At 38.2% G+C, this 219,072-nt stretch overlaps 1 protein-coding gene and 1 pseudogene across 5 annotated transcripts; one reads left to right on the forward strand and one right to left on the reverse strand.

Annotated features, from left to right (window-relative positions):
* The first annotated feature begins 1,619 nt into the window (after positions 1 to 1,619).
* On the forward strand, positions 1,620 to 164,601 carry Pde8a (phosphodiesterase 8A). Of its 5 annotated transcripts, none has more exons than XM_046438187.2 (22): positions 1,623 to 1,868; positions 91,800 to 91,856; positions 93,369 to 93,559; positions 108,057 to 108,113; positions 109,214 to 109,268; positions 118,305 to 118,393; positions 123,624 to 123,702; positions 125,491 to 125,628; positions 131,231 to 131,319; positions 133,150 to 133,201; positions 133,522 to 133,564; positions 141,452 to 141,526; positions 144,376 to 144,446; positions 144,701 to 144,865; positions 146,035 to 146,083; positions 146,301 to 146,436; positions 147,617 to 147,815; positions 149,625 to 149,842; positions 153,683 to 153,815; positions 156,010 to 156,177; positions 162,544 to 162,673; positions 163,262 to 164,601. In XM_046438187.2, the coding sequence occupies exons 1-22, from the start codon at positions 1,662 to 1,664 to the stop codon at positions 163,366 to 163,368; spliced, it is 2,508 nt and encodes an 835-aa protein (XP_046294143.1). In that variant the 5' UTR covers positions 1,623 to 1,661; the 3' UTR covers positions 163,369 to 164,601. The 5 variants fall into 5 exon arrangements, with proteins under 5 accessions (XP_046294151.1, XP_058433428.1, XP_046294143.1 ...); XM_058577451.1 differs by lacking the exon at positions 1,623 to 1,868 and adding an exon at positions 42,457 to 42,477; XM_058577454.1 differs by lacking the exon at positions 1,623 to 1,868 and adding an exon at positions 43,933 to 43,986.
* LOC124089157 (general transcription factor 3C polypeptide 6-like) lies at positions 21,885 to 22,511 on the reverse strand (annotated as a pseudogene).
* Positions 164,602 to 219,072: the final 54,471 nt, after the last annotated feature.

Raw genomic sequence — 219,072 nt, forward strand, 5'->3', positions numbered from 1 at the left:
AAACCGTTCGGTGCTCTCCCCAGGCCAGGAAGAACCAGGCTCGAGTGGCGTCAAGTTTGCAGCGGGGTATCTGGAACCAGAGTCCTCTGACAGCCACCCCCACAGCAACTGTACTCCAGCCCGGCAGCCTCAGGGTCTTTACAAGAGTGGGTCTGGGAGGAAGCCGCAGCCTTCCACCGCGGCGCTGGAAAAGATGTGGACACAGAAAGGGAAGCAAGGGTCCGGGGCGGCGCCAGGGGTGGAGGGGTGGGGGGTGTCTCAGTGGACCCAGAGCGCCCAGAAGGCAGGAAGCTCCAAAGTAACTCGCTCTGAAATACGTGATGGACTTCCAGCAGCGCCGTCCTCCAGCTGGCAGGGGAGGAACCCCAGTCACAGAGAGGTTAAGTGACTTGCCCAGGGTCACACAGATGGTGGTAGCGCGTTGTTCTGACTATGCTCCTGGGGTCCTCAGACATCCCAGTCTTGCACAGCGTGAGCCCCTCCCCAGATTCTGATTCTGCAAATAAAGGAGTCCTGGGGTCCTATGGCAGGCCTAGTCCTTTGGTTAGGAGAGGACCGCGTTCCAGCCTGCCACGCACAGTAGGTACCCAGTCCTGCGGCCGCCTCACGCTGGTGCAGCACCGAGCGTGGGGATCAGTTCTGGGCGTGCGGGGCAGCGGAGTAGCATTCAGGAACAGCATGCTGGATGACAGCTCCAAGGCTCAGTGACACGAACGTCATGCAGCCTTGAAGTTACAAGCGGGGACGGAACCTGCAGGTCTAGGTTCTAATGACCCTGAGTCAAAGAAGGCTGTGTATCCTTGGGCAAGTCTCTTTCCCTTCGCTGGGCTGGCTGCGCATGCTCAGTTGCGGGCGGAGCCCCAAGAAGCGGCGGGCGCCCAGCAGCTTTGCACTGACGCCAGCAGCCGCTGGAGGTCACCGCTGGGGGCTGGGCGCGGCGTACCGTCTGTAAGACCCGGCCCGGAACTTGAACCGGAGCCGGAGCCCGAGCCTCGCCGCGTGCAACTCCTGCCGCGCGCAGCCGCTCTGCGCTCCTCGACGGCGCGGCCCCAGGCCCCGCCGTAGCCAGCTGCTTCGTTCACCGTCCGGCTGCCACCGCTGGCTCCTCAGTCCTGTCAGCAGGAGCAAGTGAACAGCGGTACCCCACCGTCGCTAGACCCAGGGGTCCTTTTCGCGGGGCGGCGGACCGACAGGCGGGGTCGAACCCCGCTGCGGCGGCGCAGTGACTAGCAAGGCGGGAGAGCATCTCTTCGGGCCTCGCGGCGCTCCGGAGGGCGGCGTTGCCAGCGCGGCGCGGGCTGTCTGCTGGAGCTGGGAGAGCGCAGATCTCCTCCCCGAAATTCCCCGGAAGCGCGGCGCGGCGCAGCGAGCGCGGCGATGTGAGGGAGGCGGCGGCCCCCGCCTCAGGAAGGGCATGTTCGGAGGGGCGGCCGCGGAGCGCCGCCCGCCCCAGCGCCCCCTCCCCGCGGCCGCTGCCGCCGCCGCGCCCGCTCCGCGATAAAAGGGCGGCCGCTCTGCCTGACGCGAGACCCCGCTCGCCGCCGCCCGCCGAAGCGGCGATGACACGGCGCCCGCGGCGGCCCCGTGGCGCCGGGCGGGCCGTTTGCTGACCGGACCGCGGCCACCGCCGCCGCCAGCGTGTCCGCCACGCCGCCGCCAGTATGGGCTGCGCGCCGAGCATCCGCATTTCCGAGAGCCGGGCAGCACATCCCGGCGGCAAGGAGGCTGAGGACGCGCCGGTCCCTGCGGCGCCGCGGCAGCCGTCCGTTCGGCCGCTCCTCCCTCACTACTCGAAGAGGGACGCCCAGCCCAGGCCCCGCGGCGCCGGCCGCGCGGAGAACGAGGCTCGCGACGGCACCGGCGCGCAGGTAAGGGACGGCGGGCCGGTGCGCGGTGACACTCGGGCGGCGAGCGGCAGCTTCCCCCAAGGGTGGGTGGGCGCGGTCTCACGCCGCGGTGCCCCTGCCGGGCGTTGGATGGCCTCGACGGACCGCAGCGCCTAGAGGACCCACCAGTCCCTGGCCCCGGATCTACGGGGCTGCGCCTAGGACGCCATCCGAAGCGCGGGGTTGGTTCCTGGGTCAGACCCGACTCCTGGAGCAGCAGGGCCAGCGGAGGCACCAGAATCAGTTTCCCCCTGGAGGGAACACTCAGGGCATTCTGGCGCGCCCCTTGAGGTGCCGGTGGTAGGAAGGGAAGGGCGGCTGATCCTGTGTAGGGCGTAGAACCCTGTCATCCGGAGTTTTCCCTCTGTCAGCTTTGGACGCGCAATTTTCCATTTTCTTTGGGACTATTAAAATGTAATCTGGAACAACATCAGTTTTGCTTCATTGCACATGTATTTGAGGTTCACGTTTATTAGCATACATATTGTATTTAAAGTGAATGTAATTAGAAAATGCTATCCGAAATGCGATTTTTGAAACATTCAGTAGAACGAAGTTGATCTTTTATTGAACAGTCTCTCTGGGACCTTTTGTGACAGTTTTTTCTTTTTTCCTTTTTTTAAATATTGCATGTCTTCTCCAGCACGTATTGCCTTGGCTTGCGCTTTGTCAAAGTTTTTAGACTTAGTTAAGGTTTTCTAAAGGAAATATAAAAGGTGGTGGTGGGGGGGTGAAGAAAGTTCATTAACATACCTAGCAGCAGTTTTCTAGTTCTCTGGTTTGGAATTTTAGAGCTAGCACTCATGCACTGGTTTATGTTTTATTAAAGTAGTAAAACAGAAAACTTTGGTGGGCTTGGCTGCAGATGGTTGAATATCATCCGTCTCATCATTACCCATTTTTAAGAGTCATTGGCAGAAATTTTTAGTCTCATCATTACCCATTTTTAAGAGTCATTGGCAGAAATTTTTATTTCCTTGATTACGGAGAACAGGTAAATCTCCCAAATTGGAAGGATATAGTTTGATCACTTATTGTCTTCAATTTCTTTTTTTAAAATTTTTTTCTAGTTGTGTGTGGACTCACTGCTTATATATATTTTTTTAGTTGTTGATGAACCTTTATTTTATTTTTTAAAATATATTTTTAATTGTAGATGGACACAATACCTTTGTTTTATTTGTTTATGTTTATGTGGTGTGGGGGATCAAACCCAGTGCCTGTCACTGAGCCACAACTCCAGCCCCCTGTCTTCAATTTCTAGTACAAATTTCTGCTTTGTCTCTATGAAAAGGAAAAGTTTTTTTTCAGTGTTGCATAACTGAAATGATTTCTCACCTCTCCCTTACTATAAGTGAATATTCCACTTTGTTCTCATTACCAGAAGTTGAATTCCTTCAATAGATTCTTTGAAGAAACCTGTGATTATTAGATTATTAAGCCACACTGCTTTTAATTGTCAGCGGGAAACTTTTGCATTAAACCTGACTAACTAGCTTAAAAAAGAAAAGAAAAGCATAATTACACAGGTGAAGCTTAACATGAAAACTTTAACAACTTTCAAGCTTTTGACCCAAATCTCACATTGATTATTTTGCATTAAGTAATATTGAACTTTTAGATTACCAGAGTAACCCTTTTAGTAAGAAGGATTTGATTCTTACAGGTCTTTTTATGGCTGCCTGGATGTCCTTAAATTCACTTAGGTATCTTGTAAGCTTCTCCAGTGCAGCAATTTACTCCATATGCTGGTAGATCCCTGAGTTTCTAAGAGTCCTCATTTCAGATATTCTGCTACCTTGGCAGACCATTTCCTTTTTTTGGGGCCCAGAAAATAAATTCATCCTCACAGTGCCTAATCCAGTGGCATGCATATAGTAGGGGCTTAACAAATGTTTAGTACTTTTTAAATTGTTCACTGAACGATTATACTTTTTCAGTTACTATAATTTGATTCCATAAAGCCTCTAAGGTAAAAATTAAGATATTTCCAGAGGAAAAGTCAGATTATAAATATCAGCAATACAATCACAGACATAATAGTCCCTCCCATACTTGTTATTCATGAGTTGTACATCTGATACCATTTCTCAGTTACAGATATTCGTTTTTGAGTATAACAGGCAATATGGCAGAGGTAAATAGCTTTTTTAAAGTTTAGTATTTTTTTTAAAAAAATTTTAAACTGTAGATGAACAAAATGCCTTTATTTTATTTATTATTTTTTTTTATTTTTTAGAATTTTAATATTTATTTTTTAGATATCGGCGGACACAACATCTTTGTATGTGGTGCTGAGGATCGAACCCGGGCCGCACGCGTGCCAGGCAAGCGCGCTACCGCTTGAGCCACATCCCAGCCCCTATTAATTTTTTTATGTGGTGTCAAGGATCACATGTGCTAGGCAAGTGTAATATCACTGAGCTACAACCCCAGCCCAAAGTTCAGTATTTTTTCAATTAAAATTAAGATATACATATACTCTGGAAATTGAGAATTACATGTTAGAGAAAAAGATAAACTTGCAATCTAGCAAGCTCAAATTATTATACAATTGTTTTGAGTTTCTTTATATTATCACCCCAAGATCCAGTTTTTTTAAAATCTTTTTTTTAGTTGTAGATGGACATAATATATTTATTTTTGTTTATTTTTGTGTGGTGTTGGGGACTGAACCCAGGGCCTCACGCATGCGAGGCAAGCGGTCTGCCACAGAGCTACAACCCCAGCCCCCAAGATCTACTTTTAGTTCAGTAAAAGTTTCTTCTTGAAACTTCAGTATATATTTGAGTGGATTTCAACAAATTCAGTGGGAAAAGTTTTTCTATTTCTGTAGCATGTAGTAAATGGCAGTTCCTTAGTAGTGAGGAGATTGATAATTAAATGCATTTTCAGATTAAACAGTATGTGCCCTATACTATAAAGTATCTCATACACTGTCAGTGGAGCAGTTTGTGACCTGTTAATAAGTATTACACACACACACACACACACACAAAACAAAAACAAAAACAAACCGGTTCCATGGTCAAATCAGTTTGGAAAATACTGGCTCAAACTGTTTAGCTAACTTTTTTCATACAGGACTTGTCAGAGAACTTAATTTCTTAAAATAGCCCATGAATCTCAAGTGGTGTTTAGTGTGTACAGCATTTCCCCAACTTGTTTGATTATGGAGCACTTTTCTTGAGGTATATCTTGGGTAGGCCCTTGTTAAGACCTGATTGCTTACTTGAGATACCAGTATTCAAAGTACAGGAAATACACCTAACAGTAAAACTCAACAAATGTAATTTACTTCTTAATGATTCCAAAGGTACTGTAGGATCTTGTAGTACATTAGGCTGGGATGGCTCTATGAACTTTTTTAAGTATTACTAAAAATACTCTCTGACTGTTTATTCATTTCAGGAGTTATAGTCTGTGTGGTTACAGATAATGAGTGCTGTGTTCAGTTTGAACACTCATAGTTTTGTTTATTTTTAATCAGTGTGAGCTTTAACTGTAACATTTCAATATTTTCTTGTCAGTCTGTGATTTACTCCATTTCCCTTTTCCTTAGCTAGGACTCAAATTGCCCTTGAAATGTTCATGTGTGGGGGAAGGCCTGCTAGAGGAAACCCTAGGCTTATCCTCCCTTGCTTTTTACAAACTCTGGGTGCACTGCTAAATGGTTAGTCACCCTGCTCAGAGTCTCACTGATCAACTTTATGAGGTGGCAGTCACAATTGTTTTGCTGTGTCCCCCAGGCCTGAAGCATAGTAGGCCTTCTGTAAACATTCCTTGAATTAGAGGATTGTGTGAATCAGTGGAAAATCTACCTAGCTCATCTAAAGGAGAAAGAGAAACCAGTTTTCCTATAAAGTTTGGATTTGTTTTGTAGAAAACTCTCTTCAGTAAAATCTTTTATTCCACCCTAGTGAGCAGCATCAATTTCTCTATAAAGCTCTAAGGATTAGTGCAGCTGGGTGGGTAGTACACCACAGGTGACTGATAAGATGCAGCAATGCTAAACTCTGACCAAGTGTTCATATCTTTGAGGGCTCGCTGAGAATGCTCACTCATAGCTTGTCAGACTATGCTCCCTTTTGCTTCTTTGATTCTTTTTCTCCATTGGCTTTTCTTTTTCATTATCTCTTCCTCTCTTTCTCCAGTCTGCCTCCTTGCTTTTTCCTACCAGCCCCCTTTCCTCCATAAAACTAGCCAAACTAGCCATTTTAGAAACAAAGTTCAGTGGTTTCTCAGTATTTCTTAGCTATTGAATACAGTTTGTTGTCTGGTTTTTAAATTTTGTTTTATTTTGAGACAGGGTCTCACTAAGTTACCCAGATCCTCCTGCCTCAGCTTCTCCAATTGTTAAGATTGTAGGCATACACCATCATACCTGGTTGCCTATTCTGAATTTATAAGTAGATTAATCACATTTTTATATTCACCTAAACTAATTGTGTGTGTGTGTGTGTGTGTGTGTGAGAGAGAGAGAGAGAGAGAGAGAGAGAGAGAGAGAGAGAGACTGAGACTGATTTTGTTTCTCCACCTAGAGATCTTTTGACCTTTGACAGATCTATGGAATTATTGAAAGTTTTCTTCTGAAAGTATAATTGAGAAAATGAGACCTAACTTTCCGCTCCTATCATAAATGACTATAATGTATCTCTACAGTTCATGGTGGTGAGTTTTATCATTGCATGGTGCCTTTTAGTATATAGGATCTTACTGTCTCAACATGCTTAACTACAAAGAGTTTTTTTTTTACATTTTCTTAAATTCCAGTATATACATAAAATGTTTTGTATTTATATCATTCATATATATATATATATATATATATATATATATATTGCTTACTATCATTACCACCATAACTTTAAGTGTGATTTTCAAGATGTACATTATGTCATAATTCTTTCACCTCAGACCCACCCCAGCACAACCTGGATGGACTCTTTCTTTGTTGAAGTGAGGGTGGTGATGGGGCCTGTGGTCCCTTCTTGAACCAGTGTTCCCTTTGAAGTGGCTTGTGACACTGGTTTCCTTTGGATGGCTTGCCCATTTGGACTGGGTTCTTAAACAGGAGAAGGGTCAAGATGTGAGGCCACAGAGCGAGACAGCTGTCTCAGAATAAAATAAAATGCCTTAAAGGACAGAATATATATATATATATATATATATATATATATATATATAAATAAATATATATATATAAATTAAACAAAACAGAAAGAGAAGTTACTTAGGATATGAGTAAGCCCTTAGTTTTGCCCAAGGGCTGTGGCTTCAGCCTGGTTTTTTAGTACAGTGAGGCAGTAGGAGGCAATGGACCCTCAAGTTCTTAGAGTGCAAACTATTTTATTAGTAATATCACCATTTCTTAGATACCCTTTATGTTTTAAGCACCCTGCTAGATGTATCTCAGATGTTCTCATTTAATCCTTGAAACCCTGTGGGTGGCTGGCATCATTTCCCCTTTTGCAGATGAGGCAGATACTAGGTTAGATACTTTCCCAGGGTCATACATTTAAGCTGGGATCAAATCCATTGTTCCTGGCCCTCATCATTTGGTTGTGCCGATAACTACCTAGGTTGCATTGCATCTTCCATTCTCTGGCCCTCTCTTAGGCTTTAGGTGACTGCTTAAAAAGCAGTCATTCTGAATTTGCATCACCAGGATTTTAAGTCTTTGTGAAAAAATTGGTTATAGCCCTATCTTAGGCTCCTGGGTTTGTGGAAGTTGTAACATCTTCAGCCCTATTCCAGTTAACTCCTGAAATTAACCATCTTGTGACACTCTCTGGTCTTTCCTCTTTGTTGTCTGAAACACCAGTTGGTGGGGAATCCTTGGGACTCTTTCCCTTCTCCCTCCTGCTCAGGCTACAGACAGCCTTCCTTAGCCAGGAGCTGATTCTTCCCACTGACTTCTGCCAGAAGTGCCTTTCCCTTAGGCCTGCATGTTGGCATCCTCCAAGAGTTATTAAAGGCCAGCTGGAAATTTTCCTGAGCCCCTGGCTGGGCTTGCACTCTTTTCTGTGTTCTTGGGAACTTGACCCCCTGTAACCTTTGTAAGCCTAGAATTACTATTTGGGGTCTTCTCCTAGATTGTAGGCTACTTAAGGGTAAGGACTATGCCCTGGTTTTATTTCAGTTCCTAAATGCTTGGCATACTTAGCAAATACTTGGATAAATACATTAGTCTTTGAGGCTGTCAGGGCTTCATGTTCCCCAGGTCTATCACCTTGTTTATATTTAACAAAAATTATTAGGGTATTGTTGTATGTATTTTAAGAAAAAGCCAGAATATCCTTGAGCCAGTGATTAATCTTTGGGGTTATTAGAAAAACTTTTGCCTCTAGTTTTGGCAGTGTTCAGGTTGAGCAGTGTTCCTAGGTCCCCTCCTTCTGTTCTACTTTTGTTATGCTCTGTTTGGTAAGAAGAGTGGTGAAATATCATGTTAGAGCATTGTTTTGACAAGTTTTGTGCTGCAGTTTCTTAGCTACAGGCGTGATGTGCAGTTTGACCATCCACACAGACCAGAAGGATATTGCAAAGTTCCCTGAACTTTGAGCATGATCTCAAGGAACTCTAGGATGGTGGGCTTGCCAGTGCTTTTATTCTGTATGGGTTGAAAAATGCACCTTTGGTCTGTTGAGTTCATCTCTGTCACTACAGAATGGCTGCTCTCTCACTTTGCTAGTGGAAGATCTCAAAAGTTCCCATGTTATCCTGGGATGTTTGGAGTTTGAAGCAGTTCCCCAGTGAGATGTTTAAGAATACAGGAATAGGAGCCAGAGACTTAGGTTTAGGCCATGTGATATTTGGTAAGTTCTGATCTTGGGTTTTCTCAAGTGTAAAATGAGGTTAGAATACCTGGATTGTAATGAGGATTACTTAAAATAATCTCTGTGAAAGTGTTTTGTGAATTCTAAGACATTATCACATGCAAGGATTGATCATTTTCTCAGTATCCTTTTTTTTTTTTTTTTTTGTACCAGAGGATGGTATTTCGTTGTGGTTTTTGTTTGCATTTCCTTGGTGGTTGGTGATTTTGAGTACTTTTTCATGTGGTTATTGATCATTTATTTATGTAACTTTCCTTTTGAAGTTTTTAACACTTTTTAATCAAAAGGAAATGTAAACATAATAATCTCTGGGTAGGGAAGGACTTATTAATGAGCAAGTTACACAAGGGATTAACCATAAAGGAAAGTGTCAATAAATTCAGTATATTAACTTTTCATCAAAAGAGAATGGAAAGGAGAGCCACTGACTGGAAGAAACATATTTTTAGTACCTAATGTCAATAAAGGATTAGTATCTAAAATATATTTGGAACTGCTGGATACAGTGGCCAACATTTGTAATGCCAACAACTCTGGGAGGCTGAGGCAAGAGGATTTCAAGTTCCAGGTCAGCCTCAGCAATTTAGACACTGTCTTAAAAAATAAAAAGGGCTGGGGATGTAGCTCAGTGGTAAAGTTCTGTCTTTAGTTCTAAAGTAAATCAATGAATCAGTTAGTAAATAGGAGCTCTTATAAGTCAATAAGAAAAAGACAGCCAGTTGAAAAATGGATGCAGACTTGGAGAGGCATTTCACTAAAGAGGCAATCAAATTCCTAATACTTCTATGAAAAGATTGTTATTGGGGGAAATGCAAATTAAAACCACAGCAAAATAACGTTTTACATCTCCCAAATTGGCAAATATTAAAAGCCTGACAGTATTTTGAGAAATTCCTGGACACTGTCCTTAGAGGTGTAAATTGTTCCAACCATTAAGGGAAACCCATTGTTGTTACTTAGTAACAACAATGAAAGTGAACATGTGACTCTGTGACCTACCAATTTTGCTCCCAGAAACACTTACACATCTTTACTAGAAATGTGTACTAGAATGTGCATAGCGGCATAGTTTTAAGTCTGAAACTTTTCCATAAACCAGAATGTCCATCAACAACATAAAAGATAAAACAAGTTGTGATACACTTTTAAGAAAGGAATACTTGAGCTGGGGTTGTGGCTTAGTGGTAGAGTGTTTGCCTAGCATGTGTGAGGCATTGTGTTCCAACCTCAACACCACATTAAAAAAAATAAATAAATAAACAAAATAAAGGTATTGTATCTACAATTAAAAAAATATTTAAAAATAATATAAAAAAAGAAAGGAATACTTTACCACCATAAAATGTATTATAGGTTCAGGTATAGCTATAGGTCAATCTCAGCTTAATGTTGAGAGAAGGTCAAGTTATGGAAGAATTTTGCAAAGTACAATTCTTTTTATTTAAAAAAAATTTTTATTTAAAACTTAATAGCTAAGCAATATATAGGAATATATGCACACCCAGAGATGTTAAAGCTATGAAGAAAATCAAAGAAACAATTATTATAAAATTCAGTTAGACAGGGAGCTGGGGTTATGGCTCAGTGGTAGAGCACTTGCCTGGTACATGTGAGGCACTGGGTTTGATTCTCAGTACCACATAGAAATAAATAAATAAAATATACAATTTGTTAAAAATTTTTTCAGTTAGACAAAGTTTAAGGATTTAAATGGTTAATGGGTTGAGTGCCTAATATAGAGGATATAGGAGGAATGTGCCAGACTCTGCCATTTTACTTTTTAGGGAAGTTGGATAGGTCTCTGACCTGAAAGTGACTGATGGGCCTTGAGGGATGGAATTGATGTATAAGGAGGAGGCAAGAGCTTGGTCTGAATTGGTCATGAGGTGCAGAGAGGGTTTTGACCTGGGCTGAGAAGAGGACTTGGGTGAGTGGAAAATGGGGGAAGAGGGTGGCAAGGGAAATGGTGGCTTGAGATCATGAGGAGGCTTCTGGGATAGAAAGGAAGGCCTGAAAACCAGGATGAAGAGTTTGAAGTCTATCTTGTAAACCTCAGAAAGCTCCCAAAGGCCTTTCATTTTCAGCAGGGTGGTTATAGGATAAACATGTTTTATGAAGATTAAGTTTTAGGCAGAAATTGCAGTGGTGAGTGAAGAAAAGCTAGAGGTGGGCACCAACCAGGTCCTGTGGCGGTGGTTCAAGCAGGAGGTATGACCAGGTGATTTGGGAAAGGAGGAAATGAGCAAAGGAGGAACAGAGGCTGGAACAGATTGGATTTGTGCAGTGAAGGGGTAGAGAAATGAAGGGTGACTCAGAGATTTGGGTTTACGGGCTTAGAAGGACTGTGATAACAGGCCACAATTTGTACAGTGCTTTATGGTTTGCCAGATGCTATTTTTGTACATCATCTCATCCCCTGTGAGGTAGAAAGGAGGGATTTTATTTTCCCTGTTTAAGACTTAAAGAAGCAGAAACTCTCCAAGTTTGTGGTGACCAACTACAGAAACAGGTTCACTTTAATAGCATAGGGTAAATGCCAGAGGAGAGAGAGTTTAGGGAGTTTTTTAGAAAACCTTTTTAAAAGGTTTTCTAAAAGTAAGCATTTACTTTTCCTCATTTCACTCATTCCACCATGTTTATTGCTGAAACTTGAAACATACAGGAAACAACAAAGTTCACTAAGAAGTTACTTGAATTGCATGGTCAGGAGACAGCCTCTCATAAAATGGTGGCGTGTTTCCTTCCATTCACGTTTATTGCTTTAAATAACTGTAATTAAAAACTTTTAAAAACAGATTTGTTCTTTAGTTCTAGGAAATATTTAGCTATTATTTACTCAAATATTTCCCCCCTTTTCTCTCATTTCTCTTCTTCCTTTTGCAGCTTCCCAAAAGAGAGGATTTAGACACAGCTTGATCTGCATGCCTCCTGCCTTTCTTTTCCTTCCTCTCTTGATGCTGTCTTTGGGATGCTGTCTTTGGGAAGATGTCTTGGTTCAGTCTTTTAGCTCACTAATCCATTCCTCAAGGCCTACACAGCTCCTTAGCCCATTGAATTTTTAAATTTGACTAGTTTTGTGTTCAAGATTTATGGTTTGTTCTTTTTTCATAATTGCTTATTCATGTTTTATGGTTACAACATACTCCCTTATCTCTTTGAGGATATTAATTATACTCACTTTAAAGTCCTATTCTGATTGCTGTTTATTTAAAACATTTTTTATTATGGTATAATGTGGGCAGCAAAGTATACAAAATCCTTAAGTGTACAGCTTGATGAATTTATACCTATGTATGCTCCCAGTTGACCATCACTCAGATCAAGACAGAACATTTCCTGTACTTCAGAAGGCTGCCATAGGTCTCTGCAGTGGTTTTTAGAATTTTAAACATTTTATTTTGAAAACCTCAAGCATACTGCATATTACTTAAACTATTTTTAGGTATACAGTTCAGTATACCTAAAGTATATTCACATTTTTTTAGATTTTTTTAAGATGGAAACAATATCTTTATATTTATTTTATTTATTTTTATGTGGTGCTGAGGCTTGAACTCAGTGTCTCACATGTATGAGGCAAGCGCTCTACTGCCCCATATATTCACATTTTTATGCAAGCATCACCACCATCCATCTTTGTAACTTTTTCATCTTGTAAAAACTGAAATTGCACATCCATTAACCAATAACTGCTAATTCTCTTTCCTGCCTCTGGCAACCTCCATTCTCCATTCTCTGTGAACTCAACTATTGAAGGTACCTCCTTTAAGTGGAATCTTACAGTTGTTCTTTTGTGACTGGCTTATCTTACTTAGCATAATGGTGTCAAGGGTTATACCATGTGTCATATTTTAATAATCCAGTTGCTTATTTTAATATGTTTGACTTCATGATTATACCATTTTTATAATCAGTTCCTTTTGAAGACTGAATAATATTCCATTGTTGTATGTACCACATTGTTTTTTTAAAAAATATTTTTAGTTGTAGATGAACACAATACATTTATTTTTAATTATTTATTTTTATATGGTGCTGGGGGTTGAACCCAGTGCCTCATACATGCTAGGCCAAGTGCTCTACTGTTGAGCTACACCCCCAGCCTACCACATTGTTTTTTCAATCACTGATGGACACTGGGGTTGCTCCAACTTTTGGCTATTGTGAACAGTGCTGCTGTGAACATGGATTCCCTGCTTTTAGTTCTTTTGGAAATATATCCAGAGGTAAAATTGCTGATTTTAATTTTTTGAGGATCTATCATAAGTATATACTATTTTGCAATGTTTCAGCTAATTGTACATTTCTGTTTCAATAATAATAATAATAATAATAATAATAATAATAATAATAAGTTTTTGGTACTGGGAATTGAACCCAGGGTGCTCGACCACTGAGCTACATTCCTAATCCTTTTTAACTTTTATTTTAAGATAGGGTCTCACTAAGTTGATGAGGCTGGCCTCAAATTTACAATCCTCTTGCCTCAGCCTCCTGAATGGCTATATAATAGACATGTGCCACCATGCCTAGCTCCATTTCAGCAATTTATAAAATTTTTATCTAATATTCATATCATACCATATCAGTATTCCCTATTATCTCAGAAATGTCCTGCATTTCATTTGCTTATGATCCTTATATTTCTTTTTATACACACCCTTTTTAAAGAGGCCTGGCCACTTGGGTCCCAGCTTGCTTCGTTGAGCTGTCATTTAGCTTTCTACCTGCCATCTTTCTTGTAAACTGGAAATTGTATCTATAATGGATTCATGGTAAGTATTTTGGTTAAAATATATCATTGGTCATTCATGAATGACATCAGAAGACAAGCCACCAGTAAAAGATGTTCAGATTGACTAGGTGAGTATAACAGTCTGATCCCTCTGTTGTTGGGTTAAGTTCCTCTATGGTTAGATAAGTGTCTCCACAAGGCCCAGATGTTAAAGTCTTGTCACAATTTGTGGTGCTGTTGGATGTGATGGATCCTTTAGGAGTTGGGGACTGATGGAAAGAAGTTAGGTCATTGGAGGCATGCCCTTGGAGAAATTTGACCCTGATCCCTCCTTTTGCTTTTTCTTTGCCTCCTGGCTGTTATGAGGTGAGCAGTTTCTCTTTCTGTGCATGCGCCCTACTGTGATGTACTGCCTCTTCTCCAGTCCAGAAGCAAAGGGGCCAACTGATCATGGATTGAAATTTCTCAAACTGGGAGCCAAAATAAACCTTTCCTCCTGATAAGCAGTTTAGCTCAAGGATTGTGTAAAATTGACAGAAAGTTGACTAATACAGTTCCTTCATTTGACCTGAAAGTGATCTATATGGCATTTGTCATCGTACAGATATTCAATTCACCATTGGCCCTTCACCTATGGCTGGCTGGCTGGTGGCTCTGTTTCTTTCTTTTATTCATTCATTCATTCATTTTTTTTTAAGAACCAATTGGCAATCCTATATAAAACAACTCTCTGATTAGAGTTAACCAGAAATGTTTCCTCATCCAGTTTTTTTTCCCTATATTTAATAATTAGTGTTCTTTTTTACAGTAGAAGTTCCCCTGATCATTTGGGGTGGTTTGATGACAGTAAACTATCCATATTGAAAAGGCAAGATTAATAATTTTTTTGCTTTAATTAACATTTTAATAGTAAAGGGCTATTGCCTCAAATGGTAAAGAGTACTGTTTTTTTTTTTTTACTGAATTTCACTTTTTTATAATTTTTTTAGATGTTGATGAACCTTTATTGTATTCGTTTATTTTTATGTGGTGCTGAGAATCAAACACAGTGCCTCACACATGCTAGGCAAGTGCTCTACCATTGAGCCACAACCCCAGCCCTCACTTTTCTTTTTGACTTAATTGTGGACACAAATTTGTATTGGTTGCATGTATTTAGATCTATTACAGTTATGCATTTTTTTTAAGACTGAAATTGTATTAAACTACCTTTGGCTAGTCAGAGCTCCTTCAAATTGACTTCTGTGTTTTTTGACACAATCCTATTAAATTTTTTTTTTTTAATGTTGTAGAGGGACACAATACATTTGTTTAGTTTTTTTATATGGTGCTGGGGATCGAACCCAGTGCCTCATGCATGCTAGGCAAGCGCTTCACCACTAAGCCATAACTCAACTTACAGTCTGTTAATCTTTGAAAGCATAAACAATCAGTTGTTTCAGCCTCAACTTGTATCTTCCTTGTCCTAGGCCAAGAATGGACTTTTTCTCCAAGGTGCCCTGGTTCCTCTCAGGGAAGTGGTGTTAGAAACTACAGTCTAGGAGCTAGGGATACTCATTACTCTAGAAGTGGTATTATTTGGGGGTCATTTTAATGGCTAGATCTGGAAAATGTGTATAGTAAGACCCTCCAGAAATACATATTTATGTTTCAATTTAGGTTTAATAGTTCAGTTGCTTATTTTAATATGTTTGATTTTTTTGTAATGTATCATTTTCCTCTTACACCAACTTTGGTTTGTCTTCCTTTGCTTTTAAGCTTAAGTCCTTGTCTATCCAGATATATAATAGTTAAGTATTCAGTCATACATTTTACAGTTTTTATTTTATTTATTTAATTTCTTCATTTAGTTTTTAAATTTGAAATTTGAGCACATGATGTGAGGTAAGGATAATAACTAGTTACTTTAGTTGAAATAACTAGTTACTTTAGCCGCTTTTATGTGAGCTATTCCTTTTTTTCCCAGCTGGTTTATACTTTTACATTTATACTTCTTTGGATTATCTATTCCTATGCTGTTACTACACTGATTTCATTTTTATGACTTTATATCACATTTTAATTCAGTGTTTGGTAAGGTTAATCCCTTTCTTTATGCCTCACTTAAATTTTTTTCTTAACTCAATTATCGTTTATTCTTCTTCCATGCCAATTTTAATTATTTGATGCTGGAGATTAAACTCAGGGCCTAGTGCATGCCAAGAATGTGCTCCACCACTTGTACTCACCCCCTACCAATTTTATAATAATTTTATTTTACCTGCAAATTTGTTGTTGGTGAGGGGAGATTCTGATCATATTGTAGTCAAATCCACTGTAATTTGGGAAGAATGGATAACTTTAAAGTTGTTGTAGTAGTCCATTTTCCATTGCCAAAACAGAATACTCGAGGCTGAGTACTTTATAAAGCAAAGAGATTTATTTAGCTAACTGAATTTTCTAAGTCTTGAAAGTTTGAGATAAGTGGCTCCATTGATTCAGCTTCTTCTGAGGACCTCCTTGACTGTGTTACTTCTTGGCAGATGGAATCATGGCAGGAGTGTATGTTGGAGAGATCACATGATAAGAGAGGAAGCCAGAGAGTAGGTGAAGACCACACTTGCTCTTTTATAACAACTTTCTTGTAGGAACTAACAGGATCCCACAGAAACTATATTGAAGGCAATGACCCCAGTGACCCAATTGCCTTCCATAGGCTCCTGCTCCCGCTTTTAAAGGTTCTACTACTTCCCAGTATTACCACATCGAGGATCAAGCTACCAACACATGAACCCTTGCGGGATACATCCACACCATAGTCAAACCAATAATATTTCTTTTTTCTGTCCAGTAATGTGATATTTATTATTCATTTATCTTATTTTTATATATTTTCATATGATTTTGATATCTTTTTAGGAGGCTTTCATGTGGTCAGAGTAGTTTTTCATTAACTCTTGTCTCATTAGTTAGATAAAATATTTGATGTTGTTGAAAAAACTATTTTCTAAACATTCTTATAGTTTTTCAGCAGATTGGTTTTGAAATACATACATATTCTAAGTGTATGATATTTGGGATTATTGGGATAGATGTTTATGTTATTACCCGACTGATCGTTTTGGGTCTTTCTGAAGGAATACTTTTTAAAATTCTTTTCTTTTTATTATTGTATTATAGTTAATGTAGTATTGGGGTTTGTTTTGACAATTATACAAACATGGAATATAATTTACTCTGATTCAGTCCCCAGTACTTCCCTTTTCCCTTCCTACTTCCCTCCACCTGTTCCCTTCCCTTTACTTATTGGTCTTTCTTCTATTTATAGTTTTTTTTTTTAAATTAGTGCATTATAGATACACATAAAGGTGAAATTCACTCTGGTATATTCATACATGTACTAAGGATAGTTTGGGCAGTTTCATTCCACCATCTGAAGTTTTATTTATTTTTTATTTTTTGGTCCCAGTGATTGAACCCAGCAGGGCTTAACCACTGAGCCACTTCCATAGCCCTTCTTATTCTTTGTTTTAAGATAGGATCTTGCTAAGTTACCTAGGGCCTTGCTGAGTTGCTGAGGCTGGCTTTGAACTTGTGATCCTTTTGCCTCACCTTCTGCGTAATTACATGTGTGTGCCATCATACATATATACATGTAATTCTGCGGGAATTACATGTGTGTGCCATCATACCTGGCACATGCATAGGAATTTAAAATTTAAAAAAAATTTTTTCTGTTGTGTTGGAGCTCAAACCCAGGGCCTCAGGCATGCTAGTCTAATGCTCTACCACTGAGCTACAACATTATACCTAAATTTAAAATTTTAATCATGAATTTTATTTAAATTTTTTTTTTTTTAGTTATAGATGAACACAGTACCTTTATTTTATTTTTATGTGGTGCTGAGGATCAAACCCAGTGCCTCACACATACCAGGCAAGTGCTGTACCACTGAGCCCCGACCCCAGCCCCTTAATCATGAATTTTTAAAAAATAATTTCTCATATTATTTTATATCTTGACTCCTAAATTTTATAAAAAATTGCAGCTATTTTAAAGGTTATTAAAAATTTTTTCAAAACAACTTATATGATGCTAATGCTGCCATGTATATCTTCCTACAAAAGTATGTACAAGTGTGATCATTTTCTTGAATTTATTCTTAGAAGTTGAATCTACTTTTAAGTCTTGGTTTAGAAAACAATTCTGTTAGGTCAGGTTTTACAACATTTTGGGGTACTCTGCAAAGAAAAAGGATTATATTTTCTTAAAATTTATGTATAAATTTGACTCAGATTAGTTATATTTTCTTATTGAAATCTTTCATTTTCTGAATAGTTTTATTTCCTAATAGGATCTTTGACTTTACCATAACCAACTTCCTTGTTTTGTGGGGAAGAACTTGAAAGCCTCAGGCATTTGGGAAACATATCCAAGATTACACTGCAAGTTTTGGCAAAGCCAAGACAAGAACCCCAAGTTAGCACTTGCTCCTTATTTCCCTGGTACTGTTTATATTTGTGAAAAGTAGGCTAGAGATAGTTATTTTCTGTAGTCATTTCATGAGCTATCCAGGCATCAAACCAAATTGCTCTCCTAATTCAGGTTTGTGAGGTGTACTCTTGTCCCTTGGTTTTGCTGTATCAGAGGCGATAAAGAAATTGAATACATGGAATTTCTAAGCTTGGATACCATTAGGGAATTGCTTCATTATTGCAAAATGGCTTTGTTTTTACTTTAAAGACCATTATACATGTTTGTTTTTCCTTTTTAGTTTGCATCCTGAGTGTATGGAGTTGGAGTTGGCATGCAGTGAGACCTATATAGCATTTACATAATCACTCTCTGGATATTTGACCAGTTCTTTTACTGTTTTAACATTTTTAGATAAAAGTAGAAAGTTTTGGTTCCTTTTTCTCCTTTAACTCATTATGCCATGTCTTTTCTGTTTTTTCTAAAGTTAAGAAATAGGATCTTGAAAAGCCAAAAATTCTAAGGAAGGTGAGCTATAGTAGAACTTTGCCTTGAGATAAAGAAGGCAGGTGTGGCATCCAGTGTGGCCCTGTGGTTCAGCAGGATTATCAGAAGTCTCAGAAGACCTCTCTGGGACTCTGATCTCTAGAGATTAGTTTTCAGAGGCTGAGAGTTAGGAAGTGTTTGAGTGGTCTTCTAAGTCTCACTTCTTGAATTCCATTGTAGGCATTCTTTCTTCAATTCTCCATCTACACAGAGAACTTTAGTTTGGTAAATGTTTGTGATAAGGAGGTCACTAATTCCTTATTGAACAATAAAATATTTCCTCAGTCATTCAGCATATATTCATTTAGTGCTTACTGTGGGCCAGGAACTTTACTAGTCATTTTCTGGCCACATGAAGATGAGTAAGATGTGGCCTCCCTTTTTAGATGATCTGCTCAGTGGAAGATGAGCTTGCCTCTAAATGTATGCGTCTCCCCTGCCCCTGGGTTCTAGAGTGCCTGTTCAAAATCTGAACATACTGTTACTGTCATATTGTCACAGGGGGCAGAGGAATTGGAATCATAAGATTTAGGTTTGAATTTTGACTTTGGTACTTTTTAAAAAATATTTTTTAGCTATAGATGGACACAATACCTTTATTTTGTTTATTAATTTTTATGTGGAGCTGAGGATTGAACCCAGTGTCTCAACGTGCTAGGCAAGCGCTCAACCACTGAACCACAACCCCAGCCCAGCTTTGGTACTTTTTTTAACTGTGTAAATGCATACAGTTCTTTGTATGGAAAATATGACTATGAGAGAATGTATGGAAACATAACTTCTAAACTGTTACGCATCATAGGAATGATAGACGTTTCTTGATTCTCATTGCTTGTTATCCAGAATTGTTTTCTCAATAAAGGGTCAATGGAGAAGGAAGCTCTGTTATAATTCTTTCAGTGCTGCTGAATATTCTGATAATGGAAAAATAAACAGGGGTATACTGCTTTTCTGGCCTGTAAACCAAAAAACAATTTTCAGTGCCAAAAACTTGTGTTTGTCTTGAGAGGCCAAGAATGTTTCTACAATGTAGGATAGCTTCAGATCCCACGGTGAATCTCTTGGATCATCACACGGTTTTGGTTTAGGTTGGGTTGTTTATGAGCTAGCTTTTGCTTACTATCCTCATTTCCTGCTGGGAGTGGTTTCTGGTCAAGGCTCCTAAGAGTTGAACCTGTCCTTCCCTTTTGCAGACACTTGCCATCAGGGTAGGGTACCTTTCCCATACCTAGGCCTGGACAGACCTCTGGTCGTGGCACTTCATCTGGGCCTTTCTTCTCCCCATCAGGTCGGTGTGGAGACACCAGCTTCTAAACAGTGGCTGTGAAGGCTTTGCTCCTGCCCTCAGCATTCTTAGCTTTTTCTACTTCTGTAGAGCCAGTTTGCTAAAATAATTCGCCTTATTTTTCTCTTTCATGAGAAAATTTTCTGGAATCTCAATTACACTTTATCTGTTTTTCTGAATAGTATGTTTTCAGATCTCGTTTCTGTAGTTCCCAGCTAACTAGAACCTGATACAGAAGTTCAGAAAAGGAGCAAAGTAAACAATGCAAGTATGGTTGTGCCATTGCCCTGCTTAAAGCCCTCTGTGACTCCACCTTGTCACATTCACTCCTGTCTTTGTCCTCTGGGGCCCAGGCTGCTTGGGCTCTTGCCCTCTCTCCTGCTTCATCCTGTGCTGTACACACTAAACACCTCAAGTACGTATATTCAGTGAATTCTGGACATTTCAACCATTCAGTTCCTTGCCGATGCTCTGCTGAGAAATTCTCCCCAACTTAGCACAACGACAGAAGACCCTTGATGAAGGTAGCGCTCTGAGAGAGAAGTAGGTAACTGTTAGAGGAAGGGTTTTATGTGTGGAACAAATTCCTCAGAATTTCGTGTTTGTGCTATTTCAGTACAGAAACAAAGCAAGACTAAAATGGGATAGAGGGTTTTTCCTGGCCAGGTCAAGCATACTCAGGATAGGGAGGGCCTGGGGGCTGTTCTTGGATGGTGTTCGGCCCTCCCAGCTGTTTGGCTATGGCCATGAGAGCTGAAGAAGGTCACCAGAGGGCAGATGGATGTTGTAGGGACCAGGGGAGGTTGTGGGTGGCATTTCTCTGAACTCCTGGTGGAGTCCAAGGCTGCTGCAGTGGCCTACTATGTAGGGCACCTGAAGAAGCTCTCCTGTCATCATAAATCAGAGGTGTTCTGGGGTTGATGGCATACTACCAAGGGTTGGGTTATGAGATCACTGCATGAGCATGTGGGACAAACAGACTTTTCTGTGATAAGCTTGGCACTTGTTTTTATCTAGTTGTGACAACTTATTAAAGCATAGACCACTAACCTGGAAATCTGCTAAAACTGAGATAATATAACAATAATTTAGCTCCTTTTTTGGTTCAATAATTTGCTAGAGTGGCTCTCAGAATCTTGGAGAACACTTTTCTTATTAGGTTGGTGGTTGATTATATAGGAAATATTAAAGGATACACAGAACAGGCAGATGGAGAAATATAGGGTAAGGTTTGGAAAAGTTCCAGGCACAGCAGCTTCTGTCCCTGTAGACTTAGGTGTGCCACCCTCCTAACACATGGTGTGTTTTCTTTAAACAACTTGGAAGCTCCTTGACCCATCTTTGTGGATATTTACAGAAGCATCATTATATAACATGATTGATTAAATCCTCAACTCAACTTTTCTCTCTTGTCTTTTTTTTTTTTCAGGGGGACCTGATAATTTCAGCACTCTAATCACCTGGTAGATTCCCCTGACAACTAGCCCCCCATCCTATGGTTGGTTATACAAGAGCTTTTCGGAAATCATTAATAAACTCAACTGTGGTTGAAAGGGACTTGTGATGGGGCTGGGGTTGTGGCTCAGCGGTAGAGCACTCACCTAGCACATTCGAGGCCCTGGGTTCGATCCTCAGCATCACATAAAAATAAATAAATAAAGGTATTGTGTCCAACTACAACTAAAAAAAAATTAAAAAGAAAGGGACTTATGATGAACAACAAAGGATGCTTCTTACACCTTGATTTTTCTAGAGATGCTCCTGAGTTGTTTCAGGACAAAAGGCATTGTAACAAAAAGAAGTTGTTAGCCAGGAACTGTACTTATTTCTTCTTATGTCCAACTATGCTTTCTTATTAATTCCAACTTGAATATGTTTCTTTAATTCTGACTTTGGTATGTTTGTATTTTTCATTTTATTTTTGAGTTTAATAGATGTCACATAAATTTTTTTTACATATTTTAAAAATTTAATTCATATCTGGTCTTGAATGAATCTGGTGTATTAAGTTGTGCCCTAACTGGAAACATATGGCCAAGAAAAACAATAAAATATATGGAACTGACTGAAAGCTACACAGTTGATTATTTAGCATAAAAAGTCTTTTTTAAAAAGTTCATGATTAGTTATTAGGAAAATCATTTCATCTAGGAGTGATTTTTAAGGCAGCATCTTGGAGTTTCCATAAAAACTTAGAACCTTCCATCTCAGAAGAAGGGATATCGACAAGAGGACCAAATTTCTCTATATCCAAGTGCAGTGGTTTCTTCTGTTCATAAATCAGGTTTGAACTATCGTTCATTTACATCTCTTGCTCTTCTAACTCCAAAGGTTTATTGAGGCTGGAGTTACAATTCAACTTCATTTTCGTGTAGAAAGCTACAAATCATGTTGGGTCTATAGGAGAAATATTATCCTTCATTTGTAGCCATTCTGCCCCACCTATGTTTTCTTCTCCTTTCTTCTGTTCTGTCATAAGAGTTCTTGTCATGCTGAACTTCTTCATTGTATTGTATTATATTTTAGCTCTATTTTATTATTGCCTTCTGCATCTGCATTTTCAACATTTTCTTCAGATACAACATGAGTTCTAAAAATATTTTCATACTCCCCAGAAAAGAACATAGCTATCCAATTGTAGAATGGCCCTTTCAGTGTCAATTCCCAAAATCTTGCATTTATTTTCACATTTTGAGAGAAAGTTTGGATCAGTAACTCCCGATAATTCTACCAGAACTGCTTCTAAGGTACCTTTCCAGAACTTCTCCATTCTTACTATGGTGGGTTTTTTGAGACCCTTTTTCTAATTACAGTTGTCTCTCAGTATGCACAGGGGAATTGATTCTAGGATTCCCCCCACCCATAGCATAATCTGTGTATGCTGAAGTCCTGTATATGATATAATGTTTGCATATAATTAGCATGTCATTAATCATGTCTAGATTACTTATAATACCTGTACATGCTGTGTAATAGTTGTTTTACTTATTGTTTAGGGAATAGTGACAAGAATCTGTACACATTCAGTACAGATGCAGTATTTTTTCTGATTATTTTCTATCCATGGTTGGTTGAATTTGTGGACACAGAGCCCACAGATACAGAAGAGGCTGAATGTATGTTAGTCAGGATTCTTTGGACTGCAAGTCCAGTGTGCTCTGAGGCCAGAAGAGGAATTTGTGGGCTGTCATAGCCTGGCTTACATAAACAAACCAAGGAAAGGACATGGGTTTGCTAACCCTGAGACAAATGAAACCAAGATTTGTTCCATCTTTTCCTCTTACCAGTTACCTTCTTTTTCTTGTGCTGTTTTTTGCTGTTCACTAGGAAACAATGCCACTGGCTTCATTTTGTAGCTTATAAATGGAGATGTTTTTTTCATTAATTCCAACTTGAAAAGTCCAGGGGAGGAGCTAAGATGGGCCTGACCTGGAATACCAGCCTGTCTCAGTGGCCTGTGGGTGGCCTCCATGATAGGAAACAGCTTTCACAAAACTGGGCATTTGGAATGGGGAGGAATACCCAGATGAAGGAAGGGTGTTGGTCAGAGAGAACAAAGCTGCTCTTACACTGGGATTCTGCCCAGGCTTCTCAGCTTAAGAATTAATGCTACTTTTATATATAATGACAGTCATTCTTTATGCTGATTCTGAGATAGCTTGCATTCTGAATTATCAGAAACTTTCCACTCACTCTATTTGCCAAGAGAACAATGGATGATAACACATGGGAAAATTTCATCAATGTTTGACATAGAAAGGGCTTCCTATTTGACATTGTCTTATTCTGTGTATTATTGTGTGTATTATTGAGGCTGGAGTTACAATTTAATTACTCTGCTCTTCATTACTTCTTATTTATTTATTTATTTTTGTGTGGTGCTGAAGATCGAACCTAGGGCCTCACACGTGCTAGGCGACTGCTGTACCACTGAGCCACAATCCCAGCCCCATTACTTGTTTTTGTACTGGTACTTTCATAGTTATTATTTGCTCATAATTCTTTTTTTTTATTCCAGTGATAAGATCACTGCATCCTGTGTTCTGATTCTTCAGCTATATATTCTTCACTATATCTTTGGTGGGTTATCTAACCTTGTGGATTTTAACCTGTTAAGAGAGGCTGATAGAAGAGTCTTGATTATGTAAAATTTAAAATGCGTATTTCAGGGGATCATCTGTGGCTCTGCTGTCTTCAACATATGGGTCCCAAGGTCACTGTGCTTATTGGTATGGACACGCTCCAGAACCAGGTCTGAAGTGATCCATGTCAGTTTGTTCACATTCTGTTGGTCACATGGTCATACTGACTTCACCAGAGACTGGGAAATGTGGTCTAGCTGAGTGTCCAGGAAGAAGAGGAACTGGGTTTGAATAGCTAGACAGTCTCCACACTTCTTGGTAACTTTTGTTATTTTCCCCCTTTCCCATACATGGCAGTTGTGTCGTTTGGGTGGGATTGAGCTCACTCTCTGCCCCAGTTCTCCTTGCCCCAGTTATTGGTTCAAAAATAGAAACATGACCCAGGCCCAGACTGGGCAGGGCTTGGAAAGCCTCAGGTCCCGATTAATAGTTCAGGGACAAGCATATGAGGCTAACTGTCCCAATTGCTGTAAAATGGTGGAGGGAAAACCACTCCATCTTGATGGCAGAACCAACTCTTGGAGAACAAGCTTAGAGAATTGCAGAATCAGAGTTAGAGTCCTTTGAACCTTGCCTGAAGTGCACAAGAGCTGATTCGGACTTTGCATCAATAGGAGTCATTAAATTTACTTTATCGCATAATAATTTGAGGTTAATTTTCTCTGCTTGCAACCACAAGCATTCTGATCGATACAACTTATAAAATGGAAAGGGAGAAGGGAAAGAAAAAGGTTAGAACCTGGATCTTAAGTTCCTTTTCCTTTCATTGTTGACATTTATGTGGTGTTTCTTGAATATTTGAATACTCCCCAGCAAGGTCTGATTAGATGGTATCGAAGCTTGATTTCCCAAATCCTTAGAATTACAGCAGGGATCATTCTATTCTTTTAAATTCTTTTTTTTAAAAAAAACTCTTATACAATGATTTCTCTTTGAATAATACATAGTTCTTTTGAGGAATAAATTATGACACATCTACCAAAATGAATGGAATATAGACACATGATTTCTTTTCCCATATTTTAGCAGATTCTCTAAAATTTGTCTTTTCATCAAGCAGGTGTATATAATAGATATATCATACACATTTATAGCTGTATATTATCTCTGTTTTAGTAATTTTTAGTTGAATGTTCCAAACCCTTTTGAATAGTTTGTCAAATTTGTTGATTTTATGTAGCACCTTCAATTTGAAAAAAATGTCCCATGGGGTTCCTGAAAGAACATTTTAGGAGAATCATGTTGTATTCAGTAAGGCAGTTTGAATAACCTGCTAAGTATGCATGGACTGTTGTTTAAGAAGCTCATGTACACAACCAGAAGCCCCTGGCTCAACACAAAGACACCTCATACACATGTGGTAACAAATGTACAGCATCAAGATCCAATCTGAGCCAATTGTGGTGGTGCATGCCTATAATCCTAATGGCTCAGAAGGCTGAGACAAGAGGATCATGAGTTCAAAGCCAGTCTTAGCAAAAGTGAGGGCTAAGCAACTCAGTGAGTCCCTGTCTCTAAATAAAATACAAAATAGGGCTGGGATCTGGCTCAGTGGTTGGGTACTCCTGAGTTCAATTCCTGGTAAACCGCACCCCCCCTGCAAAAACAAACAAACCAACAACAACAACAACAAAACACCCCACAAACCAGCCTGATTAATTCCTCAGAACATAGAGAACTAGCAGAGAGGTGACAGCCTCAGCAGTAGAACTGACTTTGTTTTCAGAAAGGCTTTGAGGTAACTTCAGAATACTTACAGCAGGATGAAAATAGAAAAAGGAATTGGGGTCAAGGGAATGTAAGGGGGTTTAATCAGTGAAGTCAAGAGTCAGCAGTTTGTAGACATATTGCCACAGGGACATGCATGGTTGTCACACATTTGGCTCTGAGTTTCCCATAGTCTCATCAAAGAGGGAATTTAGCAATGACTCAGGAACAGTTGTTTCTGAGCTAAGGCCCAGAGAAATTACTCTCCTGGGTCCTTTTTGAGAAATGGGGTGCTTACTAGTGTTCCCCTAATAAATGTGTGTTCATGAGGAGGAGAGGAGTGGTCAGGAACATGGGCTTGGTGCCCAGCCATCTTGGGACATTGTGCATTTATGTGCTGTTTTACAAAGTTGTGTGATCTCTTTCTTCAGCAGTGCTTGGCTGCCCTTTAGTGTGGTGGAGGTCTAATGTGAACAATTGGATGGATCTAGAATTGGAGTTTTGCATTTTGCAGAAGGTCCACTAGCTACTAACAAGGTGGATGAGAGAGTAGGAATGAGGGTGCTGGGTTTAACAGAAGTAACAGGCATTAGAGGAACCTGGGGAACTAGAAGAACAGGTGGAGATGAGGGCAAGGAAACATCATTTAAAGGGGACAGGAGGTTATGGGCTTAGCATAGTGCATAATAGGTGGAATTGCTGAACACCTTTAACTCAGTCTATGGTAGTGAAGACTGCCAGCCACAAAAGTGCAGAAATACGCAAAGCTGATCCGTGCTGTTGGAAGTTAGCATATTGGTACTGGAAAAGGATTCTGGGGGTACCTGGTGTGCTGGTGATTTCGTTTCTTTTTAAAAAATTTTTAGTTGTTGATGGACCTTTGTTTATTTATTAATTTATATGTGGTGCTGAGAATCAAACCCAGTGCCTCACACATACTAGGCAAGCACTCTACCACTGAGCCCCCAACCTCAGCCCCTGATTTTGCTTCTTGATCTGGGTGCTGGTTATACAGGTATGTTCAATTTGCAAAGATGCATCTACTAGTAAAAGTACATAAATATGTGTACATTTTCTGTGTATATTAATGAGGTGTAAAAAAGGAAAGAAAAAGAATGAATGTACACTTGGATGTCAGACCACTTGTTTTCATGTCCAGGCTCTTGTCACCTTATAGCTGTGGGGCCTTGGGCAAATTTTACTTTACCTCTCTGCCCTCATATTTCAAATCATGTAAAATAATAATAATAACACCTACATCAGAGAGTGTCACGAGGATGAAATGAGTTGATACATGTCCAACAAATACTCCCTGAGTATTAGTGATTATTAGTGATTTTTGTTAGTAATGGTTATTATTATAAATGAGAATGTCTGAGGGAAAGCTGATGAATTGAGAGATTGTGGTCAGATTGCTCCTGGACATTCTGCCAATCAATATCTGGGGTGGGGCTGGGGTCCTCAGAGTGGGATTGGGCTGCAGGTCATAGTCACAATAAAATATAAGGAACTGTGAGGGGGTGGTGTCAGACTTGGGATGGAGAAGATGGAGCTTGGGGCACTGAGGTCCTTAGTGAATGTGAGTGGTCCAGAGATCAAGGGAAAGTGGTGAAGGTGGCATTCCTGGGTGATGTCACCTTATAGCTGTGGGCCTCAGAGGCCTAGGAGTGGAGTGCTTCTTTGAGAGCGGTAGTGGAGTGGTCTGGAGGAGTGTAGCTGTGGCCTTTGCAGAGTCCTGTTCCAGGGCTTTTCCAGGAGTCTCTGTGCCTGTGCAGTTAGTAGCCCAGAGAAGCGTCAGAAGCCAGGAGATATTTGCTGTTGTGTCATTGAAATATGAATTAATTACATCTGTTTTAGTGTTTTCAGAATTCTATTCTCAGTCTTCTGATACCTGTAATGGTCTGCTTGGCTCGCTGTTTCTACCTTTTCCTGGGAATCTTGCCTAGATATTTCTCCCCACCAGATCCTTTTTCCATACTCTGTAACTTCAGTGACACTGGAGGAAGTTTATTCTTATCCCACCCCCTGGGCCTAGTGGCAGTTATTCTCTCATCTGAAATTCTGCCGCCAGGTGCAGGCCTTGTTTCTTACACCTTGTCAGGACTGCCTGATGCTTGCCCCACAGCTGGGGTCTTCTTTGATTTTGGCCAAACCCTTTTCTGACCCTTACCCCAAGGATGAGATCCTCTCACTTGACAAGGACTTCCTTTCATCCTCTGACTCTTCTGCCTTTGCTACCACCTTCACCTCATCCTTTCCCACCCCTGCCTGCTGAGCCATTGCATTTTCCTGACTCTCCCTGAGGCAGTCATGTCTGCCAGCATTGTCTGGGGGGTGAAGCCTGCCTCTCCTGCCTCTGAGTAATCAGGTGGGACTCTACCTTAATGAGCCTCCGAGGTTTCCTGGGCACCCAGCTCCCAGGTCAGCCTGTCCTTTGTCTTCAGGGCTCCTGTTCTGACAGTGGGCAACATTATTAAAAAAGAAAGAAAGAAAGAAAACTAAAGGAAGTACTGCTTATGTAACTTCTACCCTTTTGCCTTATTCTTCCTGGGTGTATGTTGTATGATGTTAGTTAGGGAATGAGGACATTTAAAGTGGAGAAGGGTAGGAGAATCGAAAAGTAATTTTTATTTTGGGACTAGGCAAAGATAGTCGAAGGAGCCAACCTATAGACTAAGTGTGGTGCTCTTCTACCTACTCATATGGTACAAGTGTTATAAATCTAGGCCTCTTTTCTTTTGAAAGTGGTTTTTCAAAAAAATCATTTTCAGGGGCTGGGGTATAGTTCATCTACAAGTAAAAAATTTTTTTAAAAAACCATTTGGCAGGGCTAGGTTGTGGCTCAGTGGTAGAGTGCTTGCCTTGCACACGTGAGGCCCTGGGTTTGATCCTCAACACAACATAAAAATAAATAAATAAAAAATAAAGATATTTAAAAAAAATTTGGGTCTGTAGGTAATATAGAATGTTTTATAATTAGACCAGTGAAATTCTATTCCCACATATTTTCTATGACCTGAGAATAATGAGGTTATAAATCAATTTTTATAATGGGATTTGCTGTCCTAAAAGCTTACCCTTTGTAAAATTTAGGAATTATGGGGAGGGTAATGATGGAATTTATGTAAAGGAATACACATAAGGATTTTAGTTCAGAGAGGGACAACTGGCCGTCACTTTTTCTTGGCCAATTTTCATCAAAAGTTTAGATTTTCTCCAGACTGTGGTAGGTTATCTTGTCTATTAGGAGAAAAGCCAAGTATACACAAAACAAATGTTATAAGCTGTTAAGAATGTATATTAGTAAGGATTGGAAAGTTGTTGATAATATTTACTGAAGTTGAAAATAAGCATATTCTCAGAGGGACTTTATTACCCTAGGTACATGTATGATTGCACGAATTGTGTGACTCGGCTCTATGCACAACCAGAGAAGTGAAAATTTCTGCTCCATTTGTGTACAATGAATTGAAGAGTTTTCTATTGTCAGGTATAACTGATTAGAACTAGTAAATAAATTTTAATAAGCATATTCTCTAACCTACCAATTCTAGTTTTACCAAAAGTCATGTAGTGCTAGAATGTTCATTGTACTATTTACTCATACTAACAACTAGAAATAATCTCATAATCCATCAAAAGGAGAATAAGTTGTGGTGTAAGCAAACAATGAAATACTTTATAAGAATGGAAATGAAAGTACCATTGCTAGGTGCAGTAGCATGGATGAATTTCATAAGTGTTGAGCGAAAGAAGCCACATATCAAAAGATTATGTGTTATATGATTTGGTTTCTATGAAGTTCAAGCTCAGGCAGAACTGTGGTGCCTAATTCAGGAGATGCTGACCTCTGGGAAAGAGGGAGGGGTAGTGATTTGGAGAAGGTGTGAGGGCTCTGGATACTGGTAGTGTGCTGGTTTATTACCTGGTGGTACTTATACAGGTGAGTTCACTTTGTGATAATTCACCAGGCTATACACTTATATTAATCTTCAATAAATATATCTATTACCCACTCCCCACCCCAGTATGTACTATACTTGAGTTAGAGATGTATGTATGTCCCTTCCGGCCTTAGGGACTTGACATGTGCTAACTCTTCCTCCTTGTCACCCATCCTTTGGGCAGTCTTCCCTGAGCAGTTCTTTCCCTCCCTTCTCCACACATGCTGGGTCCAGTTTGCCTATTTGATGTGCTGTTAGTGGCACAGCTCTGATTTCACCCGTGTGAGTAGCTAATCTGCTGCTGGTGTGTGAGTTCCAGGAGAGTGGAGGCTGGGCCAGTCAAGCCACTCACTGTGTTTCAGGTACTGCCACTGTGCTTACACTCATTGGTACTGTCAGGTGAATGCACCAAATTGCCCAGTTCCAGAGGGAGCAACAATTCCTCCCCTGTCCTTTGACTTCTAGTTCAGGAAAGTGAGAGCTTGAAGGAGCTGTGAAGTTGAAGCCCTGTGAAGGTTGCCTGGAACATTTTTGAGATTATCATAACTTTAATAACTTTAGAGGGTGATCTGTAGGAAAACTCAGCTGAGAGATAGAAGCAGTATTGGCTCATTGGTGTCCCTTAACCTAGTTCTATGTCCACTAATCATGTTCCTGAGAATGAGTAGTTTATATATTATGACTTCATTTGTTCTGGCTTTTCTCATGACAATCCTAAGGTCAAGTTTATTTTAAGCCTGAGAAATATGTCCTGGAAGTCAGTTCCAAAGTCCTTATTTCCTTTTTCTTTCCTTTGTATTGAAGTATTGGCTATCCCCTTCATCTCCTCCCCCAGAACAGCTTTGCGAGTATCATGAATATTCTCAATTTTGCTCTTTCCCTTAATGAAAGTTCTTTTCCAACCAGATTTAGGAAAATGGCACATTCTTATTTACCATGCTAATGTGACAGCTTTTAGCCAAAAGCAATGCTCCAGTTAACCCAGTAGGAAGAAAAATTTAAGAAATACATTTACATTTAGACTTTATTTGTTGGATGATTTTTGTTGGGCTTTTTCCTTCTTGTGTAATGTGGTTAGGAGACATGTCTAGAGCCAGACACTATCAGTCCAAATCCCAGCCTTTTGGCAAGTCTCATAACCTCAGCTTTTTCTTATTTGTAAAATGGGAGTAGTTGTTAAGATTTAATTAACTTTTGAATGTAAAAATGGTCTGCCTAAAATATTATGAACATTCAATAAATAGCAGGTACCCTAAAATGGAAGATTCAACTTTATTGTTAGAAAAAGAATGGTTTAAATCTATAGTACCTATTAAGATTCTAAAAAGTTGATTAGGCCTTTTTGTTTAAGAATATATTTAAAAATTAATTTTGGTAACTTAAAAATGATTATGCATACCCAATATGATTATGTATACCAGTTCAATCCCCAATACCAATTATACAGTTTACCCTTGAGAATTAAGAAGGAGGTATAATATCATTATATTGATTTGTATAATTCTTCCCACCCCATTTTGTTTTAGAAACAAGAGTGGAGTGGGGTCGGGGTGGGGGGTGACAATTTTGGAGAACCTGATAAACTTCACCTCTTAATAATGTTTCCTGAAGAACAGCCCCATCCAGAATTTCACAGGAAGCTGGGAATGTTAATTGGAGCCATGAGTTCTTCATTTTTCCTTTCTCCAGTAGTTTTTATTTGCTCTGGTTTTAAGGGCTACACTAAATGACCCTGTATTTGTTATTGAGAAAAGGGAAGGCTGAGAAATGTTTTGCAAAGAATGGGAGATGGTAATTACATTAAAATGTATAGATTTGGACCTTAGCAACTTTGGTCCTAAAGGGTTTGATGGGGAAATTATAAGGTCATAAGGGCTTTGAAATGTGGTGGAAAGAACAGAGACTCTCGATATCCTGCCTCTGCCACTGTACACTGTGAACAAGTTACTAACTTCTCTGGGTGTTGCCTTCCTAACTTACAAAATAGAAATGATAAATTCTACCTTATTGAGTTTTTGAAAAAATGTGATAATGATACTTTTCCTATGAGACAGTGAGATAAATATAAAGGAGTGAGTTTTTATTAGCTCTTTTTTTTCCCCACTTCAACTTAACCAAATATATGCTCTGGCAAGAATAAAGGAATTCTGTTCAATAGACAGATTGCAGAAGGATTGCAGGTAGGATGCCAACCTAGGCAACCTAGCAAGACCCTGTTTCAAAATAAAATAAAAAAGAGCTGGTGACATAGCTCAGCGGTAGAGTGTTTTTGGGTTCAATCCCCAATACCAAAAAAAGGAAGATAAAAAGGATTAATTGCAATTAGTTTGTTTAGTATTATGAACCATTTCTTTGTGGAGAATTATAATATATGAAAGTAGAATAGTATTATATTTGTTGTATAACAATGACCCAAAATTTAGTGGCTTATAGCAGTAATAGTCATTGATTTCTCACTGTTTCTGTGGGTCAGGAATTTGAAAGTGTCTGGCTCAGAGTCTCTGTGAGGTTGCAGTCAGGTGTTGGCAGGGCCTACAGTCATCCTAGGCTTGACTAGGACTTACTTCCAAGATAGTTCACTCACATAATTGACCAAGTTAGTGCAGGATGGTATGAAGATGGGTCATCATCTCAGGGCTGCTCAAGTGTCCTCACAGTGTGATTGTTGGCTTCTCCCAAAAAAGCAGTCCAAGAGGTCAAGGCAATCCTTACAATGCCCTTTCTGATGTAGTCTGGGATGTTAGATATCATCAGTTCCACCATATTCTGTTTGTTGTAGAAACCTCGATAACTCAGTGGGGGTGGAGACCATATAAAATCTTGTGATAATCATCACATCTGTAGTTCATTAGTGATGATGTGGTGACAACTGATGATGTTCTAATATTGTTATTCTTTTTTCATTTAATACTCCCCTCACTAATTATTTGATAAAGTTTGAATAGCACAGGCAAGATAAATGCTTGTTTCTTGCTCTTTATTTACCAGTTGTTAGAATAATGATTTGGCTTGCTAGCATCCTTAAAAGAGGGCCAGCTAAATTATATTTAAAAATATTTTTTTTGGTAAATATTTATTTTTTGGTTGTAGGTGGACACAATATCTTTATTTTATTTTCGTGTGGTGCTGAGGATCGAACCCAGTGCCTCACACATGCTAGGTGAGCAGTCTGCCTCTGAGCCACAACCCCTGCCCAAGATATTATTATTAAATCAAAAGATTTTAACATAATGAGTGTTTTAGTCTGTTGCATTTATCTATATTGATAGGTACATTTATGTATTTATATCCCTTTATAATGAATGGTAACACTACATGTTGTATTTTTTACTTTTTCTCATTTAACAATATATTCTTGATCACTCCATAGCCGGATGTGGAGGCGTACATTAAAAAAAAAAAAGATATAATTCATTATACGCACTCTTGTAATTTGATGGTATTTAGCATATTCACAGAATTGCACAACCTTTACCACTGATTCTAAAATGTTTTTTTAATCAAAGAAACGTTTTTTTTATCAAAGAAACGATGTACCCATTTGTAGTTGCTCTCCATTGCCTCCTGTTCCTGCCCTTTACTCAGGCCTGGCAACCACTAATCTACTTTCTGTCTCTTTGGATTTGCCAGTGGACATTTCATTTGCCAATAGACATTCATTTAAATGGAATCATTTAATTTCTGACCTTTGTGTCTGACTGTTTTCACTTTATATGATGTTTTCAAGGTTCATCCATGCTGTGGTTAGAATCAACTCTCCATTTCTTTTTAGTAGTATTAGGAGAATAGGAGTATTCCACTGAACTGATCTGTCTGTACTCTAGTCAGTCAGCACACATTAGAGAACATTTGAGTTGTTTCCAAACTTGTTATTAAATGACTTTTTACATCATTATTCTTTCATTTTTCATGTGTAATATTGCTAAATTTTGCTGAATTCTTTATGGGCTTGTACCATTTTGAATTTTTACTAGGAGCATTTCAGAAATTCTATTCTTCACTGGTCTGTGATAGAGTAGTATTTTATTATATCTCATTGTAGTTTTAGTTGACATTTTAGTTTATATTTTTCATAATCGAGTAATTGAACATCTTTTCATGTGTTTAAAAGCTGTTTGCATTCTTTTTTCTGTGAATTATCTGTTTGTATTATTCTAGATTATTTCTCTAAAGGGTTTTCATTCCCTTTTTGGCTTCCCTTTCTGAATTTACAAGTATATATTTTTCAGTTTCTTACATTCTTATTTTTACTTTAAGGTAACTTGTCATGCAAATTTAAATTTTTTATGTAATTAATTTTAATAATGTTTTCCTTATTGCTTCTGGACTTTGAGTCATAGTAGGCAACTTTTCCTTACTCTCACATTATAATATATTTACTGTTGCACTCAATGAGTTTTATTTTTCACATTTACTTCTCTGATCCCTTTGAAATTTATCTTGGCTTATTGATATGGCTGTGGAATTTTTCCCAGCACCATTTCCCCTACTAATTTAATATGCTTTATGATAAATTTCATACATAATTCTGTCCATATTTGGATTTTCTCTTCTAAGAGTCAGATATGTTTAGTGTACACCATTACAACATTGTTGTAATTATAAGGCATTTGTATATGTTTTAATAACTGTTAAGGCTAGCCCTCATTTATTTCCCTTTTCAGTTTCTCCTGCCATTCATTGCATGCTTTTTGTTTGTTTTTAACAGATGGACTTTTTAATCAGTTTGCCCACCTCCAAAAAGAAAATTGAGATTTTTATTGGGATTATGTTAAATGTATAAATTAGTACAGGGAGAACTAATACCTTGATGATGATGTGTCTTAGTATATCTTTGCAATTGTTTAGATCTGTTGTTTTACGGGAGTGTTTTTACCATAGTTGTCCTTATTAAGCTTATGCTTTAGATTTTTTTTTTTTTGCTTTTACAAGTAGGATTTTCTCTTCCATTAGATTTTTCTGATTTTCTTTTTCTAAAATAAATGAATCTTATTGATTTTTGATATGTTTATTGTATAACCTGCTAAATTTTCTGATTTATAGTAGTACTTCTTTCATCAATTCTTTAGGGTTCCCAGACATATTGTTGTAAATTGAGCTTACCTCTTTTCTAATTTTTAGATCACTAATTGTAGTCTCTTATCTAATTGCATTGGATAGTATCTCTAATACATGTTAAAAAGTAAAGAGGATAGTATTTTTAAAAATATATTTTTAGTTGTAGATGAACGTAATACCTTTATTTTATTAATTTATTTTTTATGTGGTGCTGAGGACCGAACCCAGTGCTTCACACAAGCTAGGCAAGCGCTTTATCACTGAGCTTATCACCTTAGCCCCAAGAGGATAATATTTTGATGTAAAATAGTCTTGTTTCTAATTTTGTCAAGAAAATTCTACTTTTTCTCCATGAAAATTTACCAGATTTTTATGCTGAATAAAAGGAAACAAGGAAGGAAATTATATGGAGAAAGTATTTATTTATTCATTTTGCTTCTTTTCAAAGCACTGGGTGAGATATACTCAAGAATGGTAGAAATTAATTTTGCTGTTATCCATCTCTCAACTTTGTAGTGTAATATTTTCTCAGTAGTTGGTGAATTTTCAATAGTTATTATCAACTACTGATGACAGGGAAAATATTTAGTATATTGAGGTAATAAAAAATGTGGTAGGGGGCTGGGATTGTGGCTCAGTGGTAGAGTGCTCGCCTAGCACGTGTGAGGCACTGGGTTCGATCCACAGCACCACATTAAAAAAAATAAGTGAAGTAAAGGTATTGTGTCCATCTACAACTAAAAATATGTTTTAAGAAATATGGTAGGATTCCATTACTGTCTAATTTTAATTTTGAAAATGCATAGAAAAAAAGAGGTTTAACCAAAGCTCAGAGGCATTACCTCTGAATTGCCATCTGAACACTTACTTAAGTGTTTATTTTGTCAGAGCAGGAAATACTGGAGGACTTGCACATCCTCAGCTAAATGCTTTAGTGACAGCTCAGGCTCTTGGATGAAACTAGTAACTGCAAGGGATGGGAAAGGGTAATCTTCCTGTGGGCTTGGGAAGGAAGAGAACCAGATATGGATGTGTTGAGAATCCCTGCCCAATAGAGTTTTTTTTTTTTTCCCTCTGGATGGTGGTGGGGTGCTAATTCTTTAATCTTTTTAGTTTCTTCCATGTTTGGGTTTTATTCTACTTCTATAAATTTCAGTTTGATTCCAGGCAGTTGTTCTTAAGATTTAAAATATTATTTGCAACATATCCCATATAAACATGGTTTCGTGAGTATTTCAAAACAATCACTTTAGTGAAAAATGAATTATAGGGGGCACAGAAATAGCAGTAGGCTAAAGGGCTTTTGCAGCTGTTCAAAGAGGTAGTCTTGGTTTGGTGGAAAGATGTAAGCAAACTGGGGATGTGTTCTGGAGGTAGTCTGTGGTCATGTAGACAAACTGTTTCATATAGTTTTAGGACAAAGTAAGGAGCCTATGTCGGATGTCTTCATCCAGAATGTCTAGCTATTAACAATTTTTTTGTTGTTGATTCACATTCTGGCTTAAACTCTGTATTTAATTGTAGACCACAACCCACCAGTTCAGGGGCCACACTTTCAGCAACACTGGTGTCTAGTATTTCCATCTTAGGGACAAGCCATGAATTATTTACTCATTCTCTTAGTTTTGGACATTTATGTGTTTAGCCTCCCTATCATCTTTATTTCTGTATTAGAAATAAATAATATTGGGCTGGGATTGTGGCTCAGCAGAAGAGCGCTTGCCTAGCATGAGCGGGACCTGGGTTCAATTCTCAGCACCACATAAAAATAAAGGCATTGTGTTGTGTCTATCTACACCTAAAAAATAAATATTAAAAAAAAGTTAAAAAAAGAAATAAATAATATTGCTTAGAAATTCTTACTGATACAACTATGTATGTATATCTTATAATTTCTTTAGAGTAACTCCTGGAAACAGAATAAGGATTTTGGAACATATTGACAAATTGTTCTCTAGAGAGGTTGTATCCACTTACAGAGCCATATTTTTGCCATCCCAATTAAAAAGAAACTTTTCTTGGATAGCAAGTCATCATTTGAATATGTACTTATTTGATTATAGTAAAATATTTTCATATATTTTTGGAATTATTATTTATATTTTTGCCATATATTTTGTTTATGCTCTTTGGGAAAAATTTCAGAAATTTTCTTGAAAATATTACAGGAAAAAATCTATGTAGCAAATGTGTCACAATTATGATAGTTGTCACACCATTTGGGTGATAGATATATGAGGGTTCTCAATATTATTATTTTCATGTGTGTTTGGAAACTTTCATTTAAACAAGACTCTAAGTTCTTTGGAGCGCTTTTTTTTTTTTGGTGGGGGGCTGTTTTCTTTGGCTTCTCTGTGGCGAGTGTTGTCTTCTTGGGCCCTTTTACTGGTACACTTTAGATGGTGTGATCTTTACCAGAAAAAGCCATAAAAGACAGGAAGAGGGGCTGGGGATATGGCTCAGTGGTAGCGTACTCGCCTAGCATGCGTGAGGCACTGGGTTCGATTCTCAGCACCACATAAAAATAAAATAAAGATATTGTGTCCACCTAAAACTAAAAAATAAATTAAAAAAAGACAGGAAGAAGTCAAAGGAGGAGGCTTATTATTACCTTCTTATTTAAAATGTCCATGGTCATTTGTAAATTATATGTTCTCTTTCAGGTACAAATTTTGAAGCATACCAGCTACATAAACTTGCTACTAAATCAACTTTCTACTCTTCTAGATCCTGAGTCCATGTTTTGTACCCCATCTTCCAAGGCATTTACCAGAGTTATGATTTCAGTCAATTTCTCCTTATAATATTCACAGCTCTGGGCTGTTGAAAAAACAAACAAAACAAAAAAGAAAAAAAAAACTTTTAAAATTTTGAATTAATTTTAGGCTTATTAGAAGAGTTTTGAAAAAATATAGTATAAATACTTCCTGCATTCTCTTTACTGATATTACTGAAATGGTATTTTACTATCTTTTATTGTATCTGTATCCATATTATTATTTTGGACCATTTGAAAATGAATATATATGATGTCCTTTTATAGTCCTTAAGTGTATATTTCTTAAAAACAAGGATATACTGTTATCAATACAGCTGTCAAAATCATGAAATTAGCACTGTTATCTAATTCACAGACCTTATTCAAATTTGCCATTTGTCTCACTAATTTCCTTTATGGCTCCTAAGTCTGAATATTTGTGTCCCCTCTGTAAAATTTATATGTTGGGCCAATGCAGTTGTATTAAGAAGTGCAGCCTTGGACTGTGGTTATAGCTCAGTGGTAGAGCACTTGCCTCACACGTGTGAGGCCCTGGGTTTGATCCTCAGCACTACTTAAAAATAAATAAAAATAAAGATATTGTGTCCATCTACAACTTTTATATATATATATATATATATATATATATATATATATATAGTATATTTATATATAAAATATATACATTTATATATTATATTTTTATGTATTCTATTCTATATGATTGATATATATATATATATATATATATAATATATGTATAATAGAAGTGCAGCTTTTAGGAGGTGATTAGGAAATGAGGATGGGATTTGTGCCTTTACAGAAGAGACAGACCTTACCCCAGACTCTGAATCTGCTAACATCTTGATCTTGGATTTTTCCACTCTCCAGAACTGTGAGCAGTAAATTTATATTGTTTATAAATTATCAGTTTAAGACACAAGTTGAGCACCACTTATTCAAAATACTTAGGACCAGAGAAGTTTTTCAGATTTTGGATTTTTTTAAATTTTGGAATATTTATATAGACTTCACCTTTTTGAGGGCTGTTATTATTATTACTATTTGTATGTGTGGGGAGTATGCATGTACATGGTGTTAAGGATCAAACCTAGGGCTCTGTGCATGCTAGGCAAGTACTCTACTGCAGAGCTACAGCCCAAACCCTTATTTAAAAAAAAAAAAAAGAATTTTTTTTTCTTTCTTTTTGAGACAGGGTCTGTTATGATGTTCTGATGGCCTCAAATTCCTGGGCTCATGTGATCCTCGTGTTCCAGCTTCCTTAGTGGCTTAGTGGCTTCCTTAGGCACATGCCACTAGGCCCAACTTGGATTTTAGATTCTTGGCTTAGGGATGCTTAGCCTGTATTTTGTTAAAGCAGCACAAACTAATATAATAGCAAAAGAAAAATATTATTATTTTCTGATCCAGGGTTCCAGTCCAGGATTATGCATTTAATTGTTGTGTCATTTTAGGTTTTAGTCTGAGACAGTTCCTCAGGATTTATCCATTGAGATCTGAGCATTTTTGAAGAGCACAGACCAGGTGTTTTGTATAGTTTTTCTTATGTTAGCTCTGTCTGATGTTTTCTCACTATAGATTCAGTTTGTACACTTTGGGCAGGAATGTCACAGAGGTGACATTCTGTCACCTCAATGTATCATAGCAGAAGGTCCCTTCTGTCTGTTGGTTCTATTACTGATGATGTTCCCTGTGGTCACTGGATTAGAATGGGCTTTTTCAGGTTTCCTCTTGTTTTTCCCTTCTGAAATGAATAAATATCTCGGGGGAGGGAATAATTTGAGACTATGTAAATACCTCTTAATTTTTTAAACTTCTACAACTAGTTTTAGTATTCATTGATTTTTGCCTGAAACAAAACCATGATGATTACCAAATGGTGAGTTTTAACTCCTGGGAAGCACTTTTTGACAGCTTGTTTTTTAGCTACATGGTGTCTGTCTCAAGTCTTTTATGGTTGAGATACACAGCAGCTTTATGGAGAAGAGCAGCGAGGTCTTAACAGTGGTTCAGACTCATGGTTGCTTCACCTGTCTTACATCTCCTTCGAGAAGATTTAATATTGAGTTCAGGTCTCACCCCCTGCTTGATAGATTGGATACTGTTTGCCTCTGCCCATCTGCTGTCCTCTAGCTCACTCCTAATTTTGGTCCACTGCCAAGTTGAATGCAGGGCATTGGTGGAGGGGTGTGACTTGTTTTTCAAGTGTTCAGGAAAAGAGGAGAGCCCAGCAAGAAGGAACATGGTAATACTAAACGTGTGTGTGTGTGTGTGTGTTTTTTAAATGATATCTGTGACACAGATCATATCAAGTAGAATAAATTAGCCAAGCCTTCTTTTTTCAGAAGGGGCTTCAGTATTGTAGCGTGTCATGGAGTCTATATAAGAGTCAAGAGAAGATTTGTTCGTTTTGTTGAATGGAAAAATATATGAATATATTTACACACTAAAGGGCAAAGTCATTAGAGGAAAACAAATGATCAAGATAGAGTTATTTTGAGGGATCTCTGAAAAGGTAAGCCTAGGTGGTAAGATTAACTCTTGAGCTAGAAGGAGGACGCTTATTTTAGGAAAACATTGTAAAGAAAGAATTGAATGCCGTTATTTTTGTAGGTGATACACAGGCAAGAAGTTACTGCATGGTTTCCTCATTTTTTTTCTTTGTGAAATAGGAGTGAGATCATATTCTTAGAGTAAAGGAGTACAGGAGGACATCATTGGTTAGGGAGAGTGTTATGAAGACTAAGTACATTGTTGGAGCTCATCAAAGGATTTCCAGGCAGCTGGTAACAGAGACCATGAATTCTTCATGGCCTTGGTCCATAAGGCCACGTGATTTTCTCCAGCAGTGCTCAGCAGCCTGGGTGTAGAAGCAGAGGAAATGAACAGGAAGGTTGATTGAGGGTTGTTGCTTTGCCACATATTGTGGAAGCAGGAGAGCAGAAGGTGGAACGAAAGAGTATGGGAGAGGTGGTTGAGTAAGGTATCATAGTTTGAGACTCCAAGGTCTATAAAGATTGGGGAGTTGGGCTGGGAGGAGAGAATACAAGTGAAAGGATTGGCCGTCTGAGAATTAATAGGGAAAGAATAGGGTTCAGGATTGTCAGCAGGATAGATAAGTTGGTCAGAGACTAGGATTTAGAGTTAAAATTTCCAGTGTGGGACACTTTTGGGTTGTGAGGGTTCCAAGTGAAGTGGGGTGGAGTTGAAGATTACTGAGGTGGGATGAAACTTGTTGACATTGCTGGCTGGACAGTGACACCACCAAGTTGATGGCAGGGCATTGGTGGAGGGGCATGATTGTTCCAAGTGTTCAGAAAAGGAGGAGAGTCAAATAAGAATGAATATTATATACAAATAGCACAAACAACCTTCAACACAGGTGGAATTTTGGCTGCCAAGGAATCAAGGATCATTGGATCTGGAGACTTGCTGGAGCTGGCTTTTGTCTATAGCCAGAAGTTGGTAATTGGGTAGTTATATCATTTCTTTTTCCTATAGCAGTCTTCCTTTCCCTCCCTTCTCTACCTGGCCCACTCCAGCTAGCCCTTAAAGAATGAGCTGTGAGATCACCTTTTCCAGGAAATCTTTCTTGCCCCCTGTGGTCTGTCTCTCTATCCCCATCACTCCTCATGCTTTCCTCTAACTTAGCAGGAAGCACACTCTGTCATCATCACTGTTCTTGCCTCATTGAGACTGTAACTTCCCTGTCTTTGCATTCTTTGCATATATTTGGCTAAATAGTATGAAATTGTCATTTAGTAAGTAAATTTGTTCCAGTTTGTTATCCCTCTGCCTAATAGGCAACTTTCCTTTGTCAGTTCATCTTCAGTCTTAGTTTCTGAAGTCTCATGCTCCATTCTTAGTTTTGCTTTAGCCAAGTTCCATGCAGATAAACAGAGAAGTTTCTTTCTCCGTGACCAACAAACATTCATGTGGAACAGTCAACCTATTCAACCCTGCTTAGGGTTTTGTTTTGTTGACTTCCTTTTCTTCTGCATTTTTCTCTATTCTGTAGAAAGGGCCAAAAGAAACTTTGTACTCAGTCTTCCCCTGTTGCCCCAGTTTCTCAGCTCTTTGTCCATGGGTTTCATCCTCCTGTTGATTCTTACTGAGTTATCTAAGTGCCACATAGAAATCAGGACTCAGTCTAGTATTCTCCTTCTGGTGTGTCCCATCCCATGCTGGAGTCTGTTGGCTTAAATGTCTTGATGGGGCTGCTGTTGCTTCTGTGCTTGTCATTCACTCTTTTCAAAAGTGACTTTAGATTACCAGTTGTTCTAGATACAGTTTTCCAGAAACTTAATCATCTGCATGCATTATACATTAAAAAGAGCACTGAACAACAGCATATCCAGATTTCAGGTTTATCTAAAATAATAGTAAAACATTTCCCTTTATTAGTTGGGGGAGACATGCTGTGTGTAAATCAGGTAAGTTAGTTTGGGCATTTTCAGTAGATTCCTGTTCCCCTTCCTAGCTGATCTTCTCAAGAGTTGGTTGTTCTTGTTTTTGTGGTCACCAAGAAGGTAATGTAAGAATGCTCTTCACTGTAAGTTATGCATCAGATCTCTTCTCCTTGAAGACAGATGAATTCTGGTTGCAGGCTTCTTCCCATCCCTCATCCTGCTACCCCTCTGAATTGGACCTTCCATTTTGAGGGGCCCTCCCTGAAGTCAGTTCCCTGAGATGACCTACTTTCATGAGGAGCTTGCTTTAAGAATGTCCTCCTCTTTCGGGAGCAGGGTTCCTCAAAGCCACCATTTCCAGGTGTTCATGGGGCCCTGTCCTAGCCATGCATTTTTCTTTTTCCAGGGCCAATTCTATAATTGTAGCATGATTAGTGACATTTAAAGAAAGAAACCCCATGAACCGATTTCACTTAAGTTGTCTGGTCTGCTGAGCACTCGCATCCACCAGAAATGCTTCTTACTCCCCTCCTCCTCCCTTTTTAGACTCTGGTAATCCTTTAGCAGGTTAATCTGAGTTTATATTTAGATGAAAGTTATCCATTAACAGAAAAGTCTGAAACTGAAGAGGGGTTGACAGCCTTGAAGGTTTACAGGCCGTGTTTAGACCAAAAAGTCTTTCCAGAACATGGGGACTGTAAGTATCTATTTTGGTAGATAGTATGCAGGAGCATCAGATCAGCCTCAGAAAGCTGGGAACTTCTAGAAATTCAGGCCAGAACAATATGTCCTACCTTCATGCTTCAGGCTTTGACCCCAGTGGGTCTCAAACCTTTCTGATGCTGGTGTGTGTGTTTGTGTGTGTGTGTATCACAGAACCCCACAGTCTGCTTTGCCCCATTCCACCCTTCCCATCTGTTACCAACTGCAGCAATTCCAACGTATCTGAATATGTGCAGACTTTGTGGGAACTCTGTACCATTGAATGCCAGGCTCCAAATATCGAATTAGAGTCCTCTGAACCAGTGTTTGTCAAACTGCCCACTAATGAGTCATGACATCAGGTTAGCAGGTTATATCTAGTACTATTGTTCTGGTTACTATTGCTACGAAACAAACCACCCCAAACTGAGTGGCATTAAACCATAGCTATTTTATTATACTCATGGATTCTGTGGGTCAGGAATTTGGGCAGGGCATAATAGGGAATAGTTTACTTGTACCATGATAACAGTGTGTGTGTGTGTGTGTGGGGGGGGAGTATTGTGGAATCATTTGGAGACTGTTTGATACACATTTCTGGTGCCTGTGCTGGGGAACCTTGAAGGCTGATTAGATCAGCTGGGACTGATGGCCAGTGCCTGTAGTTAGCCTCTTCACATTGTTGGGGCTTCTCATAGCTTGGTGGCTGGGTTCCAAGGAAGCCTCTAGAGAGCTAGCTTTTCAAGAGCCCAGGGTATATATTTACATGACACTTAATAACCTTGCTTAAGAAGTCACATGATCTTGATTGGTAGGAGCTTACCCATATTCCAGGAGAGGGACATAGGTTCCCACCTTTCAATGGGTGTAGGGTCAAAACATTTGCAGGTGTTTTGAAAACTGTTAACTTTATTTTAAAACAAGATAGAATATGAAATAACAGTGCTTCATGTGTAGTACAAATAAGTATTATAAGACTTGCATTTCAATTGTAATATGTGTCTGTATATTCCCGTTTTTCTTACTATCGACAAAAAAATTTTTAATTGCTTAACTATAGCTAATTTGGTTTATGAATGCCAGCTTTTAATCTCTTGGTACTTTAATTAATTGATTACAACCAAAAACCACTTAGTAGCAAAGATCATAGGTATTGATTGTTCTTACAAGTAAAGATGAGAACCTAAGGAATTGGTTGGATACTTTTGCTGGGACAAAAGAAGGACCTCTCTTTTTTGGACCCATTTTCCTTGCCCACTAGGAAGCCTTCAAGGCTCTGTTGGACCAGACTTGGAGATTCTTTGCATTGCAGAACAGGCTGGGGTGCAGACCAGCAGTCACAATGTACCTCAATTTTGGCCTAATCTTTGCCAGTTTCCTAAAAGCATAGCAAACAGATGTGAAATAAGAAGGGCATAATTCTTTTTTGCAGGCAATCCAAAATTCTGGAAGCATCTGGAAGCAGAATCATGACCCATAATAGACAGCACCCTGCCTGAAGAAGGTGGTGTTTGTGGTAAAACAATTTCCAGAAAATTGGTGTGGAAACTGAAAGAAAATATTGAGATTGAGGTCTGTTAGAGAAGACATACTTGTTGTCAAAACTGTTGCCTACCATGTATGAGGCACTGGATTTGATCCTCAGCACCACATAAAAATTAGTAAATAAAATAAAGTTATTGTGTCCATCTACAACTAAAAATTTTTTTAAAAAAATGTTTGTCAAGTTGAAGACTATGCAAAGGTAATCTGGAAAGGACATCATTCTGGTATTTCATTTAGGCAACCTAGCCTTCAAACTCTTTGTAAACAATGGATGACATTTTGTCATTTTTTTTTGTTTGTTTTAACCATAGGTAGAAGGATTCTCCCCAAACCAGGATTCTTTTCGAATGTCCTAACTTTCCATTAAAAGACATTTTCCCAATAAGTTAGTGTTGGCTATAGTGAGAATCTTATATTTCTCTTACTGCCATTCTCTTCCCTGCATACCTTGTATTTATTTGAAAGTCCTTCAGGTCTGTTCTGTTCTCATGAGTCTTTGTTTGTTTGTTTAAAATAACTTTGTTTAAAACTTTAGAGTATCATTCAAAAATTTACAAAGACAATGGGCAGTTTCCTCCCTGCCCATTTTTTTAAACCAGAGACTATTTTCTGTGTTTATAACATCCATTATGTTTTTCCTTATATCCTTCATTTTCTTCCCAGATATATAGCATTTTACTTCCATTTACTGCTTTTGTGCTACTGAATTGTTTGTGTTTGTGAGAGAGAGGTGGGGAAGGGAGAGGGAGAGGGAGATGTGCTGAGTGAAATTAGAAGATACAGTAGTAAAATGCAGCATATAAAACCTGGAGATAGAAACTTTTTTGGTGCCTGGCTCCACTGGACAGTCCTGCCAAGCCGTTGCCAGAGCATTTTGAAGCTGCATATTCTGTCATTGTTCATCTCTGAGGGTTAGAACTGTCAGTGAGGACTCTTCAGCTACAACCAAAAGCATTTATTGCTAAGATGCTACTTACTTTTCTTACATTACAAGAATTCTTGAGGAGTGAAGTTAAGAATGGTGATTTGGGCACTCCTGGGACAACTTCTCTCTGGGTATCAGGTGGTAGTCATGTTTTCAAACATCATTTACTCACATGGCAATGTCAAAGGCAGGCAGGGAGACTCTTACTTTTAACAGGGAGGAAGAAGTTTCTCATAAAACCTTTTCCCTGTCAGCAGCCCTTCCCTCCTGTCCTACTGCCCAGGGGTTCTGCACACTGATGCTCTGCTGCAGAGAAGGCTGAGCAGAAGCATCTAGTGGTCTCTGCTGCTATCAAAGGTGAGGGTGAAGAAAAGAATGCAGCTAAGTGACCTTTAGAGGCTGTCACAGGTGTGATTCTCCCTGATGTGGGGCTCTAGCCTCTCCTGTTATTCCACAGGTGAGCTCTAGCTGTACTGAGCTCACGTCTGTTTGAGCTCTTTCCTTTGTGATATCCTAGAGATGTTTCAGAATAGCTCCTATGACTCTGCCTGAGTTTTGGCTCCTGCTGTGTCTTCAGTTCTTTGAACCTGTGCTGTGGTTTTTCTTGCCTCCCTATCCCTAGCCACAGTCACTGGTTTTCCTCTCCTGTGACAGGCAAGAATTAGTCACTCACTTTCAGCACTGGCAATGATCAGAGTGGTGGATGTAGGATCAGCTCTGCCTGTGAGCTATCTAGGAGTATCCGAAATGAACTTTATTGTTTTAACCTGGCATTTGTGCCTGGACACTTAAGTGCTCACCTGACTGCAGCATTCTATCATCTGACCCCACCCGCTCTGCAGCCTCATCTAATATGGAATCTTCCATCTCAACCACACTTGGCCTTGTAACTGAGCTTCCCCCGAACTCCATGCCTTTGCACATAATGTTTTCTCTTTCTAGAATGTTCTTTATACCTATCAGAGCCCTGTTTTTTCTTCAAAATTTACCTCAACAGGCATCACTTTACTGAAAATTTTTGTGATTTTTATTCTTTCCTTTAGGCAAAGTTAATTAGTTACCTCTCAGTCTCATACTGTACAAGTTTTTGTTGTTAAACATTCACAAAATGTTGTAATTGTCTGCTTATTCTTTTAATCTTTCTATATTTATCTTCTGTAAGATGGGGATCCATATTTTTATTTCTATAATTTAATACTCTGTAGGCTTATTTCATAAAAGGTACTCTATAAGTATTTGTTGAAATGAATGACAATTTCACATCTGAATCTGCTGATTTAATAGCTTTTTATTCTCCTTAGATAGGAAGTTAATATATATTAAAATATTCAGTTATTTAAAACTGAACCTGATAGCCTATTACTTTCTTACTTGGCAGACTAGACTGAGGCCTACCCTGGATTAGCAGCTAGCCTAAGGCCACGTGATAATGAGAGGCGGGGCTGGGACCAGACTTCCAGATCTTCATCTCTTATCCCTTACCTTCCAGTTGTTAACACCATCTAACTAGCTAGATGAGGGAGATTTGTTATTAGAAATGGCGTGTGGTTGTCAAAGGCTTGTTTTTTTCCTTCCTCTCTCCTGTGCTTTTGAAACTCTACTGGACTTTTCTCTGCCTCTCTGCTTGCCAGAGTCCCGTCTAGCGTTCTGTTCCCAACCTGATTACTGCCTTTTCTGACCATCTCAATTAAAATCTCCTGCAACCTCTTCTGGGTTTCCACAGCTGGTTAACACATGAGGCTGTGCAGTACAGTGACTGAGTGAGCCTTGTGGGGCACCAACGCCTGGGTCCAAGTTCCATACCCCTGCCTACTAACAGTGTGACAGGTTAGCCTCTCAGAGTCTGCTTCCAGATCTATGATTAGGAGTAATAATAACAGCTCCTACTTTACAGGATTGATATACAGTAAACAAACAGACATCATGGGCTATCATTATTGGTGGTGACTTGCTTGATGACTTGCTGGAGGCTGATTACTGGCCTTGTCTCATTCCAGGTCTTGTGCCTGATTGCTGGTTTGCTGAATCAGGGTTACCCAGTTTTGTAAGGCACATATCCCAACCCTCAAACACTTGTTAGAATATTTTTGTAAATAACATTTACTTATAATTTTGTTCCTTGGCATATGCTAGTGCTTTGCCATCTGGAGGTTTATTCATTTGTGTAGGGGATGTTTCTTTGAAAAAGTTGTTTCTAAGGTCTGCTGAGGGAAAGAACAGAATGTTTTCTCTCCTTGCTTCACAGCTACAGCCAGCTTTGCAGTTCCTTGCTTGTATAGCTCTAAGTCTCTCCTAATTAAGGAAATGGATTAGAAAAGACAGCCTAATGAAAACTCAGACTGCAGGCAGTCTGTACAAGTCCACTTGCTTGACATCACAGCTCAAGCTCACCTGTTGATGTGAAAAGGAGTGGTCTGTAATTATCTTGACTGTCTCTCTGATTAATGACCTGTAGAGACCGTTCACCAACAGTATGAGACTGGGACCATTTTGTTTGGATTTTATCCATCTTGTAAATGAGAAACCAGGAAAATACAGCATATTTATTATGGAGGGAACAAAGGTCATGGAAACAGTAACTTTTAAAAAGAACTCTTGGTTACCTAACTTTTAAAGACCTATGTCTGCTTAGTTTATTTCTAAAGGACTGTGGAATAAACCCCTCATTTTCTCTGATTTACAAGGAAACTAAAATGTGGAAAATTTGATCTTTAAGGGGCATGACTTCTGGTTTATGGGGTTGTTTATTTTAAAGTTTAACATTTCAGTGTCTTATGATACTCTTGGTTAAAAGGACATTCTCTTGAATATCAGGAAGCAATTAAAATTGTAATTTAGATCTGTATGTCCAAGAAAAGACCCAGTTTTAACTGAGAATAAAATCATGGGGATAAATTTGATTTCTGTGCATTGAAAAAAAAGGGGATATGTGTTTGTATGTTAACAAGGATTATTTTAGAGTAATAAGATCTCAAGGAATAGCTTTTTATTTTTTCCTCTTCTCTGTATTGTGTGGAATTTTAAGTGACCATGTATTACCCTATATTCAAAATAATTTTAAAGACAAACATTTGAACTTGGTAAATTCAGTCTTTTTGTATCCTTCCTAGGGAAATTATCCCAAGTACCTAGGAGAAAAAGACACATGAATAAAAACTCCCATCTGTGAAGCAATTAGATGTCTAAAACCCCAAGCTGGAAAATAAGTAGAAAGTTTTTTTTTTTTAATATTTAGTTTTAGGTGTAGATGGACACAACACAATGCCTTTATTTTTATGTGGTGCTGAGAATTGAACCCATGCTAGGCAAGCGTTCTACTGCTGAGCCACAATCCCAGCCCCAGAAAGTTTTTTAATAGATTAAACCAGGAGTAGTAGAAGAGGAAATAGACAAAAACAAACAAACAAACAAACAAAAAAACATTTGGAGCTACAGATCTTAGGAAAAAAGAAGCAAAAACAAAGACAAACTGGCACATAGCATTTTCCAAGGTGGGGGATATACTATGGAATTCAAAATCAAGATCCTTCATTCAAAATAAAGGAAATAAGTATACAAGTTGGTGGCAGGAGCTTTCCTAGATCCAGTTTGACTTCACAATGCATTGGAGACAGGACTGAATGAGGACTTAGACAAGTAGCATTTGCAGGAAGTGATCTGACCATGTGGTTGCAAGAAGGGAGAAAAACTTCTACATGAGCCTCAAGGCCCCCCGTGGCTTTAGATTGGGGAGAGCAGCTCAGGAATACCTTCCCCACCCTACGTGCACGAAGACTCAGTTCTGTCTGAAAAAAGATGGCCCTGGCTCTTCTCCCAAGTGAATCTTCTTCAGAGAATTGATCAAGGAAAAACTGTCTTCAAAAATGAGTAATCAGAAAATGCATACAAATTCAGGATCTAGTCAGACATAAGAAAAATGATAAAAAAAGAACATAAGAAACAAAAAGATGCCCAGGAACAGTACTAGAAAAGATGTTGGCACAGAACAAATGAAAATCATAACCAAATGCTTTACGAGTTAAAAAAAAGTGTTAACCCATTGACTAACTGTATACTACAGGGACACAGCCACATCCATGTTTTTAGCAGCACAATTCATAATAGCTCAACTGTGGAACCAATCTAGATGCCCTTCAGTAGATGAATGGATAAAGAAACTATGGTATATATACACAGTGGAATATTATTCAGCATTAAAAGAGAATAAAATCGTGGCATTTGCAGGTAAAATGGATGGAGTCAAGAGAATATAATGCTAAGTGAAGTTAGCCAATCCCAAAAAACCAAATGCCGAATATTTTCTTTGATATAAGGATGCTTATTCATAATGGGGTTTGGGTGGGTAGAGCATGGGAGGATTAGATGAACTCTAGATAGGGCAAAGGGGTGGGTGGGGAAGGGAGGGGGCATAGGGGTAGAAAAGATGGTGGAATGAGATAGACATCGTTACCCTAAGTACATGTATAAAAGACACAAATGGTGTGTCTATACTTTGTGTACAACCAGAGATATGAAAAATTGTTTTCTATACGTGTAATATGAATTGTAATGCATTCTGCTGTCATATATAATAAATTACAATAAAAAAAACTAGAGTGTAAATCAAAAATACAAAACCTCAGGGACAAGACGTTAAGCTAGGAGGAAAAGGAACATGAGTTCAGGGAAGAAAGTGAAGGGGAAAAGAAAATCATTAAAGAAGCAAAGACAAAATTTAAAGTAACACAAGACAACATATCGAAAACAAGAATGAAGTAAGTGGTATGGTTGAGAAGCACAAAAATTTTAAGTTATAAACCAGGAAAGTTTCTAGATAGACGAGAAAGCATGAGTCTACACTTTGAAAGGACACAATGTGTTCAGAATGGCCAGCCTTGCAGTGTAGCTCAGTAGTTACTGGACTTCAAGTGAAAAGAACTATTTGGGTGTCCTGACTGAAAGACCAAGGCCCTATTCTAAAAGGGGAAATTCCCAGTGTATTATCAGGCAACATGGGAGGACTCTGAAGGAACAGCGACAAAAATCCTTGTGACTCAACGATTTTATATTCAGTGAAATAGTTTCTAGACAAAATATATCATCTTGAAAAGAGCCTAGCCAACTCAGAAAGGCTGGTTAAAAACCACGAGAAAAACATCCAAGAGATATGGGATAACATAAAGAAACCAAACCTACGAGTCATCGGGATAGAAGAAGGTACAGAGATTCAAACCAAGGGAATGAGTAACCTGCTGAAAGAAATAATTACAGAAAACTTTCCAGAAATAAAAAAGGAAATGGATATACAAATTGTAGATGCATACAGGACACCGAGCACACAAAATCACAGTAGACCAACGCCAAGACACATTGTTATGAAGATATCCAATATACAGAACAAAGAGAAAATACTAAAAGCTACAAGAGAAAGGAGGCAGATTACATTCAGGGGTAAACCAATAAGGTTAACAACAGATTTTTCATCACAGACGCTGAAAGCGAGAAGATCCTGGAACAACGTATTTCAAACACTGAAAGACAATGGATGCCAACCAAGAATTCTGTATCCAGCAAAATTAAGCTTCAGGTACGATAACGAAATAAAAATCTTTCATGATAAACAAAAGCTAAAAGAATTTGCAGCCAGAAAACCAGCATTGCAAAGCATCTTGAGCAAAACACTACACGAGGAAGAAATGAAAAACAATAACCAAAACCATCAGTGGGAAGTGCCTCTATAAAGACAGAGGGTGGGGGGAAAGCTAACCATGGAGAAACAAACTAAATTAAAAAAAAAAAAAAGAAGATAAATAATCAAACATGGCTGGAAGTACAAACCATATATCAATAGTAACTCTAAACATTAATGGCTTAAACTCTCCAATAAAGCGACATAGGCTGGTAACATGGATTAAAAAAACAAATCCAACAATATGCTGCCTCCAGGAGACACATCTGATTGGAAAAGACATACACAGGCTGAAGGTGAAAGGTTGGGAAAAAATATACCATGCACACGGTCCTCGTAAGCAAGCAGGGGTGGCCATCCTCATATCGAATAAAATTGACTTCAAGACTAAATTAATCAAAAGGGATAAGGAAGGACATTATATACTGTTAAAAGGAACCATTTACCAACAAGACATAACAATTATCAATATTTATGCACCAAATAATGGTGCTGCGACGTTCATAAAACAAATTCTCCTCAAGTTCAAGAATCAAATAGACCACAACACAATAATTATGGGTGACTTCAACACACCTCTCTCACAATTGGACAGATCCTCCAAACAAAAGCTGAATAAAGAAACTATAGAACTCAATATCACAATCAACAACCTAGACTTAACTGACATATATAGAATATATCAACCATCATCAAGTGGATATACTTTTTTCTCAGCAGCACATGGATCCTCCTCAAAAATAGACCATATATTATGCCATAGGGCAACCCTCAGTAAATATACAGGGGTGGAGATAATACCATGCATTTTATCTGATCATAATGGAATGAAACTGGAAATCAATGATAAAAGAAGGAAGGAAAAATCCTACATCACATGGAAAATGAACAATATGTTACTGAATGATCAATGGGTTACAGAAGACATAAAGGAAGAAATCAAAAAATTCTTAGAGATAAATGAAAATACAGACACAACATATCGGAATCTATGGGACACAATGAAAGCAGTTTTAAGAGGGAAATTCATCGCTTGGAGGTCATTCCTCAAAAAAAGGAAAAACCAACAAATAAATGAGCTCACACTTCATCTCAAAGCCCTAGAAAAGGAAGAGCAAAACAACAGCAAATGTAGCAGAAGGCAAGAAATAATTAAAATCAGAGCGGAAATCAATGAAATTGAAACAAAAGAAACTATTGAAAAAATTAACAAAACTAAAAGTTGGTTCTTTGAAAAAATAAATAAGATCGACAGACCCTTAGCCATGCTAACGAAGAGAAGAAGAGAGAGAACTCAAATCACTAACATACGGGATGAAAAAGGCAATATCACAACAGACACTACAGAAATACAGAAGACAATTAGAAATTATTTTGAAAACCTATATTCCAATAAAATAGAAGATAGTGAAGACATTGATAAATTCCTTAAGTCATATGATTTGCCCAGACTGAGTCAGGAGGATACTCACAACTTAAACAGACCAATAACAATAGATGAAATAGAAGAAGCAATCAAAAGACTTCCAACCAAGAAAAGCCCAGGACCGGATGGGTATACAGCGGAGTTTTACAAAACCTTTAAGGAAGAATTAATACCAATACTTTTCAAGTTATTTCAGGAAATAGAAAAAGAAGGAGCTCTGCCAAATTCATTCTATGAGGCCAACATCACCCTGATTCCGAAACCAGACAAAGACACCTCAAAGAAAGAAAACTACAGACCAATATCTCTGATGAACATAGATGCAAAAATCCTCAATAAAATTCTGGCGAACCGGATACAAAGGCACATCAAAAAAATTGTGCACCATGATCAAGTAGGATTCATCCCTGGGATGCAAGGATGGTTCAATATACGGAAATCAATAAATGTTATTCACCACATCAATAGACTTAAAAATAAGAACCATATGATCATCTCAATAGACGCAGAAAAAGCATTCGACAAAGTACAGCATCCCTTTATGTTCAAAACATTAGAAAAACTAGGGATAACAGGAACTTACCTCGACATTGTAAAAGCTATCTATGCTAAGCCTCAGGCTAGCATCATTCTCAATGGAGAAAAATTGAAGGCATTCCCCCTAAAATCTGGAACAAGACAGGGATGCCCTCTATCACCACTTCTATTCAATATAGTTCTCGAAACACTGGCCAGAGCAATTAGACAGACGAAAGAAATTAAAGGCATAAAAATAGGAAAGGAAGAACTTAAATTATCACTATTTGCAGATGACATGATTCTATACCTAGAAGACCCAAAAGGGTCTACAAAAAAACTACTAGAACTAATAAATGAATTCAGCAAAGTGGCAGGATATAAAATCAACACGCATAAATCAAAGGCATTTCTGTATATCAGCGACAAAACTTCTGAAACGGAAATGAGGAAAAACACTCCATTCACAATATCCTCAAAAAAAATAAAATACTTGGGAATCAACCTAACAAGAGAGGTGAAAGATTTATATAATGAAAACTACAAAACCCTAAAAAGAGAAGTAGAAGAAGATCTTAGAAGATGGAAAAATATACCCTGTTCATGGATAGGCAGAACTAACATCATCAAAATGGCGATATTACCAAAAGTTCTCTATAGGTTTAATGCAATGCCAATCAAAATCCCAACGGCATTTCTTGTAGAAATGGATAAAGCAATCATGAAATTCATATGGAAAAATAAAAGACCCAGAATAGCAAAAGCAATTCTAAGCAGGAAGTGTGAATCAGGCGGTATAGCGATACCAGACTTAAAACTATATTACAGAGCAATAGTAACAAAAACAGCATGGTACTGGTACCAAAACAGGAGGGTGGACCAATGGTACAGAATAGAGGACACAGAGACTAATCCACAAAGCTACAACTATCTTATATTTGATAAAGGAGCTAAAAGCATGCAATGGCGGGAGGATAGCATCTTCAACAAATGGTGCTGGGAAAACTGGAAATCCATATGCAACAAAATGAAACTGAATCCCCTCCTCTCGCCATGCACAAAAGTTAACTCAAAGTGGATCAAGGAGCTAGATATCAAATCAGAGACTCTGCGTCTGATAGAAGAAAAAGTTGGCTCCGATCTACATATTGTAGGGTCGGGCTCCAAATTCCTTAATAGGACACCCATAGCACAAAAGTTGATAACAAAAATCAACAAATGGGACTTACTTAAACTGAAAAGTTTTCTCTCAGCAAGAGAAACAATAAAAGAGGTAAATAGGGAGCCTACATCATGGGAACAAATTTTTACTCCTCACACTTCAGATAGAGCCCTAATATCCAGAGTATACAAAGAACTCAAAAAATTAAACAATAAGAAAACAAATAACCCAATCAACAAATGGGCCAAAGACCTGAACAGACACTTCTCAGAGGAGGACATACAATCAATCAACAAGTACATGAAAAAATGCTCACCATCTCTAGCAGTCAGAGAAATGCAAATCAAAACCACCCTAAGATACCATCTCACTCCAGTAAGATTGGCAGCCATTATGAAGACAAACAACAACAAGTGCTGGAGAGGATGTGGGGAAAAGGGTACTCTTGTACATTGCTGGTGGGACTGCAAACTGGTGCGGCCAATCTGGAAAACAGTATGGAGACTCCTGGGAAAGCTGGGAATGGAACCACCATTTGACCCAGCTATTGCCCTTCTTGGACTTTTCCCTGAAGACCTTAAAAGAGCATACTACAGGGATACTGCTACATCGATGTTCATAGCAGCACAATTCACAATTGCTAGACTGTGGAACCAACCCAGATGCCCTTCAATAGATGAATGGATAAAAAAAATGTGGCATTTATACACCATGGAGTATTACGCAGCACTAAAAAATGACAAAATCATAGAATTTGCAGGGAAATGGATGGCACTAGAGCAGATTATGCTTAGTGAAGCTAGCCAATCCCTAAAAAACAAATACCAAATGTCTTCTTTGATATAATGAGAGCAACTAAGAACAGAGCAGGGAGGAAGAGCAGGAAGAAAAGATTAACATTAAACAGATACATGAGGTGGGATGGAAAGGGAGAGAAAAGGGAAATTGCATGGTAATGGAGGGAGACCCTCATTGTTATACAAAATTACATATAAGAGGTTGTGAGGGGAATGGGAAAATAAACAAGGAGAGATATGAATTACAGTGGATGGGGCAGAGAGAGAAGATGGGAGGGGAGGGAGGGGGGATGGTAGAGGATAGGAAAGGTAGCAGAATACAACAGTTACTAATAGGGCATTATGTAAAAATGTGGATGTGTAACCGATGTGATTCTGCAATCTGTATTTGGGGTAAAATTGGGAGTTCATAACCAACTTGAATCTAATGTATGAAATATGATATGTGAAGAGCTTTATAATGTTTTGAACAACCAATAAAAAAAAAATTAAAAAAAAAAAAAAAAAAAGAAATAGTTTCTAAATTTTTGTATTTTAGTTGTTGATAGGCCTTTATTTTATTTATTTATATGTGTTGCTGAGAATTGAACCCTGTGCCTCACACATGCCAGGCAAGTGCGCTGCCACTGAGCCACAGCTCCAGCCCCCAGTGAAATAGTTTTTTAAGTATAAAAACATCAAGTGAGTTTTTAAACATAAGAAATTGAGAAAGAATATTCTCATGAAATCCTTCTTGAGGAATCTATTCAAAGACAAACTTGAGTCCAGTAAGAGATAGCTAGAAAAATTATAGCAAAAGAATGATGATGAGCATTAACTCTATTTAACTGTGGGTCAAAACAAATGTGGAGCTCAGTGCAGTAGAACAGCATTTAAAGCTTAATGTGAGCTGCTGATGCCATCTTTAATAGTGAGGGTTCACAAGGTACCATTTAAAGCTATCAGATAAACTAATGGAGGTGTAGATTTATTTAAGAGAACAAAACTGAACAGTAAAATATACCATATTGAAAAGTAAAATACTGAAGGGATGGTGCAGGAGAGGAAAATGTTTTGATTCCATCATTTTTCATACAGGATTAAATAGATATATAATGAAATCAAAGTTTATAGTTATTAAGAAAAGTAATTACCAGACAAAAATGGAAACCAAATTTGAAAATATATATGAAAACAGTCTCTACAAAGGGTAACAAAAGTAATTGATAGAACTAAAGCCAATATTGGTTGTATCCAAAAGTATAAATGGGAGTTGGGGGTCATGAGATGCCATCCACCAGCTAAGTCATCAGGAAGTCAACTCACGTTTACTTCAGTGTGGTTCCTTGGCAGAAGGAGCAACTCAAAACCTAATGTTTCAGAAGCTTTGAGGTTAACAAGAGCACCATCTTATCTCCAGGTGTTCATTTTAAACTGATCTTTTCATTCATCTAGTTAAAGTGAATATACTTAGTGTTTGATTTTAGGTGATTAGCTTCATTTACTTTGAAGAATTCAAGACTAAAAATGAATGAATGAAACTAGGAAAGACTAAACTATGATTTATTTTGAATAGTTATGTTGGAGGTTTTAATGAAGTTCTTTTCTCTAAACTATTATGAGGAACAGAAAAATATGACATTTGGGGTTTAGAACCTCTTGGAATATAAACAGGCCATCTGCCTGAAGTGTCAATAATATGTGGTTCAGTATAGTATTGTCTAATGTGTTCTTTGTTTCATGAACCTCAGAACTAAGTCCTTATCTAATCCTGGTTTCATGGGAATGGTGTATGTATTATGTATAGGTAGGTATAAATATACATGTTCTAGTTTAAATAACATCTAGCTATCACCTTCCTAAGTTATCATGTTGTATCTGAAGTTGGAAACTCATAATACCAAAAGCATAGGCCTAAGGGAAGTACCTATTGAGGGCTGATGGAATTGAATTGCAAACCCCCCATTTTAGACAGACTTATCACACCTGCAAACTTGAAAGAAAATAGTAAGACTTACTGTCTTCCTTGTGGTCTGCCTCTTGGTTAGTGTTGTAGCTATCCAAATCCCTTTACTTATGTGGGTGCTTCTTTTAACAGCAGTCAGGTTTGCTTTCCCTTTCTTTAAAAAACAAACAAACAAACAACAACAACAACAAAAAACTACAGCATAAATCAAAAGTACAAAAGCTCTTTTCACTTCCTTTTGGTTCTTTATGCTATATCCATCCATTCAGGTTTCAGCTCAGCATATAGGGAGCAGTGAATGGGAATGCTTTTTATAGCCTCCCACTAGTAAAAATGGTGGAATAAGAAGAAGCACCACATAGTTGACCATGAACATTGAAGGACAGAGTACTCAAGCCAGGCAGGCAAAAACACTTTACCCTACAGAACATGGGCTTGAACCTAGATATATCAGCCTTCCCTTCTACCACACAGTACACTAGTGCTCACTCAGAGCAGGGCTGTGAGCATGCACACTTGGCTTTGGGCATGTGCTGGACCTAGGTAGACTGTTGACATGGGGTTATTCTGAAAGAGTTCTTGCCTATTAACCTACCAGGTTGATGGGAACCCAGTACTAAAGGCTGTGGATTCTATATTTTGGTAGAAAATGTGGAAGGATTGAGGAAAGCCAGCTAGAAGAGAGGCACTGAACACCTGAATGGAGCTGTAATAGGAGGGACAGAGTAGGAGAATCTCCAGAGAAATCACAAAAATGATTTCAGAGAACATGTTTTAAACATTCATCAGTCCCCAAGAGTGACAAATCTTCATATTAGTCAAAAACTTCTTTGGCTCTTTCCTGCCCTTCCTGCCTCAGAAACAGCAGCTGGCAGGTGGAATAAGAAGTGAGGGAGTTGGAAGCAGCCCCTACCCCTTCTTCCCCAAAGGTAGGCTGTCCTGGTAGCTGGCCTTGCCCATGGAGAGAGAGGTTTTTTCTTCCAGTGAAAGTTGAAGAGCTCTTAAAATACTGAACTATAATCCCAGTTACTCAGGAGGCTGAGGCAAGAAGATTGCAAATTCAAGGCCAGCCTGGGCAACTTATGGAGACATGTCTAAAAATAGAAAATACAAAGGCCTATGGATGTAGCCAGTGGTAGAATGCCTCTGGGTTCAATCCCCAGTACCAAAAAACAAAAAATCTATTTTGAAAGTGTAACATAAGCAATTGATACATAAATTATAAATGTATAACTTAATAATTTTCAAAAAATACAACCATTACCCAGATCAAGAAATAGAATATTATCGTACCCCATAAAACACCCTATATTCTGTCACCCCTCCCACCTCACAAAATATACTTAAGATTAATTTTGCCCAGTTTGAACTTTACTTAAATTAACTGATCACTTTTAAATACTGAATGATTCTGTTTCTGTTACTTAATGTGTGTACTGGATTAAATAATCTCTCTCTTCCAATTTATTTTCCCCGGAACTTCAGAATGTGACCTTATTTGGAAATAGGGCCTTTGCAGATGTAATTAGTTAAGATGAAGTCATACTGGGTTAAATGAAGTCATACTGGCCTTAAATCAGTGAGTGGTATCCTCATAAAAAGGCAGTGTGATAACATAGGCAGAGATTTGAGTGATGCAGCCACAAGTCAAGGAATACCAAGGATTTCTGGCAAACAATAGGAACTAGGAGAGATGCATGACACAGTTTCTTTCTCAAGATTTCAGAAGGAACCAGCTACACCTATCCCTTGATGTTTGGACTTCAGGTCTCCTCAACAGTGAGAGAATAACTTCCTTTTGTTTTAAGCCACCCAGTTTGTTATAATTTGTTGCAGCAGCCCTAGAAACTAATACAATGCATCTCTGGGAGGTTGTATTAAGAAAGAATGGGTAGTGGGATGTGGTGGTGCATGCCTGGAATCTTGGCTACTCAAGAGGCCAAGGTAGGAGGATCTCATTTTTGAGGCCAGTGTGGGCAACTTAGAGAGATGCTGTCTAAAATTAAAAATGGCTGGGGATGTAGCTCAGTTGTTGAGCACCCCTGGGTTCAATCCCTAGTTCTACACACACATAAACAGAAAAAAAAAAGTGGGCAAAAAAGTTATGAGATTTGTTCAAGTTTCAATAGTAGAGGAAGCACTAGACCCATTGAGCAGGTTTAAAGTGGTGGGGAAATGACTTAAATTTTTTTTTGTTGTTGTTAGCTTGCAAGAGCTTTATTTATCTAGTCTACTAATATGGAAGCAAACTGTTGGCTAACACAGAATATTAGATCTTGAGTGTTCACTCTCCAAAGGGGAGAAGCAATGAGTGTAAAACTGACCCCAAATTTATTTCATGCATTGTCTTTCATTATCAAGCTTTTTTTTTTTTCCTAAGTGAGTCAAATGTCCTGAAGCACATTCACCTCCAAGTGGGGGAAGTTCAGTGATGCCTAAAGGGGCCTGATCCTGCCCTTATTCCACCACAGCTCAAATGCTGCCAAGTGATTGCTCTGCCTGTTGAGTACATAGAGCAGAACAAAGTTAAAAGGTTATAAAAACAAAACTGCACATTTAAACTTCTTGTTCTCTTCTGTCAATGGTCTTTTTACATGCCACCTCTGACAAGATGAATTAAGTTAGCCCTTGGACTACCTTTCTCATGAGAAGTCATCACTGTGCTGGGAACCTGTGAACTTCCCCATTTCCTTCAGCCACCTGTTTGTAGAACACTGTTTCAGAAAAATTAGCATGTAGTAAGTGAAAACAGTCCCCTATAGAAGCCGTGTGCCATAATTTCTTTATCTTAGGGCAATTATAATTTCATGTATCATTTTTATTACTTGTCACCCCATGTATATTTGGTCCTCTCTCCATTTCTAATAACCCCTTTCTAGTGATTTATACTATTAAGTCTTCATGATGAAATTTAAATTTCACTTTAGTTTGATATATAAAGATTTTTAATTTTTTTAACTTTTTAGTTTTTGATGGACCTTTATTTTTTTTTAAATTTATATGCAGTGCTGAGAATCAAACCTAGTGCCTCACACATGCTAGGCAGGTGCTCTACCACTGAGCCACAACCCCAGCCTTGTAAAGATATTTTTAATGTATATGTACACGTAAGTATTTTTGCTTTATTTATTTCTGGTTGTATAAATTTTTCTACAAAACCATGTGGTCATATCCTAACATTTTTTTATATGAAACTTGTGCCTTTAATTGAAACGGACAGCTTAAACTATATGGTGCATATTGTACTTTCTTTTCAGAGTTAGTTATGTATGCTCAAGACCAGTGCTGTTTTTCACTTATTATAACTTATAATTTAAATGGAAAGCTTTTTTTTTCAAAAGGAGTTAAACACTTTCTTTTTTTTTTTTTTTTTTTTGCCAGAAAACAGCTGTTTTATTGAATGCATTGTTTTGGGGGACACTGGAAGTAATGGTTTCTTTTTTTTTATTTTTTTTTTTATTTTTAATTTTTTATTGTTGTTCAAAACATTACAAATTTCTTGACATATCATATTCCACACTTTGATTCAAGTGGGTTATGAACTCCCACCTTCACCCCATACACAGATTGCAGAATCACATCAGTTACACATCCATTGATTTACATATTGCCATACTAGTGTCTGTTGTGCTCCGCTGCCTTTGGGGTGGACCAATGGTACAGAATAGAGGACACAGAAACCAATCCACAAAACTACAACTATCTTATATTTGATAAAGGGGCTAAAAGCATGCAATGGAGGAAGGATAGCATCTTCAACAAATGGTGCTGGGAAAACTGGAAATCCATATGCAACAAAATGAAACTGAATCCCTTTCTCTCGCCATGCACAAAAGTGAATTCACAATGGATCAAGGAGCTTGATATCAAATCAGAGACGCGCCGTCTGATAGAAGAAAAAGTTGGCTACGATCTACAGTCGGTGGGGTCGGGCTCCAAATTCCTCAATAGGACACCCATAGCACAAAAGTTAATAACTAGAATCAACAAATGGGACTTACTCAAACTAAAAAGTTTTTTCTCAGCAAAAGAAACAATAAGAGAGGTAAATAGGGAGCCTACACCCTGGGAACAAATCTTTACTCCTCACACTTCAGGTAGAGCCCTAATATCCAGAGTATACAAAGAACTCAAAAAATTAGACAATAAGAGAACAAACAACCCAATCAACAAATGGGCCAAGGACCTGAACAGACACTTCTCAGAGGAGGACATACAGTCAATCAACAAGTACATGAAAAAATGCTCACCATCTCTAGCTGTCAGAGAAATGCAAATCAAAACCACCCTAAGATACCATCTCACTCCAGTAAGATTGGCAGCCATTATGAAGTCAAACAACAACAAGTGCTGGCGAGGATGTGGGGAAAAGGGTACACTTGTACATTGCTGGTGGGACTGCAGATTGGTGCAGCCAATTTGGAAAGCAGTATGGAGATTTCTTGGAAAGCTGGGAATGGAGCCACCATTTGACCCAGCTATTCCCCTTCTTGGTCTATTCCCTAAAGACCTAAAAAGAGCATGCTACAGGGACACTGCTACATCGATGTTCATAGCAGCATAGTTCACAATAGCAAGACTGTGGAACCAACCTAGATGCCCTTCAATAGATGAATGGATAAAAAAAATGTGGCATTTATACACAATGGAGTATTACTCTGCATTAAAAAATGACAAAATCATAGAATTTACAGGGAAATGGATGGCATTAGAGCAGATTATGCTAAGTGAAGCTAGCCAATCCCTAAAAAACAAATGCCAAATGTCTTCTTTGATATAAGGAGAGTAACTAAGATCAGAGTAGGGACGAAGAGCAGGAGAAGAAGATTAACATTTAACAGGGATGAGGGGTGGGAGGGAAAGGGAGAGAGAAGGGAAATTGCATGGTAATGGAAGGAGACCCTCAGGGTTATACAGTGGAGGGGGTAGAGAGAGGGGAGGGGAGGGGAGGGGAAAGGAGTTAAACACTTTCTATGATATCTAAACAAAACACAGTTGAAAATTTATATGGGGGCTAAAATGCCCAAGAGTAGCAACAAGATAAAAATCTAATCAATAGAACTTTGAATATTTGGTTAAGCAGAGGATATGCTCAACTGTAACAAAATTAAAGATTGCATCATTTCCTTGGAGACTTTTGAGAATGAGACAGAATATCCATTCATTGGGAAAGATTTCGCAGTGAAATTAGAAAAAGAGCAGAATGATTTATAATATAAGCTTGTCAGGAAATCTGGCTAGTCTTCATTTTACTCTAATAACTGGGATTGCTTATCTTTTTTTCTTAGACGTTTCCTTTAAATGTTCATTATCAAAATATGAGGAAATGGCGGGGACTTCAGTTATTCAGTAATTTGTTCATTCAGCTGGTGGTTATGGAACACTGCACTTTACTAGAAAGCTTTATGCAAGTGAGTAGAACCTAGAACTTAGTCTGGTGGGAAAAATATGTGCTCAGAGTCCCACTGTGATGACAACTAGCCCAGGGTGCCTTGGGAACACACAGAAATGGCCCCTCATCTAGGCAGAGGTTGAGGCCAGAGGCATAGGAGTAGCTCCCCTATGCTTGACTCTTAAAGATTGAGGAGTTAGGAAAGAGGAAGAAAGCAGGAATTTGCCAGGTTCAGTGAGCCACATGGCCATAGTACCATAGTGAGAGATAAGCTTTCAGGTTATAAGTGGTTTGGGGAAGTTGAGACTCAGGCTTCAAGGACTCTATGAGCATTGTATGCCGTATCAGGTCATCTTGGTTTTAGCCAGGGCAGTATGGTACCCCTGAAGGATTTTACCCATGCTTTATTTATGCATCATATGTTTTAATTATTTTCAAATTTAACAGCTCAGATATTTTTGTGCTTTGGATTAATAAATTTATGCATGTCTCCTCCTTCCCAAGTATACAGCTTGTCTTTTGAAATCAGATAATAGTGATGAAGGCAAACAGAATTGACTTGTCTTGCTCTTTAGATTATAAGAGAATGCTTAAATGTAATAGGCGTGAAATATGTCACTGTGTTTTATATTGGCTTTTTATGGTCAGTATTTTTGTAAATCCTGTAGCAATGTGTAATTCCCAGTATTTACAGGCACTTATGAGATTTTGGGGGTATAAATTCCTTTTAAGGATTTGTATAGATGTATTCTCATTATTCTTACTAAGTTGAGGAAATGATATCAGCAGATGAGCAGAGCTTTTATTCACACTGAATACACTATTCATGTAGACAAAAAGATCATTTCTCAATTCAAATCAGAATATTCTAATTTAAGGCCTAAATCAGTTATGTCATAATCTCTATGGAAACAAAGCTTTCTACTGTGTAGTAGTTTCATGAGTAACCCTCTTCCCCCTGTAGATACACAAATTGTAGCTTCTTTTCCCAAAATTCTTAAAATAGAAGAGACCTTAGCCAGTGACATTTGTTTGTATGTTTTATAATATTTAAAATATCTGCTCAACTTCCCAGCTTACATACATTCTTTTTTTTTTTTTTTTTTAATTTTTTATTGTGGGTTGTTCAAAACATTACAAATTTCTTGACATATCATATTCCACACTTTGATTCTAGTGGGTTATGAACTCCCACCTTCACCCCATACACAGATTGCAGATTCACATCAGTTACACATCCATTGATTTACAAATTGCCATACTAGTGTCTGTTTACATACATTCTTATAACATTGGTAAAGCATAAAATTTTTTTTTGAGCTTGCTTTCTTTTTCAAATTGAATCCAGATGCAGAGGATTGAATTGTCCTTCTCTGTTCTTGGCATCTTGGCATCATCTGTCTGCAAGGCTCTCTTCAGTGGGATTATCTATCATTTGTTTATTTTTTCTTATTGATCTTCAGGCATTCTTCATATATTGTAGGTATGAGTCCTTTGTTGCTTAAATATTTTGTAGATGCCTTCTCCAAATTTGAGGCTAACTTTTTCATACTTTTACTAGGATCTTTTAGTGAATATGAATTCTTAACTTTAAAATCCAACTTATCCTTTCTTTTTTGATTATTCCTTTTTTTTTTAAAGAGAGAGACAGGGAGAGAGAGAGAGAGAGAGGGAGAGAATTTTTTAATATTTATTTATTTTTAGTTTTCGGCGGACACAACATCTTTGTTTGTATGTGGTGCTGAGGATCAAACCCAGGTTGCACGCATGCCAGGCGAGTGCACTACCGCTTGAGCCACATCCCCAGCCCTGATTAGTCCTTTTTTGTGTCTGGTTAAGAAGATTTTTGCTGCATTGAAAGGAAAAATGAGACAAATGGGATTGCATCAAACTAAAAGTTTCTACATAGTAAAGGAAACAAACAGAGTGAAGAGACAACATGCAGACTGGGAGAAAATACTTGCAAATCCTACATCAGATAAAGAGCTAATATCCAAAATACACAAGGAATTCAAGCTACTCAATAACAAGAAAACAAGTAATCAAATTAAAATAGGCAAAGGACCTGAGTAGACATTTCTCAAAAGAAAATACTGGCCAGTAGATAAATGAACCCAAAATCTCATTATCTTGAATCATCAGAGAAGTGCACACTGAAACCACAATGAACTATCACATCGTACTGGTTAAATTGCCTATTTCCAAAAACATGAAAGACAGCATATGTCGGCAAGAATGTAGGGAAAAGGATTGTATGCTGTTGGTGGTATTGTGGATTATTAGTACAACCACTTTGGGAAACAGTATGGAGTTTCTTCAAAAACTAAAAATAGAATTACCACAGGATCCAGTGGTCTCACTTCTGGGCATATATCCAAAGAAATTGAAATTAGTATTTCGAAGAGATGGCTGCACTCCAATGTTCATTGCAGCATTATTCACAATAGCTGAGATATGGGAACAACTGAAGTGCCCATCATTAGATGAATGAATTAAAAATATACATACACACATACACGTGCATATGATGGAACATTATTTGGCCTTTAAAAAGCAAGTAATTCTGTCACTTGTGATAACATGGATTCACCTAGAGGACATTATGCTTAGTGAAATAGGGTAGAGAGAGAAAACTGCTGTATGATCTCACTTGTATGTGGACTCTAAAAGAGTTGAACTCATAAAAAGAGAGCAGAATAGTGGTTCCCAGAGGCTAGGTAGGGGTAGATGAGAAAAGGCCAGCCATTAGTCAAACTTATTTCTATTTAGTAAATAGGAATAAGTTCTGGTGATTTGTGGTACTTTATGGTGACTATAGTCAACAATAATATATATTTCATAAGAACTGAAAGAGGATTTTAAATGTTCTTACCACAAAGAAATGACATATTAAAAAAAGAAATGTTTGCCTTGAGGTTCCTCTCTTTCATTGTTTTATTTCTGTCTGATCCTCTCTGCTCCTTTTCCCTCCCGATTCCCATAGGCCTCTGTTCTAATATGTTTAATGTATGTTATTTTGTTTTTATGTGTTTTTATAAAGTATATATTATGTGCTTGTGTATTTTTTAAATTTTTATGTTATTTTTAGTTATACATGACAGTAGAATCCATTTTATACAATTTTATATATACTTTTTATATGTATTTATACAAGCTTGGAATATATCTTATTCTAATTAGGATCTCAGTCTTGTGGATATATGTGATGGGTGAGATTCACTGTGGTGTATTCATATATGTACATAGGAAAGTTATGTCAAATTCATTCCACTGTCTTTCCCATTCTCATGCCCCCTCCCTTCCCTTCATTCCCTTTTGTTTAATTGCTTTTGTATTTTTAATTTATATAAATGATATTATTAATATCATGAACCTCATTCTCTTTATTTTCTCACATAGTATATGTTTTTAAGAATCCATCATATTATTGTTCCCAATTAAGTATACACCAAATGCCTGTAATTGCCTGCTGCCACCCGTAACCCCAGACAAACATTTTTACACACATCTCCTTCTGGATCTTTGTGATTAGGCCCAGGCTTACTACTGTACTGGGTCACAAGGTAAGGCAAATGCAGGCATTTTTTATTTAACCTCAATAACTGGTCCCTTAATATCACATTCTGTAAGTGAAAATTTCAACCAGTAGCCATTTCTTATTATTATTAAATTTTTTTTACTTGTAGATGGACACAATACCTTTACTTATTTATTTATTTATCTTTATGTGGTAATGAGGATTGAACCCAGTGCTTCACACATCTAGCTGAGTGCTCTACCACTGAGCTACAACCCCACCCCCCCATTTCTTATTATTTTTAGTAGGAAGAATTGCAATTCATTACAAGTTAATTCAAAACCCTGAAGCTACTTCCTAAAGCATAACTGAAACTTAGTAAAAATTATACAAAAATAGCATCTAGCATTTTAAGATTTTAAGTGCTTAAAAATATCATTTTCTTATCACCAAACAATATGATTATTAACACATTGGTTTGAATCCACTAAGAGCAGTTTGCCTGCCCTTTCCTGACTGCCAAAGGTAGGCAGAGTCATTCCTTCGAGGATGATGCCGGATGTCCCTCTCTTCACCGCATAGAACTTCTGAGATGCCTGTCTCCTTTGACACTGTGCTTTTCAAAATGCTTATGCAGTTATGATTACTATGATCATTTAACAAGTATATCTGGGTTATAATTTGAGACTTCCCTCCCATTGTTTTATTAAAAATGTATTGAGTGGTTTTCTTTGAGGATGTAAATATACATTTTCCCCACATAAACACCCAGACAACTTCTGGTCAAGATTTAAACCCTTAGGAAGAAAGGTCTCCCTTGGGAGAGCTGTAGGTTTCCTAAACCTGTAGTACAGACTGTTGCTGCTATCTGCAAGTAAGGAGCTGGCAGTGATTATCCAAGGCCATGACCTTACCTCTACACTTGCCCTTAGTCCCCCATTCTTGAACAGAAGGCCTTCATATGCCCCAGGACTTCTAACATTCTCTGTTGCTGTTACTTCTTTTACTATATACTTTCCTATTTTTCCTGTAGCTTCTCCTCTGAAATCCAATGTTCATTTTCCTATGACACAAAGAAGAACTCTTTGACTTTCTAAGATGATTTGAAATGTAATCATAATTAGTAGTGTTAAAAAAAACAAGAAACCAACATTGTTTAAAAAAATAGCATAGGCAAGTTGCTGAGAATACTTATGTATTTCTCATGAAAGAATATTGAGAGATGGGTTCAATAGCAGAGCCACAAGTGGGGGACTGCATTTATGCTTTAAAACAGGAGGGAGATTGGAACAAGCAGTTTGTGGTAGACTTTTTCAAATAGTATTTAGCCTGAAAACCTACTTTCTACTAAATGCTGTGATGAAGATAAAGTGTTTAGCCTCCACATACCTGGTCAATGATTTCTTCCCTGTTTTAGAGCCAACGGAGGGACTTTGTGAATTGTCATGTCTTTCCTTCCACTAATAGTGTCTTCTCATAATGGAGCATTGAACTTCGAGCTCAGCACTGAGCCAGGAGCTGCATATCTGTTAAATCATGTAATCTTCTAAATCATTTTTCCAGGTGAGGCTTATAGCAAAGGGAAGAAATTTGCCTAATGTTACACAGTTTATCAGGAAGAGGGGTCCAGCCTGTGCAATGCTGGTTATGGAAACTCTCTTGATGATTTTAGATCATTCTGTTGTGTGGATTGTCATTCTCAGTGTAACCCTTTTGGATCTCATTAAGGTTTATTAGATAATCCAGAAAAACCTAGTCTGGCCTTTGTAGTCAGGATGCTAGAAATGACCAGAGAGGCAGGCAGGCTGCTGTAGAACCTCTGAATAAAGCTCCCTGCCGTCTGAATGTGATTTGTGTTTCATAAACATGACAGATCAATGTAAATATGCCTGAGAATCTCATGGATTGAGTTATCCTATAGTCATTCCCATTTTTTATGGGTTGATTGTTAGTAGTAAGTTTCACTTTCAAAGGTAATTTTATTTTAGCATATCAGGAAAATATTTGTCCCCTGTATCAAATACAGTAATATGATATTATGAATTGGATCCTACTTTGTATAGTATTTCAAGTTATGAAGTTAATGGCTCTAATTAGAGATTATTACCTTAATATTCTGAAAGAAATGGCTTTCTGGGAAAAGTAATTTTAAAAATGCCTGATAATGTGTATGCATATAAAATTATAGTTTCATAGCCAAAAGTATTAGAAAAATCTTTGCTGTAGATATTGGAAATTTATTGGGCATTTGTTCAGTGTAAGGTACAAGCACTTGACACAGCTCATTTTGTCCAGATACTGTTTTTTGCCCAACACTATGGGTTTGGGAAAAAAGGATCTGAATGGTTTCACCCTAGCAGGCAACTCAGTTTTGGCATTCAGTTGGGGTAACATAAAATGCTCTTAGTAAATATTTGCTATTTAAATTTATCTAAGGGAAAATTAGGAATAGGTGAGGGGAGAAAAAAAAAAAAAAGACTAGGACTGTGGGTATGACTATCAGTGGGAGGTCCCAGGAAAGCTTTGCCTCAGAGTAGATCTTGGTGCCATCTTGTGGGTGGATCTGGAAAGGAGCAAGTAGACTCTCAACATCCTCTAGGGTGCCTTGCGGAGCCCAGCATTTCCACACAACACTAGTATCAAATTGCAGGGCCGGTATCAGAACTTTGGTCTAGGAACAATGGGTCAGTCGGATTGTCTTGTTCATCAAGTCTTGATCACTCGGCCTCCAAAACACATCCCAAATCCATCCACTCATCTCCTTGGCCACTGCCCTTTTTTGCTTGGACTACTGCAGAAGCTTCCAGATTAAAAAAAAAAATCTATCTATCTATCTATCAATCATGTGCCTTTATTTTATTCATTTATTTATATGTGGTGCTGAGAGCTGAACCCAGTACCTTACACATGCTGGAAAGTGCTCTACCACTGAGCCACAGCTCTAGCTCTATTTGTTTATTTATTTTTATGGGGTGCTGAGGATTGAACCCAGGGCCTTACACCTGCAAGGCAGGTGCTCTACCACTGAGTTGCAGCCCCAGCCCTGCAGAAGCTTCCTTTCAGATCTCCTGCTCTCTGTTCTCACTCTCTCACAACCAAAGGAATCTTTTAAATAAATAAATAAACAAATAAACAAACAAACCAGATCATACTATCTTCTTGTATAATACCTTGTAGCTATTGATGAAATGTAGAATAAAATCCAAATATTTTTTCATGTTTTACAAAGCTCTCTATTTCATATGGCTCCTGCCTAGCCATGACCTCATCTTCTGATCCTCTTTCCCTTCGTTCCTTCTAGTGTCCCTTGTTTCAGTTTAAGTCCCTTAGAGCAGCTGTTCCTCTCCTAGTGCTCCTTCCTCCTGGTGTTCCTCTCCTGGCTGGCTGCTTCTTGTTTTTCAGAACTCATGGTCCAATCTCTGCCATAGAGAGGCCTTCTTTGACTCTTTCTTTGAAATAGCAGCCCAGTTACTCACATTGGTCCTGTCTGTCCTAGGAAACCATTTGGCATACTGTGGGTGCTTGTAAAAGACTTGTCAAATTGATGAAGGCTGCTTTCCAGTTTCTTGATCTTATTTCAGCTAGATATAGATCAGAGTCAGGTGATTTTATACCTTTCCTAATAGAATATGAAAGGATCATAGAAATTAAATTCAGACAGAACCAAGTCCCATTCCACATTGCTGCATATGAGCTGTTTAACCATTCAGTTCAGAGCTACAGTTTTTTTAACAGTAAAATGGAGTTAACAAGCTTAGAGTAGAACTAAATTGCATTTAAATATGGTTAGAAACAAAGTATTTAACACATAGTAGGTACTTTTTCTGCATTGTCTTGTTAATTATATTTTTTTCCATCCTACTATTCAAGGACAGGGCTAAGTACCCCCAGTAGCCAGCAACGTGCTTATTTTCTCACATAGTAATAGGCAGTTACAAATGTCTGCATTAATTTAGACAACTCTTACACACCTAAGAACTGTTATCTCCTGACTCATCCAGGCTTGGGCTCTCTGATTAAGTTATTTCTCCTTTGAGAGATGGACAGACAAGATGACCACTGGCTTAACAGGCAAAACCTGAAGGGACAGTGTGGTTCAGGCCAAAATTATATTTATATATACTGTTAACCCATTTTTTCCCATTGTCTTAGATGTAGAATACCTACAAGAGCTTAAAGTGAGCAACAAATAAACCACTTATGGTAACTTTGAAATAATAATTGAATATTTATTATGTTTTGAGAATTAAAAATTTGGGACTTAACTTAAATTGATCCTAGCAAAACTTTTTGTTTCTAATAATGGGAACATTGGAAAAAAAATTTCATAATTCCTTTGTGGTTTCTACTTATTGAGGTTGTCATAAAATTCTTTCCTTTTTGTTCCTAATGAAATAAAGTATATATGAAATAACTCTGTGCCGCAGTCTGGCTGGGCACAATTCAGGAGCCACTTGTCAAAAGAAACGAACTTTATTTTTAGAACCACACAGGCCTAACAAAACAGCTCCTCAGGAAAAAGCCTCAGAGCCCAACTGCCACCACTGGCTTCCCACAAGCCTCTCTACCTCCCCCACTCCTCCTGCTCTTGAGGCCGATTGGCTGGGTCGCGTGGGCGGAGCCAAAAAAGTCCCCCAATGAGCAGCTCTGTAGTCTGAAAGGCGGGGAAACAGCCCAATGAACATCACCGCAGAGGAGCCAATCAGCTAGATGTTGCTGGGGCTGCTGTGAGCCAATCATCAGCTGGTAGTCTGAAAGTTTGCTGGGGCCCCTTGGCTGTGGCTCTCAACATCTCCCCCTCTCTGTTTAAACAACAAGCATGTGGCTTAGGGACCGTGCCTGCCTTAGGTTGTCCAGTAGTACATATGGTCCTTACCCGTTATCGGATGAGCTGACCGCAAGGAGTCAGCCTCCTGTCTTAGGTTGGTACCATTGCAATTGGATCTTACCTGTCACTGACTACCGGTCCAGTATACAGCCACACCTGTGGAGAGGTCTTTGTACCAGCGGGGGCGGGGGGGGGTGAGGTTCTTTGCCTCACCTCTGTTGGCCCCCAAATTTTAGCTGAACGACCATGACAAGCAGAAGGGAGGAAGATACACCAAGCCAATTGACGGCTCCTTTTGGAAAAATTGTACCACCGATGACATCATCAGCAAAAATACCCCAACACTACCACAAGTCGCTGCACCAACAGATAGTTCACAATGCATGCAGGTGAGTTCACAATGCATACAAGTGATACATAGTCCAGGCAAGTTCTGCAAGCAGTTCAGTGATGGCTATTGCAGAAGCTGTAGATTGGTTTTATCTTTGTCTTCACCGGCACTGGGATGAAGATAGGAATTCTGGCAATAATGGCTAAAGAAAAAATTATGTAACATTCCAGCAGGCACTAAAAGAAAACAATTTTCTTAACAATTTACATTGTCTTGAAGAGAATTATTAAATATAATGAAAAGGAAAGGTGAAAGTAAACAAACAGATCTGTTAACCTCCTTTTTTGTTCACATTTTAAAACAATTCTCAACAGCTGTTTACCCAATTTAAATTAAACCATTTAAATCACGTGAATAAAAAAATATTTGGATCCATTTTTTCATGAGCGCTCATCATATGTGATATATGGACATACGTACATTCAAACATATAACACAAAACACAAGTGTGCACACATAATATAATACATACAACACATAACATAATAGTAAAGGCCTTATAACTTTTTACAGGTGAAATCTCCATTGCAATGTTTAAAAACTCTATAGTCAAAAAAATAGAACTGATCAGCAAAACATTAACCTAGGTCTGTATGAGCTCAAAAAACAAAATAGAACTTCATGATATGGGAAAGGGCAATAATAAAATAGATATTGAAAAAAGCATCCTGGTTCTGTCGCAGATGTAAGAATAGCCAAACTGGAGTTCTGGATATCAGCTGTTATGGATTTGAGCCAAATCATCTTCTTTTTGGTCTGTAGAAATCGCTTTAGTTAATCTCTCTGGAATCCAAATCGGCTGCTGTTCTCCCTGTGGAAACACATAAACAGACCCCCGACTCCAGGCAATCATTGGGTCAGGACCTTAGTTAATCTCTCTGGAATCCAAATCGGCTGCTGTTCTCCCTGTGGAAACACACAAACAGACCCCTGACTCCAGACAATTACTGGGTCAGGACCTTTCCATTGTCCTGTTAGAATATCCTTCCAAAGTACCTTGGGCTTATGTACATTTTTTGGACACATATGCCTTTCCGCAGCACTAAGCCCTGATGAATCCAAATTTAAAAAGTTTAGAGTAAAAAGGGTTATTTTAAGTTTATCTTTGGGGAATATATACCCCTTCCCAATTCCTTTTTGCTTTAATAAGTACATTTTAATAGTTTGATGAGCTCTTTCAACTATGCCTTGTCCCTGTGGATTGTATGGGATTCCTGTTATATGAGTAATGCCAAATGTTGAGCAAAATTGTTTAAAAGAGGTAGAAGTATAACCAGGGGCATTATCTGTTTTTAACTGTTTTGGAATGCCCACAGTGGCAAAATTTTGTAAGCAATGAGCTATAACATCTTTAGTTTTTTCTCCGGCTTGAAGGGAGCCCATCAAAAATCCAGAAGAAGTATCAACTGTAACATGCAAATATTTTAATTTTCCAAATTCTGGCAAGTGTGTGACGTCCATCTGCCAAATATGGTTAGGTATCAATCCTCTAGGATTGACTCCAAGATTAACTTGTGGTAAAAAGGTCACACAATTTTGACATTGTTTTATTATTTGTCTAGCTTGTTCTTTAGTTATTTTAAAACGCTTTTGTAAAGTATTAGCATTGACATGGAACTTTTTATGAAAATTTGTAGCTTCTTCTAGTGTAGAGAAAATATGTATGTCGTGTAGTTTTATCTGCTAAATCATTGCCCAAACTAAGGGCTCCAGGCAATCCTGTATGTGCCCTGATATGTCCTATAAAGAACGGATCTTTTCTGTCCCAGATTAGACTTTGTATAGTGGAAAGCAAAGAGAAAACAGTAGAGGAAGGGGAAATCCTACCAGCATCTTCAAGGGATACTATAGCATTAACTATATACTGACTATCAGAAAATAAATTAAATACAGAATCTTTAAACATCACAAAAGCTTGTAATACTGCATTAAGCTCTACCTTTTGAGCTGATTGTTTGGGTACTAAAAATGTAAAAGTTTGATCAGGTGTAACTATTGCTGCTGTACCATTATTTGATCCATCAGTGAATATATTTGGAGCATTCATGATAGGTGTTTTTCTTGTCATTTTTGGAAAAATTACAGGATGCAATGACCAAAAAGACAATAAAGGATTAGATGGTAAGTGGTTATCAAATGAAACATTAGATTTGCACATGATTATTGCCCAAGTATTTAACTCATTAGCTAACTCATCAATTTGATTCATAGTATATGGAGTAATAATTTTATTGGGAGAAATTACAAACACTCCCTTTGCTGCTTTTATTCCATTGAATATTAATTGTCCTACAGCCTCAGGATACCTAGTAAGAATAGTGTTAGGAGAATAAGATAAATGTATCCATAATAATGGACCTTCTTGCCAAAATACTCCTGTAGGAATATTTTTTGTTGGTAGTACAATAAATAATAAAGGCAAACTTATATCAATTCTATCCAAATGCATATTTTCCATATATGTCTCAATGATTTTTAATGCCTTTCTTGCTTCAGGCGTTAACATTCGGGGTGAATTTGGATGTGATGGACCTTTTAGGATATCAAATAAAGGTCCCAACTCTCCTGTTGGTATACCTAGATAAGGCCTTATCCAATTTATGTCTCCTAATAGCTTTTGAAAGTCATTAAGTGATTTGAGTTGATCTACTCGTATTTGAATTTTTGGTGGATGGACCATGGTTGAGGATAATAGAACTCCTAAATAATTAATTAGAAGATTTAATTGTACTTTATCTATTGCTATCTCTAGATTATAATTTTTTAATAAGTTTGTAAGTGTGGCATACCATTCTAGCAATGTGTTTTTATCTTTGTGTGCTGATAATACATCATCCATATAGTGAAATATTTGTAGTTCAGGATTTTGATTTCTAAGTGGCTGGATTACTTTGTTAACATAAATTTGACACATAGTTGGGCTGTTAGCCATCCCTTGAGGGAGTACTTTCCATTCATATCTCTGATCAGGACCTTCATGATTCAGTGCAGGGATAGTAAATGCAAAATGTGGACTATCCTCAGGATGAATTGGAATTGAAAAAAAAACAATCTTTAATATCTATAACTAAAACATACCAAGTTTTTGGCAAAGCAGACAATTGAGGAATCCCCGATTGAGCAGGTCCCATAATAACCATCTCATTATTAATGGCTCTTAAATCTTGCAATAATCTCCATTTACCAGATTTCTTTTTGATGACAAAAATGGGAGTATTATGGGGAGATACAGAAGGTTGTATATGTCCTTCCGCTAATTATTGTTTGACCAGGTCATGGGCTGCTTGTATCTTTTCTTTAGTCAGGGGCCACTGAGGAACCCATACTGGTCTTTCTGATTTCCAAGTAATTTTTATTGTCTCAGTGGCCCTTTCTGAAAATCCAACCCATGTCTGTCTGTTCCTTGATCTATTTGTATTGGTGCTGCTATACCTTGTTCTTGTTTTTCTAATCTTTTTCCTTTCCTAAAACCTTGTCTAGCCATAATAGTGGGTGCATTTTGATTGATGTTATTTGTTAATGTCAAACCTAATTGATCTAGGACATCTCGTCCCCATAAATTTACGGGAAGATGATCCAATACATATGGCTGTATAGTTCCTTCACATCCTTCAGGATCCTTCCAATCTAATACCATTGCACTTCTATGGGGATTAGTCGCCACTCCTAGGCCTCGAAGCGTTCGAGTGGCTTGTTGTAATGGCCAATGTTTTGGCCATTCTTGACGAGAGATGATGCTAAGGTCTGCACCTGTATCCAGTAGCCCATTAAATTCATGTCCTTGAATATTTAGTTTTAGCATGGGGCGAGAATCTAAATTTAAAGAAAGCATAGCCCAATCTACACCTGTGGAGCCTAATCCCTTGGAACCTCTTTCTACAGTACGACTGGAAAATTTATCATGTAGGCTGGGTATTATTAGTAACTGTGCTATTCTATCTCCTGGTGAAATTACTGATATACCCTTTGGAGAACTGGCTATAATTTTTATTTCACCTTCATAATCGGGATCAATTACCCCAGGACTTATCATAAGTCCTTTTAGAGTAGAAGAGCTGCGTCCCAATAATAAGCCTACTGTTCCTTTGGGAAGAGGTCCTTTTACCCCTGTGGGAATGATTTGAACTCCCATCTCTGGAGTTAGTACTGCTCTTGCGGAGGCGCAGATGTCCAACCCTGCTCTCCCTCTGGTTTGTCTGATGAGGGATCTGATGGACAATGTGTCCTGGGCACTACCCTGATGGGGTTTCTGGGTTCCTCCAGTGCTCCGTATGTTTGTGGTTTTGGGCCCTGGAGCATTGGGCCCCCCTGTCCATTTTTTGGCAGTGGAGCCCGATGCCTTTCTCCACGATATCATGGATAAACACCTGGTCCTTGTTCGTTTTTTGATAATGGAGTACCCTCTATGGTGGTTTGAGAACGGCATTCATTAGCCCAATGTCTCCCTCTACGGCATCGTGGGCAAATACCTGGTATTCTACTCCTTTGATACCTAGTTTTGTTAAACCATCCTCCTATGGGGCAATTCCTTTTAAAATGTCCTGTTTGTTCACAATTGTAGCATGTTCTTGGCCTGGCATCTAAAGCCTGTTTTACTGCAGCTGCCACAATTTGCCCTTGTTCATTAATGTCTCTGGCATCTAAAGCCTGTTTTACTGCAGCTGCCACGACTTGCTCTTGTTCATTAATGTCTCTACATAATTTAATATATGTGTTAAACTAGAAATACTGTATTACATATACACAAATGTATAATAAGCTAGTATAATTTCTAGATACATGATTGGCTCAAAAAGATTAGCTGTTGAGTAAACATTCATTTGAAAATATTTTTGAATGCCTACCATGTGCTAGGCACTGTTTTTTAAAATTTGTTCTTTTTAGATAGTCATGATAGTAGAGTATATTTTGATATATTTATACATACACGGAATGTGACTTATTCTAATTAGGATCCTGTTTTTGTGGTTGTACATTATGTGGAATTATTCGGGTCATGTATTCACATATAAGGATAGTTATGTCCAATTCATTCTACTATTTTTCCTATTCCCATCCCTTCATTCCCCTTTGTCTTATGTAATGAACTTCTGTTCTTCCCCTCCCCACCCTCCCTTGTTGCAGGTTAGCATTCATATATCAGAGAAAACATTCAGCCTTTGGTTTTTGGGGACTGGCTTATTTCACTTAGCATGATACTCTCCAGTTTTCATTCACTTACCAGCAAATGCCATAATTTCATTCTTCATGGATGAGTAATATTCCATCGTGTGTATGTGGTATATATCAGATTTTCTTTTTCCATTCATCTGTTGAAGGACACCTAGGTTGGTTCCATAGCTTTGCTATTGTGAATTGAGCAGCAAAATTGATGTGGCTGCATCACTGTAGTATGCTGATTTTTAAGTCCTTTGGGTATACACCAAGGAGTGGTATAACTGGATCAAATGGTGGTTCCATTCCCAGTTTTCTGAGGAATCTCCATATTGCTTTCCATAGTGGTTGCACCAATTTGCAGTACCATGAGCAATGGATGAGTATACCTTTCCCCCCACATCCTCAGCAACATTTATTGTTGCTTGTTTTTAAGATAAAATACAATGATAATTGTCGTTCTGACTGCAGTAAGATAAAGTCTCAGTGTAGTTTTTGTTTATATTTCTCTAATTGCTAGAGATGTTGAACATTGTTTTCATATATTTTTTTATAATGTTTATTTTTTAATTTTTTTTTAATATTTATTTTTTAGTTTTTGGCGGACACAACATCTTTATTTGTATGTGGTGTTGAGGATCGAACCCAGCACTGCGTGCATGCCAGGCGAGTGAGCTACCGCTTGAGCCACGTCCCCAGCCCTGTTTTCATATATTTTTTGACCATTTCTATTTCTTCTTATGTTAAGCAGGTACTGTTTTGGGTGTTGGGAAGACAACAGTAAATAAATCAGATAAATTCCTATTGTCCTAGAACCAAAATTTACATTCTAGTGGGAGAAATGGATGATAAAGAAAATAATAAAATAGACCTTCTATTAAATGGTGAGTAGGAGCTAAGAAGAGAAAATACAATAGGCAAGGGGACAGGAAGGGTTGAAGAAAATGGGAATTTTTAAAGAGGTTGGAATTATACAGTATGTCTCTTTCCCACCTCCCATCTTCAGTCAAGACTCACAGTAGTAACTTTGCCTTTTTGTGTCCTATCAAAATATAAGGTTGGGGGGGCCTGGGGTTGTGGCTCAGCAGTAGAGCACTTGCCTAACATGTGCAAAGCCCTGGGTTCAATCCTCAGCACCACATATAAATAAATAAATTTAAAAATAAAGGTATTGTGTCCAACTATAACTAAAAACTAAATATTAAAATATGTGTATTTAGGGCTGAGGATGTGGGGATGTGGCTGAAGTGTTAGCGGGCTTGCCTAGCATGTGTGAGGCACTGGGTTCGATTCTCAGCACCACATAAAAACAAAATAAAGATATTGTGTCCACCTAAAACTAAAAAATAAATATTAAAAAAATGTATATTTAAAAAAAAATAAGGTTGTGGCAGGGGTTGTGGCTCAGTGTTAGCATACTTGCCTGGCATGTGTGAGGCACTGGGTTCAATTCTCAGCACCACATATAAATAAATAAAATACAGTCTATCAAGAACTAAAAAAATATTTAAAAAAATAAGATTAGTCAGATAATCAAAATAAAGTGGTTTATCAAAGCTTCTAATAATACTTTGTTTCATATTTTATTCAGCCATATTCACAAAAAATTACTTAAAAGTATTAAATTGCAAATCAATATCCTTATTATCTGATAGTCTAATTTTATAAGCTTTTAAAAATAATAAATCTTAATACAGAAATATTTAAAAATCCAAAAGTCTAAACAACTTGTATCATTACTAATATCCTTTGAACATATTGTAGTTTGTGTTATCTGAAAACATCAATTGCTTTTGATGCTGTAAGATTATATCAGAGACACATTATTAAAATTGATTTGAAAACGACTATTCCCTTCTAAATATTAACATGAAAAATAAATTATTACTAAGAGGGCTATGGCCTAAAGCATTAGGTTAGTTTGATTCTGATTTCATACACAATGGATGCTAGAATTCCAGTGGTTCCAATCCCCTTATCCAGAACAGATGGGAAGTTGTTTACTCTTTGGAGGGCCCAGTGCTGACGTCTGCTCACTGAGTAATGTCATCAGATTTCCTGGTGGTGGTTATTTTGGGGGGACAGTGGTAAGTAGTTGTCCGGCTGTGCTGAGACTCTGTTCCACAGAGGTCCTGAGAGCCGGATATTTCCCGTAGACAGGATATGAGGCTAAATGCAATGTTGTTAAGTAAATAAAGTGAGTGTTCAATGATAAAATAGACTTGCTGAAACATGAACATTTTAAAACGATATTGCTAAAATTATACTATGGCAAAATTCGTTGTCTTAAATCTTATAAAAATGAATCTCTAGTTTTGTTTTCTTTTTTAAAAATATTTATTTTTTTGTTGTAGTTGAACACAATATCTTTATTTTATTTTGATGTGGTACTGAGGATCGAACCCCAGGCCTCACACCGTGCTAGGTGAGCTCTCTACCACTGAGCTACAATCCCAGCCCCAATGGTTTTGTTTTCTTAAAGTAGATCCAATAGTGAGTCATTTTTATAAGCTGGGATCATAAAGTTATTTTTCCTTTGTAAAAGTTTTATCTCATCAACTTTTAATGTAGACAGTGTTCTTGGTGGTGTTTCCTCAGCAGGAATGATCTTTTTGCCCTGGACTACTCATATTTATTTCATCCCTCAGCTGTGACCAACACTATACATTTTATATATGGATGTTTTTTTTCTCACTTTCATCACCAGCATTTAAACCATTTATTAATTATTGCCTTTAAGTTTATTTTTCTACTGTTTTTTACTTTTGACTTCTTCAAACTTAATGATTTGAAAGCTTAGTATAGTTATTTGATTCTTGTTTAATGATAAAAAGTTTTAGACTGTGAATTTTGTGTCTCCCTATAATTTAGCAGTGTCTTCAAGTTTTATTTCATGGTATTCTCATGTATTTTTTCCAAATAATCTGTCACTATAGTTGACATTTCCCTCTTTGATTCAGCAATTGTGTGAGTTAATATTCTTAAACTTCTAGAGATAGGGAATTTTAAAGTTCTCTTTTTAATCTCTGGTTTGATTGCATTGTGACTGAGAAATAAGAACTACAATTTTTAATCTAGAAATTTGTTAAATGTTGAGATGAGCCCAGTTACTATGTAAAAGTTACTATGTATAAAGTTCTAATTAAAAAAGGGAATTTTTTAAGTGTTTCTTTGTGACCTAGTATATCATATTATTTTATAATATTCTTAAATAATTTCTCTTTCTTTCCATTTAGGCTTTATTTTTTTTTTCACTTGATCCTTCGTAGCAAATGAGTTTTCTGTCAGAGGCTGAAAACCCTAATTCAGGTGAAGGACTCAAGTGCTCTCTAACCACTGCTTTATCTTGGGCAGTAGCAGCTTTCCTCCTCTTAATTCTTTTTTTTTCTTTCTGTTATGAAACTGTGCTGCACCCCATAGAAAATCAGCAAAATTATTTTTCTTTCTTTTTTTTGTCATTTTATTCCTTTCTTCCTGAGCAGTTCTACTGTAATCTCCAACACATAGGCCTATTTCCTTCCTTATTCTTTCATTCATGCATTGCTTTAAGTTTTGTTCATTAAAAAAAAAAAAAAAAAAAAAAAAACAACTAACAGGGCTGGGGCTAGGTAGTGCACTTGCCTGGCATATGTGAGGCACTGGGTTAAATTCTCAGCACCACATATAAATAAATACAATAAAGGTCTATCAACAACTAAAAAAAATATTAAAATAAAACAACTACTGACAAAGCCAGGTGCAGTGTGGCATATGCCTGTAATCCCAGCTGCTTGGGAGGGGGAGGATTGCAAAACTCAAGGCCAGCCTGGGCAACTTAATGAGACCTATCTCAAAGTAAGATAAAATAAAAAGGACTGGGGATGTAGATCAGTGGAGAGCACTCCTGGTTCTGCAAAGTATGAAAAAAAAAAAAAAAGCAAAACTCAGTACCTCTTGCCTTCTTACTGCACTGTGAGAATATGATTACATAGGTCAGATCTCTCCATGCCCACCCTGATTTTTAATAATTTGGTAAATACACATAACACAATTTATGAACTTAAGTGTACAGGTAAATTCATTATGTGCATCTATCTCCAAAACTTTCGTTTTGTAAAGCAGAAACTCTGTTATATCTATTCAGCAATAATTTACCATTCCCCTGTTTGCCTAGACCCAGGCATCCACCCTTCTACTTTCTTTCTCTGATTAAATGTAATCATCTAGAATTTATATTTTTGTGACTGACTTATTTCATTAGCATAATGTCTTTAAGGTTCATTCATGTTATAGCATATATTTTATATGCTATTAAGTTCTGATTACAACATCCTAAAGCTTTTCCAGCCTGCATCTCCAAACTCCCAAACTTCTCTCACAAGCCAGTTCCCAAATGATTCCAAACCACATGGTCATATATATAGTATTTATAGCTGAAAATATTCCATTGCATGTATGTACCTCATTTTGAACCTTTTCTTGTATCTTTTCCATTCATCTGTTGACAAAAGGGTTGCTTGGGTTGCTTCCACATTTCAGCTATTGTGAATAATTATGCTATGAACTTGGGTGTCAAATATCTGCTTACAGTTCTTTGGGGCTTATACCTAGAAGTGGAATTGCTGAATCATTTGGTATTTCTATTGTGGGTTTTTTTTTTTTTTTTTTTTTTTTTTTCTGTGCTAGGGATTGAATCCAGAGCCTTGTACATTCTAGGCAAGTGCTCTACTGCTGAGCCACATCCCCAGCCCCTATTGTTATTTTTTTTTTGCCAAATTAACATACTATGTTCTGCAGTAGCTATATCATTTTATATTTCTACCAACTATGCTAAGGTTTCTAGTTTCTCTGTATCCTTACACCCTCCCTCCCCCCCCTCCCTCTGTGTGTGTGTGTGTGTGTGTGTGTGTGTGTTTTAATAGTAGCCATCCTAATAGGGTCGAAGTGGTGTCTCATGTGGCTTTGATTTGCATTTCCCTAATTATTAGTGATGTTGAACATCCTTTCATGTGCTTATTGGCTGTTATATATTTTCTTTGGAGAAATGTCTGTTTATTCAAATCCTTTGCCTCTTTTTGAAGCAGGTTGTTATTGAGTAGTGGTAGTTCTCCATATAGTCTATATTGATCCCTTATCATATATATGATTTATAAATATTTTCTCCTGTTCTGTGGGTTGCCTATTTACTATGTTGGCATTGTCTTTTGATGCACAAAAGTTTTAATTTTGTTGTTTGTCTATTTTTTCTTTTGCTCCCTGTGCCTTTGGTGTCATATCTAAGCAATTATTGCCAAAATAAGTATTATGAAACCTTTGACCTATATAAAAAGTGGAAAAACTCTTAGGAAAAAAACTAAGAGTTTTGTATTTTAAGTCTTACATTTATGTATTTGATTTTTAAAACATATATCTTGTATGCTCTTTCTATTCCAAAAGGGAGAGATAGGGGTAAAGAAAAAAGGAAAGGGACTAAAGACAGACCAAAATCTAGCTGGCAAACAAGTTTTCCACATCTAGCATCTGGGGCATGTGGAATTGTGATTTTCTTTCCAAAGGGCTTTTGTAGCTTGGTCCCTATGGCCTTACTGATTGCAACCCACATGACCTCTCTCTTGTTTTTTTTCTGCTTGATTCCTGCAGCTTTCCTCTGCAGATGCCCCTTGTTACTGGCATCTCTTAATCACAGGGTTCATACTGCAACTTCAACTTCCTTCTCACTTCTTCATATATCACCCTGTTAGGGCCAGCCCACAGGAACTCCAACCTTGCTATACTTTGCCTGACCTCCCAGGCCTTCCTTTGAAATCTCAGTGAAAACCTCTCGGACCCTCTAACTTCAGCATCCTGCATTCCTGCAGAACCAGAACCATGTGGTTAATATTAAGATCTGCCGCCATCTGGCAGAGTAGCCAAGCCTTCTGGGGCCATGGCTGAGGCAGTTTTTGAGTGCCTGGGTGACTGAACATGGTGAAGAAGCTTCCTAGGTCCTCCTGTGCAAGCAGAATGTCCCCATGGTCTCTTCTCAAAGGAAATTTTACTTTTACATCCTTGAGTCTGTGATGAGTGTGGTCCCAATTCCTGAGATGCCCTTGAGCCATCTTTTCTATTGTCTCTGGGTAAAGTACTTAGCATCTCTTTTTCTTTTAATCTCTTTAACAACTACAACTACCTTAGTCTCAGTTTTACTTGCACTTTTCTGGCCAAAGTACAAGTTTTTCAAAACTTTCTGCTGTGTTTTCTCATTCTGATATCACAATAAACTTGACCAAATACTGCTAGCAATATCATGCTGTTGCTGAATGCTATCCTGCCTTGAACTTTCCTCTGCCAGATTAATTAGTACATCATCTTTAAATTCAGCCTCACAACAAGTATTAAGACATGAGTAAAATGTAGAAAACTTATTTTCCAGAACATAACTTGAATAACCTCTAGTCCAAGTCCTAATAGGTCCTCCTCCTGTGAAAACTCATGAGCCCAGTCTTTACTGTCTGCAGTCTTGTCAGCATTCTGGTCTCTGAGCTCCCACCAGAATCACCTATTAAGTTCTGATTACAACATCCTAAAGCTTTTCCAGCCTGCATCTCCAAACTCCCAAACTTCTCTCACAAGTCAGTTCCCAAATGATTCCAAACCACATGGTCAGGTTAGTTATAGGAACAACCCCTATTCTTTTTTTTAAAAAAAAACAATAGAGTTTATTTTTAGAGCAATTTAGATTTATATTAATGTTGAACAAAATTTACAGAGTTCCCATATATTCTCCGCTTACTCCCATGCACAGTTTCCTTATAATTAACATCTTGCTTTATATTGTACATGTGTTATAATCAGTGAACCCATATTGGCACATTATTAACTGAAGTCCATAGTTTACATTGGGGAGGGGGGTTTCACTCTGTGTTGTACATTTCTATGACAGTTACAACCCCTATTCTTAATACCCTAAGAATTCAGTTTTTTATAATAATTCAGTTTCTATTTCAGTCAGCTTTTGTTACTGTGACCAAAAGACCTGACGAGAACAGTGTAGAAGAAGAACATTTTATTCTGGCTTATGGTTTTAGAGGTCAATCCTTAAGTGGTTGACTCCATTGCTGTGGGCCCAGAGTGAAGCAGAACATCCTGGTGGAAGGAATGGCATGACAGCTTAGGACATTGCAACGAGGGAGCAGAGAGATCTTTGATCCATTTTTGGTTAATTTTTTAATATGGTGTTAGGTAAATGTCCAGCTTCATTCTCTGAATGTGAATATCTGGTTTTCTCAGCACCATTTTTTAAAATGATGTGTTATAATTGTACATGAAGTGAGATTTGTTTGTGATATATTCATGCATGCATAATTTGGTTGATTTTATTTACCCTTTTTCTTCTCCCCTTTTTCTTCTTTCTTCTCTTTCCCTTACTCCCTTCTACTCTACTGGTTTCCCTTCAATTTTCATGAGTTTGCCTTTTTTATTCTCTGTACCCCTCCCTCCAGCTTCTACATATGAGAGAAAACATATAACCCTTGAGTTTCTGAGTCTGGCTTATTTCACTTAGCATGATCTTTTGTAGTTCTATTTACTAACAAATGGCATAATTTCATCTTTATGGCTGAGTAAAACTTGTGTGTGTATATATACTTATTTTCTTTCTTGGTGCAGTGCTGGGAATCAAACCCAGATCCTCATGCATGCTAGGTAAGTGTGTTATCACTGAGCTACATCCCCAGCCCTATATACTACATTTTCTTTATCCATTAATCTGTGGGCAGATACCAATGCTATTTCCAGAATTTTGGTATTGTGAATTGCACTACTTAAAAAACATCAATATACATGGATCACTATAGTATTCTAGCAGCATTTGTTGAAAAGATTGTCCTTCCCCCCACTGAATATTGTTGGCACCCTTGCTAAAGATTAATTTATCACATATGCAAGAATTTTGGACTCTGTTTAATCCCACTGGCCTGTATGTCTCTCTTTGTGCCAGTACCACTTTGCCTTATACTAGTTTTTAAAATATTTATTCTTAAGTTTTAGGTGGACACAATATCTTCATTTCACAAATATGTGGTGCTGAGGATCGAACCCAGTGCCTTGTGCATGCTAGGTGAGCACTCCACCACTGAGCCACAACACCAGCCCCTATACTAGGTTTTGAAATCAGGAATTGTGAGTCTTTCTATTTTGTTCTTTTTCAAGATTGTTTTGGATATTTAGGATCCCTTGTGATTCCATATGAATTCTATGATAGATTTATCTATTACTGCAAAAAACATCATTGAGATTTTTTTTAAATACATGACAATAGTGGAATGCATTATACTCATTATTACTTATATCAGCACATTTTTTCGTAACTCTGTATATAAAGTAAGTTCACACCAAATTATGCCATTATACATGTACTCTTTTTTTTGCATTACAATTCTTAATACACATATATATCACAAATTTTCATATCTCTGTTTGTATATAAGGTATGTTGACACCAAATTCAAATCTTCATACATGTATTTTGTATAATGATGACCATTATTTCTAGATAGTGAGGAGGGGTCGGAAGGAAAGGGAGGAGGGGAAGGGAATAGCAAGGATTGTGGAATGTGATGGTCATCATTGAGATTTTAATAGAGAGTATAACTATGTAGATTGCTTTAGGTAATATTGATATCTTAGCAATATTATCTTTTTTTTAAAGAGAGAGTGAGAGAGAGAGAGGGAGGGAGAGAGAGAGAGAGAGAGAGAGAGAGAATTTTTAATATTTATTTTTTAGTTTTCAGCAGACACGACATCTTTGTTTGTATGTGGTGCTGAGGATTGAACCCTGGCCGCATGCATGCCAGGCGAGCGCACTACCGCTTGAGCCACATCCCCAGCCCCTACAATATTATCTTCTAATCCATATACATTGGGATGTACTGCCATTCATTTGTGTCAAGCAGTTTATTCTTTTTGATACTATTGTCAATGGAATTCTTTTTGTAATTTCCTTTTCAGATTGATCATTGTTAGTATCTAGTAATGCATTTGATTTTTGTATCTGCTGTTTTACTGAATTCATTTATTAGTTCTGACAGCTTTTTATGTATAACCTTTAGGATTTTCTACATATGGGATTATATCATTTATGAACAAAGATAGTTTTAATCATTTTTTTCCATTTTGATGCCTCATGTATTTTTCTTGCTTAATTGCTTTGGCTAGAACTTTCCAGTAATGTTTTGAATAGAAGTGGTGAAAGTAGTCTTCTTTCCTTGTTTTTGTCTCAGAGGAAAAGCTTTCAGTGTTTCACCATTGAGTTTGATGTTAGTTGTGGGTTTTTCATGTATGACTTTATTGAGATATTTTCCTTCTATTCCTAATTTGTTGAGTGTTTTTGGTCATGAAAGGCTATTGAGTTTTGCCATATGCTTTTTCTACACTAATTAAAGTGATCATGTGGGGCTTCCCTTTATTCTGTTAATGTGCTGTATTACATTGATTGATTTTCATCTGTTGAACTATTTTTTTTTAAATATCAGAGATATTTTCTTTAAAAGGAAGGGGCAGGGAGACAAAACAATGCACAAACAACTGGTTGGTTAACATCAGGTTACCTTCTTTCTTTTTTTGGGGGGGTGCTGGGAATGGAGCCCAGGGGTACTCTACCATTGAACAGAACTTCATAATTTTTGTAAATCATAAGTTAGTAAATCACTCAGGCTGTCTTTGAACTTATAGTCCGGCACCCTCAACCTCACTGAATAGGTGGAATTATAAGTGCGCACCACCATGCCCAGCTCAAATGGAATATTAAAGACTGAAAAAGTCCTACAATCAAGAAATAATTTTTTGGGTGGGGGATACCAGGGATCGAACTTGGGGGCACTCAACCACTGAGCCACATCCCCAGCCCTGTTTCGTATTTGATTTATTTAGAGACAGGGTCTCACTGAGTTGCTTAGCGCCTCACCATTGCTGAGGCTGGCTTTGAACTTTTTTTGTTGTTGTTGAGATATGATTTCTGTATGGTACAATTTACCCTATTTATTTTTATAGTTACATGAATTTTTTAAAAAAATATTTATTATTAAGTTTTAGGTGGACACAATATCTTTATTTTACATTTATGTAGTGCTGAGGATCGAACCCAGTGCCTTGTGCATGCTAGGTGAGTGCTCTACCACTGAGCCACAACCCCAACCCCTATAGTTATATGAATTTTGATAACACAAATATAAAAAATGACAACATATATATGGATATATACCATCAAGATACAGAATGTTACCTTGTTCTTCTTTACTTCTTTTTTTTAAACAAATAGAGTAATTAATTTTAATATATTTTCATTTAACCCAATGGATTACCAACATAATTTGCAAAGAAAATAATTGTTAGCAAGATATTTCATGTCCATTTTCTTTGTCCTAGTAATTCTTTGGAATCTAATATCTATTTAATACATAGCACACCTCAATTCAGACTAGACTCATTTCAGATACTCAGTGGCCTCATGTAACCAATGGCTGCTATATTGGCTCCTTTCTCCATCTTTCACCTTTTGTTGAGACATATGCTGTAGGCTGCGTGATAAGTCCCTTTGTTACGTGGTTTCTTGTTGAGTTCAGTGAGGTGTTTTATTCCTCCTCCCTATAAGACTCTATTAGAATGTCAGTTGGTTTTCACATGATTTTGGTGGGAATAACTTCAGTTAGGTCACCTTCTCCTTTTTTCATGATGGCTCTCTTTTATTTCACTTCCTACCTCTCCAAGTTTACAGAAGGAAAGGTGCTTCACAAAATTTGTTGGTTTCCCTCAACCTTGCCCTTACCTTTATAAATACCTTATTAAACAAGTTTTACTCTGATTGATCTTTTTTCATCCTTGAATCCTGAATAATGGATTTCAAATTATAAGAGAGTGTAAAATATACCTCATTTCATATGACAGGCAATGTATATACATATACCAAATTAATTATGTATTAAAATATAGCATATAAAATATTAAAACTTTTTAAGAACATATTTGTATAACTTTGTGAAGATAAATGGAAAACAAAAAATATGAAATAAACAAAAACCTGAAAAATTAGATGATATTGTAGTTAAACTTTTTATGTGTAAAAATTTATCAAAAAGTTAAAGAGACATGAATTGTATTACAGGTCATTTTTGTTTATTTTTGATATTTAACTTGACTTTGTTTTTAACTTTTGGTTGGCTTTTCCTTTATTGTAGTTCTTCCCTTTACAGATTTTCATTATTGATTTTTATTTCCTCCTTGTGGAATATTTTGCCAAGAATGCTCTATAGTGCAGGCTTTCTTGCTGTAAATTCTTTTAGCTTTTGTTTATCATGGAAATTTTTTAGTTCATCATCAAATGTGAAGCTTAATTTTGCTGGATATAAGATTCTTGGTTGGCATCCATTATCTTTTAGAGCTTGGTATATGTTGTTCCTGGATTTCCTGGCTTTGAGAGTTTGGGTTGGAAAATTTACTGAGATCTGAATTGGTCTTCCATTATAGGTAATCTGATCATTTTCTCTTGCGGCCTTTAAAATTCTATCCTTATTCTCTATGCGGGGCATTTTCATTATAATGTGTCTTGATGTAACTCTGTTGTAATTTTGTACATTTGGTGTCCTATAGGCCTCTTGTATTTGATTTTCCAGTTCATTCTTCATGCTTGGGAAATTTTCTGCTATTATTTCATTGAAGAGATTGTACATTCCTTTGGTTTGAATCTCTGAACCTTCCTCTATCCCAATAAATTTTAAATTTGGTCTTTTGATGGTATTCCATAATTCTTGGATATTCTCTTTATGGTTTCGTACTGTCTTCACTGTGTGGTCAACTTTATTTTCAAGATTGTATATTTTTGTCCTTATTGTCTGAAGTTCTGACTTCCAAGTGATCTAGTCTGTTGGGGATGCTATTTATTGAGTTTTTTAATTGGTTTATTGTTTCTTTCATTTCAGGGATTTCTATGTTTTTTTTACCCCCCAAGCACCTCTATCTCTTTCTTGAAGTAGTCTCTAGAAACTTGTATTTGCTCTCTTGCTCTCTTATCTCTTTGTTGGAGTGATTGGTTTTTGCCTGTATCTGCTCACTTAGGTTGTTCTTTAATTCCCAAATCATTTTAATTATATATATTCTGAACTCCTTCTCTGACAGTTCACCTGCTTTGCTATCTACGAATATGCCTGAAATTAATCTCAATTTACTATCTAAGCTTCTTCTGGAAGTTGCAAGTCTTTAATAGACCCCAGAGTTCCCCAAACAGTTGAATTAGACACATTCTACTAGGACAGAGATTGGAGATTCCTCCATCTTCTACCTAGTTCTTTTTAGACTCCTCCAGGGCTCTTAGACCATCTTCTCTTTCAGAAATTCTATCTTGTGAGCCTGGCCAATACTATTGTTGTAGTATTTCGGTTTGTTTGGGGCACTTTCCGCCCTTGTTTTTTCATGATGTCTAAGAGTCTTCCTCTCTTACAGTGTAGATCTGAGGTATGACAGCTTCTGCCCTGTTGTCTTATAGTGTCACTATAGATTACCAATACCTTTTAAGGGAGAGAATCAGTATTCCAGCACTCATTGTACCCAATGTGCAGCCATATATTGGTTAGCTTCTATTTTTACATTTACAGTTTTTCACTAAAATCAAAAATGATGAGTTTGGTTATCTTCTACCTTATAGTCAATAGGTTTGCATAATGGTTTACAGTTTCTAATAGTAGGAGGTGGCCTAGGGGGTTGGCTGAGATGTGTATGAGGTAGGATGTTAGAATATGGAAGTATTAGATTATATGATAGTGAGAGGGTAATCATAAGAAGTTGGCTGTTAGTAGGAGAAACAAGAGATAGGCAACCCCATGCAAGACTCCCTGTTACCTCAGCAACAGGATAACTATTAGCACCCCTAGTAGGGACACCCATGGTGTAGCCAGGCCACAGGAACCTTGATGATGTCTTACCAGGTCCTTATTGTTGTCCCTTGATACAAGTGGTGATATCCCAGTTTTGTGGTGGTGGCAGCCTCAAGCCTATATGTACCCTGCTGTTGGGCTGTGGAGCCATGCTTTGGTGAGTAAGGAACCCCAGTGCGGGGTGGCTCACCACGTGTCTCTGGGCCCGGGACAGGCCTCTCCTCCCAGTCTCTGGGCTGCATGTGGCGGACGGGCCTCTCCTCCCGATCTTGGGCCTTGGTTATTGAACTATTCTTGCATTATACACCATGACCATCATCATTTGGTCATATGTTATCAAAGTGTGCTGCTGAATTCAGTTTGCTAGCATTTGTTGAAAGTTTTTGCATCCATTTTCTTAAAGGATATTGATCTATAGTTTTCTTAGTGTCTTTGTTTAGTCTTGATATCAGAGTAACACTGGACTTATAAAATAAGTAGGGAGGTGTTTCCTTTTCTTCAATTGTTGGAAAAAATTTGAGAAGGATTGGAATTAAATATTTAATAGAACTTGCCCATGAAGCCATCAGATCCAGGGCTCTTCTGTCATGGGGTTTATTATTATTATTAATATTACTGATTGAATCTTTTTGCTAGTTTTAGATCTATCTGGATTCTCTATTTTTTTGTGATTTAATCTTGACAAGTTTTGTATTTCTAGTAATTTGTCCATTTCATCCATGTTATCCAACTTGTTAGTATGCAGTTGTTCATAGGACCCCTATAAATATTATTTCTATGGAATTGGTAGCAATGTCCCCACTTTCATTTGTGATTTTTAGAAATTTGAGTCTAATCTCTTTATTTCCACCTAGTTAAAAGTTTTTTTAAACTTATTGTTTTTTTCCTAAGAACTTTTGGTTCCATTGATTTTTCTGTTATTTGTATATTCTCTTTTGCATTTATCTCTGCTGTAAATCTTTATTATTTCCTTCCTCCTACTAGATTTGGGTTTAGTTTGTTCTTTTTCTATTTCCTTAAATTGTAAAGTTAATTTGATAATTTGTGATCTTGACTGATTGTTTTTAATTTTTAATTTTATTATTTTTTGGTACTGCGGGTTGAGCCCAGGGATTTGAGCATGCTAGGCATACCCCAGCCTTCTTGTTTGATTTTCACTGTAAATGCTTATAGCTGTATATTAACCCCTCAACATTGTTTTTGTTGCTGTCCACTTCTTGGCCACTGTATCTGATGAGAAGCAGCATTCAGTGAGCAGAGCCCAGATCTCTGAAATTTGCAGAATGGAATCCTTTTTGCTATATGTGTTCAGGTTGTTTTGGAAACACATATACAGCTGCCTCCTGTAGGTTGGGCTGGGCCGCTGCAATGGACTAAGAGCTAACATTGCCTGAAATTAATCTCAGTTTACTATCTAAGCTTCTTCTAGAATTTGCAAGTCCAAGAGTTCCCCAAACAGACACATTCTACTAGGACAGAGATTGGAGATTCCTCCATCTTCTATCTAGTTCTTTTTAGACTCCTCCAGGCTCTTAGACCATCTTCTCTTTCAGAAATTCTATTTTGTGAGCCTGGCTAGTAGTTCCATAGCCCAAGAGGATGTGCAGTGCCTCAAGCTGTCTGTTTTCCTTACTCTGCCTCCTTTCCAAAGAATCTTCTCCTAGTCTTAGATCTGAAACAGTAGAGACCCTCATTCTTTTTATGCCTTTTTTTTTTTTAAGTTTTAGATTGACACAATATCTTTATTTTATATTTATGTGGTACTGAGGATTGAACCCAGTACCTTATGCATACTAGGTGAGCACTCTATGACTGAGCCACAACTCCAGCCCCATTTTTATGCCTTTTTTAAAAAAACATTTTTTTTAGTTGTGGATGAACACAATATCTTTATTTATTTATTTATTTTTATGTGATGCTGAGGATCAAACTCAGTGCCTCAGATGTGTGAGGCAGGCACTCTACCACTGAGCTACAACTCTAGCCCCTTTTTTATGCCTTTTGAAAGACAAAAAGAAAAATCAGAAATTAGCCAGGGGCCCATAATTAGGAGATTAGTAAACATCAGCTTCTCATGGTTCCCTTATCACTAAGAATTTTGTTACATGTGCTTACTATAGCTTACTGTTTGCAGGGGGAGATAGGAGTTGGTAGTCAAGTAGGAAATGTTTTGTAGGAAGTTTCTTATAGATCCAGTTCTTTGGTTGCTGCTCTAGGTATGAAACCTACCATCACCAGAGGACTAGGATAAGGTTCCCTTCAATACATGTAGATTGCAAAGTGTGACTGTTCCTACGTCAGAATCTCAGTGCCAGAGTTCATTACCTGGTACTGGGTTTCCTTTTCCCTCTTTTGGGCTCCTTTATGCAGAGAACAAGTTGCCCAAACCTTCTGGTAGCCCTAACTTTGCAGCACAGGGTATGGAACTAAATAGACCTGGATTAGAATCCCAGCAATACCACTTTCTAGCTGTATGGTCCTAAGCAAAATACTGGGAACCTCGGATCACCATGTTGCTGAGATAATTTAGTGAAATAACATGTTCAGTCCTAAGCACAGAGACAAGAACAGGCAATCCCTGATTTGGTTTATGGCTGCTCACTGGGGTTGGGTATGTCATGGTATGTTTTAATGATAAGTTCTTATATGGATAAGCACTTATTGTCAAGTGCTATTACCTGTCTCTGTAAAACAAAGCATCAACTATTTCTCAGAGGTTTCTTTGATATTCTGTGGTTTTGACTGCTGGATTGCATTATTCATATGCCCATTTGGATATAAGATTTCATTGCTATCAGGAGAAAGGCAGAAATAGGTATCGAGGGCACCAAGGTTTATTTGGTGTTTATTTGGTGTCATTTGATATTTATAAAACAAGAAATCAAGGCTGAGAATGGTTGAGTAATTCACTTAAAGTTGCACACTGTAAAAGGTAGCACCAAGATCAGATTAATTTTATTTCTCCTTTCCTGCTCCAGTTTTTCCTGGGGGCTATAAGGAAATCCTTAGGAATTTTCTTAATTCATCTTTAGGGAGATGAACATTTGTCTATCTACTTTATGTAATTGTTTTCTAGAGTAGACATTTTACTTTCATCTGTAGCACTGATTAAACAGAAAATTTAAGCAAGATTCTCCCTTGTTAAACAGCAAATCTCTTTCTTACAGGGAGCAGTGGCTGACGTACAATTTGGCCCCATGAGATTTCATCAAGATCAACTTCAGGTACTAATGAACCATGCTGTGATTTTCACATGTTGACTTTCATTAAAAAATAAAGTTATATATTTAAAATATAGCCAGGTGTGGTGGTATACATCTGTAATCCCATCAATTTGGGAGGCTGAGGCAGGCAGATCGTGTGTTCAAAGCCAGTCTTAGCAATTTAGCAAGCCCTAAGCAAACTTAGTGAGATTCTGTGTCAAAATTTAAAAAATATAAAAAGGACTGGGGAAGTGGTTAAGTGCCCCTGGGTTCAATCCCTAGTACAAAACAAAACAAGAACAGTATAAAATATAAAGTCTTCTCTGTTAGATAGCAATATTGGATCAATATTAAATTTCCTGGCCTTGACAACAATACTATACTTACGTAAGAGACCATCCTTAGAAATGTACATTGAGATATTTAGGGATACAGATGTGTCTGCAGTCTACATTAAGCTGGTTTAGCAATATCTATCATTTGTTTAATCATAAGCAGGAAACAAAGTATTCCATTAAAATTTAACCAGATTATTTGGGGCTCCCTGCACACATGCAAACACATGTTCACTGTTACATTTTTAGAAATATGGAAAGGGCTGGTGGAAGTATATGCTCTTAGTTCCTTGCATTCGTGGTATTTGTGCTGTGGGTATACTTGAAGGAAGTAAACCGTGGGGAAGAGTGTTTCTGTTAGCTTTGAAGAAACAGTCCATAGCAGGCAGGCATCCCCTCTAGGGCAATCTTTAGGGAGATGAACATTTATAATGGCTGCTCCATCTCCACCTGACCCATTACTGTTACCACATTAATGAGTCTGGCTCTGAAGAGATGGAGCCATGTTCTGGTTCAGGAGCCAGCTCTGGTTGGGCCCTGGATGGAGAGGGAAGAGGTAGTAGATCCAGGCCTCCCAGATCTGGGGCTGGAGCTAGCATAGCCAGCTCTTGTCCTATCATCCACACAGATGTTGCCTATCACACCTGGTATTGTTCCTTTGTCACTTAAGTGGTAGGCTTTGAAATGTAATATTTCAGTCTACCTATTGTTACTTTTACAATCAGAGTGATTTTTTTAACTTGAAGGAACTATATAAAATTTGGTGTCAAAACTTTTAAATACAATATTGAAATAATTGAGTGTTTCTATAGTTTCACTGAAATATTAGCATTTGTCATCAGAGGCATACTCCATTAAGTTTCTGTTTACTAAATAAATATTGTGTATTTTAATTGATTCAGTTTCAATATAAAATGCTCTATTAAGTCTTTGTTGAGTTCTGCCAGTGGGTTTATTAGCAAAAGAAGTAAGTATATGAGCCATGCACTTGAACTTCTAGACTAAGAGTAGATAGATAATAACACTGATTCGGGGAACTGAATGAGAATGCTGTGAGTTATGTATAGAAGAAGGATTTGAATTTGATGATTATGTTCTTGTATGACCTTGCCTGAAAAGAGTTGGGAAATCATAGTTAATAAATAACAATTCTAAAAACATCTCTGAAAAAAATGTGTATATGCTCTTTTTGATTCAGGTACTTTTAGTGTTTACCAAAGAAGATAACCAGTGTAAGGGATTCTGCAGGGCATGTGAAAAAGCAGGATTTAAGTGTACAGTAACCAAGGAGGCACAAACAGTCCTTGACTGTTTCTTGGACAAACATCATGACATCATCATCATAGACCACAGAAATCCCCGTCAGCTGGATGCAGAGGCATTGTGCAGGTAAGCGCACTACTCAAGCCTAAATAATCCCACTGGCATTTGTAACAAAAAATGTCTCCTAGAAACATTGAGTTGAATTCAGTCTCTCATTGGAAAGTAAGCAAGACATTAGAACCTCATTATTTCTTAGACTAATCTCTCTTGTTTTGTGTGGCTTTGCTTTGTTTAAAAAAGTTTTAAAAAATGTGAATGAGAACCATTAAGGGTTAAGATGAAACTCAATGTTTAATTAAGCATAGTTATCAACTGCATGTTACTGTGACAAAAATTATAATAATTTTCCAGATTGTTTTTTAATTTAAAAAATTTCAGAATTGTTTTCTAATATTAGAGAAATGTACTTCATTTATAATGCATGCAACAATATTAATATCATGAGAGAATTTTGGGTTGCAGGCATAAATCTAAAAATGCTTCTTTAAAATTTAAGAAATTTTTTTTGCTGCTGATAGATGCAAAGTGAAGTAAACTACCATTTTATTTAATAGGGGAAAGACAAGTCATGACTTTAGTATAATGTACTATATACCATAGTTATAGGATATTTATTTAATTATATAACATAGTTAGGATATTTAAAATCTTGACTTTTGATAAAAAAAGATTTAAGCCAAATATTAAGAGTTAAAAATTGACATGACAAATAGCATCATATCAAAAGGTTGTTTGCGGGGGTACCTAGTTATTTCTTCATGTGCTTGCTTTCTTGGTGGCAAGAGCCCACATTTCTGATAGTAAGACCAGGTGGCTTTCACCCTAGTATGTTTGTATTTGTAGTTTCCTCTCTGACCTTGATCTAGTAGCTGAAGTGCTGCCTATATTCCTTGCCAATTGACTCTGCAGCAAGGCATTATCACTATAGTACAGAACTATTTGACATCTTGTCTGGTCAGTCACCAAGGGAAATAGAGAAAGCTCTGGCCTGGGCAGAGGGAAGCAAACGTCCTAGCTCAGCTTTTCCCCTGACCACCTGCTGGGCTGGGTAACTCTGCCTTCTCTGGAGATGTTTTATCTCAGCTGTAAATTATTTTTTTCAGCATTATTTTTGTTGTTGTTGTTGTTATTTATACAAAATAACAAATACAAAATACAAAAAAGTAAAATGCATTACAATTCTTACTACACATATAGAGCACAATTTTTCATATCTCTGATTGTATACAAAGTATATTCACATCAATTTGTATCTTCATACCTGTACTTTGGATAATAATGATCATCACATTCCACCATCATTTATAACCCCATGTCACCTTCCTTCCCCTCCAACCCCTCTGCCCTATCTAGAGTTCGTCTATTCCTCCCAAGCTGCCTCTCCCTATCCCACTATGAATCAGCCTCCTTATATCAAAAAAACATTCAGCATTTGTTTTTTTGGGATTGGCTAACTGCACTTAGCATTATCTCCTCCAGTGCCATCAATTTACCTGCAAATGCCATGATTTTATTCTCTTTTATTGCTGAGTAATATTCCATCTTTTTAATACATTCATCTATTGAAGGGTATCTAGGTTGATTTCACAGTTTAGTTATTATGAATTGTGTTGTTATAAACATTGATGTGGCTGTGTCCCTGTAGTATGCTGTTTTTAAGTCCTTTGAGTATAGACTAAGGAGACAGATAGTTGGGTCAAATGGTGGTTCCATTCCCAATTTTCCAAGAAATCTCCATACTGCTTTCCATATTGGCTGCACCAATTTGCAGTCCCACCAGCAGTGTATGAATGTACTTTTTCCCCCACATCCTCACCAACATTTATTGTTGTCTTCATAATAGCTGCCATTCTGACCTGAGAGAGATGAAATCTTAGAGTGGTTTTGATTTGCATTTCTCTAATTGCTAGAGATGATGAACATTTTTTCATATATTGATTGATTGTATATCATTTTCTAAGAAGTGTCTCTTCAGATCCTTGGCCCACTTATTGATTGGGTTATTTGTTTTTATGGTGCTTAGCTTTTTGTTGTTGTTGTTGTAGTTGGACACAATACCTTTATTTTATTTATTTTTGTGTGGTGCTGAGGATTGAACCCAGCTTCCCTCACATGCTAGGCGAGTGCTCCACCGCTCAGCCCCAGCCCCAGCCCCGGTGCTTAGCTTTTTGAATCATATCATCATTTTGAGTTCTTTATATACCCTAGAGATTAGTGCTCTATCTGATGTGTGAGGGGTAGAGATTTGCTCCCAAGATGTAGGCTCTCTATTCACCTCACAGATTATTTCTTTTGCTGAGAAGAAACTTTTAGTTTGAGTCCATCCCATTTATTGATTCTTGATTTTTAATTCTTGTGCCACAGGATAAATTGAAGAGTATTGGTATTAGTTCTTCTTATTAAGGAAGCTGGGGCCTAATCCCACATGGTGGAAATTAGGGCCTACTTTTTCTTTTATTAGACTCAAGGTTTCTAGTTTTATTCCTAAGTCCTTGATCCATTTTGAGTTGAGTTTTGTGCATGGTGAGAGATAGGGATTTAATTTCATTTTGTTGCATATGGATTTCCAGTTTTCCCAGCACCATTTGTTGAAGAGGCTATCTTTTCTCCAATGCATGTTTTTGACACCTTTGTCTAATATAAGATAATTTTAATTTTGTGGGTTAGTCTCTGTGTCCTCTATTCTGTACCATTGGTCTACCAGTCTGTTTTGGTGCCAGTACCATGCTGTTTTTGTTATTATTGCTCTGTAGTATAGTTTAAGGTCTCATGTAGTGATGCCACCTGCTTCACTCTTCCTGCTAAGGATTGCTTTAGCTATTCTGGGACTCTTATTTTTCCAGATGAGTTTCATGATTGCTTTTTCTCTTTCTATGAGGAATGTCATTGGAATTTTGATCGGAACTGCATTAAATCTGTATAGTGCTTTTGGAAGTATGGTCATTTTGATAATATTAATTCTGCCTATCCAAGAGCAAGGTAGATCTTTGTATCTTCTAAGGTCTTCTTTGACTTTTTTCTTTAGGATTCCATAATTTTCATTATATAGATCTTTCACCTCTTTTGTTAAGTTGATTCCCAAGTATTTTATTTTATTTTTTTTTTTGAGGCTATTGAGAATGGGATAGTTTTCCTCGTTTCCCTTTCTGAGAATTTGTCACTGATACAGAAATGCCGTTGATTTATGGGTGTTGATTTTATATCCTGCTACTTCGCTGAATTCATTTACTGGTTCTAGAAGTTTTCTGGTGGAACTTTTAGAGTCTTCTAGGTATAGAATCATATCATCAGCAAATAGTGCCAATTTGAGTTCTTCTTTTTCTGTATGTATCCTTTAATTTATTTCGTCTAATTGCTCTGTCCAGTGTTTCAAGAACTATGTTAAATAGCAGTGGTGAAAGAGGGCATCCCTGTCTTGTTCCAGTTTTTAGAGGGAATGTCTTCAATTTTTCTCCATTTAGAATGATGTTGGCCTGGGGCTTAGCATAGATAGCCTCTATGATGTTGAGGTATGTTCCTATTATCTCTAATTTTTCTAGCGTTTTGAACATAAAGGGGGTGCTGCATTTTGTCAAATGCTTTTTCTGTGTCTATTGAGATGATCATATGATTCTTATCTTTAAGTCTATTGATGTGATGAATTACATTTATTGATTTCTGTATGTTGAACCAACCTTACATCCCTGGGATGAATCCCACTTGATCATCGTGCACCATCTTTTGATATGTTTTTGTATTCAATTTGCCAGAATTTTGTTGAGAATTTTTTTTTGCATCCATGTTCATTGGAGATATTGGTCTGAAGTTTTCATTTTTTGATGTATCTTTGCCTGATTTTGGAATCAGGGTGATACTGGCCTCATTCAATGAGTTTGGAAGTGCTGCCTCTTTTTCTATTTCCTGAAATGAATTGAAGAGTATTGGTATTAGTTCTTCTTTAAAGGTCTTGTAGAACTCGGCTGTGTATCCATCCAGTCCTGGGCTTTTCTTGGTTGGTAGACTTTTGATGGTATCTGCTATTTTGTCACTTTAAATTGATCTGTTTAAATTGTGTATCATCCTGATTCAATTTGGGCAAATTATATGACTCTAGAAATTTGTCGATGCCTTTGATATTTTATATTTTATTGGGGTACAAGTTTTCAAAATAATTTCTAATTATCTTCTGTACTTCTATAATGTCTGTTGTGATATTTCCTTTTTCATCATGTATGTTAATGATTTGAGTTTTCTCTATTCTTCTCTTCATTAGCATGGCTAAGGGTCTGTCAATTTTATTTATTTTTTCAAAGAACCAAATTTTTTTTCTGTCAATTATTTCAATTTCATTGATTTCAGCTCTGATTTTAATTATTTCCTATCTTCTGCTCTTGGTGTTGACTTGTTCTTCTTTTTCTAGGGCTTTGAGATATAATGTTAAGTCATTTATTTGTTGATTTTCTTCTTTTAAGGAATGAACTCCATGCAATGAACTTTTCTCTTAGAACTGTTTTCATAGTGTCCCAGAGATTTCAATATATTGTATCTGCGTTCTCATTCACCTCTAAAATTTTTTTAATCTTCTCCTTGATGTCTTCTGCAACCCATTGTTCATTTAGTAGCATATTATTTAGTCTCCAGGTGTTGGAATGGATTTTATTTCTTATTTTATCATTGATTTCTAATTTAATTTCATTATGATCTGATAGAATGCAGGGTAGTATCTCTACTTATTTATATTTGCTAAGAGTTGCTTTGTGGCATAGTATATGGTCTATTTTAGAGAAGGACCCATATGCTGCTGAGAAGAAAGTATATTCTTTCGTTAAAGGATGGGATATTCTATACATGTCCGTTAAGTCTAAGTTATTGATTGTATTATTGAGTTCTATAGTTTCTTTGTTCAGCTTTTATTTGGAAGATCTGTCTAGCCATGAAAGAGGTGTGTTAAACTCACCCAAAATTATTGTGTTGTGGTCTATTTGACTCTTGAATTTGAGAAGAGTTTGTTTGATGAATGTAGATGCTTCATTGTTTGGGGCATATTTATTTATAATTTTTAAGTCTTGTTGGTTTATGGTTCCTTTGAGCAGTATGTAGTGTCCTTCTTTATCCTTTTTGATTGACTTTAGTTTGAAATCTACTTTATTTGATATGAGGATGGAAACTGCTGTTTGCTTCCACAGTCCATGTGAGTGGTATGATTTTTCCCAACCCTTCACCTTCAGTCTATGGATGTCTTTTCCTATGAGATGAGTCTCTTGGAGGCAGCATATTGTTGGGTCTTTTTTTTTTTTTTTTTTTTTTTTTTGATCCAATCTGCTAGACTATTTCTTTTGGTTGGTGAGTTTAGGCTATTAACATTCAGGGTTATTATTGAAACATGATTTGTATTCCCAGCCATTTTTGTTTATTTTTGATATTTAATGTGACTTGGTTTCTTCTCTGATTCAATTTTTCTTTAGTATAATACCTCCTTCTGCTTATTTTCATCATTGTTTTTCTTTTTTTTTTTTCTTTTTTTTATTTTATTTATTTATTTATTTTTATTTTTTAAATTTTTTATTGTTGGCTGTTCAAAACATTACATAGTTCTTGATATATCATATTTCACAATTTGATTCAAGTGGGTTATGAGCTCCCATTTTTACCCCATATACAGATTGCAGAATCACATCAGTTACACATCCATTGATTTGCATATTGCCATACTAGTGTCTGTTGTATTCTGCTGCCTTTCCTATCCTCTACTATCCCCCCTCCCCTCCCCTCCCCTCCCCTCCCCTCCCCTCTTCTCTCTCTGCTCCCTCTACTGACATTCGTTTGTCCCCCTTATATTATTTTTCCCCTTCCCCTCACTTCCTCTTGTATGTACTTTTGTATAACTCTGAGGGTCTCCTTCCATTTCCATGCATTTTCCCTTCTCTCTCCCTTTCCCTCCCACCTCTCATCCCTGTTTAATGTTAATCTTCTTATCCTGCTCTTCGTCCCTACTCTGTTCTTAGTTACTCTCCTTATATCAAAGAAGACATTTGGCATTTGTTTTTTAGGGATTGGCTAGCTTCACTTAGCATAATCTGCTCTAATGCCATCCATTTCCCTGTAAATTCTATGATTTTGTCATTTTTTAATGCAGAGTAATACTCCATTGTGTATAAATGCCACATTTTTTTTATCCATTCATCCATTGAAGGGCATCTAGGTTGGTTCATTTTCTCTTCTTGGAATATTTTGCTGAGGATGTTCTGTAGTACAGGCTTTCTAGTTGTAAATTCTTTTAATTTTTGTTTATCATGGAAGGTTTTTATTTCATCATTAAATCTAAAGCTTAGTTTTGCTGGATATAAGATTCTCGGTTGGCATTCATTTTCTTTCAGAGCTTTTTATATGTTGTTCCACGATCTCCTGGCTTTGGGGGTCTGGGTTGAAAAATCTTCTGAGATTCAAATTTGTCTCCCCCATATGTGATTTAATTTCTCTTTATTGCGGCTTTGAAGATCCTTATTCTGTATGCTAGGCATTTTCACTATAATGTGCCTTGGTGTAGATCTGTTGTAATTTTGTACATTTGGTGTCCTGTAAGCCTCTTGTATTTGGTTTTCCAATTTGTTCTTCATGCTTGGGAAATTTTCTGATATTATCTCATTGAGGAGATTGTGCATTCCTTTGGTTTGAAAAATCTGTGCCTTACTCTATCCCAGTAACTCTTAGATTTGGTCTTTTGATGCTGTCCCATAATTCTTGGAATGTCTGTTCATGGTTTCTTACTATCATCACTGTGTGATCAACTTTATTTTCCAGATTGTATATTTTGTCTTCATTATCTGACATCCTTTCTTCCAAGTGATCTAGTCTGTTGGATATGCTTTCCGTTGAGTTTTTTTTATTTGATTTATTGTATCCTTCATTTCAAGGATTTCTGGTTTTTTTTTTCAGAGTCTCTATCTCTTTCTTGAAGTAATCTTTTGCTACCTGTATTTGCTCTCTTACCTCATTGTTGGAGTGATCAATTTTTGCCTGTATTCGCTCATTTAGGTCATTCTTTAATTCACAGATCATTTTAATTATGAACCTTCTGAACCCATTCTCTGACATTTCATCAACTTCACTCTCCATGGGTTCTGTTACTGTAGAGTCCTGGTTTGTTTGAGGCACTTTCCTCCCATGTTTTTTTCATGTTGTCTATGTGTCTTCCTTTCTTGCAGTGTGGATCTGAGATATTACAGTTTCTTCCCTACATTCTTGTAGTACCCATGCAGATTGTCTGTATCTCACCTTGATGTTGGGCTTCCAGACCCTTCTGGTGTTCCTCAACGAATGCTACTGCATCCTAGATTAGGTTCTGTGCAAGTTGGAGTGGGTGGATCTGGACTGCTGGGCTCGACCTTCTGAGGTAGTCTGCTGTTGGGAAGAGGCAGTTCTGTGCCAGAGGTTAGGCTCTGGTGGGTGTCTGCCCCACTGGTGGAGGGGTGGACTAGACCTACTGTGAGCCTGGGTCCCGTGTGGGCTGGTGTGGACCATCAGCTGTAAATTTGGAACACTTATTTTCCAAGATCTCTTCTTTCCCTAACATCTGATGGGTATCACTCAAAGGAAGGGCAGGAAATATATAAATTATGTGATGTCTGAGTATGTTGGTGGAATGCTGCAAGGCAGGAGAGATATCTAAGGAAGGACAAAGGGATGCCAAGTTAGAAAAGCTGAGGCAGGGGATGGGAGGAAATGCTAAGGAAAACTTAGCCTCTTTCCCTGTCTTCTGCAGGCTCAAACATAGCCACTGGTATGTGCTGGACAATGGAAATTTATATTCATAAAGGTGACTGCTGGATCATCCTGTATTATGAAAGAAAAACTAAGTTATATTAGTTATGCTCCACTTTTTAAATCATGATAAAATATACATAACATACTCCACTTTTTTTGTTTTTTTGTTTTTTGGTAGTGAGGATGAACCACCACTAACTAAGCCACTACCCCACCACCACCTTTTTTTTTTTTTTTTAATTTCAAGACAGGGTCTGGCTTTCTCAGGCTGGCCCTCAACTGGCTATCCTCCTGCCTCAGGCTCCCAGTTAGTCAGGATTATAGGTATGTACCTCTGCGCCTGGCCTCTGCTCCACTTTTTTTTTTTTTTTTTTTTAATTTTCATGTGGTGCTGAGGATTGAACCCAGTGCCTCACGCATGCCAGGCGGGGGCGCTACCACTTGAGCCACATCCCCAGCCCACTTTTTAAGGGAAGAAAATACACTGTTGTGTATTTTGGGAATATTCTAAACACATAGGGTTAATTAATTTAACAAAATTTTATAGAGCCCTATATAAGAAAATTTTGTTTATACAAAAGTAAATAAAATTAAGCTACATACTACTGAGAAATTAAGTTACATACTACTGAGAAAAAATACAAATACCAAATTCCATAAATATTATAATCATTTTTTCATCATATAAAGGACTATTTTATATAATTTTTAAACAAAGAGTAGGAACTAAATTGCCTAACATGGTTCTTAAGAAATGCAGAATGTCATCTATGATATTCACTTCTACAGAGTACCCACCACCCTTTATCCAACCTCTTTTGGGGTCCTCCAGTTCCCCAAGGGAAAGCTCCTGAGTTTCAGAATTTCTCCTTCAGGTTGAGCCCAACTTGTCTGGATTTGGTTGCCAGATAGATCTGTTCCTCTTTCCCGGAATGAATCTCCAACATTTGAAGACAGAAATTGTGTTCCTTCAAGATATGTCTTTGCTGAATTGAGCACATCCTCATTGCTGTTAGTGGCCCCTCATAAGAGTGTGGTTTCAGATTCTCACCCCATCTGGGGATCCTCTTCCAATTAATAGCTCTTGTAAACCTGGCTCTGAACTGAAAGTTCACAATAAGTTTGGATGGACCAGTGAAGAGCAAACAGAACAGTACCCTCCCTTCCCCTACCAGAGAGCAGACCTTTACAAAAGCAGACTCTGGTCACATTCCTTTCCTGATGGCTGCATTCTCGCCTGGGCCAAGAATCTCAAGTCTTTCTCTCTAGCTTTTTCCTACCACAGCATCTTCATCTTATTGGGTAAGAGTTTGGGGTGGGGTTTGGGTCTTTCCTACCATTCATATTGAATTTTCTAGACGCAGGAGCAGGCCTTAATTTATTATCCTAAGTTAATTTCATCTTGATTCTGGCTCTTACCAGGTTCATCTCCCTGTACATCTCCCTAGAGGGATGCCTGCTTGCTATAGACTGCTTCTTCAAGAACTCTCTATAGACTCTGCTCCTTAATTGGCTTACTGTTTCTCCCAGGAGACCTGCACAACCAATGAGTCCTTAGCCTTGAGGGAGGATTGTCCTTCCCTCTGTCTTCCCTTTTAGGATGCCTAATTGACACCTGTGGTCTTTGAAGGATTTTTCATCAGTTGCTGACTTGTTCAAATAACTGGGGGCATTTGGAATTCCTTACACTCCTTATGAGTTGCCTTCCTGAAGGTCAAATATTCTGTGCTGTATTTCCACATTCATGATTTAGGGGCCCTACTTTGCAAGTCTCAGTCTGCATTTGATACTAGAGCCATATAGATGAATAAGACATGATTCTCACCTTCAAGGAACTAATTTTCTAGCTGGAGTATGTCTTTGTTTTGTACTGCTTTAACAAAATACTTGAGACTAGGTAATTTATTTATTACTATGCTTTTAAACTAACAAAATTGTACATACTAATGTGTGGTACCTTATGATATTCAGTACATGTATGCATTGTGTAATGTTTAAATCAGGTTAAACATATTTATCTCCTCAAATATGCATCATTTCTTTATGGTGAAAACTTTCAGAATTCTTTCTTATAACTTTTTGAAATGTACAGTATATTACTGTTACCTGTAGTCACCTCACTATGCATAGTATATCAGAATTTCTTGAGAATGGTAATCTATAAAGAATAGAAAATAATTTTTCTCTTAGTTCTGGAGGCTAGGAAATCTCAGATCAAGGGGCTTGCAGGTTTGGTTGTCTGGTGAGTGCTGCATCCTCAAAGGCTGCATTCAGTCCCTCTTTTAAGAGCCTTGATCCCATTCATGAGAGAGGAACCCTTATGGCCTATGCACCTCTTAAAGACCCCACTCTTAATGCTGTCACATTGATACCACCTCAATTTTGGAGTAGACACATCAACTCATACAGAGGACAAGTGAGTGACTACAGTACAGAGTTACAAGTGCCCACAGAAGAGGTTTACACATAGTGCTCTGGGTACCTGTGTTAAGGAGGGCTACACAGAGGATATTTGGGTTGAGTCCTGAAGGGTGGATATAAACTTTGAAAGAAACTTTCTGATAGAGGGAGCTTCTACCGGGTAGGAAAATGAGGGTGTCTGGGCTCCTCTGCTCAGTGCTGGTGGCTGCCAGCCAGTCAGATGAGGATCATGGTTTAGTAGACTGAAGCAGCAGACACAAGCCAGGTCTGGAGGCCCAGTGTGCTGAGCCAAAGGCTCTGAATTCTACCCTTTGGGCAATTAAGACACTAGCATATTCTGTGCAGGGCAGTTCCAGGAGAAGATGGAAGATCACTTGGCACAAAGTAGAGGATAGTGTTGAAGACAGGAGGAGTAGAGGCAGGTGAGCCTGTGGTGGGGCTGCTGGAGGCCATTTTGTGCAGTACCTGTATTTCCTGTCAGGAGATCCAAAAGATAGCAAGAGAGAAGATCACGCAATAAAAAAGCAAAGATAAGACAATAGAGATAGAAGAAGCTGGGGAAGCAGAAAAGGACAGGGGTTTCCACTCTGATCTGTTGTACTGGGGAAATATCATAAGAGTGTGCTCCACACACTTCAGTTTCTGAAGCTTAAGTACCGGTGGCCCTAAAGGAAGGCAGTGGGAAGAGGCTTTAATTCTCTCCCACTGCATCTGCTAAGTTTGGGATGTAGGAGTTGCACTAAAGAAACAGACAGCCAAGCCCCAGCTGGTCAGCAGGTCTTCTGTGAGCTTGCCAGAGGCCCCACTGCTACCCCTGTTGCCGCTTTGTTCTTCACATTCTGTGTGTTTAGAAACCTGAGATGGGATTGGACAGAGCCATGGTTTTTCCTGTTGTGTTGTAGAAAGGAACAGAAGCACAAGGAGGCTGAAACAGTCCTTCACATACTGCAGTTTTAGAACAGCAAACTACATCAATTCTAAAATTTAGTTTGAGAACAAGGAGAGCAGTCCAGGAGTCACACTGTGCAGTAGATGCGCCCACCCACTGCCTGCCCTCGCCAAGCCTGACTGCACCTGTCCACCTGACCTGCAGCTCAGAGCTCAGAAGGAGTTGCTGGCACCTAGGGTCCAGTGCAGGGGTGCTAAGGAAACTTTGACCCTCTTTTCTGACAAACTCTCAGCCTGGGTAGGTGCTGCTCCTTTTCAGTGGTGAGTGAACAGGATGAAGCAGGGGACCTATGAAGATCTGCCTTGGCATATCTTCAGGGAAGAATAGCCCTAAGGAGCATCATTTTTTTTATAAGAAACTGAAAATCTTTTTGGAGACATACGCTGAGTGTACTCTGAAGAAGTGAAGAAATATTCCTTTGTGCTATAGGAGCATGGCTCTGTAATGAAAAGGAAGGTTTTGTAAAAGGAGATGGAAGAAACACTACATGGAAACCCAAAGCGCATTAACAAAATTAAAATCTGTGTTGAGTGCAGAAGCAAGATTGACTCGGTTCCAGATGCTTTCGTGTAATTTCTTGATTCACCTTGGTCTGCAGATCCTTTTTACCATTGGAAATTTCATTATTTTTTATCTGAAATTCACTCCATGTGGCAGAGAACAGTAGCAAAAGCACAATGAGTTGTGCTTATGCAAAATTTAACTCTATAAAGAGCTTTACCATGTTCGTATTGTGAGCCTCCATCATGTGGCTGTTTTTCCAGTGTTTTGCCAAGACCATCAACAGAATTATTTGTAGGCAGCCCAGGTGACTTGAGACTGTAATTAGTTGCTCCCCATATCCATTTCTGATCTTTTCCTAATAACAGAATTTCTGATATTTAGCTGGGCCTATGGCCACTGAGAAACAATATTGCATTTGCTAGCTTTTCTTGAACGTGGCCAGTGGAGCTATCCTGAGATCATCTGTGGGTTGCCTATGTGCTATTCCTGCATACTTAGGTCTCCTGCTGAAGAGAGGGAGCACACCCTTTTTCCTGCTGTCTGGAATGTGGACATTATGACTAGCACTCAACAACTCTTGGATTATGAGGAAGAAACCATGTATAGACAATATTGGAAAAATAACTAATGGAAGAGGCCAGGTTCCTGGCTGTTCAAAGTACTATGGCAGCCCTGGACTCTCTTCCTCTGTATATCTTTTATGTGTGAGACGGGTACATATAGTTAAGTAACTCTTCTTTGGGGCTTTCTATCATGTGTAGCCAAGTTGACTCCTACTAGTACACCAGGTAACATGGTTTTCAGAGAATCACGCTTTGCTCTCACAGAATCTCATTCTGCAGGATAGCGCTCCTTCTTAAATCTGCCTCCTATTGTCCAGGTGTACTTATTGACTGGGCCGAGTCATTTCTTTCCTAATTTTTATGATTCTAAAGGATGTCCCTTTTCTAGCAGTTCCTCCTCTAAATGCACTAGAAAAAGTCAAGAGTACGCCTCTACCTTCTTTTCACTTTTAGAGCTCCTTTGAAGGGCTTGCTCCAATTAAACATGGTCCTCCCTTCCACTTCTTCCTTAGCCACAGCCCCTTGTTCTTGTATTTCCAGTTATGAGAAGGCCACCCAAACTTTCTTACTGAGATCATCTGTGTGGTTGCCTATGTGCCATTCCATCATTCAGGTATCTGTTTTTCTAAAAAGCTAGAGCTGGTTTAAATGGCTGGCTGGGTACTTAAATCTCCTTTTCCTTCTTCTAGATCTATGTGATACGATAGAAACATAAATACAAGAACAGATACAGTGTTCTTTGAAGTCATGAAAAAACCACTGTGTGACTGTGTCTCTCTTGCTCCTTGTTTTGAGATGAATGCTGGGATGGACATTAGCCTTCACGAGTGTCTGCCACTCAGCAACCCTTCTAGGCCTGAACCAGGGTTAGACACTTGGTCTGCAAGCCCTGCAGTGGCCTGTTTGGATGGTCTCTTCCTATTGAACCATGTAGTGTGTGTTAGGTTGGCTCTTTTTGAGAGCATAGGCAGGTGGGAGCTAGAGAAGTTAGTCCCTAGAGCTGCTTTCCTGTTCCTGAGCAACACTCCTACCACAGGATACTCTGCATCTATATTACAGCAAGCCTTTCTCAGCCTGGGACCCCTAAGGAAATTTATCCTGAAGGCCCTAAGACACAGCCTTGCCCGTTCATTTGTGTATAGCCTGTGACTGCATTCAATGTCAGAGTTAGGTCGTTGGGACAGAGTTCATATGGATCCATATGGCTCACAAAACCTAAAATATTTACTTCCTGGCTCTTTACCAGAAAGTTTGCCAACACTGAGGCCCTCCAATGTATATGCAGAATCTCTGACACATCTAGAAAGCTTATGTTATGTACTGTCTTTAGGAGAATTGAGAAATAGTTATTCAAATAGTTTGTGTTTTGTAATTTAGAAATGGTTCTAGATCTTGAAGTTTTGTTACCAGCCTCAGCTCTCTGGACACATTCTCTAGGAGGCCAGCATGCTTCTCCCTTGGCTAGCACAAGCTGGGTATGGTCCTTACTATTCCTCTTCTTCTAAAGTCCCCCATGTGAGTCCTCTTCCTCTGTCTGGGCAGAGTTCCTTCCTTCTTTGGTCACCTGGACATTCTTCAGACAGCCCCACTGGAGGATGTATTCGGAGCTGATGCAGACCTCCAGCGGAGCTCTTCCTTTTCCTTCTCCTATTCCTCTGTGTCATATTTACACCCCCCCCCCCCCCCGATCTTTAAAGCTATATTCTTATCCCCAGGGTCTCTGAGCCTCATACTCTCTCAGTACCTTCAGTGGAGCAGTCTTTTACTTTTCTCCACCAGGCCTCCATGATTAACCACTTCTCACAGGTGTTGATGCTCTTCATAGAATAATATCTTGCATTTCCTAGTTAGGATTTGTGGTGGTGTTAATTTTGCCTTCATTTTACCCAGGAACTCTTCAATTTTTTTTTTTTTTTTTTTTTTTTTTTTTTTGCTGCTTAGAATAGAGTGAAGAGCTGGCCTTTGAGCTCTTTCATCCCCACAGTCTGCACAGCCATCAGCCTTTAATACACATAAACTTGCATTTCCCTTTAGTAGGAAGAAAGGGACTACAACTGTGTAGTCCCTTTCACATAAGCAGAGGATAGAGGAAATTCTCCATCCAAAACAACCAGTTAGCAAAACAAAAGTGGGTAGACGGCACATAACTTCATCTCTACTGTGAACAGTCATTCCATAATTTTATGGTTATTGCTATTTACTGATTAGGACTTTGTCCCCAAAGAGAAAAAGAAAAAGATCAAGTAGCTAAGAAGGTGAATCCAGAATATGGAGTGACCTTTTCTTCCCTTGTATCCCTCACCCTGAACTTTTAATTGCTGTATCAAATTTATTTATTTGTTTTTTGAGAACTATTTTCATATTTAATTTTTTGTTTTTTAAGGTCTATCAGATCATCAAAACTCGCAGAAAACACAGTTATTGTTGGTGTAGTACGCAGGTAAATTTTTGTTGTTTTATTACTTTTTTTTTTATGTTGAAACCCAGGTATCAGTGTAATGCTTCCTCTTATCAGATAGTCAAGTTAGGGTCTCCATGCTGTAACTGGAAAACCCCTTTGAAATTTGACTTTTTATTTATTCTTTTGTATTTATTTTACTTCTCCAGTTAACTTTATGGAGCAAGTTCTGTTCTCAAGCTAGTCATTCTGATTTTGCTTCAACAGTAGGCAAACCCTGAGAGAATTCCATTCCTAAAAGTGTGGAGGTTTCTGGGGTATCTTCCTAGGTCCTCTACCTCCAGACCTCCCTGGGGATTTGAATTATACATAAATGGGAGCCTTATGTGGTGGCATGTGCAACTTGGGAGGCTAAGGCAGGAGGATTGCAAGTTCAAGGCCAACCTTGAGAACTTAGTGTGACCCTGTCTCAAAATAAAAAATAAAAATACTAGGGACATAGCTCAGAGGTAAAGTACTCCTGGGTTCAATCCCCAGTGTTAAAAAAAAAGAATTCTATATAAATGGGGAGAATCTTAATAAATTGGAGTAAGGAAAGAAGGTAAGCATATAAAGAGGAAAAATATTCAGATAGTCATTTATAATGTGTATTTTTATAGATAGAAGAAATATTTCTGTATCTTTTAATCTTTTTCTCTGAGCTATAGGAGGGAGGGTATATTTTAAAAAACTGGAAGTAAAAGAAAATCTAAAAGAATTTAATTTTGTTAAAAATTTTAACATAATAAGAAGATTTTTGGCCACTCCTATTTCATTTGTTATATTTCAAGTATTATAATAGCTGGGCACAGTGGTGCATTTCTTGTAGTCCCAGCTAAACCTGGAGGATCACTTGAATCAGGAATTCAAAACCAGCCTGGGAAACATAGAAAGCGGGGAAATAGTAGCATATATACTGCCAAAAAGGTAACTATGAGATTGAAACAGAAAATCATTTTCAATTTTACATTAGTATATTAATCTAATTCCTCTAAAAGTACTTGTTAAATGACAGTGAAAGTATGTAAATTAGTGAATAGTAAAAGAAAAGAGATGTAATTGATAAAAACTTTTGTCTAACCCTTTATGATATTCTTCTGAAGGGTGGACAGAGAAGAGTTGTCTGTAATGCCCTTAATTTCTGCTGGCTTTACAAGGGTATGTATCCACTTTTATACACATATTGCTTATTGTGGAGAAATTACTTTATTTCTACTTTTAGTGCCCAGCAAAACTGTAGAGAATCCTGCACAATAAAGAAGAATTCAGTAAATATGCTATATGTGTAATACATTTTAAAGTGCTCATGACTCAGATGAGTCATGAGCACTTTAAATGAAATATCTATGGTTATTTATTTGTACAATTTATTTGGGGATTTATTAGATTCTCCATTTTTTCTTTTTCTTGTTCATCTTGAAAAAATATCTCTTTGAAAATAAGTTTTGCCACATTGACCACCGTTGTCTCTGGTTAACGTAATTCATTAACAAGTTCTAATCACTTTCTATCAATTTCAGTTGATTCATTTTACTTAAAGAATATTTTCTTGCCTATTTCAAACAAACTAATTTAAACATAAATGGTTCTTATTTTAGGGGAAAAACTATGCCTATTAAGTCATATAAACATAATTAAATTTCCTATAATGGCATATTCATTAAAAATTCTACCATAGAAGTGTTGTTATGATACTTCAATGTATACATGCAGTTTTTAAAGCTCGGTCAAAGGTTCAGAAATTAGGAAACCCAACCATGACTCCCTTTTCCTCTACCCCTAGCTTCAGTCTGTTGGTTTCTCCTAAGCCAAAAGGTTGTGGAGGATTTTGATCAACTGGTTACAAATGAGGCCTTGGGAATTATGATGGAGACTTAAGTGATGCTGACCCTCAGGCTGATTTTTGGCCCTAGTTTGTATCAGTCAGGTAGTTCAGAAATCTCAAGCCATGACTTTATTTTTTTAATTTTTTTCAAGCCATGACTTTAAAGTGGTCTAAAATGGATGGTGCTCCTGGGAACTGACAGAATTAAATATAGATCCTCCCCAGAAGATCCTCATCTGTGGGAGGTTGCAAAATTAAATTTTGAGAAATAACTTAAATTTAGAAGGCAAGACAAAATTATTCAGCATGTAGCACAGAGATGCAACAGGTAGTAAGTTAGGTTAAGAAATATGGAAGATAGAATGTGAGCATTCAGTGTGTATAAAACTAAGTTCCAGGGGAAGAAAAGGAAGAATGGGGAGTAGGATAAATTTGAAGAGTAAATGGCTGATAATTTCCCAGCACATGATGAAAAACCAGTCCACAGATTTAAAGATTTCAACAAATCCAAACTTGAAGTGAATTAAAAGAAGAGGTCATGTCATAGCGAAACTGTAACAAACAAACAACAACAACAAAACCCAGCAAAAAACCAATGAGAAAAATAGATTTTAAAATCAACCAGAGAAAAAAGATGACCTTTAGAAGAACAAGAGACTAACAGCTAATTTCTCAGCAGCAAGTGGAAAGCAGAATTTAGTGGAATAATATTGTCAATATGATAAAAGAAATTAACTACCAATCTAGAATTTTATAACCACCATAAATATCTTTTTAAAATGAAGGTGAAAGAAAGATATTCAGAGACATGGAAACTGAGAGAGTTTGTAATTAGCAAATTTTCATAAGGAAATTCTAAAGGATGTGCTTCATCCAGAAAGAATGTGAATCTCAGGTGGAAGGTCTGCAATGCAAGAAACAAAGAGCAAAGAAAATGGTGAATATGGGGGTAAATATAAACACATATTTAATGCATAAAATAGTAATAATATGCAATTAGAGGTTATAGAGAGAAAAGGAAAATTATTGAGTAAAGAATTCTAACAGTGCAAGAAATGAAGTAACAATACTAGAACAGAAACACCAAGATGAGGGAAAATGAAGAGGACAAGAGGTAGTAGAGAGCAATAATCCCTGCCATGTGCCTGCTTCCCCTCTCAGACTTTTCCTCCCTCCCTCCCTCTCTCTCTCTACACACACACACACACACACACACACACACACACACACATGTCTGTTTAATTTATGTCTGTCTATGTATAAAATAAGTCCCCAAAGAATAAATGTAGTCTGGAATATATAATACTCTCTGATAGAAGAAACATACTCAAAGAGAAAATTTAATAATAGCCTAATATGCAAACCCTAGACTGTGATAGCCAACCCCAGGTGTTTGCAAGTTTGTGGGCAGGTGAGAATAAATATATTCTTATAGCCTTATCTAGGAGTTATGGAATGAGGATGGGCCATGGGAATATTCTGAATTTTTCATCTTTGTGGGAAATATGCAGACTAGAGTATCATTCTGTGGGAGATACTTTGCTTTGGGAGTAGTGGATACCAGGTTTCCAAATAATAGTCAACAAATCTGTCTGCATTTGAGGTCAGTGAAAATGAAGGTAATCATTAATAGAACAGAAAAGCTTAATAAATCTTTTAAATTAACCAAAGGAAATATGAAATTTATAGCAACTTGATCAAACTGGCGAACACAAGGAGGAAAAAACCCAACAATGTACAGTGGGTTTTAAACATAAAGTGAGATAAAAACTATGGACTGGCATTTCCCTTTAAAGATGGGCTATTAGATTGGGTTAAAAAAGAACAATTATACAACACATAAAGTGATAAAAGGAACTTAATAAAAAAAGATCAACAAGGTAGCAAGTAAAAGTAGACCCAAAGTACACAGAAATAACAATATCATATCAGATAACACAGAACATTGTATGTGTATACACAATTTTATGTAAAATGATACATTAAATTATCATTGCATAGTTTTGTGGCTGTTTTGTCCCCCCCCCTTTTTTTGACAACGTGCAACCTGATGTAGCACTGCCCCATCCCCTGACCTCCATTGTGTGAGAACAACCTAGTCCACCAGCATGAAGGTGACTCCTTTAAACAAGGAGTCCCAGGTTGGGAGTTGTTGACCACCTATTTCCTGTGGATCTTCAGTTCATCCCTTAGAAATGATTTTCTTTTTCTTTTTTTTAAAATGGTTTATAGGCTTTTATTTAATTTTGGTAAATAACAAACACCAAACAGTAAGGTGTTGTGGAGGGGTTCTTTATTTTTTCGTTGTTATTGTGCTGGTGCTTGAATGGGGCTCCCACCAAGCTCCTCCCAGGCCCAGTAAGGTGATACTTTAAATGCAGCCTTGAGGGACACTTTAAATGGCTATGGGGGTGAGAAAGAGCTCGAGGGGACACCTGGACAAATGTTTCTGTCCTCCTCTGTCAATGACAGCTGGACAACGCGGTATGATTTTAAAGCACTGATCCTACTGGAGGATTTGTAAGGAGCTGGCATCCTCTCTGGGCCAAGTGGGTGACAGGATGCAGCATCCCACAGGTTAATCCAGATGGTTGTTCCTTTGAAAAGGGGAGGGTGGGGTTCAGGGAGGAAGGAGGAGAGGAGCAGGATGAATAATTGGGTGCCTTGCTGCACAGCCCAGAGCCCCCTCGGCCTCTGCAGGAGGGCCTTCCACTCCCAGGTAGCTGCAACAGCAGTGTGTTTCTTTCTTATGTGCTCCCACAAATCCTATCTTCCCAGGTTTGGGGCTCCCAGTTTGCTTTATGCATAAGCTCTAGCTCCAGGAGAAGCCTTGCACCAAGCACCAGGCTCAGGGGGCACCTCTGGCTGCTGTTATAGATCTGCCTTCTCTCCAAACCCAGGGAGTTGGCGGGTGAGGGGCTACTGGTAAATCCACACCTGATTCTCAGGTAGGACTTAGGCGGACTGGATGCCATTAAGTGTGAATTCAGGCCTCTCACTTCCTAAAGCCAGGCAGATCCTACATGTGTCCCCTGTAGAAACCCTCAGCTGCTCCATACAGTACAGCCATAGGGGTAGGGACACTCTAGCTCTTCTTAGTTTACCAGGCTTGGTGACAAGGCAGGAAAGTCTTCACTGCCTGATTGGTTGTGTTGTATAATTCCAATCCAGATCTGTCCTCCTATTTCAGACCCCAGGTTCCTTCCACTGAGCTGGTGATGCTAATTCCCATGAAACAGAACAGGCAGGAACGAAAGATCCTTGGTGCTCACATATCCATCTTGTCTGCAAGGAGGCAGAACACAGGATAAGAGGTCCAAGAAAATGAGTAGAAGGAGCTAAGGAAAATTAAAGCTAAAGGCCAGGGTTGTGGCTCGGTGGTAGAGCGCTTGCTAGCATGTGCGAGACCCTTGGTACGATCCTCAGCACCACATAGAAATAAATAAATTAAATAAAGTAAATAAATAAATAAATAAAATACTGTGTCCAACTACAACTTAAAAAAAAGAAAGAAAGTAAAGCCATCATACAGGAAAAGGGTGGTTAGCATCCTGGGTCCTCAACAACCATCCCTCTTGCCCTCCTGGGTAACACCCAGCAAAGAGAATGGACATTAGGTAAATAAGCCACAGGTGACTTAGTAGTTTCTACTAAACTAACTGGTGTTGGGGTGTGTGTGTGTGTGTCCTGCACACATGCTGGGAATTGAACTTGGGGTCTAATGCGTGCCAAATTCCTGCTCTACCACTAAACCAAGTCCAAGTCCCCAACCCCCAATGTGACGAGACTGGGAATTAGATTGGGGTTTAACATAATTGCTCCATGTCAAAAGTTGGTCAGTCACTAGCCAAGCATGGTGGTGCTGCCTATAACACAGCCATCTCAAAGGCAGAGGCAGGAGGATAACAAGTTCAAGGCCAGCTTGGGTGACCTAGGGAGACCCTGAGACCCTATCTCAAAATTTTAAAGTGAAAAAGAGTGGGGTTTAGCTTAGTATGGAGTTAACAGCTACGGTACTGGGTCCAATCCCCAGTACTGAGAAAAAAAAAAAAGTTGGTCATTCATAATTGTATTTGGCTAGTACTTGGCCTATATCAAACAGAAGTGGGAATACAGTTGTTCCTTGGTATCTTCAAGGGATTGATTCCAGGACCTTCTACCCCCATTAATGTCAAAGTCCTCAGATGCTTAAGTTCCTTTTACAATATTTTAATATAACCCCTGCACATCCTCCCATATAGTTCAAAATATCTGGAGATTACTTTTGATACTTAATACAACACAAATGCCATGTGAATAGTTGTTATGCAGTATCTTGAGGGACAAAGTACTGGGGATTGAACCCAGGGTGCTCTACCACTGAGCTACATCCTCAACCCCAGCCCCACAACCTTTTTTTTGGATATAGGATCTCACTAAGTTGCTGAGGCTGGCCTCAGACTTGGGATCCTCCTGCCTCAGCCTCCCAAGCTGCTGAGATTACAAGTGTGTACCACTGTGCCAGTCCACAGTATTGTTTAGGAAACAATAATGTGGAAAAAGGTCTGTAAACGTGTGATTTTTCTCAAAATTAAAAAAAAAAAAATTTAGTTGTCAATGGGAGTTACTTATTTATATGTGGTGCTGAGAATTGAACCCAGTGCCTCACACATGCTAGACAAGTGCTCCACCACCGAGCCCCAACCCCAGCCCTCTCAAATATTTTTGATTGATAGTTGGTTAAACCTGTAGACGAAGAACCCATGGATATAGAGGACGGACTGTATTGTGACATCCCAGGTCACAGAGGATGGCTCTGCTGTTTATTCCTTTTACTTGTGCCCCAACGACTTTTCTTTCTGGATTGTTGATCCATTTTCCTTCTTCTCTAGGAAGACTCTTTTCATTCCTATTCGTTCCTTCATGCAACAAGTATTAGCCATAGTACAACCATGTGACGCATGTGTTCTAAGGATTGTGGTGACATCTGTTGCCAGGTTCCTGAGAATGCTCAGGGAAAATGTGGGAGACCAGGGCACAGCACCAAGTCCTTCAGCCTGGTAGATTTCAAGCTTTTTTGACTGGGGCTGGCGCTGACATTTGGAGAGAAGCTGCTGTGGATGGCCGGAGCATTGTTTGGTTGAGTAGAAATGATTTTCTTAGAAAATCATTCACATGAAGAAAAATAAAAGGCTTTCCCAGGTAAATTTGAAGATCTTTTTATATTACCCTGAGGCTGCAAACTTGGCTATTGCCAAGGCCCTTAAAATCATCCATTTTCTAATGAAACTTAAGGAGATAGATTATTCCCACTGCCTTGCTATTAATGTGCTCACCTGCAGCCTTCTGAGACCACTAAACCTTGTATTATATGAGGTCTCTTTGAAAATATATAGATGCAGAGCTGGAAATTTCTGCGTTCAAAAGTCTGTGTTCAAAATTCTGTATAGAAAGTCCATCGGCACAGCTAGGTGAATGGGAAGGAGCATTCCAATAGAAGGTCCTGTCAACCATGGTCCTTGTATTTCTCAGTAAATTGAGTTGCAATGGAGCAAGCTTGAAAATTCATGAGTAACTCACACATACACTCTCTTCCTGTCCCCTTGCCTGTGTACCACTAGCCAGGGTGTTCCCTGAAGCCTTTATCTGTACCACTTTTAGGTGAATGCACTCATGAGACCATTCCATGCAAAAGCACAAAATCTCCCTGACTAGGGAGACCAGTAGATAATGTCAGGCCCACAGTTTTATAGATGAGGAATCCAGGTGGGTGGCCATTCCTCAGAGACCATGAGTACTAACTAATCTTCTCATCCAGAGTCCCTAATCTTCTTGTGACAAAAGGGTGTATAGGATGCAGAGAACAGCTAGAGAATGGGAAAGGGATTCTCCCAGGTCTCCTGCCCTAGAGGCAGTGGTGCTGAAGCTTGAACTGAAAACCAACACCACCATGAGCTTTGATGTTTGGTGTTTGGTGTTTTGTGCATTAGCCATGGCTTAGGATGGGAAAGTAAATGGAGGATGTCTTTCTGCCCTCGTATGGACTTGGTGATTGAGCATTTGCTGACTAAAATCTCTAGGGTTGGGATTTGGTACCTCTCATTGCTGATTAGAAGTCCCTGAAGAGTGTCTCTGGAGAGTCTGGGGAGGAGATTGCATGCTATATTGTTTTTCAAATTGTGGGTTATTTTAACATACAGCCAAGTGTTGAGAGAGACTTGGAGAGGCCTACCAAGGTGGGGCTTAGGTCCAGCAGCTGTGTGGTCTGCCTTGAGAAAGTGAGGTCCAATCATATTAAGAAGCCTGCAGAATTTATAGCCCCAGATCTCTCCTGGGATGGAACTGGGGAGAGGAAATTGGCTGCTCTTTAAGTTGCGGGAATAGCAGCCCGCTTCCTGAGGGATCCCTGCACCTTCTTCACCTGCTTTGTCCTGTGGGGTCCTTGGGACAGAATTGGAACTTGGAGAAGGGCAGTAAAGATGAGTTATTTAGATACACAGAACAAAGGCAAAGGTAATAAAAAGGAAGTATAGACAGAAGGAGCAAGATGTCAGGTTTTAAAACTTTGACTTTTGCCTTTTGGGTAAAAAAGTTTGGATATTTAATATTCATATCCAGTGAAACATCTGGTTGCATGGGAGGGCCTTTGTTGAAGTGGATAAATGCATGTGCCCCAACTATCTCAAGGGCTCACCACCATCCCTTGTCTGCTTAAGCAGTTCAAGCCTTGTGCTCAGAGATTCCTCCTCCCTGTCAGCATTGAGTGCCTGTGTGGACAGGCAGCATTCTTGGATGTTCCCATGGAGTCCTGACATGGGCAGCAGGTCCAGCACTCTCTGGAAGCTGGAAGGTGTGTCATGTCATCTCCGCTAGATCTCTTGGGTGAGGAGGACTGTTTTGGCCTACAGGCTTGGGAACCAGCATGCCTCTGGCCAGCAGTCTTCGATGTTCCTCCTGGGGGTTGCACTCACTATTCTGTACATTCATGCAGCGGTTTATAGGTGGCAGCTTTTTTTTCTCATTGTGGTCACAGCAACAGTATTACTTACTTGTTTTATTACAGATGAGGAAGCATGTTTAGGAAGACTAAGTGCTTAATTTAGGATCACATAGCTTTTTAAGGCATGAACTGGCTGAATATTTAAGTTGCTTGATACCCAGTCAAGACCCTGATTGCTGTTGAACAGGACAACTGCCTTCATTAGGGCAATAGAGGGAACTCCTTGAGGAACCATATGCCCAGATTGATCTGGCTGGGGCTGGTGATAGCGGCTTGTGGAGCTTCACTTGCTAGGCCTCGCTTCCTCCTCAGATATTGTTCATTTATTGTGTGGGTAAAAGTGAAGAATCCCTTACAGAAATAGGAGGTAATAAATGTTCATAAATATTTTAACATCTGCATAAAACAACAGTTGGCCTTCACTATCCATGAGTCCCTTATCTGCATTAGCAGATTTCACCATTTGCAGATTGAAAATATATGGGGAAAATATTTTTTCTGTACAGAGCACATAGACTTTTCCATCACTAAATCTAAACAATACAGCAAAACAACTGTCTATATAGAATTTACATTGCATTAGGGATTATAAGTATTTTAGAGATGATTTAAAGTAACAGGAGAATGGTGTAGGTTATATGTAAATACTGTGCCATTTTTAAAAAAGGAATTTGAGTATGTATGGATTCTGGAATCCTGGAGTAGTGGGGGGGCATGTCTTGGAACTAATTCCTTGTGGATATTAAGGGATAACATGACAACACAATGATGTCTAAGATATTCTCATGAACCACATCATTTGATGGTGGACTTGGTCCAGCTTCTTAAAATTATGTGCTTTGCCTTGGGATGTTTCCAGCATGTAGAGGTTATTATACAAGCTACTGTCCACATCAGTAAGAGACACTGGGCAAATCCCTGGCTCCTGCTGTGGGGGATAGTCATCACCAGCCACTTTGGAGAGTCATGGAGGAAAGTATTGCCTGAGGAGGAGTTTCCTCTGTGAACTGTAGCATGCTTTTTCTCACCATGAGCTTGTCTGACTAGAGGACAAAATATTGTTCCTGAATTTACTCTGAAAACCTAACATAACTATGATATTGTTAACAAATTTCCTCCTCAATATATTCTAGCCTCTGCTTTGTCAGTGACATGCTACAACCAAAGTGCTCTTAAGGCCCTCAAAGAAAACCTTATTTTTTAAAAAGCTAATTTGATTTCAACAAATTTCATCTCTCACCTCCTTTTCACCATTAATGACTGAAAGTATTATTTAGATTTTAGTTGCCAAATTGAGAAATTTGTTTAGAAGAATTACTTTTTATTGGCATACATAATTATTTTAAAGTGCTTCTTTCTTTATCCACAAAATTCCCCTTTCTGTTTATAGAGGTATATAGAAAACCCCAGTATCATGGCCTGTTACAATGAACTGCTCCAGCTGGAATTTGGAGAGGTGCGATCACAACTGAAACTCAGGTAATTCTATCACTTCTGGAAAGCCCTCCAGGCCACGCAGGATGATGCTACAAGTGGAGACCTTTTGGTTATAACTGACCTGCTAAGACCAGATGGGGTGATCCAGTGGTGACTGCTTATCCAGGCTTTCTGGTATCTGCTTGGATATTTAGTAAAGGGTCATGTTAGTGAATGGAGACTCACATTTAAATATGGGGCCCTAAAGTAATAGAAAATGAGGAAAGGTAGAATTCAAAACTGCACATGCTGAATGTTCTGCTTTGTGTTTGAAGAAAAACATGTATTTTACATATATCCAACCTGTTAATAATGTTATCTCTGGTAGTGACATTTTTAACTTTTCTTTAATAGACATAATTTGCTCTTGATAAACAGGTTTTTGTTTTGTTGTTGTTGTTTTTTTTAATAAGTGAAATGAGTTCAAGCTTAGCTCTTTGTAGAGCAAGGAAAGCAGAAAAATTAGTAAAATTATGTCAGCTTGACATAAAGTCAGCATATTTCTGTCATTCTAAGTTTATTACTTGGGTGTCCTACTGTTTAACTTTTCCTTTACCAGGGATCAAGGAGAATTGGATCATTCTGTTTGTTTATGCCCCAGGCAGAGAAAACAAGGATCAGAATTAGAGTATTAAGATTAGTAAGAACCAGTGCAGGGCTCTACATACAGGGAAAAAAAGTACTTCATAGATCAAGTGAAGTGAATGGCTAGCAGGCAGGGCGTAAGGTAGTGGAGAAGTGCTGCTGAGCAGCAGTTGTGTAGAGGCTGGTTTGACGTACAGAAGGACCCTTTTATTTACCTTTTGGTACTGGGGATTGAACCCAGGGGTGCTATACCACTGAGTTGCATCCCCAGCCCTTTTTAATTTTTTGAGACAGGGTATCACTAAGTTGCTTAGGTCCTTACTAAATTGCTGAGGTTTGAACTTGTGATGCTCCTACCTCAGACTCCCCAGGTCTCTGGGATTACAGAGCGTACCACTGTGCCTAGCTAGAAGAGCCCCTTTAGTTGCCAGACTTTTCAAAGAAACTTGAGGTAGCCCCATGCCCTTGGGCCTGTGAGCCTTCTCCCTGTTGAGCTATCCGCAGCCTAACAGGGCATGCTGCCACACATTATGCTACCACCCTCTCTTAGAAGAGAACAGAATTAATTTTGGAGCAGTAAAGACGTTGGACCTTATTTTATCCAATCAAGGTGCAGAAAATGAAATCTAAGGAAATGCACTAACTCACATATCAGATTTTTGTAAGTAGCAAATGGCAAAGATAGTTCACATTTTCTGCAGTTGTCTTTTCCCATTTCTAAATCTAACTAACCTCAAACCTTTCTAAATAGCTTAGTTAACACACCTTACCAACCTATGGACATATATTGAAACCCCTGTATCTCCTTCATCCATGCCTAAGGCCTATCCCTTACCACGTCCTATTGATCTTACCTCTGAGTATCTCTGGGTTTTGTCTACTTAACTTCATCTTGTCATTATGGTTACTGTTTTGTTGTTTTTTTTTTAACTTGGATTATTGAATCCATCAGTCTATCTCCTTATATCTAGCCTTGACTCCCTCTTGTTCATTCTTCAAATTCAAGTAACACATAACTCCATCTATTTCTATCCTGCAATTCTCCACTGCCTTCAAAATAAACTCCAGATTCCAAAATGCATTTCCAACACTCTCCACAGTTGTCTAACATTTACATCACTGTTCACATCTCCCATTATGCCCTCTCCAGGTGACAACCAAATGGAGATGTCCATTAAAAAGGGAAAGAGACAAATAGGAAGGGAAATGGAAATATGAGTTAGGGACTTGGGAGAAGTAGGAACTTGTTCTCCCAGTCACCAGAAAGCTATAACAAGCAACTTTGTATTAATGCTAGATTAATAAACTAGAATATAATGTCTAGAAATAGACTTGAGTATATTTAGTATATGATTAACATTGCAAGTCAACATGGGAAAGGGTGGACTTTTCAGTGAATGGCACTGTGATGACTGTTTTCATATAGGACAGGTACTAGGCCAGTGTCTTAAATAAGGAGCTTTGATGAATAAATTTAAAAATTGAAACACTCCAGTAGAAGCAGATGATAAACATGGAAAGATGTTCAGCCACACTATTAATAAAAGAAAGCAAATGAAAATTATATAACATTTTAAAAATTTACCAGATCTGCAAAAGTTAGAAAAGAATGATAAAACCATGTAGGACTTCTCACAGATCTATCCCCTCTTACAATTGCTGTATCAGAGATGAGAACTAACTTCTCATTGTTTGTTTGTTTATTAGTACTGGAGATTGAACCCAGAGGTGCTTAACCACTGAGCCACCTCCTCCCACTTTTTTGTGGTGCTGGGGCCTTGTGCATACGAGGCAAGCACTCTGCCAACTGAGGTATATCCCCAATGCCCCCAGACCCTTTTAATATTTTATTTACAGCAGGGTCTCTCTAAGTTACTTAGGGCCTTGCTAAATTGCTGAGACTGGCTTTGAACTAGTGATCCTCCTGCCTCAGCCTCCCAAACCACTGGCATTACAGGTTTGTACACCAGGCTCAGCTTGTTTTTTAAGTTTTTTTTTTTTTTTTTTTTTTTAGAGAGAGAGAGAATTTTTTTTTTAAGACAAGCAGTCTTTCTTTTTTAAAGAGAGAGAGAATTTTATTATTTATTTCTTTTAGTTTTTGGCGGACACAACGAGAATTTTTTTTTAAATATTTATTTTTTGGTGGACACAACATCTTTATTTTATTTTATGTGGTGCTGAGGATCGAACCCCGCGCCCTGCGCTTGCCAGGCAAGTGCGTTACTGCTTAAGCCACATCCCCAGCCCCTGTTTTTAAGTTTTTTGAGGTATAATTCACATACTGTCTCTTGATTTTTACATTTCCAAAAACTAATTTTTACTGGCTGAGCTGTTTAATTTTATTTAACAACAGAGTTTAGTAATACAGCTGGGTGGTGGCGCACGCCTATAGTCCCAGCTGCTGGGGAGGCTGAGATAGGAGGATCATGAGTTCAAAGCTAGCCTCAACAATGGCAAGGCACTAAACAACTCAGTGAGACCCTGTCTCTAAATAAAATACAAAATAGGGCTGGGGATGTGGCTCAGTGGTCAAGTGCCCCTGAGTTCAATTCCTGGTACCTGGCCCCCCCAAAAAAGAGAGTTTATAATACAAAAAAATAATGTAAAAGCTTTGGTTTTTGTTTGTTTGTTTGTTTGTTTTTGAGTACGAGGGTTTGAACCTAGGTTCTGCCACTAGCTACCACTGAACTAGGGAGTGGTACCACTCCCCAGCCATTTTTATTTTATTTTGAGACAGGGTCTTGCTAAGTTGCCCAAGCTGGCCTCAAATTTGGGGTCCTCCTACCTCAGCCTTCTAAGTAACTGGGATTACAGGTAGGTACCACTGTGCCTATCTGTTGTTTAACTTAAAGTTTATAATTTATTTCTTAATATCTCGGTACTTTCTGAGCAACTAACCCTCTCAATCTGAGGCAAGAGAGCCTCCTAATTTGGGAGATTTCTTATATAGAAAAAAATCCAGATGCAGCATACATGTCTGATCATAGGGGATTTGTTGAACTACTTATGGTATGGCTTTTTTTAGTTGTCAGTGGATCTTTATTTTGCTTATTTATATACAGTGCTGAGAATTGAACCCAGTGCCTCACACGTTAGGCAAGCACTCTGCCACTGAGCCACATCTCCAGCTGTTTATGCTATGACTTTACAATAGAATATTCTATGGTTATTTAAAGTGATAATGGCACACACCTATAATCCCAGTGACTCAAAATGCTAGGGCAGGGGGATCACAAGTTTGAGGCTAGCTTCTGCAACTTAGTGTGATCTTGTTTCAAAATAAGAAGGGCTGGGGATGTAGCTCAGTGGTAGAGCACTTGCCTAATTTGTGTGAGCCCTGGTTCTCCACCTACCCCCCTCAAATAACTGTAATTATTGATTGAAAAGATATTGTCTGGGTATTGATTTCAGATGTTTTGATTTCTTTTGTTTATAAACAACTTTAAGATAATTTATATACCATACAGTACACCTATTTTAAGTGCATAATTTAATGGCTTTTATTGTATTCAGACAATTGTATACCTATCACCACGATTTTAGAACATTTTCATTAACCTCAACCCCATATCTACTTTGTATTTGTAGATTTGCCTATTCTGGACATTTCATATTAAATGGAATCATATAGTATGTGGGTCCTCTGTGACTGGCTTCTTTCACTAACACTGATTTTTTTTAAGGTTCATTCATGTCATGGTCTATATCAAGACTTCAGTTCTTTTTGTGTCTGCATAATATTCCATTACATGGATATACCACATTTTGTTTATTCATTCTTCAGTGATGGGCTGTTTATACTGTTTATACTTCTTGACTATTATGAATAATACTTCCCTGAACTTCCCTGAAAATATGTGTTTACTTTTGTAAAGCATATTTTCATTTCTGTTGGTTATATATCTATGAGCGGAATAGCTGAATCATATGATAGTTCCTTATTTAGCTATTTGAATAACTTCTAGATGTTTCCCAAAATGAGACTGTACCATTTTATATGCCCACCAGCAGTGTATGAGGATTCCTTACAGCACTTACTATTACCTGTCTTTTTGATTATTCTAGTGGAGTGATACGCTATCTTATTTGTTTTTATCTGTATTTTAAATTTTTTATCAGTAAACATTTGTTACTTGGATATTAGAAAATGCTCGCAGTATAAACCAAAGTGAAGAAATCAGGGAACAAAGCTAGTTGTTCCAGATGTCCCCAATTTTGTGAAAAATAATTTAAAATAATTCTATAATAGCTACAAATGTTTTATTGTCTCTTCTCTGACAGACTGTGGCACTTTTTGCTCAGTTCTCCTGACGAGGACTCTTGATACTGAGAAGAGACACTCTGTGGGGTTCGGTCCTACAGCTGTGAGAGCTGTGATCTGACCCTGGTGTGTGACCATCTAGGCCCCCTGCCCCTTCACAAGGGAAAGAAAGACAACAGCGTCTGCAGTGGTGATCCGAAGTGCTGGGGCAGCACTGGGTGTCGTCTTCATACTTTTATTATTTACCTTCCCTTTTCTTGAATGAGCACACATTAACTTCATACATCAGACAAAAACACAACTTAAATAAGCTAATATAATACTCCAAGATTGTATTTGATTTGATAGTATTTATATTAATCAGTTATTTTGTTTCTATCCATAAAGGGCTTGTAACTCAATATTCACTGCATTAGAGAAAAGTCAAGAAGCAATTGAAATTACAAGTGAAGACCACATTATACAGGTTTGTTATTTGGGAGATTTGTCCTTTGGATTTATTGTTTTGCTTGTTCTCATTATTAGTATTGAACCTCTCCAATTTGGTTGTTTTTTTTTTCTTTTTGGAGTTTAAGAGACCAGATTTTCCTTAAGGGATTATAGAACAAAATGAATATTTAAAATAAGCTTTCTAGATAAGAAAATATATTAATTAAAATATATTAATAATTACTTATGGTTCTAGAAAATATCTGTAGGAATACCACAGTTACATTCATTATTTCTCACTGGAAAGAGGGTATGGGGGAGGGGACTGAGAGAGAGAGAGAGAAAGAGAGACACTCTGTGTATGTTTAGTAAGGAGAGGATTTTAATTTAATTTTATTTTATTTAGAAGTACTGGGGATGGAACCAGGGACGCTCTCCATTAAGCCACATCCCTAGCCCTTTTTACTTTTTTTTTAATCTTAAGACAGGTTATCACTCAGTTGCTGAGGCTGGCTTTGAACTTGTGGTCTCCCTCACCAGCCTCCTGAGTTCCTAAAATTACAGGCATGTGCAACCGTGCCTGGCAAGGAGAGGCTTTTATTCAAGAGGATTGTTACTTGGGTGGGCAGGGCTACTGCAGTAGGGGCAGTGCTCTGACCATAGGCCTGGAAGCCTTCCTCACTGTGCTTACACCTTTCACTGGTTTTGAAGATAGTTCATACTTACAGAAGCTTACTAGCAATTACTAAAAATGTCACAAACAAGAGACCTAGTAATTACAGAATGAAGACCCTAATAGCACAGTGGGTTTATTTGTCACTTAAGATAGCATAGCTCATACTTTGGATAACAGCAAAAAGGATAGTTATGGCAAAGAAACATTCATTTAGTATGAGAATCTGCCCCATTTTGGTTTTACATCTGGGCACACCCTAGTCTCACTTTAATCTAATTTGTGACTCTCTTGCTGGTGCTGACTTTTGGGATTTGGTATCCCGAGGGATGAGGTAGGCCAGTGGTTGGGGGCCCAGGCTTTAGTTCCCATCCACCTCAACTGAGCAAGCAACCTGGGACAAGACCCTTAATCTGGCTGAATCTGCCTTCTCTGTGCAGAGGATAATATAAATAATAATAGTCACCTACATTTGGGAAGGTGGTTTTGAGAACTAAATGAGTTAATGTGTATGAAGTGTTTATTGTTGTGTCCAACAAGGAAAACATCTTGATAAACAGTATCCGTTACTGTCTTTATCATCATTATCAACACATCACAGCTTTGCTAAGTATTTTTCCTCATCTTGTAGTTGTTTTTGAAACTTAAACTATAAAGCATTGTATTTGTAAACCCTTCCTAGTTCATGGCCTGCTTTCTACACACATTATTTATTTGAATTATATGAGAGAAGCAAGATCAGGATTTCCTTCCTGTTATCCAGAGGAGGAACTAGAGATTCAGCTGTGTGAAGTAACTTGCAGAAGCCCAGCAGTGTGTGGAGGAGAGTGGAGCCTAATGCTACACGTCCCAGCCTGGTGTTTTATTCCACAGGGCACCATCTTGGCAGCCCCTGGACTGTCCCAGAGCAGCTGCCTTCCATGGTCCTTGCTGACATGTACAAGCCCAGCCAGATATCACTTTTCTCAGGGCTCCAGAATTCTTCTGGGGTTGTACTCTTGTGGCTCTAGAACCACCATGGTGAGGTCCTAGCTCCTGACGTTTCTGGGGAAAAAACAGGATGCCCAGATAAAAGACCTAGATTGTCCTCTTTTCAAAATGTTTTTTTTAATTCACTTGATGTTTTTTTTTTTTTCTTTTGTCTCTCCCCAGTATGCAAATCCTGCATTTGAAACAACAATGGGCTATCAGTCAGGTGAATTAATAGGGAAGGAGTTAGCAGAAGTGCCTATAAATGAAAAAAAAGCTGAATTGCTTGATACTATAAATTCATGCATCAGGATAGGCAAGGTAAGTAGGAATCAGTACCTTTATCACTTTCGTGTAATAAAGAGGGAAGGAGTATGCATGTTCCCTGAATACTGCATGTGCCAGGTACTCAGTCTTTCGGAAGAGTAGTCCCAGGAAGTATAGATAGTGTTGTCCCTGTTATTCCCATTTTGCAGCTGAGGATCCAAAGTCAAGAAAGTATTTGTTATGATTGGACTATAAGCAGAATAACTTGAATTAACCCTTAAAATCATTGTTCTCACCTTTGTGATAGGTGAATAATTGATCTTTCTAATAATTGGTTTTATTTTTAAAAAATATTTATTTTAATTGTAGTTGGACACAATACCTTTATTTATTTATTTTTATGTGGTGCTGAGGATTGAACCCAGGGCCTCACATGTGCTAGGCAAGCACTCTACTGCAGAGCCACAACCCTAGCCCCTGATAATTGGTTTTCTAATGGTAGATATTGTCACATTGTTCTGGGTTAGAGGTGCCAGTGAAAACAGCACTTTCTCAGAGCATATCTGAGCCCAGCAGTTCTCCAGCCTCAGTCACTCATTCAGAATTTTTTAAATGCCTGCTGTATGTCAGGTATTATGTTAGATCCTAGTGTAAAAAGAATAACACAACGAGAATTCTTTCTTTAGAGGGCTCATTTTCCAGAGTTGGAAATAGAAGGAATCATTACATAATACTGTGAGTGGTCACATAATAGACAGAAGAAGGGCAGAGTCTGTCTGAAAGATGTTTCTTTCTCTGATGTGCCTCACTGTCATGAGGCTTTAAGGTGAAATGAGAAGAAGAGTTTGCTGCTGCTCACAGTCGCTTTCAGTCTTTCTGCTGGACTTTTCTTCACTTTTAAATGTTGGATAGGGACTATTAATCTGATTATTTGAAACATTTGCAAAATGAGTGACCTGTGGAGGTGCCAGGAGAAGTGATGCCCTCTCCCCGTTGCCATTAGCCAGTACATGCTCCACAGCACAACCTTGTAGCCTAGTATGGCAGGTGTCATGCCAAACTTACCGCCCTTGGCCTGGGCCTCTTTCCTTTGGCTTTCCCTTGTGTCTGAGCCCACAAGGTTGCCTTGACCTGAGAACAAGGAAGGGCCAATGGGGCACTGTCAGGATAGTGTCAAAAGCAGATGCTGTGTGAGTCCTGTTTGCCTTCAACTTTTCTGTCTAGGTTAGTTTTCTTACTAGAAGGAGTGGAGGGTCTTCTGGGAAGAGAGAAACAAAGGTTGAAATGTATGATGAGATGCTAAGGTGCACTGCGCAGGTCAGATAGAGTGGTTCCTACTGTGACTGAGAAACATGTCTTCAGAAAGAAGCCACAGAGCACCAGTCCTCCCAGACCACAGTAGCTGTGAAAGGGGCTCTACAGTGGCTGTCCCAATTCTGGAATTTTGGGTCGACCAGTGGTTTTTTCGAAGATAAGACCAGGATGACCACATGCACCTGTGTCCCTTTCACTGAGGAGGGCAGGTGGAGATAGGGAGGGATGTTGGGGGATTGGCTGTAAGCTCTAGGATGCACCTGGTGTCTGCTGGATGCATACTGTTGGGTACCAGGTATAGATGGCCTCAGACTTGACTAGCAGGAGACCTGTTTTCTAACCTCTGAATTTATTGTGAATAAAGACTAGGAAAGATTATCGTATTACTGCCCCTGTACTGCTTTGTTCTAAAAGGAGTCTTCCATTTGCATTGTATATTTCAGAGTTCTTGGGGAGAGTGAAAAGGCATCCCTTTCTTTATCCTTTGTCAGTGACCTGCTGGTTTTCTGGCAGCACTAGCAGGTCAGGCCTCTTAGGTTCCTGAGGTGAAAGGCAAAAGAATAGACAGTTTTCTAATTCAGTCTCTCCAGGAGAAGGGCTCATTTGGAGGTCAGCAACCTCAGGGAGCCACAGTGCTGTGATCCCTCCAGAGATGTCCACTGAGGATTAACTAGCATGGCAGAATGGAGACTTTCAGCAAGTAGTCAGATGGCCATGGCTGTGGACCCTGGAATTTCAGATTCTAGGTGTTGGTTTTCTAAGTTGGATACTGTTGCGGGCAGAGGGAAGATTCTGGAGCTGCTCAAGCAGAGAACTTTGTAGACACTAGCCACTCTTCTCATAGCCCTCTGCCCATTTTTCCCAGCTGCCTCTCTCTGGGGAAGGAGTAGAAGGCACCTTGATTTTATCCCCCACACATGCTTCCTTGCATCCTCCATTTATATCCTTGATAGATTTTTCTCATTTTTACTTTTCCCCAAGACTGCTCTGTCAGGGTTCTAGGACCCATAGTCTCCTCTCCTCTCAGACACCTCGGCCGTCTTCTCTTCTAGAAATCCTTAATTTTTTCCCTTTTGTTGTTCTTCCTCTAGTATATACTAGATGCAGGATAAATGACTGCTTATTTACCTTTATCTAATAATGTGTGCAGATTCAGGGCCATTTGGCTGTTTTAAACTTTGACCTTCCTTAACTTCTGTGATGCTTCCTCTTTTCTCTCTTGCAATTCCCCCTTTCCTACTCTGTACCTCCACTCAGTCCACCTTTTATTGTCATATGAATAGTCTTATTAAATCATCACATCACTCCCTCAATGTAGTGCTCAGATTCCTTAGCCTGGTGGCCAGGATTCTGTTGTTGACCTCAGCCTCTCAGTAAATAAAGCCCCAAGTGTTCCTTGATTGTTTACTATGTGCAAGCACTGTGCTGGCTCCGTGGTAGGACAGCTGGGTGACAATGATTTAATTCTCAAGGCACTGGGTGCCAAGAAGGGCTGCATCAGTAGCCAGAGAAGCCCAGCTTGGTTACTAGCTTGTACTGGAAAAAAGGGAGGTATGGGCCTTTACTGCTGTGCTGCAGAGGGTTCTCCTGGAGACAGATGCCTGTGCAGAACCACATGCATCTGCAGCAGGCTACTTACTGAAAGCTTCTGGTGCGAGAAGACATGGCTAAGAGCCTGTGTACATTATTCAACTAAATCTTTTTGACAGCATTCTAAGGTAGTACTGTTGTTTGTAGGAATTAAAGCTTACATGATATCCATAAAAAGTATTTTTATATGTTTATAAGTAAATATGGTTTATGCTAAGGAAATTTTTTGTTTCCATTGGCAACCAGAAAACTTAGAAAGAACTCTGTCACCTAACCCACATTATTGGCTATTCATCCTGCTCCTTTGGGGACCATGGAGTTTTGGCTGGTACAGCCTGTTATACCTTGGCTTGGGGTCTGTCAGCTGCATGATTATTCAGAAAGGACTAGAGAAGAAGATCCTGAATAAAAAATATATATATATATATATATATATATATATATATAAATTTTTTAATTGATTTTTTTAAAAAATTACAGCAGAATGCATTACAATTCTTATTACACATATACAGCACAATTTTTCACATCTCTGTTTCTATATAAAGTATGCTCACATAAATTCATGTCTTCATACATGTACTTTGAATAACGATGTCTATCACATTCCACTATCCTTGCTAATCCCCTGCCCCCTCCCTTCCCCTCCCATCCCTCTTCCAATCTAGAGAATATGGGGTAGGGAGGGGGAGCATGGAGGAATAGACGAACTCTAGATTGGAAACATTCAAAACATTACAAAGCTCATGATATATCATCTTTCATACATTTGACTCAATTGGGTTATGAACTCCCAATTTTACCCCAAATACAAATTGCAGAATCACATCAGTTACACGCTCACGTTTTTACATAATGGCATATTAGTGACTGTTGTATTCTGCTACCTTTCCTATCCCCTACTATCCCCCCTCCCCTCCCCTCCCATCTTCCCTCTCTACCTCATCTGCTGTTGTTCAATTCTCTCCCTTGTTTCCCCCCCCCTTTCCCCTCACAACCTCTTATATGTAATTTTGTGTAACATTGAGGGTCTCCAACCATTTCCATATGCTTTCCCTTCTCTCTCCCCCCACTCGTCTCTGTTTAGTGTTAATCTTTTCCTCATGCTCTTCCTCCCTGTTCTGTTCTTAGTTGCTCTCTTTATATCAAAGAAGACATTTGTTTTTTAAGGATTGGCTAGCTTCGCTTAGCATAATCTGTTCTAATGCCATCCATTTCCCTGCAAATTCTATGATTTTGTCATTTTTTAGTGTTGCGTAATACTCCATTGTGTATAGATGCCACGTTTTTTTTTATCCATTCATCTATTGAAGGGCATCTAGGTTGGTTCCACAGTCTAGCTATTGTGAATTGTGCCGCTATGATCATTGATGTGGCAGTATCCCTATAGTGAGCTCTTTTAAGATCCTCAGGGAATAATCCGAGAAGGGCGATAGCTGGTCAAATGGTGGATCCATTCCCAGCTTTCCCAGGAATCTCCATACTGCTTTCCAAATTGACCTCACCAATTTGCAGTCCCACCAGCAGTGTACAAGTGTACCCTTTTCCCCACATCCTTGCCAACACTTATTGTTGTTTGACTTCATAATGGCTGCCAATCTTACTGGAGTGAGATGGTATCTTAGGGTGGTTTTGATTTGCATTTCTCTGACTGCTAGAGAAAAAATGCTCATGTACTTGTTGATTGATTGTATGTCCTCCTCTGTGAAGTGTCTGTTCAGGTCCTTGGCCCATTTGTTGATTGGATTATTTGTTATCTTATTTAATTTTTTGAGTTCTTTGTATATTCTGGATATTAGGGCTCTATCTGAAGTGTGAGGGATAAAGATTTGCTCCCAAAATGTAGGGTCTCTATTCACCTCACAGATTGTTTCTTTTGCTGAGAAGAAGGCCCCAACTTCCTTAATAAGACTCCTATAGTGCAAGAATTAAAACCAAGAATCAGTAAATGGGATGGATTCAAGCTGAATATATATTTTTAAAGTGCTGACTGCTTGATTGAATTCAAAATCTTTTAGGATGGTGATAAGACCCAGCTCCCTTCCTGCCTTCCTTAAAACCTCAAAAGAAGTGGAAGCACCACAGCACAGCCCTTATCATGTCCCTGCTTCTGCACTGCCCTTCCCTACTGAGGGAATCGCCAGGCCTGTCTGACCTTGAGGGCATGACAGACACAGTTGCACCCCTGCGTTTTGAGGTTTTACCTGTTTGTTCTACCCAAGTTTGGTACCCAAGTTCAGTCCTGGCTGCTTTCATTCTTCCCACCCTGTCTGCAAGAGGGACTGAAACCCTCCCACATCCCATGGAGGCCTTGAGTCATTCAGAGAAAGAAGCTGGAAGCAGTTCATGATGGAAGTAGCCACAGAATGGCTCCTTCCATGCCCCATCCTGAGACTTTTCTTCTCCAAAATCAAGGGCTGGGCCAAGCTCCCTCCTCTACTATAGTGGTAGGAGTTCTGAGGAGCAGGGAGTGCTCTTTATTTGGAGCCCAGGACCCCTCTTGCCAGCAGATGACCATTGAAAGCATAGGACATCTTAGATTGAGGTGACTGACTTTCATCAGCAGTGTGACAGGAGGTTATTTTTGGATGTTTAAGGAAGAATTGTTGGATTACCTGAAATTAGGTTTGGGATTTGGAACCTAATTCTTTATCCTAATTGCTTTAGCAAATGAATCAGAACTGAAGTGGAAAATGTTCTTGGGCTTATGTTTTGAACACAAAGAGTAATGATGCTTATATTCCACTTATAGGAGTGGCAAGGAACTCACTATACCAAAAAGAAAAATGGAGATAGTATACAGCAAAATGTGAAGATAATACCTGTCATTGGACAGGGAGGGTAAGTGGGGGGGAAATGTCCTTCAGTTAGCATTCCAGAATGTTTTGGGTTATTGCAAAATTTGCTTTCAATACTTAAGTTCAGAACTGCTTGCAGAACTTAAAAGCCTTGTAATAAGGCCAGGTATCAACCAGAATGATCTCCCAGGGTAGTGTTTCCTTTATGACTTTCTCACAGCTGCAGGCTGACCCTCCACCTGCAGCCCAGAGACACCAGATTTGGGACAGTCTGAAGTATTTAAATCAGCATGTCAGGTGTTTTATTTTTGTGTGGTTGGTTTTTTGTTTTGTTGTTGTTTGGTTGGTTGGTTTTGGCTTTTTTTTTCTCAGTGTGGGTACTAAACCTAGGGGCGCTCTACCACTGAGCTAATCCCCAATCTTTTTTATTTCAAGACAGGGTCTTACTAAGTTACCAGGGCTGACCTGGAACTTACTGCAGGCTCCTGGGTAGCTGAAATTATAGGCATGCAGCACCACATCCATCTAAAATGTCAGTTTTCAAAGCTGTGTGATAAGAATGCTCCCTAATATTTAAAAGATTTGTATCTAATTTGATTATAATCTATATACCATTTCTGCAAAGGCCTATCAAATTTGTTAAAAATATTTTAAATGCTATCAGTTATGGAAATTCTTATGTAAAACAGATATGACTACAGATGGTAAATCATTATGTATCAGGAACCAAAACAAAAAATCAGATGGTTCATCTTAGAACCTAATTGAAATAATTTGGAAAGTGAAAAATTATGCATATGAACTGTGGAACACCCAATAGAAGACATGTAACCACTAAAAATGATGATCATAAAACACTAATTATACAGGGAAAGTGTATGATATCATGTTAAATGCAAAAAGCAAAATGTGAAGTCAGACCTAGTTTGTGATCAGTCATAGATAAGAAAGGAGGCAAATAGGAGAAGCTTGGCTCTGGCAATTGCAGGTCTCCCACCATCCTCGGCGCCCCATGTTTGCCAGACAGGCCACTTCATCCTAACTGCAGCCCTGTGAGGCTGCCACCATGATTGTTTTCATTTTACACATGAAGAAACTGAGGCTTAGAGAGATTCAGTTTCTAACCCTAGTGTGGACTTCCGCGTGTGCTGGTGCCAGTCACAGCCCTCAGCACTGACTGCACAGCTCACATGCTCTATGTCACCAGGCTGTGCTGCCAGTTGGCGATCGCCTCGGGGAACTGGATCTGTGTGGGTTCTCTGTTCTGATTCTATGCCCTTTTATGTCCTTTCCAATTTTTTTTTTAATGATAAGTGCATAGGGATTTGATTATCAAGGGGGGAAAAGTGAAAAAACTGAAGGAACAATAAATAAATGGGGGAAAGAGTCAGCAGCTTCTGAGCTCAGTTCTCAATGCTTTGTTTTAGAGTCTGGTTAACCAAGGTCAGGGGAAACCTTGGCCCCAGTGTTGGCCTCTGGCTGTTTCCATGAGTGACTATGAACAGATGGTTTGTCAGAAGTCAAAAAAGGGCGTCAATATAAAGGGTAGTGAGATCCATAGCATGTTGGGAAACTGAAGGCTCTTGGTTGGTCAACATGCAATACATTTTTAAAATATTTATTTTTTACTGTTTGTTGTCATGACTGGGGACAAATTTTGTTTTTACTGAAGTCACTTCTTTTCTCCAGAGACACCATAGGATGTTTATAAACGTTTGTTCATTTATTGTTGACCTTGGCCACCAAAAAATAGAAATGCTCTTAAAGCATTTTGTGTTGTGAAAAGGAGGAGCTCTTTTCATAATGAAAAATTAACTACATGTCCATCAAATTCATGTCAGGAGAGAAATAATGCATTGTTTTGTATTTGCAGAAAAATTAGACACTATGTGTCCATTATCAGAGTATGCAGTGGCAACAATAAGGTATGTGAGAAGAGCCCTAGGACCCCAAGCTCACCGCAGCAAGATTTCCAGGCATTCAGAACTAATGGTTTTTTTTTTTTTTTTGGTTGGGGGGCTACTGGGGATTGAACTCAGGGGCATTTAACCACTGAGCCAAATCCCCAGCCCTATTTTGTATTTTATTTAGAGACAGGGTCTCACTGAGCTGCTTAGCACCTTGCTTTTGCTGAGGCTGGCTTTGAACTCTCAATCCTCCTGTCTCGGCCTCCTGAGCCACTGGGATTACAGGCATGTGCCACCATGCCTGGCCAGAATTAATGGCTTTTAAAATTTCTTTTTAGGCTGAGAAAATACCAGAAGGTGTTCAGTCTGACACTCATACAGGTATGGTATCTTATATTCTGTTGAGCTTTAGGAGAAAAAATAAAAACAGAACCTTCCTTTGACAAGTCTGTGGATATCGTGGTGGGACCCTATTTTTCTAGCACCATAGCATCCCCATGGTGGGTTAGGAGTTCAAGGACCCAAGCACTGGTGTGCATTCTGACAGATAGATGCTGAGGGTAGTCTCAGCCTGCTGACCGGTCAACTCAAACACGGGACTTATGTCAAGATGTATTGAATGTATGTTTTAAACCCAATCTGTGCTGTAAGAAGCAGACAGTATTGTTGTCACACCCAGAACTTTGGGGACATCTTCACCTGCCCTGACACAGTCCCCACCAGCCCATAGGATGGTCACTGGGCCCTTCAGACTTGCCTCATCTCCTGTCTCCCACCCATTCCTGGGATACCACGTGTTCATCCCCAATCTGTGTTACTACAAATGCCCTGGCCTGGAGTCACCTATTTCCTTCCTTCAGATATTTCATGGAGTCAGCAAACCCCTTCCTGCTCTATCCTCACAGATGGGGGTGGTGAGTGGCATTCCATCAGGTGCTTGTGTGGACACTGTACCACCCCGCCATGCCCAGGCACTGTGCTTTGGTTGCAACTAATCTATAAGGGCCTCCAGGGAGAAGACCACGTTCCATACCTTTGTGCTGTTAGTGTCATGCTTTCTACAGCACCACAAGAGTTTATTCATGGATTCTAGGAGTGTTTACTATGTTTTTCTGAGCGCTCACTGTTCCATGACACTGTGCTAAGTGCTTTATGTGTGGTTTATTTAACTGAGGTCCTGGAGTAGCCCAAGGAAGTGTAGTAATTGATAGATGAAGTTCCCTTTTCACAGGTAAGAAAATAGACAGGCTAAATAATTTGCCCAAGGATGTTCACGTAGGAGGTGGCAGGGGTTGATCTTGAATCTCGAAATGCTGGCTTCAAATTTCTGAAGCACATGCAGAAACAGTTCTTATAGGTGCCCCAAGAGCAACCAGAGCTTTCATCTGACAAGAAGAGACACCAGGCAAGTGATGGGAAGTGGTCAGCACGGATGGGGAGGGGCCAGTGGAGCCATGATGGCTCACAGAAGAGAGGATGTTCCAGATTGAGAGAGGCAGATTTGAATAAGAATAGGGGTGGGGAAGGGAAAAGCAATAAAAACAGGCACAGAAGAGGGAAAGTACAAGGTGTGTTCTAGAAAAACCAAGTACTAAATGTAGACCAGTATAAAGGGGTAATGGGGGGAAAGGAGTTTGGATCAATATGATCCTTAAATGGTAGGCAGGAAGTTAGCTTTTCATTTATAGGCATCAGGAGACAGAGGATGTTCAAGCAGGGGTGTGAGAAAACACTTGAGCTCTAGAAGTCCTTAGATTGTGCCTGTAACACAGTTCACATGGAAGGAGGGACAGAAGTACTGTGGCTGAGAGGAGAGAAAGCATTGGCAAGGAATAATGATGTGATGGGGGTAGGAAGAGAGGAATGACCACATGTGAGGCCAGTGTGGAACCAGGGAGCAATTGAGAAGACCTGGCTCAGTCTGGAGACTTAGAGTGTGGTGACAGGGCTGGGGAGGACAATGCAGAATGCTTTCCGTGTGAGTGGGCAGCTAGGCAGCTGTGTTTATTCACTCCTCTGTTTACTCACGGTACACATTTCTTTGAGCACCTACCTGCTGGCCACTGGTTCCTGTGCTTTGCAGAGAGATAAGGGTTAGAGGTGCAGATGTTTCAGACCAGCAAAAGCATTAGCAAGCAACAGCCACGGAACAGATGAGGTGGAGTCCAGGAATGGTAAAGGGGAATGGAAACTTTGAGGTTACTGTGGAAGAGAATGACAGGAAAAGGAGCAGAGGGGTGAGGCAGCATCCTGGAGACCACCTGCCTCAGAGAACGAGGAAGCCATGCCTAGGGGTGTGGAGGAGGGAGTGTGTAGGGTGTCACTGCTGCCCAGAACAGGGAGAAGGGAGGAGTGGTGAGGGCTGGATAGCATGGAGCAGAGCCAGCTATGCGGACTTTCATGTTCAGGAGCTCACGTGACCAGTATAAGTGTGGTTTCAGGAGAAGAATAAGTGCAGAAGCCAAATTGCAGGAGACAGAATAATCAGAATAAACATGACCAATGTGGTCCTATATGCAACAGTCCTACACTGCAAGCTTACAGGGCATTTCTCCTGTTTGATTTTTTGTTGTTGTTGTTGTTTGTTTGTTTGTTTGTTTTATTTAAATTCTTCGGAATAGCCCTGTGAAGTAGGCATGGCTGTCATTAACACTTTATTACAGAAGAAACTGAGGCTCAGAAAAATTCAGTGACAGCCTGACTTGGACAGTCAGGAAGTGACAGCTGGCACTAGAAAGGAGAGTTAGTGAGACTGTTGTAAGAAATGTTAGGCCAGGGAAGAACCCCTCAAACAGCGCTGCTCTGCCGAGTCATTTAGTCATTTCACCTGAACAGCACTCACTTAGGAATCTTACCCATCACCCAGTTGAGCCACCCTCCTGCCCCATCTGAGTCCCCCGTGGCAGCATAACCAGCTTTATGTTTGAAGGGCCTAGCTGGCTGGCCTTGGCAGAGCAGGTGAAGCTCTTATGGACTATCTCAACTCCTCAGTAAGATACAACAAAAATTAATTCTTAAATAGAAATGGAGTTTATTTGGAAGGAGATAGAGTAGCTTTCAGATTGGACAGGAAAGCTTAGTTAGTTTTGGAAAGGGGGTGGGAAAAAGAGAAACTGGGCAAATGTCCCCACTGTCCTAGGCATGCCATAGAAGCAGCATGGTTGCACACCACTGGCTCTGGTGGGGTGTGGGAGAGGTGTTGCTGCCACCATCATGGGCAAAATGGCTTCCTCACTCCCTTGCTCACCTCACTCCAGTGCAGACTGGGGAGAAAGCACTCATTTGGCTGGCGTGGGCCACCTGCTTCTTCATAACTTCCTTGGTGTGGAGCAAGGGAACCTCCAGCTCTTCCCTTCTGTGGTGGGAGCCTTGGAACCCCCAAACTGAGAAAGAAGGCTGATTCCAGGTGTCTAGAGAAGTAATAAAGCCCCAGCATACTCCCTTTCCCTGGTCTGTGTCTTGCTTGCACATGACACTGTGTCTCACTGATGGTCTAGTGACAGTGGTCCATTCTCTAAACCTGGATTTGTTCTGGGTCAGGCCCCCACCTTGGCTGAACACAGAATCACTGCCTGATGGAAGATGGAAATATTCTGAGCACACTTTACCTTGTAATACCACACTGGGGGGAAATGGGGACACTTCCAGTGATGATGATGGTTGAGCAGGTGTTTGGAAGAGAAGTGGGGGTCAGCCACAGGACAGAATGGAAGGAGCCACATGCATAAAGGCATGGAGTCAGGTAAGCGGGTGAGCCAGTTTGGGGAAGCTGCGGGGGAGGCCATGTCTTCATAAATGGGTGAGTTGAAGGGGTCAGATCTTAAAAAGTGTGATGGTATAGAGACCAAAGGCAAAGAGACAGTGGAGTGACAGTGTTGAAGAGCTCCTTAGAGTAGTCAGGGAACTGGCATACTGTGCAGGAGAGAGAAAAGATTTGCAGATGACACCAACACTTCCAGCTTGACCTGTGGATAACACTGATTAAAAATAATAAGTGAAAATAAGATGGTCATGAGAAATAGCAGATTTGTACAGGAGAAAACAGAAGGTTTAGGTTTGAATTTATTACAAATGAAGTCCTGTAACATTCTAGTGTAGCTGTTTGGTGGCATTCAGTGATAGGCAAAACTCTGGGCCCTGGGCCAGCTCTCCTAAAGAGAGGAAGTAAGGCAGGAAGAAAGTCCTAGGAATGGCACCTGGCAACAATAGACATTTAAGAGATGGGCAGGGAGCAAGATGTAGAATTCATTCACTCAGCCAGCACTGTCTGTGCTTGGGAAGAACCTGCATTGCAGCTGAGGGGTGAGATCCACAGTAAACAAATGGCATATCAGGTGGTACTAAGTTCTGTGCAGAAAAATGAAGCAGCACATGGGAGGTGGGCAAGGAATGCTAGTAACAAGGCAAGCTATGGCTCTGTTGGCATGGAGTGTGGCCCAGGCCGCAGCATGCTTTTCATGCTGTGGTCTTGTCGATTGTTGCCAGGGTTGGGACCATTGCTGTAAGCCCCACAGATCACTGGAGACTTGGAACCTCATCCTGTACCTGGGGAAGTAAGCCTGCTCCAGAAGAGTGGATAGTCAGTGTTCACCATCCAGTAGAGAGGCCAGAGAGCACAGGTGGCAGACAGCTGTGTAACTGGCTGTCCACAGGTGGTGCTGATGCAGAGCAGCATTCCACATGTGCCTGCACTATAGAGAGTGCCCATGCAAGGGCTCAAGCAGTCGGCTGAGGTCTTGGCACAGTGACTTGGGGACTTGAGCTCTTCCTATTTCCATACTGAAACTCCTACTGCCAAGCTGCAGGGTTAATGCAGTTGGGAGGAAGTTGCTGCAGGTGAGGGGTGGTGGCTGGCTACCATCTCTCCCTTCCCCCACTGCTTCTCCAACATTTCCTGGATTTACCCAGGGGGCCAAAAACATACTGCTGATGTTTCTGTACTAAAAAAAAAAGGGCAGAATTTAACCCATTAAGTTCCAAATTTTCAGTTCTGCAAATATTTCAATGAAATTGGCAGAGGTACATTAAAATGGGTTGGAAATCATAATCTACAGCTCATATTTCCTTTATATATTTTTCATATGTATGAGTGCTCTAATCATTCACCTAATCATTCTTTTCTCAAAAGAACAGAACTTTTAAAAAAAAAATCTATTTCAAAAGTTACTGAGTTGTATATATTTTTTGCTCAGTTTGAGTTTTTATACATGTCCCACACCTGGGATGATGGGACTTAGCTGGTTAAGGATCTCGTTTTACAGAACAGGAAAACAAAAGCAGGAAGGTGAAGTGGCAGGTGGTGCTGGGCCCAGACCACAGCTACAGAGTCCTCTTCTGTGTTCTCTCCACTGACAGGCCTGGTACTTGAGGCGGGTCTGCATTTGTTGAGCATTCACTAAGTATGTGGCCCTTCAGGAGCCACAGTCTGTAGGAATTGAAGGTCACACTTCCTCTTTTATCCCCTGGTATTCAACTTCTAAGAACTGGGCACTGGGCAGACAGGGTTGAGGTGTGCATGGCCCATCTCCACCCACGGGGTAAAAATTGCTTAAGAAGCATTTATGACATGCTACAGGGACTGAAGGGAGCAAAAATCCTACCAGGGCTGTTGGAAACAAGAGGATCTAGTATTTACATAAAGTAGCTTTAAAATGTCTCAGTAGAAATTAAATTTACAGGAGCTGGGGATGTGGCTCAAGCGGTAGCGCGCTCGCCTGGCATGCGTGCGGCCCGGTTTTGATCCTCAGCACCACATACAAAGATGTTGTGTCCGCCGAAAACTAAAAAAAAAAAAAAAAAAAATATATATATATATATATATATATATATATATATATATATATATATTAAAAATTCTCTCTCTCTCTCAAAAAAAAAAAAGAAAAGAAAAATTAAATTTGCATCTGTTTCTTCCACTCTTGCCCACCTCTGATACACACACTGCTTGACTCCTCCTGCCTTCAGAATGGTTGCTTTAACTCTTGGTTTATCTGCCCTTGCTCCTCATTAGGCCACCCCTTTTGAGGACATGGACTACATCTTATTCATCTTCCATCCCTAGTGCTAGTAGTGTTAGTTTTCTCTCACTATAACAAAATATCTGAGGTAATTAACTTGCGACTGAAGCCCTCCCACTAGGCCCTAGTTCTTAAAGCTTCTACCACTTCTCAGTAATGCCACTCTGGGAACCAAAGCTTTAAACCCATGGGCCCTTGGGGGACATTCAGAAACCAGATTATAATACCAGTCTTAGGGCCTGACACAGCATAGGTGCCCAGTGAATATTTGTTGAATGGATAAAAGGGAACAGAACAAGGAACAAACGATAAGCTCACGGCCCAGTGTTGGTAGACAGCAGTGTGGACATAAGTCATCACGAAGCTCAAGAGAAAGGAGATGTGGCGCAGCATTGAGAGCATTGGTTGAGAGAAGGTGCCCTTTGAAGGAGTGAGCATCTAGGGAGGGTACATTTTTATCCCACAGGAGCAGCCGTTGTCAAGGCTGTTCCAGAGATGGGGCAAAGCAGTTGTGCTGATGCAACACATAGTTAAGGCCAGTGTGAGGGAGAGGCAGGCCTCTGCAGGCAGATTGTAGCTTGAAGCCATTCTTTAATCTCTGAGGTACTGGAGGATTCCATGTAGGGGTGGTTGTCTTTAACAGCACTTTCATTTGTGCACAGAGTATGTAGGTGTTTGGCAAAGCAGGTGCATATTTATCGAGCATCTGTTAGTATATGCTAGTGCAGTGCTGGTCACCTAGGGAGGACTGTCCCTGCTCTCAGGTTGTTCACAGTTGGCAAGGAAGACAGTAAAGCCAGACATCTCCCTGCTCTATTGGGATGGTATGGGAAAATTTCCCACAGCTTATGGTTCCTGAACTGCCTCTTCACAGAGGATCAGAGTTGGGAAGGAGGTACATTCCCAAGCAGCAGTTGGTACCAATGTTTGTGAGATGATGGCTTTAGAGGGGAGTTCCAGATCTTGTGGGACCTCTGGGTGCCACACTGAAGAGTTTAAATCTTTTCCTAAATATTGGTGAGCCATTGAGCCCAGGCTTGTTGTGCTGCCGGTAGAGAATGGGCAAGGTTGGGGTCTTGGAGGACACTTGTTATTACGATGAATGTCTGAACTAGGACAGGGACAGAGCATGGGTAGAGAAAGAGGTATTTAGGAGGTAGAGTTCATGGATTTGGTTGACCATTTGAGGGAGAGAAGGGAAGAAGTCATGGATGACTTGCCTCTACCTTAAACAAAAGTTAGATGCAGTTCTGTGACCTGGAATAAAGAGCAGCTTCAGAAAATGGGTCAGTGAGTCCATTGCAGTACCTGAAGAGTGTTCAAATGGAAGTGACTGGCATCTGTAAGTCGTAAATCTGGACCTCAGGAGAGAGGCCAGAGGCAGACAGATAATGCAGGAATTGATTAAAACTGTAGGAAGGAGTAATATCTTCCACGGAGGTTGTGTTTCCTGAGAAGAGAAGAAAGGCTAAAGCTAGAAACTTTGGAAAGTAACCAGAGGGCCAAGAAAAGGAGCAAAGGAAGAATCAGTTAAGAGGTAGAAGGAAAACGAGGAGAGTGTGCATTTCACAAAACAGGACAATCTTAAGGGGAGCAGTTGTGTCTGATCGGGTTAAGAACTGAGTTGTGGTCTTCAGAGTAACAAATAGGTCATTGGTGATCTTGACAAGTCACTGTGTCCACAGAGAAGACAATCAGGCTTCCACAAAGAGCAGGTGAGAAATTTCTTGATGGTACAGAAGGAGGACTAAGGGCCTGCACTGGGGTCTCGTCTGTGAGTAGGGGATTGAAAGGGTCGAGATGAAGATGCCAAGTGAGACAAGAGAAGCCCCTCCTTGAGCATGAGGAGAGCCCATCCAGAGTTCCTGCCCAGCCATATGGACATCTGCAGCTGGGCTCCATTTCCTCATCTGTGAAATGGAGATACAAGGGTAGACAGGAAGGATCCAGTACCACAGGGGGTACACAGCAAGTGCACAGAGGAGTGGCGGGAAGGATGGAAAAGCTTGCCTTGTATCATGGGACTGTTGAAGCTCTTATTTATGAATGCCCCCTCCAGGACATTTTGAGAATGTCCACCCCCTCAAGACTGGGTTCTTCGTTCTTCTTTACGCTGCGCTGATTTGGGGGGCATCTTAAACGGTGTTCTAGTTCTTAAATTTGATGTTGTTAAAAATTCAGCTTGATTTCCTTTGCTAATATGTTGTTAACATCTCTGAAAAGATGATTTATAATCCAATTGTTTCCACAGATAATCAGACAGGCAAACATAAAGACAGGAGGAAAAGCTCACTCGACATTAAATCTGTTGCCTCTCGAAGTGAAGGTGAGTGACAAAGATGGGAGAAGAAAATAGGATAATGCCCAACCCACCCTCCCAGTCTTATGGCCTGGTCACCTTGCACTAGGCTTCCACAGAAGGGGTCCATTCCCTCCCACACCCTTGCCAGTTGGCTCCATTTCAAGCTTTTAATAGTTAGGGAATAAGGAAAAAGAAAAGAAACATTTACTGCATATTCTATGTGGATTTTCTAAACTACAACAGCAGATGTCATTTGATCTCTTGTAGTTATATAATGACACCTGGTAACTCCAGGATTCCCTTACAACTTGCAGTTTGCTATGGAAGCTTACCTTTGGGGAAGGGGTGAACCGATTTGGAGATTGTGAGATTCTCATTAAGCAAATATTATTTAAGTTCTAAATGAATATAATATTTTTTAGTTGTTCACGTACTTTTATTTTTTATTTATTTATATGTGGTACTAAGGTTCAAACCTGGTGCCTCACACATGCTAGGCAAGTGTTCTGCCACTGAGCCACAACCCCAGCCCCATGAACTTTTTTTTAAGAAGGTCATGGAGATGCATAGCCTGAATGATGTGGCATTTTTAATGTACTAAAAATTGTTCATAGACTGAGGAGGCAAATATGACTGCTAGTTATGTACATTCTTTGGCCAAAAGATGAATAGGAAAGACACAAGGCTAGCTATTACTCATTCAAAAGATAAACAGAGTAAAGGAGATAGCTAGAATTATATCTGCCCTGGTGCCCTCCACAGGTTTGTAGTGCAGCTCAGATGACATGCTGTGGGTGCTTGCACTGGGAGGACTGTACAGATTACATCCCTGCTGCAAGGGCAGGGTTGGGGGCCAGCTGGGAAAGTGTGGTGCTATTGGAAGGAGAATGGGCTTTGGCATCAGAATGACCTTGGTTCAGTCCCAGGTTCATCTTGAGAGTAGACTTCTGTGCTTCCACTGCCATATCTGTATCCTAAGGATGATGGCACTGCCCAGGGACTGTCTGAGGATTAACTACCATCATCATCTTCAGTGTGGCTATCATCATGGCATTCCCATGATTCTCTATTACTTCTGTTGGGCCTTTGTACATTTCTGGGTTTTTTTATATTTATTTTTTAGTTGTAGTTGGACTCAATATCTTTATTTATTTATATGTGGTGCTGAGGATTGAACCCAGGGCCTCACACGTGCTAGGCGAGCGCTCTACCACTGAGCCACAACCTCAGCCCCATTTCTGTTTTTTTTAATCATTTGCTTTTTGAAATCATTTTTAATCAGATATCAAATTTTAGTTCAGTGGATTTTGACAACCTGTTTCGCTCATGTAACCTTCACACAAAATAGATACAGGAAATCTATGTTTACACACACCTTTCACCACTGATCTCTAGCACCCTAAATCAATTCGGTCTCTTCTTGTGCTTCATGGAAATGGAATCATATCATACTTATTCTCTTCAGTCAAACTTCTTTCACTCATTTTAATGTTTTTGAGGTTCACCTAGGTTTATACCCTGGAAAATGACTAAATGGAGCTAATTAATACATATATTACTTCACATCCTTATTTTTTTGTGTGTGATGAGAACAATTACAATCTACTCTTAGCAGTTTTAAATAATTAAGACATTGTTATTGCTTTAATAGTAACATACAATAGATCTCTATTGTTTTTTTAATAAACTTGTTGATTTTTTTATTTATTGTATTTGTTTATTTTGGTACTATGGGTTGAACCCAAGGGTGCTTTACCACTGAGCTACATCCACAACCATTTTTGAAGTTTTTTAAAATTTTGAGACAGGGTCTCGCTAAGTTGCTAAGTCTGGCCTGGAACTTGTGATCCTCCTGCTTCAGCTTCCAAGTGACTGGGATTATAGGTGTTTGCCTTGCATCTGGCTTATTATAATATTTTAAAATTAGAACAAGTCCCTTTTTGACAATGATAAAATAGGAGTTGTTTTTTTGTTTAATGACTGATTGTATAAGGAAATTAGACAACTATATACTATAATTAGATTTAAGAAGTTTTGTTGGTCTCCAAAATTTAAAGCATTTGAGAACACCGGCCTGGTTAACTTTGAATAGCGTATCTCCTTGGGCCTCAGCTTCTCTATTGGTACAGTGAGACTGATGCATCAGCTGTGGAATAGGCCCTGACCTAGATGGCCTCTGGGAAAGCAGCAGCTGGCCTGACAGTGGGTGTTCAGATTTACAGTGGTCTCTAAATCAGTTTCTCCTGCCTATCCATTTCCCAGGCCTCTCCTACCTCAAAGGAGCCATGTCTTGACAGGAGCAACACAAATTTACTTTGAGCCTAAGAGTTGCAACTTGCTTCATTTCAGTTATTAATCAGCCTAGATTAAGCCTAACAGTATAGAACATCAGAGAGACTTATTAAAATTTATCCAGAAAGTGATTTATTTCAGTTAATGGTGAATTTAATATTGTTCCTGCCATATATAAAACAAAGAGCCTGTGTGGCATTGTCTTCCAGAACATTTTTATTCCTGGAGAGCACAAGTCAGAAAAATTATAAAGCCTATTGTTACAGATACAAAAAAGGGGCTATTTGGCCTTGACTTGCTAGATTGTTTTCTCTGTGGCTGTGACATCAGTAGTTAATCCATGGGGACATGTGTGCATCCTAGTGCCTAGAACTGCAGGAAGCAGAGCGGGCTGTACCAGAATGCAAGGTTGTCAGGATAGGAAGGAAGCTCTGAAGCCCTGCAGCTCTAGTCGTGCCCCACCTCCACTCCCGTAATGCAGTTGAGCACACTGAGGCCTGGAGAGGGAGGGAGGTCAGGGATCCCTGGGCTGTCAGGGAACAAGGCTGTGCACACCCTGATTTCTGATCCTTCCTCCACAGTTAACAACCAGAGACGACACTCCTCCCTGGCCCGGATACATTCCATGACGATCGAGGCACCCATCACCAAGGTGAAGTGCGGTGATCAGTCTCCACTGAGCAGAGACCCCTGTACTCTCAGGGCATTGTTACCCTGACAAGACAGGGACCCACAACAATAAGATGGCTCTTATAGTTGTGTGGTGCTGAAGAGGATGTTTCAAGAACATTTTACCTAGTCTTAAGTTAGTGTAGTGGCATAGTTAAGCACTGTCAAGTTTGACTCCCCATTGCTGTCCAATTGTTTTAAGGTTGGAAACTTTGATCTTTTCTTTCTATAATGTAGGTAATCAATATCATCAATGCTGCCCAGGAAAATAGTCCCATGCCTGTGACAGAAGCCTTGGACCGTGTGTTAGAAATTTTGAGAACCACTGAGTTATATTCACCACAGTTCGGTGCTAAGGATGATGATCCTCATGCCAATGACCTCGTCGGGGGCTTAATGTCTGTAAGTTTATTTGACCAGGCTATTAGCTAAGAGCTTGTTTTCTCAGAGATTATTTGTTTAAACAAAGAGGCAAACAGGGCATCATGTGTGGGGCTCATCAAGGACTAAACTCCCCCATATCTGGGTTCATCTGTTCTCCTGCCCAGCTGTCACCCACCTGCTGCTCACCTCCTAGGGAACCTCAGTCTGGAGCAGAGAAGGATGGACAATATTCTAGACAGTTTACTGGTCCCAGTCTCCAGTGTTCCTGAGGTTTTAATGAGTAATTTATTTAAATAAAACTTTTTATTAAAGTCTTAGAAAACTGGGACAGAAAAACACATATTGAATGTTGCATCTCAAATTGCAAAACAGGAAGACTGTCTTTTTCCTGGCATATGTGTCTAAAAAGGTGCCGGTGGGTGGGGAAGTTTCCCCTCCAAAGCATTCCAGTTTGGATAACTACAGAGGAAAAAAGGCCATAGGAAGAGAATGTCACTAGAAGGGGGTTTTGTGTGTAAATTCCTGGGGGACCCTGGACGCCTTCTCTAGCTTGTCTAGAGTGGAGCTCTCACAAGAACACAGCTCATCCATTCTTCTCTGCCAGCTGTTTTCTTGGTTAGGAATTGAATTCACCATTTGATTTCATAAAAATAGGGTTTTAGGCAAACTATTGGAGGTAGAATGGCTCTCTAACTGTGGCCTTGTGACAAAGGCTTCTCCAGCCTGTAGGCCAGGAATGAGAATGATGGGAGCAGGGTGGGCAAGTCCCCTGGAAGTCAGATGAGAAGGACCATGGACTGAAGCAGATGGGTGCCTACAAACCAGGCCCCAAGCTCTGGGAGCAGTGGAGAGGAGCCCAGGAAAGTCACCAGGGGAAACTGAAGTCACTTAGAAGGCAAGAAAAGATCCAGTGTTCCATAGAGATACAGTGTCCTTAGGGTGAAGAGAGTAGCAAGAAAATGGTGGGGAAAGACTGAGGGCAGAGGGGAGTTGTCTCTAAGATACCAGAGCAGCCCCCGAGTGAGGCAGGAATGCTGGGCTTCCAACGCCTGTCTGGAGCTAACCTCCCTGGTGTTCAGGAAGGGGAGGGCTGCCCTGAGCCATCCTCTGGGGCTGACCAGCTAGAGTTTTCACAGAGGAAAGAACAGCCATGACTTCTTTTTCTTGTTTCCTTGTTTTTTTATCAGGATGGTTTGCGAAGATTATCAGGGAATGAATATGTTCTTTCAACAAAAAGTAAGTTTTTTTGTTTTTAATTTTTGGATCACTTCCTATAATAAAAGTCAAGGTTTAATGGATGAAAATAAATTTTCTCATCAGTAAGAGGTTTCTTGGTGTATCATAAAGCCTCAGAAACAAAGCAGCCATCCCTTGATGCAGTTCTGTCCTCCTTAAGAAACAGCAAATGCTATTAACCTACTAATTTTGGTCTCTACATTACATCACTTTGCAGACCTTCAACAGGTTTCACATAGTATAATCACTCCCATTTCCCTTCACGATGTCCCATCGCGGATAGCTCGAGGCCTGGAAAATGTGGAATACTGGGACTTTGATATTTTTGAACTGGAGGCTGCCACCCATAATAGGTGAGTGTGGGGAACTCTGCAGATGGAGAGCTGCGCTCCAGGGGCCTGCATGGAGGAGGCCTGCCAAGGAGCATGGGTTGCATGAAGAACGAGGCCCTGGTCTAGGGAGAAAAGCTGAGGAAGGAGTTTTCTGGAGGGAGCCCTTGCCTGGATACCACAGAGATGGCAGGTTAGTGGAAAGCACAAAACTGAGCAAGTGACTTCATGCCTCCAAATAGTGGAGGGTTTTTTCCGTGAAATAGGATACTGATTTATTTTGTAGTGTAATTATTGACAATAGCAGCAACACCCCACTACCATCACCCAGAGTCTTGAACCAACATTGATTAGGAACACACACACACATTTTTAAGAGCTGTCCATGTTGGTGACAGGCATGGGGACATTCAAAACCCCAGTTGTCCTCATCTGGGTTCAATTGCAGAGCAGGGGCAGGAATGGGATCTTGCTTCATTTTGTACCTTGCTGGTTGAGAGGTGTTAACCAAAGGGGTGAGCTTGGCATGCAGAAAGGGGGCATTCACACAGTTGATGCCACCAGGGCTACTGGCAGGGATTTCAGGAGAGGTGTACTCTGGTGGGCTGTGGATGATTTATCAGGACTCATCCCAGTCTGGATAAACTGTCCCCAGGAGGCCTCCACTTTGCTTATGCAAAATCAGTTCACCTTCTGATATTTTCTACTTCCCTGGGCCCTAACACAGACAAGTGGAGTAGAGAAGACCACTCAGATGTAATTCTCAGGAAATTTTCTTCTAGGCAGGACATCTGACATATGTCCAGCAAGTCCAGTGAGAGGATAGGGTTCAAAGTGGCATAAAAGTAGCCTGGACAAAGGATTATTTTGAGGAACCCAGTAGTGCAAGTAGAAATCTGAATAAGGAAGGGCAGGTAGCAAACCTCCCCCCAGCAGATGGGGAGACTCCAAAGGAGGCTGGGCCAGAAGTTGGCTATTGTGAGCAGCCAGCTCTCACCCATCTTGGCCCTCTGAAGCTAGAAGCTGCACAGGGTTGTCAACTGCTGCAGAGAGGATAGCACATCCGAGGCAACTCCAGTTGGCTGCCCTGCACACTCTGCAGTCTGGTTTGGATTTGCTTATTAGATCTGAATCTATTTGGGGCTCAGAACACTTAGCCTGTTTCTTTTCTTTGTTTATATTTGGTATATGTTTTTATCTGTAGACCTTTGATTTATCTTGGTCTCAAAATATTTGCTCACTTTGGAATCTGTGAATTCTTAAACTGCTCGGAGTCAACACTGAAATCGTGGTTACAAATTATTGAAGCAAACTATCATTCTTCTAACCCCTACCACAATTCTACACATGCTGCTGATGTTCTTCACGCCACTGCCTATTTTCTATACAAACAGAGGATAAAGGTGAGCCCATGCTTGTACTCCATTTTTAATGGCAGGAGCAGTGGGGGAAGAGTCTAGTGTTTCTGCCTCCACCAAGTGATAGGCAGAGTGACCACTCAGGTGCAGCCTGGCATACACATGGAGAGCTCACTTGAGAATTCAGGCAGGAAGCAACATTTGTATTTCTGAGGAATTACTATGTGAATTCATAACCTACTTCCAGCCATTCTGTGGGAGTACAAGAAACAGGATTTGGTCCATGGAGAGAGAGCCAGGAAGGACAGGTTCTTGTGGGGATCTCACCCTGAGTCTGTAGGCAGATGCAGCCAAATAGCTGTTGCATAGCACCTCTTAGTCAGTGAGGGTCAGAGCCCAATTCTGCCATCTTTGCTCCAGCACTACTCCCACCCCAGGTTATCTGCCTGGTCTAGGGTCCATCATTCATCCAGATAACCCAAGTCAGAAATCTAGAATCATCCTCAGTTCTTCTGCTCCTCAAGCCCTCTCCCCCTCGACATCTGATCCTGCATCTAAATGGTATCAGATTCATCTCTCCCTCCTCCTGTCCCCATCATTTCTCATCTAGACAGTTATTCCTGACTGTCCTTCTCAAGAACTTGCTTGCATTGCTGCCAGATATTCTGTCTGAAGCAGCAGCTTCCCATCTCCTGCAGGGATTTAAAGTGGAGTGATGATTCCTTTCAGACACACAGGCCACATTTGGGCCTTGCCAAAGTAGTTTAGTGTCTGAAGCTTCTGCCTAAGACCAAGTCCCACAGGATTTGTTGCCTTCTGGTCACATTTTGTCCTGCATAACACGAGACTAGTATGTGTAATTGAATAAGGTGAAGGATGTTCTGGCATGTGGAGGGCTTGAGCAAAAGGTAATTCCTCTCTGAAAGGCAGACCTCGGAGCAGGATCTTTCAGTTTCCCTTACCCTTCATTCTTCTGTTATTTTAAAGATCAAGACCACAGGTAGAATAAAAGTCCAGAGAGAACTATTTTACAAATTATGAAAACAAGTGTCAAGGGACGTCTGTATCAGTATGACTTAGCATATAAAAACCACCCATTTTTACTATACTTATTGCTTTTGAACTACTCTATAAATATATATTCAGAGCTAATTTAAATTTACAAAAGTAGTTAAAAACATTTATTGAAGTATAATTCATACACCATACAATTCACCCATTTAAAGCTAAGAATATTAAATTTTAATTTAAGTCAAATTAACTGACAAGGCTGATTTACTAGATGCACACCTTCTTTTCAAGTATCTGTAGAATATTTTCAAATGTGATCTCGTAGTAGAACATATGTCTCAATAAACTTCTAAATTTCCTAGGTCAGTATCACAGAAATAAATGTTAAATTATCAATTTCTTCAAAATCTGCCTTTCTCCTGACTCACATAACGTAATGTCTTCATTATGTTAAGTTCTTTGGCCCTTTGAAGAATTTTTCCATGTTTAAGTAATGTATATTTTGAAGTTATTTTTCTCTTATAATGTTGGCATATGTTAGTTTAAGTAAATATCTCTAAATATCTTTTTTGTGAGGTTTGGAGAAAGACTGGCTGAGGAGGTAACTTGTGTCTGTTGAGGACACCTTCCATTTGGTTAAGTCCTTAACTTGTTCATCCTGAGTATCAGAATGTTCTCTAGTAAACACATATGTGGAGAGATCGCTGTTTCAGAGTGGAGAGAGGAAAATGTATGTGCTTTTCTCAGAAATCTGAGGTATTCTTACCTTCAAGTAACAGGGCAGAGGAAGCTATATATGTCTACAGTGCCATACCCCAGTTTTAAAAAGATCTCTGTTTTCAGGAAAGTTTAGATCCAGTTGATGAGGTCGCTGCTCTCATCGCAGCCACCATTCACGATGTGGATCACCCTGGGAGGACCAACTCCTTCTTGTGCAATGCAGGGAGCGAGCTGGCCATTTTGTACAATGACACTGCTGTGCTAGAGAGCCATCACGCAGCCTTGGCCTTCCAGCTGACTGTTAGAGATGACAAATGCAATATCTTCAAAAATGTGGAGAGGTAAGAACAATGACATGTTGGTTGGGTTTTTTTTTTTTTTTTTTTTTTTTTTGGTACTTGGGCAAAGAATGTAAGGTCTGCATGTTAGGTAAGTGTTCTATACTGAGCTACATCCCAGTCCCTGTCTTTTTTTTTTTTGAGAGAGAGAGAGAGAGAATTTTTTTAATATTTATTTTTTTTAGTTTTCGGCGGACACAACATCTTTGTTTGTATGTGGTGCTGAGGATTGAACCCGGGCCGCATGCATGCCAGGCGAGCGCGCTACCACTTGAGCCACATCCCCAGCCCTAGTCCCTGTCTTTTTATAAAAACAGTGTTATTAAAGAAAGTCCACCCATCTGGAGTGTACAGTAGGCTTTAGTGTAGTCACAGAGCTGTAAAACCATCACCCAGTCACTTGAAAGCATTTTTCATATCCCTTACAAAACCCTCAAACCCACAGCAATCCCTTGACATCCAGTTCCCCACCCAGCCTCCTACCCCTGGACATCCACATCGATTTCCCAGTTCAGGACACTTTTTATAAATGGAATCATATGTAGTAAGTGGTCTTTTGTGACTGTCTTCTCTCACTTAACGTAGTGTCTTCAAGGTTTGGTCCCTTTGTATTCTGACAGTTCATGAAAACAATATAACGCTGATGTCTTGAGCTCTTGGCAGTTCAGAAAGTGGCATCTTACACATTCGCCTGAAGCCACTCCTATGCCCACTGTGCCCGGTGGTTCTCCTCACCATTGTCTATTTATGTGTCATTTCTTTGGAGAGGTGATCTTCCTTCCCTGGTCCCTCACACTCAGTTAAGCCTTCTAATTATGCAATCCTAATTTCATTCATAGCATGTATCATATTTTTATTAAATAATTTTTAAGTTTATTTGTATAATATCTGATCAGATTTTCAAGCTCTGTAAGGTCTTGGGTGTCATGTCACTGTATCTTCCCTATCTAGTCCAGTTAGCACCTGGTACATAGTAGGGACATAGTGCATATCAGCTGAAGAAAGAAAATGTTTCAGTTTGTGTTTTTCAGAAAGTTTTTTAAAAAAATATTTATTTTTTAGGTGTAGATGGACATAACACAATGCCTTTATTTTTATGTGGTGCCAAGGATCGAACCCGGGTCTCGCCCATGCTAGGCAAGCACTCTACCGCTGAGCAACAATCCCAGCCCTTAAGAAAGTTTTATATGGGATTGTAAGGATATGCCAATTTCCCAAAACTACCTCCTGCTCTATCCTAGGAATTTAGAGATGGACTTGGGTTTCATTCACATTCACCTGTAGATACATCATTTCATTCATCTTTGGAAAAATATGTAAAACCCTGCTAACTTTAGTTTCCAGGTAAAGGAACAGGATGACTGCAGAAAAGAAGTTGAACAGAGACTTTGTTCTATACTCTTTTATACCTTTTGAATTTTGAATTATATGGATTGCTTCTTCAAAAAATACAAATTTAAAAAATATTAAAATAAAAACAAGGGCTACAGGAAGAGCTGTCAAGTACTTTCTGTGATTTTCTCAGCTCTCAGAAGATCTAGCCTCTAAGTTCTCTGGGTAGTAACATTTTGGATCACAGGGTACATTGTTTTTGTTTTTGTTTTTGTTTTGTTTTTTTAATATTTTTTAGTTGCCAATGGATTTTTTACTTTGTGTATTTATATGCAGTGCTGAGGATCAAACCCAGGGTTTCACACATGCCAGGCAAGCGCTCTACCGCTGAGCCACAACCCAGTCCCATAGAGTACATTCTTTTTTTTTTTTTAATTTTTTATTGTTGGTTGTTCAAAACATTACAAATTTCTTGATATATCATATTTCACACTTTGATTCAAGTGGGTTATGAACTCCCATTTTTACCCCATATACAGATTGCAGAATTACATCAGTTACACATCCATTGATTTACATATTGCCATACTAGTGTCTGTTGTGTTCTGCTGCCTTTCCTATCCTCTACTATACCCCTCCCCTCCCCTCCCCTCCCCTCTTCTCTCTCTACCCCCTCTACTGTCATTCATTTCTCCCCCTTGTATTATTTTTCCCTTTCCCCTCACTTCCTCTTGAATGTACTTTTGTATAACCCTGAGGGTCTCCTTCCATTTCCATGCAATTTCCCTTCTCTCTCCCTTTCCCTCCCACCTCTCATCCCTGTTTAATGTTAATCTTCTTCTCCTGCTCTTCGTCCCTACTCTGTTCTTAGTTACTCTTCTTATATCAAAGAAGACATTTGGCATTTGTTTTTTAGGGATTGGCTAGCTTCACTTAGCATAATCTGCTCTAATGCCATCCATTTCCCTGCAAATTCTATGATTTTGTCATTTTTTAATGCAGAGTAATACTCCATTGTGTATAAATGCCACATTTTTTTTATCCATTCGTCTATTGAAGGGCATCTAGGTTGGTTCCACAGTCTTGCTATTGTGAATTGTGCTGCTATGAACATTGATGTAGCAGTGTCCCTGTAGCATGCTCTTTTTAGGTCTTTAGGGAATAGACCAAGAAGGGGAATAGCTGGGTCAAATGGTGGCTCCATTCCCAGCTTTCCAAGAAATCTCCATACTGCTTTCCAAATTGGCTGCACCAATCTGCAGTCCCCCCAGCAATGTACAAGTGTACCCTTTTCCCCACATCCTCGCCAGCACTTGTTGTTGTTTGACTTCATAATGGCTGCCAATCTTACTGGAGTGAGATGGTATCTTAGGGTGGTTTTGATTTGCATTTCTCTGACAGCTAGAGATGGTGAGCATTTTTCCATGTACTTGTTGATTGACTGTATGTCCTCCTCTGAGAAGTGTCTGTTCGGGTCCTTGGCCCATTTGTTGATTGGGTTGTTTGTTCTCTTATTGTCTAATTTTTTGAGTTCTTTGTATACTCTGGATATTAGGGCTCTATCTGAAGTGTGAGGAGTAAAGATTTGTTCCCAGGATGTAGGCTCCCTATTTACCTCTCTTATTGTTTCTTTTTCTGAGAAAAAACTTTTTAGTTTGAGTAAGTCCCATTTGTTGATTCTAGTTATTAACTTTTGTGCTATGGGTATCCTATTGAGGAATATGGAGCCCGACCCCACCGAATGTAGATCGTAGCCAACTTTTTCTTCTATCAGACGGCGTGTCTCTGATTTGATATCAAGCTCCTTGATCCATTTTGAATTCACTTTTGTGCATGGCGAGAGAAAGGGATTCAGTTTCATTTTGTTGCATATGGATTTCCAGTTTTCCCAGCACCATTTGTTGAAGATGCTATCCTTCCTCCATTGCATGCTTTTAGCCCCTTTATCAAATATAAGATAGTTGTAGTTTTGTGGATTGGTTTCTGTGTCCCCTATTCTGTACCATTGGTCCACCCGCCTGTTTTGGTACCAGTACCATGCTGTTTTTGTTACTATTGCTCTGTAGTATAGTTTGAAGTCTGGTATCGCTATACCGCCTGATTCACACTTCCTGCTTAGCATTGTTTTTGCTATTCTGGGTCTTTTATTTTTCCATATGAATTTCATGATTGCTTTCTCTATTTCTACAAGAAATGCCGTTGGGATTTTGATTGGCATTGCATTAAACCTATAGAGAACTTTTGGTAATATCGCCATTTTGATGATGTTAGTTCTGCCTATCCATGAACAGGGTATATTTTTCCATCTTCTAAGATCTTCTTCTATTTCTCTCTTTAGGGTTCTGAGGAACCCTAGTTTAGGTTAGTTTTCCGCATTCTTTCAAAGTGAGACTTACAGTGGCATTGTACTTGTAGCCATAGTGGACATGCATCCTGAATAACAGATTGTTTCCAGGAGTACCTGTCTGGATAAATAATCTATAGCAGCCTCTTATTTGTCATCTGAAACAGGAATGACTATCGGACACTGCGCCAGAATATTATTGACATGGTCTTAGCCACAGAAATGACAAAGCACTTCGAACATGTCAACAAATTTGTTAATAGTGTTAACAAGCCCTTGGCAACACTAGAACAAGATGAGGTAAGTGAAATTTATTTAAAGAGGACCCATATCTGGGCCTCCTGTGCCTATGTGTTGTGCATAACATGGATCACAAGTCCCTGAGCCATGTGAGGGGCTTCCTTCCTTCACTGAATTGGTTTTTGTTTTTGCAGTATGAGAGAGTGGAATAAGGGCCCCACATGTTCTAGGCCAGCGTTCTACAGCTGAACTACATCCCCAGCCCTAAATTGGTTTTCATTTGGTTAAAAAATCATTGAGTATAAAAACTTAGCAGAAAGAGTTGAGTGAAAACTCACCATTCCTGCTCCCTTTCTCATAAATATCTCCTCTCTTCTCCTCTTGGGCATTCTAGGGCCAGTTGGAGCCTTTTCTCGGATACTCCCCACTGAGACACATTCATTCCATGGTAGCAACAGCTCCCCTCACAGTAGGGTGGGGTCAGGAAGGACCCTGAATTTGGGTCACAGGGCAACATTTTTGCTCCTAATTTGTGGATTTGAGGCATGAAATCCACAACTACTTGGCAAGGGTAACATTAAACATCTAGCCAGGCAGGAGACCCCAGCTGTGGAAACAGGCATGGCTCAGTGCTCGCCCTAGTTTTCAGTACCATTTCCGTTTCTGTATAGTGGGGAGGGGGAAGCTTAAGGCATAAGATGGATGGGCATCACACCAGATCCACTGTGAGAGCAGAAACTGAGGCCCTCAAGAGAGGGCCATCTCTGAGCAGAGAACAATAAAGGAGATAATGCTTTCTCCAAATTTATTACTGTTCTATGGTTGACTTGAAAATTTGGGTCCTCCTTCAGCAACCTTTGCCAGTCAGGTGTTCAACTCCTGAGTAGTGGAGTTTTTGACCTTAGTTCATCCTCTTCAGAACTGTCATGATAGCCATCCTATTCAGAGGGGCTTCATCTACTATCAATCCTGTGTTGATGTGAGCTGTGTTGATGTGGGGTTAGTAGCTGGTCAGAAATTACCTTAGCGCACCTGAACTACTAAAGGAATCTTCCTTCCCAGATAGATGGAGACATGTATGACCATAATTTCTAGCTTCACATCAACCTCAATGGACCCTGTCTGGCAAGAGTTAGTTCCATTAAACCTCTTATTCATGATGTATCTTCCAGTGAGCTCCTATGCTTTTATGTTTTTAACAGATTAACTGTCACCATTTTCTTTTTCGTCCACTTTGAGAATAGTTAAAAGAAGACCCTGAAGTAATTTAAAGAATACTTGTGACCTTGCCATGTATTTCACTGCTCATTACTAGTTATTACCTAACCCCTTGATGGTAGATCTGTCCCTGCTGAGATGGGACTGTTGGGCCTCCTTCAACTGCTGTTGCACATTGAAATCACATGTCTAAATCAGTTAATAAGGGAACACTGCTCAAAAGGGAGTGATCGCTCTGTCACTGCTGACTACCCTGGTGCACTCTTCCAACCCAAGTTCTCTTCAAAGTGCCTACAGCCAGGTGGTCTGTTACACTATGGACCAGGGCTCCTCGTGAAGGAGACAGCATGTGAGTGGGAGGATGTGGGACTAAAAGGTAGAACTTAAGTTCTTATCCTGGCTTAGCTGGGGAGCTCTGGATTGGTTATTTCACCTCTGATCCCAGTGTTCTTTTATAAAATTTAATAGTAAAACTTTCCACGTTCTCCATAAAGTCTTCTTGTGAGTGGAAATTAAAAGAGAATGACTTAAGTCTTTTGTACATCAAAAATTTTATAGCAGCATAATGGAATATCACTATATCTGAATGATCTAGGTATACTGAAGGCTAAAAATTCCCCAAACACACACCTATCAGAGGCCTGTGTTGTAGGAAGCAGGAAGCCTGAGGGACCACAAGAACCCCTTTGTTATGAGGATGGAAAAATTGTTTTATTTTTTTCCAGTTCATACTTTTTTTTAGTAAGTATAATAAAAAAATAAAACTGATCTTCAGTAAGAAAGAGGGAAAGAGAAATAGTGGAACAGAAAGAAAAAGGCAACTGTAAAAGATTTAGGAGTAAGAGGAAAAGAAGGAAGAGGCAAGGGGAAGGGTGTGTGCGCCAGCCCCTGGTCCTGCTGAGCTGTTTTGTGAGACCCTTAACTCTATGGATCCTGGCCAAAGCTTTTTTGTGCTTACAGTGGGGCCCTACCAAGTAAGAGGGGGCTTGGCACAAAGGACCCATTTTGATCACTTTGAATTCTTCTCATGTTTCAGGAAACTGAAAAAGACCAGGAAGCCGTAAACACTATGCTCAGGGCTCCAGAGAACCGCACTCTGATCAAACGAATGCTGATTAAATGTGCTGATGTGTCCAACCCCTGCCGGCCCCTGGAGCACTGCATTGAGTGGGCTGCACGCATCTCAGAAGAATATTTTTCTCAGGTAAGATGGTGCCTCATAAGTACCTTGACACACACACACAGATGGAAATCATCAGTGGTAAAGGACTTAAAACCAGGAAATAGAATTCTTAAAGAAATCCTGTCCCTGAAGAACATTTCTTGTATTGCATATTTACTGATAATGAGTTTTGTTTTCATTTATCTGAGAACTTGTTTATTCTGTCTTCATTCTTGCAGAAATTTTTGCTGGGTATGGAATCCTGGGTTGACAGATTTCTCCTAAAAACACTTTAAGGGAGTCATCTGTCCTCCATATTGTCTTGGGTTAGGGGAAAAAAAAATCAGAACATATATTATCTAAGAATTTTCCAGATTTGATAGAGGACATGCATACAGATTCCAAAAGCCTGTTGAGGATTAAATTGTGAGGCAAGTCAAAGATACAGAAAAAAATCTTGAAATTGGCCAGAGAAAAATAACACTTGACTTATCAGAAGAAAAATGATCTCATGTTTTCTGACTTCCTGTCAGAAACCGTGAAGGCCAGAAGACACTGAAACATCTTTAAATTTCTATTAGAAGAAAATTGTCAACCCAGAACTTTATATCCAGTGAAATGTCCTTCAAGAATCAAAGAAAAATATTTCAAAAAAATTCTCAGATAAGGAAAAACTAATACATTACCTGTAAATCTACAATACAAGAATTGTTAAAGGAAGTGCTTAAGGCTGAAAGGAAATGATGTGCCAACCTGGATCTTCAAGAAGGAATGAAAAGCACCTAAACAGGTAAATACCTGGGTGACTTTTTTGTTCTCTAAATTTCTCTGAATTTTAAACCATTTTAAACAAAAAGGACCATTTTAAACAAAACTTCTAACACTGTATCATAGGATGTATAATGTATAGCTGTAAGGTCTATATGACAACTAAAACAAAGAATGAAAGAAAGAAAATAGACTTAACAAGGGTCCAAGGTTCTAGATTTTACACAAAGTGTTACAGTATTAGCTCAGTGGAGTCCAATGTGAAGGATACATAGTAATCCCAAGAGCAATCACTGTAGTCTAAAAACTAATAGACATACTATAATGGAATTGAAAATATATTAAAATAGAATATTTCAAGGGAGAAACAGGAAAAAAAAACAAGGGAACAAAGAAAACAGTAACATGCTAGCTCTGACAAACAATATCAATACTATTAAATTCAGTTCCATTAAAATGTTAGTGGACAAAACACTTCCCTTAAAAGGACATTCTTCAGCATTGGTTTAAAAAAACAAAACAATACAGAGTCTAGAAGACATATTTTAAATATAAAGAACAGATAGGTTTAGAATAAATAGATGGAAGAAGATATACCATGCAGATTTAAAGTATAAGAAGACTGGACTGGCCATATTAATTTCAGACAAAATAGACATCAAAACAAAGGATATTTCCAGAGATACAATGGGAGACTTTATAATGATAAAAGGTTCGGTTCTATAAGAACACATAATAATTATAAATGTATAGAAACCTAATATCAGTTTCAAAATAAATGAAGCAAAAATGACAGAATCAAAGAGAGAAATAGACAATTCTGCAATCAGATTTTAAAACCCCCATTCATCTATTGACAGAACCAGATTAAAGTATCAGTGAAGACACAAGAGATCTAAATAAGGTCAGCCAACTGACTTAAGTTACTACTTAGAGAATACAGAGGCTGTCTGCAGGACACACAGCCTTTAACTAAAAGGGTGCACTCACCAAGATGGAGCATGGGCTGGGCCTTCAGAAAGGATTAAAATCAGATGGAGGCCAGGAACAGTGGTGCACTCCTATAATCCCAAAGGCTCGGGAGGCTGAGGCAGGAGGATCACAAATTCAAAGCCAGCCTCAGCAAAAGTGAGAGGCACTAAGCAACTCATGAGATCCTGTCTCTAAATAAAATACAAAATAGGGCTGGGGATGTGGCTCAGTTGTTGAGTGACCCTGAGTTCATTCCTTGGTACCCCCTTCCCGCAAAAAAAAAAAAAAAAAATCAGATGGAGGAGCAGAGATTGGAAGACAGGTTGGGAAATCAGGTCCCTCGCCTCTTCCCTTTGTTGCTGGGGGTGGGTTCCAGGAGGGACCAGAAGATGAACCAAGACACATTCAAGGTGCACAGCCTTGACCTCTGAATCCCCATTATTAAACTTCTCCTGGAAAACTGACATAGAGAAATGGGGGATGGAGGCTCATTGCCTAATTCATGCTCTCATTTCCATGTGGTCTTCGGTGATGAGCTTCACCACTGATCTAATCTCCCTCTGGTCCTCCCCTTCATTGTGTACCTAACTACAGCAGTCCTGTGATCACCCCTTAGGACCACGTGTACATGCATCAGCAGAGGAGCTGGGTCTTGTTTAGAAGGTCTTGCAGTCCTGGCCCTCATCTTTATGTGAAATAATTGGCTTTTGGATTTTCTGAAGAAGAACAGTAGAGCTAAGGATACAGCCGGCAAATAGGGTGATGTTTCTTTCAGGGCCTTAAGTGCCAAACACAGGTATCCTAAAAGCTAGGACTAAACACTCAAGAGTCTGGTTGGTTGGTTGGTTGGTTTTTGCTTTTCACTCAAGGTTTCAAAGCAGAGGCTGAAGCTGGCATGGTGGTGCCTGTCAGCAATCCAAGTGACTCGAGAGGCTGAGGCAGGAGGATCACAAGGTCGAGGCCGGTCTGAAATAATTTTCCTATGTACATATATGAATGCACATAGTAAATCCCAGCATTGTGTACATCCATAAGCATGGGGTCCTACTCAGAATAAGGTATATTCCATGCTTCTATAATTATATCAAAATGAATTCTACTCTCATGTATAATAAAAAGAACCAATAAAAATTTAAAAAAGGTTTGAGGCTAGCCTCAGGGGGGAAAAAAATCAGATGGAATATGTTCTCTGACCACAGTACAATTAAATCAGAAATAATTAAAAGTAAGATATCTAGGAAAATACCAAACATTTAGAAATCAAACACTTCTGAATAATTCATGGGTCAAACATAAGGCAAATGAGAAAATAATTAAAATTAAATGATAATAAAAATAAAATTTTGGGATGCAGCTTAAACAGTGCTTAGAGGAAGATTTATAATTTTACTTTATTATTGGGGAAAAAGAAATACCTCAAGCTACTAGAAAACAGTAAAAATTTAAAGCCAAAAGTTGGTTCTTTAATAAGATTAATTAATGAAATTGGTAAGTACACCCAGACTAATCAAGAGGAAAAGAGATCACAAATAACCAATATCAGAAATGAAAGGGGGATAGTCACAATAAGTCTCAGACTTTAGAAGGATAATAAATAATTGTGAACTTTATACTAACATATTTGACAACTTAAAGGACAGATTCCTTGAAACCTACCAAAACTAACCTATGTAAATCCTTTTTAAAGAAACCCTATTAAAAAACTCTCCCACAACGAAAACTGAGGAATCTTTATATCAACCTTTTAAGGAAGAAATAATGTCCCTCTTACAGATTGTAACAAAAAATAGAGAATCTCATTTTATGAGGCCTGTTACCTAAAACTGACAGAGAAAATACCAGGAGAAAAAAAAATCACAGTTTATTATTCTCATGAGCATGGATGCAGAGCATTTAATCAAATTAATATGTAGAGGGGATAATATGTCATCACCAAATCGGTTGTTCCCAGTAATGCAATGTTAATTTACTACTAGAAAAACAAATTATTTTAAATTATCTTACTAAGTGAATGAAGGAGAAAAAACACACGAGATTATAGGTACAGAAAAACAATGTCAATTCAACATTTACTCATCATAGAAACTATTAGCAAACTTGAACAAGATAGAAATTACTTTTTTAAAAAAAATTTACAAAAACTTAGCTAACATTATATATTTAATGGTGCAGTATTGAATCCCCAAGACTGGATATAAGGCAAGGGTGCCTATTCTTGCCATGACAATAAACAAGGGGGAAAAAACAGTCATAAAGAACAGAAAATAGTATAAATGTTTGTTCTATTTGCAGGTGACACTTTTTATGTAAAAATTCCAAAGGAAGGTACAAAAATTACTAGCATTAATAGGTAAATTTGATTTAACAATATCAATATACCTCAGTCAGTTGTGTTTTATGTACTAGCAGCAATCAGAAAATGAAACTAAAAATACAGTCCTGTTTATAATAGCAAAAAGCAAAAAATTACTTACAGATGACTAGACCTTAACAATGAAAATCACAAAACATTGCTGAGAAATTAACGAACACCTGAATAAATAGCGAGGTATATACTATGTTCATATATCAGAAGGTACAAATGCTAAGATTTGATTTCTCCCAGATTGATGTCTCAATTTGATACAATCCCAGTTGGAGAATTTGAAAAAATGGAATCTGAATTGTATATGGAAATGTGAAGGACCTTGAATAAGTAAACCAAACTTAAAAAAAAAAAGTTGGAAGACTTAATATCTGGCTTTAATACAGTAACCAACACAGTGTGGTACTAGTGTAAAGATAGCAGATACATCTAAGGAAAGAAATAGAAACAGATCACATTTATACAAACGGTAGGGAAAGCAAATTTTTTTCAGTAAGTGTTGTTAGAGTGAGAGGATATCTCTGTGCCAAGAAAACAAAAGAACCACAACTCCTCCTGTCTCATGCCATAGAGAATTATCAGTTCACAGTGAATCATAGATCTGTATACAAAAGCTAAAACCATGAAACTTTTAGAGGAAACCACAGCAGAATGTCCTCAGTGACTTGGAAATGGACAAAGATGTCTTAGGTACAGAAAGCAATAACCATAAAAAGAAAATTGGACTTTGCTAAAAATTATACTTATCCAGGGATGGGGATGTAGTTCGGTTGGCAGAGCACTTGCCTAGCATGCACAAGGCCCTGGGTTCAAGCCTCAACCCCCAACCACTACCACCAAAAAAACCCTGTTCTTCCAAACACAGACAAGAAAATGAGTAGGCAAGTCACACTAGAAGGAAGTATTCACACGTCATTTCTGACAAAGAATTCTGTCCAGGGTATTTAAAGAACTACGACATAATAGTAAAAGACAAACACCAATTAAAAATGGGCAATTATTTTACTAGACAAAAAGAAAATACTATGAATGGGGCTGGGATTGTGGCTCAGCGGTGGAGCGCTCACCTAGCACTGGTGGGACCCGGGTTCAATCCTTAGCACCACATTAAAATAAAGGCATTGTGTTGTGTCCATCTGCACCTAAAAAGTAAATATTTAAAAAAATACTATGAATGGCCAATAAGCACATGAAAAAGTACTGCACATCATTATTCATCAGGAAAATTGAAATTAATATTACCACATATCCAGCAGAATGGCTAACAATTTAAAAACTGATCAGATGTTGGTGAAAATGTGAGGTAACTAGACTGCTATCAGTGACAGGTATATAAAATTCTGCAAGCACTTTGGGACACAGGTTTCTTTCCTTTTTTTGTGGTAAAATTTATATACATAAAATTTACTGTTTAGATCATATAGGGCTTTTTCTTTATTCTTTTATTGAGTTTCATGTGTTGAACCATCCTTACATTCCAGGAAAAAATTCTGCGGTCATGGTCCTTTTAATATACTAAATTCATCCTAGTATTTTGTTGAGGATTTTTATATCAACATTCATAAAGTATTCTGGCCTATAGTTTTTTTGGTAGCGTCTTTGTCTGGCTTTGTTGATACAGTGCTGCTCAATTTCAGAATGAGTTAGAAAGTGTTTCTTCCTGTCCAACTTCTTGGAAGAGCGTGAGAAGGACTCTTAATTCTTTAAATATTTGTTTTGTTTTTGGTGGTGCTGGGGATTGAACTCAGGGCCTTATGCCTGCTAGGCAGATGCTCCACCACTGAGCTACGTCCCCAGCCCCTTAATTCTTTAAAAATGTTTCATAGAATTCACCAGTAAAGCCATCTGACCCAGAATTTCTTTTGTATGAAGGATTTTTAGCTGTTGATCCAATCTCCTTACTAGTTAGAGGTCTATTCAGAACCTTTTTAAGTAAGATAATTCAGTGGTAGATAAGAAGCAGCCACTAGATGCTTCTCTGTGAATGGGGCTGTTTCTTACTATGGAGCCCAATTAAGGGGGCCTTCCCCACAATGGAAGGATGGCAGTAGACAGCTGGCTGACTGCAGATACCATTTGAAACTCTTACCTAAAAGACTTCTAGATTTTGGATTGAGTTGGGGGATCCTCAAGCCCCTCAGCATGGAATCCTTCCCACTCAGAACAACGTGGCATCTAGTTTGCTTGATTAGCGCTGTGCGGCTTCTCCCCACAAGCTACCAGGGGACATCAGGGAAGGGCTGCTCAGAAGTGGGATGGAGCCAGACATGGATCTGGAGACCTGGACATTTTCTGCTTTGCAGACTGATGAAGAGAAGCAGCAGAACTTGCCTGTGGTAATGCCGGTTTTTGACAGAAACACCTGCAGCATCCCCAAATCCCAGATCTCTTTTATAGATTACTTCATCACAGACATGTTTGATGCTTGGGACGGTAAGAAATCTTATAGCATATCTTCCTTTAAAAAACAAGAAACTGCATATTAAATAGCAAATAGTGCATCTGAACCCAGAACACACTTTGGGGCTTAGACTTTTAAGAGGGGATGAGAAGAAATGAACCATCATGGAGGGATGGGTGTTCTTTGTGCATTTTCTCACTAATACCCCAACCTGCAGGAGGGGGCAAAAAGCCTATCAAATAAAAGATTATCAGAGAAAAAGACCCCACTGATATTCCCTGGGCTCCTTGTGCCCTGAGGGCTGCACAACAGATAAATGCCAGATCCAGTGAAGCTGATCAGAGTGCTAGGGCTGATTCAGGAGTTAATTTCATTCCAGCTTCTGGGTGTGTTTTCCCACATCTCCTTGGCATTATGTGCCTACTCCATCTGTCTCTGTTCCTTAAAATGCTCTCACTAAAACTAGGGGCTGGGGTGTGGCTCAGTGGTGAGCTCTTGCCTAGAATTGTGGAGGGTTCTGGGTTCCATCCCCAGTCTAGGGGAAAAAAAGAAAAAAAGGCAAGCCTAAATCTGTTTAACAAAGTCACAAAAGGACATTGCATTCCTGTCTTTCTCTCCAGCCTTTGTGGACCTTCCTGACTTAATGCAGCATCTTGACAACAACTTTAAATACTGGAAAGGACTGGATGAAATGAAGCTTCGGAGCCTCCGACCTCCTCCTGAGTAGAGCAGGAGGCCTCATGGGCCCTGAAATCTTGTGCCTCCAGTCATTTGGAATTCCTGAGGGCAGCCAGAGTTCCTTAGGCCTTCAGTATTAAGCAGAACCATTCCCTCATCTGCAAAGCCTGTAAAACACATGGTGACATCAGTAACCACCTGCAGTCACCAACCGATACCATAATGTGAGCCTTGGCCACTAGCAAGGGCTGCAGGGGCTCTTCAGAAAAGCACCTGAGAACCAGTTTGCATCAGCCTCCTGTTCACATGAAGCCTCGGTCATACCTACAGAGGGGTACTGATGGATTTCCTGCCAGTGACAGACTGTCTGTCTGCAAACAGTTGCTCTCAAATATGTTCAGCACTTCAGAACAGCTAGTGGCAATCGGATCTTTAGCAACTTTTTTCACATCATAGAAGGTGCAATCACTCACTTTGGAACACTACTGAAAGTGACTTCTCTTTTAAAATTGAGTAGCAAATAAACAAAAGAGAAATTTTGTAGTTGATTATTAATCAGTTATTAAAATGTTTATTTATTTTATTGGAAGTCCATATTTTCTATGAGTTTAAAAACACTTCAAAGCCAAAGCCAACATCACACGCCATGACCAAATTTACACGATTGGTATCATTATGCATTACTTGGTGTACAGACTTATTTTCATAATGCAAATTAAAAAATGATACATTTTTACTTCACTATAGAAATATTTGTGTATGTTAAACTCCTTTCTGATTGATACTATTTGAAAAAAAAATGGTTTGGTTTGGACTTATAGTAGAGAACTAAAGGAGAAGACTCCTTTCATCATATAGAATCTAGGCTCTGAACAGGCTGATTGATGTGCTTTGCAAGTGACATCCCAAAGTAAAATTACACCCTTCTTGATTTGTAAAGAAAAATTAGGACTTAATAACTTTTTCTTAAAATTCTATAATTGGATTTCCAAAAGTCTGCTTCATTTTGTACTGTTTCTAAAAAACATTCCCTATAAAAATAAAATGCAAACAAACATGGAATATTTAATGAATTGACATTTTATAACCAACCAGTTTTCATCTGCAGTGGGGAATCTTTGATTCCAGAAATTTATAAGGGTTCTGTATCTTCACATTTTGAATAAGCATAATGCCATAAAAAAATGACACTTGATGACAGGTCAAAGCATTAGTTGTTTCATTTTAAGCTGGTATGTTTTTTCCAGATAAAAATGAAATTAAACTTTTTGTTTTTAAGAAATCATTTGTTGCCCTTTCTTTGGGTTAATCTTTTTCTCAACAAATACATCTTTATTTTACAGACCAGATTAGTGAATGATTTTTCCAAGGTGGCATGAGTCCAGATGATTATATTGAAAATTATTGGAATTAACTTTAATTCAGCAGCCTAGGGCACATGAGAGGGATGACAGAGAGACTTTGCTCAAAGATGGGTCTTTGGGTACCTGGTACCCATTAAGAGATGTCAGAACAGTGGAGGGCCAACAGGGCCAGCCTGAAGGGGTCTCTTTGTCTAGGGAAACAAAGGATCCTTTTTTCTGTATTAAGGCAGTCTGATCATTGTGTACTGAGCTAGGTAGAAAGCTCTCTCCTCCTCCTCCAGGTGCCAAGAACAAAAAGAAAATGAACCACATGAGCAACTCAGCCATCATGAGGTTGGAGACAGCAGTGCATATAATATATGGAATTTTCACCACAAAGAGCCAATAGTAATTGAATAATCTGAAAGAGACACCAAGCTGCATATGCTTAACTTGTCTGAAGAGATAAAAGAAGCAATTAACTACAATAAACCAAGATAATTTTTTAACAGAATAGATAAATTTGGAAAAGAACCATATAGACTATCAAGCTATGGATGATATAGTCAAACAGTGTATAGGTTTAATGGGAAACCAGATGTGACTAAAAAGAGAATTTGTAAATTGGAAAACAAGTCAAGGACTCACTTAGAGTGTAGTATAGAGAAATAAAAATGGAAGATACCAAAAGAAAACTTAAAATATGAGGGTAGAATGAAATACTTCAAAATATGTTTTAACAGATCCAGAAAGGAGAATAAATGGGGAGAGGCACTACTCAGAGGAAGACTGAGAGTTCCTCGTGATGAATTCCAAGTAGGATATGTGTTAGCTTTCCATTACTGTGACAAATATCTGATCAACTTATAAAGTGAAATGTCAGTTTTGGCTTATACTTTTGGAGGTTTCAGACCATGACCTATTGGCCCTGTTGCTTTGGACCTTTGGCAACCAATCATACTAGAGCAAGGCTGCTTATCTCATGGTAGGCAATTGAGAGAGAGGGAGAGGAAGAGGAGGGACTGGGGTCCCACTGTCCCCTTCAAGGGCAGTTCTCAATGACCAGAGGATTTCCTGACTACGCCCATCTGTTCCCAATAACACCAAACTGGGGACTAAGTTTTTACAACATGGGCCTTTGGAGTCCTTTATGTATTTCAATACATAAAACAAATCCACATAACACAGTTAAACCAGGTAACATTGAGCACAAAAAGTAGAACTTAAAAACTAAGACAGATCCCTGACAAAGGAAGTAGACTGCCATCAGACATTTCATCTGTAACAACCAGAAGACAAAAGAATAACATTTTGAAAATACTGAAGGAAATTATCAACCTAAAATTACTTACCTAACTGTAATTCAAGATGAAGGTAAAATAATTTCAAACATATAGACAGAGTTCATCACAGAATGCTGTGTAGAGAACTGCTAAGAGATGCACTTCTGTAAGATGAATCCCATAAAAAGAGGTAGGTTGCAGAAGGTGAGCATACAGAGACTGGTAAACAGTTGGACAACACAGTATTTTGGAGAAAAAACTACCAGGGACAAGCAGGAACGAAGGAAAGCACGTATACAAAATAGGTAAGCTAAATGTTTAGGAGGTCAAGAGAGATTTGTTTTAAGTTTAGGGAAATTATCAAAATAATAAGGTATGGAACTCAAGATCATTGAAAAGAAACCAAAGAAAAACAATGTTATTAATGCACCCAATTAAAGACAGATATAAAGAAAAGGCATGAGTTGCAAAAGATAATGGCAGAAGTACAAATAAAAGATGAGAAAAGATTTCTGTTAAAAAAAATCCTTTTGACATTGAAATGTGGAGAACATTCTTAAAACGACAAAGATTTAACACAAAAGAAGTACAAAAATTCAGTCAGGCATGGTGATGCACGCCTGTAATCCCAGTGGCTCTCAAGGCTGAGGCAGGAGGATCACGAGTTCAAAGCCAGCTTCAGCAAAAGTGAGGTGCTAAGCAGCTCAGTGAGACCCTGTCTCTAAATAAAATACAAAGTAGTGCTGGGGATGTGGCTCAGTGGTTTGAGTGTCCCTGAGTTAAATCCCTGGTACCATCCCGCAAAAAAAAGTATAAAAATTCTATATGACAAAAGATATAAACCAAGCTTTAAAAAAATGCCACAGATTTGGAGATGACCTCTACAACTAGCAAAATATTCATAGCCAGAGTTTATATTAAAATACCTATAAGTCAATATGGGCAAAACCCAAACTATTTTACACCCTTCAGATTAACAACAGTTTTAAAGTCTGATCATACCAAGTATTGATGGGAGTATGGGAAAATGAGAACTTTCAAATATTAATAATAGGAACAAATGATTGGTTCAACCACTTTGGAGAGCAATTTGGAAAAAGCTAAATTTTCCCAATCAGCAACTTTATTTTTTGATTCAATAGGACCTTACAAAAATGCATTACAAAACACATTGAAGGGGCTGGCATTGTGGCTCAGTGGTAGAGCTCTTGCCTAGCTTGTGTGAGGCACTGGGTTCGATTCTCAGCACCCAAATTAATTAATTAATTAATTAAAAGTCCATTGACAACCCTAAAATATTGAAAAAGAAAAACACTTGAAGAATTTTTACTCTAGAATTCTGTCATGGTGAAAAAGTAGAGACAGTATAAATATCTTCAGTAGAAGAATGGATAAAGAAATTGTGATAGGGTATTCAGAGAGGGGCATGGGGTGGTAGACAGTTCCTAAGATGGCTCCCAATGATCCCTGCCTCTTGGTATTTACCAACTTCCTTCTAGCTAAAGATATAGCAAACGTGATAGAATGCCACTTCCACTTTTGGCTACAAAAGGAAATATATTAGTTTCCAAGGGATACTTTAACAAATTATCACCAACTGGGTGTCTTAAAACAATGTAAATTTATTCTCTCCTTCTTCCTGCAGCCAGAAGTCTGAAAAGAAGGTAGACTTTGAGGGAGAAACCATCCCATACTTCATTTTTAGCTTTTGGTAATTGTCAGCAATCCTTGATGTTCCTTGTCAGGTAGATGCAACATTCTAATCTCTGTCTCCATGTTCACACTGCCTTCTTTTTTTTTTTTTGATGGTGCTGGGGATACAACAGGGCCTGGTGCATGCCAGGCAAGCGCTCTCCTGCTGAGCCACACCCAGGCCCATGAAATTAATAAGGTCTCTGACCAAGACCAAAAGCATACACTCCAGCTCCACAATGGCAGTGACGTTGGCTGTTGGAGAGGGTACAGTACTGAGGAGACCTTCAGAAAGAACTACCTCTACATTTTTTGTTTTCAATGGAAAAAAGCAAAAACAAAAAACCCTAAACTAAAACCAAACTAAAGCATATATATAAGCAAAATGATTTTAAGTCTGGCAGTGAGTACATTGGTTTTTGAGAGTATTTATTGCTATACTACATCCTGAAATCTTCCATAATTTTTTAAAAATATATGGAGACCATGTCTGGTAACAAGAATCTATAAGAATATTTTGTCTTTCAGTATAGAAAGTCTGAGGGCTGGGGTTGTGGCTCAGTGGTAGAGCCCTTGCCTAGCACCACATTAAAAAAAGTTATTAATAAAAAGGAAAAGTCTTTCTGATTAGTATACATAAATGGAAGCCATATTTTGAAAACCTGAAAATTAAAATATTTTATATATCAATGGGGAAACATCTAATTCATTTTATAAAAAGCTTATTTTTACAATATTGATTTTTAGAAACTTTCTTCTCTCACTTCTGGGGATTGAGGGGATTGAACCCAGGACACTCTACCAGTGAGCTACATCTCCAGCCTTTTAAAGCATTTTAAAATTTTGAGACAGGGCCTCACTATTTTGCGGCAGGCTGGCCTCAAACTGTCAGTCCTCTTGCCTCAGCATCCCAAATTGCTAAGATTGCAGACATGTGCCACCACCCGTGGATATTCAGTAGGGGAAAAAAAAAAATAGGAAAATAACAAAAAGTTCATAGAAAATATATAAAAGGTTCTTAAAACTAAAGTTCATGCTGAAATTAATCTATAGCAAATTAGAACCAATTTGACTACATTTTTTCAGCTTTCAGACTGAAGATAGCATGTTAATATGTATGGAAACAGGTGCTCTCATACTGGCAGGTAAGTGTAAGTTAGTACAACCTCCATGGAGGACAGATCTGCCAAACCTTTCTAAATTACAAATGTACATGCACAGTGATGCAGCAATTCTACTTCAAAAATTTTGGCCTAAAGATATTCACAGGGCTGGGGTTGTGGCTTAGTGGTAGAGTACTTGCCTAGCATGTGGTGAGACACTGGGTTTGATTCTCAGCACCACATATAAATAAATAAATGAATGAAAGAATAAATATACACCCAAAACTAAAAAATAAGATATTTTCACACATGTGGGAAATGATGTCCACCAAATTATTTACTGTTACTGTTTGTAACAGTAAAAGATTGAAAAAAGGATTAAATGTATATCATTCACAAAAAGCAAGAAAATTAGTTATGGTATGTCTATACAATGGAATACCATGCAACTATAAAAAATGAGACACTTGTTTTACATTTCCCACATTTAAGGAGCTCAGAGGTTCTAACAAGTGTAAAACTGAATAGACTAGCATAAAAACTTCTTGAATGTATAAAAGTAAGGACAGAACAAATGGCTATCTCAAAAACAGGAAAGACCAATAGGCAATACAAGAAATCATGGCTTTCTGGAACAGACTCATAACAGCCATAAGAACCAGAGCTAGGGCAGGAAAACCTGAACTGGAATCAAAGAATTGTTGGAGGCAGCAGACACTGAGGTCTCTTCTCTGGGCATGGCCTCTGTTACCTCCTCTGGGAATCCTGCTGCTTCCGCGGTGGTCACTGCTGCTGAACCAGAAGTCTCCTGTCAGTCAATTGCTGTCTGCACCGCTATCACCATGCTGCCTCTGATTCTGCTGCTGCCAGCCTGAGGTTGCCTGGAGGTTTTCTTTCTGGGTGCTGCTGTCACAGAAGACACTGCTGCCCTGGATGCAGCTGAAGCCAACACTGCTGCTGACCCCCCAAGATCGCCTGGTGACACTGCCACTGCAGCTGCAGCTACTGCTGACCCGTTGCCTGCTGCCAACAACCACAGTCACTATGGCTGCTACCACCCCCTAGAGGACTGCTTCCGGGAAGACTCCAGGTTTGGTTGTACATGGCAGCACCCTTTTTGGGACACAGCCAAGGGCCTGGGGCCTGGGTGCCAGCAGGTTTACCATCACAAGAGCTTCTGTCTAGGGACTCCAGCTGGGACCTACACATCCAGGGTAGGGTGCCTGTAGGTTTGGAGGAACCTGAGATCTTCCTGCTGAGAGTTCTGGTGGCCCTTGTCTTGCTGCTGCATCTTGGGGTTGCACCTTTGCTTGAGTGTATCCTTGGTGATCTCTCTGCAATAGGAGCAGCATTGAGATCTTGGGACTACAGCGTGGCTGAGCCTGAGGTATCTGAAGCCCAGATTGGTGGGATAGAGACTGGGTTTGTGAGGGCTGATCTGGGTTTGATGATCCCAAGAGAGATCAGAGACAGGGCTGAGAAACTGTTGAACACTGACAGAGACAGTTCAACTTTCCAGCAAGATTTTTTTTTTATTTTTTGATTCTCTGATATATCTATTATATTTGGAACAGGATGTTTTTATCCATCAGTATGTGGAGGACAATGATATATGAATGGTATTTTGCATTTTTGTTTTATTCTTATGTCTTTACATTTTTCTCTTTGTTCGTATTCTTCCTCTCTGTCGTCTATTTTCTTTCCAACTTTTCTCCAACCAACAGCCAATCTCTGTCAGCTCCTCTTCCACTCATCCTGTGAATTTTTACTTCTAGCTTCTCTCTTCCTTCCTCACGAATACTGCATATAGCACTACTTCTGTTCTCTCATCCACCATTTAAAATTGTAAATTGTTATACAGGGTAAAAATGGGAGTTCATAACCCACTTGAATCAAATGTATGAAATATGATATGTCAAGAGCTTTGTAATGTTTTGAACAACCAATAAAAATAAATAAATAAAAATAATAAAAAAAATTTAAAAATTGTAAATTGTTTTAACAAATATTCTGTTTGTACTATAGACAGTTATTGAACTCATCATGTTGGTTTAATGTGAGAAAGCAGTAGATGCCTCAGTGGGAGCTATTAGGTTTATGGCTATATATTGTGTACACTGTGTGCTGTTGATATTGATCTCATCAGTAAAGGCAAAGCACTGGAAACATTCAGGGACACTATGGATCTATAGGGTAGAATTTATCCTGCCTTAGATCCATACTTTTAGATGGGAAAACACACTAACAACATGAGAAAAAAAGGGAATAAAGCGCCCCAAACAAACCAAGATACTTCCAACAACAGAAGCCACTGATAACACAGTAGAAGAAATGTCCAAGAAGGAATTCTGATTGTATATAGTTAAATTGATATGTGAAGTAAAGGATAGTATAAGGAGTGAAATCAAAGAAAAGATACAGGAAGTAAAAGACCACTTCAATAAAGAGTTAGAGATTGTGGGGGGCGGGGGAAGCAGAATCCTCGAAATGAAGGAATCAGTAAACCAAAATTATAAATTAAATAGAAAGCATCACCAACAGATTAGACCACTTGGAAGACAGAACCTCAAACAATGAAGACAAAATATATAACCTTGAAAGTAGAGTTGAACATGCAGAGAAGATGGTAAGAAACCTTGAACAGAGCATTCAAGAATTATGGGATAACATGAAAAGGCCAAATTTAAGAGTTATCGGAACAGATGAAGGAGCAGATACAAACCAAAGAAATGCACAATCTTTTCAATGATATAATAGCAGAAAATTTCCCAAGCCTAACGAATGGAATGGAAAATCAAATACAAGAACCCTAAATGTACAAAGGGACAGCAGACCCACACCAAGACACATTACAATGAGAATGACTAACACTCAGAATAAAGATAAAATCTTAAAGGCTGTGTGATAGTAGGAGCAAATGTGACTCCATTTTGTTTTATGACTTCATCCTGTAAAACAACCATGCCAAGTAGAAGCGTCATGACTGGAGCAAGATGTTCTTTTCCTTTTGCTATAGAAACTTTTAAGAACACGGAACTACCTAATGGGGTATTGTTTCTATAACTAGGGTAACTGGCTCTGTTTCTGTAACTGGGGTGACTGGGATAACTGTGATTGGTCAGGCTTCCCTCCGCTTGACTGCACTGTCCCGCTTCTGTAACCTGGCTTGCTTGCATTGGCTAGACCCCCCGAACATCCCTTTTGCGGTTTTCAGGCTTATAAGGAGTGCCCTTGCAATTGTTCGGGGCTGATCAGGGGAACAGCTTTATGTTCTGGTCAGCCGCCACCGGTGTGCTTCAATAAAGGCTTGATTCGATTATACATGAGTGGTCTGGAAGTCAGCTTATGAAACCCTGGGACGAAGCTTTAACTATAATATTTGGGGGCTCGTCCGGGATCCATTTCTTCCCTACCCTCACACCAAATTTTCCTCCAACGACGGGCCTTTGGACCTTGGCCCTGGAATAGAGGGGAGCTCCTAAGAGACGTTCCTCAGCCTCATTCCAAGGATGACTCCAATCCATCCTAGGACGCTCTGAATAGCCTCCTGCCGGCTGTCAGTTCTGGTGAGTCGACTCTTTGGGGGAAAAGGTCAGATTGGATGCAGTCGCTTACACCTTCCCCGGGACAGGACGAGACATTGTCACTGTCTCCCTGGAGGTCTCCCTGTGAGACCTCATCTGTCTGTATCTGGGGCCCACTGGAGGCCTCCCTGCAGGGCCTCATCTGTCTGGGGGCAGGACGAGACATGGTCTCTGCCCCATTAGAGGTCTCCCTGTGTGACCTCAGCGATTGTTGCTTGTCCTGTGTCTGTTCTGCTGTTATTTCTCCAGTGTCTTCTGCTGTTGGTCATTTGTCCAATGTCAGTTCGCTGGCCGTTTGTTCTGTTTGCGGGGTCTCTGCCCCATTAGAGGTCTCCCTGTGTGATCTCAGCGATTGTTGCTTGTCCTGTATCTGTTCTGCTGTTTGTCGTTTCTCCAGCGTCTTCTTGCTGTTTGTCATTTGTCCCGTGTCTGTTCGCCGGCCGTTTGTCTTGTGTTTATCTGTCCGTGTGTTGTGCGCGGGCCCTTTTCTTGCTCTCATAACCACTCTTCTTTCATCAGGACTCCTTCACTCCACCGACATCATGGGACAAGGAAGCGCTACAGAGCTCTCTACCTGGACCCCTTTAACTTGTTTTCTTAACAATTTTCAGGACTTTGTCTGTTGGTTTGTTTTTGTTTGTTCCCTTTGTGTTCTGTGTTAATTTCTACCTCAGTTTGTTTCTAATGAAAAAAAAATGGTTAAAATGGTTTTAACTGTGCTCACTACAGCTTGCATTAAAATGTAAAGTGCTGCCAACAGGACTAAAAGAATTGTCAAAAGTAAAAGCTAAAGGTAAAAAGAAAAAGGCATTCTAGAGATTGTCTTCATTTAGGAACTGGGCCAGGTGGCCAATTGGGTAAATCATGTCAGTTCCTATAGAGGACAGATTAAAACTAAAGTGTTTAATAAAATTATTATTCCTAAATTGTATAACAAAAAACATAATTTTATCTAGAAAATTTGGCTTTTGTCTCTCAGTATTTGCAAGCATGAATAACTCCCAACTATAAAAAATAGTTCAAAGATTTTTCAATGTCAGGCTAAAAGTTGGTGGCCGCTATCCAACAAACCAGAAAAACCAGTTTAAAATGGGACCTCAACCTGGGGGAATTCTCCTAAGGAGACCAATGAAGCTGCATCTTTGGGAAGTTCCTCCAGGGAAAAATAAGCCCCCTTCATTTGTCTATGTTCCCTCAACTCTTTTCAGCTTTCATGAACAGGACCACCTCAGGAAAAAGGTCAGAAAACTTTTAAAATTCTATATTTGTTAAATTCAAAATTTTGATCCAATATACCTAAGTTAATATGTTTTTCTGATTATGCTCTGCTTTATTCTAAGGCCAATTTACAAGGGTTAACTCTCAATCTAATAGGTTTTAAAAAATAAGCTACAAGGCTTTTGTTTGTTTGCTTTGTGTGGGTGCACCAGTGTACTGTCTGTCTATATGTATTGCCATGTCTACATGTATTTGGTACAAAAAAAATTGACATATGAGCTCATAAATTAAAATTTTAAAAAATGAATCCAAATACTTTTGGTTAATATAATTTAAAAGGTTCAATTCAAATTGGGAAAATAAATAAAATACAAATGTCTTTAAAGTTACTAATGCACAGTTTTGTTTCTAGATGGTTAAACAGCTGTTAAAATGTTAATGTCTATAAAGTGTCTGACATCCATCTTCTCTAGGATTTTTATTCAACAACACAAAAAAGATTGCTAATACTATTCAATACACTTGTCTGATACCTTGTTTTTTTAAAAAAAGATACATAAATTTCATCTAAAGGTATATGAAATTAATCATGGATGTGTTTGTTAGAGACATCGAATTGGTTTACAAAGTTAAAATGCTGACTGTTAAATATAATATCAAGTACTCTTAACTCCTTAAATTCCAGAAGGTAAAATATTTAAACAATGTTGGTGTTTTCATAAATTGGTAAACTAAAAAGGAAATTTAAAATTATCTTGTGTTATTATAAAAACAAGGTTACTGTAAATTACAAAGTCCCAACAGGTATAATTCTACATATAAGGAGTCAAGAGGTTTCAACTGTACTTCAATTAAAGTACTGTACATTACAAATATTTCATCTTATTAAAATAGATTAATTTATCTAAATTCAAAAATTTATAAGTTTTATTTCAAGATACAAACAAAAAAATGGTCAATGGATTAAAAATTCATTAAAAAGTTCTAAATATAAAAATATATTTAATGAAAAACATTTCCAGGTAAAAAGTCTTTATGTGGTAAAGTATAATTATAATACATCTAAGTAAACAACAAAAGGTCTAATTAAGTTATATAAGGGTCTATAAATAAAAGACAAATATTAAAAGGTTTATATGTAACTAAGTTGGTTATATATGTAACACAAATAGTTAAAACTATTCAAGGTTGTTCCCTAAGGACAAATAATAATGTACTGATATATTTATATGTTAAAATTACAAGAACTTCTAAAAATATTAATTACATTATGTCTGTTAAGTTTTATCCCTTAGAGCAAGTAATCTTGGAGAAATTAAGGTTTGTACATCTGTGGCTAAACAGCAACTGTTATTTTAAAGTATTGTCCTACATTACAAAGTCTAGATTTTCCTTTAAAAGCTAACCTTGGTTAATATAAAAACATCAATAAAAGTGTGGTACATTACTCTTCTTTACAGATTAAATGTGTTCATATCTTTCAGGTATACAAGTCTTTAAGGTAAAAGCATTAAAGAAACATTTTATCAAGCTGGTATTCTCCAAACTAAAATTGTCTGTAATGGTAATTTAAACTTATAAAGATAATAGATTTTATTGGGGATTTATTTATATTATTTGATGTTTTATAACCAAATCTTATGTTAACTTTTACACTAAGATATAAAATTTTAAAGGTATTTTAAAAGATAATGAAAGCCTGATCTGTTTCAAAATTAATATTATAAAACATTTTGTCACTTTTCCATATGGAAAAAAATGTTAAGGGCTCTCAGCCTTTCCTTAATTAATGTTTCAAATATATGTCATTTTGTGCTAGCTAACATTCATACAGAGTAAGAAAACAATATATGTAAACTTTATAAAATGATATCTAAAAAGAGAGCAAAGATCAGCTTTAGAACTAAAACACTTTACCTAAGATTGTGAAGAGCCCTGCCTTACCTGAGATAAGGCTCTGCCTCCCACCTTACAGCATGTCAGAATAACTTCAAAGTAGGCCAGATTTCAGTTAATTTAAAGTTATATTCAAAGATTAATTTTATTACAAAGATTACTGTGATCTCAAATAGAAAATATAATGTATAACTCAGCCAAGGTTCAAAATTATATACAAGCTAAATATGTTTTTACTATTGTTAATTTCACTTTGTATTTTCATTATGACTAAAAAAATGTGACCACTACACTCAGAGCAACTAAGAGGCCTTTACTGTGACAGTGTCTGATTAACGCAAAGAGAGGGAGGGAGGGAGGGAGGGAGGGAGGGAGAGAGAGAGAGAGAAGGAAAAAAGTAAATGAGAGGGAAAGTGAGAGAAAAAGGAGAGAGCAAGAGAGGGAGGACCTGGCAAGAGAGAGTTTTTATAGCCAAAATCTAATGGGGTCTCTGGGTCTGCAAGCTGCCTTGTTGGCATACAGTGATTGGATCATACAGTAGATGCTAAGGTGTCATCTTCTGCCTTCAGGCAGATCTTCAGCATTACGTAAATTTATAAATAAAATAAGGATATTGTGTTATGAAAAAATAAACTGTAAAGTTATAAAGATTAAAGTTAAAGCCCAGCATTCTTACTTTAAAACTGGTAAAACTGACTTGCTGGATGTTTAAGGCCAAATTTAAATATTAAGGTTAAAATAAAGGGGCAAAAGAAACCAATATTTGGCCCTTGCCCTCTAAGTCAGCCTGAACCCAGGACAGGGGGAAAAGCTTTGCAACTCCGGGCCACATAACCTCCCGATAAGGGAGATTAATGAGACCAATGGAGAACAGAAAGCCAATGAGTGTACATGCTGCAAAACAGGAGGGTCATTTAAAAAGGAGACATGCCTGATGCTTCCAAGGGAAGCCATTTGGTCAGCAAGACCTTGACCCATCCTAATGCAGATGACACTAACAGAACTAAAATGCTACTCACACGTTCCCCAAGAATGTCCTCCGAGGAAACTCAGCTGACTCTTACCAATAGATAGAAACAAGGTCAGTTTGGCCAGCTTGGTCTTAAACACCTAGCAAAAACAGTTAAAACCAAAAGGCACAGCCATTCCTGGACATTTAAAAAGAAACAACAGTTATTTTAATGTAACTTAAAATGTACACTAGTGTTAGCATCCACCAAAATAAGACTGGAGGCAATAAAAGAAAAATTCTTAGGCAAAAATGCCTGATAACTATCAATAAAAAACTGCCAGAAGTTTTTAGTCAGTTCAAGGCCTATAGATCTTCCTAACTTCCTACACAGGTAGATGTAATCAATATTTATTAATATAATTATCTAGCCTTAAGTAACAAAAGGATCTTTACTGAACACAGTGGTCATGCCAAAAAGGTATTTTTACAAAACTCAGATGACATTAACTAATTTAACTAAATAAATAATAAATTTAACTGATAATTCTGACAATGTTAAAGATTTATGTTCCCTAAAAAAGTGCCTTATTAGGCTTTGTTAGGCCTTGTTATGGGGACATTTTCTCAGGTCTTCTGCCTCCTGGTAAACAATTATTAGTTTCTGTCATTTTCATGATATTCATGGACAGGTTCCAGATGCTACAACTGCTATTTTGTATTAATCTTACTTCAGTACTCATGTCTTTCTGTTTCTCTCATAGAAGTGCCCACCCCAGGTGAATTTACATCCTGTTCTTCCTGAGCCAGATTTTTACCATGGACTCCTTGACCCACTCAGTTTCTTAAAAGGGACTCCAAACTGCTTGCCCACTGCACATCGCCCCCCTTTCAGCTGGAAGTAGCAAGAACAGTCATCGCCCTTTTCCCTTACAGCAGTTGGAGGTCCCTAATATTAGAGGAAAAATTACAGTCAACATAGATGTTCGCCAATATGTCTAGCTCAGGAAGATGTACCTGGGAAACTACTCCCAAGATCACCCTGGGTGATCTCCCATAAAGAGACACTTGCTTCCACAACCTAACTTATAAGTGGGACAACTCCCCCATTCACCAAAAATTGTGCTTCTCGGTTCCCACTTCTAACTCCATGCCTATATCTCCAACCTGTCAATAATTCTGAACTATGTAACCTACTATTTTGATGGAGTAAAGGGAAAAGAACACCTGGACTTTTTAAAAGGCCAGGCCCCTACTGATTTATCAACATAGACTGGCTACCCCCATTTTAGTTCCCCTCCTGGCTGGTTTTGGAATCCCTCAGCCATCAAATAGATATAGATTTAGAAAAACTAGAAAGATCAATCTCCAAACTAAAGGTTTCACTTTAGTTTGACAGAAATAGTCTTACAAAACAGATGAGGTCTAGATGGTCTCTTTCTGAAACAAGGAGGACTTTGTATGGCTCCAGGAGAAACTTGACTCTATGAAAACCATTCTGGGATAATAAAGAACAGTTTGGCGCTTGTGAAAAACAGGTTAAATGAAAGAGATGAAACACTAGAAACTTCAGGCAATTGGTTCCAAAACCTATTCTCATGGTCCTCTTGGTTGACTACCATCATTTCAGCCATAGTTGGGCCCCTAGTCCTTCTCCTGATTGGTATTACTGTAGGACCTGCCTCTTAAAATCCCTCCTAAACCATATACAAAAGAATGTAGGTGAGGTCAGACTTATGGTCTTGCGAGCCCAGTTTAGTCCCTTAGACACAGAAGGTTGGAACAAAAACTGAGGCCTAATGATGTGCAAGATTGACATCAAACCTACTAAAACCAGTGGGGAATGTGATAGTAGGAGCAAAAGTGACTCCATTTTGTTTTATGACTTCATCCTGTAAAACAACCATGCCAAGTACAAGAGTCATGACTGGAGCAAGATGTTCTTTTCCTTTTGCTATAGAAACCTTTAAGAACACGGAATTACCTAATAGTTACAGAACTACTGTTTCTGTAACTAGGGTAACTGGGCTCTGATACTGTAACTGGGGTGACTTTGATAACTGATTGGTTAGGCTTCCCTCCACTTGACTGCACTGTCCTGCTTCTGTAACCTGGCTTGCTTGCATTGGCTAGACCCCCCCCCCCCCCCGAACATCCCCTTTGCGGTTTTCAGGCTTATAAGGAGTGACCACGTGAGTGGTATGGAAGTCAGCTGTAAGAGACAAAGAAAATCAAACTATATATAGGGGAAAACCAATTTGGACCTCAACTGATTTCTCAACCCAGACCCTCAGAGCTAGAGGTCCTGGAATAATATATTTCAAGCTCTAAAAAAAAATGGAGGTCAACCAAGAATTTTATATCCAGAAAAAATAAGTTTCAGATTTGAAGATGAAATTAAAACATTTTCTGATAAACAAAAATTAAAAGAATTCACAGCTAGAAAGCCTACACTACAGAGCATTCTCAACAAAATATTCCATGAGGATGAAGTGAAAAAAAAAAAGTGAAAACCAACAAAGGGAGGATCTGCACTAGAGGGACATTCAACCAAATGAGAAACTACGACAAATCGAAAACCAGAAATAAATCAAAATGATAGAGAATACAAGTAATATCTCAATAATAACTTGAATGTTAACAGCCTAAACTTATCAATCAAAAGACAGAGACTGGCAGATTGGATTAAAAAGCAAGGCCCAGCAATATGCTGTCCTCAAGAGACTTACCTCATGGGCAAAGACATTAAAGGTGAAAGGATGGGAAAAAAATATATCACTCATGAATTGCTTCAACAAGCAGGAGTTTCCATTCTCATTTCAGATAAAGTAGACTTAAAACCAAAGTTAATGAGAAGAGACAAAGAAGAACATTCCATACTTCTTAAGGTTAGTATATATAAGCAGGGCATAACAATTATAAATATTTATGCCCCAAACAATGGAGCATCTATGTATATAAAACAAACCCTTCTCAATTTCAAGAGTCAAATAGACCACAATACCATAATATTGGGTGACTTTAACACACCTCTCTCACTACTGGTCAGGTCTTCCAAATAAAAACTAAATAAGGAAAAAACTAAATAAGGAATCTACAGAACTAAATAATACAATCAATAATTTAGACTTAACAGATATATATATAGAATATTTCATCCGTCAACGAGCAAATATACTTTCTTTTCAGCAGCACATGAGTCTTTCTCTAAAATAGACCATATCTTATTCCACAAAGCAACTCAGTAATACAAAAAAACAGAGATAATACCCTGCATTTTATCAGACCACAACTGAATGAAATTAGAAATCACTGATAAAATTAAAAACAGAAGATACTGTAACAAATGGAGACTAAATAATACATAATTGAATGATGAATGGATAGTAGAAGAAATCAAGGGTGAAATAAAAAAAATTCTTAGAGGTAAATGAGAACAATGATACAACATATCAAAATCTCTGGGACACTATGAAGGGAGTACTAAGAGGAAAGTTTATTGCATTGAGTGCATTTATTAAAAGAACAAAATGTCAACAAATAAATACAATACTACATCTCAAAGCCCTAGGAAAAGAAGAACAAATCAACACCAAAAGCAGTAGGAGACAGGAAATAGTTAAAATCAGGGATGAAATTAATGAAATCAAAACAAAAGAAACAATTGAAACAATTGACAGAACAAAAAGTTGGTTCTTTGAAAAAAATAAATAAAAACAGATAAACCCCTAGTCTTGCTAACAAAGAGAAAAAGAGAAAACTCAAATTACTAAAATACACGATGAAGAAGGAAATATCACGATGGACATGTCTGAAATACAGAAGATATAGAAACTATTTTGAAAATTTATACTCTAATAAAATAGAAAATTTCGAAGACATCAACAAGTTTCTAGAGACATAAGACCTACCCAAACTGAAGGAGGAGGTCATACATGCATTAAACAGATCAATTTCAAGTAATAAAATAGAAAATGCCATCAAAAGCCTACCAACCAAGAAAAGCCTAGGACTATATGGATTCTCAGCCGAGTTCTACAAGACTTTCAAAGAAGAATTAACACCAATACTCCTCAAAGTATCCATAAAATAGAAAAGGAGGGAACCCTTCCAAACTCATTCTATGAGGCTAATATCACCCTGATACTAAAACTAGACAAACACACATCAAGGGATATCAAACTAATATCCCTGATGAACATAATGCAAAAATTATCAATAAAATTCTGGCAAATTGCATACAAAAACATATTAAAAAGATAGTGCACCACGATAAGTGGGATTCATCCCAGGGATGCAGGGTTGGTTCAACAAAAGGAAATCAATAAACATAATTCATCATACTAATAGTCTTAAAAAGAAGAGTCATGTGATCATCTCAATAGATGCGGAAAAAGCATTTGACAAAATACCATACACCTTCATGTTCAAAACACTAGAAAAACTAGGGATAGTAGGAACATACCTCAACATTGTAAAAGCTATATATGCTAAACCAAGGCCAGCATCATTCTAAATGGAGAAAAATCAAAAGCATTCCTGCTAAAAACTTGAACAAGACAAGGATGTCCTCTTTCACCACTTCTATTCAACATCATCCTTGAAACTCTAGCCAGAGCAATTATACAAAACAAAAAAAATTAAAGTGATAAAAATAGGTAAAGAAGAACTCAAACTATCACTATTTAATGATGATTCTATATCTAGAAGATCCAAAAAATTCCACCAGAAAACATCTAGAACTAATAAATGAATTCACCAAAGTAGCAAGATATAAAATCAACACCCATAAATCAAATGCATTACTATACATCAGTGATGAACCCACTGAAAGATAAATTAGAAACTAACTACTCCATTCACAATAGCCTCAACAAAACAAAACAAAAACTGGGAATCAATCTAACAAAAGAGGTGAAAGACCTCTACAATGAAAACTACAGAACACCACAGAAAGAAATTGAAGAAAACCTCAGAAGATGGAAAGATCTCCCATGCTCCTGGATAGGCAGAATTAATATTGTCAAAATGGCCATATACTACCAAAAGCATTATACAGATTTAATGCAATTCCTATTAAAGTCCCAATGACATTCTTCATAGAAATAGAAAAAGCAATCATGAAATTTATTTGGGAAACATAAGAGACCTAGAATAGCTAAAGCAATCCTTAGCAAGAAAAGTGAAAACAGGAGGCATCACAATACCAGACCTTAAACTATACTATAGAGCTATAGTAACAAAACAGCATGTTATTGGCACCAAAACAGATTTGTAGACCAATGGTACAGAATAGAGGATAAGAGACAAACCCACATAAATACGATTATCTCATACTAGACAAGGGTGCCAAAACCATTCACTGGAGAAAAGATAGCCTGTTCAACAAATGGTGCTGGCAAAACTGGAAAACCATATGTAGCAAAATGAAATTAAACCTCTATCTCTCACCCTGCACAAAAATCAACTCAAAGTAGATCAAAGACTTTGGCACTAGAACAGAGACCCTGCACCTTATAGAAGAAAAAATAGGCCCAAATTTTTACCACATCAGCCTAGGATCTAACTTCCTTTACAAAACTCTTAAAGTGCAAGAAGTAAAATCAAGAATCAATAAATGGGATGGAATCAAACTTTTAAGTTTCTTCACATGAAGAGAGCACCCACAGAATGGGAGAAAATCTTTACCACATACATCTCACTTAAAGCACTAATCTCTCCAAGATATATAAAGTACTCAAAAAAACTTAACATTGAAAACCAAATAACCCAGTCAATAAATGGGCAAAGGAACTTAAAAGACACTTCACAGAAGAATAAATACAATTGATCAACAAATATATGAAAAAATGGTCAACATCTCTAGCAATTAGAGAAATGAAAATCAAAACTACACTGAGATTCCACCTCATTCCAGTCAGAATGGTAGTCATCAAGAATATACACAACAATAAATGTTGGCAAGGATCTGGAGGAAAAGGTACATTTATATGTTGCTGGTGGAACTGCAAATTGGTGCAACCACTATGGAAAGCAGTATGGAGATCCCTTGGAAAACTGGGAATGGAACCACCATTTGATCCAATTCTTCCAACCCTTGATTTATACCCAAAGGACTTAAAGTCAGCATACTACAGTGAAGCAGCCACATCAGTGTTTATTGCAGCTCAATACACAATAGCTAAACTATGGAACCAACCTAGGTGTCCCTCAATAGATGAATGGATAAAGAAAATGTGGTATATATACTCAAAGGAATATTATTCAGCTTTAAAGAAGAGTAAAATTATGGAATTTGCCAGTAAATGGTTGGAGTTGGAGAATATGATGCTAAGTGAAATAAGCCAATCCCACAAAACCAAAGGCCAAATATTTTCTCTAATATGCGGATGTAATTCACATTAAGGAAAAATAAGAGAACTAGAATAGTTAAAGCAATTAGCTAGGGAAAAATAGCATTACCTTAGATTAGGTAGAGAGAAGTGATGGGAAAGGAGGGGAGGGGATGTAGGGATAGGAAAGATAGTAGAATGAAACAGACATTATAGGGCTGGGGTTGTGGCTCAGAGGTAGAGCACGCACCTAGCATCAGTGGAGCACTGGGTTCGATCCTCAGCACCACATAAAAATAAAATAAAGATACTGTCTACACCTATAACTAAAAAAATAATAAATATTAAAAAAAGAAACAGACATGATTTACTGTGTATATATATATATATATATGACTGCATGACCAATGATTCTGCAACATGTACACTCAGAAAAATGAGAAATTATATCCATCTATGTATTATATATCAAAGTGCATAAATGCATTCTACTGTCATGTATAACTAATTAAAATAAATAAAATTTTTTTTAAAAAAGCCAGTCCCAGAGAACCAAAGGCTGAATGTTTTCTCTGATATGCAGACGCTAATTCACAATGCGTGGGGAGGTGTGGAGAATAGTGGTATTTAGGACTAAATAGAAGGGAGGGAAGCGGGTATGGAGGTAAGAATGACAGTGGATGGATCATACATTATTACTCTATGTGCATATATGATTACATGACCTGTGTAACTCCATACCATGAACAACCAGACAAATGAAAAGTCATACTCCATCTATGTATGATGTATCCAAATGCATTCTACTGTCATATATAACTAATTAGAACAAATAAAAGAAAGAGAGAAAAATAAAAACTGAAGAAACTTGTTGCCAAAAGACCTGCTTTGCACAAAGTTTTAAGAAGTTCTTTACAGAGAAGGAATATAATATAGGTCAAAAACTCGGTCTTCTAAGGAAAGACTATCAGGCTGGGCATGATGGCACAAACCTGGAATCCCAGTGATTTGGGAGGTTGAGATAAGAGAATCAAAATTTGAAGGCAGCCTCATCAACACAGAGAAGCCTCAGCAACTTAGCAAAACCCTGTTTCAAACTTTTAGGGCTGGGAATATAGCTCAGTGTTGAAGTACACCTGGGTTTGATACACAGTACAAAGAAAAAGGAGGAGGAGGAAGACAAAAAGGAGAGGGGAAAGGAGAAGGAGGAGAGGGACAGGAGGGAGAGGAAAAAGATTCAAAGAAAGAATAAATGAAGGTAAATAAGAAATTATTAATCTTAAGGAACATTTTGCTCAAAATAGTAGAACAATGTATTCTATTATGGATGTTTGTGTGTATATAATATATATCATATGTATGGCTATATATGTGAAATAAGTGGTGGCAATGATACATGGCACAAGAAGGAGGAGTTAGGATAATTTTATCATAAGATACACTATCCATAAAATCATACAGTGTACTTAAAAATGGGCCTAGATTTGTGAATATAAATTTAAAAATCTAAGTACTAAAATGAGTGAAACGTGTTTAACCGATATTCTGAGAAAGGAATAAAAATGGAATCATAAAATGCTCAGTAAAAACCACCAAAGTCAGTTTAAAAAGAGTGAAAAACAAAAATAGAAATGAAGAACAAAGGCAACAAATAGAAAATAGTAAGAAACATGGGAGATATTAACCTTTGTGAATAATCGCTTTAAACATCAAATGAACAATCAAAGGATAGATTGTCAGAGTGGATCAAAATAAACACAACAGTATGTTGTCTGCAAGAAATTCACCTTAAATGTAGATACATATGGATTAAAATTCAAAATTGAATGTAATCTATCATATAAACAGACTAAGAAGGAAAATTCACACAATCACATTGATGTATGCAGAAAAAGCGTTTGACAGAACCTACTATCCATTCATGGTAAAAAAAAAAAACTCAGTAAACTAGGAAAAAGGGGAACTCTTTCAGCTTGGTAAATATCTACCCCAAACTGATAACATAATATCATATATTTTTTTTAAAGAGAGAGAGAGAGAGAGAATTTTAATATTTATTTTTTAGTTTTCGGCAGACACAACATCTTTGTTTGTATGTGGTGCTGAGGATTGAACCCGGGCTGCACCCATGCCAGGCGAGTGCGCTACCGCTTGAGCCACATCCCCAGCCCACATAATATCATATTTAATGGTGAGAAACTAGAAGCTTTCCCACTAAGAGCAGGAAAATAAGGATATCTCTTCTTGCCATTCCTGTTCAGGAAGTCCTAGCTAAGTAATAAGACAAGAAAAGGAAACAAAAGATACAACTGATTGGAAGCCAGGCACAGTAGCATGTGCCTGCCTGTAATCCCAGCTCTTGGGGGGCTGACTGAGGCAGGAGGACTTCTTTAGCCCAGGAGTTCAATATCAGTGTGAGCAACAAGACTCCATCTCACACCTGTAATTCAACTGCCTTAGGAGGCTGAGGCAGAAGAATTGCAAGTTCGAGGCTAGCTTCAGCAATTTAGCCAAACATGTCTCTTTAAAAAAAAAAAAACAGATTTATATCATCTCTGAACTAGGTGAGATTGAAACAACTCTTTCCACAAATAATTTAGTTTTGGGGTTGCTGCCACAGTGATTTCTAATGATTTTAATGACGGAAATCCCCTAAAACATTCTCGGACCATATTCCAGTGTAAATACGGAAGCAGAAGGCTATTATGCCCAAGAACTTTTAGCTTTTCCACTTGATTACACTTGTATGTTTTTCACAAGAGGATTTTCTAATTGTTTTCTGCTTTCAGAATTTTTTTCTAATAATTAAAAAAAATTATCTATAGTTTTTCCACATTCAGTACATTCCTAAGGTTTTTCTTCCTTATGTTTGCTAAGGTGTAGTCCCCAACTAAACTTTTCCTACATTCATTAGATTTATCCTACCTGTTATAATAAGTCCTATTTGAAGACTCTTCAAATAAGTCCTATTTGAAGTCCCCAAATTCCTTTCCAGTATGACGTTTCTGATGTTTCAGAAAAGCTGCACGCCCACTGAAGGCCTTCCCACAGTGGCTGCATTCAAAAGGTCTCTCCCCAGTGTGAATTCTCTAATGACAAATAAGGTGTGAATTCTGACTGAAGGCTTTCCCACATTCAGGGCACTTATAGGGCTTCTCTCCAGTATGAACACGATGGTGTTTAATAAGATCTGAGCTTCCCCTAAAGGATTTTCCACATTTATTGCATACATAAGGTTTTTCTCCACTATGAACTCTATGATGTCTCATCAGATCTGAGCTCTGATTAAGTTTTCTCACATTCTTACATTCATATGGTTTCTCTCCTGTATGAGTTTCCTGATATCTGACAAGGTTGGAGCTACCTCTGTAAGTTCTACTACCCTGATTACACTGTGAAGTGTTTTCTTCTTGGTGAATTCTCTGCACTTCCCTAAGTTCCTCATCCTTGCTGAAGACTTTTTCACATTCTTCAAGTTTGTCTCCAGTATGAAGTCTTTTATGTTTTAGAAAGACTGTGTGCCAAATGAAGACTTTTCCACATTCTTTACATTCATAGGGATTCTCTCCTGTATGAATTTTTTGGTGTGTAACAAGGTGTGACCTCTGGCTAAAAGGCTTTTCCACATTCACTGCATTCATAGGGCTTCTCTCCTGTATGAATTATCCAATGCCGAATTAGATCTGAACTTGCCCGGAAAGTTTTTCCACATTCAGTACATTCATAAGGTTTTTCTTCCTTATGTTTGCTAAGGTCCAAGTCAGAAATGGAAGCTTTTTCACATTCAAGTTTCCTTCCAGTATGTAGTCTCTGATGTTTAAGAAAAGCTCTGCATCCAGTGAAAGATTTCCCACATTCTTGACATGCATAGAGTTTTTCTCCACTGTGGAGTCTCTAGTGTTCAGTAAGGCGAGAACGCTGCCTGAAGACTTTTTCACATTCATTACACTTGAAGGGTTTTTCTCCAGTATGAATTCTCTGATGAGTAACTAGGTGTGAACTCGGACTGAACATTTGTCCACAGTGGTAACACTCATAGGGTTTCTCACTAGTGTGAATTCTGTGATGTATAGGGATGTATAAGATCTGAGCTTTGATTGAAGGCTTTCCCACATTCACTGCACATATAGGGATTCTCAGGTGTAGGAGAAGGTTTGAATTTCCCTTAAAGGCCTTTCCACACTCTTTACATTCATAGCGATTTTTGCCATTGTGAATTCTTTTATGTCTAACCAGATTAGAGCTCTGGTTGAAGTCTTTTCCACATTCATGGCATATGTATGGTTTCTTTCCAGTATGGATTCTCTGATGTATAAGAAGATTTGAACTCTAATTAAAGTCTTTTCCACATTCATTAAATACATATGGTTTCTTCCCCATGTGAATTCTCTGATGTATGATCATGTTTGAGCTCTGGTTAAAGATTTTCCCACATTCCTTACAATCATAGGTCTTATTTATATTATGAACTTCCTGATATTCAGTCAGTCTTGAGTTCTGTTTGAAGGTTTGGCCACAGACCTCATATCTTATGGGATCTTTCTCCTACAGAAAGTATTTTTTCTCCATGACATCCTTGGCGTTGGTCTCCTGCCATGGATTTCTTGGAGATGAGATTCACTTCCCTGATAACTCTCTCTTGGGATGGGAGATGTCTCACTGCATCTTCCAAGGGGTTTATTCAGTGCTTCAAAATCTGGTCCTCAGGTTCACTGGTATTGACTAACTCACATTCCTGGGAGATGAGCCTTTGAAGTCTTTCTGGTGAAGCTCTTGCTGAATCTTTTTCTTCAGATATTTCCATCTTTGACTTCCACTGTTTCATCTTATTTCTGGTCTCAGAATCTCCAGGCCACCCCAGCTTCCCGCTCGGCCAGAGTCCCCTCTGCGGTTGCCATCACGCAGCCCCTCTCCTCTTGGAGGCAAGACATTGTTTCAAAATAAAAATTAAAAAGGACTGGGGATGCAGTTCAGTGGAAAAGCACCCCTGGGTTTAATGCCCCAGTACAGAAAAAGAAAAAAAACATATATTGATTGGGAAAGGGAAAAAAAATAAAATTTTGTTTGCAGATGACATGATCATCTCCCCAACACTGCAAAAAACTTTTAATAAAAATAGTAACCATTTATGGAGATATCCTGGCACACAAAGCAGTGAGATGAGACTGTAGATCAATTTATGTATGAGGCCTGTATCCTTTGAAGGTAGTAACAAAGAAGATCAACTCTCTAATCTTTGACCTAAGGATTCAGCAGGAAAACCTACAGGTGGATAGAGCTGCCCATCCAAGGCTGAGGGAAGGCCCCTGAGATAAATTCATTCCAGAAAAGAAGTCTAGCTCAAGACATGAGATTCAGAATCTCCACACTCCCATCCATCTACCCACCCACACTTCCATCCATCTATCCATCCATTCAACACAGAGCATAGGCCAACTAAGAGCAAGGCAGGGTTATTTAAAAAAAAAAAACTTGATTGGTCTCCATCCCTTAAACTTTTGGGAGCCCCAACCTTATCACACATACCTGCTCAACTGCATCTATAGCTTACCTTGTGTAGTGTGTTACTGTAAATTTTTTTTTTGCAAAGAATTTTATAGTTTTGCTTTTGACATTATTTGGTTTTACATTAACTCATTTAATTTTTAAATTTTTTTTTAGCTGTAGATGGACAACACCTTTATTTATTTATGTGGTACTGAGGATCAAACCCAGTGCCCCTCACTGAGCCACAACCCCAGCCCACATTAATTCATTTAACTTGGAAATTACTATTATTTTTTAAATAACAGTAATAGCAGTCATTTCATATCCTTCAGAGGGTTGTGGTTGAGAGAGAAATTCTAACCTACAAATCCTTCTCAATTGTACCAAAATGTTTATCAGTGTTAAATTTCATAACAGTCAATAAAATTAATTTATTCTATAAAAAATATATCATTTGCATTGTTCCCCACTATCCAGAAATGAAATACTTAGTTATAAACCTAAAATAAATACATATAAGACCTATATGAAGAAAACTACAAAATTCTGGTGAAAGAATCACAGAAGAACTAGATAAATGGACAGATAGTCCTTGTTCACATGTAGGAAGACTCAGTGTTAAGTTGATCTATAGATTTGATGCAACCCCAATCAAAATACCAGCAAGTTATTTTGTAGATATTGATGAACTGATTCTCATTTTATTGGAGGAGAAAAAGACCCAAAATAGTCAACACAAAGTTGAAAGAATGGAACAGAACTGGAAAACTGATATTACTTGACTTCAGACTCACTATAATCAAGAAGGTGTGGTATTGGTGAGAAAAAATAGATAAAATGTGTTAATGAAACAGAATACAGAGCCCACATTCATACAATCTACTGATCTTTAACAAAGGAGCAAAAGCAATACAATGGAGCAAAGATAATCTTTTTAAGACCTTCCCTGTTTGTGGATAGGTAGACTTATATTGTTAAAATGGCCACATTACCAAAAGTAATCTATAAAGTAATCTACTTTATAGTGAAAATCCCATTAAAATACCAATGACATTCTTCACAGAACTAGAAAAGACAGTCCTGAAAATCATATGGAAAAACAAGACCCAGAATTGCCAGTTGTAAGCCAAAAAAGAAAAACTGGCGCATCACAATATCCAATTTCAAATTATAGTACAAAGCCATAATAACAAAAACAGCATGATATTGGCATAAAAACAAGGCATGCAGACCAGTGGAACAGAATAGAAGACATAAAAACAAACCCACAGATAAAATCATCTGATCCTTGACAAGGATGCCTAAAACATATTGGAGAAAAGATGTCTTTTTAACAAATGATACTGGGAAAACCAGATATTTATAAGTAGAAGAATGAGACTAGAGCCCTATTTCTCATCCTGCAGAAAAGTCAACTCAAAATGGATCAAATACCCAGTAATAAGACCAGAAACTTAGCAATATTTAGAAGAAAACAAGAGAAATACTTTATCATGTAGGTCCAGGCAACAACTTCCTCAGTAGAACTCCTATAGCTCAAAAAAAAAAAAAATACTAATTATCAACAAATGGGACAACATCAAATTTAAAAGCTTCCACACATCAAAGGAAATGATTAATAACATTATGAGAGAGCCTACAGAATGGGAGAAAATCTTTGCCAACTACTCTTCTGACAGAAGATTAATATCCAGAATACATAAAGAATTCAAAAAACACCAATTTAAAAAAAATCAATAAATGGGCAAATAAACTAAACACATGTCTTAAAAGAAATACAAATGGCCAACAATCAAATGAAAAAAATGTTCTACATCTTTAGTAATCAGGGAAATGCAAATCAAAATTACACTGAGATTTCATCTCACTGAGCTAGAATGATAATCATTAAGACAACAAATAATAAATGCTGGAGAGGATATGGGGGAAAGAGAACTCTTAAACAATGTTAGTGGGATTATAAATTAGTGCTGTCAAGGTGAGATTGCAATACATCACCCAGTCAATCTTAAAGCAGGAGACGGAACCTTCATTTACCAGCCGGTGGTCTGGATCCACCAGCTAGCTGGCGGGCCAAGGGGTAGGCTGCAAATCTATACCCTTCGACCCCCTCCCGGGATTTGAATACATCTTTTATAGTCCAAAACCATATTAAAGGATAAATGGTTGTTGCTATGATTGAAACCATAATCAGATGTGATCTAAAATCATAAGCAGAAAAGGGAATGGGCCAAAATGTCCCTAGCTGTGTACAAGTGGTTACTAACATCTAGACAATCAATCTCTGACAGGGTACATTATTCAAGAAAAACAGGAACCAAAAAGAGAACACTTTCACATTGTATAAGAATTGCCATTTTGTGTTGCCAAATATGCTATGCTAAGCAACTGTTGATGGTTGTACAGAAGTGGGGCTTTCCATGGGAGAAGCATTTCTTACATGATGTGGAGTCTCAGAGCAAAATGGAGTCTGTTTGGTCATTGCCCGTATAGCCTGGCCCATAACAGTGCAACCACTATGGAAATCAATGTGAGGCTTCCTCATAAGACAAGGAATGCAACCACTATATGACCAACTGGTATATAAATACCACTCCTTGGTATTTATCCTAAAGAATTAAGTCGGCATACTATAGCAATACATACATACCCATGTTTATAGCAAGCACAATTCACAATAGCCAAGCTATGGAACCAGACTAGGTGTCTGTCAAAAAATGAATGGATAAAGAAAATATGGCATATATGTACAATAGAGTTTTATTCAGCCATAAAGAAAAACAAAATTGTGTCATTTTCAGGAAAATGGATGGAACCAGAGAACTAGAGAAAGAAAATAAGAAAAGAAAGAAGGAAAGGATAAAAGGTACCCATGAAAATAAGAGGGAGACTAGGAGGACACAGGAAGGGCATTAAAGGGAAGGGCAAGAGGAGATTCTGAGGAACAGAACTGATCAAATTATGTTATATGCATGTACAAACATGCCATAATGAGATCCACTATTCTGTATAATTGTTAGGTGCCAATAAAATTTTTTAAAAGTCTTTTAATCAAATGGGGCTGGAATAGCTGGACATCTACATGCAGAAAAGTGACTCTAGATGCAGACATTACATCCTTCACAAAAATTAACTCCAAGTGGATAATAGACCTAAATATAAAATGTGAAACTATAAAACACTAGAAGTTAACATAAAAGAAAAACTAGATGGCCTTGGGTATGCCGATGATTTTTTAGTTGCAATACCAAAGACATAATCCATGAAATAAGTAACTGATAAACTGGACTTTATTGAAAACTTCCTACTCTGTGAAATATAATATCAAGAAAATGAAAAGAAAAAACACAGAATGGAAGAAAAATTGCAAAACACACACCTGAAAAAGGACTGCGATCTAAAATACATAAAGAATCCTTTAAATACTATAAGAAGGGGCTAGGGTTGTAGCTCAGGGGTAGAGTGCTTGCCTAGCACTGGGTTCAATCCTCAGCACCACATAAAAAATAAAATAAAAGATATTGTGTACCACTAAAACTAAAAAATAAATATTAAAAAAAGGCCTTAACAGAGCCCTCACCAAGAGGTATACAATTGACAAATAAGCATATATAAAGTGTGAAAACACACTGTAGAACAGCATATATTGAATGACTCAGGATGGAGAGGGAAGAAATAAGTGGTCAGGAAAAAGATGGGAAGGAAATACACTTATTTACACTGGTTTTTCCTAGAGGCTGAGATTTCAGGTGACTTATTTGCTGCTTTGTGCTTTTCTCAAACACATGGGATTACTTTTTGTTATGGTTTAGATATGAGGTGTTCCCCAGAAGCTCATATGTGAGACAATACAAGAAAGTTTAGAGGTAAAATGATTGAGTTATGAGAGCCTTAACCTAACCAGTGCATTAATCCACTTGACTGGATTAACTGGGTGGTAACTGTACTCAGGTAGGGTGTAGACGGAGGAGGTAGCTCACTGGGGATGCCTTTGTCCCTGGTGAGATGGTGGTGCATGCCTGTAATCCCAGACATTTGAGAGGTATGAGCCGAAGGATCACAAGTTCCAGGCCAACCTCTGCAACTTAGAGAGACCTTGTCTCAAAAAAAAAAAAAAAAAAAAAAAAATTTAAAAGTCCTAAGTTTTAAAATCAGAGTAACTGAGAAAGCGGTGAGTCACATAACAGGGCAATGCTAGAGACCTATCCAACTTTCAAAGGAAGAAAATCAGTTCAGATTAGGACATGAGAGTAGAGCTTGTGGACATCCAGGGAGAGGATCCCATTTGGAAATAGATGCTGGGAGTCTAGTAGACCTGTGCTGTGTTTAGCCCCCCAAACGTGACACAAGCATTGAAATAGTGAAGTGGAAAGAGGGTGTGCTATATCCAGGGTGCACATGGCAGCCATGGAGGCCCCCAGACATCCCAACGTTTTAATGGAAAAGGCAATGGCAGCACCTCCTGGATGAGCACCCTCAGAGGCGTTTGAGGGCTGCTTGGGGAGGACAACAGTGAGTGAACTCTGCTAGTGTGTCCCTTATGAATGAGAGGCAGAGTAGTGACATTTTAAAAAGAAGCAAAAGCTACAAACCTGGAAAAAGACAAAGGTTTTTATGCCTACCTCACTTGGGCCGAATCTTTCCGAAGGAAAGGTCAAAAAAAAAGTAGGAAGCAGTTTTGCTCCCCCATTTTCTTCAAAGAAATAATTGGATGTGGAAGAACTGGCTTCTGAGTCACAAGGAAGCCTTTTCCCCATTGGGAGCAAAAACAATGAGGACAGGGAGTATGAAAGCCACCAGCTCACAACAAGCTCAGGAAGAAGCTGAATAAACTTTTGAACAATTTGTCTCATCCTGCTATACCAAGAGGAAATTTCAAAACATTAAGAACTATCATGTGTATGTAGTTACACACCCTTTTACTTTACTTAAATGAGCTTGAGTCGTGAAAGAAATGCAAAGAAAATACAAGAAAGCAAAGCCCTCTGATCCTCACTGCTCAAAGGAGACTCCAGAGCAGCAACACTGGCATCAGGGACCAGTGGAGCCTGGCATCTGGAGCCTGCACACACCACCACATGGGAAGCCTACCTTGCCCAATGCCTTCTCTGCAAAAGAAACAGCCTGGCACAGAGGTGTTTTCAAAAGCCACCCTTCCTGTTTCTTCCAACCCTCAACTCACCAAAGCCTCAAACCCCACCTGAAAAGCCCCATTCTTGTCCCATGGGATAGGTTCTATTTAATCTAGAAAGGGAGGAAGCACACTCGGCAAGCAGGAAGCAATAGCATTAGTGGAGGAGCCAAGAACAACACTGAGGCTGAGAACAATACAGGACCATTAGGATGGCTTCTCCTGTTGGTTATGGTCTCTAGGAAAGAAAGGAGACTGGAGTACAAATTCCACAAATGGGGAGTGGGTTGTGCAGTTTTCTAAAAATTAGAGTGATGGTTTAACAATGTATCTGAGGATTTGCCTTTATTAAAAATGATCTTTCTGGGCTAGGGTTGTAGCTCAGAGGTAGAGCGCTCGCCTAGCACGTGCGAGGCCCTGGGTTCCATCCTCAGCACCACATAAAAATAAATAAATAAAGGTATTGTGCCCAACTACAACTAAAAAAATAAATATTTTTAAAATGATCTTCCTTCTTTGACAGAAAGATTGGCCTTCAATACGGTATCAATGTCTGACTGAATGGTTTAGCTCAAATCATCCCCAATGTATCAAGTGATATGGCCATGAACCTGGTTTAAAATCATTGCCCAAAAGTGGCAGGGAACCTCCAAAAGAAAAATGACTTTAGAAGAAAACAATTATTTTCCTTCCACATGATTTTATAAGGGGTGATTTTATGAGTGAGACTTATGTTTCCCTTAAAGGATCTTTTGAAAATTGAAAATTAAAAATATTACTTTTAACATGCTCTGTAGTCTACAGAATGACCCACAAAAAAAAAAAAAAAAAAGCTTATGCAAGGATTAAACTTGCTATAGAGTCCCAAAATTACTATAAAAGAGGACTACATTTAACTTGGAGTTTCCTAGCAGCCAAAGTATAAACAAAACAAGATCAATTCAATAATAATAATGATAAAATAAGCCAGTTGTCTAGAAGTCTTATCTTGGTAGAGATTTTAGAAAATTTCCCCTATGTGGGATATTCTGTAAGGTAACTTTTAACTAAATTCTGTACTTGTACTGTGACATCAAGACCCGAAGAACAGTCAAACGCAGTGGCGCGTGCCTGTAATTCCAGCAGCTGGAGAAGCTGAAGCAAGGGGATAACAAGTTCAAAGCCAGCCTCAGCAACAGGTGAGGCCCTAAGCAACTTAGTTAGACCTGTCTCAAAATAAAATATAAAAAGGGCTGGGGATGTGGCTTAGTGTTAAGCACCCCTGGGTTCAATCTCTGTTACCAGAAACAAAACCCAAGACCCCAAGAACAAAGATCCAAGGCTGGATTTATTATTGACACTCACAGCCCACTGGAAAGCTGCCATCTCACCAACTGTAGGTCACTGTCCCCAGATTGACAGGGAGCCTATAGACAGAAGAAGTAGGAACATGACATTAAGGGGATAATTCTATAGACTAGACCTGTGTACTGACACTCCCTATTTTCTCTTAAAAAGCATTTGACCCAAAAAGCAATTTACCTGAGACCAGTCTGGCCTTGTGCTGGCTTAAGTCAATAGGATATGTTAAATACTGTGGCAAACAACCTGTTATCTGTAGAACTACTGTTAGGGTGAAGGCATTTAAGACTCCTCTCTACCAATAAGAACATGAATTATCCCAAAGGGGGACATTAGTAATCTTTTTGTTGTTGTTGTTGTTGTTTTAAATTTTCTTAGTTGTAGATAGACACAAAACCTTTATTTATTTGTTTATTTATTTATTTGGTGCTGAGGATCGAACCCAGTGTCTAACACATGCTAGGCGAGCATTCTACCACTGAGCCACAACACAGCCCGACTTCTGTAATCTTTATACAGAGCAGACATTCCAAGACTCAGGAAGGATAATTAGAAGCAAAACTCACCAACCATAAAAGCTATAAAAACACAAGTTCTGATTAGAATCAGAAAGCAAGGGCCAATGACAGAGAGCTGCCTTTAGATCTTTAGCATATCATTTTAATCCTATTTGCCTCAGCCCCATTTGCTTGACTACCTATCAGTATCTAACAAGAACTTTCTTTACTTTGGCATGGATTATAAATAACTCTAAGGGGCTGGGGATGTGGCTCAAGCAGTAATGCGCTCGCCTGGCATGTGCGGGGCGCTGGATTCGATCCAGAGCATCACATAAAATAAAATAAAGATGTTGTGTTCACCGAAAACTGAAAAATGAATATTAAAAACTTCTCTCTGTCTCTCTCTAAAAATAAATAAATAACTCTAAGGTCAAATTTCATTATACATATCACATTATCAAATATGATTATACATATACATACACATATCTTGATTGATAGTTGTTACCCTAATAATCAACTTTGTATCTTCAACCCATTTGAATGTATTTCTGCTAATGACACATATTTCTTATCTTTGTTTTCTTAGCTCTCCTCCTACCCACTATTCTTCCTCTTACACATCTGCTACTAGTATAAATCCCCCATCTACCTTTTTCTCCTTTTGACCTTGATGTGTATCATTTTTTCTTTTTTCAGTTTTTTCTCTCCCTTTCACCTAATCTTTTGTCTTCCTCCTTTTAATCCCCATAGAATGTTACAGCAGTTTCATGTATATAATAACTAATTTTTCAACTTATTCCAGAACTTTACTATAAATTTATATCTGGATTAGAGGAATTGATGAGAATAATATCAAGGTTTTTTTTTTTTTTTTCCATAAGTCGAATACTACATGACTTGGCTCTGAAGTGATTGTAGAAGGGTTCAGTGGCTTCTCTCAAAGTGGTGCTGCTACTAGGATCAACAGAGGACATACACTAAGTTAAAGTGTGAATAACTGCATATCGCCCAAAGCAGGGCTCCTAAGAGAAAGAACCATTGCTTAAAAGAAGAAATGATAACCATCCCAATAAATGGGTAGACGTACCAGCAATATGAAAAAGCAAGGGAAAAAAATAATACGAAACAGCCCATAATACTTCAACAACTGACTCCATTGACACCACAGTGGAGGAAAGTCAGAGAAAGAATTTTAAAAGCTCACAGTTAAAATGTTCAATAAACTAAAAGAATATGTAAATTAGAGAGAAAATTCAGGAAGTGAAAGGTCACTTCAATAAGAGATTCTGAAAAAGAACCAAACAGAAATCCTAGAAAGTCTCAATAAATCAAATTTAAAATTCAATGGAAAGCATCACCAATAGATCAGACCACTTTGAAGATAGATTTTCAGGCCTTGAAGACAAAGTATATAATCTTGAAAATAAATTTGATCATAAAGAAAAGATGTTAAGAGACCATGACCAGAATACTCAAGAAATCTGGTATAACATCAAGAGACCAAATTTAAGAGTCATTTGAATTGAATAGATGAAGGATCTGAAATACAGCCTAAAGGGATATACAATCTTTACAATGAAATAATAAGAAAAATTTTCAAATCTCAGGAATGATATGGAAATTCAAATACAAGAGGCATAAGAAACTCCAATTAGAATCAGAATACATTTTCTCCAATACACAAAATAAAAATGCCTAATATACAGAATAAGAATAGAATTTTTAAAGATGTGAGAAAAACAGCAAGTCATATTTAGTGGTTAACTGATTCAGATTTCAACTGATTTCTCAATCCAGATCCTAAAGGCCAGGAGGGCATGGAATAATATACACGAAGCTATGAAAGAAAATGGGTGTCAACCAAACTTACTACACTTAGCAAAATTATCTTTAGAACTGAAGATGAAATAAAACTTTCCATGATAAACAAATCACAAAGCCTATACTACAAAACATACTCAATGAAATATTTCAAAAAGAAGAAATGAGTAAAAATGACAGCCAGCATAGGATAAATTGTACTAAAAGAATAGTTAATTAAAGGAGACTCTAGTCTGAATTAGACTTGAGAAATAAATCAAAATGGCAGGAAATAAAAATCACCTCTATAATAACATTGAGTATAAATGGTCTAAACTCTTTAATCAAATAGATTGGCTAATTTGATTAAAAAAGAAGACCCAACAATACATTGTTTACAAGAGACTCGCCTTGTAGACAAAGGCATTCAGAGTCTGAAGATGAAAGGATGGGAAAATATATACCATGTAAAAGGTAGCTATAAGCAAGCAGGGATAGCTGTTCTCAAGTCAGACCAAGTGGACTTCAAGGGCTGGGGTTGTGGCTCAAGTGGTAGAGTGCTCGCCTGGCACACGTGAGGCACTGGGTTTGATCCTCAGCAACACATGAAAATAAAATAAAAATATTGTATCCACCTAAAACTAAAAATTAAATATTAAAAAAGTGGACTTCAAGCCAAAATTAATAAGAGACAAAGAAGATTACTTCTATTTTAGTCAGCTTTTTCATTGCTGTGACTAAAAGACCCATAATAACAATTTTAGAGGAAGAAGTTTTATTTAGGGGCTCACGGTTTCAGAGGTCTCATTCCATTGACAGCCAGCTACATTTCTTAGAGCCCGAGGTGGGACTGAACATCATGGTAGAAGAGTGTAGCAGAGGGAAGCAGCTCACATGATGATCAGAAAACAGAGAGAGAGAGAGAGAGAGAGATTGAGATCACCACTTGCCAAAAACAAATATATACCCAAAGCCACGCTCCCAATGACCCACCTCCTCCAGTTACCACTGGATTAATCCCATCAGGGGGTGTTAACTTACTGATTGGATTAAGGTTCTCGGAATCATTTATTTTCTGAACATTGTGGCATTGTCTCACACATTCGCTTTTGGGAGACACCTTACATCAAAACCATAACAACTTCATACTGGTTAAGGGAATCATCCAACAAGAATAAATAACTGTAAATATTTATGCCCCAAACAATGGTGTGTCTACATACATAAAACAAACCCTTCTCAATTGAAGAATCAAATGGACCACAATGCAACAATACTGGGTGATTTCAATATATCACTAGATAGATCATCCAGATATAAAGATTCTTCCGAACTAAAAACTACTATTAAAACAAATGACCCTAATAGATATCTGGAGAATATTTAATCCATCAATGACTGAATTCCCTTTCTTCTTCGCAGCACATAGAACATTTTCTGAACTAGACCATATTTTAAGTCACAAAGCAAAGCTTAGCAAATACAAAAAAAAAAAAAAAAATAGAAATAATTCTTTGCATCCTATCAGTTCATGGTGGAATGAAATTAGAAATCAATGACAAGATAAAAAACAGAAACCACTCTAATACCTGGAGATCAAATAATACAGTTTTGAATAATGAATGGATAGCAGAAGAAATCAGCAGAGGAATAAAAAAAATCTTAGAAGCAAATGAGAATAATGATACATCAAAACCTCAGGGACATTAATAAGGCAGTTCTAGGAGGAAAGTTTGTAGCACTGAGTTCATACATTGAAAAACTAGAAAAACTGCAAATAAATAATCTTACATTACATCTCAAGGCCCTAGAAAATGAACAAACTAACACACACATATCAGCAGAATACAGTAAATTATTAAAATCTGGACCAAAATCAATGAAATTGAGAATAAAAAGAAATACAAAAGATCAATGAAATAGTTAGCTTTTGAAAGGATAAACAAGATTGATAAACCCTTAGCCAAACTAACCAAAAGAAATAGAAGACTCAAATTAACAAAATTAGAGATGAAAAAGGAAATATCACCATAGGCACTACTGAAATCCATAGGATCAGTACAATGGAGTATTATTCTGCCATAAAGAAGAATGAAATTATGTCATTTGCCAATAAATGGATGGATCTGGAGATGATAATGCTAAGTGAAATAAGCCACACCCAGAAAGTCAAAGGTATAATATTTTCTCTCATATGTTGAAGCTAGTCTAAAATAAGAAAAAAAAAGAGAGAACAGAATGGGAAGTGAGGGGAATTCCATCAAAATAAGAGAAATTAGTGGAATAGAAGAAGGAAATTGAGGGGGAGACTGGATAAGGGAAAAACAGTAGAATGGATCTGGGGTCATAGCTCAGTGGTAGAGCACTTGCCTAGGATGTGTGAGGCACTGGATTCGATCCTCAGCACCACACAAAAATAAATAAATAAAGATACTGTATCCATCTACAACTAAAAATATTTTTTTAAAAAGCCGCATGGTGGCAGTAACAGCGGTGGTAGCAATTTATGAGGCCAAAATCTAGCAGTGCAAAATGGGCACAGGCAAACAGGCCAATGGAATGAAACAAAACAGGGCGAAGGGCAGCAGGAACGCTTGCCAGGCAGCTCCAGGCTACTGGAGCCAGGCATAACTTCCTTGGGCCCAGCCAGGACTACCGATATTCTAACTTCAGATGGGCAAACATAGGAAGCCCTCAAGTCAGACAACGAACAGGGTGGGGACCCCATAGCTACAGGCAAAATTTCGGGTCCCATGGAAGGCACGGAAAGTCAGCTCTGAACACGCGGCTGGGGCAATGTGGCGGATTCACGGCTTCTTCTTTGACCCTCCCAACGTCATTAGGGCGGGACTTCTGCCCTGCCTTCCAGCTTTGCTGAGCCTACCTGTTGCATCTCTGTTCCTTAGAGAGGAGCACCCAGCTACAAAACTTCCTTTCATGTTTCTAAGTGAATGCTAGTTGACAAAGTCTGAATGAACGAACTTCTGCATCTTCAACTAAAGTCTTTTGCTTAATTCTTTCCTGATGCTAAGAAAAATTGATTTCTAATCCTCTTTTCTTTATAGTTATGCTACAAAGGAAGAGTTATAAAAAATGTATTACGTTGATAAAAGATGTTCTACTTGAGTTTGCTCACACACTAACTTTCTTTTTAGGGATTTTAGAGATAGATTTGACCATTTGTGAGAACAAAAAGCCGGCATCTAAAGCGTTTGCTCACACAATGTTCTCATAATGGCCAAAATTTTTATTCTTCTAAGTATGTAAATAGAAGGATTAAATACATACATGCACAAAAATTCTATTTTAACTGCATTACATAATGTCAGAGTTTACACAGATAAGAGTGCACTCATATTTAAAGTAAAATAAAAATGGGTCCAAATATTGTTTTTTATTTTTTATTTTTAGTTGTAGATGGACACAATACCTTTATTTTATTTGTTTATTTTTATGTGGTGCCGGGGGTCGAACCTAGTGCCTCATACATTCTATGCAAGCACTCTACCACTGAGCCACAACCCCGATGCCTGGATCCAAATATTTTTAAATCACATGATTTAATAAGATTCAATTCAGACTGGATAATTAAATAAAAATAAATTATGTCTTCATTCTTTATATTTTTCCAGCTGGTTTAATAATCTATATAATTTTAATTTATGAATAATTAATATGTCTATTTGCTTATAATGGTTTTTCTTCAACAGGAAACACATAACTCATATTATTATGTACATTTACCTAATGCCCTGCCTTTTACTGTTAGGGATATTCAAAGTAAATGTAATTCATTACATAAATACCTGTTTAAACACATATTTATTAATTTATAAAGTTAAGATGTAATCTTAACTCCTAACTACTGCTTAGATTTTCATAAAGTGGCAAACAAATATAATTCTCTATATAAAGGTGTCCAAAAACTTTGGCTGCATTTCCATTGAAATATTTCTTATTAAAATATAATAATTTATCTAGATTCAAAGATTTACAGGAATTTTTCCAAAATTTAACTAAAAATAAGAATTCTAGAAGGAAAGAAAGAAATGCTTCTACAAAAGGAAACAAAAAATGGAGAGTCCTAGAAGAAATAAAGAAAATGTCTTGGGCTGGGATCCTGGCTCAGCGGTAGAGCGCTCGCCTAGCGCGGGCGGGACCCGGGTTGGATTCTCAGCACCACATAAAAATAAAAAGGCATTGTGTTGTGTCCATCTACAAAAAAGATTCTCTCATATTCTCATTCATTCTCTCTCTCTCTCTCTCTCTCTCTCTCTCTCTCTCTCTCTCTCTCTCTCTCCTTTCTCCCCTTTAAAAAAAAAAAAAAGAAAAGAAAATGTCTCTGGGTAAAAAGGTAAAATTCAAGACTTTAATGATAGGAAAAAAAAGATTTTTCTAGTAGAGGAATCTTTATATGATTATATACAAAAGCTAAATAGATGTTGTAAAAGGTTTGAGTACATAGAAAACAGATTTGCATATGACTAATTGGTTGTAAATATATAAAACAGTCAATTAAAAATTTGAGGCTTCCCCTAAAAACAAATATTAATGTGCTAATATAAACCAAAATGTTAACCTATACATTTGAGATAACAGGAACTTCTTAAAATATTAATCTACCTCATTCCAACAGAATAATTACTTATGTCTAGTAATTTTATTGTTTAAAAAAGAACTAATTTTTATTAAGATTCACACATTTTACTTAAACGATAATTATTTTCAAATGCCACCTTACATTCCAAGTTTCAAACTACTCTGTAAAAGTTAAATTTTATTGATTTAAAAACATCAATAATTATGATAATTATTACTAATTTTTACATATCAATTGTATCTCTGTTTCCTAAGTATGTAAGTCTTTAAAGTATAAGATTTAAGAAAACATTTTACTAAACTGATGCCCTACATTTTTTTTATAATGGTCTCTCACCAACTCATATAATAACAACAAAATAATTAAAAAATCTAATCATGATTTATTCTTCTAATTATACAACATAAAACTTATATGTTACTTTATACTGGGAAGTAAACTTAGCTATATTTTTAAGCAGTTGCGAGAAGCTAACTTATTTAAAGGGTAACATTACAAGATATAAAAATGTTTTAAGACCTTCTCTCAAGAAGGGATTAAAATATCTCTTAATTTGTCCATTTCATATTCTAGATACAACATTGAAATGGATCAATTTTCTCATTACAACATCATATATGTATTCTGTTAAAATTCTAAATTTTTAAAAAATAATTCATTAGATCACTGTCCTAAGCAATACCACTGATTTGATTTTACCCATCAATATTTAAAGTACTGATTCCCCAATTCTTAGATCAACATTAGATTTAATGATAATAAAAATTTTTCCTAAATTAGTAAAAGACTATTCATTCTTCTATTTCATTTTTTATTATGAGTAATAGATAAAATATTTTTCCTATGCTCATTAAACATATTTCTTATTCTGAAAAAGAATGTTTATATCTTTCATGTCCTTTGTAAAGGCCACCTCTCCCAAGTTAAAACTCTGCCTCTCACCTCATTCCAAGTTAAGATAATCACAAGTCCATTTAAAGTTATGTTCAAAATATAAATTTTTTACTATAAATACTACATACATGGAAACAATTATACAAAATTATAATCTTTAATTCATAGATATTATAATAATTAAGTATCTTTTTACTCTTATTAATTTTATATTTTTATATTTTCCCTACAAACCTTACAGCTACTGTTTATTAATGCCTTACAAGTATCAATTCTTATATAACAACTTAAGTTAATTCAGATAATAAGGCTATACATATATAACAAACAAGTTATAAAAATGGCTTTCAACATCTATACTGACTCTCTTTTATAATTTTATTGCTCAGCCTATTACTAGAGTCAAAATCAAATCATACATAAAAATTAAGCTTTCATTTACTATAATCCCTTACAACTCAATATTATTGGCCTTTACATGCCTAATAAGTAACTCTTGCCAAGTTTCCTGGCCAACTAAAGATAGTAAATCTCTTATTATTGAAATCTGTACTAGGCCATTGTATACAACTTAAGGCTAATGATACTCTGACTTATATCAACTTTTTCTTCAATTTTAAAAATAAAAAAGGGGGAAAACAGGATCTTACATGTACCTACTAAATCTCACAAAAATATTTTTTAAAACTTGTTTAAATTATGATACTAAAAGTCTTACTGCTGCCAAGCAACACATGGTACAGTTGGATAAATCAGATGTCAAAGGATAAAATCTAAACCTGTCATTGTGGAAATGGCTGAAAAACCTGACACAGGAAGGTAAATCTCTAACCACAGTGCTCTATAGCTATGTAGACCTCGTGAGCTATCAGGTTAAGTAAAATCTATGGAGAAATTTCTATGACCTGCTCCCAAAGTTCACCTTTAATGTACCTTGCAATATGGACTGAGAGAATCCATCCCAGTGCTTATTAATGATACTCATATTAGTTCCATCCCTGTGACTAGATTTAAGCATATTGGCCACAGGAGGAACCTAACTACATGTTGGTCCATAAGGAACATACTGGCTATTTAAAAGTAACTTTTGAGGAAAGAATGACATGGGAAGGACTTAGACCATCCAATCATACTGGTCCTTAAAATTTAAGATTGTATTTATACAGTTGTTAAAATAGAATGATTATTGAAATAGAACTTTCTCATAACAAGCCAGTTATTTCCACACAATATCCTCCAATATTTTACTGCCTTAATCATTCTACAATAAATTTAGCATCTTTCCTGAATAAATAAAGTATACAAATGCTTTGCCAGTGCAACATAAAATCTCTAGAGGTGATAGATATGTTTTGGATTGATCTTCAAAAAATTGATAAAAGATAATTATTTCAAGATGCCATGGGCTTGGGATGTGGCTCAAGCTGTAGCACACTTGCCTGGCATGCGCAGGGTGCTGGGTTCGATCCTCAGCACCACATAAAAATAAAATAAAATAAAAGATGTTGTGTCCACCAAAAACTAAAAAATAAATAAATAAATAAATAAATAAATAAAAGATGCCACTTCCTACACGAAATACAAAGCCAGGAGGACTTAACATGGAAGTACTGTCACTAAATGTTTCACTTCTACTTCTTAAAAGAAATTTGCAAACAACCATGTTTAATTTGGATTCTTAATTTAGAAAAATATCTAAGAAGCTAGAAATATAATTGACTTATCTAAAACTATTTTCAGAATACAAAAATAAGATTAGGTATACTATCCTTTTGACTCTTTAAAAGTCCATATGATTTAAATTACTCCCTATTGTTTGGGAATTATTTACAGCTGTATAATGAAAGCCAAATTAAGCTGGCAAACTGATGTCACTGTAGAAAGGTCAATAACTCACATCTGGATTTATAACAGTCACTTCTTATTTGATGGTAATTTGGATCCTATATATCTTAATGTATTCTTTCAGGCTTATTATATCTGTCTCCATATTAACCTTGTTTATGGACATAATTCATTCTCTCATGATTCGATGACCCCTGAAAGTTTCATTGGTAATATGCTAACTTTCAGCAAGATGATATCCAGAAAAGATCTCTAGCATTTAATTGTTGCCTCATTTTCTCCATCTTACAAATGGCCTCATATCTACAGGCAGGAACCACAAGGAGGGTTCCTGCTGTGGCCTGTGAACCTATATTTAATCCTCTTATGTTTTAATTGTTGGAGACATAATAGATATCCTGTAAATTTTTGTAAATTGTAAAAAAATGTAATCTAACTAAGCTAATTTTCTTAATAATTTGACCCAAAATATTTCTATAGTCGTATATAATCAGGTAAGTATTGATAAGAGTTTACGAGATTAAATATTCTAAAAGCCACTATTATAGGTATCAATAATAAGATTTCTGCTCTCAAATTTAAACAAAGGCTTAAATGCTGTGCTAAACATAAATATGTGTGTATTTCTGTAGCCAAATTTCATGCTTCCCCAAAATATTTGGAAAATATTAGAAATCATCTGATAGACGTTTAGCTTAACAATAATAACAGCTTAAACCTTGTAGGGATACATCTAAACACCCAGGCAGGATACTTTAAAAAAAAGCAGGACCAATCTCATAGGCCCTGCATCTCTAGCTGGTTGAATACTTTTGTAGATTGGCTCCTATCCTAAAAACATGTGGTATGTTATTGAAATGATATGTTTGCTACTAATTCTTTTTATGTCATAATAGATCATGACGCCCTCAGATCAAGGATCCAGTGACTTGAAGTTATAAATTAAGAATGGGGGAGCCGTCATTGGGTTACCTGTGGGTCTCCATGCACGGAAGCCTCATGGATGAAGACATCTGGTGTCTGGAATGACCAGTGGACATTTCCACTGGCCAATTGCCCAGGGACAATGTGAATCTCTATCCCACTCTGCCAGGGACCACAGAGCATCCAAGATGGGTGTGACCTGCCAAGATGTCAATCACCTTGCTAACTGCAAGACATCAGGAAGCATCACTCTGCCCTTGAAACCTTATCTCTGCCTTTGATGTACCTACCCCCTTAAATAAACCACAGGAGCCATTTTTCCTTTGTCTAGTTCCAGAATCCATGTGGACTAGATATATCAGGGGCTTCACTTTCTGTAAATATATTTCTGTGTATTTGTGCTTTGTTATTTTACTAATTATTTGAGATTGTAGTTTTAGGGTGGCTTGGATTATTCTGGGTAGGAAGAAGACCCCTTTAATGAGATGCTGGCCATCGTCCTCCCCATACTGGGAACTGAATTAGAGCAAATTATATTCCATGCATTTATAATTATGTCAGAATGAATCCTAATGTTATGTGTAACTTATATGAACCAATAAGAAATAAAAAAATAATTGCTAGAGACAAAGAAGGATATTTTATGATGTAAGTGTCAATCTACTAAGACATAATAATATATATATTTGTGTATACACACACAGAGATCTTATATACAACAGAATACAAGAAGCAAAAATGGGGCTGGGGATGTGGCTCAAGCGGTAGCGCGTTCGCCTGGCATGCGTGCGGCCTGGGTTCGATCCTCAGCACCACATACAGACAAAGATGTTATGTCCACCGATAACTAAAAAATAAATATTAAAATTCTCTGTCTCTCTCTCTTAAAAAAAAAAGAAGCAAAAATGGAAAGATCTGAGGGGAGATTTAAATAATTTTAACAGTAATTGCTGAAGTCTCTGATATCCCACTTTGTGTGTGTGCAGTCCTGGGGATTAAACTCAGGGCCTTGGACACTGAGTACACTACCACTGAATAACATCTCCATTCCTGATACCACATTTTTGTTTATGGATAAAATAACTAGACAGAAGATCAATATGGAAATAGAGAATTTGAACAATACCATAAGCCATATTTACTTAAAAGGGATTTATCAAACAACATAAGAATGTATATTCTTCTCCAGTGCATATTCTCCAGGATAGACATATGTTGGGCCCTCAATTCTCAGTAAGTTTTTAAATAAATGAATTCATACAAAATATATTCTCTGACCCTACTGGAATGAAATTAGAAATAACAAAAGGAAATACACAGGTTTGTGAAATTTAAACAGTACAATCCTAAATCATCAATAGATCAAAGAATATCACAAAGAAAATTAAAAAATAAAAATTAAAACATAATCAACCCAAATGTATGAAATCAGTGAAAGATTGCTCAGAAGAAATTCAGTTAGAAATTATATATTAAAAAAAGAAATCAATAATCTAAATTTTACTTTACTAAATTAGTTAAAAAGTGCAAACTAAACCCAAAGCAAGCCCAATAAAGAAAACAACAATATGAAAATGTGACAATGAATTCATTATTATGTATAATTACAATGGACTAATAAAATTTAAAAAGAACAAAGATTATAGCATAAATTTTTTAAAAATCAAAAGTGGGTTCATCAAAAGGATGAACAAATTAACAAACCTTGAGATAGACTGGCTAATAAAGAGAGAAGACTTATGTTGCTAAAATGAAATGGCAGATAGCATTACTATCTTTATAGAAATAAAAAGGATTAAATAAAGGATTAATAAAAGGGAGTGCCATGAGTAATTGTATGCCAATATATTAGACAACTTAGGTGACATGTAGAAATTCCTAGACAAAGGTAATGAAGCTGACTCAATAAGAAAGGCAAAACTTTTAACAAATAACTGATAGAATTAGTAATCAAAAGAATTTCCACAAAGATCCAGGACCAAATGGCTTTACCATTGAATTCTTCCAAATGTTTCAAAAAAGAACCAATACCATTCTCAAACTCTTCTTAAAAATCGAAGAGAATACTTTCCAACTCATTTTGGGAGGCCAGTATTACCCTGATACCAAAAGCAAAGAAAATTGACTATAACAATGAAAGAAAACTATAGACCAATATGTCATGAATATGGACATTAGAATCCTCTCTAGGCTGGGTGCAGCAGGCAAGCCTATAATCCCAGCAGCTCGGGAGGCTGAGACAAGAGGATCCTAAGTTCAAAGCAAGCCTCAGTAACGGGCACTAAGCAACTAAGTGAGATCCTAAATACAAAACAGCTAGGGATGTGGCTCAGTGGTTGAGTTCAATCTCCCTTACCCCCGTCCCCCAAAAATCCTCTCTAATATACTAGCAAACTGAATGCTGCAATATATAAAATGATCTTATACCACAGGCAAGTTGTATTTTTATCTCAAGAAGGCAGTATTGGTTCCACATACAAAAATCAATATAAGGGCTGGGGCTGTAGCTCAGTGGTAGAGCACTTGCCTTGCACATGTGAGACACTGGCTTCAATCCTCAGCACTACATAAAAATAAATATAGATATTGTGTTTATCTACAACTAAAAAAATATTTTAAAAAAATCAATGCAATACACCATTGGCTATAATTTTGAATCTTAAATGTTCCCTCAAAAGCCCATCAGGTAAAGGCTTGTTCCAGTGTGGTGCTAATGGGAAGTGACAGAACTTTTTAAGAGGTGGGGCCTAGGGCTGGGATTGTGGCTCAGTGGTAGAGTGCTTGCCTGGCATGTGTAAGGCACCGGTTTCGATTCTCAGCACCACATATAAATAAATAAAATAAAGGTCCATTGACAACTAAAAAAAAATATTAAAAAAAAAAAAAAAAAAAAGAGGTGAGGCCTAGAGGGAGATCTTGGGCCATTGGGAGTGTGCCCTGGAAAGGAACTGTGGGATCCCAGTCTCTTCTTTCTCTTTATTTACTTACTTATATCCACCCATAAGGTGAGCAGCTTTGCTCCACCACATGCTCCTTTCCTCACCACAGACCCAAAAGCAAAGTCACCATGGATTGAAACCTCCAAAAATAAACCTCCAAAAAATGTAGCCAAAATAAACCTTTTCTCTTTATATTTTGATTACTTCAGGTATCTGTTACAGTAATTGAAAGCTGACTGATGCAACCATATATAAAGATAAAAACACTCCTTGCAAAACAAACAAACAAAAATTCCTGACCCATCCCAGTGGTTAGGAAGGCTAAAGCAGGAGAACTACAAGTTCAGAGCCGGCCTCTGCAACTTAACAAGGCCCTAAACAACTTAGCAAGACCAAAAAAAAAGAAGGACCAGGTTTGCCTCTGGGTTCAATCCCTGGCACCAACAAATAAATAAAAACACTCATGACCTAATTATAAACTATAATAGAAAGGAATTGTCTCAACCTGATAAAGACTTCTATCAAAAACAAAACAACATAGCTAACATTATAGGTAATAGTGAAAGACAAAAGCTTTCACCCCTTAAATCAGGAATGAGACAAAGAGCAATTAGGCAAGAAGAGGTATATAGATTAGAAAGGAAAAGTTACAACTATATCTATTTGAAAATAGAACGATCTCTTATATAGAAAACCTTAATAAATCTACATATAAAAACCATTAGAGTTAATAATCAGATGTAGCAAGACTTCAGGATAAAATGGCAACAGATAAATTTAAGTGTGGTGGTATAAGCCTGTAATCTGAGACTTGGAAGGCTGAGGCCAAGAGGATCACAAGTTCAAGGCCAGCCTGGGCAACATAGCAAGATGCTGTCTCAGAAGTTTAAAAATTTTTGAAAAGGGTGGGGGATGTAATTCAATGATAAAGCAACCCTGTATTCAATCCCAGTATTGGGGAAAAAAAAAAAAAAAGCAATTGGTAAAAATCAATTGAAGATCTCCTGACTGTTTTGTGCATGAGCCCTGGAGGGTCAGGGGAGAAGCCAAGCCTGCAGCTTGAAGGAGGTCCCAGCGCTGGGACCTCCTAAGTCTGGAAGAGCCTGGATGAGATACCAAATGATTATTGGTTGTGACAGAATAATTTAATAAGGTTAAAAGAATATTTGTGGTTAGTTATTTATCTCTCTTAATCAACAGATGTTCATAGAGCAATTTATTTTTAAAATTAGGTTGAAACTAAATTAAGCTATACAGAAATAATTTTGGCTCCCAATATTTTAATTGGGGAAAAGTGATTTTATTCCTTCTTTTCTCATTTTGAGCTGTTTTCCAAAAAAAAAAAAAAAAAAAAAAAATTGGGTTCCTCATTACCCTCTTTTCTTGGAGTTGTTTTTTTTTTTTTTTTTTTTTTTTTTTTTTTTTTATAATAAGCCAAATGTTTTCTTATGTAGTTTGAACTTTAAATTTTTTGTCCTATCTTTTTAATTTTGACTAAAAACATCTCTCCCCAAGAGACACTCCTTCCCTACCACAAGAATAATCAATAATCAAGAATTTCAGCCAGACATGTGAGCACACACTGGAATAGTGAAGAACCAGATGAAATGTACAGAGTATGACACTAAAATAGATGAATAAGGATCTTAGTGATTTGGTCTAAGATCAATACAATGCTCTGTAGGTCCAGTTAGGGATGTTGTTTTTCACTGGCAAGCCACAATTATGGGATCTAATGACAGTCCATATCAAGGCAGTATACTGATGTTGACAACTCATTTTTCTACAAATTATCCCTTCAAAGCATCTAAGGTTGCATTTATAAGAATTTATCATCCAAATATTATCAGTAATAGCAGTATTTGTCTTGATATACTAAGATGACAGTGGTCAAAAGTTCTTTTACCTACTTGTTCACTGCTATGTCATCCAAATCCAGATAACCCTTCATGCCATAGATTATAAAATGTATACAACAAGGTAATATCTTACAAATGGACTCAGAAGTGTGCAATGGACACTACTGTCAGAATAACTTGAACTATACATGTAATACATTTTGTTTTACTTAAAAAAAAAAAAAAAAAAAAAACAGTTGTTATTTCTTTTCTTTTTTTTCCTGATATCAGGGATTGAACTCAGGATCCCTATCACTAAGCTATATCCTTATAAGTTGCCCAGGTTGGCCTAAAACTTGCAGTCCTCCTGCCTCAGCCTCCCAAGTTCCTAGGATTACAGGCATATGCCACCACACCCAGCAAAAAGTCAGTTGCATTTCTATATACTATTAATGATCACTACAAAAATGAAATTAAGAATAATTCTATTAACAATAGCATCAAAATGAATAAAACTATTCAGGAATAAAGAAGTGTAAGACTTGTATAGTGAAAGCTACTAAACATCGCTGAAAAGAAATATAAAGACATACCCTGTTCAGATTGGAAGACTTAATATTATTAAAATGGCCATAATCCCTGATATGGTTTGAATTGTTTTGAATTTGGTTTTGAAGTTTCTACAAAAAAAATGATATGCTGAAGTCAGCTGTGGTCTGAATGTGTCCCCATAGTTCATTTGCTAGAAAATTAACACCCAGTACAACAGTGTTGGGAGACAGAAACTTGGACAGGTAATTAGGTCAAGAGGGCTTTGCTAGATGAAGGGATAAATGTCATTGCAGGAGACAATGAAAGTGGGTTGTTATAAAAGCAAATTTGGCCTCCTCTTTTGCTCTTCCATCTTCCAACATGAAATGATGGATAAAGACTTTACCAGATGCCAGCATCAGGTTCCTGAATTTCCCAACTTCCAGAATCCTGGTCAAATAACTTTCTGCTCATTATAAATTACCTAGTCTGTGGTATTCTGTTACAAAAACATAAAATGGACAAAGTCCTAACTTCAGTATCTCTAAATGACCTCATTTAGGGCTATTTACACATGTAATTAGTTAAGATAAGCTCATACTAGAGTAGGGTGGGCTCCTAATCCACTATGATTAGTGTCCTCATTAAAAAAAAAAAAAAAAGACCCATGTGAAAAAACAGAGAGACACAAGAATGCTGTGTGAAGACAGAGGTTGGCAATGATGCATCTATGAGCCAAGGAATATCAAAATTGCTGGCAAAACACCAGAAACTAAGAAGAAACAAAGATTCCCATACAAATTTCAGAGGGAACACTGCCCTGGACATACCTTAACTGTGGATTTCCAGCCCAAAGAATTCTGAGACAATATATTTATATTGATTTAAGCTATTTATTTTGTGGTCTACTTTGCATCAACAGCCCAAGAATAAAGTTCCCAAATTGATCTACAAATCCAATGCAATCCCTATTAAAAGTCCGGTTTACCTTTATTGCAGAAATTAACAAGCTAAACTGGGCACACTGTTATAATCTCAGTTATTCAGGAGTCTGGGGTGGGAGGATCACCTAGGCCCACAAGTTTAGAGACCAGACTGAGCAACATGGCAAAACCCTGAGGGGAAGGTGAGAGAAAAAAAAGGGGTTGGGGGGCAGGGGGAGTGGAGAGGGAAAGAAATTGGCAAGCTGATGCTAAAAACTCACGTGGGGAAAAAGGGAAACCCTGATTAAGAAAACAAGAAAAAAAGTTGTAGGACTCGCACTGAAATTTCAAATTTTATTACAAAGCTACAGTAAACAAGACTTTGTGATATGGAACAGAACTGAGAGTCCACAAACAAACCTTGACATTATGGTTGGCTGACCATAATAGAGACCACTCAATGGAAAAAGGCAGTCTTCAATAAAGGGGCTGGGATAAATGGATATCACCCACAGAGAGGAGCTGGACTCCTATCTCACACCTCTTACAGAAATTAATACAAATGGATCAAGCACCCAATGAAAGAGCTAAAACGATAAAACATTTAGAAGAAAACAATTATAAGTCATAGTAACCCAAAGGAAAAATATCGATAAAATGGATGTTAAATTAAATGTTAAATGGAATAACTAAATGGAAGAGATGCAAAGGGCAAGGTATGAGAGAAAGAGTACAGAAGCTTCCATTCACTCTCTAGGTATATCACCCTTTGGGAAACTCCACATTTGGCTGGATTTCCAAGTCCTTTGAGGTTTTTTGAAAGCTTCATTACATAGTCATAACTGATTAAATGCTTGGCCATTGGTGATCAAATTAACCTTCAGTCCCTCTCCCTTCCCTGCAGACTGGGGCATAGGGCTAGAAGTCCTACTGTGTGAAGATAGAGGATGGCAATGATGCATCTATGAGCCAAGGAATATCATGTCTTAGTCTTTTCTGTGACTAGCCCCATCCTGGAGTTATTTAGCGACCTTCAGCTACCAGTCATCTCATTAGCATACAAAAAGATATTCATAACTCCAGATGTTTCAAGTCTTCTGTGTGTTGTGGGGCTGGCTAGTGCTGGGCATTGAACCCAAGTGTACTATACTACAAAACTACATCCCCCAGCCCTTTTTATTTGAAATAGGGTTTTACTAAATTCCTGAGGCTAGCCTCACACTTGTAGTCCTCCTGCCTCAGCCTCCTGAATCACTGGGATTACAGGCCTGTGCCATGGAACCTGGCTTCCAAGTCTTCTGGGAGTTGTATGTCAGGAATGGATCAAAGACCAAATACATATTCATAATATCACACAAGGGCTTCATCAACCCAAGGAATACTGTACCCTAGCCCAGAAACTTAAAAAAAAGAAAAGAAAATTAGTCATGTCCTCCTCCAAAAGAGGATCTGCTAGCTATAATGAACACAAAAAGAAAAAAAATCAAATATATTATGAACTAGCCCCGTAGGTTCCGAGTGATTGATTACTCATAGGGAATGAAAACATTTTAACTTATACAAAAATACTCACTGTATTATATCTAAAATATTTATACAATAAGATAAATAACCTCAACAAAATACTCGATGAATAGTATTTGACTGAAAATAAAATGTTTTAAATAAAGAAAAAAAATAGAAAAGTTAAAAAGTCTTGGGTTGCAAATTTGTTGAAAGACATGAATATATAAATCCATGAATCTACAAGTAAAATAAACCACATTGAGACACATCATACTCAGTCTGCCAAAAGCCACAGATAGATTCTTTTGGGGTACCAGATTGAACTCGGGGCACTTGGCTACTGAGCCACATCCCTAGCCCTACTTTGTATTTTATTTAAAGACAGGGTCTCATGGAGCCTCACTTTTGCTGAGGCTGGCTTTGAACTTGCGATCCTCCTGCCTCAGCCTCCTGAGCCGCTGGGATTACAGGTATGTGCCACCATGCCCAGCATAACGTAGAATTGGCAAGACATGATGCAATCTTGATGTACAAGGGATCATATAAGATTAGCAGTCAATTTTTCATCAGATATATACACCAGACATCAGATATCATGGAAGCTGGAAGGCAGTGGGATGGCATATTTAAAGTACTGAAAGAAATCCTTCTACTGACATTTCTCTAACTTCTAGCCTCCAGAATAGTAAGAAAATAAATTTCTGTTGTTTCATTCACCAATTCTATAGTATTTTGTTATGGCAGTCCTACAAAGTTAATACAGATGTTTTAGTCAGTTTTTTATCACTGTGACAAAATACCTGACATAATTCAACTTATAGTATGAAATGTCTATTTTGGCTCACCGTTTCAGAGGCTTCAGTCCATGGTTGGCCCAGTTGCTTCTGGGCCTATGGTGAGGCAGAACATCATGGCAATGGGAGCATATGGCAGAGGATGCTGTTTACCTCATGGAACCTGTGAAGCAGAGAAAGAGACAGAGGGGCCAGGGACAAATGCACACCCTCAATGACCTCCAACCAGGCCCTATTGTTTTAAATCTCTGCTATTTCACAATAGTCCATTAAGCTATGAGTTCATAAATATCAATAGAATATACTCACAAAAGGAAATAAGGAAGGAATAAAAAATGATTCACTACTGAGAGTCAACTAAATACAAATAGAGGAGGAAATGAAAGACAAAAAGATATACCAAAAAACATAGAAAATGGCAGAATTCTTTAACTATCCAAATCTAATATAAAGAATAACAGAATGGATTTTTAAAAAAAAGAACCAACTATATGCTGTCTTCAAGAAACACACTTTAGATTCAAAAAGATCGAAAAAGATATTCCATGCAGATAGTAACCAAAGGAAAGCTAATGTTGCTATACTATATTGGACAAAATAAGCTTTATGTCAAAAATTATTATAAGGGACAAAAGGACATTATACATTAATACAAGAGTCAGTTCACCAAGAGGATATAGCAATTATAAAAATATATGCACCGGACATCAGATTTCCAAATATGTAACAAATATTGACAGACTTAAAGGGAAAGGTGATTCTATAATAATTGTTGTAAACTTCAGTGCACCACTTTTTTTTTTTTTGCACTTGTGTGTGTGTGCGTGCGCGTGCGTGCAGGGGATTGAACCCAGGGGTGTTTAAACACTGAGCCACATCCCCAGCCCTTTTTAAATATTTTATTTAGAGTCAAGGTCTCACTAAGTTGCTGAAGCTGGCCTTTAAATCATGAGTCACTGGGACTATAGGAATGCAACACCACACCTGGCTCCCCACTTTTAATAATGGATACAGAAGTGAGATAAAAGGTCAGTAAAGATATAGTAGCTTGAACAATACTAAAAACTCACAAGGCTTCAAGATATATAGAGGAAGATTCAAGATGATGGGTTAGAGGAAGGCTGCATTCCTAGTAGCTCCATGGCTCCTGATTCAAGCAGCAGGAATACTACTTCTCAGTAAGAACACTGAGACCACCATATGAGAGTTCAAGCCACTCTGCAGGAGAATGAGAAAGAAGCCACATGGAAGCACAGGGCAACTATTACATCTGTGCAGAAGCAACAGACCCACGGTGACTACCTTGGCAATGAAATGTGAATGGAAATTGTGTACATCCCTCTTGATTGGCAACCTTTGGAACAGTATATGTTCTGCCTTATTACCTTTCTCCTAACTCACCAATAAGAGACAGATGTCCCAGTTGATGTGAACAACCTAAACTATCCCATCTCATCCTAGGATGAGGATCTGATTCTCTTAATTAAACTTGATGTTATACACATTTTTTAAAAAGATATAAAAAAATTCCACCCAATAGCAGAGTATATATTTTCTTAAGTGTACATGGAAAATTCTCCAGGATAGACCAAACAAGTATTAATAAATTTTAAGTTTGAAATCATACAAAGTATCTTTTCTGATCACATTGGAATGAGGCTAAATATTAACAATAGGAAAAACTAGAAAATTCATATGGATTCGACAAATAAACAACATGTCCTCGGACAACTAATAGATCAGAGAAATCACAAAAGAAATTAGAATATACTTGGAGACAAATAAAAATGAAAACACAACATATCAAAACTTAGAGAATACAGAAAAGGCAGTATGATCAGGGGGACAATATGCCCACATAAAGAAAGAAGAAAGATCTCAAGTCAACAAACTAACTTTACACAGTAAGCAACTAGAAAAAAGGCAAACTAGCCAGGTGCTGTGGTGCACACCTGTAATCCCAGCAACTTGGAAGGCTGAAGCAAGAAGATTGCAAGTTTGAGGTCAGCCTGAGCAACTTAATGAGACTGTCTCAAAATAAGAAATAAAAAAGGCTGGGGGGTACAGATCGGTGGTTTAATCCCAAGTACCCATACCCTGACCCCCATACCCCCCCACACAAAAGGCTAACTAAGCCTAAAGCTAAGGAAGAAGGAAGAAAGGGAGGGCAAGAGTAAGAAAAGGATGGAAAGAGGAAGAAACAAAATAAAATAGATCATGGAAAAGCAAGAGAGATCAATACAACCAAAAGTCTATTCTTTCAAAAGATCAATTTTGACATATCTCTAGCTAAACTCTCAAAAAAGAAAAGATACAAATACCTACAATCAGAAATGAAAGCAGGGCTAGGCATGGTATCTCACATCTGTAATCCCAGCAGTTCAGAAGGCTAAGGCAGGAGGTTCACAAGTTTGAGAGGAAGGCCCTCAGCAATTTACGGAGACCATACCTCTAAATTAAAACAAACAAATAAAAAGGGCTGGGAATCTAGTCCAATGGTAAAGCACCCCTGGGTTCAATCCCTGGTACCAAAACAATTTAAAAAAAAATGAAAGCAGGGACATTTTTACTGAACAAAGAAATAAAAAGAATTACCACAGAAAACTATTAAGTATACACTAAAAACTTGAAGCTAAATGAAACGGACAAATTTCTAGAAATATACAAATTGCCTAAACTGTCTTAAAAAAGTAAATAGTCTTACAAATACTTCTTAGGAATACTTAGAAATAAAAATTAACATATGCCCAGCAATTCCACTCTGGGTCAAGGGTCAGTACCCAAAACATTGAAATCAGGGTTTCAAATACATATTTGAACAAGCAATACAAGAGAAATACAAATAAACACATTGTACTATACTCAGAGACAAAAAGAATATAATTTCAATATGTTAACAACATTGATGGACCTTGAAAATATTTCATGCTTAGTGAAAGAATTCTGGCACTGAACGACAAATATTGCATAATTCCACTTATATAAAGTGCCTAGAATAGGAAAATCCATAGAGGTAGAAAGCACTAGAGGCTACCTGTGATTGGAGAGAAAAGGAAATGAGGAGCTATTTAGTGGATCAGTTTTTATTGGTGATGGGGAGAAAATTTTGAGTACAGCAAGTAATACCACATTATAAATGTATGACACTACCACTGAACTGTACACTTAAACTTTATCAAAATTATACTGTTACATATATTTTATTACAATTAAGTTATCATCAAATCCACAAATTTTGTTCAGTCTATAAGAGTGAATGAAGTTTATTGTTCTTTATACATAGAAGATTTAGCTATTTTCCTTAAAATATTTGCTGAATAATATAATGAATCACCATAGGTTTTAACCACCTTACACTTTTACAAGTATAATTTCTCCAAATAAGCTTTTTTCTGCTCCACATAAATTTTTGCTACCATTAGTTTTAACAGTTCAGCAGATTCCCACTTCAGGGTAAGTAATACTGAATTAGTGATTTATCAACTTTATTTTTTTATTTTGGGGAAGGCGGGTACTGGGGATTTAACCCAGGGGTGCTCTACCTCTAAGAAGCTACATCCCCAGTCCTCCTCTGCATTTTTAAAATTTTGAGACAAAGTCTTACTAAACTATGTCTGTGTTGAACTTGCAATCCTCCTGCTTCAGCTTCCTGAACCACTGGAATTACAGGCATGTGTGATCATACCCGGCCTATTTCTCATCTTCAACAATATTCTGACTCAAAGCTATTCCATAAAGACCAGTTATAGAGGCTAATTTTCCATCTCTTCAAAGTTGACACTGACTCCTTGAATAAACACCTAAGCTGATCTAGTAACATCTTTTGATCTGTCAAAAGCAGTCAAAATAATTTGCCTCATTTTTTAATTGGCTATTATATTATTCCCAGTATTCTTAGCTCTTGAGGCAACCATTCTCCAATTGCAAATAGTTTTAAGATGAGTTTATTTTCTCTGGTCAAATTTCTTCACCATCAGTAAATAGCTTTCTTTGCCTGTCCAACCAATAGTCCACTCAAAAGCTCATGACATTCCAAGTCCAGTTTTTTCCATTTTTGGTAGAATGATAAGGATTCAGCACTTCTTTTTTTTTTTTTTTTTTTGAGGATGGGGGGTACTAGGGATTAAACTCAGGATAGCATGCTAGGCAAGCACTCTACCACTGAGCTACACCCCCAGTGGTAGTTCATTTTTTTAAACTCACTCGTTTTTTTTAAACTTTCAGAAATGGATAAAGCCATTCTTATATCAAAATTCATATATAAACCAGCCAGTTAGCTGACCTCTGCAGTTGTAAAAAAAAGGAAATGAGCATTAGTCATATTTCTCACTGTGACTTCTAATTATATTTTTTAAAAAAAACAACTTCAAGTTGAAGGTACTCAAGTAAAGGAGGGAGGAAAGAGGAGGGAAGAGGAAAAGAAAGGGGAAGTGAAATGAGGTGCTGGTTCTTTGAAACTATCAAAAAATAGTCAAGCATTTGATTAATTTAGAAAAGAAAACATCAAAAAAATGATACATGAGATAGTCAATTACAAGAACACTATTTACTATTATAGTAAAATTAAAAGTCTTAACATAAGTAATACAGAAAGCAAATGTGAATTTACAAATATGGGGGAAACATGCTTCAGTGAAACACCATGCACAGTTAAACAATAACCTGGGTTGCAACTGGGATCCTATAGATCTGTACCTTTCATTGCCTTTGAGCTATTTTACAACTGTCAGTTGTAGATGATTCTTGCCTAGATCCATGCAAACAAAATTCTTCAGTTAGCGCTTCAGTTGACATCCTCATTGTGAATTTTAGTTGTGTCCACTACATTTATTTCTACATCCCTTTACTGTAAATAAGTTTGTCCTTCTCCTTGCCAGCTGCTTAAAATCCACTGGGGTGGGGAGGGAGCTCCAATGAGCATTATTATTAGTCCTGTACTACAGGTGAAAGAACTGAGGCCTAGAGAGGTTATCCATCCTGCTAGGGCACTGGTAACAGCTGCTTTGCCCTCCCCTAATGCAGTCACCTGGGCCCCTCTTTCAACTCCCTAACCTGCAGCCAAGTTATCCAGCAGGAAAGGTCTTACAGGTGGAGTCAAAATAACGGTGATGCTGCCCCCCAGTGGAAGAGCAAAGCAAAAATAAGCAGTAGCTAATTTACCAGTTTCACATTTTATTGGTTTTTGTTTTGTTTTGGGTACCAGGGATTGAACTCAGGGGCAATCCACCACTGAGACACATCCCCAGCCCATTTTGTATTTTATTAGAGACAGGGTCTCACTGAGTTGCTTAGTGCCT

This window comes from Marmota monax, unplaced genomic scaffold (assembly GCF_021218885.2).
Source record: "Marmota monax isolate L192 unplaced genomic scaffold, Marmota_monax_Labrador192_F-V1.1 WCK01_AAM20220418_F8-fsc00005, whole genome shotgun sequence".
NCBI classification, from domain to species: Eukaryota; Metazoa; Chordata; class Mammalia; order Rodentia; family Sciuridae; genus Marmota; species Marmota monax.

Coding starts and splice junctions, on each gene's coding strand:
- Pde8a (XM_046438187.2), top strand. CDS start 1,662: ATGGGCTGCGCGCCGAGCATCCGCATTTCCGAGAGCCGGGCAGCACAT. Junction 1,869..91,799: donor GCGACGGCACCGGCGCGCAG/GTAAGGGACGGC, acceptor TCTTTCTTACAG/GGAGCAGTGGCTGACGTACA. Junction 147,816..149,624: donor TATACAAACAGAGGATAAAG/GTGAGCCCATGC, acceptor CTCTGTTTTCAG/GAAAGTTTAGATCCAGTTGA.